This window comes from Astyanax mexicanus, chromosome 8 (genome assembly GCF_023375975.1).
Source record: "Astyanax mexicanus isolate ESR-SI-001 chromosome 8, AstMex3_surface, whole genome shotgun sequence".
In the NCBI taxonomy this organism is placed as follows: Eukaryota; Metazoa; Chordata; class Actinopteri; order Characiformes; family Acestrorhamphidae; genus Astyanax; species Astyanax mexicanus.
This window is the reverse complement of record NC_064415.1, coordinates 41,066,233-41,299,543: the sequence shown is the minus strand read 5'-3', so window position 1 is coordinate 41,299,543 and position 233,311 is coordinate 41,066,233. Positions and strand designations below refer to the sequence as shown.

Genomic DNA, 233,311 nt, shown 5'->3' with positions numbered 1-233,311 from the left:
AAGAAGGACCAACCACATCCAACAGGATTAACTGTGGACACAAGAGGAAGCTGTCTGAAAGTTGTAGCTGGTTCAATATGTGAAGAGTATTTGAACCATTATGACATTTATAGGGTGAAAAAAAAATCATTTTATAAGAAAAAAAATCCACAAAAATCTGTTGCTATGCAGAAACACTGCATCCAGTCAAAAAGCTATAGGTCTACACAACCCTGAAGGTGCATAATCAGATCAACGTTAATCAGAGGTGGATCAGTGTTGATATGTCAAATATAATGGAGAATGAGAAGTGTTGCAAAAATCTGACAGAAACAAAAATCATGTAACACTATGATTTTGCTTAAATTGCGCTGAATTCTTTAAAATAGCACATGCTAACTGAAATGATAAAACAAATCACACTATTCTCTCCTGTTCGTACCTAGCTTCATATCACCACACTGTAAATGCTTTAGTCCAGATCTAGAGAATTATATAAGTTCATTGGCCCAGACTAAATGTGAAATATATGCCTCTATCGCCACCTAGTGGTAGACAACCACAACGCCAGACATAGATAAAAAGAATAAAAAAGGAGAAACATTTTAGTACATTTTGCTTTACACATACAGCTTCGGGAAAAAAATTAAGAGCCTTAAAAATGATCATTTTCTCTGATTTTATCTTTTATAGGTATAGGTTTGAGTAAAATCAACATTGTTTTATTCTACAAACTACTGAAAACATTTCTTCCAAATTCCCCAAAACAATATTGTTTAATTTAAATATTTATTTGCAGAAAATGACCTTGGCATGCTCTCCACCAGTCTTTCTGTGTACTTCACCCCAGCTGCTATTTGCCTTTTTTTTTTGTATTTTGTAGGTCACTTGATGTTATCCTGTGGTTGCTAGCTGATTTTAAAATAAGTTGAATATCAATCTCCAGACCTGAACCCCATTGAAAACTTCTGAAATGTAATCAAGAGAAAGATGGATGGTCACAAGCCATCAATTAAATCTGAACTGCTTGAAACTTTGCACCAGGAGTGGCATAAGGTCACTCAAAAGCAGTGTGAAAGACTGGTGGAGAGCATGCTAAGATGCATGAAAGCTGTGATTAAAAATCAGGGTTATTCCTGAACTCTTCCATAGTTAAAACTAGTATTTTAGTTTCTATATGAACATGAACTTTTGAACATGAAATTTCTTTGCATTATTTGAGATGTTTTGTTATTTTGACTACTTGACTACTACTTTTCTGCAAATAAATGCTCCAAATTACTGTTATCAATAGTATACAGAATAAAACAATGTTCATTTTACTCAAACATTTGTCTATAAAATAGTAAAATCAGAGAAACTGATCATTTTAAAATGGTCTCTTATCTAGGTAATACAGCAGCTTAACTTCACCTGCAGAGCTTTTTAGCTCAAACATCCAGATTACAGCTGATAATTAGGTGTGTTTGAGATGGATCGTATTCTCACTACAAATTAACTGGAACTGACACCACTTGGTACGGTCATTTTGATCCATATCTGAATGTGATTACTGGATCACACCAAATTAAGTCTAATTTAACTCTACATGTTTTCAGCACAAACAAACTGCCTTAGAGTTTATTTGGTACTAAGATCGTCTCCCCTTAAGGGTCTAGATGCTTCGGTCTAAATCCAATTTAGATTACTGTTTTCACACCTGCCCACACAAATTACACCAAGGATGGAAATCAACTAGTCTGTTTTAACTAGACTAAAATGGAAGGTATGAATACAAACATTTATAAACCAGTCTCTGGATGCACACAATTTATGTCATGTAGGGGGCTTAGAGCTTAGATCAGGCCCAAAAAATCCGACCCAACCCGAGCCATAAACTGGCTGTTTTCAGGCTGTTTGAATGAGCGAAATCTGTTCAAAATTAAGTTAATTAACACTAACATAGAAGCATAGAACTAATATTTAATAAAAATGTTTTTTTAAGAACAGCTACACACAGCGCTGCTAGTCAAACGCGGACAAGTGTAGGTGCTCACGTTCGCCCAGATCTGCGTGATTATAACATTCTAACTGGTGCAACTTTTTTTTAAACAGTTAAATGGTAACTTATAAGGTTATATTAGTTGTGAATTTTTATTATAGTTAAATTTTTATTTTGTTTTTACTTTTTCTCGTCCAATTCAGTTAGTTTTCATTAGTTTTTAGAGTGGGTTTGCAAGTTTGTATTAGCTTTTACACATCACATCAGATAGCTCAATCTGAGAAACACAAACAAACTCAAAATAAAATAAAATAATAAAAATTATATATATATATATATATATATATATATATATATATATATATATATATATATATAAATTAACAAACAAAAACGAAGGGTATTCCATCAGTAATTTTTTTTTGTTTTAGTTAGTTTATAACCCTCAATACAGTTCCAGTTAGTTACCTTTTTTCCTTTTAATTACCGTTTTTATTAGTTTCAGTTAACAAAAATGTTTTTTTCACTTATAAATTTCAGTTATTTCGTTCGTTTTCGTTAAGTTTAATAATTGGTTACTTAGCTACATTTTGATTATCAATCACGCTAGAGCTTATACAAATAAAAATATAATTAAAAAACAGATGCCTACATTTTAGACTATTTTCTGGAGCCCGGCCCGAAGAATGCGGTGGGGTTTGGGTCGTGCTTCGGGTCAGGTCGGGTTCGGGCAGAGCTCTAATGGCACTGGAATATTTATTCGGAACTGGTGGAAAAAAGTATATTAGATTTGAATTCAATTCTTTTTCTGCTTTTCTATCAAAAAAAAAACACACACCACAATATGGTCTGTACATTTGGCCTGGTTTTATTGTGAATACTAATAATCCAGCTGATTAAAATAGTACATAAACAACTGGGTACATATAACGGAACTGATACACCGAGAACTTTTCAGAACATAAAAACAGTCATTTATTTTTTCCCTGTGAAAGAAGTTTACATCAGGATCGTGCCCCTGTGTGCGGAAAACAAGAGGGTCTCAGAACTGGCACATGGTCCCAAGGGTCATCGGCTTCTCGGCTCCTCCAACGACTTCAAACTGACTGACGTGCTCCACCTGAACAAGATGAGACGATGCTACGGAGAGAAGGCCAGCTTTGTTCACGGGACCTGGGCTTCAGACTCGGCCTTCACCCGAGACAACCTTCAAAACTTCAATCAAATTACGAGTGTACGATCCATCTTTCCTTTGCAAATCCATAGTTACACATCCAGCTTATGAAATGCATTGTTAAATTAGCATGTAATAGCTCTTAATGCTTCCTTTTAGTTCTTCTACGGTCAACACGGATTAAAAGTAGAGGTGAGGTGAGCTCAAATTGGAGACGCTGAGCCAAAAAGGGGAAATTAAAAGTGCATCATTGAGTAAAATTTACTACCTGCCTTTCCCCATGTGCCCTTTCAACAGAAGAAAGCAGCAGCTGCTCTAACGACATAGGTGAGCTCTCATATATATACACACACATATGAATCTATGCTTAGGCAGGATATCTTCCTTTTATCCCCTCTTAAAAAAGTACAGTGCATTTAAAAACGACGATCAAATAAATAAAAACATACTACAAATAAGATGGTATGAATTTAACACTGTTATAAAGAAATTCTTCGAGACTGAGTAACCCAACTGCTGGGGTTCTGTTGGGATGAGTGTGGAACTTGGAGGGGTTGCTGTGCTACACGATCCAAGATGAGAGGCAGAATAGCTACCATGCTTTTTGATGCCCAAAAAAAAAAAAAATCTGATGGCAGTTCATACACATCCTCATACAAGCGAGCACACGCACAACATGGTTAAGCTCCGCAATCATGAAAACAGACAAACTATAACAAATTTTAAACGTTTCCCAGTTCCACTTACCCCCGTTGCAACAACAAATGCCCCAGCAACTATGCGGACTTGGACCAGTAAGTAGGGAAAAATATGTACAACATGTGCATGCTCTCTTCATGAGTGCTTTCCAGTCAGTCTACTTGAAGTGTCCAGTCTTTAGTCTTTAGAGTTAGAGTTAAGATGCCACTAGGCCACGGTCCATTTTAATTAGCTGTAGTTTAAGTTCCCTAAGAGGAACCTTCCATTTGAAGTGGGAATAAGACCACACAGAACAACAGATCTCCAAACGAAGGATTTGTAACCACTGCAACCATTCTTAAAGGAATACTCCTCCAGCTTTCTTCAACCTAATCTGTATCTGATTGACTGAAGCTAAGAGATATCCTTGCTCTTAACTATGTGTTTTTGCGTATGCATGGTTGTTGCCTTGTGTATCCTGCATTCGTAATCATGAACGTATGTATGTGACAAAAAAAAAAAAAAAAGATTGTATGGGCACTGCTGCCACTCAGCAGCATCAAAATGGCTTGAAGGAGCTTAAAGGAGAACTCCAGTATAAAACTGACTTTTTGTGTAGTAATATATGATAAAGAGTACTAACCTTTGTTGAACAGCCCACCCCCGTTCTCCCGCAGATTTCCAAGATCCAGTAATTTTGTGCAGTTTGTCCAAACATGCTTTAAAACGGGTGATATGGCGCATATTTTGCACCTGCGGATGAATCACTTTTTACACTGTTATCCAGGCTCAAAGCAGCTCCACACCTCATTGGTAGAATCCGGAGATCCCTGACATTTAAAACGAGGCATTAAGAACTTTAAAAGTGCAGAAGAAGCTTATTATATAATCTACATCTCCGGGCCCGGAGATTAGGTCATGCCATGGGATGTAAACAGTGTTTTTTAAAATTAGTTTCTTGTGCACTTTTAAAATGCCTCGTTTTAAATGCCAGGGCTCTCCGGATTTTACCAGTGAGGTGTGGAGCTACTTTGAGCTACTGTGTTGCTCTACATAGTTATATTTCTGGAAAGGTGCACGTCTAGCTATGGCGTCAGGTCCGCATCTACACGCAGGCTATGCACTGCCTACGGCGTAGGTTCGAACCAGAAGTATAAACAGGCCTTCACAGATTTATTGACCATGTAACACAACACTGCTCATCTATGAAGATTTTTATGGATGCAGAATCACTGGCTTCACGCTCATATTCCAAGCTCTGGGACGATCTGAGAAGAGTTCAACTGAACAGTAGATTCTACCATGTTTGAGACTGCTTGAAAAGGTGGGTTTATATTGCAGCGTTTGGAAATGGTATAGGCAGCCTGTGGGTTTGAGGTGCTTGGGTGGGGATGAGGATATAGTACAGTCAGTCTAGAGTGAGTATACCCTTAGAAAACAGCTGGGAACATAGCTGTTTGTTTGCTGGGCACATTTTTTTTCTCTGATCTTAGTTAGTTCCTTTGACAAATTGATTTTCTGTTCTTTCTTAAGTACATGGATGCCTGTCAAAATTACTGTCTGCAGTAATAAATTACCTGTATTTAACAGATGGAGATGGAGATTAGGTTTTTCTCTTTTTAAATGGGGAAGTATTCCTTTAAGACTTTTCTACATCTGATGCAATGTTTTTTTTTTCCTTAAAAGAAGAAAATGTGGAGGGAAAAAAGCAATAAACAGGTGCTGATCAATCAGCGTTACTTACAGAATTGCACAACGTATGTCAGTCAGTAGTCAATATCTGGCATCTTTTTACACATGGTAAGTTTCAGTGTTTCTGCGGATACTTCTTTTTAGTGTCTGGATGCATTACTGAGAAAATAAAAAAGCAACCAAAGAGATAGTTCTGAATGTTTAGGTTCTAAGTACCTGTGACCTTTAGTCATATTGGTTTTAGTGTCAAACTTGCATGAACGGCCTCTTTGTTCGTAGTGTGTGTGTGAGACAATGAGAGAGAAAGAGAGAGAGAGGGGAGATAGGAGAGCAGTCTCTATAGGGTCCTATAACAGGGCTTTCTCCGGATAAGGGCTCTGTTGGGTGTCTGTAGGGTTGGTTAAGTTATGGGTGGCAGGAACAGTGTAGCTGGGAGTTTGGGCCATGCCTGCTGGCCCGCTTGCTGCGTTCTGGTAAGCCTGCACATCTGCTGCAGGAGGCATGCTGCCCGGAGCAGCCGCGCTGTACACTGGAGGCTGGCCCATGTACATGTGAACATCACTGGAAGAGACAGAACAGACATAAAAATGAGTTTAAGTGATGAAGACCACAAATTAATCGTTTGTATATTGACCTAAACCTGGGTTTGATCTTAACAAAGGTGTCAAAAGTATTGACATTCATTACTCAAGTAGACGTGTTGATGCAAGAGTGTGTATAAAAAAATAAAAAAAAAAGTCTGTAGAAGTTGAAGTGTCAACTCAAGCTTTTCACTCAAGTGAAAGTGTAAAAGTACTGCTTTCAAAACTACTTAAAATGTAAAAGTAAAAGTATTGTAAGGGGGGAAATGCCGAAAAGCAATTAAATAAAACTAAAAAGGAGAAAAAGAGACTTTTTTTTTTAAATGTAAAGAATAGAAAGTACAGATAATTGTGTGAAATGAAGTAAAAAGTAGAAGTAGAAGTAAAAAGTTGTATGAAAAATAATTACTTATAATTATAATAATTATAATAATTATTTGTACTTAAATAGTTATTTGACACCTCTGGATCAAAAAAGTTATTTGTTTGTTTTTTAAGTTTATCTATTTTTTCAGTTATATCCTCAATCTGCTCAAAACAATGCAAGCCTTGACTTTAAAATGTGCTACTTCTGTACAATAGGAAGTTGTCTGTACCCCTGCTAGATCTAAAGGTAGAAAGGGGTCAGGTACTCAAGTATCACAGCACATAACCGCCACATATTTAACAGTTGGCTAGCATTTTTCAGTGAGGAAAACAACAGAGGACAAAAGGCATGAGTGAGTATGACTGAAACCCTTTCTAACAAACAAAACAAAAACATGAAGGGCTGTCTTGACTTTAAATTTACATTTATTTGAACTAGGGCTGGGCAACATTGGGAAAAAAAAATCTCAATTTTCTTAAATTCTTGATTTCGATTCTAACCTCTTGTTTCCATTACGTAACGCGGTGCAAGCATAACCTCCTTGTATTTCAGTTTAGGAAAAGTGTAAAATATGAAAATCACTGCCACGTAAAATATTTTTTCACAGGTTTCGGACAGAAGCAAATGTCTATCTACTGAGATTCTATATGTAAAGATGTACAATCTCCATTATCCCATTTAAAAAATCGTATTAAAACAATAATTCAATAAATCATTAATTCGATTAACCTCCCAGCCCTAATTTAAACAAATAAAAACTCTTTAAAAATTTCCCTAACATTTAGGCACAGCACATTTTGAGTCACTATATCTTATTAAAAAAATACAACCTGATTGAGTCACTTTTATCAAACAGAAAAGCTTGTTGGTTGCAACATTTTCTTATGCCTGAATGCAAACCTACATTTCTTCACGGCAGACCAAAAAAATGAATTGCCAAAAAATCCATTGGTGCTTTTGCACTACAATACAGACCTGTAAATCTATGCAAAAAGTCACAAAAGTTGACAAAATTAGTATGTCAGAACTTTTTTTGTACGTGATTTGTAGTCTGATTTTACCAGAAGATGCAATCAACTGAAAAACAACAAATTAATAATAAAATGTGTATAAAATTGCTACCACTACTTTTTATTTGAGTACACTCGTACACTTTAGCTGTGGGTTTCACACACAAAATGCAGTTTGCAGTTTAAAAAAAAAGAAAAGAAAATAATTCTCTTCCAATGCCTGCCTATTTATTAAGGACGCTAAATTACCAGCAGATTTTCACTATATGATGCAGTAACTGTTATGCACCACCAGAGAGAGATATTCAGTCAGGTACTATGTGGACGGTCGATACAGAGTACTTGAAATGAATTGGATAAAAGCTAATAAAAAATATTGTGGTTTCAATTCAAATACAAGTTTGCAATACTTGAATTTCTCAGCCTATTATCTTTTAATCCTGATTTAGCACACTAACCAATTAACAAGATGGTAAACTTGTATAACACACTAAATCTTTATCTACAATATATCATAAAATACACAATTCCTGGACTGGATAGTAGCTGAGTATTTAGTCATACCTTGGGGCTGGCTGGCCGGACATGGCAGTCGGCACCTGGTTCATGGAAGGAAGCTGCTCCACGGGTACGCTGTAACCCGGCACACCTGTGCCAGGCATCGCATACTGCCCTGATGCCACCTGGCCGGGATACACCTGTTTACACACACATACACGTCAGAAAAAAAGGATCAAAATGCAACACTGCAGTGATAATCTTTACAATAAATTCATATTTCAGAAACTGAAACATATCTGACCATAATGACTCAACACTGTGTGGAGCATTTCTCACCTGCTGGGAGGCGTTGGGCTGCTGCATATAGTACTGCTGGCTCTGCATCTTGGCGTACATGGCATACACAGGATCTTCGTTCATCAGCTTGGCGTACAACGAGAGAGCCTCCATAACCTTCACGTTGAGCTCTGACAGTTCCGAGTGCTTTCTGAATGTAATGTAAAACAGGCAATTACTCATTAAACATTAGAAAAAATAAAGTAGTGCTGTACATTAGTTATAATTTGTTATTTAATGCAATTAGTGCTGGGCAGTATGAACAAAAATGTCACAGCGTTTTTCAAGATTCTGACGGTTACATGGTATATCACTGTATTTTATTATTTTTATAAAGAGATATTTCTCAAATGTTCCATTGCACACATTAGACACAAGTTTAATTTAAATTGACAATATGTTATTATTGAACTCATTGGAGTCATTACAGTATTAAAATCAGACACAGTTCACTTCTTTCTCCAGTTAACAAATTTATTCAGTTCAGTGTGCTTTAATATTATCCTTCAAGCTACAGTATTAATATATTTAAAATGACTATAGTTAAAGCTCTTGAAGTTGTTTTGCACCTCATATCCAGTGTTTTAGGGAGTTTAAACTAGTGCTAAATAAGGATTCTGTACACAGGACCGATTGTGGGCTCGTCTGGGGGACAAGAGGAACATTTGTCCGAGCTGTGGATCTATTGTGTAATTCCATTCCTCTCTTTCTGAGCAAATAATTGCTGTTTGTTTTTATCAGTAAAATAGAAAAATAACAGCACTCATATTGCAAGGAACAGCAACAGGAGCTTCTCAGATAAAGTGCTGTTCTTATTTTTCTCCAGGCAGGACAGCGTTTGACTCCACAGGGTTGACACTCCAGTGCGTTAGCCTGTTATGCTAGCTGGACAACGTAAGATAGCAAGCTGTATCTGCTTTTTTGGCGGTGCTGTTTTTTTTTGCTTAAGACTAAAATAGCAAATGAGCGCTTGTTTGGGAAACCGCCCCTTTAGAACACACCAGCTCACATACATACCCAAGTCACACTATGGCAAACTAACACGCTAGCTAAAGTACGTTTTGTTACACCCCCAGATGAATCCAGACTTCATATAAACGAGGGTCTGGCGGATAAATAATGCAGGCCAATCTATAGCCATACCACTCTGTGTGTTCATATGCTTAATTTTGTCAGTAACTCGATCAATGCTTTAAGTTAGACAGTCAAGATTTTTATTTTTCAACAAGCCAATAGTAAACATGTTAAAATCGAATTATTGAATTAAAATCCATCTCTTTATATCAGATGTCTATACCCTAATACAATCTAAGAAGCTGGAGCTTTTCTGACCACTTGAATAATCGGATGCACTCAACTTCAGAAATCCAATTAAGAGTATTGACTGCATGTGAGTGCACCAAAAATATTGCTACACTGTAAAATGTACTGAAATCAAAGATATTTAGGGGAACTGCTATACTAACATTTTAGACCAATAAAAAATACTTAAACAACCTATAAGAAAAAGATTGTTTTTGCATCACATTACCTGTCAATGTCTTCCAGCTTTTGATCAATGAGTGGGCCCATTTGGTTACAGGCACCTGAAAACAAAAGAAGGAGAAGAGAATTTTAATCTAATGAGCAAAACCTGAAATTTTACAAAGATATTATCTCCACAGCTAAAAAACAGATCTGTAGCCTTGTTGTGTTTTACCTTCCAGCTGGAGCAGCTCACAGCTATCTGACTGGTTGTCTGTTGGGTCTGCACTCTGGATCATCTGTAGCAGCTGGTCCATTTTTTCCTGTACACATTAAGCACAGCAAAATCACGCTAAGGCAGCCCATTAGTGCTACTATTAATGGCTGCAGGTCCATTTCACAATACATCTAATGACCTACAGCATCCTATCTGCAGTTCGAACATAATGTACAGCCTAATAAGGTTCTGATAAAATCACTGACTGAGAAAATGCATATTATGCCTCGAAGGATGGACAAGACTTCTCAACTGCAAGCAAACACACAAAGACTTTGAACAGCCCCCACCTCATCTATGTAGACTGGCTCAGGCTCTGGTTCGATAGTTTCCACCTTGATTTCCTCACTGAACTGCACCGTCTTCTTCTCCGTTTTCACTAAGGAGAGATTAATGCAAATAAATTTGATGTTAGGAGAGTTTATTAAGTAAGGGTGAGATCAGCAATAACAAGAAATGGAAAAACTATGTGGATGATAGAGGGTGTAAGAAAATAATTATATATTTAAGTATTACAATATTTTGCTTTGCAAAACTGCACTGCTTTTCAAAAAACACTGCATCAGTTTTAAATGATTAGTTCACATGCAAACATTGGTGACAAGTTTAAAATGTTGTGTTTAAACCCCAACTGTTAGATAGGAGTGATATCAGATCATACTGCAAGGTTTTCTGGAGCAGTATAGAAGGCAACAAATGCCCCCCATCTTAACAATGAATCTTGTACTGTTATGATTACATAAAAAATGTACTTTTCATTATTTAAATTACATAAATATGACGGTGAATTTTAAACTAAGTTTTTTTTTTTTCGCCTAAAATTTTACTCAAACTGCTGTATAGTGATATGTATTGTTTCACCAACTTGCTAATACATAGTCCTATTGGACGATGTTGAGGGCCATCATACCTTTAAACAAATGTATACAACAGAAAGCCTAAAAAAGTACTTTTTGGATTGTGCAAGACTATACTCTCATTGTTAAAGAAAAGACAGCAAAAACAGTAGCACCCAAAAGATGTGTTTGACTGCAATGCTATTCAAAAGAAAGATAAAGATCCCCAGAAACAATAAATGATTGAACATTAAGGTCCAATCCCATTTAATTCCATGGCCCTACCACTTAGCCACAGTCCTCTGTTTTGTGCGTACACGCCTAGGGATAGTGTGTCCTGTTTTTTGTAAGGCTGGAAAGGAAGGGGAAGTGTTGGGACTAAATGGCCCTTTAAACTGAGAATCTTCAAAGGCACACTAAAAACAGGGATGTAAGAATCACTGTCTATGTGGTGGCACAAGCGAACAAAGAAACACACTAGTAGTTAATCAATAGTGGTAAATTTCAGTAGCTAGCTAGCTAGTTAACTTTCCTGTTCCACCTTAAATGGTGCATTAGAGGCTGCAGCATTTAAAGTGGAACAGAAAAATAAAAAATAAAAGCTAATATTAAGGAATGGACAATAATAATTAATGGCTGAACAACCTGCAATCTTTCTGAAGACATACAATGCTCTAAATTTACCCACTGGCTAGGTTGCTGAACTTTAGCACCCCTCTGCTAGCTGTTACATGTCTGTATTGGGTGCTTGAAAGATTGTCCCAATTCTCAAAGTGAGGACTTCACCTGAGTGCCCGAGACTCAGACGAGCAACTGCTTATCATAATTATTGAGCTAAAGATATAAAAAATAGTGTGTAATTCACATGTAATCGAATTGTAGAGGTTCCTAATGGTGTCTTGCGATAATCCATCCTATGCTATTAGATTATTCAAGCGCAGTTCCAGCTGATGTTGCGGTAAGTGTGGAGTGTCCACACTGAAGACAACCATCTGCCATACAACAGTCTGATACAACTACAAACCCCAAGTTTCATTCCTCATGTTGATTATGTTCTGGGTGCAACTATTATCTTGACAATGAGTGTATAAGCCATTCAGGTAAAGGAGAAAGACAAATCACACTACTTACTCATCTCTGGCTCTGCTGTTAAGTCTGCGGTCACAAAGTTGGATGGAAAGAGGCCCACGCCCTGATAGGTCTCACCCTTCCACCAGTTTGGGTCACTGTGGCAAAGAAGCTTCAGTCATTATATTACATCATAATATCACTTCTTTTTGAGAACTTGTTTATGATCATGTTTACATAACAAGCCTTATAAAATCAATTTAGACCGCACTCAACCATTACAAAAATAAGTGATCTGTATCGGTCTGTAATGTAAACAAATATGTCCCTGATACAGCATGTACATTTTGACATATTTGTACACATACTCTTTTGTTTTTTTGCCCCATGATGACAGCATTAAGCAAATGCGTACGGACAAAAAGCCTGAGGAAATCTGACCTTTTACCCATTCACGTCAAACACCCACAAATCAATCATGTACCTAATTTAGGACCACATATAAAAGTGACACAAATAAATCTTTGACTTGTCCATGGTCCTAGAATTTGAGATCTGTGCCACACTAAGGCAAAAAAAAATCTGATTTGAGTCACTTTAGCCTGGCAATGTCTGAAGTTCGTTTATGCAGACGGCAGCATCCAGAGAACTACTTTAGGGTGCTATGTGTAAAAACAGTGTTTTTTTGTTTTTATAATTAAAATCAATTATACTAGGTCTAAAAATCAGATAAGATGTTAATACACAATCTTAAGTAAGAAACTGTGTGTCAGATCCTAAAAGCTCTATTATGTAGGGCATTTTTTTTTCTTTTTCAGGATTTTCATTACCATACGCACCCTGTGTTTATTGTAAAAAAAAATCCTTGACTGTAAATTGGCAACCACTGCCTACTGTTCATCCACTTCACTTTAGTTCTGGAGGAACTGCTTAGTCTAAATGGTTTATTCAGCATTAGTATTAATATTACTAGAATTATATCATATTGCTTTTCCCCACTTTGTATAGTGCCCAACACCCCTAATTATGGTAAAGATCGCTGTAACATCTGTCTTCCTGTTGCTTTATTGCATCAATAAAAAAACAGATGCAAGATGCGGATCCTAAAGCCAGGTAAAGTTTCAGCCATGGTAATATACAATGTGAAGGACAACCTGTCATCCAGGATGGTGATGATTTCTCCAGATTTAAAAGTGAGCTCGTTGTCCTCTGCTGCCTCAAAGTCGTAGATGGCCCGGACTTTCCTGCCCTCAGGCTTGTGTGAAGTCAAGAGACTGTTAGCGCTGGGGTACAGTCCCGAGAGGGAGGTCTGGGGCTGCACCCGCTGCTCCTTCAAAGACAGTTCGATCGCTGTACACAAGAGTAGGAGGGGGGGAATAAATAAGTAAGCTCAAGTTTCTATATTTATTTCACGCACACTACATAGTAGCCATTAGAACGGAGAGGACTTAGAGACACACCTTTGGCCAGATCTTCTTCCTCTTTCTTGTTTGTGGATGTTGCTGGGTCTTTAGCCACTAATGCCGGGCTAGCTTTAGCCTGTTCTGCTGCCTGAACAAGAACAGATCAGAAAAGGTCAGAAACCTGCTATTAAACAAACAGTCTGCATTTGTTTACACACTAACTAAAAATTCAAAGGAATTTCTGTTGTTGTTCAGGGCTTCTACAGTACATGCACTGTATGACCAAATGTTGGACACTTCTTTTAATTAATACATTCATCCACTTTAAGTTACAACCATTGCAAACAGAATAGGACTTAATAAACAAAATAAATATGAACCTACTGGCACTACGCCTAACGCCAGGTGTATGCTAGAGGGGCACAAATCTCCTCAGTATTGAGCTTTGGAATGATTGTGCTTGGGATGAGGTGGGGTTGACTTTACTGAAGTACTTGTCACTAAATGCAATCAAATCCTCACGGCAATGAGACCTGGCAACCTCAAAATAATTTCCTGAGTGCAAATCGTTTTTATTTATTTAGCATATTTAAACATGTTTATATTCCAGTGACTAAATGTTTAGCTTTTTATTGAGCTTTAGCAGGGTTTAATTATTTATTATGTTATTATCTGATCATTACACACTACCATCAAAAGCCCCTATATCATTATACACTACAATCAAAAGTTTCATAACACCCCTATTTTTCAGTTGTCCAGTAGCAGTTCTGTATGGTCCAGACAAGCTTCTTTTTATTTTCTCATCATAGCAATGACTTCATTACTGCACTTCACCAGTCAGACCTCTAACTCTTCTCTGCTGAAACTGAGACTTGTTAAACTGAGCTAAAGGTGCTGTTGCCACTGGGTCAGGCAGACCTCTTCCTGTACCTGTACTTTTCTCCAGTTTCCAAGAGTCTGTGTTTGTGTCTTTTTCTAGTTATTATGATGAAAGTGTGAATGTGCTGTGTGTTCTGTAAATGCTGCAGTAACACAATCTGTTCCAATGCTGCTTTACTACAGACAAAGGCTTTTTAAATTATTTTTTTATCCATTTTCCAAGTTAAAAAAAAGCTGTTAACCAATTAATTGTTTGCTAAAAATCACCTCCTTTTTTAAACATACTTTTTTTTTTTTTTTTTACAATATACATTTTTTAAATACATTTTACATTTAAGTTCACTTGTGTTCCTTAAAGGTCCTGGCAGTTTATGCAATTTTTGTACCATTTCCAGTTGGCTGAACCTGAAAGCTCTAAATGACAAAAATAAAGGGAAAAAAATAATACATTTCGAGACAGGCCTATTTATCATGACGATCATGAGTTTTCAAGTTTTTGTAAATAAACACAGCCCAGTTCAGTAAATGGAGTTAATGCACTGACCTGCGATCCAACAGCTGGGAAGGTGACGCCCTGTTCTCTCAGGTTCTTGATCATAGCAGAGATGAGGCTGAGCTGCGGGTCGTTCCGGAAGTCCTCGGCCCACTCCACCATAAGAGCCTTCAGCTTCTCGCACACCTTCGGGTGACCCTGAACAAATGACGTCAATACATAAATTCTCCGGCCAGGCTAAGAGGCAGTATAAGTAGATTACAATGCTTTCATAAAAGGAGGGCAAATACCTTATTTAAGACATTGCTGACTTCACTTGCAAACTCTCTGGAGCACACTTCCAAATGGAAGATTTTTCCACAGTTTGACACACAAGCACCTAATAACTGATAAGAGTAATGTTTAGTACATAGCCAACATTCAGATTTACATGTTTATTACTGCCTGAAACTTGTCCTAACTGCAAGAAAGTGAGCAAAGTCTGGAACCCTTGGAACAATCACAAAATGCTGAGTTTCCTTTCTTAAGATGCTTTGCCAGTCCTTCGCTGCAGCAGAGTTTCAGTCACTGCTCATTTGTGTTTTTCTGCCTTCAGTAAGTAAAACTGGTAAATTGGGTTGATGTAAGGTGACTAAAGTAGCCATTAAAATCCCCGTTTTTGTGCATTAAAATACTCTTGGATTGCTTTTGCTGTATTTTTTGCTGTATAATTTAGATCATTATCTGTTAGTACAATGAATGGCCATCCTTTCAGCTTGTGCAGCATTTGCAAAAAAATGAGCAGAAAGAAAACAACAAGTGTACTGTAAGGGGGCTGCAGGCATATTTATTTATAAATTTTTTTGCAAAGTAGAAATTCTTCCAATATATAGATAGTTCAGCACTCTAACTTAAAGGGTGTTTTCACACCAGCACAATTTGTTTCGATTAAATACAGTCACATGACAAGCAGAGCCAGCTAATAGATTAACTAGCTAGTTCTGTTATTAGTGAGAGTCAGAGTGAAGTGGTTTTCTTGTGGTATGCGTTTTACGCATATAAATAGATAAATGGTTAAAAACATCGTCTTTAACAACAAAAGCCACTGAAGCTGAACCATCTACAAGTGAATAAGTCACTGTATCTCTCACCAAGAGAATCGAGAAAAGCAGGCATAAATTGAAACTACAGCAGTGAGTACCTAGCACCTAGACATCATGTGCACAGGAACTAAAAACAAAAAAGTTCATGGTTGGGCTGGTTTTAAACAACAAATAACATATTCTGGTGACCATGGAAGGTTTTTGTGCTGGGTTAAGCGTGAGTTGGAATGCTCTATACACTTCAGAATTCATTCTGCTATTTCCATCAGCCACCTCATCAACAAAAATAAACCAGTGACCATGCCAGAACAGTGCTACTTTTAACAGATGATACAGTATGCTTCAGATGATGAGACATTCTATTCCTTCTTCCATATTCAAGTTTTCCAAAGAAACTTCATCCAGAATTAGGTATTATTGTCTATTCTGTTTTTAAATACAAACATATGCCCACCTCTTACGAAAGGGTAGTTTTAACTAAAGCTGATGAAATCAGAAATCTAGTTGTCTTCCAGGGTATTTGTTGTTTTTGCTAAGCTCATTCATTGGATTCCTTCATTTTAAGACTGTACCAATAGTCTTGGATGCCAAAATCGCCACTCAAAAACTCAACAGTCAAACCACAATCTCCATTTGTATTGTTAAACCAAAGCCGTACAGTGAATAACAGAAGCTCTTTGAATCCATCACTGTCATTTTCTTGCTGTTAGGCCAATATTTTTTGACTAAATCTTTCATCATTCTGCTTGGAATCAAAGGACATTAGCAAGACCAAACCCACTAGACAAGCTTGAGAGACTTAAAGATCAATAGACTTACTGTCAGTGCTTGCATGGCTACATGGGGATCTTTGTGGTTGACTCTCCTCATTATGGAACGAAGGCATTCTTTTGGCCTATTAAACAGAAGCAGAGAAAAACAATCCATCATCCAGTCTGACACAACTACCAGTCTTCATGTCCCGGCATGTCTCACAAACTGATAAACAAAAACGCAAACAGATAACCCACCCAGTCCGTGACTGTCCTATCTTATCGCATATGTCCAGTATAAGGCCCCAGTCCTCAGCTGTGTTCATCTCACTGGTCGCTTTCTCTGCAAACGTTAAGAAACGTTAAGACAAGACAAAGTTCCAGTATGAGAAATACATGCTATTCTGATCAAATATTACACAGTACATCAGTCTCCAAAAGGATGGCTTGTTGCATTTGAATTTGAGTGTAAAATTGGAAAGCATGATGATATTGGAATTATAACGGTACTGGGCAATAATTTCTTTCTTTTTTTTAACGAATCAGCAGATATGGCCAATATTTCAAACAAAAAAAAAAAAATGACCAAGCAACACTGGCTGCGCTACTACAATGGTTTATCTGCAGTGCTGTGTGTTTATTATTCAGTTTACAACAATCAGTTTTAAACCGTATCCAGATGGAGTTAATTTCTCAGGGGTCTTTTTTTAAGGGGGGTCCTCTGTGATTTTATTCCTGTCCAGAACGACCGTGTACGTGTTTTTCTCAGACATCCTCTGAATTACCTACTGGCTAAATTACCAACTGTTTTTTTGCTGAACTCCATGGTCATAAGGTAATTTTAGTTCCATCCAGACACATGAGTCTGAGTTTTGTCACCTCGCATTTAATAATTAGCTAATTTTCCACTGCCATGCACCGTAATTACACTTTTGCCACATGTAAACACAGCAGCGAGTGGAAATGAAGAAGCTACTGAACATGATGTCATGTGACTGAGAAAGCAAAAAAAAAAAAAAAAAAAAAAAAAAAAAAAAAACTCATTGGTGCTCCTGTTTTTTCAATTGCAGTCTGGATGCAAGTGTTTTATCACTGAATATAAGGGTGAAATATTTTTCAAAAATATTTCACCCTTATATTCAGTGATAAAACACTTGCATCCAGACTGCAATTGAAAAAACAGGAGCACCAATGAGTTTTTTTTTTTTTTTTTTTTTTGCTTTCTCAGTCACCCCCTGAGAAAATTACAGGCTGAATTACCTACTGATTTTTGCTGAACTCCATCAGTCCTTCAGTAATTTTATTCCAGTCCGGATAGGGTTTAATGGTTATCCGGACAGGAATAAAATTACTGGAGGACCACAAGTTCAGCGAAAATCAATAGGTAATTTAGCCTGTAATTTTTTAGAGGACTTCTGAGAAAAAACACATACATGGTTCACAAAGATTTTAGTGTCATTCACATCACATATGGTACATGAGGTGGAAAGAAATTTTGATTTTACAATCCAGTTACACCCAAGAGGTGTTGTTAAAATAGATATATAGGTAAATATAGGTTGTTCCAGATGGGAATAACAGAAGACACAAGAAAGTTACCCCAGAACCCCATGAGAAACTTGTTCTGTCTACTATAACATTAACCTAAATGGATTGTATTAAGGGTTGTGTTCATGCTCAATATAATATAACCAGACTAACATTTATTATTAACACTTTTAAAAGATTGGTAAACCAAGCAAGTGTACAGGCAGGATAGTAGGGTATTGAAACCCTATGAAAACACTATGTTGACAAACAGTTCTTTCATAGTCACCCAGCTCTAACTAATGGTTGTTTGCCTTTAATGGTTTTGGGCTTTTAATTCAAGTAGCAATACACAGTTTGTGTACTTCGTCCTCCCCAGGCATAAGGCAATATATAACCTAGAGTTATTGATTGAACTAAGTTATACGCCTAAACTGCCAGGGGTAACTTAGCTGGCTAGCTAGCGTTACTACGTGGCTAAAGGCTGTAGGTAATTCATTATAAATACTGCTTAGCTAGCTAGCTAGTTTAGCTAAACTCTATCTCACAAAAAACAGCTTGTAACACCTTACTTTAGCTAGCTAACCAGTTGACTGACATTTAAAAAGATGATAGACGTCTAGCCAGCTAACCTAGTTTTTTTGTCCGCAAGCTTTTTGACAGAGAGCCAGCTAGCTAAATATTGTATGATGCTCGTAGATAGCTAGCTAGCTAGCATTTGGAACTGTGTTGAAAACAGACGCTTTTGTTAGCAGCCTAGCTAACCTAGCTAGCCTAGCTAACCTAGCTAACTGTGGATTCTCTGGAGTCCAGCCCTGTGCAACATTTGCAGTGTCACCGTGGCTCCTCAGCCGAGTCCTGGACTCAAATTATGCCGTGACAAGAACCTACGTTTGGACTACGGTGACAGCAGACGGTTAAAACATGTTTATAAAGAGTTTATAATAGTGTTTCGTCCATTTGAACGACGAACGGAAAAACACGGTCGCTAGACAACACTGCAAACGATTAGCTAATAACTGTGCTAAAAACAACGGCTAGCTGGCTAAATAGCTAGCAGTTAACTCAGCCTAGCTTAGCTTAGGTTCTTTTTTAAACGACTATAACAGCTAATGGGCGCTAAAAACATACGCAGCAACGATACAAGTCGTAGTTTTTTTGTTCAGTTAACCTGTGACTTTCTGAATAAATGGTGTCGTTGTACGACGAACGGCAAAACACAGTAAACGATTAGGAAGGTTAGCATTAGCTAAGATGACGCTAACCGTGCCAATAACAACTGCTAGCTACTTAGCTAGACAGCTAACAAAGCTTAGACTAGCCTAGCTTATATTATACTATACTATCTTTCAACGACTGGAACGGCTAAACAGTGGCTCTACAGAAACAGTAACGTTAAACGATACAAGTCGTGATTTTCCTTTACTTTTTAGTATACTGTTTTGCATAACTGAAAAAACACAATAGCTATAAACTAGCTATTGAGACAAAACGACTCAACTGAGAGGAAGCTAACTTAGCTAGCTAGGATTCTACCGCTAACAACAAAGCTAGCTAGCTAGCCGTCCAGCCAGAGTACTAACCCTGCGCTCCAGGGCTCCGTTAGCTTATTCATCCACCAACTTACCCACATCTTGATCAAAAGGATTGGACGTGAATAGAGGCATTGCCGGGAGGATGTAAATGAAGGAGATCAGCAGGTAGAGAGAGAGATAAGTCTGAACCCAGTCCTCTTCTGTTTCCCCTCTTACTGTCAGCACTTACTTAATAGCTTAATTAATAAACATAATAAAGTAGCCACAGAAGGACAGACTGATCTAAGTTAGCTTAGCTAGGTTAGCTAACTAACTGAGCTAAACAGCGGAGAGCCCCCTCAGCAGCAGCTGCAACAACAGACACAGCATCAGGCTGGAGGGAGCAGGAGCAGCGCTGTCACCACACACACACAGATACACACTAACTAACGCCAGATACTATAACGTAGCGTATGTAGTACACGCTGTTCGCCACATGGATATCTTAGCTAGTTAACGGGTTAATTAGTTAAGTTAGTTAACCTAGATACACGACCCGATCGCAAACAACAGCTAACTTAACTGCAGGCCCTCTGTTTTGTTTTCCTAATAGAAACAGAGAGAAAAGGCTGTAATGAAGACAAGGCAAAGCGTTCCGCTATCATATGATTGAATCACATGACTGCTCGCCCGGTTGTTCGCAGGTTCAGAGCCGGTGTTGTGCCAAGTTATGATATCCTGTCAAACCGTGCTACCCTAGTGTATGTTTAACTGCAAAAATACAAATTATTAGAACATGCTGTATGCAGTAGAAGTGTCGGTATGATCAAACCTTTTTACTTTCTGGACTTGAGTTACCCAGCTAAAAAAAACAGTAAAAATGAGTTTTGCGCATGCGCAGAGCCGCTAACTAGCACATATCGATGGGTAGCGCAACTCGATAGAAAACCTGTTTATGGAGACTCCCCCGTTATATCAGAACATAACCGCAGGACTGAACACTAGAGGGAGCCAGCGAGCGAGTCCTGAGTGAATGGAGTGAATCATTAACTGCTCTTCCATATTATTCCTGGAAACTACAACAAAGCATTTTGCTAAAAATATAGAAAACCTGTCTGTATATTTTCACTTTTCTACAACACATGGGTTTTAGGCAGTAAAGACGCTAGCATTGCTGCTACTGTGAGCTGACTGACTGGTGAGCTCAATGACAGTCTATTCATCCATCCAATCTGCACTCTCTGTAGCAAATCTACTTGGGAAAAAGAGTGAAAATCACCCTCAAACTGGGAGCAACATGTTTCTTTTTTGTATGCAAACAATCTGATTTTGAAATTTACTTAAGTATTAAAAGTATTGAGTATTAACATAAAACACCAACATTTACTTGGACGTTTTCATTGCAGATTGTGTACATAATAATTGATTGTGTAAAAAAATATATATAACAAAGATCTACCACAAATTGCAAACAATTATACAAAAATACCATTAAAGCTTCAGAAAATAGCACTACTAATACGAAACAGAATGCTTTAAAGTAAAATTATTACCGCTGTTATCACAATATGGATTTGTTTTAGTGATTAAAACTATGCTAACTACTTTGGTAAATAGCCTACCAATGTACTTAGCATGAAACTACATTAACTACATAAAACAAACAAAACATAAATAGTTAACTAACTAGAGTGGATTTAGAATAGAATATAATAGAATAGAATATGTCAACAGCTAGCTAAAAATAATAATAATTACTTGTTATGTTAAAATTCTAATGTTATATTAAAGATGCTTCGTTCAAACTCTCTCTGGCTATGGTGTGTCTGCATTTGAGTGCACCTGTCTCCACTCTATTACAGTACTAAGTAACTTGGATTATTCATTTATTTTTGATCCATGTGTGGAAATTTTGTCCATAAAATAAAGATGTTATGAGATAAAGATGAGGATAAAGATGTAGTGGTAATCAAGATTAACATGTCTAAAGAATACTTGGAATATTCGATCAGAAAATAATTCGATTTCAAAAGATAGAACAAAGAGAAACTTAGCCAGCCGGGTCATTTTTGACGCCTGTTGTGCATTAGAGGGGGAGTGCGTATGTTGTAGATTAAGGAGTTAAGTGAGTATTTTCCTATGTATTAGAGATTCTCTGCTAGCTTCATGGCAGCACTGACCATCACCCCTTCTGTCAGTTTTGTCTGTGCACCATTCTCCTACAGGTCACTCAGTAAAAAACTGAACCAATCAGATTACACTGCCTGTTTTCAGCACTTGTGAACTTGCACTTGTCCGCCATCTCTACTGTCTGTTTTACTACTACATATTTATATAGGGAAAATACTCTAATAGACACATCAGTAACCTTGATAAGAAACAAACAAATTGCAAATATGTATGCTGTCCAGTTGCTAGACAATTAGCACAGATTAAACAATGTAGCAACAGGTGATCGATGGTTCAGTAACATATTTAACCTACAAATTCTGCTATTCAGCCTCATCGCAAGGTGGGAACATTTCTTGTAAAGACATCTGCCCTAACTTTAAAGTGATGTAGGAAACCCTGGTAAATTCACACAGTAAAGCATGATAGAACAGAGGACATGAACATTTCTCTTCATTTTTAAAAAGATGTAAATATATCTGAATATAGAAGTTTTACAGATTGTATTATTCATTAATCATCTGATGGGTAACAGGTGGAGTATATACTCTGTAAAGCCATTTTACTGACAGTAAAACTTACTTTCATATGGTGTAGACTAATCACTGGAAATTTTTGAGGTGTTATCATGCTGGATTGTAGTCAGCCATGCTTAAATGTACAACAGAACAACAGACACTGATGAATTAAAACATTAAGACAAATATAGTTGATTATCCCCTGACATTACCACACAGTCTGGGATGAACATTAGACAGGGACTGAACTCTTGGTTTTCACACTCAGTTCTCATGTTAAAGGCAGGAGACATGGTCAGGAGTGGCCAGAGCAACTTTGACAAAAGCTATATTTTTATGAACTTTTCTGAGTGTGGAAAGTGGATAAAAAATCACAATGGGAAGAAATTTGATCAAAAACTGTTCCGCCTACCTGTTACAGAAAAACAAATTCTTATTCAAAAGTATTAGTATTATCTTACTTGTATTATCAAGCCTCCTTTAAAGGAAAGTTGTCACAACATTGTGTTCTTTCTTACAACATTGCTTTAACATTGTCCAAAATTTGCATTGTTTATGTTTTATCAACAGCGTGGCTTTAAAAACGTTGTTTTCATTATAGGCAACCTCTTAAAATACAATATTTTACAACCTGGTACATTTCAACATTATTACATTACATTACATTACATTTCATTTGGCAGACGCTTTTGTCCAAAGCGACTTACAATAATGAAGTACAAAAGTAATAGGAATTTAGATAACCCATTTTTAGATAGGGCTAAAAGGAGGTCAAAGGGAAATAAAGAGATAGAGAAGTGAAGGAGGGGAAGAAGGAAATGGGGTTAGAAGTAGTTAGTGTGTTAGAGGTGTTAGGAGAGTAAGTGCTCTTTGAAGAGCTCTGTCTTCAGGAGTCTCTTAAAGATAGCGAGAGATTCTCCTGATCTGGTAGTGGAAGGTAGTTTGTTCCACCATTGGGGAAATCTGTATGAGAACAGTCTGGATTGCTTTGTGTGAGTGTTTGGCAAAGCGAGGCGACGTTCATTGGAGGAGCGCAGCGGCCGGGAGGTAGCGTAAGCCTTCAGGAGTGAGTGCAGGTAGGAAGGAGCTGTACTGTCATCACCTTGTAGGCGATTGTAAGAGTTTTGAATTTGATGTGAGCATCAACTGGTAGCCAGTGGAGCTCAATGAGCAGCGGGGTGACATGTGCCCGTTTTGGTTGGTTGAAGACCAGACATGCTGCTGCATTCTGGATCATTTGGAGTGGTTTTACTACGCAGGCCGGGAGGCCAGTTAGCAGGGCTTTGCAGTAGTCGAGGCGTGAGATGACGACTGCTTGTACCAGGAGTTGGGTGGCCTGTTGCGTCAGAAACTGTCTAATTTTCCTGATGTTATAAAGCGCGAAGCAGCAGGATCGAGCAACCGAGGCCACATGGTGCGTGAAGGAGAGCTGGCCATCAACCATAACACCCAGGTTCCTAGCAACCTTTGTCGGTGAGAGAGAGAGAGAGTCGATGCTTATAGAGAGGTTGTGTTGAAAAGATGGTTTTGCTGGTATGACCAGAAGTTCAGTCTTTGAGAGATTTAATTGAAGGTGATGCTCCTTCATCCAAGAGAATATGTCAGAGAGACACGACGATATCCGTGCAGAGATTGAGTTATCTTCAGGTGAGAATGACAGGTATAGCTGGGTGTCATCAGCAAAGCAATGGTAGGAAAAGCCATGTGAGTGGATAACCTGACCAAGAGAGGCAGTGTATATTGAGAAGAGAAGGGGACCCAGTACCGAACCCTGGGGAACCCCAGTGGATAGGGAGTGGGCTGAGGACAGCTGTCCTTGCCACGACACCTTGAACGAGCGCCCAGTGAGGTATGATCTAAACCATGACAGCACATTGTCTGAGATCCCCATGTTTGAAAGTATAGTTAGGAGGAAGTCGTGGTTGACCGTGTCGAAGGCGGCCGAAAGGTCCAGCAGAATGAGTACTGAGGACTGGCCTGCAGCTCTAGCAGTTTTCAACGCTTCAGTCACAGACAACAGAGCCGTCTCGGTAGAGTGTCCTTTTTTGAATCCAGATTGGTTCTGGTCCAGGAGGTCATTCTGGGAGAGGAAGCCAGAGACCTGATTTAAAACTGCTCTCTCGAGTGTTTTAGAGAGAAAGGGTAGTAGTGAGACCGGTCTGTAGTTATCAACCTGGGCGGGGTTGAGAGAAGGCTTTTTAAGCAGTGGTGTCACATGTGCTTGTTTGAAAGCAGTTCAACACCAGAAGTTAAAGAGGCATTGATGGTGTGAGTGATAGCCGGAATGATTGCAGGTGCGATGGTTTGTAGTAAGTTTGAGGGAATTGGGTCAAGCAGACACGTAGTAGGACAACAAGGTTGTGGACACAACAGTGTCACAACATAACCGTGATTGATGAGCTAAAGTTATTAGTCACTATTTGATCATTCATACAATGCAAAAAACTGTGTTTAATTATCTTCTCATCAGAATATATTATCATAGTACTGATACCTAACTTTACTATACTTAAAAAAATATATTACGCACAGTACCAGTGAAAAGTTTGGCCAGCTGTAATTAGAAGCAACAGGGGAACCCATAGTTTTACCTTGAATTTGTAAATAGAATTAGTTTTGGGACATCAAAAAAAAAAAAAATATATATATATATATATATATAACCATTTTTAACAAATGGTATTAAAACATCTGTTGAAAGTTGCAACCCACTGCATTGTTGTAAAAAACTTTAAACCTCCCAGACCCACTTTATGGGGAATGCTAGTATATAGACTCAACACGTCCATGAAACATAGCAGATATTTTTTTTTATAATCAAGTTTAGATCATTTTTAATAATGACAGTGGCCACAGTAGGGACAAACCAAAAACCTGTAACAGCCTTGAGCAAAGACACTTATTGATGTATTATGTCAAACGAAGGCTATCCCATTTGGGTGTATATGCAGATTTGATAATATGACACATACATTTGAGATGAGGGAATATATTATACAGTACATCACTCCCTGCTGTGTAGCTGCAGAGCCTGTTAGAGTAAGCAATGTTGGTGAAAAAGTGCCCCAACTTAAAATAATATTGCAGCCTAAGATGGTTTTACTAAATTCCACTCTGAATACTTATTCAGCATTTTTCACTTTTATTTTGTTTTTAAAGATCTGCAAAAAATGTACAATTTGAAATATACTTTAAATTAATGTGAATTAACATGTAATGAAGTTGATCAGACAAAACATGAAATATCTTTTGATCATACTGTTCATAGGAATAAAAGGCACTGTATATAATGAATCACATTTCATACTTACTGTACATCATGAATAGTTAACCCAAGAGTAGAGTTCATGTAATCCTTCTAATGCACCTCTGTACACTTCCATTCGGACTCTATAAACAAATGCCACAGAGCTTTAGTTGTCAGTGTTTGTCCCAAATGCTGTTAGGCAATTTCCACTGGCTCCACTGTTTAAGGGTCACAGGGTTGCTACACAAATGTTATACAAAAAAAATGGCATTGAACTGAATTGAACGGGCTATTCTGTTAGAAAAGCACATTGTAATTTAGCTTGGTTTTCAACCACTTTATTGCATTTTGTGGAAAAAAAACACATGCCTCAAGAACCCAGACAAACTTTCTTCCCCTGAAGGCTCTGCACTGCATTGTTAACAAACAATGAGAATATAAACAGAACCACGTGGCTTAAATTCGGTGTACATTCAGTCACAATCAGTTAGGATACTGTAGAATGTGAGTCTGATTAGCTGACCTACATGTTCTGTGAAGATTAACACAATCACTGCAATTCTGGAAAAAATGAAATGCAAAGTTATAGGGCAGAATCTTCTGAAATGACAACTGATGACAAAGAACCAAAATGAAAAAAAAAAAAGACTAGAAGATCCTCTGAGCAAAAATGATAAGGCACTGTGATTTCACTGGGTCTATAGAGGCCATTACTTAATAGCTAATTTTGACTTTTAACAATATAATTCATTTTAACACTAAAAAAATACTGAAAAATACAGACTATGTTTTTATTTCAGGCTAGCTTTAAGAATGACTACATGTATACTGTATGTTCAAATGTGCTATTTTATACATAGATACTGCATATATTTGAAAAACCTTATAAATTCCTTCATTATAAATCATACCACTGATATTCCAGAATAGAAAATAAAATCACCAAAAATAGAAAAGAAAAGAAAGGAACCTAAAGACTTTGGTGTGTGAACCACAATCATCAATAAAATAACAGCTTTGTACTGTGTGTTTGTAGCTTATGGAAATAGGTGATCATAGTTCATTACAATTAAAGTAGTTGCAAAGCTCTCTTTGTATTGCACTGGATTATTGCGTCATAGATTCTGCTTATGACATAAGTAAAAAGGTTTTATAAAGGTTATTTACACTGTGTGCTTATAATACATTACAGCCTTCCATTTCCCATTTAAAAGCGTGCTGAAACATGATCTCGGAGTGGACAAACGTGTGTATAGGTGTAAAACAGTTTGTGGCCTCAACCGATTGCTTTCCTGTCCATCAGGTGTCCTTAAAATTGTCTTTTAGCGAGGCCACACACTGTTTGCTTTAATAATGAAGTCATGTGACCATGGCCACTTGAGTAGTCTCTCTGATTGTCAGGTCCATTCTTCTCTTCTCTCAGTAATGGATGCTATAAAACCGGAGCTTGTCCTGCAGGGAACAAATAAACGCAATTAGATCGAAAATGAACAAAAATACATATTTTATACAGCACCACGTGTCGTTGCCGAAATGAATACTTACTCTCGTTTGTACGTTCACAGATGAAGCCGATGCGATCTGTGCAGAAGAAGTCGTTCCAGTTGGCCTCATGGATCAGCCCTGCGCAGTCCTCGCCCTCTTCATGACCATGGCTCCAGTTATCAGGCTGGCCTGGTTTCCACTTCCTAGTGTGGCATGAAAATGAGAAAAAGATCTTTCATATGTATAAATAAATTAGGTAAATAAATAATTTTCTCAAGTTTCATTTTCAGGCAATACTTTCTTTTATTTTTAATGTTCTATTTTAAAGTAATAAACACACAACACATGTCAGTGATACAGCAGTAAAAGATCATTTGATGAATATTATAATTTTATCTGTATAAATCCCAGTCAAACATGTAAAAGTGTAAACAGACCCAAAACACACTGAAAACAAAAATCCAATCACTCAAACCACTTAATGCAATCAAACCCATGTAGCTTGTTTAAACAGGGCAGGCTACAGTCCAATATGCACACCTCTGATCAGCGAAAGAACTAGCACTTAGAGTGGTTAGTGGCTAATGCTAATGCTGTTCCAGCACTGCTAGCCAGGGATAGCAGCAAGCTACAGGCCGATAATATTCACCTCTGAACGCCAAAAGAGCTAGCACTGTGGTTAGCGGCTAATGCTAATGCTACTCCAGCCCTGGTGCTGGAGAACTAAACTGCACTCCACTATAATACTTCACTTCAGCAGAGTGGCTTTACTGCTCCTTACAACCTGACTGATAAAATTCATACAGAAGGTGCACCGGATTATGAGGCGCACTGATGATTTTTGGGCAAATTAAAGGATTTTAACTGCGCCTTATAGTGCAAAAAAGGGTGTGTAGTTATTTACGTAGTTATGTAACTTTGAAACAAAAAAAAACAAAAAAGCTCTGCTCGTAACTCACGTAAAAGTGGTAAGGGTCCCGTCGACCCATCTCCAGATATTCTCCTCTGCGATATCTGTAAGTCCCAGCCAGAAGTAACCCTTTCCTGCAATTTGTTTCCGTACCCATTGCTGAAAAAATGCACACAAACACAATGAATGACAATTGTGCATATTCTGTTAATTAAACATACCAAAGAAACTATGGAAATTTATGTTTGGTAGATTATTTATTTGTCATAATAATGTTTATTGGCAATAAATCTTATAGTATTGGAAACCTGTTAATTTCCTTTTTAAATGGAGCCACGTTTGTAAGAACATGTATATGTGGGATGAGATGCAGAGCTGGGTTGCGCGCATTGCTAAATGCATAGTAAAATTGCTAAATCCTCTCTACCAGTGCCAAACAGCTGATTCTGCCCTTGACTGTTTGATGATCTTCTTGGGGTGTCCTCTTCTTGGGACCCCTTCTGTCTCTTACATCCCCTGTTATATGGAACTTGGTCTTCACTTTGGAGATGGTACTTGGGCTTAGTCCAATTAATGCTGAAACTTGGTTTTGCTGGACACTTGAAGTTGCCCTGTCGCACGGCCCTTATCCAGATCAGTTAAACATGGCATACTGATTCTTGGAGCAGACACTGACTTACCACGGTAGGTGGGGTACCCCCTAATGAAGGTACCAGAAGTTTCAAATAAGAGTCAATAGCAACAGCAAAATAAGCTGTTTAGCAGTGGCAGAGAATATTTGGCAATTATCTTATGGGTGCAACCCACCCGTCATCCCACATCCAACAAATACATGTTCCTTACAAATGTAACATCAATTACAAGGAAAATCAATAGGATTTTCAACAGTATAAGATTTATTGCCAAGAAGCATTGTTACAACAAAGAAATAATCTACCAAACACAAATTTCCTTACTTTTGTCGTTATGTTTATATTGTAACAGCACGGTCTTACATTAATCTGCACCAACGGAAAGCAGACTTACCTGTTCATCCTCATCATTGATAATGAGCATAGAAGAGGTCTTATTTTTGCAAGTTTCTTTTGTTTCTTCGAAATTTAGTCTCTCTGAGGGAGCAGAAAGGTAGTAGCATTTGTCTCTGTAGCTCTTCCATTGAGAGGGACATCCTGAAGAGTAAAAGTATTGGTAAATTACAGTATAATCAATAATAATTAAAAAAAAGAGCAATATGTTGCAAAAACTTTCATATAAAATAAGAGGCATATGCCAACTCTAACTTAAAAAGTACTCATTCACAAATGAGGCACTGAGATCTCCTTCAGTGGGTACACTAAAGGTAGTTTTACCTGGTGTGGTACTAGGGGTTTCAGGCTCTTGTACTTGGCGGGACACTGAGCCTTGTGGTACTACAGGAGGCACAGGTTTAATAACTTCGGGTGGAGGTCCGGGCGGAGGTCCAGTCAGTGGTCCAGATGGTCCAGGTGGCCCAGGCGGACCAATGGGGCCCGCAGGGCCTGGAGGTCCCTGTGGACCTGGAGGTCCTGCCAGCCCTCTGAGTCCTTGTGGCCCCTGTGGCCCCTGAGGGCCTGGCTGACCATCTCTGCCAGCCAGCCCAGGTAAACCAGGGTCACCCCTCTCCCCTGGAGGCCCAGCCCTTCCTCCTGATCCTCTGGAGCCCTTTGACCCAGGATTTCCTCTTGGTCCAGGTGGACCTTTGGAGCCGGGGACTCCTGGAATTCCATGCAGTCCTTTGTCTCCTTTTGGTCCTGGCACTCCTGGTGGACCTCTTTCTCCAGATTCTCCTTTCTCACCTGCTTTTCCTGCAGGACCCGTGGCTCCCCTGTCTCCCCTTGGACCTCTGGGACCTGGTGGGCCTGTAAAGGGAACAGTATTATTTTAAATACACTGTTTTAATAGAATATTTTTAGAAAGTTTTGTTTACTATAGAATTAATGTAGAGAAACTGACAGCTTTATATACATTTTAATGTGAAGTCTGTATAATGTACTCTGGGTTTTGAAATAAATAATTAACTGTAACATTTTACTTTAAGGCTGCCTTCATTAAACTATTTGATGCCTTCATAAACATAGACATATAAAGTGGTGATCCAGAGGAGGCATGGAAGGTCATGTGGTCAGACGAGACCAAATAGAACTTTTTTGTATCAACTGCACTCGCCATGTTTGGAGAAAGAAGAAGGATGAGTACAAACCCAAGAACACTGTCCTAACCATGTGGCATGAGGTGGAAGCATCATATTTTGGGTGCTTTTCTGCAAACGTTAAAGGAAGACTGCACCGTATTGAAAGGAGGATGGATGGGGTTATGTATTGCAAAACTTAGGGGAACAACCTCCTTTCCTCAGTAAGAGCATTGAAGATGAGTCGCGGTTGGGTCTTCCAGCATGACAATGACCAGAAACACACAGCAGTGGCAACTGAAGAGTGGCTCTGAAAGAAGCATTTCAAGGTCCTGGAGTGGACTACCAGTCCCCAGACCTGGATCCAAAAGATATTTGAAGGAAGCTAAGACTCAAGGTTGCCCATCTACAGCCCTGAAACCTGGAAGATCTGGAGAAGATCTGTATAGAGGAGTGGACGACAATCCTTGCTGTAGTGTGTGCAAAGGGGTGATCTCTGTAATTGCAAACAAAGGTTTCTGTACTAAATATTAAGTACTGCTTTTACAATGTATCAAAAATCTTTTTCATGCAAGAAAATGCAAATTATTCATGTAAAATTACCCAATGCATTTTTTTAGATTTAAGTGTACCTATGATAGAAATTACATACCTCTCTATTCTTTGAAGGTGGGACAACTTGTAATATCAGCAGTGTATCAAATACCTTTTTTCCCCACTGTATGTGCTTGTTCTCACCCTCCTGACTTTTACCTACATATTATAGTATGAAATCAAACATTAATTTATCTAAAAGCAAGATACATGTGTATATTTATCCCCATGTGCGTTTCTAGGTCTATGAAATATCAAGTAAGTCGAATCCCTGCCTCTCCTTATGGCTGCTTTCACACATTCCACAGAGCCAATAAGAGACGCTAGTCGCTTTTATCAGGACTGGTATTGACTACAGTGTTTACTTGAATTCATTTTAAATTTTTAATGATGTTTTATAGATTGCGCTCATATATGAACTGGAATTGCTAATATTTCTTTTTTAAATACAAGCCTTACCTAATATTACAATTATTCAAATATAAAGCTCTGGAAAAAATATGAGATCACTTTAAAATGAACAGTTTCTTTAATTTTACCAAATTGAAAACTTCTGGAATATAATCAAGAGGAAGATGAATGATCACAAGCCATCAAACCAAGCTGAACTGCTTGAATGTTTGCACCAGGAGTGGCATAAAGTTATCTAAAAGCAGCGTAAAAGACTGGTGGAGGGGAACATGCCAAGATGCATAAACACTGGGGTTAAAAATCAGGGTTATTCCACCAAATACTGATTTCTAAACTCTGAAAACTTGTTTTCTTGGCTTTATTTGAGGACTAAAAGCTCTGCATCGTATTTGTTATTTCAGCCATTTTCTTCAAATAAATGCTCTAAATGAAAATTATTTTATTAAGTATTTAGGAGAAATGTTGTCTGTAGTTTATAGAATAAAACAACATGTTCATTTTACTCAAACATAAAAAATATAAAAAGTAAAATCAGAGAAACTGATTCTCTGAATCTTCTTCTCTTTTTGCTGTATTTTTAAAATTATTTCATGTAACTAATTTCAGTTTAATTATGTTAATGTTATTGTCGCTGCTGGTAGTGATGAGAATACGAATTGCCTAAATAATACAATAATATTAAGATTTTGGTCACAACTATACAGTATATATTTTTGGTATGTATATTTTTGTATAATATTGTGAAGTTTGTGAGTTTTTGCTTGTTTCTGATGGGACTGGGCCATTGAGATATTGGTCACACTCTAGAGTCATGACATGCTAAACTAAAAATATATTTCATAGCTCTGCAATAAACAAGGTAAGATGCATAACAAGCAATGTAATTGGACAAAAAATATTCTTAAATGATTAATGGCATAAGTGTTAAGTGTTAACAAATTAGAGTAAAGAAACACACTGAGAGATAATACAGGGAACTGTTACCTTGAAGGATTGTGAAGTTAGTGATGAGCTGCGAGTGTTTGCTATCCACCAGTTTCATCTCCTCCATCACAATGGACAGGCTGGTCACTTCCTTATCAAGCCTGGCAGCAAGCTCATCCTGCTGGGCTTTAAGCTCGCTGTTATCAGCCTTGGCCTCCAGAACGCTGGTGTTGAGGGACAGCAGAAGGTCCGTGTGCCTGGTGACCGTCTCAGCACAGCCGCGGAGGCCGTTCAGGTCGCTACTGATTGCTCCCAGGAGCTGCGTGGCGAAGCTGACATTGCCTGTGATGCGGTCCATGTGTTCCTCGTTTTGGTCCAGACGGGCCTCCATCGTGTCAAACTTGCTGGTGGTGGAGTTGTCGTGGTCTCTCTGCTGGTCCATGAGCTCACGCAGGCTCTGGTCGTGACTGTCAGTGATAGTTGAGGCGTTCTGGACCTGTTCGGACAGTGAACTGAGCTGAGAGGTCACGTCTTCGATAGCATCGCTGTTGGAACGGGTCAAGGCGGAGTTGTTGGCTGCCACAGCCTGGAGATTCTGCACCTTCTCCCTGAGCCAGTCGGCATCCGCCTTGGTCTGCCTGGCCATTTGCTGCAGGCTCTGGTAGTCGTTCTTCAGCTTTTGAACTGCCTGGCTGGCATCCTCTACTGACCTCTGGAGGGAGCCAATGACGTTCCTCTGCTGGCTCTGAGTGAAATTGAGGGAATTGAGGCTGTGGGCAGAGCGGCTCTGCTCCCTCGTCTGCGTTTGAAGTTCTGATTGAAGACGCTCCGTGTCCGTCTTCAGCCCGCCAATCAGGTTGCTGTATGCGTTGAGGGTGCGGTTGACATTGCGGATGGTGTTGGCGTTGCTCTCCAGAAGGTCCCTCAGGGAAACATGGCCGCTCTGCATGTCCTCTCCTACAAGCCGTAGGTCGTCCAGAGCTGCCCTGTTGCTGGACGCTGTCAGAGCGATGTTGTTTAGCTGGTTCTGTAATGTCTGAATTTCTGTCTTGAAGGACAGGATTTCACTTGTTGCATTCTCTGACTTCTCTCCTGTCTGGTCATCTGCATGTAAAAGCATATGATATTAAATAACATTAAAAATAAATGGCAGCCCTTTGCTAATATTTACATTTTTGGACAGTAGAATGCTTTCTGAATATTACAGTTAATGTTTTTAGAACGTTCAATCTGTCAGGTTTTCTGGATGTTCTTACAATTCTTTTATTTAACGTTTTTAAATGTTCTGGTAATGTTGCTACAGTGTCACTTGTATCAATGTTTTAGGTTTTAGTTGTGAGAATGTTATTTTTAATGTTTCCATAACATTAGTATTTCTCTAGTTATGTGAGAAAAGTTCTAGTAACAATGTAATTCAAACATTATTATTGTCACCCTTTTCAGAGCGTTCCTGGAACATTACTTTTGTAAAATAGAACATTCGCTAGGATTGGTTGAAGTGGATTGGTTGTAGTGTCTCAGTAGGTGAAACTTACCAAGCTTTTTTAAGTCTGTTTCTACAGCCATGATTTTACCCCCGTAGTTCTCCATCCCCTCTGTCACATTATCCATCTTCTGGACCACTAAAAAACACAAATAAAAAAAAAAAAATCTTGTTAGTCTGTTGTTAATCTTGCCACTGTTCAATGTGACATTACTGGTAGAATAGGTAGGTTAAAACACATATTACAGTCATTACTGTGCACCTGAACACATTATTTAAAGGCTATGTTTTTTTTTTTTTATAATTTATTTCTAATTTTTCCCATTTTTCTCCCCAATTTACACGGCCAATTACCCAACCCACTCATTAGGACTCCCCCCATCACTAGTGATGCCACAACACACCAGGAGGGTGAAGACTAGCACATGCTTCCTCCGATACATGTGAAGCCAGCCACCACTTCTTTTCGAGCTGCTGCTGATGCAGCATTGCCGAGTAGCCAGCGCGCTTGGAGGAAAGCACAGCGGCGCGGCTCCGGTACATCAGCTCACAGACGCCCTGTGCTGCAAACATTACCCTAGGAGTGATGTGGGGAGAGAGCGCCATCTACCCACCCAGAGGGAGCAGGGCCAATTTTGCTCCCTCTGACGCCGGCAGCTTGATGGCAAAGCTGCATGAGCGGGGGTTCAAACCTGCGACCTCCTGCTCATAGTGGCAGCGCCTTAGACCGCTGGACCACTCGGCGCCTTAAAGGCTATGTTTGCATAATAAGCCCAACATAGTCCAGCATGCTAGATTTAAGCAGATGCAGGTACTTAAGCATACGTTTGGATGTTGGTTAAACATAAGTTTACTGAGCAAATGCACTCTGTCCAAATAAGAACCTGTCTAAAACCTTTGTGCAAAACTATACTGCTTGACAAAATCTCTACACAGGGTCTAAATTCTAAGAAAGACAGTTCTCACTTTCTCTGAAATCAGCCTTAATTTATATCCCTTCTCACGTTCTCTAAGCTTGTGTTAGTAAGGATTTAGCCTAATAGCTGGGTTTACGTTTTTAAACAGCTCAGATGTGTATCAATTTGCGACCTTCCAATTTTTTCAGCAGTAATGTTAAGCTTCTTTGATAATATTGCATAAAGAAATATTAAGTATATTTCACAACATTAATTAAAGAAAGAAGCTGTTTTTAATATCTAGCAATATGCTTTTCTAACATATATATATACACAGAATATTTTGCTCAATATTTATTCGGGTAAACCTCAAATTTAGGGGTGGGTAATATTAAAAAATATAACGTTAAAATACTTTTATAATTGTTTCACAATATTACAATATTTTATCAGATAAATGACAAACTGTAACAGTCACAAGAAGCTGCAGTTCCTTGTTAAACCTATAGATGGAACTATGGGGCTCACACACCGCTGCCCAATTGCCAGCTCTGTTTGCTGTAATCATCAGTGTCTTTTTTACCGTATATGGTTAAAACTCATATATTTGTAGAATATACTAACTATATACAATATACAACTATCAAGGCATGAAGAAAGAATATATACTTTTAAGAGCACTAACAAGACACCCTCTCAAGAGTACATCATTTAGCCCTTACAGTCATCAGGTATCAGATTACAACAAAGCTAACACGCGCCACTATCCATACAAATGAACAATGAGTGCAGACCACATTTAACCCAAACCAAAAGTACTGCAGGAACAGTTTGACTCTGACAGCTGGTGCTAACAAATGATATAAAATATTACAGAAGCCTGGCCTGATGATGCATTAATACGTTTTTCTGGAATGGTACATTTTGGCATCTAGTCCATCCTTTTCTATTATACACAGCTAATAACGACTTGCATATGGTTAGTTAATGAACAGTACAATTAGAAATGTTTTTAGGAAAGATTGTGATTAAATGTAGCATGACATTGATAAATAAAAAAATCTCTAATTCAAGCTTTTGCAACCCAAAAAATTAAACACACTAATTTGCTTAAGGACTAAGTGGAAATATAGTTTAGTTAGTTAGTGCTTATTGATGGGCACTAAATAAACAGATACGTTGGAGAAAGTTACCAAGTTACCAAACTGGTACATACTTACAAAAACATGGGATAGAGAACAAAGCAAAGACACCATGGTGGATACATTTGTCGCCAGCACTGCACAGACCCACTGACAATGAGAATGCATTCCACTCGCACAGTCACACAGGAAATGCATGACACTTAATTTCCTCTGGAATGTGGAGTGGTTGCTCAGGGGTCGTGCTCTGACCGTCTGGGTGTCTCCTGAGCTGCGCTGGTGATTCCCACCAGTCTTTCTGGCACCACTCCTGCTGTTTATGTACAATGCTTTTTTTTCCTATTACATAAATATACCCTGTCAGTATTTACAGTATTCAGAGCAGCGAGGTGATAAAACAATCATTGGTCCTGTCAGCAGCATCACAGGTCGCTGCCCTGTACAGCAATCAAATAAACAGTCTAACGAGCATAAAGTCCAGTCATCTCAGGACTACACTGGAAAAAGCACAACATTTTCTCATTCAACTCCACATATTTAAAGGTGACTCCTAAATATGGTCAATTCCCACACACTAGATGTAACTCCCAGGTCATTTAAATTACATAATGCTACCAACTCTGCCAGAGTGAAGGCTTGTATGCACTTCCTCCAAGACATCCTAGCCAGTGGCATCTTTTCAAACTGCTGCTAACGTAACGTAACTGAAAGCTTAATATGCTTGGAGGAGAACCCTGCTACCAAAACGATTATGTCAGCTACCAGACACCTGTGCTAATGTGTTGCTAGTATGATGCTGAGTTATGAAGGGAGATGAATGGCTATCCCCTGCACCCAGAGTGAATTTGGCCAACTGTGCAGTCTTGAACTCATTTAACATCAACACTGTTTCTGGTTTGTCATCGTTGCATTTATTGATATGTGGGCCCAAGCCCCATGACTGGAAAAGCAGTACAAGTCTGATGCCACACCCTTATATCCTCACAGTTAGGGGAAAGTGTTTCTGAGCAATGAGGGGAGGTGGAAATCTGCTCCCACCCTCCATGAGTTCCAAACAGCAGAAAAGGGCTGACAGGCTACCTGTACATTAGAGTGGACTAAACAACAGCATTTGAAAAGTGAGGCCAAAACATTTCTCACACTCTTTGGATAGCTGGGAACTTTTAACCCTGTCCAATCCCATGTAAGTAAACAGAGCAAAAAGGAATGTTTCATTAAAAATTACACATCCAGTATTTTTTGCCAGTTGTGATCTATCAAATCTTCAAACGTGATCTCTAGACCTCACCTTCACCTTAGATTTAGTCTGCTGCTTTCAGCACAGGTGCATAAGCCCTAAAGTAGTTCTGCTGCCTTAAGGAAAGGTACATGACCACTAAAGTAGTTCTGCTGCCCTGAGGGTACAGTTGCAAGAAAAAGTATGTGAACCCTTTGGGATTACTTGGATTTCTGCTTAAATTGGTCAATAAATGTTGTTCTGATCTTCACTTCTAAGTCACAAAAATAGACAAACACAGTCTGCTTAAACTAATATCACACAGAAATGTATATGCTTGCATGGTTGTATTGAACACAACATGTTAACATTCACAGTGAGGGGGGAAAAGTATATGAACCTTTGGATTTAATAACTGGTTGACCCTCCTTTGGCAGCAAAAACCTCAACCAAACATTTCCTGTAGTTGCAGATCAGACCTGCACAACAGTCAGCATGTTAGAGTCTTTAGCTGGCCCTCTAGGATTCTTCCTCACCTCATTGATCATTCTGTGCTGTGCTCTTGTAGTCATCTTTACAGGACGACCACACTGAGGGAGACTAGCAACAGTGCTGACCGTCTGTCTTACCGTGGACACATGAACATCAAGGCTTTTAGAGATAACGCTTTCCAGCTTCATGTAAGTCAACAATTCTTGATTGTAGGTCTTCTGAGAGCTCTTTTGTGCAAGGCATGATTTATTGCTTTATGAAGCAATGCTTTCTTGCAACTGTAGGTACATAAACACTAAAGCAGTTCTGGTGCCCTCAGGACAGGTACATGACCACTAAAACATTTTAGAGTTTAAAAAGTATGTATGATATGTTTTCTTGTACACTATATTCTATGTGTGGAGAGTCTATTTTTTACCTTTGCCACCATCAGAGATATTTTGAATAACTAGCTGATACATGCATAATACAAGATAGAAAGGTCAAACATAATAACAGAGCTCAGTACTGCTAGCAAAGTTACATTGTGCAGTGTCAGCTGGACAAGCATTTCCCAAGATCACTTGCTGAGGCTGTCAGTAAGGGATAAATTAGACACTAAAAGAGTCTATACTCCACACATTGGACCAGTTATAGCTGAAGAAATTAGTGACATTTTGCAAGAATTTAAAATAATTGGGAAAGTAGTTGATAATGATGTAGAAATAAAAAAAGCTAGAATTCATGAATCACACAGCTGCAAGATAAAACAAAATAGATTATTTTAACATAAAAATGATTTTTAAGCAAAATTGGAATCTGAATCTGAATCAATAAAATTCAAACTGTACAACCCAACAGCATGTAATTAGCCAGATCAACATAAAGATTAGGAGCAGCTTATAGACATAAATATATAAAGTTGTGTTTTATATCTTTGGCCTTAGTCTTTGGTCGTAATTCTCAGGCCTGGCCTGAACACACATTTTTATTCATGTCTTTGATTTTCTTTCATACTGTCCATATACACCTTCCAACACTAGAGGGTGCAAAATTTGTGCATTTTGCTTGGTCCATCTACAAAGGCTTCTAAGCGTGTTTGTAAAACTGGTTTCTCATAACTAGTACAGTAGGCCTATCAGTAACATTCTCAATGGAGGTAAAATATGAATGAAAACGAGATTTGAGACGCTTTATTGACTCGATGATTTGGTCTTCCTGTTGGTTTTGTTTTTTCTTTCTTCTGCTGATGTGTTATTCAGTAGGGCTTTGGGACTGTCTCAGCATCACCAAACAATCAGAAATCCATCCAAAGCCTTGTGTGTTATCATTCCACACAGCACTTGTGTAACCAAACACAAAACAATAACATACTTTGCGGAAAAACATAACATGGAGGTCCATTTCAAAGGCTTGTTGGTTGGCCTCGCGCCGGGGGTCTGTCAGTGGGAGGCCCAAGCTGTCTCAGAGCGTTTTTTCCTTACCTCCCCCAAGTAGCATGGGCATTAGCACATAAATAAGAAGGCTATTTTTGAGTCAGGCTTAGTGGCAAGGCTCTATAAATGTGACCTTGACTTAAATTTGAGATCACTTCAGATTCAGTCTGCTGCCTTCAGGACAAGCACATGACCTCTAAACTAGTTCTCCTGTTTTCAGGACAGGACGTTTTGCTGCCCTCAGGACAGTCATGTAACTACTAATGCAGTTCTGCTGCCCTCAGGACAGGCATATACCCACTAATGAAGTTCTGCTGCCCTCAGGACAGTCATGTAACTACTAATGTAGTTCTGCTGCCCTCAGGACAGGCACATAACCACTAAGGCAGCTTTCCAGCCCTTAGAAAGGGCACATGACCACTAAATCAGTCCTGCTGCCCTCAGGACAGGTATGTAACCACTAATACAGCTCTGCTGCCCTCAGAATAGGCACTTGATCACTAAAAGCAGTTATGTAGCCTTGAGAACATGTAATCGAAAAAGTAATCATCAGACAGGCCTATGGTCACTAAAGTAGTCTTGCTGCCTTGAGGACAGGTATGTGACCACTAATGCAGTTCTGCTGCCCTCAGGACAGGCATATACCCACTAATGCAGTTCTGCTGCCCTCAGGACAGGCATATACCCACTAATGGAGTTCTGCTGCCCTCAGGACAGGCATGTAACCACTAATGCAGTTCTGCTGCCCTCAGGACAGGCATATACCCACTAATGCAGTTCTGCTGCCCTCAGGACAGGCATATACCCACTAATGGAGTTCTGCTGCCCTCAGGACAGGCATATACCCACTAATTGAGTTCTGCTGCCCTCAGGACAGTCATGTAACTACTAATGTAGTTCTGCTGACCTCAGGACAGGCATGTAACCACTAATGCAGTTCTGCTGCCTAGAGGACAGGTGCATGTTCCCTATAGCTCTTCTGCTGCCCTTAGGACAGACACTTAACCCATAAACCAGCTCTCCTTTCCATAGAACAGGCCTGTAATCACTAAAGCATTTTTTGTTGCATTGAGAATAGGTATGTGACCACTAAAGCAGTTCTGCTACCCATGAAACTGACCAGTAAATGAGATATATAATACTTAAAAAAAGTACTAAGTGGAGGTTAATTTGACAAAATTGAAACATTATCCTAAGTATCCTCAGTCCGTTCCATGGCCAACTGCAAGCTTAATTAAACAAATTTCTGGTAACAATGAAACGGAAAATAGCAGTTTAAACAAAATTGGCATCTTCCTTATTTAATAATAATAATATCTAGCTTACATCAGCTACAGTAATTTAACATCTAGCTAACATCAGTTATAGTAATTTAACTTCTAGCTAACATTAGCTACACTAATTTAACATATAGCTAACATCACATCAGTTATAGTAATTTAATTAAAACCTTAATTCATGGTTTTAAATGGTAATTTAAATAATTTTTTATTTCTGTTAGCATTGTGTAAGCATAGCTTAGAAACATCACAACACTTACTGAGCACATATTTACAAAACTGCATAACAAAACTACATTTTTGCTATATTGCCCATCCCTAAGTTCAAGCCATTCCTCTTAATTTTAAGACCATCTATAGTAGTAAGAGAGGGCTTTCAGGGTGGCACTTACTCGTCCAATAAGGAGTATATATGAGGCTAGTTGCTTTTGTGAAACCCAACCATGGATAGTTAAAATCTTGCTTTAAGGAAAAGGGTTTGTATTTAATGTGTTTCTATTCAAGAGCACTGACAGGAATCTTTGAAAAGGGACCATTTTAGCAGCAATAGACTTGTTACGCATAAGTACTGAATCTGCAAATCTCAGTGAAGGCAAAGTGATCTCGACAGCCTCTGCAATTGTCAGTCAGCTTGCGGTTGCTGGGACAACAAATTGCTGCCAAGGCATAAAATCTCCTGTAGAGTGGGTTTGGAATGGAGCTCGCTGTCCCACGTCGTTCTCTCATCTGGTAAAAATTAGCCTTGTTAGGGCCCGACCGACCATATGGACTCAATGTATATCAGCGGACATGATCTGTGCAGTTAAACTCAATTCAGATCCTTCAGCTAATGGCAAGGATGTTCATATAGGGAAACACAACCCCTGGGGATATACTATAGTATACATACCATAGATCATTTGATAAGGTTCTTGGTTTGAGTGGTGAGTTGAGATGTTCTGGACAAGCCAAAAAAAGACATCAAGGCCCAATCCTGTTTCACTCTTTGCCCCTATCACTTAGCCCTACTATAGGGTGCAGTTTTAGGGCTACACGGATTCCCATAATGAGACAAAATGAGGGAAATAAGAAATCACAGACAAGATGTTCTTTGTTAGTAACCACTTTGTTAAATGTCTCCTTCTGCTACATTCCATTTTTCTTGTTGTGTGTGAAATAAAATATGTCTCTCCGAGTTGTAAATGCATGCTGCATTTGAAACTTTTCTTAAACCCCCATTGTCTGCAGTTGCTAACAAAAGCTATATATATTTTTAAAACGATTGGATCAGAAAAAGGACACGACCCTACAACAACTAATATGTGAATTAGTATTTATGGCCTCGCCCACCTTGGCTTGCGACCACCCACAGTCTGTGCAGAAGCCAGGCTGCAGAAGAGCCGAAACTGTCTCATCAGCTAAAGAGTTTACAGCTCTGTTTTTACATCAGTTAGTTAACGTTAGCTATCTTGTGTAAGTAATTATAGGTTTAAATCGGATCTCCGGTTGATTCCGTTCAGGTCGAGTTCAGGTCGGATTATATGATATAGAGCGGACTCTGGGGCTTTTAATGTGGTGAAACTGCCCAAGCACCAAATCACCATGTCTGAGGTAAGAGTTAAGTAGCGTTAGTTTAGCTGAAATAAATGTTATCATGTTGCAGAGAGAGTGGCATCACTGCTGGAAGTGCAGTGCCGCTGCTGCTCACCTCGCGGCCGAGTGACGCTAAGAGTCTGATGGTAAGCAAAGATTAAGGGTTAACTTTACCTAGCACTCAGTGCTATATCTACAACTAAGGCTGTATCTCTGAAAACATTTTTGCCCTTGGAGTTTTGGAGCTGTAAAATTGACTGTGGGGGGAGGCAGGTAGCGTTTTCTGCTGCAGTGCTGTTAGCCAATTAGAGGCGATATGTTTGCATGTATGAATATTCATGAGCAAGAGACGAAATCCTGTCTTTCTTCAGAGACCACTAATCCAGGGTTATACAGCTTTTTTTTCCCAAAAGCAGCTGACATGGCATTCATACTAGGGACCACAACTAGATATATTAAAATGAATAAAAAAAACTACGGAATGAAACTTTTAACAACTGCTTTATATTAGTTTAATGCAGTTCCAATGTATTACAGCCCCTTTTCTTCATAGCAATCATCGATAAAAGCTTGTAGCATGTCTCAGTAGGTAGCTTGCAGGCTAAATGTCCTGTTCCATCTTCAATGATGCACTTACATTCTGTCAGTCAATAGAAAAATCTGAACAAGAAGTCAGCAAATAGCTCAGTTCCAAGGAGAAGAATGACACCCAAAAACAAGGGGTACAAATAAGAAATAGGATTGGGCCCAAGTTTTTAGGGGACATGGGGTTATGTTCTACTAACTGTGACCTTGGTTCTGCTCAAAGTTTGGAAGAAACTAAGAGAATAAAAGGTTGAATCTTGCAAGCAATCCATTAGGACAGATTAAATCTTTTTGTGTTTTATAGTGTTATGAATGAATCATCTTCAAAACTTCAAGATGTTTAGATTTGCAAGTATTTTAGCCCCAAGAGGCCAAAAAGACTTTCAGATTCCTGCATGATATCTGCTTCCTCCACCTCTCGGTCAATGTCTGAAGGCTAGCTTTTATGATAGCAAAATATGCTTGAATTAGACATAATTTACAAGCCTGTATTTCACAATGTTTCAAGCCCTTCAAGAGAGTTCAGAAAGGACGTACCATTATAACACTCATGAAGATAATATTTGGAGAAACATCCTGTTTCTAAGGAACAATATGGCTTCCTTATGTCAAGTCAGAGGGAAAGGAAAAACTGCAGACGAGACATCCGGCATTAAAACACTAATATTCTGACAATCAGTGGAAAATTTCTGACACAAATCAGCTGCTTGTAAAATAAAGTGTTTGGATGGAAATACTTCTTTCTACAATGCTAATCAGTGCAATGCATCATAAAGCCATGTCTGTTTACTGTCTCAGTTTACTAAATGAGGAGGGTACATTTCTCATCATTTCAACTCCATGTTCTGGAATGCATACATTTCTTCCAGTATGTGGCTTACAGAGCCACAATGAATAAACAAGGAACGCAAGAAAAGGAGGAACTCATACCTTTGTATCCTAAGACAGCCACGGCTATAGTAAGCAAAGCACACAGGACGTACAGGAGAGCGATGGCCGCCCTCAATGCCCAGTCGTTCTTACACTTAGTGCATTCATTCCCCTCTTGGATACCTGGAACAGAAAGACAGCAAAAATAATTCTCATTCAGATGATACTGGACAACATGAGCGATAAAAAAACACAGATTCTACTACAAAATCACTGGATGCTTGGAACTTGTATGGCTTACACACGAATGGCAAATTACTTAGCTGCATGATTCAAATGCCAAGTTTCAGAGGCCAAAAGTAGCGTGGAGGACACCAAGAACCTGATATGAACTTTCCTTGGCTACATCAGCATCTGGACTGTACTAAGCTGCAGAATCTTCCGAAGGAAGAATGCTAAAGAAATAACTTGGAGTCACATTGTTAAATCCTTTGTTCATACAGTTTCAGTGCTTCATTGACGTGCTTATTGAGAAGAGAAGTCTTTCCTTATTTTCAGTAGACATATACTATATCATACAACATTTATTTTCAGCCCTGCAATGTGACTGACTGAGAGAGGCATTCCAGGAATGCCAATATTGCATGATAATGGCACTGTGACCAAAGCTCTTTGTAAGTTTTCATGCATACCATATTTTTCACACTATAAGGTGCACCAGATTATAAGGTGCAATATCAATAAATGTCTATTTTCTGGTCTATTTTCTTACATAAGGTGCACCAGATTATAAGGCACATTTTATGCAACACTAGTAACTAGTAACTAGTAGTAGGAACAGGGGTGTCACCATGTTTTCCTTCTAAATTCAGCAGGTATGCTGTACTTCAGCAGAGTAGCTTTACTGCTCCTTACAACCTGACTGGTAAAATTCATACATGCGCACAGGATTAAAAGGCGCACTTACAATTTTGGGGAAAATGAAAGGATTTTAAGTGCACCTTATAGTGTGAAAAATACAGTAATCTAGTTACAATACAAAAACAACAGGCATGACAAAGCAGCAGTGTTATAATTACAGCTGATTAATATGTTTAAAACATATTATTAACACAAGCAGATGAACTACCATAGCATTAAATATGAAATACCATAATAAAACATATGCCACATTGCATTGAAATCACCATATTATACAGGTAAAAGACTACCAAAATAAATAATATTCACAAATACAAAACAAAATCAAATAAATATGAATTGCATTCCACATTAATTTAATGGTGCTGAAAGTTCTAAAATGTATTTTTATCAAGGCCAATGCATCACAACAAGCTGAACAAGTGGAAGCTGCTAGAACACTAAAGCAGGAAGATTTTAATGGTCAGATGATTTAAAAATGTTTTGGAGGTGTAAAGTTGAGGCATTCGACAGACTGTATGAACTGTGGGTCATAATACCGATTGTAAAATTACTAAAGTAGACTATTTTTAAGGTTCTGTAAAGTCTTCCAACAGTCCTGAAAATAATCTTGTGTTATATGTGGAATGTCCTTAGATTTTTGGTGCGATTGGGTTTATGCCTGTGTGAAACCAAACCAAACAACGCTCCAAGTAAACTAACTCATCAACTGATTCGGACCAAAGAAACAACCTACACGAATGAAAACGCCCTTTAAAATGAACAGGAATCCAGCAAGCTAAAAATATAGTGGTAAAAGTGGTAAAATATCCACCATATATTGGATTACAGTAATGACATTCCAATAGGGGATAGGTTTTCATAACATTAACGTATTATAAGGAAAAAAAGTTTCTGCTCTTTTCATTCAGTATCCAATCCGTGAACATTTTTAGATTTACTAGTCTAACATTAAAAAAAACTATAGAAGTGTACATTTTCGATATTGTTTTGATAAGTTTTTTTCCCTTTTAATGTTTTTATATAATCCCTGTCTTGACTCAACTCAAAGTATCCTGGTCTGGATTTGTGGCCTTGATACAACACCAGCATTGTCTTCTACTAATGAGAATTTACTATGTTTCAAATTCCAAGAAAAATGCTAATTAACTCTGAGCTTCAAGATGTTTAGCTGTTGAAGTCTCTGTAAAACACAGAGCAGTGTTTCTGCTAAAAATAATCAAACATACTCCTCAGACCTCATACGAACAGTATAATACTAGCTAAAGTTAGCTAATAATAAGTAAGTATTTATAAGGGGATTCATCTAAGCATTCAGAACTTTGTTATATCTTATTAGAAACAAATGCATTTAAAATTGAGGAATGTGCCTACTTAGGTTTTTTTCTCTTCTCAACATTCCTTCACCTGGATTTCCCCAAGTAATGTTGATCTGGGGCCGAAAGGGAAGCGCATACGTAGCATTCTGTTTCTGCCGAGCTGCTAATGCAGACGCAGAGTAGGCTGAGTGAGCGGGAGGGGAGGAGTCCTGTGGAGCTGAAGCTGACTGCATCAGCCTTCAGCAAATAAACATCCCCAGGAGCCGCGGGCTCCTCCACAACACATTTAGACATTCCACAGCTGGCTTTACATCCTCCCCTCCCCCCGCAAATGTGATCAGAATGTGGACCTTCATCAGCAGATGGTCACAGTGGCAGCCCTGGCATCCAGGTTGAGCTCTAATGAAAGCCCCAGGAGGGAGATGAAGGGGATGAAGGGAGCAGGTCATGGGGGGTGGAGACTCGTCCGAGGACCCACACATCTGTGTAAACATTGTGTAAACACTGAGTGTCTCGGAGGGCCTAGCTGTGGCCCCGGATGTGGGAACTGCGGCCTCCAGCGGCCCTGTGAGCTCTGCGAGGTGGTCTGCTTTAGGGCTGAAAGATTTGATATAAGAACTATAGAGCTAATAGTGCAACGAATTACAGTTATTAGATCATTTTGCCTGGATGACACTACAGAGGATTTGGGGGTTGGCCTGTATAATTTAATCCTAAATATTTATGTTCTTCAGATAGAAAATGACAGGTCATTTGAATGCCTCATGTTATCAAAACTCCCACAGAAAACTCAAAGGGAACTGCACAACCATGGTTGGTTCAGCTAAGTGGTTAACAACACCACATTCCCTATGACAGACTAGGGTTCGATTTCTCAGCTAAGCATCTTAAAAACATCTTTAAAGCGAGGAAAGCGAGCAGTAAATGCTGCACATACCATGCTCTTAGTGCATGAAGCAGCAGATACAGCATTTGTTCATAGCAGTATATTATCTAATATATCAGATTAAACTGCACTTCATCAGCAGTTTAGCTCAATTAAAAAGAACTATATTTGATAGCTGGGTCGGATCGAGACCAGATCACATTCTCACCACAAGCAAACCAGAAAAAAACATCTGTGCATTGCATGGGGGTGGCATTTATTGCCATACACTAACAGTACGATTGACAGAGCAATTTCTTTAAGGAAAATGATGCACTAGAGTGCATCAATTGTTCTTATTTAGGAAGACCTGTTTGCTTCCTTAAAAAGAAAGCTATTTTCCCACAGATGGCTTCTGTTCTGGCGGAACACTTTGATCTAGTGTGCAAAACAGTCTTCACTGCATTCAGTTCACTACTATAGTTTAAGACAAACAACAGATGAACGGAGCAAATACAACATCTGCTCCCATATTTACAAAACATCACAGAACAGTAATAATTTAGCAGTGTGTAATACAGCAGTGTAATAAAGTAGTGTAATATATCAGTGTGATATAGCAGTGTGATACAGCAGTGTGATATAGCAGTCTGTGATAAAGCAGTGTGATTAAGCAGTGTGATATAGCAGTGTGTTATAGTAGTGTGATATAGCAGTGTAATATAGCAGTGTGATATAGCAGTGTGATATAGCAGTGTAATATAGTAGTGTGATATAGCAGTGTGATATAGCAGTGTGATGTAGCAGTGTGATGTAGCAGTATGATATAGCAGTGTGATATATCAGTGTGAATTAGTAGTGTGATATAGCAGTGTAATATAGCAGTGTGATATAGCAGTGTGATATAGCAGTGTAATATAGTAGTGTGATATAGCAGTGTAATATAGCAGTGTAATATAGCAGTGTAATATAGCAGTGTGATGTAGCAGTATGATATAGCAGTGTGATATATCAGTGTGAATTAGTAGTGTGATATAGCAGTGTGATATATAAGTGTAATATAGCAGTGTGAGATACCAGTGGCAGTGTGATATAGCAGTGTGATATAGCAGTGTGATATATCAGTGTGATATATCAGTGTGAGATGGCAGTGTGAGATACCAGTGGCAGTATGATATAGCAGTGTGAGGTAGCAGTGCGATATAGCAGTGTGATACAGCAGTATGATATAGCAGTGTGATATAGCAGTGTAATATAGCAGTGTGATATAGCAGTGTAATATAGCAGTGTGATATAGCAGTGTAATATAGTAGTGTGATATAGCAGTGTGATATAGCAGTGTGATATAGCAGTGTAATATAGCAGTGTGATATAGCAGTGTAATATAGTAGTGTGATATAGCAGTGTGATATAGCAGTGTAATATAGCAGTGTGATATAGCAGTGTAATATAGCAGTGTGATATAGCAGTGTAATATAGCAGTGTAATATAGCAGTGTGATATAGCAGTGTAATATAGCAGTGTAATATAGTAGTGTGATATAGCAGTGTGATATAGCAGTGTAATATAGCAGTGTGATATAGCAGTGTGATATAGCAGTGTGATATAGCAGTGTAATATAGCAGTGTGATATAGCAGTGTAATATAGCAGTGTGATATAGCAGTGTAATATAGCAGTGTGATATAGCAGTGTAATATAGCAGTGTGATATAGCAGTGTGATCTCATCTCATCTCATTGTCAACCGCTTAATCCGTGAAGGGTCGCGGGGGGGGGGGCTGGAGCCTATCCCAGCAGGCATCGGGCGGAAGGCAGGATACACCCTGGACAGGCCGCCAATCCATCGCAGATAGCAGTGTGATATAGCAGTGTGATATAGTAGTGTGATATAGCAGTGTGATATAGCAGTGTAATATAGCAGTGTGATATAGCAGTGTAATATAGCAGTGTAATATAGCAGTGTGATATAGCAGTGTGATATAGCAGTGTAATATAGCAGTGTGATATAGCAGTGTAATATAGTAGTGTGATATAGCAGTGTGATATAGCAGTGTGATATAGCAGTGTAATATAGTAGTGTGATATAGCAGTGTGATATAGCAGTGTGATATAGCAGTGTAATATAGTAGTGTGATATAGCAGTGTGATATAGCAGTGTAATATAGCAGTGTGATATAGCAGTGTAATATAGTAGTGTGATATAGCAGTGTGATATAGCAGTGTGATATAGCAGTGTAATATATTAGTGTGATATAGCAGTGTGATATAGCAGTGTAATATAGCAGTGTGATGTAGCAGTATGATATAGCAGTGTGATATATCAGTGTGAATTAGTAGTGTGATATAGCAGTGTGATATATAAGTGTGATATAGCAGTGTGAGATACCAGTGGCAGTGTGATATAGCAGTGTGATATAGCAGTGTGATATATCAGTGTGATATATCAGTGTGAGATGGCAGTGTGAGATACCAGTGGCAGTATGATATAGCAGTGTGAGGTAGCAGTGCGATATAGCAGTGTGATACAGCAGTGTTAGGTAGCAGTGTGATATAGCAGTGTGATATATCAGTGTGACTTAGTAGTGTGATATAGCAGTGTGATATATAAGTGTGATATAGCAGTGTGAGATACCAGTGGCAGTGTGATATATAAGTGTGATATAGCAGTGTGAGATACCAGTGGCAGTGTGATATAGCAGTGTGATATATCAGTGTGAGATGGCAGTGTGAGATACCAGTGGCAGTACGATATAGCAGTGTGAGGTAGCAGTGCGATATAGCAGTGTGATACAGCAGTGTTAGGTAGCAGTGTGATATAGCAGTGTGATATAGCAGAGTGAGTTAGTAGAGTGCTATAGGAGGCAGAACATAGACCGTATGAAATGATGTAATATAATAGAGTGCTGTCCAGATATAGAATATAAACACAATGGCTGCACTAGATACAGTCACACACACACACACACACACACACACATACACACCCAGAAACATGTGCACATTCATACATCTCACTTCAAATAAAGATCCTGAACATCCTGCAGAGGACAGCCACCCTCCACATGTGAACTTTTACTACAAGGCGCTTGAGCTCTGCCTACAGAGGCTACTAAGAGGCCAGATGTGCCGGTCAGAAGACCTGAGCCAGGAAATTCCCTGAGAGAAAATAAATAGTGGAGCTGCCTGTAAGCAGTTAGAGTATGGTAGAGCTAGAAACAGGCATTTTAATCACGAGTAGTATTCATACGCTCTAGTGAGGAAACACTGATGGTTTAGCATGTGTTCACTGCACACAGCTAGCGTCAGCGGTGATTCATACTGGACTGTTCAATTGTAGTGGGCTATTCTGTGTTTCAGACGTGTAATTTTACAAAATGATTTGTCAGCTTAAACTGTACAAATCACACGTCACTTAGTGACAAGTACTCTTAGTGGCTTAAAGAGCAATTTTTGTTATTTCTTTTGCAGAAATAACAGCCTCTAAACGCTTTCTATAGCTTCCAATGAGAGTTCGGCTTCTGGTTGAAGGTATTTTGGATCATTCTTCTTTAAAAAACATCTCCAGTTCAGGTTTGATGGTTTCTGATCATGAACAGCCCACTTTAAATCACACCACAGATTTTCAATAATATTGAGGTCTGGGGACTGAGATGATCATTCCAGAACATTGTACTTGTTCCTCTGCATGAATGTCTTAGTAGATTTAGAACAGTGTTTAGGGTCATTGTCTTGTTGAAGTATCCAGCCCCAAATTTTACTATGGGCAGCAAGTGTTTGTCTTGGAATGCTGTGTTATTTTTTCTCCATGCATAGCGCCCTCCAAATAACTCAATTTGAGTTATAATTCAAGAAAAGGCTTCTTCTGCATTACTCTCCCATACAGCCTCTCCTTGTGTAAAGTGTGCTGAATAGTTAAACGATGCACAGTGACTCCATCTGCAGCAAGATGATGATGTAGGTGTTTGGAGCTGGTCTGTGGTCTGTGGGTTGACTATAACTGTTCTCACCATTCTTCTCTGATTATCTGAGATTTTTCTTGTTCTGCCACTTTGGGCCTTAACTAGAACTGTGTCTATGATCTTCCATTTCCTCACTATGTTCCTCACAGTGGAAACTGACAGATGAAATCTCTGAGATAGCTTTTTATATCCTTCCCCTAAACCATGATGTTGAACAATCTTTGTTTTCAGATCATTTGAGAGATTTGTTTTGAGGCTCCCATGTTGCCATTCTTTATAGAAGATGCAAAAAGAGAAAAACTTGCAATTGGCCTTTTTAACCCTTGGATTCACCTGTGTATGTAGGTCAAGGGCCAATGAGCTTGCCAAACAAACTCCTAGCTGTGGCCATTTAATGTGGCTAATGTTAATGTGGTCATTAACAACCCTTACTATGTTGATACCAGTGTTTTAAAGCTCGAAACACATTGTGCATAAGAAAGCAACCATCGCATAACCCACTGATCATGCTTAACAGTTGGGAAGATGTTTCACACTCTTCTAAAAACACTCCAATCATACCTTGGAGTGGATGCTATACTAGGCCAAACTGTAGCATTAGAAGTACTGAACTTTAAGTACTTTATGTAAAGGTAGAGTTAGCTAAAACATGAGAGAGAAAGCGTAAGGAAGGGTAAGGAGGGGTAAGTAAAGATAAAAAAGAAGAGATGGAGAAAGAGAGAGGTGCATAGTGAGAGAGAGGAAGAGAGAGAAAAGAGGAGGGAGCGAAAGAAAAAGAGAGTAAAACAGCTGTGTTTCATTTTGACTCAGGAAGTCGGTCAGTGAGAATTCCTGTCCTGCTTTTTTTCAGTACCTGGAGTAAAAAGCCCAGTCACACAAAACACTGGTGGTGGAAAGTTCCATGGCAACATGGAAGAGACAGCTCTACCACATTACAGACGCTTTTAGGTGCTGAACGAAATGTACGAGAAACGAGCGTTCCACAGAGAAGCAGGACAGGATTCAATACAAACCGCCTAAGACAAAAAGCATTTTCCCTCTTTTGTCATTTTTATGACAATCTGTTCAACATTTCAGCACGTTGTCTTATTGTCCTGTAATTTGTAGGTCTAATTACCAGGTCTGATGTAATGCTAAATGATGTGGGTTCAGATTATTATAAGCTACATGATTATACAGAAAAAACTGTGCAGCCAGTACATTTCTGTATGTCTCTCTAAGTAGTCCAAATAGTGTCTCAAATGCCCCTAAAACTGCATCTACGCACTTTTTAAAAAGCTTTTCTCTTTAACAATGTGATAACCCTAAATAACCCCTCTCTCTGGCTACGTCCTGCACTAAGCTCGTTCTCTATGTTGCTAATCTAACCTGTCAAAGTTACAGAGGTCAGCGTGAGGAGCACTGCTTTGCAGTGAGGTGAACCGTTTAAATCGTGTAGACAAAACAAAGACCATGAGCTTTACATGACTTCCAGTCTGCCACCAGGTCACGTTTCCCCGATAACCGACTGAATTAACTGCTGTATAGAGGTTAGCAGACACTAGGACCAAAACTGACTACTACATTCTGAAAATGTATATTTCAGCACAGGGTCACAACAAAACATGCAGGGTTAAAACTGAGAGAAACTGCAAAGAGCAAGGGAAGGCAAGGAAATATGTATATAAAAGATGTATATAAAAATATCCATGCAAGTTGACACTGGCATATATTAATCAAACTCAATTACTCATTAGGTAAACCTGTCTACTAGACCAGTTGTGTCTCAGACTGCCTTCATTGAGTTTACAGCACAGTCTAAAAGTGCAAAAGCAAAGTGGGTTTTTACTCTAAAGACCAACTTTGTCCAGTAAGTTTAATCTTTACATAATAAAAGTGCAGTACATATAGTTCATTACAAAATTCTTAACATTTCCAACAACTTACAGTTTGATGTTCAGCTCTATTCATCGCTTTGTCAAAATGAAGTTGCTATAGGCCATTTTAACAAAAAAAAGCATCAAAACAGAAATCAAATACTACCGAATGCTTAACTACACTAATATTAGCTGATTAGTTCAAGTTGTCCTTTCGCTAAAAGGACATATACAACTCTCTCTGAGTTGTATATGCCTGTTGCACATAAAACTGTTCCTTAACCATCACTGTCTGCATTAGCTTGTAAAAGAAAATGTTCAGTAAAACGAGTAGATCAGGAAAAGCAATATTTTATTTTACATTAATCTGTGAATTAGTATTCTTGGCCTTGACCACCTTGTGTCGCGAGAGCTGAAGACAAGGCAGAGCTGAAGACAAGGAGGCAGCCGGGTAGTGACATGTCTCATCAGACAGGAGATAACAGCTTGAGGAACAACATGGCAGAGATTTGTTCCTGTGTTATTTGTGCAAATAGCAAATCAGTATTATATGCTTTTCCTAATAATTTAGAGCTAAGGAACAAATGGTTAGAATTTATCTATGAAACACCACCAGCCAAGTACAATTAAGATAGGTAGGTCTACATTTAAAACAGTTATGTTTACACTAGTTAAAAGTAAAAAAAAGGAAAAACTTGGACCTGTACTACCCACCTCTGTGTAAGTAACTAGGTTTGCATAGGATCTCCGGTGGATTTAGCATTTTACAGAGACTCTAAGACTAGGTCAGTGGCTGGACTGCACCTGGCAGGGCATTACACATGTTGTAAAGTAACATTTGATATTGCAAAAACTGTCATTAACATTGAAAAAGTCGGTACCACTTTAAAATAAGACTACCTTTATAAAGGGTTTATAAATGGTTTACAATTAGTTCTTTAATGGTTACTAATTAGGTTGTAAATGCCTTAAAAATAATTAGCTGTGTAATATAGTTCACTATTCGGCAAACAACAGACCATTGTTGCCCTTTCTACATATGTGTATGTGTTATAACTGATTATTAATGCTTTTAAGGTATTTACAACCTAATTAATAACCATTCATAAACGAATTGTAAACCATTTATAAACCCTTTATAAAGGTAGTCTTATTTTAAAGTGGTACCAAAAAGTCTTTATTTTAAAACGCTTCTAACTCTTGTCCGCCTCTCTACCTTGCCGTGCTGTTAGCCAATCAGAGGAGATATGTTTGCATGTATGAATATTCATGAGCAAGAGACGATCATTTCCCCCCCCCAATGGTCCACGTCCAAATGAAACTGTACTTTTTGTTTCCTTGCTATGTTTTAGAAACGATATAATGAAATATATCTTGTAAAATAAACGATAATGAATATGTAATATGTTACAAACAAAACATCTTGACATCTTGACTACTAAGTCTTTATCTTGACTTAGACTTATCTTAAGCAGTCTTGACTACAACAGTATTCAGAATATTACTTAAACAGCAATTAAAACGATGTTGACACAGTATAAATCTAGCAGCTGTCAGTCCCTCAATTCTTTCATAAAAGTTTGTAAAAAATTAGATTTGCTGATATGTTTCATTAACCAACAGAATCTCTCTGTACACCCTGTGACTGTGGTGGTGCAGACCCGTGTGGACCAGTTCGTTTTCTGGCTCGTTCATTGGCTAGAGTGGAACAGGACCAGTAACACTCTCAGCAAGACATGGAGCTGGAAGAGAACCATAAACATAATGCTGGGCACCAAAAGTGTGAGGAGGCTGATCTGGCAGCTCCTCAGTTCGTCATTACAGAACTAATGAAAGGCGGCAGATTTATACACAGGGTCTCTTAGTAACGGTGGACCCGCTGGCTTTCTTATGCTGATCTGCAGCATTCACCCTTCCCGGTAATCTCCTTAAAATTTGATTAAATTTAGCACAGCGGTGAGTGCCAATTCCAGTGGTAAAACTTTCATGAGCTTTTGTATAAAGTGCAAGAAAAGCAACCTGCAATATTAGTCCGGGTGACTGGAAACGATACATGCTTTTTTATTGGCTCTGCCTTTCATTTATGTTATTCTTCGCTCTTTCATCTTCGCACAGTCAGATCCAAAGAGAGCAGCTTTGCTACAGCAATGAAAGCCTGTTTTGTAAAGAAACAATAAAATAATTGTTTTTTTTTCCTTCCTTCTAGGCGTTGCACAACTCCCAAAGTGATGCTGCATCAGATCACTCTCAGTTCCACAACTCATCCCACTGCTGTGCAACTTATGGGACCAATAACACCACCCACCCCCCAACACCAAAAATAACTCTGTGGAATGTTAACAAGCAAACACGCACAAAAGACAGAAACAACCACAGAGACAAATTACCACACCATTATGTCAGTAAAGCAATGCACTGTACTGATCGGCACCACCAGCTTGAAGCACTGACTCCATGTTTTTTTACGATCTTGCTTTTTTTGACTCCAAACAGGTTTATGACTCTTTAAATAGGTGCAGCCTCTTACAGCATCTGGAGCACATTAAAGACAGCCGAAATCAAAGGATGCATGAGAACATTTGATACATCACTCCATCCCGCCAAGGACTGAAGAATAAAACGTCAATTTACAATTACAATTTGGATGCAAGAGGGAGAGTTTTGATAAATATGCATCTGTAAGCAGAAAACGTGTAACAGATCACAAAACACACAGTTTGGATTGGATTATATTTTTTGAGACATAGATGGGATACTTTTTTTTAGATCAGCAAAAAAGAAAAAGGCAAATGTGAAACAGTAATTGCATGGTATAGCCCTAATGTCAAATAAATGTGACATAATATCACATTTATTTGTGTTGTTTACTAACTAATACAGTGTTTCTTTTTCCATTTTTATGCAGCTAGCCCATTTTCTTTGTAGGGTGGGGTGAGGGAGATAAGCAGTGGTAGTTATTGTTTATTGTTTTCATTTCACAGAGGGTTAACTTTTTCTGTTACTGCTACGTTTGTTTTACTGACTGTTATTACAATTTTATTACATATAATCTTCTTGTATGTTTTTGCTAGTGGCTTTTATTTTGATATGGTCTGTTTAGTAATTTTAGTTTAAGCATTTTGTGTAACTGAACAGTTTGTATTAATGACACAGCCAGTTAGTTTAGTGTTTAAGTGTTATTTTTTGTTTTTTGGCACGGTGTCAGTCCTGACGTTGTCTGTTGACCTGCCATGAACTCTACCACACACACTAAAGACTCCAAATCCCAGCATGCACCTACGCTAGACTTCCCGGACATGGTTGATCATGTGACGCTTCAGCACTCTGGCTCACAGAGCTTCTAAATTACTCACACCTGGCCCTACTAGTATATATACCCCTTGTTTTCAGTAGGTCCTTACCCGGTATTGAATCTAGTTACTAGCTCACGTTTCCTTCCCTTGCTCTTTTTTTACCAACCTGTTTTTGTATTTTTTTTTACTTCGCTCTTTCCTAGCCCCTGTACTGTTTGTTTTTCATTGCCAACACTTTATTTTGTTTATTAGATTTCTCCATTTTGCCTAGGCCTTCTACCTGTCTTGGGTATAACCCTTTTTGCCTGCTCACACTCTAGTATGTGGTTATCTATTGCTGCCATTCTGAATCTGACCCTGCCTATTTCTGATCACCTCTGTAAGTCTAAGCCCTTTATTAATAAACTGTGTGTTTGGTATCCGCATGTATCTGGCCAGCGTGACACATGGTCTGTTCATTTATCTTAACAACTTTTATTCATAATCTGTCTGTATTATATCTAAACATAGTTTATATTCATTTCATTTGTATAAGTGACTTTTACTGTTGAATGAATACACAGACCTGAAACCTATTTCACACAAAGACAAAAAACACAAACGTCAACACCCGCTTACATTTCAGAGGGCAATAGAGGACAAATGCCGTGATAGTTGTTGTGAAAAAAGAACACTGGTGTTACAAGACAACTTGGCCGTCTCTGTTGTTGCTTGCACTCGCACTGAATTATGGTGTGCATAATGACACATTGTTGATCGCAACTACGAACAAAGTTCACTCTGCGTAACTCAAAGCATTTGTGTCCTTGTGAATCCTTGTATAAAGCCCATCTGATTCTTCCTTTTACACTCATCCCATGTCCATATGCAACTCCTACTCCTCAAAATAATATAACTCTGCTCTCCACTCACACTCCAGACTGATATCACTGCAGATGTGTTGTTACCTTATGTGTACTGTTACACCACTAGCATATACTTAAGCAGGGTTATGTATATGCTTAAATTTAAGTTAAAATGTTGTGAAATCACAACTTAAAAGAATTCAATTCAATCTGATTCTGACTCATCGACAGCAGATGTTTGAGAGCATAGATTAATTGGATTTAGAACCACATCCCAACAGCATGAGAGTGTATACAGTTGTGGTCAAAAGTTTACATACACTTGTAAAAAAACATAATGTTATGGCTGTCTTGAGTTTTCAATAAGTTCTACAACTCTTATTTTTCTGTGATAGAGTGATCGGAACACATACATGTTTGTCACAAAAAACAGTCATAAAATTTGGTTCTTTCATAAATTTATTATGGGTCTGCTGAAAATGTCACCAAATCTGCTGGGTCAAAAATATACATACAGCAACAAAATTTGTCAATTTTGGTGATGTAGCGAGTTGTGTCAATCAAATTAGCTTCATGTCATGGCCTCTTCACTTCTTGTAAGTGATTCTGATTGACTACAGCTGTTGACTTCTCATGAGCCCATTTAAATAGGGCTCATTTGACCCAGTGATTAGACTCAGCTACAAAAGCTACAATGGGAAAGTCAAAGGAACTCAGTGTGGATCTGAAAAAGCGAATTATTGACTTGAACAAGTCAGGGAAGTCACTTGGAGCCATTTCAAAGCAGCTACAGGTCCCAAGAGCAACTGTGCAGACAATTATACGCAAGTATAAAGTGCATGGAACAGTTGTGTCACTGCCACGATCAGGAAGAAAACGCAAGCTATCACATGCTGCCGAGAGGAGATTGGTCAGGATGGTCAAGAGTCAACCAAGAATCACCAAGAAGCAGGTCTGCAAGGATTTGGAAGCTGATGGAACACAGGTGTCAGTCTCCACAGTCAAGCGTGTTTTACATCGCCATGGACTGAGAGGCTGCCGTGCAAGAAAGAAGCCCTTGCTCCAGAAAAGTCACCTTAAGACTCGGCTGAAGTTTGCTGCTGATCACATGGACAAAGATAAAACCTTCTGGAGGAAAGTTCTCTGGTCAGACGAAACAAAAATTGAGCTGTTTGGCCACAACACCCAGCAATATGTTTGGAGGAGAAAAGGTGAGGCCTTTAATCCCAGGAACACCATGCCTACTGTCAAGCATGGTGGTGGTAGTATTATGCTCTGGGGATGTTTTGTTGCCAGTGGAACTGGTTCCTTGCAGAAAGTAAATGGGATAATGAAGAAGGAGGATTACCTCCAAATTCTGCAGGAAAACATAAAACCATCAGCCCGAAGGTTGGGTCTTGGGCGCAGTTGAGTGTTCCAACAAGACAATGACCCAAAACACACATCAAAAGTGGTAAAGGAATGGCTAAACCAGGCTAGAATTAAGGTTTTAGAATGGCCTTCCCAAAGTCCTGACTTAAACCCCATTGAGAACATGTGGACAGTGCTAAAGAAACGGGTTCATGCAAGAAAACCATCACATTTAGCTGAACTGCACCAATTCTGTCAAGAAGAGTGGTCAAACATTCGACCTGAAGCTTGCCAGGAGCTTGTGGATGGCTACCAAAAGCGCCTAGTTGCCGTGAAAATGGCCAAGGGACATGTAACCAAATACTAATGTTGCTGTATGTATATTTTTGACCCAGCAGATTTGGTGACATTTTCAGCAGACCCATAATAAATTTATGAAAGAACCAAATTTTATGACTGTTTTTTGTGACAAACATGTATGTGTTCCGATCACTCTATCACAGAAAAATAAGAGTTGTAGAACTTATTGAATACTCAAGACAGCCATAACATTATGTTTTTTTAGAAGTGTATGTAAACTTTTGACCACAACTGTAAATGTAGTATTGCAAGCCCCTATGGTAAACTATAAATCTATCAGGTAATAGATCACGACTTTATCCTCAAGTCTAAACACAGGTCCGGATAAAAACTGAGGCAATAATCTATGTTTTGCATTTTTTTATTATTTGTGCCCATTATTTAAAAAACTACTAGATATAGACAACAGACAATGTAGTTCAAGTAAAACACTATTAAGAAGAAACTCTGGCTGATAAAAAACTGTTTCAGATTGTTCAGTTATTTACACTGCTGTACATCATCATAACCATTTCCATAATTCCATAATCACCATGTTTGTTATCATCAGAAACTTTATGTAAAGGGAGTATAAGTGCCTTTACTGTGGAATATCTTTTTTTAAGATTTATTTCTATTTTGTTCCCAATTTAGCTAGACCAATTGTCCCACCCTTTCAGCTGCTACATCTCCCATCACCAGTAATGCACTAACACAAGGAGGGTGAAGACTGGCACATGCCTTCTCCAACACATGTGAAGTCAGCCACCGCCTCTTTTCCAACATTGCAGAGTAGCATCACAGTGCTTTTGGAGGAAAGCGCAGCGAATCAGTTCTAATACATCAGCTCACAGATCCCCTGTGCTCATCAACATCACCCTAGCAGTGATGAGGGGACAAAACACCATCTACCCACCCAGAGAAAGCAATACTAATTGTGTTCTCTCAGGGCTCTGGCAGCTAATGGCAAGCTTCATAACCAGGATTGGAACCAGTGATCTCCCGATTATAGTGGCAGCAGCTCTTTAGACCGTTGGACCACTCAGCGCCCAATATTGAATACCTGAAAGAAGTGGTGTGCCAAAAAAAAAACCATCAAAATCCCATTATTTTCAGATTTTAAAATAACATTAACAAAAATGTCTGAAGGCAAAAATCTGAGAATGGATGTACTGTCAGGATGTACACCTACAACAGCAAGTATCACAAAATTTTTGTAGCCATCTATGAGTTTAAATTGTTGTTTGGGAGAATTTTATCTCTAGATTCAGCTGTGAAATTTGGATCTCTAGCTACAGATATTAGCACAATTAATCCACCCTTATACTTAACAGTTGGAAATGTGTTCTTTTAATAAGATACCATTTTTTCTCCTGCTTTTTTCATTCTTTGCTTATAGCAGTCACAAATATTCCCAGTTCAAAAACTGAATTAGACTTGTTGCTTTAAAAACCTTTGACACTGAATTGTTTTTCTCTGAATGGTTTGCCTCTGATGACTCTTCCGTGATGGTCATATTGTGAAGGAGTCGATGCACAGTAGAACAGTGCACCGTCACTGTATAGTCTAATAAATCTTCCAGAATGTCTCTTGCAATCTAAAGGCAATTCTAAGAGAAGTTCTCTCTGAAAGCTTCCTTGGGTTTGCAGACCTCAACTTGACCTCCACCATTCACGTAAACTGCCATTTCATTACGTTACACAAACAGAGAAAATTGCCTTATTTTGCTTTGTGGTCATCAATTATTTGCTGCTAAGGGGTGCCTGTTCTTGCTGATTGTTAGATCAAGGTTCAAGGATTCTGAGTATTTATTTAGCATTTAAAATCTGTTCACCACCTGGCCTGGCTGCAGTACGCTGGCACTTGATGTAGTAATACCATGTCTCTGAACAAGTTGTCCAGGCCTTCGGAAGAAAAACAACTCCACATCAAATATTTACCACCATATTTCATGGTGAGTACAAGGTAATTTATTGCATGTTTAAACCAAACCCACCTTTGAAGTTAGTTGTCAAAATTTTTTTTTTGTTGTCATCTGATCAGAGAACCCAGTCCTACTGAATTTTCCAGGAAAGCTTTGCAAACTCTAGGCACTTGAGAATGTTGGTAGTTCAAAGTCGAGGGTTTCTTCTGGCAGTCCTCCCAAACAACTTGTGGTCATGTAGGTGGTGTCTAATTGTAGTTTTGGAGACTGTCAGACCATAAGTCCTAACAAATATCTGCAGATCCCCAGCTGTGGTCCGTACAGATTCTTTGGCCACCCCATCCAACCACATGCCTCGCTATGTCTGGGGCCTTTTACTCTTTAACACAAATACTGTACATGTCCAGTTACTTCATAATTCTTGATTTTTTCTTGATTGTTGAAAAGTGGGGCCATTCTCAGTTTAGCTATTTTTATGTAGCATCTGTTGAATTCTCTTTAATGCATAACAACGGGGATATAGCTTGTGTCTCACATCTTATTTATATTATAGTGGAAAAGTAAGAATGTCAGGTAACTTCAAATCATAAATAAATTTAAAATATAAACATAAAATAAATAATGTATTTTTCGCACTTTAAGGCACACTTAAATTCCTTTAATTTTCCCAAAAGTCACTGCACCTTCTAATCAGATGACCCTTATGTATTAATTTTACCAGACAGGTTGTAAGGAGCAGTAACGCTACTCCAATGAATTGCAGCATTATATAGGAGCTTCAGTGAAGTTTTTCCAGCACCGAGACTGAAGCAGTATTAGCATTTAAAACAAGCAGTTTACCGTGTTAAAACAAGCTACGTGGTAAAAAACGCTAGCTGATATTATCCTGGCTTACAGGAACACTCAGGGTTCCTGAGTGTAGTGCTGTCAGGTTGGGTTTTTTGTCCTGCTAATGCTGTGGTTAGCTGGTAATGCTAATGTTCCTTAGTGGATTCTGGAAATTCAAGCCTACTGTAAAAAAATTGAAGGCAGATAAACAGTTTTCAAGAGAAAAATCTGTGTAGCTTAACATCCAGTGTTGGTTTGAGAAATTGTTTTTTTTAAGAATTACAGTTTTGTTTCCTTAGTAGTGTTGCATAGTGTACCTTATAATCCGGTGTGCCTTATAGTGTGAAAAATATGGTACTTTAAATTTTAGTTAATGCAGAAACTGAACTGAGTATGATTGCAGTTCAGCAGTGCTGCTGCGAGAAATTCTGTTATAAACAGATACTATGGTTGCTATGGTGTTGCTCTATGGTTGCTAGGTGTTGCTGTGGTACAGCTGTTGGTTGCTAAAGTGATGCTAGGTGGTTTATAAGGTGTTGCTGCAGTATAGGCGATATTTCCAAATCACTGCCTCCATAAGAATAACAGGCTGTTTGATGACGCCATCCCACCTAACACCCCAACTACTCAACTCATCCCCAAAAATATTGGATGGCCACCATCGTTCCACAAAACAGTTTTACTGCTCCAAACCTAATTTATTATTATTTTTTTTTGTTATTAATCTGCTTACTAATGCTTATTGCTATCTTACATCTATTTCTATCATTCTATCTCATCTTTTTCTCGCCTTGCACCTCTGCTGTTAAAATATCAAAGGTGCTTGCGAATAAACCTACACTGATGGTGTGGTGGTCTGAAAGTGTGGTGTGTTCAGGTGGAGTTCTGGCATGATACTATTTTGGCAGCGGAAAACACAAGTGCGCCTCTGACTGATCTAAACCCTGACAACAATAGTCAATCACAGGTGTTTATTGCTATCTTGGCAATGCAGTGGTGTATGCATAAGTCGTTACACACACACAAGGACATGCAGAGCACAACATTTTTACATCAACAATGAACAGAATACAAAATAAAATAACATTGCTGTTCTTGTAAACGACCTGCTTGAGCACCTGCACAGTATGAATACGCAGGTCAGTTCCCCCTGCTGAGACGTGCAGAAGCACTGCTCTGTTAAAATACCAATTCATCAAGTGCACCTGGCTCCTAAAGGGAATGGCAAGTGACTTGTGGCATGTTGCATCCAAAACACATCCTTGATAGATTTAAGAGAAATAGTAAATGGCTTTTGCGTGTTTCAAACTGTACAAGGCACAGTTTTTGTGTAATCACGATACCAAAGACACAGTGACACTCCTTAAATCAAGCTGCATAGTGCGCAGTTGCCTATGGATTGCTAAAATAGGGCCAAAAACCTCATATCTGAGAACACAAAGTCATGTGAATGTTCTTTCTACATCTTCCAGACTATTTGTTCACCCTTTCTATCAAGTTTAGCACATCACTGAACTAGGGTTGCAGCGGTAACCGGTTTCACGGTATACCGTGGTATTAAAATGCACGGTTATCATACCGTGTGTGTTTGCTTATTACCGGTAAAACGCAAGCCAGCTGAGAAATAAATAACGAAAACTGAAAGTGAAACTTAACTAACCTATTTATAAGCGCTGTTTTCACTTCCGCAGTTATACAGCGGAGGGTGTTGTGCCGATTCTGTCCGCGAAGCGGGAGTCGGATTGAGCAGGGAGTCGGATTCGGCATAACAGCGGCAGCGCGGCAGCACCGCGCGGCCCGCGGTGTTAGTTGTAAGCGCTCGCGCTGGCCGCAAAATACGACAGAAAACACTGAGAAACTGCAGAATTATGTATTGGACTAAAATGAGCACGAGGAGATAAAAGAGAACCTTTACCTGTGAGTAGCTCACACCAGAACAAGCAAATCTCTCTCTCTGTCTCTCTCTCTCTCTCTCTCTCTCTCTCTGTCTCTCTCTCGCACGTGAACTTCTCCGCACTGTGTTTAGCTGTTCTTAAAAATCATTTTAATTAAATAATAGTTATATGCTTCTATGTTACTGTTAATTAACATAATTCTGATCATATTTCGCTCATTCAAACAGCCTGCAAACAGACTTGTAATCGTGTAATCAACAAGCTTGTAATTAATGTGGCCGTTAAGTCACAGTTAAAGGAGGAAATACATCAAACCTGTTCTCCATCTCCGAGAACACCACCCTGCTGTGCAGCGCAAAGTATGTGTCTAGTTTATAATTTTAATCTGAACCTAAATAAAACCTCTATGTAGTCGTGCATAACCCATGCGGTAAGCGCCCGCAAAAGCGCTGAGTTATCCGAAATTTGGGCACGCAGGTACAGGCGTGAAGTGCGTGCTACGATGGATTCACGTGTCCGTGTAAAGGTCCTAGGCGGACTGGATGTGAAAGACGCCATTCATTTACATGCGTTCATTTTCAAATTCTGACCTGCCTGTTTTTCATATGTTGAAGGTTTTAAGGTGTGAAAGCCTTAAAATAGAAATCTCTATTGTGAGGATCATGTCAGATATAAATCCCCTCTTTCTGCAGTATCTGGTTATATACCAACTTTTTTTATATATATATACACTCTTAATGCCCTTAAGAGTAGTGGAAAAACATGGTTCCCTTCACCTGATGGTGTAGTTTCTACAATAAATAGTTAATTGAACAAAAAACCTTTGTTGTAATTTCTTTAAGGGTCAGTTTAATAATATATATAACAAACTGTGATACCGTGATAACCGTGATACCGCGGTATTTTCCGAGACGGTTATCATACCGTGAAAATCTCATACCGTTGCAACCCTACACTGAACTTAAAGTGACATCAACAATCAATGAGCTTCATAGCACCCCCACCCTGTGGCCATCTTAAATGCCCATGAATGAATAATTTTGGCTATGTACTAGATAATCACAGAACAGAAATTTGACACATTAGACTCAAAATAATTTAGTCCTCAAAAATGTTTTTACTATGTTACCGCAGTATACAGTATTACAGTAATGGGACATTCCAGGATTTTAGTACATTTCCTGTCCACAACTTAAATTTCAAATGTATGTATCCAAAATATCTAAATGACTATTTTTTTGTGAAAAATGTACTTGTTATAAGACAATATGGTGGAAAATAAGACAATATGGTGGAAAATATGGTGGAAAAATAAGCTCCTTAGATATTATTCAAAAGAGTGAATACCTTTGGACCACCTCAAAAAATGTCCGTTTTCTCTTGTCCCACACATTGGGTGACCAACTCCTTTGGCAAATTTAACAATTAAAATAAGCAATAAAAAAATGACTTGCTCTTGTATATTGTTGATATGCATCTCCTTTACTTATGAAAACAACTTCTTTGGTCTACATTGTATTGCATGTTACAGTTTTTATGCTATTATGCGTGCATGTATGCAACCCTGTTACCATAAGGAATTTTACCTGGCAGAGAAAGAGTTAAAAATATTTGTCTACTGGCACAAAGGAAGTGACATCACAAGGACATTTTCTGCCCACATGACAAGACCAAGAGTAAGTGCTCTAACAATTTTCAAGTTTTTTTCCAAATATGTTTGTCCAAGTTGTGTGTGTCACTCAGTGAACGCAACCCTGTAATATTGTAAGACTAATAATATTGTAAGACTAATAATGAGTAGAGTCAATTTTTTTATATACTTATATAACCATGTTTGTCCTTGATCTTGTATAAATAGCTAAATTTTACAGTTAGCATCTGTTCCTGTGTTAAACCACAACTTAGCCTAGATTTGCAACCCTGTTACTCGCAACCCTGTTACTGTAATTTACCAAATATATTGCATAATCTAATTTAAAAAACTGCTTTGATACCTGAGCTTGACGAATCAAACTTTTTGATAGTTTATTACCTGTATTTAATAAATATAGGACTAAAAATGATCAAATTGAAGATCAAATTTTCAGAAGTGACCACCCCTGAAATGTACCAAAACCTGGAATGTCCCTTATACTGCCCAATCATAACAGCCACATCCTTTTGATTAAAGAGTCTATTGCCAATGTATTGAGGAGGTGACCTCATATAGCATTAGCAAAGGACATTTGTCTTAGATATAATCTCACACAAGCAACAAAACAAGGGAAAACATGAGCAAGTGATTGGCTCTATTTTGCGTAATCTGATTAGGTTTGTATTAAAAGGCACGCTGGCTGATTTTGCCAAACATCACAGATTTTAATACGCTGCGTGACTACTCTAGCAGAAAGATGGGAACTCTACTGCAGGACTTCTTCTCGAGTTGCTGCATGCATTTCCAATTGTTGACAGCGACTCAGTGGCTGGGTCCAGACTAAACAAGCTCTTATTTGTTTGGTCTTATTTGTTTTTTGCGTTACTGTTTCTGATAATGAAACACATCTTTTTGAGGAGAACCAGATCAATTCAGAACAGCTTGAAGACAAAAAAGGGTCCATACTGACTTCAGCAGTCCTTCATGACATCAGAGAACAAAAGAAGGACAGAAATAAAAAGGGAAAGAGAGGAAAAAAAGACTGAACAGGCGCAAGAATGAGCCCTCTCGTGAGTTCAGGCAAAGGCAATAAGCTCTTGCCTAACACACTGGCACGCTTACTGGCCCATATGCGGACTGTTTTCAGCTCCAATCGCTTCCATATGCGATCAAGGCCACGTGCTCGGGAAAAAAAGAAAAAGCTCTTGGAAATCTTGGCGAGGGTCAGATTGAATGAGATGACAAATACAGCAAATTTGACGAAAAAAAGAAATTCTGCCGCTGTCATGCAAAGCTCTGAGCTCTTACTCATTCAGTGTTGCCATCATCACCTCTCTATGCCTGGTGACATATCCACAGTGCAACAGATATATGCAACATATCCACAATGCTACAGATATATGAAACATATCCACAATGCTACAGACGATACAAGAGATTAGATCAGAGTATTACAATTGAATCCATGTTAAAGGTGTTCTTCCGTTAAAATACAATTTTTCTGTTCTTTGTAAAATACAATAGCTCTTTTTTTGAGAAAAACGAGTCAAACAGGAAAAGCACCCATGCCTACGTCAACCCGTGAATTAGTATTCATGACCAGCAATGTACAATTGAGATAGGTGTAGGTGTATGTTTAGAACAGTTAAGTTTACACTAGTTAAAAGTAAAAATCCACCCCAGGGTTTTGTTCCAACTGCCTCAACTGCAACTGTTTAGCCAACGAAACCATGTCTGTATGTAACTATAGGTTTACATAGGATCTCCGGTGGATTTTTACGTTTTAAAGAGACTCTAAGACTAGGTCAGTGGCTGAACTGTACTTAGTAGGGCATTACATATGTTGTGAACTAACATGACATTGTAAAGACTGTTATTAGAGTAAAAAAAAATAAAAAATTTAAGCGTTTCTAACTGTTGTCCACCTCCTGGTGTCACAGTGCTGTTAGCCAGTCAGAGGCAATATTTTTACATGTATGAATATTCATGAGCAAGAGCCAAAATCCTATCGTTTCTCCCCCCACGCAACTCCTTCACTCGACTAAAGCACCATTATACCAGATCCCTTTTTTTTTTAACAAAAACAGCTCACATGGCATTTATTCATACTAGATACCACAAACAAGACATTTTAAAATGAATGAAAAAATGGTGGAATGAGACCTTTAATCAATGAGCTGAGTTTTTTTTTTCTTTTTAAAGCTTTTATCCAAACGTAAAATGCTGCATAATGTTGCTTCAAGAGTAGATGGTTAAAATACGATTAACTCTGGCAGCACCAAATCCATCTGCCTTACATTACACAACGCACACCATCAAATGTGTGATTTAAACTAGCCCAAAGAGACAGTCAGAGCATGGGATGTACGGAAAATATGACACTTAAACCAAAATGACTCAAGATGAGCCAGACAGACAGAGAGATTCCAATTAGGGTCTGAGGCAGGAAGTCAAACTGCAAAGTGGAATGCCTCGGGCCAAACTAGCTCGAAAGCAGACACTAATCTTTACAATTAGTCTAGAATACCACCAGAAAGGGAAAAAGGACCTTTGATTCTTCTACAAACCAATTTTGCTGTGTAGTCCTTTAATCACTGCGCTGTTTTAAGGCCACTTTTTCTTCATTATTTAACCATTCTAGTCCTTTCAATTTTTTTTTATTATAGCACTTATGATGAATGGCAAAACAGTATCAGTATAACAGTGAGGAGATATGTTAAAAGAAGCTATGTGGGACGAAGCACTAGCTAATATTGCCCCGGATTACCGGAGCGCTAACTAGAGCTAGCAGTTAGCTGCTATTTCTAATGTTGCTGCACCCAGCCTTAGTGGAAATCTGGAAATCTAAGCTTACTGTAAATAAACAGAAGAGCTTTACTCACCCAAATAAAAGGTTTTCAGGAGAAAAATCTGTGTAGATTACCATCCAGTGCTCGTTTGACTTAAAAAGAAAATGTTTTTTTTTAGAACTACAGTTTTTTTTTTACTTAACTTAGCTTTAGTTAACTTAAGTTACATACCCACCACCACCCAGCGGCGAGGCAGTTTCGCATAATGTGAGTTAAGATTTGGTGCACCTTATGTATTAAAATAGACCAGAAAATAGACATTTATTGATAGTGCACCTTATAATCTGGTGCACTTTATAGTTCTAAAAAAATAATTACTGTACTATGAGATTCTTCAAAAGAACAAAAATCTTTTGTGTGGTCTCTGTGCTATATTTGGGCACATTAATTGTTGCAACAGCTCAGGTTCATTCTGACAGCAAATCAGGTGGTTGGATTAGCTTCACTTAGAGTGGGGAGGTGGTATATTTGCAATTTGAGCAATCCCTAAAGGACACGCTAGTCACCTGTCTGTCTGGACAAGCTGAAATATACAGAGTTACAGAAATAAAAAAGCATATGGACTTAAATAATAAGCATGTGGTAGGGTAATAGTACAAGATTTTACAAGAGTTTTACCCTACTGCTTCAACAACGTTACAAAGTGCAGAAAGAATGTCATGTGTCGGTCCTGACGCTGTTAGCCTGCCTGCTCCAGACTCTGAATTTGTCACTAAGGACTCCATTTCCCAGCATACACCCACACCAGACTTCTCTTACTCCACAAATCACGTGATGCTACTGCATTCCCACTCCCCAAGCTATTGATTGTTTTCACCTGTTCTCCTCTGTATCAATACTCCTCAGTTTATCTTACTCGTTGCTGAGTACTGAATCTAGTTGTCCTAGCTCTTTTACGACGCATTTTTTGTATTTGCCTTTTGTTACTGACCCATTTTGGTATTACCATTTTTTGTCTTTTGCCTTGCCCATTCTATTGTTGTTGCAGACCTTTTTGTGTTTTTGACACCTCTTTGCCTTCCCTCTTGTATTGCCAGCTCTCTTGTACTAGATTTATCGTGTATGACACTGGTTTGCCTGAGTCTGGCCTGTGTAACATCATGAGAATTGACACTCCAGTTTCAAGACAATACCAAAATTCGAAAAACAAGATGGTATTAGTTTTGTATGGTAACGAAAGGAACTGAAACTTCCTTAAACATCATATATAAGCACTTCAAAGACAACCATTAAGATCTGTACACAGAATTCAAGGTGAGGGAGTTTTGTCATTTTGAAAATGCACAAAAAAATGGAAAAATGCCAAAATAAAAAGATGGCAATGGTCCATTGCGTCCAATATTACAACAAACTGTTTAAATAGTGTCTAAATGTCCAGATTGTATTAAGCGCTGGTGTTTCTCTTATCACAGGAGGCAGGGGACGAGAAACGACTTGCCCTATAGATGGTCCTATCATGATACACAGCTTTAAAAAGGTTGTTTTAGACATTCTGAAAAGCTAAATCCAAAACTTATCTTAGAAATGGCTCTGCTCTGCTCTTCCAGAACTGCATTGTGCATTTGTTCTCCAATATGTGTGGTGGACTTTCTTGTGATGGCAAACCCTGATTTTTTGTGCCACTGCTTGTCCTGTCCAGAGTTTCTGAAGCACAAACAGCCATAAAAAAGCACATTTGCATAACTGTCTTAAAGATGATTGAGCTAAAAGCAAAGCAAAGTGGCCTACATTTTCTAAAGTTTATTCGCATAACTGTAGTAAATGGAAACATGACTTATTTAGCATGTTTTTGTGCCAAAATTTCGTAACGTGCAAAATGCTTGCAAAACATTTGGATGAAAATCTGGATAACGACCCCTTGTGCACTGTGGATGGGGTCTTTCTACTGTGGGGTTTATTCATAGCAGCCCTGCTATAATATCCCCAAAGCACAGCTGCTGTGCTGGTTTTCCTTACATAAGACACTATTAGACGAGCAGCACAATAATAGAACGGGATCTTTTGACCACAATTTCCAACCGAACTGAATAATGGTTTTCCCACAGATCTAAAAGCAGATACCACTTTAATCACTGTTGTTATTGAAGCGCTGGTCAGCTGAGAAGTCAGTGTGATTGAAACTCCGGCAACATGTGCCACTTTAACGAGCCTTCTTTCAAAGTCATTTAGATATTTTCCTTGAAAAAAAATACTAAAACCTTCAAACTAACCTGCTTGGCATTTTATACTTTTTTCATATATGTCACTATGTCTCTACAATAAATCACACTTTTATCATTATCCTGACATAAGCTTTCACGATAGGTACATGGACAAGGGCTGCAAACACGCAACGCACTGGATTACACACAGCACTGGAATGCAGAGTTTGAAGTCCAAACAAGTGCAGAAGCAGGCTTAAACCGTGATGGAGTGCAGGCCATATAACCATTCAAATACCATTTGGGATTTGGTTTCCTTGCCCGCTTTCTTTCGCTAATACGTCTTGTTTATATTCAGCCTGCAATCAGCCATTAGCCCTAATCTAGCCTGAGCTCAGGTTAGCCCCAGCTGTGTCCTTTTTGTTAATACAAGTCAGAGCTGTTAGCTACAGCTGCTATTTTACTTACATTGGACTTGCTTTAATTTAGTCCTTTATTTTATTTTTTTTGTTTACTTTTCCTGTTATTATGTTGAACTGTTGTCAGTAAGTCCTTTGCTAGTAGGTTCTGGAGCCTATCCCAGCCAGCATCAGGCGATCCATCCATCACAATCCATCCCAGCAGTTGACTGTTGTCTAGGTTCTAATCAATCAGTGGCAGCTGTGATTTTCGAAGATAGCAATATGCCAGAAATTTATCTGAACAAACCATACTTCTACACCACTGTGCCCATCGTCGTAGACATACTCATAAGCTGTATTGCTATTTAAATGGCGCAGCATGAAAATAGACTGTTCACTGGGTGTAAGGTAGCAATAAAGATTCCGATGTGCCTTGTTTAGGGTGTAAGATAGGGCCCATGCTTTTACAAGCATCTGAGCTAAAATGTGGCTCAAATGCGTCTCAGGACAACTCCTTAAGTGATTTGAGAGATTGAATTTAAATTGGATTTAAAATGTGTCTTCATACAGATAGGTACACTTGAATTTTTATGTGGCTTGACCTAATCCAGATACAAACCTAACAGACTATACAATTAAAGTGACCAAGTGTAAACAGGGTTTATGATTTGATTTGGTAAAATTCCATATTTATAACTTACCAATCAGTCTGGGTTCAGACACCTACACATGAAATAATCAGATGTAAACATCTGGTAGTATAGCTGTCCTTCTTTGGACCACTTTAGGAACATACCAATACTAACTGAGGACACCTGACAAGACCTGTTCTGGAGAAGCTTTGCCCCAATACTCTAAAAATAGTCTTATATCAATATGGCCCTGTTTTATATAGTCACTTCTGTGGTACACATCTCATCATTCAGAGCATTTTATCTTTAGTGGCATGCATACAGTACATGCTAAAAGTTTGGACACACCTTCTCATTCAATGCGAATTTCTTTATTCTCATGACTATTTACATTGTAGATTCTCACTGAAGGCATCAAAACTATGAATGACCACATGTGGAGTTTTATGTACTTAACAAAAAATGACCTGGCCTCCACAGTCACCAGACCTGAACCCAATCCAGATGGTTTGGGGTGAGCTGGACCACAGAGTAAAGGCAAAGGGGCAACAAGTGCTAAAACTCTGGAAACTCCTTCAAGACTGTTGGAAAACCATTTTAGGTGACCACCTCTTGAAGAACATTGAGAGAATGCCAAGAGTGTGCAAAGCAGTAATCAGAGCAAAGGGTGGCTATTTTGAAAAAGAAAAATAGAATATATATATTTATTTTTGTTATTTCACCTAAATAACTCCACATGTGTTAATTCATAGTTTTGATGCCTTCAGTGAGAATCTACAATGTAAACAGTCATGAAAATAAAGAAAAGGCATTGAAAAAGAGAAGGTGTCTCCAAACTTTTGGCCTGTACTGTATGTCTACAAATACGCCCTAATCGTGATTATGGACCTACAACTAAGGCACTATCCTACGCAAAGGTTCTGCTGCATCATGAACACCTTGAAGTTTCATAATAACAGTTGCACAGTGCGCTCCTCCCCCATCTCCTTCCCTCTCCTCCTCCACGCCTCTGACCTAGCATGTTAGCATGAGGTCATTTCCAGTAAAGCGGGACCACATGCCTTGCTACAAGAAGCCACATTACAGAGCAGGCCAGAGGGGCACATGCCATCATAATCACAGCGTCCGGCGGGACAGCTAAACACCTACTCCAGCGGTCCACTCATTAGTCTCCGAGTCCAAAGCATCCATCAGGTTCAGCCTGGTCTGTCTCCAACAGGCTCAGCTGCTTTATAGCCTAGGAGGTTGGCCTGTGCCTACAGTTAAAGAAGGCATGACTGATACTGGTGTCAGGTTTGTGGGAGTAACGTTTACTTTAAAGCGAGTCCGGTGGGACTCATACTAATGACCTCAGTGATAGAGAGCATATTAAGAAATAAAAAAGTTCCTGGTTTCAATCATTCATGGTCATGGTTTTAGAAGCGCCTGAGGAGTAAGCGCACCACATGGTCCCGTGAAAAGAACACTCGGCACAAACGCCTAGATGGATTTTCACTCCAGCACATCGCCACGCTCCTGACAGCCATGTGATGTCATACTCTAGCTCTGTGCACTTCTGGCCCATTCGGAAGAGCTTACTTTCTCACTCATTTGTAATCTTTTGGCTCCTAGCCTTCAACACAAATGGCAGAAAGGAGAAAAATGGATGGCTGTCAGTGAGCAATTACGGTTATTTTAGGAGCCAATATTAAAATCACTAGGGACAGTGTGTTGACTCCCCCATTTGTTAACTTCAGCATTGCGTAATGGCCAGTCCAATCTTTGTCAGGAAAGGCCAGAATGTCCTCCCTTTGGGTTACATAAAGCCAGGCAACTGTATCTTTTAACACAGCTGAACATGCTTGGAGGAGAACCTTAACTGCCAATTCTGTTATGCCAGCTAACAAAAGCCTGCTGCTAAGAGGGAAAGATAGGAACAGGAACATCCAACCTACTTACTTACTTACGTGACTTACTTACCTACTTACCCAAAGAGAGAAAGCTAACTATGCTCTCATAAGTTCATAACCATAGATGGCACTTGGAAGCCAACCTACCAACTCATAGATCATTTGACCCTTTGATCATATGTTGCACAAGAAAGCTTTGTTTTAAATATATACACTGCCAGGCCAAAAAAAAGGTCAGAAACTCTATTAATTTGTTGCACCACCGTTTGCTTTGATTGCGGCACACATTCACTGTGGCATTGTTTCGATAAGCTTCTGCAATGTCACAAGATTTATTTCAATCCAGTGTTGCATTCATTTTTCACCAAGATCAGCAAGCAGCATTGATGATGGTAGAGTCTGACCGCTGCACAAAGTCTTCTCCAGCACATCCCAAAGATTCTCAATGAGGTTAAGATCTGGACTCTGTGGTGAACAATCCATGTGTGAAAATGATAATCTCATGCTCCCTGAATCACTCTTTCACAATTCCAGCCCCATAAATACTGCCATTGTCATCTTGGAATATACCGGTGCTATCAGTGAAGAAGAAATCCATTGATGGAATAACCTGGACTATATTTAGTATATTCGTGTAGTCAGCTGATCTTATTCTTTAAGCACGTACTGTTGCTGAACCTAGACCTGACCAACTGCAGCAACTCCAGATCATTTGGTCAGTTACATCCAGGTGGTGAGGCAGTGTAGACAATGGTCCAATGGGGCACCAGGTAGAGTGTATCCACCCACAGGGGTGTGGGTTTAATACTCACTCCATTTGCTATGGTGTTTCCTTCTGGTACTGTGGTGTTCTCTCAGAATTGAAATGACCTGACACCCAATCCAGTAGGCATTTTTGCCATGCAATGGTAAGGTTCTTTGATTTTACCAAATTGAACCAAACCAAACCTCTGGCCAACAAGCCAACAAACCAAGCTGAACTGCTTGAATTTTTGCACCAGGAGATGCATAAAGTTATCCAAAAGCAGTATGTAAGACTTGTGGAGAAGAACATGTCAAGATGCATGAAAACTGTCAATAAAAAAACAGGGTTAATGAACCAAATATTGATTTCTGAACTCTGCATCTTTTTTTGTTATTTCAGCCAAATTTTAATTTTCTGCAAATAAATTCTCTTAATAACAATATTTTTATTTGGAATTTGGGAGAAATGTTGTAGTTTATAGAATAAAACAATAATGTTTATTTTACTCAAACATATACCTATAAATAGCAACATCACAGAAAATGATTCAGAAACTAAAGTGGTCTCTTTTTTCTTTTTTTTTCAGATCTGTATATGGCACCCAATCTCGGGTATTGTTCGAACTTCCATAATTCACACTGGCCAATGTTCTCAGTCACAAGATAAAACCTCACAACATATACATGTATATGCATTCCCAAGCCAACCCCTAAGGTAACACGACCTAGGAACGAGTGATTATCTAGATAGCCCTCTCAAGGACTTCTTTTAAGTTCTGAGTAAGGTCGTTGCAGTCCCAGATCACCTACATTGTTACTAGTTTACTGCAACTGTTTGCTGTATCATGATGCATGTGTTATAAAATGGTGAGTGAAATGATAAAACTAGTTTTTTAATTTGCTACACATATCAAAACACCAGCAGTGATATTCCAGTAAACTGCAGCTTAATTTTTTTAGGGAGCATGATCTCAGCTGGTTTCCCAAAAGCAAGATTGGCAATGGATCTGGCCTAAATGAACGATGGCATGAAGTGACTTTGAAGAAAATAACATAAATCAGATATACGTAACAATTCTCTCAGGAACTCATGTGTAGAGTGATTCAAAGCATTTCAACACTTGTTCCATCAAAAATTGAGAACAGACCAAGAGCTATTAGAAAATTAAGAATTTGCCAAATATTTTCTTTCTCAGAAAGACAAGCAAAACTCTAATCGAGGGTGTTCTCCAGAATGTTCTTTCGCCTGCGCTGGATCTTCTAACCGCAGCCAAGGCCTGTGCAATGGGACTGGCCTGTAATGTGGAGCGTTGGAGGTTTGGAGTAATAGAGGCTCGTGCTGGTGGGTGGCCCAGAGCAGGGCCTTGTGTCCTGACTCAGCGCTGCCTCCATCGCGGTGGATGGCTGTCTGTTCCTGCCACAGCTAAGCCCAGGCTGATACAAGCCAGGGGTATCCAAGTAAGCTCAAAAAGTTTCAACTGCTTCCCTTAAGCAAACGAAACCACAGAACTTTCAAATTAACATACATGCCAGGCATTTATGCCTTAAACTACAGCACTGAGCAGTAGTGTATAGTGAGACAACAGGAGCTCCACCTACTTTTTTTGGGCTGAGCAAGTCATTAAACTGGGAAACCCATGGAAAAAGGCCTATTCCAGACACATATTCCTATTGTTCATAAAACCGCTATCCACAGACATAAATATAGTTCACAAATGCAGTTCAGTTGAAATGCAGTTCAAGTGCAAATGCAGGCTAACTTCAGTTCTTGTATCAGCACAGTTTATACCCAGATAACATAAAGATCAGTCGTGGTTTATACTCGACAACTGAAGAGCTGGAACAATGCTGTCGGCCGATTCCCATTATATTATTCTTGGAAATTGAGGCGTTGCCACAAGTGGCTTTTCCAATTCCCATATTATACTCAGCAATGGGGTGTTGGCACAGGCGGCTCGGGCCAATTGTTGCATTACACTCAGCAACCGAGGTGCTGCCACAAGTGCCTTGAACCGATTCCCATATTATACTCAGCAACTGGAGCGATGGCACATCAGCTCAGGCCAATTGTCGCATTACACTATACAAACAAGGTGTTAATTGACCCAGCTTGGGTGAATTGTCACATTATACTTTGTAACTGAGTGTTGGTTCATGCAGCTTGGGCCGATAGTCGAATCGAATTATACTTGGATATAAAGGTGTTGGCACATGCAGCACACTGAGCATCGGAGCCAAGCTGATGCAACTCGGGCTTGGCCTGTGGTATTCGGCACAGAAAAGCCCTGAGAGAATTTTGCTAGCTGGGTATCTTTAGCAGAACTATAGGTGCTTTGCATTGAAACAGATGACCAAAGTAAAGCTACAGTATAGATTGCTGCTTTAATCAGTAGAATTTATACACTCTTTTCCGAGCAAAAACATTTTTAAAAAATTAAATGAATGAAACACGAGCAAGAGTAATGCTATAAGGCAGCTTCCCCTGACAGCCAAAGTAATCATAGTTTAAGAAACAAAGGCCCGGTGCCTCTGTCTTGGCCAGGCCTGAAAATGGGATCTCCAGTAAGTAGTGCTTTTGACTCTGAACAGAGCAAAGGAAAATACACATCTTTCTTTCACTCGTGCTCTTTTTCTTTTTTCGAGGCCAGGAAGCATGGAGTTGATTTTGGCCAACGTGGGAGCCAAAAGACTTTCATTAATATATCAGACGCAGTGCAGCACTTTGGGCCCGCAAAGAAAGGAAAAGTGCCGAGCTCCATCGCTAACATATGTGTTGTTTTTGAATGGGTGCCAGATCCCACTGAGGAGCAAAGGCACCGGCTCCATCCATCATAGACGTGTGACACCCTATCATATGACAGCTTGTTACAGGGGTGCTGTTTGTGGGCGCTAGCTTCCCTGGAGTTCTGCTGTTGTGATGGGTTGGCTTGGTGGAGAAGAGCTGTCTGAACCTATTCTGCGCTGAGTCTGAGCATGATGTTCCTTGCACAGGAGAGACCCTGAAAGGGGGAGGGCACAACAGATGGGATGTTTTACGACAGATCACAGATTTATGTCCATTTGTCCATTTGTAGAGCATGGGAGATCCACTGGTGTGGTGACTCTGGTTTATTCAAGGAGACCACCAAGTCCTGTGAGCGCTCCACTTCCTGACCTCTGTGATGCTTAGGTCCAGATGTGCTGAGAACAAGCTGGTTGGGGGGAAAAAAGCACGGGATATTCATCCCTCCGTCATTGCAGCCGTTGTTTTGTTCTTCTTCAAACCACCGCTCACTGCACTTCTTACACAACTCAAGCTCTGTGAGATACCAAACCCATTTTTTTTGTGTGGTTGTGTATTTGTCCTTTCTCATGAGCCTGCACTGAAAGGGTTCAGCAGGAGTGCCGCAGATGAGCCAGATTCCAATGGCCTGACCCACCAGTGACCCAGGACGTTCTACACTAATGCCCTCCCCAGGACTGTTACGGCCCATGCCATGAACCTTTTGCTGGGTTCAACGCAAACCACAGGCATTAAAATCCTGTCTTCTCCAGAGAGAGTTGTACCATTCACTATTCCTGATCCAGAGGGAAAGCAGTCTGAGATAAGAGTAAGTCCTGCAGAACCTTTGAAAGCTTAACCTGAAGACCTTTACCTAAAAAGTAAAAGTAACATCTAAACTCAAAGCACAAATATGCCATATATCATGCTAACATTACTGACTGAGATTGGGGAAGAATCCTAAAATGCAATAAGTAGGTTAATTGCAAACATTGCCTCCTAAAATATCCAGTTAATAATGCCACTAGTACATAGAACCTATTCTTGTAAAAAGAAATAGTTCTATTTAGTACTAAAAATATTAGTTTAGACTAGTTCAAAGACATCAATAAAAACATGTACAAAAGGATTTTATTTTTGTACATGAAAAACTTCTTAATTAGGCTAAGACCCATTAATACATTAAAATGGTCCCATATAAACCACTGCTCTGGGGTCTTTTAAAAAAAACAGCTTTTAAGGATTTAATACATATCTTAACACAATAAACACTATTATTTCAACTTTTGTCTCTATTCAAGGAAACTAAACGACAAAAATATGGCCAATGAGGTTTAAACCATATTTCAGAGGCAATGTCAAGGGACCCTAAATTAGGGAAAGAATTGCAAAATTGACAAACAGCAGGTTTAGGTTCATTTTTACGTACTACTTGCACTTAAATAATACACTTGGGTAACCACATTGATTTAATTATTCTGATTAGTGCTGGGCAGTATAAGCAAAAATGTATATTACGGTATATATTTTAGTTTTTTGCATGACTGGGCTTTAATATAGGTTTGTAACTTACATATAATATTAAACAGTAGGGCTTTAAATTAAGGCTTTGATTACTATTGGGTCTGCTTTGTCCTCCAAAATGACAAAATATATGAAGAAATCCGACTTCCTGTTCAAAACATATTTTAAAAAGTTCCATAAACACTATGAATGGAACTAAAATACACAATTTAAGCATTCAAGGATATATTTCTTAAATGTTCTATTGCAGTTAGACACAAATTTAATATCAAATTACAGTATTTTAATATTGAAACCATTAGATGATTTAAGGATAAAAGTAGTTGTTTATTAGTCACAATTCTCTTGGTTCTCCAGTCAAAAAAATCATTCAGTTCAGTGTTGATTAATATTATGCTTTAAGCTACAGTATTAACATATTCAAAAGAGCTATAGTTATAGTTGCTCTTGAAGTTTTTTTTCACCTCGTACCCAGTGTTCTAGAGAGTTAACCGCCCAGCACTAATTCTGAGTAATGAATTAAAGCAATTGAATTTGTACATCTGTACACATTACTCGAAAGACTTAGCCTAGAGTTAAGCATGTCATTATTATCAATTTGTCACACAATATTTGCACATGACCTCAATCATTTTTGCTGACCTCAATATTCTGTTATGTTTTTCTTATCAAAGGATAAGTTCATTAAAGGAAAGAAGCTGGTATGTTAATTATTTAAACACAGTGTTTATTATTTCATTTTATTTAGTTGTGCTAATTGATTTGTTGTTTTGATTATTTATTAATTAAGAATTTATTTGATTCCTAAAAATTGTATTCAATATCTAAAAAAAATTCTTAAATATGAAACGTATACTGCTCTTTAAAAGGGTGTACATGCATTACTATGCTACTATATTATCATGACATCAAATAGATATTTTCAGTCTACAATGAAGGGAGCATTTTAAACTACAAACGTGTCAAACTAAATTTAAAATAGTGTAAATTAGATTTTTCAGTGAACCATTATTTTGAGCTCAACATGACCAGGTCTTTGTTTGGTTTGTTGCCCCAGACATTTCATTTGAAACCACATAGGAACCACATTTGCATAAGCTGTGTAGAAAAACAAAGAACAAGTGTGGTAAGAAAATGATGTCTGGATTTCTCTCTGACTGAGTCATAAACTGCAGCTTTTCCCATAAACCTGGCAGAGCTGAATGTCCTGACTGAAGGGGGTGGATGGAGGTTTTGACAGGACGTGGGTGCTTTGAGTCTTAAATGAAAAGTGAAAATGGAAAACATTCAAAGCCAACCGGTCTGTCAGATTCAAGCAGACATAACTGTTAGTTTTTCTACGGCAGAGAGGGAGAAGGACTGGGTAGTTTCTTCGCCTGTTTCTCCTCCGGCTTCACAAGAAGGCCTAGCAGTATCCGTTAGCAGGGCACACACCCCTGGGCGGACCCCTCACCCACACGGCTCTTCGCTCCAGCGCTGACACAGCAGGATCCAGAATCCAGACCACCAGACCCCCACACTCCCCAGCCCCAACCACCCCCTCCCCAGCAGCTCAGCCAGCTGTATGAGCTCCAGTTAAATAAACCCCTGAAAATGGGTGCAGGAAACAGGTCAGCAACTCTTCAGGTTGGGAGATAATCTCTCTGAGGGACGCCGGCATTTCAAACAGTGCGGATCTAGAGATAAGTACTGGATCGGGTTACGGGTTCCTTGCCATACTGAGGTTGTTCTGTTTACACAAGGCACTAGTACCATTAAGTGAAAGGCAGGGCTAATGAAGTGATGGCTGAAGTCCATCCTATGACACTCCCAGTAAGCAAAGTGTGTGTGTGTGTGTGTGTGTGTGTGTTAAAAATATATGACTATTAAGTGTTGAAGAGTGTATTTGCCTTTGCACAGAGTAACAGGCTTTGTTTTTTCCCAGAATTCTGATTTAAAAGCTAAAATTCTCATACAGGAAATAGAAATTTGGTCTTCACTCTTTCGGGTTGAAAGAATAAAACATTGGAGTATATTAAGTATGGCCCTAGATTTTCACATTATAATGAACACAAATTGTGGAATTGTGATACTCAATCATAAAAACAGATAAAAAGATAGAAATGCACAAAAAATAGAATAAAAAAATACTATATTATCAAAGAGATAAATTATTATTTTAGCATCAGAGCTTACTGCACATTCCAACACAATTGTAGTAATTCAGATTAAAATATAAAACTCACATATTATGTAGATATAATAAACACAGAGTGATCTATTTTAAGCATTTATTTAGTTTATTATTGATGATTATGGCTTACAGCCAATGAAAACCCAAATCTCAGAAAATTAGAATATTAAATAAGACTAATTGGTACTTTTAGCAGTGTGGGCAGTGTGCCAAGTCCTGCTGGAAAATGAAATCCGCATCTCCATAAAAGTTGTCAGCATATGGAAGCATGAAGTGCTGTAAGATTTTCCTGGAAAACACTGCACTGACTTTAGACTTAATATAACACAGTGGACACCTCTATATAATATAATTTCACATTTTGAATAACGTAACTTTTCAATGATATTCTAATTTTCTGAGATGCATCTGTATATAACAATCACAATACATGGGAATAACATGGGACTAATGGTGAACAGCATAAAATAATGCAGTCTTAACTGCAAATTCAGAAAATAACAGTAGAAAAAATATTATACACAATAAGGTTGTGCCAAATCGTTTCCTATGCAAAAATATCACAATATATTCTTTTATTATTATCGCAAAATACTCTGAAATACTGTGATATCATTAATTTAGGGTCATATGGGCCATCAGGTTACAACTTTTTTGCTATTCATAGCAAAAAGAAAATCCACACTGTTCTCTTTTGCCATTATATGTCTACTAAGGACAGATTATATCTGCCCAGTATCATTTATTTCACTTCAATCCTGGATATATGGAGTGCATTATTAGTCTTATGACATGTTGAATCATTGACTCAGTTAGGGGTGTGTTGTATCATATTATATTATATAATATCTACAAATAAAATTTTATATTACAGTAGTGTGTTCTTGAAATATTTTAACTCTGTTTTGTCACATTGCCAAAAATGTAATTATCACAAAAAATACTATATTATTTTAGGGCCACTTCAACCCCCCCAATACAGAATACTTTAGGCAAGACTTGAAAAGACACACAAATAGTTCTGTGTATTGGCAAGAGCTTGGTGATATTTGAATATGATTGTGGTTGGATGACGCTCTATTGGTTTATACATGATCACGTCATAGCTCAGTAAGTACATAGCAGACATATGTAGCCTTGTATGAAGATGATCCTTGGCAGAGACTCAAAAGAAACTTTTACACTTTTATGAGTGAAAAGCTTAAGTTGATACTAATATCTATACTTCTAGTCTCTATACAAATTCATAAGTATTGAATGTGAACACTCACACTTTTGGTTAGCAGCAGCACTAGTCATGGTTAGCAGCAGCGCATAGCGCTAGTAAATGCCACCCGACAGCGCTACACTGAGGAACCCTGAGTGTTCCGGTAACCCAGGGCGATATTAGCTAGTGGTTCGTCCCACATTGCTTGTTTTAGCACGGTAAACATGCAGGCTAAAGTCCAATATATTCACCTCTGAATGGCAAAAGAGCTAGCACTGCGTTTAGCAGCTAATGCTAGTACTGCTCCAGCCTTGGTTCTAAAGAGAATTGTTGTTGAAAGTTCTTCATAAGTGGCATTACTGCTCCTCATAACCTGACTGGTAAAAATCATACATAAGGCACAACGGATTGTAAGGCGCACTGTCGATTTTCGGGAAAATTAAATGAATTTAGGTGCAACTTAAGGTGCAAAAAATACGGAAACGAATACAGCACTACTAAAACACAGCCCACTGGTTGCAGCCAATCTTAATTCTATGTTAATAATTAAAAATCGATACTATGTTTTGAAAATCAATACAGTATTATAAAACAAAATATCACAATACTTCAGAATATCAATACTTACCCATACACCTTACAACAACCACATCAAATCCAAAACACATCTAAAGTGCAAGACAAACAAACCTGAGCTCAGTGAGTCTACCCTTCCAAACAAGAAACTTCGTTGAATGCAATGTGTGAGTTTGTGGAAGATTTAATTGCTTTTTGTGCAGAGTCAGACATAGCACTTGAACAAATGAAGATACGTCACTTTAAAATGCTTTAAAGATGCAGCTGCACTGCCAGAAAATGAGAGCAGTCCTCGTCAGACTCTCTTACTCCGTGTGTTTATATGTGCCATATGTTGTGAAACGCACACAACATATGGACACAGTTAGTTCTTAGAAAGATCCATGACATATGCTAACTACAGACTGGTTGTTTGTGCTATTCCCATTAAATACACATTACTAAAGTTTTAGAACACCCCTATTGTTTTCCCTTTGTTTTTGCCATTTAAGCTCTACAGGTCAGTCAATAACTAGAAATGATACAAAATACTGTGTACAAAATGTTGCAGTAAACTACCAGGGCCTTTAAGGAACACAATGAAAACTGAAAAAAGTAATTTCAGTATTGTAAAAAATAGTATATTATATTTTGTAAAAAGAAAAAAAGTCTATATTATTTAAAAAATAGGGTTTTTTTTAGCAAACAACACCACACACCACATTCATGCTTTAATCATAATAACCGGAGAAATTCACAGAAACACAGATAACGCTGTATCTATTAAAAGTAGAGTATTTTCTTTAGAGAAATTACAGATGAAGTCTGGTTAGTGCTGTCTTCTTCATAAGACTCTTGTAAAATGGAGAAAACTGGTGCAGGAAGAGGTCTGGCTGACCCACATGGCAACAGTGCCTTTAGCTCAGCTTAACACTAGAATATGTCTCAGTTTCTGCAGTGAAGAGAAGAACTAGAGGTCTGGCAAGTGTAGTAATAAAGTTATTGCTAAGACGAGGAAATATAAAAAGAAGCTTATCTTAGTCATATAACACTGCTACTTGACTACTAAAAATATATATATACAGTGTGTATATATATATATATATATATATATATATATATATATATATATATATATATATATATATATATGATCAGAATTGTTATTGTACACCAATACACAGGGTGTTACCCGGGGGAATTTGTTTCTAAATTGCAGTTTTCCAAAATATAATGGTTTAAAATGTAAAATTGTAGGAAAGAAATTAAAAGAAAATGTTAAAAATATTGTTCTGAACTCTTGCTGATTTGTGCCATACCTTTTTGACAACTATAAGACATGAAATTAAAGCTAATATGCTTTGGGACTGTGTTATCACCAGTGACAGACACTAAAAAAATATGGCATAATTAGATAAAACAACAACCAACAACATCTGAGAGACATTTAGCCTCCTCAATTTTTTTTTTTATTTCTACCAAGGGGGTTTTACTAACTGCTGCCTCTGTAAGTTGCCCAACCTTTTTTTGTAGATGTATTTATTTTATATTTATTATGACAGTAAATGTGTATATATGTATGCCAAACATATTATTTTTTTAAATAGCTACAGAGGCTGTTTTTCTTATTTAAACCATATATAAATATCTAATTTGTCCAAACCTTACATATCTATGAAACATATGTGCTTGAATTTTTTTCCAGACCTTCTTCAGACCTTACAGCATCAGTGTGCATTCCTGCTTCAAAAAAAATTACATCAGCCCATATATCATCTCTTTAGAGAGGCTCACTTAGTGTCTAAAATGAAAGCAGTTGAAGGCTAGGTGAGTTCCAGCACTCTGTATGTGTTCTGGAAATCTGTCAGATGCCTTTAGCTCGATCATCTCAGATGGCTCACAGTTCAGATGGCTCAAAATGGATGGAGAGACTACAGATCAAAGCCAGTGGATGAATCCTAGATGTAGATGAATTTTCCTCAAATCCTGTCATTTATTTAAAAATCTTGCTAATGTTGAGGGTCGCATGGATTTCAGTCAATATCAGCAGATATTCAGTCAATATCAGCAGTACAATGTTGAAGAATCTGAACTGGAGAGTATAAAGAAGAATGGTCCAAAATACCTTTAACAGAAGCCAGACTCTCATTGGAAGCTACAGGAAGCATTTAGAGGCTGTTATTTCTGAAAAAGGAGGATCTACTAAATATTGATATAATTTTTCTGTTCAGGTGCCCAAATTTATGCACCTGCCTAATTTAGTTTAAAGAATTATTGCACCCTTTCTGTAAATCCTATAAACTTAATTTTACTTCTCAAATATCACTGTGTTCATCTGCTATATGATATATTTAACTGAAATTGCTGATCCAAACAATAAATGATTTATAAAGAAAAATCATGAAAATGACCAGCGGTGACCAAACTTCTACATACCACTGTATATCACCCGGTTCTTGGTATTACACAGCCCTAATGAAGTATAACAGCTGACCAGCAGATTTATTATAGTCCTCGAGTACGCTCAGTCCTAAACTTGGCTTATAGCGATTCATTTTTCAGTTTCTTCAGACTGTTAAAATTTCAAATTTACATTGGCTGTCAGTTTGACAAGTGATTCAAACATAACCCGCTGACTACAAGAGTATACACTGACTCCAAATAGCAGACACAAATAGGAATATATCAAAGTACTGCTGTTAATGCTGAGATGGAGCACAATTTGTATGTGTTTAGATGGAAATTCCATTTTCATGCGTGATTTCCATAACATCATCTGTTATTCCGTAAGAATGGAATCTATAGGGCCTTGGGCTGGACGGTTTGTTTAGTAAAGCATCAACAGAGTGTCTTCAGCCCATGACTGAGGCTTTCTTATAACATAAACAAGTATACACTGAAGTTTGGATGCTCACATTGCTCCAGGAATAAAGCAGTATACACAACTTTATCCCTGGGTTAAGGTGGCATGTGCTTGCATTAATGGCTATCTAGCTAGACAGTAGAAAAGTCAGGAAATGCAGCATTTTCTCTAAGGAAAGTACATATGTCTCTTATTAATTTGCAATTAAGGACAATTGGACCTATTTCAGCAATTTATGTGCAAAAGACATGTAGTAATTCTCCTAACTAATTAGTTCAGAGAATTACTACGCGCAAGGCCGCTGCGCTATAGATATGTGTGTGTATTTGGGCGTAAAATGAAATAATCCAACCAGTGTGCCAGTTATCATTCGCTTTAAGAGGCAGGTGTGCTCTGACTTTGTGTGTCTCGGCAAAGGATACTGACCTAAGAGAACTGCAATGTTATTTTATTAAATAACATTTAAAATTGGGTTTGTGTGTGTGTGTTTAATGAGAGGGGGTGTATGCATGCTGGATACTGTTCTCTAGGTTCATTTCAGTCAGTGGTGCACCTGTGTTTTTCTGCCGCCAAGACAGCAACACACCCAAAATTTACCTGAACACACCTCACTTCCAGACCACCATCAGTGTACATTTATTCCTAAACTATTTTAAGAGCGTCAGCACAAGGCGTAAAAAAATAGACTGTTGATGGGGTTTAAGTAGGCCTGGACAATAATGCGATATCAATATTTATCACGCTAAGAAATTTTTGTGCTTTTTTGATATGTATTATTCACATAATATGTCATGGACAGGCGTTTTTCTACTGCCGTCAGTTCGCTGCAGAGCTGAACACAATCAGCCTCCGTAGCCGGGCTACTTCAGTGCGTGATGACACAGGCACGCAACCAGCTAGGCTAGTAGGCTAGGCTATTCACTTAGTTCCAGCGCAGGACATTTGAGATGCAGAATTAGTGTCCCTGAAGCTTTATTTATCAATTTTGACCTTATTATGTAGCATAATGTATTATGTAGTTTTTGTGAGAGGAGGTTTCAAAGACTTAAATTTAATTTTTAGACAGTAGTAGGTAGGGGTGGGCGATATGGCCTGAAAATAGTATCACGATATTTCATGTTATTTTCGCGATAACGATACTTTTGGCGATATGACAAAACACTGAATAATAAAAAAACATATATTTCAAGAATACACCACTGATAGAAAATTAAAATGAAATTTTATTATTGCATATAATATGATATAATATTTGTATATATTTTTTATTTATCAGATTTGTAATAGAAGTAAATGATCCAGAATGTTATGATACTAATAATATTAATAATGCACTTTAAATATCCAGGATTAAAGTAAAATAAATGATATAATGATATTTAAATTTTCTTTTGCTAAAAACAGTAAAAAAAAAGTAGTAGGTGGGTTATATGGCACGATATTTCAGGGTATAATATCGTTCATGATATTCAAAAATGTTGGCGATATTATTGCATACAATACAATATGGCACACCCCTAGTAGTAGGTACAGATTTCCATTGCAGGAATTCTTAGCAGGTTTTCTGAGGCCTTCAAAGTATTTACATCAATATCGAAATTAGGTTTAAGGTAGCAAAGAGCATCGCAAGGTACCTTGGACAGGGTGTACGACAGGAGCCATTGTGTTTTTATGAAAGTAATTTTTAACTTAGTTTTAACTTTCACAACCGACACTCCCCTTTAGGCTCATATAGTTCAGAGTAAGCTTATTCCTCCCTCCACGTGCTTGCCATAGGCACACCTAAACAACATGATGGTGATTGGGGAAAAGCCAAAAGTTGCCCATTAAAGGATAAACTTCCTCTGTGATCTGGAATTGGTTGGGTTTTGTGACGATGGACGCAGATCAAACAAATCCGTGTTGTATGGCGCGTTAAAAAAAAAATGGTTGCTTTCAAAATAAGCAGCATGACAAATTTTTCCAGCACCTTAAGCAGAAGCATTCAGAGAAATGGGAAAGTATCCAAGGTAAAGGAGGCATCCACCACCGACACATTTTCAAACTGTGTGCCATATGATAAGAATGGGGAACAGTCAAAGCCAATCACAGATGCTGTCGCAATGTTTATTGAAAAAGACAACTTCAAATAACTGCGTAGCCTTAGTGCTAACATACTGTTTACTGGCAGTCTGACTACATCTGTGGTAAGAGGAGAAGTGTTGGACAAGTGGTGACGATATCCTCTGTGTACTCAGTGAAGCACACTGTGATCTAATTTATCATGAAAAACAATCTTCAAAAAAATGTTTATAAAGCCCTTAAGACTAGAACACTACGAACCATAAATTTGCCTTCGGACATGATAGGAAATAAGTTTATTAAGTCCCCAGTACCTTGTGTTGTTTCTTTTTAATAATGAGGAACTATCACATGACATATTTAACATGATTTGCTTCCGCAATGATTTTCTCAACTTGGCAAAGAAGAGAACAGGCAGACATGCTTTTTTTATACTAAAATACAAAATATGTCCAACGATACCTCTTTGCAACACTAAATGAAGGAGCCTTGACTCAGTCCAGCAATGTTCTAATAAGTAGCCACTTTGTCATCAGCAACTTGAAACACTAGCAATGCTTCACAGAATGTTCAGGCAATAAAATCTCTCTTGCACCTCATTACAGGAGCCATTGAGGCTTGCAGATGGAGCCTTAAGCTGTTGTTAGAACCATAAAGTTGGAAAACGTGACTAAATCCAAAGATAAATTTTAAAGAGAGAGTCTAAAAAGCCTTCTACATTTAGATTTGCGGGAAAAGGACGACTCTACTTCACCCCCTGTCCCCCTCAACGTGGCGAAAAAGCACTTCATGAAAAAGGTGAAACCGGAGAGGTCTGTTCACACCAATCCCCCACAAATGGGCTAATGATGTTAGCATATGGTTACAGAAAAAGCACTTCTAGAAGCTGACAGCATGAGGACACGACCCCATGTTCATTACAATCATCTGCCTTGGCCATATAGCCTACCTCACCTTTCAAATACTTCAGTGACGCCAAAGAGAAAACAAAACACGAGCGGTACTTATACAGCGCCTGCCCATCCCAGAGCGAATCCAAAAGAAAGAGCCGCTTCGCTGAGCCAGATTCTCACAGCCAAACAGTGTATGTTTCTTCTGGGTGGTCGGCAATTAAGCTACTCACCAAACCTCTTGTAGCCAAAGGACTGCACTTCCTCCTCATCGTTGAAGTCGTCTGCAGAAAGACAGAATGACAATAATATTAGGTAATGAAAGCCATAACACTAGAACTGATACTGTGCCAACAATGATACCTAAATACAATATTGTACCAGAAATAAAATTGAACCAGGAATGTCCCACCCAAAAAATAATTGTTTTTAACCCCATATGTATACACTTTGATCCCGTGTTTACTTCAGAACCTAAAGCCTGTGCAGCAAATTCTAAACTCTAAACTATTTTGCCCCTGCAGATAAATTGCTTTTTACACCGCTCAAAGTACCTTTACCCTTAAAACTGGTATATATATATGTATATATATTTTTTTTTATTTATTTTTTTTTTTTTTATCATTTCTAATAAGCTACTTGTGCACTTTTAAAGTTACTAATGCCTCGTTTTAAACATCAGGGCTCTCTGGATTCTACAAATGAGCTACTTTAAGCCTGGATAACAGTGTAAAAAGCAATTTTTCACTCTTTATCATGTTTTACTACACCAAAAATCAATTTTACACCAGAGCTCTCCTTTAATGGCGTATGTTGTCATTCATTCTGCTCTGAAAAATAACATGGTATAAATATCAGGATATTTAGGCACCTATCAGACTAGGTGTTTGCACTGCTGTTGCTGGTTCTTACATAGAAGCTATAATGTCCAAGGTAGTTGCTATGCTGTTGAACAAAGGTTGCCAGTTGCTGTGATGTTGCTATGTGTTTACTATGTAGTTGTTATGGTGTTGTTAAGTGGCTGCTATAGTATCGCAGGTGGCTGTTATGAAGTTTGTATGTGGTTGCTATGGTATCCAAGTTAGTTGCTTTTAGGTCTGTGCAAAAAATACCTCAATATTCTTCAAATAAAAAAAAAATGATTATCTTATTTTGAAAACATTCAAAATTCATTAAAACGAATAATCTCCCAGCACTAGTTGCTATGGTATTTCACATGTTTGCATGCTTACATCGAAGTGAGCAAGAGATGCCATATTTGACTTTTAATGGGGAAGCTAGGGGAAACGAAAGCTGTAATTTTTTCAACGTCAAACAAGCGATGTTAATCAATGTTTTTTTTGAGTACATTTATTTATAGTAAGTTTAGATTTTCAAAATATTTTGTCTAATGGTGAGTTTTTAGCTAAGTTTCTCCAGCACTAAGGCTGGATGCAGCAGCATTAGCATTAACCGTAAATGCCACCCGATAGCGATAGACTGAGGAATCTGTAACCCATGGAGGTTTTAGCTAGCGGTTCCTCCCACGTAGCTTGTTTTAACACGGCAAACACACAGACTACAGTCCAATATACTCACCTGTAAACGGCGAAAGAGCTAGTGCTATGGTTAGCTGTTAACGCTAATATTTATAGCGCTGTATTTCAGTGGAGTGGCTTTACTGCTCCTTAATACTTGACTGGTAGAATTGAATACATATAGACTCCCAGGCACACTGTCAATTTTTGTGAAAATTAAAGGATTTTAAGGGTGCCTTACAGTCCGAAAAATGCTTTACTGGTAATTAGAACTCACAAACTGTCTCTTTTAGAGTGTCAAAATTACTTGATAAAATTCTCCAAAATAGCCTAAAATAAACTCTCTTTACACTTACTTTTATTGAAGGTTAAGGGTTAAAGGTTTTATCTCTCACTTGTGAAATTGCTGTTTTATTTTTTTTCACTGGACGGCGAAAATATGTTACTAGTACAGTTAAATAGAGTTGGCTGTTGGCATCAGCACTCTGTTTTGACAGAAATGGAAAAAGTGCTACATCTGTATTCCAGTGCAAAACACTCAAACTGTACTAAAACGATCACAATCCATTTACTAGAAGCATGGAACAGAAATCTTGTCAACACTGAAATGCACCTGAAATAATGGGACCTCTGGCCTAACTTCCAATGCAAACAAACTGGCTTTGGACAGGTCCAGACCCTCGATCGTCAAACTGAAGTCTCATTGTAACCAGTCATAAAATAAACACGGCTCGTCTGGATCGGTCTTAAGATAGCGCTGCCAGTGTTGGCTGTCTAATAAAGGTGTTATTATTATTCACGGATCACAAATACTTTGCTTAAGCCTGCGATCTCCTGTTGTGAATGTGACTGAACACTGCAATAACACCAGCGAGAAAATCAATTATCAGGTTCACAAAACCTGAGGACAACGTCTTCATTTCCTGTTTTCGCTTTAAAGTTGAGTCTAGTGGTCTTGAAGGCGGCCAATCCCCAGCTCTTTTAAGGGAGTGCCACGCCCACAGAAAAACAGGGTTGACTCCAGGTGGTTTTATGTGTCACTGTTGGAGGCCAGAGAAAATAAAGAAAACACACGTTTTTCTGGAGTCTAAACCTCCGTCTCAATCTAAACACGTACAAACACACACACTATTAACAGATCTGCAGGTGGGTGGTGGAAGAGTCTGCTGAAGAGACCCGCTGAGAGTGACCTCAGGCCTAATTTACCCTCTTTTCACATACAAACAGACATAACAGGCATTCTGAGTGGAAACATGGAGAACAAACAAACTGGCTAAGTGGGCATGAAGAGGGGGAGGGCAAATCCTTAAATCCTGACAACACTTGGCCTGCCTTAAAAATGGAGGACTGCTCCTGCCCACGTGCAGAACGTTCTCACATGAGCTGTGAGACCATGGCCCTCAGCACATGATGTTTTGAGGACCGGAACATCTGCAGGTGTTTTCCTAACACCCAAAGTGCAAATGGAGACCTATTGAGCTTGATAGAGCTTAAAACAGAATTCCGCACAAAATCTATTACTTATTTACGGTGAAGTCACTTTGAAGGAATTCAGTCAACACGGCCAACACACTCCACAGCTGGACGAAAAAGGGGAAAAAGGCAGCTGTGAATTAAGCTAGGTGAACTGAAGAAGAAAAGGTGAACTCCAAAGACTCCAAACAAAAGAAAGACAAGATGAAGAAAGAACAGATGAGGTTTTCAAGATGCTTTTAACTTTAACCTTCAGGTCTTGCCAAAACTCTTTGAGCATTTGCCATTGGCTTTCCTTATCCCAGCATCCCCAATCCAACAGAGCAGTAATTCACTGTTGGCTCAATGGGTCAAGCTACACAAAGCACCTGAGAAAGGGATGTAAAGTTTTACAAACTCTCTACAGGCAGAGAAATCACACAATAAATCACGTGTTGCACAGATTGGAGCGGCTCTTTTTACAGCGATTTACCTCCACTGTGAGAATGGACAGACGCCACATGCTTTTCTCACTGTTTCAAAGAAAACCCACATGAGCTTTATTACGTGCTCATCCAAATAAAACCTGCTCTCACACAGAAGTGTATACTCACCAGAAACAAACATTTACACAACAACCACAGACTGAATCATCTGCTCACGTATAGGCCCTTCTGCTTCAATGTTACATCAGATTGTGCCTCAGATAATATTAATGAAAAATTAAAGGGGACATTAAATGAGACATCTCTTTTTTATGCTTTTCCTCATGCATTTTTTTGCAGACCAATGGAACCACAAACTATAATTTAAGACACCTCAGTCCATTTAATGTTGGTTTGCTCAAGAGAAAGCCATTTAAAATGACACTTAGATGGGGCTGGGCGATATATGATACATATCTTAATATTTTTTTTTTCATCTCATAAAGTTATGACAAAAATACACTTTTGAGACAAAGCTACATGTTCCAGATTTTAAACAGACACTTTTATCATTCAGTGCCATATCCTGTATATTAAAGTAGCCTAGTAGTAATAGCAGTATTACTAATTTTATATCATCAACAACTGAAAGGTAATTAAAATTAAACTTTAACTATATAAACAACAGATAATTAAAATATAATGTTTTTTTCCACTATAAGTAGACTAAAAACAGGGTATTCATTAAGAAATACAGTGTGCTTTTGGAAAAAGTACAGCTAAAGTGCTTAAGAAAATAGTAAATAGTGCATTTCGAGTTTTACTGTTACATTTTCTATAAATCTGGGCTGAACCGTGTCAGGTCTTTTTTCATACCGTATGAAGGAGCTGATTGGTCAGTTCAGGTTAGAGTGGGCACATCTGCTCTATAGATTAGTGTTCAATAGATCAATACTGGCGCTTCATGCTGCTGCTGTTTATCAGCGCTCTGATGCCAGAACATTGGAGAGGTGCTAGTTTAAAACTGTCTGTGTTTATAGAGTCACTGTCACTGTCTGCTTTATAGAGCTGTTTATGAATGAGCTCTGTACTTCATCTGTGTACCACACATTATTTAGAATGCAGACAATTGGTCTGTAATTTTCTTGCACTGCAAAGCCCCCACTGTAACTGCCAGTAAGGTTCCGCCGGTGGGGGAGGGGTGTGTGTTCAGTGCGGGAAAGAGGCGGGGCAAGGTGAGGCTGTGCGGAGCTCACTGGAATGCAGTATAGTCTAAATAAACAGAAACAATATTGTCTTGTCTTATAGCTCGTATGAAAATGTATTGATACTTTAAAATCTCAATGTTTTGCCCAGACCCACATTTAGATCAGACCTTTCTATGTTACAGCAGAGACGTTATTAACAAGGAAACCAACCACTAACTGAAATTCGACTGTGTGTTTGGGTAATGGAATAATATAAACCCAGCATCCAATCAAGGTTGAAGTCCCCTCCTTCAACAAAAAGAGCCAATCTGCTTGCTGCTTATGCTGCAAATGAAGGGGGGGGGGGGGCAGTGTGGTAGTGGGAAAGCCCTTAATGTGGATATCTGTGCAAGCGTGGTGGCTATACCAAGCAAAAAAAATCAGGTTTCTTGTGCTTTATGGAGCCAAACACTACAAACTATTCATGGTTTTGTCAGATTCTACCAATGATTTTGGTCTCTCTCCATTCAAACAGATGAAAGGCTGTGCTTGTATGAGTGAATATAAAAGCCTGCTGGTGTTGCAAAGATGGCCCAGAGCAAACTGACTTGCCTAAAAAGACTTTTAAAGGTCACCTTCCGTCGTTTTTTCTTTCATTTTAAAATGTCTAGTTGTGGTCTCTAGTATGAATGAATGACATGTGAGCCGTTTTTGTAAAAAAAAAGTGCTCAGGTGTCTCTGTATAGCTCTTTTTTAAAGGACTGTTTTAGGGGTGTGTCCAAAATGACCGGATTCCAGCTTTGCTCATGAATATTCATACATGCAAACAGCATGCAAATATCTCTCCTCTGATTGGCTAGGAGCACTGCGACGCCCCTCCACCGCTCTGCCGCTCACTGCCTCCCACCTCCTAACTGATGAGCGGTGATGTTGCGTCGCTTCAGCTCCGCCTCTGGGAGTTTCTCGAGCCAAGGTGGGCTGGTCTGTGAGTTTCTGCCTACGTAGGCAGAAAGATAATTCAAAATTCACCCGTTTTTCGGAGGGGGGGAGGGGGGATTTCTTTGCTTAGCTCCTGCAGACAATGGGGGCTGCAAAACAGTTTAATGAGCAGGTGTACACATTCAACTCGGAGAGACCTACTGTATTCCACAAAAAACAAGAAAAATCGGATTTTCGCGGAAGGTGACCTTTAAGCAATCTTATCAGAACTATACCACTTTCCATTAGTTTAGCTCCACCCACAATAAGGGCTGTGCGATTAACTGTAATTTTACCCTTATGCCGATATGAGTTTTTTTTTTATGATAAAAACATTGCAGAAAGACTTGCAAAAACACCTTTAATAATAGCCAAATCAAACTGTATTACTTGTGTGCTGCAACAGAGTGAGCTCTTCACGCTGCAGATGCCAGCCCTGCTTTGAGCGTTAGCAGTTGCTAACGATGCTAACAGACACAGCTGCCAGCCTCATGGGTGTGTGCAGGTTAAAGCCGTGATGCTTTGAGCAGAGGTGTTATTAAACCGACTGTTAGCCTCGCAGTTAAACAGCTTACACCAAGCCCACTTGGTGAGGTAATAGTACAAGTCACCTCTCCCACCCTTGTGGGAGAGAAAAGGAACACTGAGATAGATCAATCACAATTTTTTAATTAATGAAGAAAATGTCTTATGCATTAATTAATAAATCAATAAAAATCCTTCGGCAGAGTTTTGTAATTGTGATATTTCATGAAATTATTTCATGAAACAGTGACAGAAGATAATGTTATGTTAAATATTGGATTTGGGCCACTTTTATCTGCTGTGTGACCATAGACATGGACAGAGATAAAGAGAGATGGAGAGCTAATGCACATATAATATAAACAGAGACAAATGACAAACGTGATACTTGATACAAAAAATACTTTAAAAAGTCGCTACTTCTCAATTTATAGAAGGAACTGCAAAGTAAGTATTTCACTGTAAAGTGTGACTGCTGTAACTGCTTGTTTCTGCTATGTATAAGACAATAAATCTCTTGAATCTTGAATTTTTAAAGGAACAGGCACTTTAACCCCCCCCCCCCCACGCTAAGCGCTCATAACCGCACCTGGCACTCCTGCTAATCAATGCTAGGGCTGCCCCTAACCGCGCTAAAATATTGGAAATCTAAGTTTTTTTAATCACCTAAATAAGCAGTTCTCAGGAGAGAAATCTGTGTAGATTAACATCCAGCACTTGTTTAACTTTAAAAGAAAGAAAAGAATAGCTTCCCCATTAGAAGGAAAACATGGCGACAGCCTTGTTTATTACTATTTTCACTTAAAATGCGCCTTATAATTTATGAAATGTATGAAATATATGAAAATAAACCAGAAATAAGATGTTTATTGATAGTGTACCTTATAGTCAAAAAAATATATAGCACACAATTTTACTTCCACATGCATATGTCCAAAACAAGCTTTACAGGACATTTTCAGGAGAAAATTTAACCTTCAACAGAAGTTAATGTGAATATGCCACATTCCACACCAAGTTATTTTGAAGCATTTTTATCGACCCATTCAGCATAAAATTTTGACACAATGTAATCAGCAATTTGGCAAAATGGCCAGATTCAAATTCAATCAAAAAGACACAATTGGCAAAAACTGTTAAAAGTTGTTTGTGTGGCAGTAATAATGGAACACAGCCCATCAAAGTCTCATTTAAACAGCAAGACAAAATTGCAGCCCTTAGCTCTGTCCTTCTTGGTAAATTACCTCAGGTTTGTTGAACACACTGAAGCTTTTCTTTTAATTATATAATCCTGACTCACTATTTTCCACTCTTCTCTCTCTCACACGACCATACACACACACACACATACACACAAAAGCTTTACCGAGCCTCAGAATTCAAGACTCAGTGTGGCTCAGACTCAGTCCAAAACCTTACACTGACCTTCTACAAAAAGCCTACTACACTAATTAATGCTATAATTACTTTACTACTTAACTAGCATACTGTTTAGTGTGGGAGTATGTGATTTAGTGTAGTACTTAATGTGAAAGTGTGTGGTTTGTTATACAGAATGTTATACTAGGCATATACAGTACTTTACTAATAAATGCATTAGTGTACTACATATGTGCACTATTTAGTGTGGTTTGGAAACTTTAGTGTACTACTTAGTGTGCAAGTGTTTGAGACAGTTTGAGACACAGTCTATTATGCTACACATACTACACTAATGAATGGCTTATTGTACTACTTAGGTCACTATTTAGTGTGGCAGTGTGTGGTTTGGGACACAATTGCTTAAATAACATACACACACACCACTTAAAAACACTACAATTACTCTACAACCTCAGTGTACTTGTTAGTGTGAAATCGTGTGGTTTGGAAGCAGCCCCTTATACTACACATACTACATTAAAATGTACTATACTATTTTGTGTGTAAGTGTGTGGTTTGGGACACAGACCATTATGCTACATATATTATATAATGATAAATACACTATTGTTCTGTTTAGGTGCACTATTTTGCATGGCAGTGTGCGGTTTGGACACAGCCCATTATACTATACATAGTTAATACATATTAATAATATTAATAATCACACATTGTTGTAGCTACAACATTAGCATACTTTTTAGTGTGGTAGTGTGCAGTTTGAGACACAACCCAAAAACATAACAGACAGATTTGTGTAGCTACTGGTACATACATAATAAAATGGACATTTTTGCAATTTATCAAAAATCATTTTACAAAAATAAATATAATTACTTTTTCTCTGTGTTTATCATATAAAAATAGCTACACAATAAATGTTGACCCGGTCAGTCTGACCAAATTTATGTTTTGTTTTTTTCGTAAATTGAACTGTCTCAAATCTGGCACACAAACACACACACTCACACACATACTGGCACACACATGGCCAAGAAACCCTGACACGAACGGTTTTAATGGTATCCAGATGCTTCACACACAGGAGTGACAGACATTCCACACACACTGAAAAAAAGAAAGCCCTGAGCTATACTACACAAATGAGTGCACTACTGTCCACCATATTTAGTGTTATATTTAGTTCCAGTACCATCCGACTTATTTAGTTTACTATTAAATGTGGTAGTGTGCGGTTTGTGAAGCTCCTTATACTACACATAGCTACAGTACTTCACTCATGGTCTTACTGCTGTAATCTACCTCTTTTGCCTATGTGCAATTCGGGATGCAGCATGATAAAGTACAGAACTTAGATACAGTTGTGTAATGCACTATTGTAATACTTTAGTATAATATTTAGTACACTAGTAGCAGTGTGCAAATGGGACATAGCTGGTTATAGTACACATACAAAATAAGGCAACTTACTTTTCTACTACACTAATAAACACACTACTTTTCTACTTTAGGGTACTATTTAGCTTGTGTAATGTGGAAGTGTGCAGTGTGGAAAGCAGCTCATTATACTCCACACACAAAAAGTATACTTCTGTGGAGAGTTATCCCATTATACCACAAATAATACATAAATAAACACATTTGGTACTGCTTTAGTGTACTATTTAGTGTAGCAGTCTGAGGTCTGAGATACAGCTGGTTATGGTACATATACAAAAAAAAAAATAAACACACTTTTGTGCTACTTTAGTGTACTATTAATGTGGCAGTTGAGACATACATCAGATGCGACAGAAAATCCATGAACTCACTTGTGTACTATGCTAAATCATACACTACTGTACAACTTTAGAGTACTCTTAAGTTAGTGTAGCAGTGTGTGGTTTGGAAAGCAGCCCATTACACAACACATACTAAATAAATAAATCTCTGTAGTACGTTGGTGTGCTATTTAGTCTGGCAGTGTGTATTTTGGGATACAGCTGATTATAGTACATATACAAAATAAATAAACATACTTGTGTGCTACTTTAGTGTACTATTTAGTGTAGAAATGTCTAATTTGGGATAAAGCTGCTGATATTACATACAAAAATAAATGAACTCACTTTGTACTACACTAATAAACACACTGCTTCCCTACTTTGGTGTACTCTTTAGTGTGGCACTATGCGATTTGGAACACAGCTGGATATAGTACACTTACAAAATAAAGAAACTTACTTTATAAACACTAATAAACACACTACTTCCCCACTATATTGTACTATTAAGTGTGGCAGTGTGCAGTTTAAAACACAATTGATTATATTACATATACAAAATATATGAACTTACTTTGGTACAACAATAATAAACACACTTCTTTCCTACTTAGTGTACTATTTAGTGCATCAGTGAGCGGTTTGGAACACAGCTGGTTATAATACATATAGACAATAAATAAACACACTTTTGTGCTACTTTACTGAACTATTTAGTGTGGCAGTGTGTGGCTTGGAATACAGCTGATTAAAAAAAATACTCACTTTATATACACTAATAAACAAACTACTTTCCTACTTTGAAACACAGCTGGTTATAGTACACATGCAAAATTAAGGAACTCACTTTTGTACTACAGGATTAAACACACTTCTTTCCTACTTTAGTGTACTGTGTGTTAGTTTGCGGTTTGGAACACAGATGGTTTCTACTTTAGTGTACTGTTTAGAGTAGTAGTGTGTGATTTGGAACACAACTGGTTATAGTTCACATGCAGAATAAAGGAACTCACTTTTGTGCTACACTAATAAACACACTACTTTCCTATTTGAGTGTGTCAGGGTGTGATTTGGAACACAGATGGTTATAATACACATACACAATAAATAAACAAATTTTTGCTCTACTTTAGTGTACTATTTAGTGTAGCATTGTGTAATTTGGGATACAGCTAGTTACAGTAAACATACAAAATACAAAATAAATGAACTCTTTAGGTTACTATTTAAATATTGTAGAAATGTGAGGTTAGGGACGCAGACTGTTGTACTGCACATAAACTAGTTTTTTTAAAGAATAAACACTACAACACTCCTTTTTGTGAGTGTACTAACTAAAGTTACATTAATAAACTCACTACACTCCTACCCCGGTTTAAACGTGTTTAGAGTGTGTTAAAAGTGTGTTAAAGTGTGTTAGGGTATGTAAAAGTGTGTTGAAGTGTGTAAAAGTGTGTTAAAGTGTGAGTATTCTCAGATAAAAACTCACCCTTCATCCTGGTAGCTGGTGAAACTGCAGCGCTGCTAGTCGAGTTTGGCGCCACTTGCTTACATCAACTGCATGGCAACAGCAGCGCGGCGGCTCGCGGACTGCGCTCGAGCGCAGAAAACAACAAACAGCAAACTAACCAACAAAAAAATACAGTTTAAAAAAGTTGTGGCAACTTCTCTCCTTCTTTCACTTCTTTTTCTCGTGTGTTAAAGAGTCTCAGTTCTAGAAGGTTCTCGGAGGTCCACCTGAGACAGGAGTGTGTGTGTGGGAGGGGGATGTTTCTTGGTGCCCAACCGGTAAAAACAACAACAAAACAAAAACAGAAAGAATGTGTGAGGAATGTAGAAACTTTAGGATTAAACCCGCAGAGTTTAAGAGGTTTAGCTGCTGGAGTGTGGAGGTCCTTCTCTGCTCCTCTGGCTGAGGTGAAGGAGCTGAGCTGAGGTGAGTAAGAGGGCTGGGGAGGATGGACAGGCTCCTCCGCTGGCTCCAGACCAGAGCTCCACAGGAAAACAGGCAGGAGGAAGTGCAGAGTCCGCAGGGTGTCTCTCTCTTTCTCTCTCTGCTTCACCACTTGTTTTTTACATTTGAGGAAACTCTCCGCTCCTTGGTTCTTAAAGGAGAACCAGGTGAAAGCGCCGAGTGACTGAGAGAGAGAGAGAGAGAGAGAGAGAGAGAGAGAGAGAGAGGGAGAGAGAGAGAGAGAGGGAGAGAGAGAGAGCAGGAGGAGGAGGAGGTGGAGGCTGAGCATCTGGAGTTCAACTATGGGAGGGAACTAAACTTAGCCAGAGCTGAACTGGGGAGCTGGAGAACTCAAACACATCGACTACTGTGTAAAACAACAATAACAACATAAAAAAACAACAACCCAAATATAATTTCAGTAAACTGCAAACAAAAAAAATAATGGAAATGAAATTTTCTCATTTCAAGGCATTACATCCTATTACCATTATCCATTACATCCCTCTGATAAGAATTTGTATTTTGCTGAGCACTGTGTAGCACAAGTGTAAGATTAGATTGCTTATTTTTAGGAATGATGATCTTAATCAGTTTTATTTTAAGTAATTTAAACTCATAAGCCAAGTTATTCAGATCCTTGTGTCCAAATTTAAGCTAAAAAAAGCCATGATTTGTACTTGATTTAAGTCTTACTTTACTCATTTTGAGATTCTTTGATTGCTTATTTTAAGACATTTTTACTAAGAAAAAAATTGATTACACCATTGGCAGATTTTATTTTGCTTAATAGAAGCATATATGTCTCAGAAATCTCAACATTTATTTTCACCTGATTAACTCACCTGAACCTGCTTTTTACTTTAGAAAAACACCCCAACATTCGTGTGTGTGTATGTGTGTGTGTGTGTGTGTGTGTGTGTGTGTGTGTGTGCGTGCGTGCTCATCGCTGAGAATGTTTACTATCATTTATGGGGCATAGGGACTTTAGTATTTTAGTATTTTCTTAAAATTCTGTTTAATGATCTACTCTCTAAGATTTGAGTATTTATAAGCTTATCAGATACAAACTTCTGTTTAAAAAAATAACAAAAACACAATTTTTTTTGGTTTTGTTTTAGGGGTGCCTGAGTCCCCCCCTATGTTGCCATTTCCAAGATGGCTAAACAGCATTACCAGCAGGACCAAGCTGGTCAACCACTTCACCAGGCTGTATATATGCTAATCAAAAGCTTGTGTATAGTTTATGTTTTCACCTGGATGACCACCTTGTCCATTAGAGGCCAGCTTAAACCATCTGAAACCAGTCACCAGCTAAAGCTTGTAACTGGTTCTTGAGCTGGATTTTTCAGAAACATGTTAAATTCTTTAAGTAAATAGTTAAATGAAGTAACACTGTGAAATTTTAGTTAAAAAAAGTCCAGACTGATGTTATTTTCAGGATTTATTAGCTTATTTTTTCCCTCAAATTTTAGCGTATTTTTCCCGTCTCAAATTTCTATACCATATACTTCTTTACCATCACAGAAGTATAACGACACAACCCCATACTATGACACATCCTGGCTTCTGTGATGGCTTTTGGACTTGTTGCTGATAACAGTCTGAATGGTCCTTTTTGTCTTTCGTCTGGTGCTCACAACATCCATTTCTTCTAAAAAAAAAAAAAAAAAAAGATCTGGAATACTAATTTGTCTGACCACAATACACATTTCCACTGTTTAATGGCCCTGACGCTTCTGGACATGGGTAACATAAGGCTTCTGTTTTGAACAGTAAAGTTTTACATTTACAAAAGCTATTTGTGAATGTATTTCCATGTTATAGTGCTTGAGAATATAATCAATTGTTATCAGCTATTGTTGAATGATGGTTCTTGATACAGTGCTGTCTGAGGGATTGGAGATCTTACTGATTCTTCAATTGTTTATGTATATTGTTCAGAGGAAGAAATATGGAAATCCATTCTAATTCAGCTATGAATATCTTGAGTTCATAATGTCTGCAGTTAAACAAAATTTGGGGTAAATGTAAGAAATGTAAGAAAAGAATACATTTTCATTACTGTTATAGCTTCTTCTGATTTAGGGTTGAAGTAACTTATCATAAATGTAGCAAAATATGTATTTAAATTCACTTCTGGTTTCCATAATTTACCCTAAACCCAATCCAGCTCCAGTTTCCCATGCTGCTGTTCCTTCCTCTTAGGCAGAAGTACTTGAATAGTGTCCTAAAACAGCTCTGGGCTCTATTCAGTAACACACCCTCTGCGTGTAAGCCACCACGTCCTGATGGGTTATGGGAAACAGGTGGGTAAGGACTGGGCACTTCCAGTGGTCTTTGCTGTTTCTGATTATGGGTGAGAGAGGTCTATTTTCAGGGTCAGAGCCATGTGAAGAGGGCACGTTTAAAGGACATGCTTCACTAATGAGAACCGTAAGAGGAATGTACGCTCACACATAAATCTGTCTGGCTCTGATATTAGATCAATTAAAACAAAAGGATCTAAAAACATCACTTTATTTACATTAACGTGTAAATAAAGGGAGAATCAGCACTTTTTTGTTAAATTTTAAGTGCTGCATGTGTTTATGTTATGTAGCCCATAACGTCCACACACTTAAAATAATATTAGTATATTGTGGTAACCATTGCTATGGACGTCCAGAAACTATAAGTAAATGTAGCTTATGTGTGTGAGTGCGGAGGGTGCATGTCGAACGGACATTGGGGTACAGTGCTTTCTTTCCCATTGTTCACCGCCAGCACACTCTACAACCAAGATTTCCGGGTTATAACTATAAATGATGTTTTAAATGTAATAGAACTATGTAATTGTTGATTACTATGCAATTGTTGTTGTTGGGTATAGCATTGTTGTTCTTGTAGTGGGTTTAATTTAATGCTTATCAGTGCTGTAAGCATGCCGTACGCCTTAATAAAGAGCTCTTCCTTTAAGAACTGCTTTGTGTGGATTCTTCCTCTCATGTGCCACAATATAATGATAAAGATTTATGATAATCAATGACTATCATAGACAGCCCAATTACTTACTAGTTAATAATTCTATAATAATGACCAGTTTGATTATGGCCAAATTTTCCACACACCCAACATGGCAGTTAATTTCATGAAAATATTGAGATTTTAATATTTTTTTTAGAGTTAGAGCTTTTTATTATTTAATTAAAAACAATTTGAAGTCAGTATATGGACAAAATGATACACTGTAAAAAACAAAACCTTTTGTTTGATTTTGTGATTTTTAAGTCAGCTGAACAAGAAATATTGAATTGCAAGCTATAGCAAATTAGTTGCCTCAACTAACATTAATAAGTTTCTTGTTAAATGTTGGTCTAACTAAACTTTAGTTTAAAGGGGTCTACTGAGCAATTCTGCAGGGGATTGTACCTGATGTTGGTCACACTATTTGCATATTGGGTGTGTCCTCCCATCTCTCACTCACCATCAGTGTGTATCATTCCCCACAGGCTGCTGCTTTCTCTTGGGATTTATGTGTTATAAAATAGTTAACTGTCTGGCCTCAGTGTTAAAGTTGTAAGAGAAGGTTACTGTGTTTTGTGTTGCTTAGTGTGACTGAATGCTGGCAGTGTCCAGCTGGTCTTATTTGCATTACTGCAAGCTTATATGTATGGTGGCCGAGAAAGCCCAACGCAGTGCAAATTGAAAAGCGCTGCAAAAGCATAAAACACATCCATCAAAATTACAACACAGGCGCAGCAAATAGAAAAACACGCTGCAAATAGAACCACAACACAACGGAAGTGAGTCACAACACAACGGAATTTTCCCGGGGGACCTTAAAAGATACTGTACCAGCTAAGCTGCGTCTTCAGTAACGTCTCGGACTTCACTATGTGTACAAAGGACAATAAGTCCAAACAGGCGTTTGGTGAAGCAGAACTTTTAATAATATGCACACAACCGTGGTAATCACAGGTAATAAACATAACTTACATTTCAGAAGCTTGTTTGCCACTTATTGTCCTTTGTATACAGCTGGTACAGCATCTTTTAAGGTCCCCGGGAAAATTCCGTTGTGTTGTGACTCGGCCACCGTATATATGACTGACAATAAGACATATACACAATAGTCCAAAATTCTCAGTTGATAAAACTATAGTGTTGTGCTCATTATGTGAGTTTAATTTATGTAAAACATGTTAAGTTGGTGAGACTTAACAATAACATTTTTATGCATATGAAAAATGAATGATGTGACCTAAAGATTTCTAGTTGGCATCACACACTCAAAAATGTAGTGCAGTAAGATGCCTCAAAATTTTGAGCTTTCTCAACTTTTTCATTTTTATAGTGTACATAACTATAAATTATTATTCAGTGGTGGTCAAGCTTCTGGTCAAAAATGTCTTTTAACTTGCCAAGGCCACTTAACTTCCTGTTAGTGATCATAACTGACAACATCTGGTAACTTCTGTCTGCCAACATAAAAATTCTTTGTTTTACAGCACTTTTTGATTTCCTAACATAGTGCACAGTGGAAAAGTCCAAAGAGTTCAATAAAGATCTGAGAAGAATAATCATAGATTTAAAGCCATATATATATAAACATTCTGGAGTTTTTATGATCAGACGAGACAAAGATTCAGTTGTTTGGGCACACTGACCACAGGTATGTTTTTAAAAAGTAAAAGTGTAGCATTAACATGTGATCAGCTGTTAAGCATGGTGGTGGAAGCATCAGTGCTCTGGGATATTTTGCTGCCAGTGGATCTGTTGAATTGTTCTTCTTGGAACTGCTTAATGCACGTTATTATCAAATGTTTCAGCCCCAATCACAAATGCCACAGAACCTTTGAAGAGTATTGTACTTTGTATTTCCACTACACCTCCTGTCTGGGTTGGATCACATCACTTAGCTGCCTTGTTTGTGAAATACCTGTCTTTTTTATTGTTAAACAGAGAAGAAGAGGAGGAAAAGCATGAGTCACTGTGTTGACTGCGGGATTAGAGATCACCAGCAGGCCCTAAATGCCTTAATGGGATTGCCGTTTGCTCAGCATAGTATAAATAGAAGAGTCCAGGTAAAGATAAACATCACCCTCACCCTACATACTGCAAAGACCTTTACAACAACAGACTCCATACAGACAGGAAGCAATCAGAAGGTTCTGGTGAGTATTGGTCTTCATGCTGTGTTGTGGTACAGTGATTAATAATGCTGCTGAGCAGAGGAATGCTTTAATGTTTTCATCTTAGTTTGCATACAGCTCGACCAGGGTCTTGGTCCAGACCAGAGTAGAAAATGAGATTTGTTAACATGGCTGAAGTTGGCTTCTTCTACGCCAGTTTCTTATTTATTTCTATTTCAAATCACCTAAATGGTCAGTTAGTGTTCTCACTGACATTTGACACATATTGAGAGGATGTAAAGAAAAGTCACATTTTAAGACATTTTGGCTCCGTGTTGCTTTTATAATTCAAGCAAACCACACCAGATATTTTTGGCAGCCAGACTGAGACCCAGACCACTTGTTATGGTTCTCTTGCCAGCCGTTTTACTTGTTCTAACAGAGCGCACTAACAGAACTTAGCACCAGGGTTTCATTTTAACCAAAACAAAGCTGAACACAGACTAAATACACCCTTATATTAAATCTACAGAAGGTCACCTAGACATTACGTGTTTATTATGTAAAGTTTTCCATGATCATATTAATCTTAATTAAAAAAATATGTCTTGCACCAGAGTTAGGTAATTAAGATCCTGTATCCAACCACATAAAAAACATCAAACCACATAAAAATGCAAGGCTAGAAAACACCCAATACGCATTTAAAACTTATATATTGTTAGAAAGTGTTAGAAGGTTCTGGCCATGTCATAACAGTGCAAATGAATTAATCTCTGTAAGAGAATTATATGTTCAGTGGCGTGAAAATGTATTTGCCCCCTACAGTTTTTTTTTGTTTTTGCTTTTTTGTCATACTGATATTTTTCAGATTATAAAATAAATGAAAAATATAAGACAAAGAAAACCTGAGTAAATATAAAAAAAGCATGTTTAAATTATACATTTATTTATTATTTATATAAGGAACAAAAAACTATCCAAACCAATCAAGCTCTCTGTGAAAAAGTCTTTGCCACTTAAATCTAATAACTTGGTTGCCTTGGAACTCTCTCATGGATACCTTTTTCAACCAGTCTCTATGTTATTATTGAATCATTAACACTGACCTTAACTGAGGTGAGTGAGACCTGTAGTTCTTTAAATGTTGTTCTGGGTTCTTTTGTGACCTCCTGGATGAGTTGTCCATGCCCTTTTGGAATAATATTGGTCAGCCAGGCCACTCCTGGGAATGTTCATCAGTGTTCCAAAGGCTTAGATATGACTTTGTAACCTTTTCAATACCGATTGGGGCATAATATGTTGGTTTTTTTAAATCTTTTAGCTGCTTCATGTTGTCAGACAGGCTCTGTTTAAGTGATTTATTGATTCTACAGGTCTGGCGGTAATCAGGCAATTATTAAAAGTTAATTTATTTGGGGGGGGGGACTTTGTCAAGAAGGGCTAGATTGCTTCGAATAGTTTATTTCCCTTAATAAATGAAATCAACATTTTAAAATGTGATTTTTATATTTACTCAGGTTATCTTTGTCTGATATTAAAGTTTGTTTGATAATCTGAAAAATGTAAGTATGATAAAAATGCAAAAACAAGGAAATCTGTAAGGGTCCAATACTTTTTCACTCCACTATAGTTTTAACTTAAAGCAATTCAGCTTTTACAATAGACAAGGCACAGAGTTGTTTCCCCAAGTATTCTTTTTCTGTAATAAATTTTGCAAAACAGTGTGTCAACAATGTATTTTAAATAATAATAATAATAATAATAATAATAATAATAACATCATTTGCCTTATATAAAAAGATCCATCCTTTGTGAAAAGGAAAGAAACTTGCTCAAATTAGGTAAAGAATAATAAAAGTGCATTTCAATTTAATATATTTTATGAAAATAGAGATTAAATATACTTTCTCTGTCTTTCCATAATATGTATTTTTAAACAATATGCTTTAAATTATATGTTGTGTTGATAGAAAAAAATATATAGTGGCATATATGTGCATCAATACGCAAAGTAGTACATTTACAATATACTTCGCAGGAGTTGTACGAAAAAAGCACTCAAGCACAATTTAATGCTTTTATGTTGTGTATAACTATAGCTTAATTACAACTGAAATTTACTTAAATTGCCATAATTTGTTCCAAAATAGAACATTTAGTATGTATTTAAGTACATATTTTAATTTTAAAAAGTATGTACTTTTCCATGTTGAGTTTACTTAAAAAATATACTTAAATACACTTTTTTTTTTTTTACAAAGGATTCTTTAAAGCTTAAACAATTTCTAATTCACAAGTTACACAACTGTAATTAATTCATTTCTGGACAGTACTACCGTTATATTAAATATGGTAGACATATTATAAATTGTTGTAGAATAATCTTCAGCACATGTTTTTATTGCACGTTTGGTGAATTCCTGACAAACTAATGGAGTAACACTAATAGAAACCGTGTGATCACTGTTGTACTGAAGTAATTCTATACTTCTGCCACAATCTAAAACCTATAAAACCTTCACTTTCCAGCCCAGGCCAGGCGACGCCCCTGCATTTTGCTCCACACAACAGTCAGATTTCAGTCTGACTAACTGGAGACTCGTTTAACTATTAAGTGTAAAAGCATGTAGTTACAATCCAGATACTAGTCACATAATCACATAATGAAACTAACTTTCCTAAATCAATACATTTAATCACTAATCAGAACAGAGCTAATTTATTTTAGTCCTAAATATGCAGTAAGAGAAATATCCTTTTTAAATAAGATCTTGGAAAATCATTATATTAAACTGAACCAGAGAAAAAAACAAGCATCCTAAATAGACTCCAAACGTAAGAATGTACGTTTATAAACTAGCATTAGAGCACTGTTAGCTTTACTTGTTTACAGAAGGTTAGCTACATTTAGCATAGTGCTATCTTAAGCTCTGCTGCTATAGATAGAATCGAATGTCCTGCTTTTACCTAATCTATCATGATCTATTGTGTAAGAGGAACAGAACACAAGCACCACAGTTGTTGACAATGGAGTGCTGATAAGTTGTCTACAGGTAAATATTTTGCCAGCGAATGTACTTAGGATGTCTGGTTTCACAATATTAGCCGTACCAGGTCTTCTGATGGGCCAGTTCAGACAACAGATGGCTATGTAGCAAATCCAGTCATGTTCTCAGCTCTGGTGAAGGGAGGCCATTTAAAGCTATACTCATTTGGTGTTATTTCTAACAGGCTTTCGCTCTAGCGTACGACTGCTCTGTTGAGCTGCAACAATATTCACGGGGTCCCAGGTCATTTCAGCAAGGGATAAGAAAAATTGATTTTCTTCAATCGGAATCATAAGATCTGCTATGTTTTAAAATATGGTGTGCAAAATACTTTATGGACACACATTCTCAGCTACTTCCTAAATTCAGCTACTCTAAAGTGTACAGATTTTGTCAGAGTCTGCATATAAGCCTGAGGTCATATCACACCAGTTAGTTAGCAAACTGTTTGCTGAAGGATTTATTGTGCATCAGCTTTAGAAGAGGCTACCTTCTTGGACAGTGCCATGCAGACAGAGTTGTGTGGTGTATTGTCTGAGTATTGCATGAAGACCTCCCACTTATTCAGTCTCTACCGCAATGATGGCATTTTTCAGAAGACAGTAAATCTATATCCAAGCTTTAAACATCTCACAAAGCACTGTTCAATCCATTATCCGGAGATGGAAAGAGTATGGCACAACTGTAAACTTACCAAGACAAGGCTGTTCACCTAAACTTACAGGCCGAACAAGGAGAGCGCTGATCAGAGATGCAGCCAAGAGGCCCATGGTGACTCTGGATGAAATGCAGAGATCCACAGCTCAGGTGGGGGAATCTGTCCACAAGACAACTATAAGTCATGCACTGCACAAATGTGGTCTTTATGGAAGAGTGGAAAGAAGAAAGCCATTGTTAAAAGAAAACCTTAAAAAGTCCCATTTGCTGGTTGCCAGAAGCCATGTTGAGGACACAGCTAACATGTGGAACAAGGGGCTTTGATCAGATGAGACCAAATTTTACTTTTTGTCCAAAATGAAAAATGCTATGTGTGGCTAAAAAGTAACACTGCACATCACTCTGAACACACCATCCCCACTGTAAAACATGGTGGTGCCAGCATCATACTCTAAGGCTGTTTCTCTTTAGCAGGGACAGAGAAGTTGGGAAGATGGATGGAGCTAAATATGGATGGAGAAAACATGTTGGAGTCTGCAAAAGACTTGAGACTGGGGCAGAGGTTCACCTTCCAGCAGGACAATGACCCTAAACATAAAGCTAGGGCTACAATGGAATGGTTTAAAACAAAACATATTCATGTGTTAGAATGGCCCAGTCAAAGTCCAGACCTAAACCCGATCGAGAATTTGTGGCAAGATCTGAAAACTGCTGTTGAGAAACAATCTCCATCTAATCTGACTGAGCTTGAGCTGTTTTGCAAAGAAGAATGGGCAGAAAGTTCGGTCACTGGATGTGAAAAGCTGGTGGAGACATACCCTAAAAGACTTGCAGCTGTAATTACAGCAAAAGGTGGTTCCAGAAAGCATTAACTCAGGGGGGCTGAATACTTTTACAGTTTTTTATTTGTATAAAATGTTTTGAATCATGCATCATTTTCTTTCCACTTCACAATTGTATACCACTTTGTGTTGGTATTAAATTTCAATAAAATATATTTATGTTTGTGGGGTATGAAAACTTTTGCAGGCCACTGTAGAACCCTGACAACCAAGAAACCCATTCGGATTTTTAAAGAAGATATTTAAGTCCTCAGCTGTGATGTGCGTCATGGTCACCCTCAGGTGACTTGGTGTTGTTGATGGCCCGCCAAAACAGCAGATTCAGGTTAAAGTGGAATTCACGGCCACAAGATCCCCTGAGCTTTTCCAGCTCCTCAGCTGAGAATGTTTGCTTCCATTGTTCAGAAAATAGGCCTACGTAACTCACGTATTAGAGTGGGCATTTCTAGTTTGCTGGACAGATAAATATAATAGAAGACTAAATGCATAAATCTTAAGGGGATGCATAATGTGTAGATAAGTATAAAGCTAAGTATAACGCTGCAAATTTTAGTGCAACCAGCACAGAACTGCAGGAAATGCTGTGGTCTTTTCCAGACCTCTTAAACTAAAGAGCAGCGCCCCTTTGTGGACAATAATATAAGTATTTTTTTTAAATAGCTCGAGCTCTCTGAGGATGGAAAATTTTAGACAGAGTAGTGAAGAGAATTAACAAACAAGCCTTTTTGTCAACATTCTGCCTAATTTTACACACCTATATCTTGAGGATTTCTATTCAAGCATTACATAAAAAGGTTTCATGTCTGACAGTACACGTTACCGAAAATCCTAATTGTTAAAATTGGTAAAAAAAATTTAAGTCAGTCTGCAACTGTCAAAATATAACAAATAAAAGTCTAAAATTGGTGCTTTTCTGAACTTTAAAAAAAAAATTCTGAACATGGCTCATTTCATTTCATTAAGTTTGTCTTGTTTTTATGTCTATTTTCAAAGCTGGTAAATTTGGGGTTGATTTCTCTTAGTGATCTGAAACTATTAAATGGAGCAGAGTGAAAACAGGCAGCTTCTCCAAATTTTCTGTTTGAGTCTCCAAAGCTCATAAGTTTTCAGAATGTAAATGACTTATTTTACTGCAGTGAAAAAAGGAGCCCACTTGGTGCCCACCATAAACAAAAAAAAGTAAAGTGTATATATATATATATATATATATATATATATATATATATATATATATATATATATATATATATATATATATATATATATAAAGTTTTTTTTTTAAAGTTATTTTTCTGTGCACTTTTAAAGATCTTAGTGCCTCATTTTAAATGTTGGGGCCATCTGACAATTTTACAAATGAGGTGTGGAGCTACTTTAAGTTTGTTAAGTGTGTAAAAATAGTGATTTCTTTGCATGGGCAACTCTATGCCCCTATCACTAGTATTGTAAGCCTGTTGGGAGCATTGGCTCAAAGTGCTGTATTTCAGAATGCTGGGGGTGAACAGAGCCCCAAGTCCATTTCACACCAGAGTTCTCCTTTAAGTCTTTGCGTTTGCTTATTTTAAAATAATTCCAATGATGTTTAGATTCTGCATTAAAGGAGGACTTCTGTATTAGCCAGATAACATAAGATAGAAGTTAAATTAAAAAAAAAAAAGATTGATAAACTACTGGTATAATACAGTGGCTCCACTGTGGCAGAGTGAGAAAGACACAACACTCATCAGGACACTGCAGGATTTAAAAATAACTAATCAGGCTACAAAATAAACTGTTCTAATCAAATGTTCTTTCTTCAGAAACAGACAGTTCCAGTGTGGAGAGGCTGTGAAGGAGGACAGGATGAGGGCACTGCTGTTCTCCCTGGCTTTGCTGGCCTCTCTGCAGGCTTTCCAGGCCGCCTCTGGTCCCAATCCAAAAGCTGTATCAGCGGACACTCTCAAACGTGAGTCTGGCTTATTGACACCATCTCACCATTATTTTACATTTTTTATTTTCTTATTCATGTATTAATTTTTTTTCCCAAGCTGTCCATGACCCACTTTCGGGGGGGGGGGGGGGGGGGGGGGGGGGGTCATTTTGTCCAACCACAATAGCTATGATATGTCAAGGTATGGACTTTGAAGGACAAGACACAGGGCAAAACCTCTGAAGGCGTCCTGGGGCATCTGCTGCTAAAATGTCGATGAGACTTGGGTGCCCATGCCTTCACTTCATACCAAGAACAACCGAAAAGAGTTGCCTGGTGTTTAGGAGATCCTCTGACCTAATCTTTTAGACCTCCAGTTTGATCTTTGTCAAAGTTGCTCAGATTCTTAAGCTTATCCATTTTTTCCTGCTTTCATCACATCAACTTTAGTTGCATTATATATTTGCTTGCTATGGTCCAACTGGAACACTATTTTATGGCTGATCAGTGTATAGACCAGGTGCTCTCTTTGCTCCCAAAACAACCCTGCCTCATAACTAAGGCAACCTCCAGGGAACAAAAAGCATTGGCGACTCCCCCCCCCCCCCCATCACAACATAAGAAAGTATGCTACAGTAATAATATTAAATCAAATAAAGCTACTGTTTAAAAAAAAAAAGCTGATATTTTGGCCAAATTCAGCAAACATTTCTCCATATATTGTACGATTTATCATTTATGTAATTATTATTATGACAGGCAGGCCTAAATCTCATATAAATAAAATCAAATAGAATAAATATAACATTTTGAAACAAAGTGAACATACAGATTCACATTATTAGACTCGATATGTTAAATTATTGAGGATGTTTCCATTTATTTTATGATAGGTTGATAATGTAATTATTGTGACAGGCCTTTTCAAAACAATAAATATTGTTGAAATATACTAGTATGTGTAATTTGTTTTGTCTCTTGATAAAACACTGACAGAACTTCTAAAGGCTTCTTCGGTAAACAGAATAAAACACTGAATTATAACACAAGTTAACATTGGCGACGGTCCGAACCTTAGCCTGATGAAATTTTCTCGAACTGGACCAAACTGAATTCTAATGAAATACCCCTGATATAGACTTTCATAGGTTACCATGAATAAAATACGAATAGCAAGATATTTGGGAAAAAAAATAATGACATGCTTTTATGACTGAAGCGTATTAACAGTATGCTGCTGAATGCTGTATATGTGTTTTAGGACTGTCTTTAGAAGGAGAGAAGCTTGTGGATGAGGAGGTAAGGAGAGCCCTCTATGGTGTTAAGCAGATGAAAGAGGTGATGGCCAGAAACGAGGAGAAGCACGAGCACCTGATGAAGTCCCTCCGGAACAGTGGAGAGAAGAAGAAGGTTAGTGGTCAGTAGTGAATGGATAAGGAAAAAAATGATCAGTTCCTGATTAACTAAAAACATATTTTTTATGGCATTTAGCTGATTTGCTTATCCAGAGCAACAAGGTTGTTTCTGCTATAAAGGTGGGAAAATGTGGTGTTAGGGGTCTTGTCCAAGGACTCTTATTGATGTAGCACAGCTTTCAGTCACCCAGGATGGAAATTGAACCACAATCTCGCACACGATGTGGTGGTTAGCTCACTGGCAGATGTGGTGGTTCGCCACACCAACCACATTTAGTTTAGTTTAATAGTAGTGTCGATTACATATTTCATATTTTATTGGTGTAGAATCAAAGTACAATGTTTAAACCACTTGACTTTAACATACTTAATTCAAAAAGTGAGAGAAATAAATAAGATAAGAGCTCTAGGGCAGGGGTGTCCAAACTTTTGTTGTTGGGGGCCAGAAGGAGAAATATATTTGAAGTCACGGGCCAAAGACTCTGTAATAAAACAAATACTGAAATATAGCATTTTAAATAATACTTTTTCCTGATTATTTTCATTTACACACCATTTTACTTGACTTACTATCTTTATCTTTGACAGTGTTGTGTAAACTAAGATTTTTGAAAATTGATGTTTAATTTCATGATGTCTCTTAATATTAAACTCCTTAATTACGGCAACTTTTAGACTCTTTGGCCCGTTTTTCTGCGCTACAAGTGCGCACCCTCTCCGCTTTTAGACTCTTTGGCCCGTTTGTGACACCTAGCGTTCAAACTTTGAATCTCACATTATAAAAACCTGCTTAACAGCGGGCCAACTTTCATTCTATTTTTAAAATACCTCCGTAGTTTGGACACCCCTGCTCTAGGGGTTTTAAGATGGACTGTACACTACTGACACCCCATTTTTTCCGTTTTGACATTTAAGCTCTACAAAATCCAATGTACAAAATGTTGCTGCCAGTGCCTTTAAGGAAAACAAATGAACTAAAAACTGAAAAAAAGTCATTTTAGTACTTTAAATAAAATATAGTGTAAAAGTATATTGTAAAAAAACAACAACAATATATATATATATATATATATATATATATATATATATATATATATATATATATATATATATATATATATATATATTGTTAAGAAAAGAGGGGGTGATTTTTAGCTAACAGTTAAGGTAAGTAGAAAAAAAACTGATCTGGTCTTTGGAAATGCATTTAACAAAAAAAAAAGGCAATTTGTAGTGAAGCAGTGCTGGAACAGATGGTGTTACTGAACTTTCATCATAATAACTATAAACAAACACAGAAACACAGATAACTCTGAAACTTTTACAATATAAGTCTTTTCTTTAGAGAAATTACAGATGAAGCCAAAGAGCGGCGAGTACTGTACTTAAAAAAAAAGACTCTTGGAAACTGGAGAAAACTGCTACAGGAAAAAAACACATGACAATGCCAGCCTTTACCTAAGCTTAACATTGGGCTAAATCTCAGATTCAGCAGTAAAGACAAGAGTTAGAGGTCTGACAGGTGAAGTTAAAAAATAAAGGATAAAGTCATTGCTAAGATGAGAAAATAAAAAAGTTCTAAAGTTTTGACCGGTACTGTATATTGAAGACATAAACTAGAATTATATTTCTACTGATATTTGGTACAGCATCTATTTTACATGCTGTAGAGTTACTTTTCCAGTCCATGGGGTACCTCAACATCACGTGAAAATTTTATTTTATCTAATTGAAAATCTCTGGAGTAAATTCAAGATGAAGATGGTTGATCACAGCCATCAAACCAAGCTGAACTGCTGGAATTTTTGCGTCAGGAGCGGCATAAAGTTATCCAAAAGCAGTGTGTATGACTGTTGGAGGAGAACATGCCAAGATGCATGAAAACTGTGATTAAAAACCAGGGTTATTTCACAAAATATTGATTTATGATTTCTTAAAACTTTAATTTTTTTTGCATGTTTTGAGGTCTGAAAGCTCAATTTCTCGTTTCTCATTTTCTGCAAATAAATGCTTTAAATGACAGTATTTTTATTTGGAATTTGGGAGACATGTTGTCTAGTTTATTGAATAAAACAATAATGTTCATTTTACTCAAACATATACCTATAAATAGCAAAATCAGAGAAACTGATTCAGAAACTGAAGTGGGTTCAATTTCTTATTTTTTCAGCCCTAATAACCATACAAGAGCTGTGAATCCATTATTACTCCTTTCAGATAGATATAAGGTGTAGAAAATATCACTGCAGATTTCCAAAGCACTTGAATACTCAATTACTCAAATACTCAAAAGCATTAGCAGACTTTTGTACCATTATGAATTCATGAAGTCCTTGATAAGTAGCTGCTTTGAGATAAATTAAAGCGGTTGAATATTAAAAGTCTACAATGCTAAGACAGAACGTCTTGCCAGAAAGTCTTTAAACTCCTCGTAAGCACCACTGGGTTCTGTTTTTTCCCTTACAGTTAAACATTAGGAACAGTCCAGCCAGTTGATATGGTTTGCATGTATTTACTGATTAATATTAATACTTGTGGTTTAATAAAAGTCACAGAGTATGAGTCTTCATGGTGTTTGGTATGGAGCACAGTGAATGTTATGTTGAGATGTTAGGAGCTTGTAACTTTCACCAGGGGGCAGCAGAGATGGCTGAGGATGTGGTAAAGAAGTTGGATGAGGCAGAGCAGCACTGTAAGGACAGTCTGAAGTCTGCCTGGGAGGAGTGCAGGCCCTGTCTGGAGGACACCTGCAAGAACTTCTACACCAACAGCTGCCGGCGCGGCTTCGCCACATTCTCCAATAAGGTATGATGTGGACTAAGCTTTCCTCACAGCCATGCTTTACTGTACAAAATGTGCAAGATTAGAGTGTAGATATTGCCAGAAACAAATGCACAATATGAAAAGCGCACAGCCCTCTGTTTTTGTTAACAGATTTTAATATATATATATATTCAGCATATTTAGCCAAATTGGTGCCATTTGTGTGCCCAGGAAATTACATCAAAAAAGACACAAGGGACATTCCAGGATTTTGGTACATTTCAGGGGTGGTCACTTCTGAAAATTTGATCTTCAATTTGATCATTTTTAGTCCTATATTTATTAAATACAGGTAATAAACTATCAAAAAGTTTGATTCGTCAAGCTCAGGTATCAAAGCATTTTTTTTAATTAGATTATGCAATATATTTACAGGGTTGCGAGTAACAGGGTTGCAAATCTAGGCTAAGTTGTGGTTTAACCCAGGAACAGATGCTAACTGTAAAATTTAGCTATTTATTCAAGATCAAGGACAAACATGGTTATAAAAGTATATAAAGTAAATTTAGACTCTGCTCATTATTAGTCTTACAATATGAGTAACAGGGTTGCGTTCACTGTGTGACACACACAACTTGGACAAACATATTTTGTTAGAGCACTTACTCTTGGTCTTGTCATGTGGGCAGAAAATGTCCTTGTGATGTCACTTCCTTTGTGCCAGTAGACAAATATTTTTAACTCTTTCTCTGCCAGGTAAAATTCCTTATGGTAACAGGGTTGCATACATGCACGCATAATAGCATAAAAACTGTAACATGCAATACAATGTAGACCAAAGAAGTTGTTTTCATAAGTAAAGGAGATGCATATCAACAATATACAAGAGGAAGTCATTTATTTAGAGCTTATTTTAATTGTTAAATTTGCCAAAGGAGTTGGTCACCCAATGTCTGGGACAAGAGAAAACGATCCAAAGGTATTCTGTCTTTTGAATAATATCTAAGGAGCTTATTTTTCCACCATATTTTACAGTTTGCCTTATAACAAGTACATTTTTCACAAAAAATAGTCATTTAGATATTTTGGATACATACATTTAAAATTTAAGTGGTGGGACAGGGACAGGTACCAAAATCCTGGAATGTCCCACAAAAATAACTGTAAAATACATTTTATTATTAAGCATAGTGTCTTGTACATTCATCTAATTGCAAAAGTAATATATGTAATTACAACATTTATAAAAACTATACATAAACATTACCATAAAATATAATAATTAAAAGCCTTCAAATATGTTTTTTTTGCATTGTTGTGTGACTCCAAATTGCTTAAAAAAAAAAAAAATATATATATATATATATATATATATATATATATTATAATTAATTGATAATATTTAAGAGAATACATTAAAAAACACTTTTAGTTGTGTCCATGGGTTTCACTCAGTCCTGTTACCGTAACACATTACCCGGATCATCTGAAACATCTGGAACATTCTACAAGTCACATCTACAACAGGAAGTGACATCAGCTGGTTCCTCATGGGGAGTTCATGGAACAACATTAAGTTCCCTCATTAGTTTTTCTGTATTTTTATTTTATTGTAACTCTGAGGAGGTCAATCTCAAAACTCATTCCTGTTACCTAATCTAATTACCTAATTAATTACTAGATGTTATTAGTTTATTTTTAAATAGTTTGGGAAAATCACTAAAATGTGCTTACTGTCCTCATGCTATTAGCATAGCCACCATTTATATATTTCTCATGTTTTTGCAAATTCTATGCTAAAAACTCATTCCTGTTAATCAAAACATAAAAAGAAACAGAAGTGAGTGCCAGTAACTGGTCACATACATGATGCAGATATTGCAACTAAATATTAAGTCTTTTTCACTTTAATCGATTTTAAGTTGATCTGTTCCAGTACTTTTGTTTGCTAGAAAAAAGTGTGTTTTGACCAAAAGTGATATCTTTAAAACTGTGTATCAGATCCAGATGTAAATACCTGGAAAGAAAAACTGAAATGTTAATCTTTTTGTCATATTCATCTTTTAATATCAAACCCAAATGTTTTCAGTCTACAGCAGAAAAAGTGGAATTGGCCTCACTGTTCCCATACGTTTGGAGGGCACTGTAAATTCAATATCATTTTGTATCTCTAATCAAGAGCAAACCAAACTATTTTTTTTATTTAAAAAGATAGAGAGTGCCTGAATATCAGATATATGAAAGTAAGGCACTTAAGTGCAATCAGAAGCTTTCAATCAGTACAAGATTAGTGCTGAATTTAGTGCTTCTAAAACAGATGGACCCTTAGTCTGCAGTTGAGAACTCAGACTGACTCAGCTGTTTTGAGACCCAGGGGAACTTTGTTGCACCATTTTGGTGCCAGAATAAAAGAGAAGTCTAGATCAGGGATCTGCAATGGTGGCTGGAGTCCAGTAAAGTGTGCTGACTTCCCTGCTCTAAGGCTAAATTCAGACTGCCAGCAAATCTGATGTGTGATAGACCAACACAAAGTATCAATTATTTGTTAAAAGAAAATCATATACTTTTAAGAAATCTGAAAAGTGTGCATTTGTATTCAGCCCCCTGTGAATTAATACTCCTAAATAACATCATGTATTAATAAAGACCCACCTAATATAGAATAATATCTATATCAGAGCTAGCTCAAAGCAGTGTACATTTGCTGTCTGGGGTGAATCAAGGTAAGGCAGCTCAAAGTGGTAACTGGCATGGCTACACTTAGGAATCAAGGAGAACACTGTTCAGAGAAGCAGCCAAAAGGCCCATAGTCACTCTGGAGGAGATGCAGAAATCCACAGCTCTGGTGGGAGAATCTGTTCACAAGTAAACTATATGTCGTGTACTCCAGAAATCTGCCCTTTATGGAAGAGTGGCTAGAAGAAAACATTTGTTGAAAGAAAGACGTAAGAAATGTAATTTGCAGTTTGCCACAAGCCATATAGGAGACACAGCAAACATGTTTAAGATGGTGCTGTGGTCAGACTAACTTTTTGGCCTAACTGCGAATTGCTATGTGTGGTGAAACAAAAAAAAGTAATGCTGCTCATCACCCTGAACACACCATCCCCACTGTGAAACATGGTGGTGGCAGCATCATGGGAATGATTTTCTTTAGCAGGGACAGGGAAGCTTAGAGTAAATGAGAAGATGGATGGAGATAAATACAGAACAATACTGGAAGAAAACCTGTTGGAGGCTGCCAAAGACTTGACTGGAAAGACACCTTCCAGCAAGACAATGACCCTAAATATACAGCCAGAGCTACAGTGGAATGATTTAGATCAAATAATATTCAGGTGTTAAAGTTAAAGTCCTGACCTAAATCCCATTGAGCTTTTGTGGCAAGACATGAAAATTGCTGTTCACAGATGCTCTCCATCCAACCTCGCTGAGCTTGAGCAATTTTACAAAGAAGAATGGGGCAAAAATCTCAGTCTCTAGCTGCGCAAAGCTGGTAGATCGGCTGCGTCGAAAGATGACTCTACTAAGGATTGATATAGAGGGGACGAATACTTTTGCACATCACACTTTTCATATATTTATTTGATAGAAATTTTTAAAACCATGCTACTTTGTGTTGGTCTGTCACTTAAAATCTCAATAGAATACATTTAAGTTTGTGATTTTAAGATTTAAAAAATGCGAAAACGTTTAAGCGATATGAATACTTTAGCAATTATTCACAATCTTTTTGATCCAGACATTTAAAATTCTCTCCCTCTCTCAGCTAACAGGCTTCTTCCGCAGGGTGAGTGCCCGCTTTGGCTCGCGAGATTCTCGGGATGAGCTTGAAATGAACCAGAGTGATGGGAGCCCTGAACTGGATGCTGTGAAGATCGAGGAGTCGTTCAGCTCCCTGCTGACTAAGGTGGGCAACCTGGTGAACCGTAGCATGGTGCTGGTGTCCCGCTTCCATAGGCAGCTGGACCAGGCGCTGCGGAAGGCCTTCGTTCCAGAGCTTCAGGAGGCGGAGGACAGTGTGGCGCTCATCCCTATGCCTGGAGATGACCTGGACTCTGCCTACCTGCAAGGTGTGGGCTTGGATGACGTGCTGGAATCCTTCTTTGACTTTGGAAGGAGTTTGACGGAGGAGTTCAGTGCAGTGGTCACCCAGGCGTTTGGCAACGTGCACAGCGCATTGGAGGAGGCAGAGAAAGAAAGAGGTACGATATGGTTTAAAGGTTTAGAATCATTGATTTTTTGAGAAATCCATAAACCCAATCTGGTAATATGGGTATTTAAGCCCATACACAAGTTTCTCACCCTTCTAACTACAGTACTGTAATAATTAACAATAATTTCTTAGGCCCTACCATAGAACCCTGTGGAATTCCAAATTTCCTAATAGTTTCTGCATTAAGATTAATGCCATAATAATCAATGTTGTATGTTGTCTCACACTCTTTAGAGATGTCTCAGTAATCATACTGCATTAACCAGAAACTTTAATGAAAAATTGACGATTTCTAAAGCAGGCAAGGTCCAAATAGATGCCCCAGTAGGTGGAACTTGGAAGTTTCAGTTTGGTCTTGGGGGTACATGGTTTAAAAAGCTGGAGAACAACTGCTGTTGCAAAAGGCATGCATATACTAGTGCATCCCAAATAATTTAAATATCATTGGAAAGTTACTTTATTTCAGTAATTCAGTGTAAAATGTGAAACTCATATATTATATAGATGTATTACACACAGAGTGATATATTTTAAGTGTTTGTTTCTTTTATTGTTGATGATTATGTCTTACAGACAATGAAAACCCTAAAACCAGTCTCAAAAAATAGAATATTATACAAAACCAATTGGTCTTTTTGGCAGTGTGGGCTTTGTGCCATTTCCTGCTGGAAAATGAAATCCCAATCTCAATAAAGGTTGTCAGCAGAGGGAAAGCATGAAGTGCTGTAAGATTTTGACTTTGGACTTTTGAACACAGTGGATCAACACCAGCAGATGACATGTCTCTCTAAACCATCACTGATCATCAGTAAATTTTACATTTCATTTGAAAATCAAGGGAGCAGAGTCTGGAGGAGGTCTGCTTGAGTTCCAGAGTGAAGTTTCCACCAATCACCACAATCCTCAACCTTTTGAGGTCTTGTGGAGTCCAAACCTCAATGGATCAAGGCTGTTAAAGTGGGACAAAGGGAATCTACAAAGTATTATGTGGTATTAATGTTATGGTTGATGTATTACTCATTACATTAGTGGAGGCCTGTATAAAAGGTGTTCGTGATGTACCATATGATAATTTCCAAATGGGTCTTTGTGTTGTCATAGTTTTTTTTAAGAGCCATTGCTTTGACTAAAGAATCTATTTTATATAGTATATTTAGTGATCCATCTGTATGTTTCAGAGAAGCAGCTGTTTCCAGTGTTCTTCCACAAGAGGAAGCTCTGCAGAGATCTGCGCAGACAGTCTGCAGAGTGCTGGCAGCTCCAGAACAAGTGTGAAGCCTGCCAGGGAACCCTGCTCGCTGGTAATTTCAGGAACATAGCACACAAAGTATACAAATACACATTTGGTGAATATTTAGCCTCTTAATGAAAATGTCATTTAAACGTTTAGCTGGTTTACAAGCAAGCATTAAACTGACCAGGATAGATAAACATTATGACTAAGCTTGACCACAATCAAGTACAACATACACTGTGCTTGTCAAGTTACATTTTTGCCATAGTTTTATTACCAATATATAATAGATATATAATATATAATAGATATAGATATATTTTTGTCTGGATGAACAGTTTTTACAATTTACAATTGCAACAAATGTCTAGGTATTAATAATAAATTGTGCATTTGCTGCCAAAGAATATTGTCAGTAAATGCACCAAAATATAGTCAAAATATGGCAACATTTTGGCCATGACAGTACATTACTGACAATATTGGTGAAAATACATCAAAATCCTGCCCCTAGAGCTTATTGATGTACTCTGGTGTGTTTACACAAAAGAAATACTACTAATTTATGTAGAATAGTAAATATACAGTAATATGAAAAAGTTTGGGCATCCCTATTAATCTTAATCATTTTTAGTTCTAAATATTTGGGTTTTCGCAACAGCCATTTCAGTTTGATATATCTAATAACTGATGGACACAGTAATATTTCAGGATTGAAATGAGGTTTTTTGTACTAACAGAAAATGTGCAATATGCATTAAACCAAAATTTGGCCGGTGCAAAAGTATGGTTACCCTCCAAAGAGCTGCAGCATCATCTTGCTGCAGATGGTGTCACTGTGCATCGGTCAACAATACAGCGCACTTTGCACAAGGAGAAGCTGTATGGGAGAGTGATGCGAAAGAAGCCATTTCTGCAAGCACGCCACAAACAGAGTCACCTGAGGTGTGCAAAAGCAAAAGCACACCTCAGGCGACTCTGTTTGTGGCGATTCTGTGCTTCAGTAAGTCAGTAAAAAGTAGTTAGGAGTATTCAAATTTATAAAATGATAAGGGTGCCCATATTTTTGCACCGGTCAAATTTTGGTTTAATGCATATTGCACATTTTCTGTTAGTACAATAAACCTCATTTCAATTCTGAAATATTACTGTGTCCATCAGTTATTAGACATATCAAACTGAAATGGCTGTTGCAAACACCCAAATATTTAGAACTAAAAATTAATAAGATTAATAGGGGTGCCCAAACTTTATCATATGACTGTATGGCTGAATGCTATCACATTCTCACTATAAGGTCGCAATATGTAGACCAAAGTTTTTCCATAAGAGGAGGCTTTTACTGTGGCAAAAGTAAAACAATGTTTTGACTTAAGAACAAACTTTGGCTAAATTCACATTGCCAGACTAAATTGACTCAAGCGTGATTTTTTTTACATAGTGTGAAACAGGTCAGATTTTCAGGGCTGTGTGAACATGCCAAATCTGAACTTTTTAAACTGGATTTAAGTCACTTTCATATGTGGTCCTAGACTGCAAAATGATTTAATCCAATTTGTGGGCACGCAGCATTGACTGTGAAACATCTTCTTTTGAATTCCCTTTGCATGCACGTATAGTATCTCGTGCAGCAGTATACAAAAAATATATATGCTCCTGCTTTAGACACTAATTAATGAATATTTTAAAATTATGTATTAATTCTGTCCACATTAACGTGTTAATGCATGCAATTCATCTAGTAATTGTACCGCCTTTTTCCCACAAACTAATCACATTACCACACGTTAATGGTTTTATTTAAAGATTAACATGGAAGTACCAGGATTCACAGAATATTGTTGTGAATCATGTGATTATTTTTTAAGTGATTAGCACTACAAAAATAAATATATTTAAATTTTGCCTATCTAACATCAAATCTTTTATTTATATTTATATTTAAAAATCCATTATCAAATGCTTAAATCTTAAGAAGAAGAAGTGCACTTAAAAGTCATTGATCACAGAATATTGTTGTAATTAATCAAAGTAGTTGTTATAAACCGTTATAGTCATATAGCTCTAGTGTGTAAAGCTACAGAATTGCTGATCTTTCAGTCTGTGTGTGTGTGTGTATGTGTGTGTGTTTATTAGAGTGTCCGAGTGTACGGGAGCTGCACGTTGAGCTAGACGAGGTGTCGGAGCTGCTGGAGGTCTCTAAGCAGCAGTATGAGGAGGTGCTGGGCATCGCGCAGCGTCACACCGAGGACACTGTGGGCTGGCTTAACAACATGGCTGCAGAGTTCGACTGGGTGGCTGAGCTGGTCCACGACAACACCACGCCAGAGAACATCTTCAGCATCACCAGGGTGAGCAGGAGGAGAGAAAACGGATCCACTGATGTTCAAAACCATCCAATTCACAACAAGTATCCAAGTTGTACAAGTACACTGAACTTGATGAATTACTTGCTTTCAAAAAATTGTGCGCCTGAAAAAAAGTCCTTAATAAGTTTTCTCCTGGTGCTGAGTGGTCTAAAGTGCTGCAAATATGATCGGGAGAACCACTGGTTCGAATCCCAGTCATGCAGCTTGCAATCAGCTTTTAGAAACTGGGTAGATGGCTCTCTTTCCCCTCATCACTCTTAGGGTGATGTCGATCAGCACAAGGCGTCTGTGAGCTGATGTATCAGAACCGAGTCGCTGCGCTTTCCTCCGAGAGCACTGTGATGCTACTCGCCAATGCTGCATCAGCAGCAGTTCAAAAAGAGGCGGTGACTGATTCACATGTAACGGAGGAGGCATGTGCTAGTTTTCGCCCTCCTGATTTTGTGGCATCACTAGTGATGAGGAATAAACAGCTGACTTGCAGCTAGGTGGGACAATTGGTCTAGCTAAAATGGGAGAAAATTTGAAATAAATATATATAATGTTTGAAAACTGCTTGTTGAAAGACTAAAAACTACACTATAATTTTTTCAGAGGTTGCAAATTCTTCTATGACCACTGTTTCTTGTCTTTTTCCTGTATGTCATACAATTTGCTAGAATCATGTGGAACACTGTTAAACTTGTACTGTAAGTTATATAAAAGTTATGTTAAAATAAAAACTCAGTCAAGTAAAATAGTCCTCAATAGTTTAATAGTTAGAGGTTCTGGAGGGTCTGGATTGCATAGCATCTGGGTCCAGACTAGAGTGTAGGTTCTCTGCTCGATGCCAAACCGGTCTGAGAAATCCCACCGCTTTCCTCAACAAAATGGTGGCGTATGCGTAGATGGTATTTTTTACGGCAGTCAACGTTAAAGCGTTTTTTTTTTTGCTCTAATTTATTATTTAAACAAGTTTGACCCAACTTTCGTCTAATCCGCGCTACCCACGCCCAACTAATGACTGAAACGCATTTTACCACACGCGGAGATGTAGCAGAACTGAGTGCTCTCCTCCAAACACATTTAACAGTCTAATGATGATGCACTAACAGCATTTTGATATAATGTGATGGATGGCTTTTGTAGATCCTAATGTCCCTTTGAGGGGGGCAAAAAAGTTTTTTACCCTGCCTGAACAGGTGGAATAGTAGATAAAGGGGTAGTAGTTGGTAGGAATTGGAAGTGGAATTGAAAGGAATTGGAAGTGACTACAATTAGGATGTTGGGTTAAAAAAGGAAGGACAGATTAAAGCCAGTGCAAAACTGAGACTATAGGGCGCCGAGTGGTCCAGTGGTCTAATGCGCTGCCACTATGAGCGGGAGGTCGCAGGTTCGAATCCCGTTCATGTAGCTCTGCCATCAGCTGTTGGCGCCCAGAGGGAGCAAGGCCAGTTGGGGGTAGATGGCGCTTTTCTTCCAATGCTCATGGTCAAAGGTGGTACCAGGCATCACGAGGCATCTGTGAGTGGATCTATCGGAGCCTAGCCGCTGTGCTTTCCTCCGAGCGAGCTAACTGCTCAGGTAATGATTCATCAGCAGCAGCTCGTAAAAAGGGGTGACTGACTTCACACGTGTCGGAGGAGGCGTGTGCTCGTCTGCATCCTCCTAGGGTTACAGGTGTCACTGGTGATGGGGACGCACAAAGGGGTGGGACAATTGGACAACCAAAATTGGGAGATAGTTGGGGAAAAAAATCAGAAAAAAAAATTGAGCCATGCTGTGCTTTCAGGTGGTGACTGAAGAGGATGCTAACATGCCAGCAGCAGAAACCAAGGTGGAGGTGAACATCCTGAACGCTCCACCTCTTTCCCTCAGTGTGCCTGCAGGACTGCAGCTACAGGACCCCGCCTTCATCCAGTATGTGGCTCATGAGGCTCTGGGGCTGTATAAGTCCAGGTAGGTCCATAACTCAACATGACTGCTGCAAAATACCAACTACAGATGCTTTAAAGCACCATAAAAATGACATCTGAGCAGTCAATTTAACCCTAGAACACTAAGGTTAAAATTAGTAACACCAACGTTGGGTATACATTGTAGGACAAGTTTTGGAACCCTTTTTTAATTTTACAACATACAACATCACATAAAATTAAAAAAGGTACCATGGATGATCCTATAAAAAAAACAGAAAAATAATTGGAAAAACGGGTCATCTTTAACAGGTAATGTCCTTACAAAAAAAAAAATAAGGTTTAGGAACAATCAACATAAACCAACAAGTTTGTTGACATCTAGTCAATAAAAGTAGAGTATTTCTACTTTTATATTTTATGTTTTATTGCTATCTTTACATCATTATGCTTCTATTATTACTTATATCTTCTGTGTACAATATGGGTCTACTACTTGATGCCTTGAATTTCCCTCTGGGATTAATAAGTACAGTCCCCTCCAAAAATATTTGAACAAAAAGGCTGATCCCTTATTTTCTGCTGTAGACTGGGAACATTTGGGTTTGACATGAAAAGATGAATATGAGACAAAAAATCAACATTTCAGCTTTTATTTCCTGGTATTTACATCATGATCTGATATATAGTTTAGAAGATAGCTCCTTCTGTCTGAACGCACTAATTTTTCTTTATGAGCAAAAGTATTGGAACATGTGACTCTCATGTGGGTTTTGTTGTCCATGTTTTCCTGATCTGTCCAACATGACCAACAAGCAGAAATGTGGATCTTTTGTCTCATATTCATCTTTTATTGTCAAATTCAAATGTTTTTAGTCTACAGCTCAAATAAAGTGACTGGCCTCACTGTTCCAACACTTTTGAAGGGCCCTGTATGATAGGAATCCAAAAACATACTTTTTATATTTTGAATTATAGCTAATAGATGTGGACGTAGCTGATGTTTTTAACATTGTCTTATTTCTGATTCTAGGCAGGAAGATGCTTGAGGCTGCCTGCAGGAGAAACGTCACTTTGCGCCTGGATAAAGTACAGTTCACCTGTAGCGTATATGTAAAAGTATTATGTAGTAAATTATTTAAACATGTGAAGACTTTTTATTGCTTTGTATTTATCTTAGATATACAGTATTTTGTCATTCAATATACACTGATCTATACAATTCCAAAAGTCATGGAACATTGTCTCTTGCTTATCTGTTGGCATTGGACAATTCTAGACAGACACAGCCGGTCTCAAAATTATTACCACCAACGGATCTGTCCGCTCTGGGTGGTAAATGTCTTCTGTAGCCCTATCCGGATGGGATTAGTATCTAAAAAACATGAGGACCAGTGAGTTTTTTGGCTTTCTCGATCACATGACATCATCGCGTTCAGTAGCTCCTCCATTTCCACTCGCTGTTGTGTTTACGTGGATCTCAGTGGATATCCGGTTTAATTACAGTGTGTGGCAGGGGACAAACAGCTATCTTATTAAACATGAGGCGACAAAACTCAGAGATGTGCGTCCGGATGGGAATAAAATTACCGGAGGACCATAGAGTTCAGCGAAAAACAGTCGGTAATTCAGTGAGAAAAACGCGTACATGGTCGTTCTGGAAGGGAATAAAATCACAGAGGACCACCCATAAAAGAGAAAATTACCCCAGGACCCCCTAAGAAACTAATCCCGTCCGGCTAGGGCTTATGATGTGTTACCGGTAAACATGTGACACTTTGGCAGGGCTCCAGACAAAATTTTTTCTCAGCTGTCCCAAAGATTTATAGACGCCATCCCGAACTGAAAATCATCCGTCCAAATTTATTTTGGTTTCTTTTTATTTTTGTTGTTTCTTCCTTGACTATATGCAACTCCTACTCTTGCAATCTTACTAGCAACCTGATTGGCTCCATGATAAAAGGCAGATTTCTTTTCTTTATCTGTAAACAGACTTTGGGCTAAGTAATAGGAAAACATACAGTCATATTTTAATCAGCAGATTATCTCCTCATAAACATCGTATAACCAGTTTCACTGCACACATATTTGTCATCCAGAAAAAGTTTTATTCTCGTGCTAAAAGCGCTATTATTACCGTCTCCAGGACAATGGGACCATGTTAGTCTGGAGCCCTGTTGTAGATCGAGGATCGAGATCAAGTTAAATCCTGCTACAGAAATTACAGAAAATGGAATGTCCATCCATTTGGCACACACCATTAGTCCTTTCTACGCCTTGCCATGAGCATGTTGGCCATTCTTTAACCTCTCTCACAAGATATCACCTTGTTAATTTATAAAGAAGTGGGTGCTCTGAGGTAACACTTGATCACATGATCACATTCATAATTATATACTGCCCTTCCATGAACTTTGGCGCGTCGGTGTATATCAGGGTACAAAGAGTTAAGAATTAATTTGCTCATTATATCACTTACATTTCAAAGCATATAACATGTATTTCTGAAGTCAAGACTCTTCTCTAATAAATAAAGTGTCAAACACAAGCTGATAATACAGCTACATGTCTTTTATCTTCTTCTTCTTCTTCTTTTATCTTGTCTCATCCCCTTTAAACTGACACCTGCTTCACATTATTTTTCTTTATCTCCCTATTAAACAGGAACATTCTCAGATTTAGCAAACATCTTTCAAGCTAGAGCTGCTCCGCTCTGGTAGCTGCAGGTCGGTTCTGAGCAATTCCAGAGTAGGCTTAATATCTGTGCTCAAGGTAACACAATCACACCATTCTGAAGCTGCAGAACATCCCAGCATGCCAACACAAAGTCTGAGGACTGGAAACTCTAAGAGCATTCTGCTCTTATCAGCAGGTTTCTATGCTGGCATATTCCTCTTGGGCCAGACGTGAAATTCATCCATCGATAAGCCAGTCAGATGTTTAGTTTGAAACTTATCCAGCTGTTCTCTGCTTTCCAAGCCAAACCCAACGATTCGCTGGTTCAGGATACCTGAGAAATATTGAACACAACAGCTCCATCCGTTATTCTTAAAAAAAAAAAAACTGCCAAGACTTTGGAACTGTTGGGTCTGACAGCCCTCAATGAATCAAACCTCCCCCACAGCTGTGATGTTCTGTTTATGGAAGTATATAACAACAGCAGCCACTCAGAAATGCAGTAAATGGCATGTGTCCCTATATCAAGACTGATGTTTCCATGTACAGGTGCTTCTCAAAAAATTAGAATATAATTGACAATGTACTTTATTTCAGTAAATTAGTTCAAAATGTGAAGCTTATAATATATAGATGTATTTCACACACAGAGTGATCTATTTTAAGCGTTTATTTCTTTTATTGTTGATGACTATAGCTTACAGCCAATGAAAACCCAAAAATTAGACTATTATATGAGACCAATTGGTACTTTTGGTACGCAGTGTGCCAATCCTGCTGGAAAATGAAATCCTCATCTCCATAAAAGTTGTCAGCAAAGAGAAGCATGAAGTGCTGTAAGATTTTGAATTTAGACTTGATAATAGCACAGTGGATCAACAGCAGCAGATGACATGATTCCAAACCATCACTGATCATCAGTAAATTTTACATTTCATTTGTAAATCAAGGGAGCAGAGTCTGGAGGAAGAGTGGAGAGACACACAGTTCAAACTGCTCGAGGTCTAGTGTGAAGTTTCTACAATCAGTGATGGTTTGGAGAGCCATGTCATCTGCTGGTGTTGATCCACTGTGTTTTATTATCAAGTCTAAAGTCAGTGTAGAGTTTTCCCACAAAATCTTACAGCTCTTCATGCTTCCCTCTGCTACTGACAACGTTTATGGAGATGAGGACTTTATTTTCAAGCAGGACTTGGCACACTGCCCACAGTGCCTATAATATTGTAATTTTCTGAGATACTGACTTTTGGGTTTTCATTGGCTGTAAGTCATAATCATCAACAATAAACTAAATAAATACTTAAAATAGATCACTCTGTGTGTAATACGTCTATATTATATATGAGTTTCACATTTTGAACTGAATTACTGAAATAAATAATAAATATTTTGAGATGCACTAGTATGTTACTAATAATAATAGTTAATAATAATAATAATAATATCACATATATACATCCTGTAGATGTATATAGATTTAAATATTATATGTTCAATTCATAGATGTTTATGCATATAGAAGCAAACAAATGTTTAGACACCTTAAATTTAGGGGATTTTCAGTATTGAATTGTTTTTCTGCATTGTAGAATACTACTAAACTTATTCAAACTATAAAGAAAAACATATGGAATTAATTAGTAACCATAAAAAGGGTTAAACATGTTTTATATTAAAACATGCTTGTCAAGAGTTAATTGTTTGAATTTCTTGTCCCCTTAAGTAGTGTTGTGAAGAGGTAGAGTTGGTATACAATAAATAGCCCTTTTCAATAATGTTCTAATCCATATTACGGCAAAAACTACTACTAAATATGTATTTACTAGGTACATTTTAAGTAATGCAGGTCAGTCAATCTGAAACATTTCAAGAACTTTGAAAGTACCGTCAAGTGCAGTCACAAAAACCATCAACATTATGAGGAAACTGGCTCTCATCAGGACCGCCCCAGTAAAGGCAGAGCGAGAACTCCCACTTTATTTATTTATTTATTTTTAAACATACTTAACCATACGTAATTTATGGTCCAGACAAATATGTTAAAATTTAAATGTATTCCAATTTTGAATAGATTTTATATCCAGTATAGTTTGAATACATTGTATGTACATATATTACATTTCTGGAAGGGCTTCTTGCTGGTATACAGACTATAGCCTTTTAGCCAATACAACAATTTGTGTTGCCAACTCTTTGTCAGCAGAAATCTAATAAAAGCTACTGCAAGTTATATCTGTTGCTGACACATACAGCTCTGAAAATAAGAGACCACTTAAAAATTATGAGCTTCTTTGATTTTACTAAATTGAAAACCCCTGGAATATAATCAAGAGGAAGATGGATGATCACAAACCATCAAACCAAACCAACCATAATTTTTGCACCAGGAGTAAAGGCATAAAGTTATCCAAAAGCAGTATGTAAGACTGGTGGAGGAGAAAATGCCTAGATGCATGAAAACATTTTTGTTATTTCAGCCATTTCTCATTTTCTGCAAATAAATACTCTAAATAACTATATTTGTGTATGGAATTTGGGAGAAATGTCTGTAGTTTATAAAGTAAATGAACAATGTTTATTTACTCAAACATATACCTATAAATAGCAAAATCAGAGAAAATGATTCAGAAACTGAAGTGGTCTCTTCATTTTTTCCAGAGCTGTATGTGCAAATGCCCAAACACAGCATGTCTAGTCATGTCTATAGAGACATATTGAATAGCCAATAGGACCCTCTGAGGCAGGTAATCATGCCTAATCGTAGGCGTAGGCTGGAGCTGTATAAATCCCTCCAGCACCTGTCTAGACGGTCCAGTCAAGAAAACTGAAGAGTATAGGCTTCTGAGGGAGACCACCATTGACAACACTATGACAACTCTAAACAGAGTTTAAAGTGATAAAAAGGAAAAAAAAAAACATGCCAGGAGTAAATATTTTTTTAGGCAGTGTATCAGCACTTAAGTAGATAGTCAATAATTTATTTCTACATTGATTTAGCCGCAGAGCTGCGGGGTGGCTGCAGAGGATGATAGATGATAGCTATGCTCTGTAGTTTTAAATATGTCTAGAGAAACTGTAAGGTAGCCCAAGCTCATAAACTGTACTGTGAGTAGAAATAGTGTGAGCAGTAAAGAAGAGGATGAGTGTGTGTCCTATCAAGTTTTTAATAAATTAATCACTAATGCATTACATAAGCAAATAATAAAAAAAAAGATTTGCAACAGACATGCTTGAAACTAAAGTGTGTACCACTGACTTCATGGTAATGAAAATAAAAAAATTGGCAGCACAGTGCATTCATTTGCCAGTGCTGCAGCACCCATGGGGTCAGGGGCGGATTTTACCACCACGCAAACCACGCAATTGCCCCCTGCTGGCCAAAAGGTTGCCAAAAAAATACAAAACGCATTATTTATTTTTTGTACATGCAAGTTAAGCTAGGCGAGGTAGAATAAGATAGCTTTGACACAACTATGAAACTGTCTTATCCAAAAAAGAAAGAAAATTAAGGAAAGGAAGTCCAGCACAGAAAGCGTGACAAAGCTCACCAATTTTTTTAGCAGCAGCAACAAATGAAACATCTGATGAGGATGAGGTACGTGAGACGGCTAGGTTTTCAATATTGCATTTTGCTACACAAAAGAATCCATTTAATCAGGGCACCCGGAAAAAAAAAATTGCTTAGGGGCCCCAGAACTTCCAAATCCGCCCCTGGCTGGGTGTTCAAGTCCCTGTCTGGGTGGAATTACCATGTTTTCCCCTTGTCTGTTTGGGTTTCTTTTAGTGTCACATGTTTCCCCTCACAGTCCAAAAACATGAAGATTAGAACAATTGATTTCTCTAAATTGCACTGCTCGATGCAGTCCAGGGCCGTGCAGAAACCTTTGGAGGGGCAGGTGCTCAAAGTCAAGTCAAAAGGACACATATCGAGCACAGATTTTAAACACCATACAGAAACTCAGCTTACAATATAACCAGTTGATTTGTGGTCTTAATGTGGTGTTACTGTAAACTACAAATGAACAGAAGTCACATTAGATCAGTGTTTCTCAACCCTTTTCCTGCATATTCCCACTGTTCTCCATATTCTAGAGCTTTCTCTGATTTAAAGGCACTTAATACACTGCTGGATATACATAATGATTGAGTTATGGTCCATAGGAGGCTAAGAGATTTTAACAGGTAAACTCAGTAAAGGATTGTTTATTAGCTGATGAGTTAGATCAGTTGAAAAACACAATTTTAGGGCAGGGATCAGTGTTAAGAAACTGCTTTTAACTACCAACATAAAGTATTGTACTAAATTCTTGCTATTCACAACATCCAGCCTCTAGCTAACTAGTTAGCTAAATTGATTTCCATTTATTATAGCTAAATGAAAGTCCTACAATCCTAATTTAATAAACACAATTTAAAAATTAAATAGTTATTGGCTGATCAGGCACATCAGGGCAAGTTAAACATATATACCTATATAAGATAGCTAATTCCAAAGTTAAGATAACCGACTAGTCATAAGATGCATTTTATTGAACACACAGTGTTCACAGTTTACATGGTAAGATACCTTTCTTTTGCAAAAATCACCGTATATCCAGTTTTAATGTCAGCGAACTGCAATCCGCTGTTAAAACTCACAGCGAGGGGGAGGCATGGTGCTTCTCCAATCACACTTACTTTCCTCCATGCTCCGCAAAACCAGCAAGCTGATAGGCTGTTTCTCCTGAAAGGCGGGACTTTATCAGTGGCCTGTCTCCTCATTCTTTTTTTTATAATACGGGAAATTTACGTAAAAAAATACTAAAACGTGAAGATGGCGGGAAAGAGGGGTAAAATACGGTAGTTTCCCGGCAAAACGGGTATGACTTTCATACATACACTATATATAAACATAAATCTTATATATATATATATTATATATATATATATATATATATATATATATATATATATATATATATATATATATGAAAAAGGGCACTTTGGGCAGTAAGAGCCAAATGGGCAGGTGCTATTGTTGTTTATAAATCAATACAATACCAAGATGTGTTCTTTGCATTATTCTTTCATTATTTTGACCATTTCTCATTTTCTGCAAATAAACGCTCTAAATGACAATGTTTTAATTTGAAACTTGGGAGAAATTTTGTTAGTAGTTTAGAGAATAAAACAATGTTCATTTCACTCAAACATATACATATAAATAGTAAAATCAGAGAATTTTAAAGTGGTCTCATTTTTTTTTTCAGAGCTTTACAGAATCATGACCCCTCTGTCATGATGCATACTGTATCACGAAGTTCTTGCCAATACACAGCCCTAATATAATACAGTACATGTAAAAATTTGTGAAATTATTGTGACAAAACTATGGTCAGATGAAAATTTGGAACCAAAGAAAAAAAAAATCAAGTATAGCACTTTTCCACCAACGTAACGTCGCTTTTCAGCGAACCTAGTTTTAGTGGATCCGTAAAAATGTCACATCATACGTCATCAACAGAAGGCATTGCACAGCCCCCTTTGCAACAAACGTTTCTGGTTCCAGAACCTACTTTTGTTAGTGGAAACGTGGCAAATCGGTTCAAAATGAGGGTCACGAACCAGAGCGTGCCGGTTCCACATCAAATGAATAACGCTAGTATTGGTGTTTTTGATCCGTTGCACAAACAAAGCTGCAGGCAAGTGAAAAGCATTACGTAAAACTTTTATTTTTCACTGTACAAATTTCTTCAGGTTAGTAATTTGTTGCCAACATGTCGCATCGCCCACCTCCTCCTCCTCCTCCTCCTCCACGCTCGCTCCGTTCCTGCTCAAGGCTCTGGCCTGCATCTCTTCTTTAAAAAAGTCCTCATGAAAGAACTAAAGATTTATCACAAACTTAGTCCATAGCCCTTTTAAAAAACACCCCACGGCTTTCTAGAAGGAAAAACAAAAGGAGGGGGGTTGGAGGTGCTGTGAAAAAGGGGGATTGCTTGGTGATTTTCATTTTCATAACAATGAGGAAACTCTTGACCCCTGGACAAAAGGAATCACAATGGTGGAGAACAAAAGCTGAGGCTTCTCTAAACACCTCTAAAGGAGCATCTGAAGAAGGAGTGAACATATACCAACTCATTTTATCATCTTAAGCTTTATCTCACATCCTTTCCTTTCATTTTCTTTTAAACCAAATTACGAAACCAAACCAAAGACAGCTTTGGTGACGTCTTACCAACGCACACACATACACACCACTTGTAGCGAACTGTTATTGAGGTAAGAACTGTTATGGATTGTTAATACACTACTATAATATTATTATCATCTGCTTTGTCCATTTGAAACATCTACTAAAAAACTAAAAATCACCGTTTATGAAATCACATCCAAGTAATGTTTCATTTCGTATTGTATCATTTCATACGGAAGGAGTGAAAGGACTTATTTATCACAGCATGAGGATGAAGATGAGGTGTCGCATAAACGTTAAGAACCTTAAAGCTCTTTCCTCAAGTCAGGCTGGAAGAAGGCGCGTTGTTACCGGAAGCGTTTCAGCTTAAGTTGAACCCGAAGTTCAGTGTCAAAAGCTTCCGTATGTAAACCCATCTTATCTGAAGTTGTTCAGAGCTGTAACATACACAGGGTCCTACAACTCCTCAGGTTTGGCCAACAGCAGACCACAGAGGGCGACAGAGTTCCAGAAATAAGACGACTGCACGAGATCAGGCGTCCTCAGCAGGATGGTGTGGATGTTAAGCATGTGAGTACTGTTACTGGTTAACTAAAGGTGTCTCAGTGGTTCTTCTAATAAGAAATGAAGTGACGGCTCATTTCGTAGCACAACAACAGATCAGATATCTTCAGAATCCAGGGCTGATATGTATGAGTAAATGAAAGCACTACAGCATTTGTCATGTTTAGAGTCGGACCCTGGTGTTTTCACAGATTAAGGGAGTTTTCATACCTATAGTTTGTTGGTTTGCTCTGGTTGAAATCAGTGCACAGGTTTGTAAACTTGGAACATTTTCTCCATGGTTTGAATCCGTTTGTTGTTTACACCTGAATATCTGGACCAAGGTTTATGCCTTTTTTAAACTGTGTACTGAATATTTTGTCTGATCAGTTTTGGTTTCACATCATACTAAACTTAGTTTTTGAGTTTAGTGAGCGGACTAAAGAACTTCACTATATCTTGGTGTCACCGGCTACGAGGGCCGTCTTTTTCTATACTATATTTTAATTTGTTTGTAAAATGTTGGTTGTGATTTGGCGAGTTGCTTTGATGAATTCTATCTATCTGTCAGATTCTATCTACCCTTCACTCCCAAATTTCTTTTTTTTTTTCTTTCAAATTTTTCCCATTTTCTCCCCAATGTACACACGGCCAATTACCCGACCCACTCATTAGGACTCCCCCTATCACTAGTGATGCCCCAACACACCAGGAGAGTGAAAACTAACACATACTTCCTCCAAAACATGTGAAGCCAGCCACCGCTTCTTTTTGAGCTGCTGCTGATGCAACATTGGCGAGCAGCATCACAGCGCGTTTGGAGGAAAGCGCAGCAACACGGTTCCGGTACATCAGCTCACAGACGCCCTGTGCTGCAGACATCAACCTAGGAGTGATGTGGGGAGAGAGCGCCATCTACCCACCCGGAGGGAGCAGGGCCAATTTTGCTCCCTCAATGTTCTTTTTTCTTTAGGTTGGTTTAATAACTGACAACTTTCTGTAATCGGTTTGTGTAATAAAGTCTGAACCTTCTAGATAAAGTGTTTCACACTGCAGTAGATTATCCCTGCTTTATAAACAGAAATAAAAAAAAGAATCAGAGAAAAATCTGTTGCACACAATTTGCACTTAAATTTGCAATTGTGACATTTTTTCTCGCCAACCAATGTGAAGTATAGAGGGATGTAGCCTATGTTATGTCAGGATTTAGGAAAGTTCTTTTTTTTTTTTTTTTTTTTTTTTTGGTGTGAAGCCAAAACTAACTGGATCAGACTCCAGTCCAGACATTTAAGTGTTAATCAATTTAAAAAAAAAAGTTCATTTAGAATGGTAGCATCATAATTGTTCACAGTAGTGGTGATAGGACATTTATCACCTTTTACAGCAATGTGACAGAAAGCTGTTTTCAAGAAATGGTTATGAAACTACTGGCTGGTTTAAAGAGATTAAGGCCCAATTGTTGCATATAAAACACAGAACACAGAAGGAGTACACTGTTCACTCATTTAGGATAATAAATAAATGATATATCTATATTTTAGTTGTAGATGCCTGCCTTGTTGACAGACCACCACTGTGTAATTATGGTGAGCAATGGCGTCCAATCACAAGGCAGATGAGCTACAACGGCAGGCGTTTGCTTCTGTTAGCCAGTAACAGAAAGCTGAGGCTGCAGCTTGTGACTAACATGCATACATTAACTGTACGTGTATATTTGAAGTGGAGTCAGATTCTGGTAGGGAGTCTGAATTTGGCACAACACTGGAGCTAGCTCATGAGCTGTCTCTTCGCATGCCCACAAATTGGATAAAGACCAAATCTATGACCACCTATAAAAGTATCTCAAATCTGTGATATATTAAAGTGAAAAAATAATGATAATGTGAATGCAGCCTTGAAATTGAACCTAGTCAGTCCTCAACCCACTCAATCGCTTTTTTTTGTAATCAGATTTGTCTCACATTTAAACAAAAATGTACACTGGCAACATGAACATAAATTTAACACAGTTTCACACCAAACCATTCTGAATGAAGTGTTTATGTTTAGATCTTCAGCACTGAATTATGTTATTTCATGAATTTCTTGAAGGAAAATGAAAATAAATCCCCCTTTAACACTGATTTCCACTAGATCATCTAATCCCCATAGGTTGTAGGTGTGGTATTAGCATTAAAAAGAAGGGTTTTGCATCTGAAACCTCCTTAAGCCTTAGAGATTCTGAAGAATATCTCTGTTGAATAACCATGTGCACAAATTATAAACAGTCCCCCCCGCCCACCACCATTTGATGTATTAGAAGTCAAAAATTTTGGTGAAAGAAAATAATAAATCAAAGAAATCATTACATCATGATTTTTTCTTTTTCATTACTGACATTAACATAAATCTCACCCACGTATCATCTCCCAGGTTTTTAACTTGCAGGATCAAACTCTTCTTTCCTCCTCCTCCTTCTCCTTCTCCTCCTCCAGCTCATCTCATTCACATACAACTCTTCACACTTCACTCATACATTCACAACAGCATCAATATCTCTCTCTCTTTCTCACTCTCTCTTTCTCTCCATCACTTTCACTCTGTCTCAGTCCTTCAGTCTCGATCGCTCAGTGACAGCACAACCGACAGCTGTAGGCAATGCTGTCAGTTTTCAACCACAGTTATTGGTCACTTTTTTTTTTTCACTTTTTTTTTTTCTTAAAACAAACTACTGAAACTACTGGAACCAGAAATGAAAAAGAAAATGAAATGTAAAATCAAAATCAAATCGACAGTAACATCACATAAAACAAACGAAAAAAAAAAAAAGTCATGTCCTTGATTTAAAAACGAATAGGAAGAAAATAAGGAGTGGGGAGGTTTTAAAAGGAAGAAGAAAGAAAAAAAATGAGGGAAAAAAGGTGGATGCTCGACTGTTCGTAAAGATCAAAAAGATCAAAAAGAAGAAAGAAAAAATGAAAAATAGACGTCTGTGCAACTGGTGAACCAGCCATCAGCACTCGTTGCTCACTGCTTTACTCCACAGCTCCCTCACTCTGCAGAACCATCTTCTCAGGATGTTAATACAGACAGAGAGAGTGCGCGAGTGCGTGAGAAAGCACAGCCTGGTCCCAGTCCAGACAGACACAAACTAACAGACAGACACACTCCTAAACACACACACAAACACACTTCCCTAATGTACACACCTCGCTAAACACTTCCTCTTCATCCTTAGTGATTCCCAAATCAAACTACTGTTTCAAAAATGGTGCTTTTTCATCACAATTCAAAAACTAAAACAAAAAAATGGGGTGATGGAAAGAGAGAGAAGGCTTGAGAGGCCCCTCTGAGAGGAAGTGTGCAGTGAGGGCGTATGGGAGGAGGTGGTGGTGGTCTTGGTGTTGGCTGAGGCTGCAGCTGCTGTGGCGCGCTGGTTTGGGATGTGGCCGTGGTGGTAGTAGTCTGGCTTGGCCTGTAGATGGAGAACGTCTCTACAGGTTGTCTCCAGGCTGGTACTGTGGCTCAGTGGCGGTGAAGTAATCCTCCAGGAAGGACTGGATGTACTCGAAGGTGGGCCGCTCGTCCGGCTCTTTCTTCCAGCACAGGCGCATCATCTCGTGCAGGGACTCCGGGCAGCCCTGCGGACACGGCATCCTGTAGCCCCTCTCTACCTGCTCCAGGACCTCTCTGTTCACCATACCTGCAGAAAACACACAAACACAGCTCAGAATACTGGTCAGAAATAGCAAAAATTTGGCAACTAAAATTATTTGTCCGACCAAGTATTTTTAATTCTTTTTTTTGTTGTTCCAATTTTTAGCAAATTAAATTTTAGTTAATAAATAATCAAATCAATCAATGAATCAGTCAACATTTTTTTTTGATTTGGTAGTACATTGAGGGCAACCCTCATTTTCAAAGTAGCCAAGCATTTACAAAAACATGGATTGACGTGACAGTTAATAAATACATTTAATCATTTTAAATGAGAAGAATTCAAAAGAATTTAAAATAACAGTGAATGAAAAAAAAAAAAAAAACCAGCTAAAAATAATAATAAAAAAAATAAAACTTGGGGTTTAACTGATCAAAACAAGATAAGAGATCAATAAAATAATAATATTAACAATAAAAACAGTTAAAAGCTTAAAGCAGTTTAAGCTAAACCCAACTTTTACACAATACAATTTAAATAAATAAATAAATAAGTTCTATTAAACTGAAAAGCAAAATAAACAATGTATACCAAATAATGTCTAATTTATTTGAAGTCATATTGTAATGTTTTCTATAACGTTTTCTATTGTTTTTTCCCTGCAGAGGCAGCAGGCATACCAGCCAGCATGTTTAAGTAACTAAAAAACTAAAAATTAAATAAATCATTCAGCATCACACTTAGTATCAGTTTATTACCTGTTAAGACACTTTACAAGCTGTCTTGATATCCAGTTAAAATATATACTATATTTTTAAGACTATAAGGTGTACTGGATGCTCAAAGATTTAATTTTATTCAGATTAGACCACCATTGTGATCAGTGAACCATAGCTTAAGTGCCACCGTCTATTTGAGTATTGTTGCTAATCGTGAGCATCCCATCATAGCCACAATAAATGTGGCTAAATATAATATAATATATAATATAAATATAATAAATAATGTCTACTTCTGCTGAACCATGCATGCAAATACACTGAGCTCTCTTTTAAACATAAGCCTGTAATCACAACAAGTAGACAACTGTACTAAAAAGGTTCATATCTAGTCCACTATCATCTTAGTCAATAACTTGTCAATCTGTTATAAAACATTTAACAGCTGCAGGCTTGAGAAGCTGCTGAGAAGAAAACACACTGCAGAAGGAACACACTGTTCCAGCATCCAAACACTCTGTTAAAGTGCTTTATCAACAGAGGCCTAAAGAATCGGAAGAAGATGGCAAAATAGTAAATGGCTTTTCCATTATTGTAGCCAGCATCTTCCCCGGACCTTTAACACCTCTGAACACTCTGTAGCGCTGAGAGATCAGAGACGGTCTAAGTCAAACGTTTAAACTCTTTATATGAGCAAGAGGAGTCATTACACGAATACCCACCCAACCACACAAATTAACATCAGCAGCTCATCTATTATTCACCAGCTCTAATGATGCACAACTGAGCAGAGCGGAAGTGAAAGAGATCCACTGAATTAGAGAAGGAGAGGGAGGAAGACTGAGCGGGAACAGAGGGCAAACGTGAAAGACTGAGTGGGTGAACTAGATGGTAAATGGTAAAAAAAAAAGGCTGAGTGGGTGGGAGAGGGCTAGAAAAAGGCAGACAGAGTGGGTAGGAGAAGATGAGAGATGGACAAAAGGAAGATAGTCCAAGCAGGAGAGAAAATATGAGACCAAGACAGACCCCCACAAGAGAGCGAGAAAGAGCATGAGACAGGAAAGTGGGTAGGGGAGGGCAAAAGTGCGAAAGTCAGAGAGCAAAACAGAGTGCAAAACAAACAGAGAGCAAGAGAGGGCGAGACACAGACAGAGCGAGACACAGACAGAGGGCGAGAGAGAGCGGGCGAGACACAGACAGAGCGAGAGAGAGGGGGCGAGACACAGACAGAGCGAGAGAGAGGGGGCGAGACAGAGAGCATGAGCGAGGGCGAGAGACATACAGAGCGAGAGAGAGCGGGCAAGACACAGAGAGCGAAAGAGGGGGCGAGACACAGGCAGAGCGAAAGAGAGGGCGAGACACAGGCAGAGCGAAAGAGAGGGCGAGACACAGGCAGAGCGAGACACAGACAGAGCGAAAGAGAGAGGGCAAGACACAGAGAGTGAGAGAGGGGGTGAGACACAGGCAGAGCAAGAGAGAGACACAGAAAGAGCGAGAAACAGACAGAGCGAGAGAGGGGGCGAGACAGACAGAGCGAGAGAGAGAGAGGGCGAGACACGGACAGAGCGAGAGAGAGAGGGCGAGACACGAATAGAGTGAGAGGGAGAGGGCGAGACAGACACAGAGAGAGAGAGAGAGAGAGAGAGAGAGAGAGAGAGTCAGAAAGACAGAGAAAGAGAGAAGGCGTGAAGCAGACAGAGAGATAGAGGGGCGAAAAGCAGACAGGGAGAGAGAGAGAGTGCAAGAGAGAAACCGAGTAAGAGAGAGGCAAAGTGAGAGACAGGCAGAGCGAAAAAGGGCCAGACACAGACATAGTAAGAGAGGGCAAGACACAGACAAAGCAGAAGAGGGTGCGAAACAGGCAGAGAGAGAGAAGGGGGAATGGGAGAGACCGAGCAAAGAGAGCCAGAGCAAGAGACAGGCGAGACAGACAGCGCGAGAGAGGGCAAGACACAGACAGCGCGAGATAAAGGGGGCAAGAAGCAGACACGGAGAGAGAAACCGAGCGAGAGAAAAAGCAAGAGAAAAAACGAGACAGGCGAGAGCGAGAGACAGGCCGGGCAAGAGAGAGCAAAAGACACCTGGTCTAGGTGTGAGACTGTGCACGAGAGAAGACCGAGCAAGAACAAGAAGGAGTGAGACAGACCGAGCAAGAGAGAAGGAAATGTACATAAGTGACTATATAACTATATGTAATTAGTTATTTTTCACTGTTTTATGTATACAGTATTATTTATTTTAATAAAAGGGATCAGGAGTGAGTGCAGGAGACAGAAACACTGAGACCAAAAGTGAGACTGAACGTGAGACAGGGAGAGATATATGAGACAGTATGAGTAACCCAGTTAGTGATTTGCCATGAAGGCCACTGTTCAGCAAACAGGCTGGTCAGCACAGATGGCAGTAAATAAAAACTGGTGGCTGGTCAGGGCACATGCCTGCTTGTGCCAGATGGCTGCCTCCGATCAGTCATAACATGCCCAGCAGTGCCCGGCGCTTTCCAGCAGGGGGCGCAGTTGACAGCACATACAGTGCATCTTACTGTACAGTATACAAAAACCCATGCCCTTCAAAAAGGGTCAGCAGATAGCTTTTGATAAGCAGGCTGGTAGTAAAGGTGTTAATTAAACTTAGTGAGCTACATTACTAGAGCAGCTGCTCTAAACAGCATGGAGCTCCAAAATGCTCCTAAACACCCAGCATGACATCACAATCACTACTGTTCAAAAGCTGGGAATCACATGAATATGGGACCTGGCTGAAATATCATTGAAATGTATGAATTTAATAATAATGTTTTCTTCAAAAATTATCTGCTGATCTTGAGTCACATTCCAATGACAAGTATATAGAAATAAACTAAATGTTACCAAGTTATGTTGGCTACACAATCCATTTACAGTTTAATACTTTATTTATTCAAAGTAAAATATTTTTAGTTCATATATTTATTTTTGCACCAGATTTGGCAGTAAGCTATACGCTTTGTCTTCAAGTTTAGCTTTTTAAGTTATGCACTGGAGCCACATTGCAAACATTAGAATCTGTCCACAGGACAATTTCAAGTCTTACACACCAAATATCTGGCATTTATGGAAGAGTGCCAAGACATAGGAAGTGATGTTTGCAATTTAAAATCTCAATAAAATACATTTAAGTTTGTGACAAAGGTAACAAAACTGTATGATATAAGAGTGTATGGTTTACTACAACTTAAACATTCTAATATATATATTAATTTTGTTAAAACATCCTTCCTTTTTAAACTGCTTTTACGTCACATTTGACTCCTTTGATTTCAAAAAACGCTTATCATCCCAGACACATCCCAGCAACACCTACATATTGTTGATTTACACTAGAAATTTCCTATATTAAAGAAACAGACCCAAAGTTTTAAGCTGCAATCAGTCTCTGAACTTGAAACTGAGAGTGAGATGAAAAGATGTGCTGTTTATAACAGGGCTTACCTGGGTATGGTACTCTGCCCTTGGTGACCAGCTCTGTCAGCAGGATGCCGAAGGACCAGACGTCAGATTTGATGGTGAAGCGGCCATACAGTGCAGCCTCAGGCGCTGTCCACTTGATGGGAAACTTGGCTCCTGAAGGAACAGTGGGATAGGTTCTCTTTAGCTGTTAGAAGTGATTGTGCTTGAGGCTGTGTTTGTTAGTATGGAGCATCAGCCATCATGCCTTTGGCTATAAACACATCTAACCTTGCCTAACCTATCAGATACTGTCTTTGAATGTTAAAGCAGCAGTCCTTATTTATTTATTTTTCAACTGAAAGAAGTAGCATTATTCCTGAATTGGAAGGAGCCAAAATACAGTACCAATCAAAGGTTTGGACACATGTTCTCAATATTAATATTAAAAACTGCATTTTTGCACTAAAAGGTACACCATATTATAAGGCACACCATCAATGAACGTCTATTTTCTGGTCTATTTTCATACATAAGGCGCACTGGATTATAAGGTGCATTTTAAGAGACACTATAAGGAACTTCTAATTCAGCAGGTCTCTGCTGGGTGGTGGTGGATGGGGGTAGCTAACTAAATTAAGCAAAACTAAGCTAAGTTTAAAAAAACAAAAAACAACAACAACAAAAAAACATTCTTTTAAAGTCAAACAAGCACTGGATGTTAATCTACACAGATTTCTCTCCTAAAAACTGTTTATTTGAGTGAGTGAAGTGCTTCCGTTTATTTACAGTAAGCTTAGATTCCCAAATTTCTTCAGCACTAGGCTAAAGCATTAGCATTAGCGGCTAACCGCTCCAGCAGTGCTAGTCAGGGTTAGGCTTGCAGACTACAGGCTGAAAATACTCCCCTTTGAACGGGGAAATAGCAAGCGTGGTTAGCGGATAGTGCTAATGCTACTCCAGCAGTGCTAGCCGGGGTTAGCAGCAGGCTTTAGGGCGATAATACTTCCCTCTGAATGGGGAAATAGCGAGCGTGGTTAGTGGCTAATGCTAATGCTATTTCAGCACAGGTGCTGGAGAACTAAATTGAAACTTCTGAATAACACTGCAATTTGGTGGAGTGGCTTTACTGTTGTTTACCACCTGACTGTAAAAATCATACAGAACACACTGGCGCACTGATGATTTTTGGAAAAAATTAAGAACTATAAGTGCGCCTTATATAGAGCGAAAAATACAGTACTTCATAATTGCATATGTGTTTCTTTATAGTTGGGATGTCTTTAATATTTATATTTATCTACAATGTAGTAAAGAAAAGAAAAAAAAGTAAAGACAAAAAAAAAACCATTAAACTTTTGACTGGTACTGTATTCTAATGAATGATATACGTGTCCTTGCAAAATCTAATATATTTATTTTATATATAAAGAGTGATCTGATAGGTTTGTTGGATGTAATTGCTCTTTATATTTTTTCAGTGTAATTACAAACCCTCACCAGAGAGGTCTCCAAATACATAGTCAATTTAATAAAAGATTAATCACCTTTTCTTTAAGTGTTTAAAGCTTAATTCAGTTTAGAGTTCGTGAAGTTCACCTCAACCAACATTCAAGAACCTCTCCAAAAAAAAAAAACTCAGCTTTAAAATTACTGTTTACTGTCAGTCTGGAATTCAGCAATCAGCTGCACTGTAATCAGACAGCACACCTGATCCTGCCAGCACCAGGTAGGTAATCATACAGTCAACATAATCATATTTGTTTAGGGTATGAAGGAAAAGGCCTGGTGTGAGGACAGCATTCGCATTGTCATATCTGTGACACACACACACATTAATGGGCCAAAGGCTATCCTTAAGATAGCACTGACCATGCTCGACCCAGGGTTAGAGGCCCAGAGGGCAAACAAACTGACGTCAACCAGTAAAAACTCTAATCGCTATGCTTGTTCTTTCGGCGGGATGAAGGAGGGAGAGGGGGGTGGGGTGGGAAGCTTGATCATGAGAAGATACAACGTGGTGACACATTATTAGTGACACCAAGGGAGCTGCCAAAGTGAATAAACACTGACCCCAACATCCTGAATGACAATAGTTATTTCAATGCTTCCCACATATACTGCAGTGCTTGTGAAGTGTGTGAAGCCTTTATATGTTCTCTAATGATTTGGCAGGCCTATTACCCCATTTACCCCTTAGTCCTCCCCATCACTAACAGTGCTCTCAACACGGGGGGGGGGGGGGTTGGGGGGGGGGACTACCACATGCCTCCTCCAATACATGTAAAGTCAGCCCCTGCCTCTAAGCAGACACTCTTCCAAAGCAATTACTGAATTTTTCGCACTATAAGGTGCACTATCAATGAATGTCTACTTGCTGGTTTATTTTTATACATTAGGCACACCGGATCATAAGGCGAATTTTAAGAGACACTATAAGAAACTTCTAATTCAGCACGTCTCGCTGCTGGGTGGTGGTGGTGGGGTAGCTAACTAATAAAGTGAAGTTAAGCTAAGTAAACAAAACTGTAATAATAAAAAAAGACTTTATTATAAAGTCAAATTAGATTTTTCTCCTGTAACCTGTTTATTTGGGTGAGTAAAGTGCTTCCGATTGTTTACAGCAAGCTTAGATTCCCTAATTTCACCAGCACTAAAGCTGGAGCATCAGCATTAGCAGCTAACCGCTAGCTGTTAGCGGCTGATGCCACCCGACGGAGCTATGCTGAGGAACCCCGAGTGCTTCGGTAAACCAGGGCGATATTAGCTAGCAGTTCGTCCCACATAGCTTGTTTTAACATGGTAAACACACAGGCTACAGTCTGATATACTCGCCTCTGAATGACAAAAGAGCTAGTGCTTAGCGCAGTTAGCAGCTAATGCTGCTACAGCAGCCCTAGCCGGGGTTAGCAACAGGCTACAGGCCAATAATACTCACCTCTAAACAGGGAAATAGCATTTAGCGGCTAATGCTAATGCTACTCTAGCCTCTAGTGCTGAAGAAATAAGCTGAAACTCCTGTATAATGCTGCACCTCAGTGGAGTGGCTTTACTGCTTCTTACAACCTGATATGATAAAACCATGATAGTGATGTTGGATGAGCCCTAAAGCTACTGTGCTAACACACTGGTAGTGATCGCTAATGAGGTCTATAGTCAGCGTGCTAACAACACTGTAGAAATGTGGAATAAGCCCTGTAGCTGGCATGCTAACACTGTGGCAGTGATATCAGATGAGCCCTAAAGCCACCGTGCTAACACACAGGCAGTGATGGCTAATGAGACCTATAGTCAGCGTGCTAACAACAATGTAGAAATGTGGAACAAGCCCTGTAGCTGCCATAATGCTGAGATGTGAGACACAGATGTTAGTTAGTATGCTAACAACACAATTGTAATGTTGGACAAGTCTGTTGGTGTGAAATGTCACAGTTCTCTATCTTGCTTTTAATTAGGACTTGATAGGGAAGCTGAAAAGCCCTGCAGTTAAAAAAAGAGTATTAAATGTACGTGCATGCAGTATGAAAACCAAAATTGTATGTAACTACTGTGTGACTCGAACTAAGCCAAGTACGTGCAGATTTTACAACAGCAATATTTTTTTTTATAAAGCATGCAGACACAGACACACACCTTGTCTTGCTGTGTACTCGTTATCTTCGATCAGCCTGGCCAGGCCGAAGTCGGCGATCTTGCAGACCAGATTATCCCCCACCAGGATGTTAGCCGCCCGCAGGTCTCTGTGGATGTAGTTCATTCTCTCGATGAAGGCCATGCCGTCAGCAATCTGCAGGAGAAAACAAGGCAGGATTAAAACAATGCTCCAGCATGATTAACTACAGCTAGTGAGTGCAGGCCTGTGGTCTGGTTACAATTGATTCTGCATCAGTAATAAATGCGAGTGAGAGTGTGAAACGGCTACAGCAGTCCAATTCCCAAACACAGAAGAGTTTTCTGTCCCACATGCTCCGCCCTTGACATACATTGGCAAGTGACAATGAGCCTTCCTTGTAGCTAATCAGTAAATTTCTATAGGTTTCAGTGTCTAAAATGCCCATCTGTACTACGCTAGTGGTGGTGGTAAATTACCCAGCTCTGGTTAGCAACATTGCTAAAGCTCAGTGATTACCTGTTAAGATGAAAAATAGCCAGCTCACCCATTTCCATGGCTGCAGCACACTTCTAGCATGCTACTGTCTATACCTGGCAACCCTGAGTGTGGAAATGGAACCGGAAGAATGGTAGTAGGCCGATTTAGAGAAATAAGAAAAAACTGCTCTGTTGACAAGAGCTGTCAGTGCTTTAACTTCATCATGTTTCTTTAATATCTGATGATGCATCCTTATCATGTTATAAGATTCTACAGAAAATATAATCCTTATTGTTTTTTTTTCCAAATCTGATTGATCACGCCAAGTTTGGCCGCAAACTCAATTTGCTTAAATTTACAGAGAATGGGGATGTATCAACAGTTTTTAACTGTATTCAGACAAAGAAAAATTACTTTTTATGTATGCTGATAAATTGAGTTAAAACAAGTCAACAAGCATTTTTGGCTCCCTAAATTTCCCTAAATTGCTGACCCACCAAATTCAGCACTGCAGAGATGTTTATATTGCTTAAGAAGACTTGATAAGTTGAAACAAGTGAGAAATGTTTCCAAGAGAAGACATTTTATCATGATTTAAACGTGATTCAGTTGCTGTGTACAAGACCAAAACAACTCAGGAGACCTGTAATGATTACAAACACAGGAACACTGTGATCGTGGGTTCAGTTAAGGAAAGCCCACTATATGAGCTTTCTCTGAAGGCATTAGCGACTGACGCATTGCCAGTTTAATTAAGGAGAGTGCACAGCTCAGAATAGTCTCAGTTAGGACTATTAACAGACCTAAAACCGGCCGAGCTGTTTGAGGGGGTTTTCCTAACAGCTCTAGAACTGATCATGCTGGGGTGATGGAGTGCAGTCTTACATCAGAGTTTATTTATATGAGTTTTAACTCAATTATAGCATAGAATCATAGTCATCCTGAGTTAGGAGTTTTCTTGAGTGCTGGAACTCCTTAGTCAGCAGATTCTGGGTCAGCTGAAGTCCACAATAGTCACAGAAATATCAACTAAAACGTTCCCCTGTTGCTTTTTTGTTGTGTTAAATAGAAAACTTGTTCTGAGCAGGTTTGGTGTGTTTATTTTAGAGAAACATCAGACTATATGTGACTGAGATTAACAATCAGGTCATTGCCTCACAATGAAGTGGCAGCTTTACCTTAAAAATCATAAAACATTAGGCAGAGGGGAAAAAAGTTATTTTTATTGAGCATTGGGTTAAAAATCATAAAATTCTGTGCTTTGTGGGCATTGTAGTTTGCCAAGTTTTAGGGATAGGCGATATGGCCCTAAAATCATGACACAATATTTCAGAGCATTTTACCATGACAAAATTTTTGCCAATAAGACAAAATTGAATTTTGAAAAATAGATTTTTTTTTTTTTTTTTTTAGAAGATATTATTGCATATATGATATATGGCAGACCCCTATTTGAGATTTTCATCAGATTGTAATAGAAGCCAAAATTGTAATAGATCATGTCATGACACTAATAATGCACGCCATATATTTAGAATGGAAGAAAAATAAATTATAGTGGGCAGATACAATCTGTCTCTAGTAGATATTTAATAGAAAATGAGAACATTGTGGGTTTTCCTTTTACTACAAACACCCTGAAGCCCATATGACCCTAAAATTATATTACAATATTTCAGGATATTGTGCAGTAATGACATTTAAACATATTGCCAACATTTTTGCATACAATACTATGTAGCCCTAGTGAGTTTACTGAGGAGGGTCTATGACTTAATATTTGTTAAAAAAAATACAACTTTTCCAACTCAATCCACTTCTGTTTCAGATGCATTTATTTCAATTTAAAATGAATGCATTTTAGTTCAATGCAAATATATTAAAGTAACTTAGTTGGTACATTTTCTGACAGGGATCATCTGCATACTAGGCTACATATGTCTGCTATGTTATTGGTGAAGTGTGATGTGACAATGTGCAGGTCTGATGGATTGTGTATAAACCAATATGGAGTCAGATGGTATATATTTAAGACTCTCCAATATTTAAGACTATCCAACCACAATCAGATTCACTCTATCTGGACAGAGCAATGTATCTAGATACAGTTTTTATTAGACGTTGAGAAGCCGAAATAAAAACAAGCTGAAATGAAATATGAGTAACAAGGCTATTTTTGAAATATAAGGAGTAGAAAGATCAGATAGTAGTGTAGAAATGTAAGGTAGAGATGTAAAGAGCGGCTGAAAAAGAATTAATTTAGTAAAGTATAGCTAACAAAACTTTCTACCATGGCATGGCAAAAGGAGTCACTACCGGTAACATAGCCTATATTGCACTTCCGCTTCTGTGTTATTAAAAACATATCAAGATCAAATATAAAGTAAAGCATGATATGTAGGTCAAAGTTATGATACAATGTGGAATTGTGTTCACTGACTAAGTTCCAACTGTACACTGCAATTTGGGACTGTTATATGGTCATATATGGTTTATATATGGTCAGCTAGCTGTTTAGCTTGGCTAACTGACCAGGATTACACACCATCTATACAACTGAACTTAATCAGCAATAGGGTATATGTTTGTTTAAGAGCAAAGCTGACCTATTTCAACTTGGTTTTCAGCAGAATATTCCTATAAAAACTGTCTAGTCAATGTTTTATGGAAGCTCAGGGACTAACAACTGACATCTCAGCGTACACATTTCCAATAAAGTTTTCAGTGGGACTGGCAGTAACTGGAGAAAAGAAGTAGAGCTGAAGGGCCAAGTAAAGTCACTGTGGTGCTGACAGCAAGCACAAGCTCGAGTAAGAGAGGAAGCGATGGGATGGGATGAGAAGGAGGGAGCTGGCTGAAGAGCAGAGAGAAAAAGTGAGCAGACAGATTAGAGTGAAGTGGTCCCTGAAGAGGAGAGGTTAGGTTAAGTGCTCTAAGCATCAGGTGGAAAATGAGGATGAGGGTTCCTGGGAGAAACTGGTGAATGGCAAAATGTCAGATCAGATATTAAAAAGATATGACAGCCAGATGGGGAGGAAAGCGAGAGCCAGCCGCTTAGAGACACGCCACTCTCCAGGCTTCTGCCACACATTCCCTCGCTCTAAATTGGTGTGCAGACGGGTGACAGAAGGAGCAGAAAACAGCTGGCTTCATGTATACTCTAACAGGCTGACTAACTGAGAACAGAGGGGAGGGAACACACAGAGGAAATGGTGTACAGACGGTGCTACTCTCTTACCTGTGCTGCCATGTCCACCAGCTGAGGAAGCTTCAGATATTTGCCTTCACCTTCCTTCAGGAAATCCAGCAAACTCCCTAGGAGAGACAGAAATAAGAGGTAGGATGATTATGACATAATGGCTATACACAATCTCCCCTAATTTACACGGCCAATTACCCAACCCACTCCTTAGGACTCCCCCTTTCTCTAGTAATGCCCCAACACACCAGGAGGGTGAAGACAAACACATGCTTCCTCCGATACATGTGAAGTCAGCCACCGCTTCTTTTCGAGCTGCATCACTCGGAAGAAAAGCGCAGCGTCTCGGTACCGCTACATCAGCTCACAGATGCCCTGTGCTGTGGACATCACCCTAGGAGTGATGTCGGGAGAAAGCACCATCTACCGAGCCGGAAGGAGTAGGGACAATTTTACTCCCTCTGAGCGCCGGCAGCTTGATGGCAAAGCTGCATAAGTGCAGGTTCGAACCTGTGACCTCCCGCTCATAGTAGCAGCGCTTTAGACCGCTGGACCACTTGGCGCCCTACATTTGTTGGATTTTATCATTATATCATTAGACTCATTGACAAATAAATAAAAATCAACTGACAGGAAGGAAAACTTAGTGTGTAGTTGTGTCAGATGGCCATGGATACATAAATAGAGTGAGTGGCAACACATAATCTTTACTGAGGAAGTTCTGCTTTTGTCTTGGTGGAGATGAGCACTGAAGCCATGTGTGGAGAAACCCCATCTTACATTAATAAGGTACTACAACCAGTGGCCTTACTCTTTCTGAATGCACACTATGTCCAATGTACTATTCCAACAGAACAATGTTTGTTCACATGCTGCTGCTATCTTGCTTTAAAGACACAGATATTATGCCACAGCCAGCTACACTGTCAGACCTATGCCTGATTGAAATGCGAGGGATGATATTGGACCTTCTATTAACCTGCCACCCCTTCTGTAAAATCTGCAGGAGTGTGGGAATAATAGGGCTGCATTGGACAGATTATAACAGGATCCAATTAGGAACTGGGGCTGCAAAGAATAGTCGATGCAATAGATAAGGCACCGTTAATGTGTGATGGAGCGTGCGAGAGAGAGATAGCGAAAAAAGGGGCGAGCGGGGACAACACACACACAAAGTGAGAAATACAGCATCCTGATTGGCCTGTCCCATTAACACTTTACTAACGTTAGTTAAAGTAGCCGGTTAAGTGTTCGTGAAATACTGTATTCGGTGCACCAAAATAAGAGACCACTTAAAAATGATAAGTTTATTTGATTTTACCCATTTAAAAACCTCTGGAATATAATCAAGAGGAAGATGGAAGATCACAATCCATCAAACCAAACTGAACTGCTTGAATTTTTGCACCAGGAGTAAAGGCATAAAGTTATCCAAAAGCAGTGTGTAAAACATACTCTCAATCTAAGATACATAAGTATCCTAGAATCTCCCCAAAATAACATCCAGCCTGTGTGAATGTTGCCTATAACATACTTAGTTTACTAACCTAAAATTACAATTACAATGTACTGCACAATTGGGCTAGATCCCTAAAAGTTTCAGACAATGTGCAGTAAAACATGCATTGGATCGGGAGCCTCAACAGTAGGAAGTACAAATAGAGGGCATGACCAAAAATAATCGCCACGAATCAACTAATCGAAAAAATAATCGTCAGATTAGTCGACTACTAAAACAGTCATTAGTTGCAGCCCTATTAGGAACATTTACAACTCCATGCTGAGACTACTTCTGTATGTGTAGCTCAATTAATAATGGCATGCAGGTACAAATTTATATCATTTATTGTTTTTTTTTTTTTCCTTATTTTTTAATGAATTAAAAGTCTATTTGATTTTATACTACATAAATATGCAAAGCTTGGAACATAATAAAGATTAACTCTGTTGTGTTATCTCCCTATTGCAGTGGATGTGTTTCATTCAACAGTGTATTGGCTATGTCAAGTGGTACTGTTCCATACCATTTGAATCCACATTTTTTTTTTTTAAGAAAACAGAAGTTTCCATTTGTGCATTTAAGTTTGAGCCCAAACAAACCAAATAAGCCAAATATTAAACATTGTTTTACCTTTGCCCATGTATTCAGTGACGATGTAGATAGGTTCCTCAGACACCACAGCGTAAAGGGGTACCAGCTTATCGTGTCTGAGCTTCTTCATGATCTGAGCCTCCTGCAGGAAAGCTTCAGGAGACATGGTGCCAGGCTTCAGCGTCTTAATCGCCACTTTCGTAGTACCATTCCAAGTGCCTAGCAGAGAGATGGAGACCAAGAAAACAAAAAAAGTTATTACACCAATCTCATTTCTCTTTTGTACCACTACCTCTTGAAGCAGAGTTTTTTTTTTTTATAAAGGAAAGGGGTAAAATCCTCCCCCTAAGAATTGGAAAAAACTTAAAAACTTAACTGCTAGAGTTAAGCCACTTAGATGACATTGCATGTCTTCAGAAAACAGGACAGGTGGTGCAGCAATTTATTATTATTTTTCCTTCCTAAATCCCAAAATTATCTAATTGTGCTGCAGCCTCTGATGTCGGTTTCACAATTTAAGGAGAAACGGGAAATTTATCTAGCTAGCTAGCTACAAGTGATTGTTTTTTTTGTGCTTGTTATAAAGAAAATGTCCATAAAACACTAAAACTACTCATTAAATTATAGTAATATAGTGGTTATTGCAATTTTAACACTTCATTTGTGTGTTTCTTTTCTTGCCCATGATTCTCAGCCTTCTGTTTGGAGTGTGCTCTGTTTAAAAAAGGCCATGCAACCCTAACACTAACACTTTCCCCTACCCCTCCAGCCTAACAAGAATCAGGACACCCCACCTCTAGGCATGAATGCACATAACAGAGGGGTAGGACTAAGTGGTAGGGCCAAGGAGTGAAATGGAATTGGGCACTCTTAACTGAACAGTTTATGTAAAAGCAAAATTAAGTATCACTAAATCCAAAAGCAGTCAAAACGCTACAAAAGTTAAGAATTTGACATGCATCGAATGATAAATTCTTCAACAGCTGTAATTAAGCCAGCCCCTCCACACTTGTGTTCTGTTTTTAGCACTCAACTGTTCATTCGTTCTTAAGAGGTTTTTACAATCAAGACTAGGCTTTTTCTAAACATTTTTGCGCATCTAGGACTACATATGAAAGTGATTGATTTAAAAAGACTGATTTGAAAAGACAAATTTATATGCGAATCACATTACAGCAAAATATTCCAATTTGAGTTACGAATGCATTAGTATTTTTTGTGATTTTACTGCTTTCCCATCACTTTTCCTTGGGTTGGGTCGAGTCGGGTTCAAGAAAATGGTCTGTGATGTAGGCGTCTGTTTTTTTTATTTGTTATTTTTTTTTTACCTCCTAAGGCTTGGCGTCCACACGTGTGGACATAACATTTCGGGTTGTCTAGACCAAAACACTTAATTTTCCTCTTTTCTTACTGTCAACTAGTGCTGGCAGAAGAGTTAAGTAGCCTGCTAATGTGATTGTGATTAGCAAAATTAGCAAAAACCCAGCTTCACAGAAATCCAACAACAGCTGTTCCACACGGTTTGGGTGTACCTGGGAGTGTAACACAGTGCGCTCTGACCAGAGTAAAAAGTTATCAGATATACCGTATACCGATATATTGATTTACTTTCTTCCTGTTGTAGATCAGAAGCAAGTTAACAAGCTAACATTAGAATGCAAACAGCTCCGAAATGGAGGTCACACTTCTTGGTTATCGGCTTTCCAGCCAAGCTTTTTTCACAGGAACTCTTATTTCAAGGAAACTTCACACAGATAATCAGAGTGTGTTTACCTGGTATAGATAATCAATTTGGCACAGAGATTGTTTTACTTTACTTGCATTCCTCTTTCCTCATGTCTGATAAGTTGAAGAATCTACCTTCTATTCTCTCTTTCAGTGACTTACATCACGTGCTTAAATTTTAAATTCTAGACATGTCCAACCTTACCCGAGCAGTGCATGTGCTGTCCAAGCCCAACCAGACCCATAAACTCTCATCCCAGATTATAAGGCGCTTTATCAATGAATGTCTTTTTTCTGGTCTATTTTCATACATAAGTTGTAAATGTGACTCTAGTAAGGAACAGGGGTGTCGCCATGTTTTCCTGTTAATTCAGCAGATCTCACCAGTGGTGGGTGGTAGGGGGTAACTAAGGGTGTAGTCACACTAGGCACGGTTCATTGAATGGTGCTGGATCACGGTAAATGATAAGTTAAGTGAAGCTTAGCTAAGTAAACAAATTGTTTAACTCCGGAAAATGTTTATTTGGGTGAGTAAAGTGCTTCTGTTTATTTACAGTAAGCTTACATTTCCAGATTTTCACTAAGGCTGGGTGCAGCAGCATTAAATGCCGACCGACAAAGCTACAATGTGAAACCCTGAGTGTTTTAGTAAGCCCGGATGATATTTGCTTGCGTTTCGTCCATGTAACTTGTTTTAACATGATAACAGCACAGGCTACGGTCCAATATACTTGCCTCTGAATGGCAAAACAGCTAGCGCTTAGCATGGTGAACGGGTTAGCAGCAGGCTACAGGTCAATAAAACTTACCTCTGAACTTTAAAAAAGCTAGCGCTTAGCACGGTTAGTGGCTCATGCTAACACTGCTCCAGCCTTGGTGCTAAACTGAAACTCCTGTATGTGGCCTTACAGTTCCTTACAACCCTAACTGAAAAAGCTTGTACATAAGGCATACTAGATTATAATGCACACTGACTATTTTTGGGAAAATAAAGATTTTTGTTTGTGTACCTTATAGTGCAAAAAATACGGTAAGTAGAGCATTAAAACAAAAACGGACCCTTTTAACTACAATTTTGTGTTAGGAATGGTTTTAATGAACAGTGCAGCATGGAAGAAGCACATAGGGCCCTGTGAATTCACCATGCTCACTGCCCCGAAGTTTTCATTGTCTAGTTTTGGGACCACATCTGAATCCCTCAACACCTTACAATTGTGAGGTGTGTGGCAAGGCGTCCAATAGAAACCAATGCAGAAGGTGCGAAGGAGCTTGTGTGTAAGCAATTCGTGATAACATTTTAACTTTTTGTAAGCAACTTTTTTTTTTTTTTTTTTTTTTTACAATTAGTATGATTTTTTTTTTTTTACTTTGCTATATTGTGATCCACACATCATAGCTTAATATGAAATAAAAAAAATATAATAAAAAAAATAGCAGACCTAGGCGGCTTAGGCAGACAATCTAAACTCTTCTTGAGACATACTCTTCTCATTAAGTTCTGTTTAGTGTATCTGTTATACTGATACTACTGTTATACGGGTTCTATTTATACTGTCATTCCATCTCAATCACCAACAATATTGCACTATTGTCTTTCGTCTTACTTATGTTTATTGTGTTCTTGTTGTTTTGTACAAATAGTGTCTCCCACTCTTTTATATTATATATCTTATTTCTTTTTACTTATATTTATATATATCTTATTATACTACTACTGCACTTTGTTTTCTGCCTCATGTATGTCTATTTGTGTCCCTGCTGTATGGTACACATAGTGTCTCCCATTCTCTTTTATTATATCTATTATCTGTACTTGCTGTAAATTTTGGGAATGAGAGTAACGTAATTTCAATTCTCTGTATGTCCTGTACATATGCAGTATTGACAATAAAACTACTTGACTTGACTTGACTGTTTTGGTATAGAGTTTCAAAAGCCATCGTTTACTCTTTTTGCTCTCTGAATCACTAATAAATGTGTTTTTTTTGTTGTGCCAGATCAGTTCAATACCCGCTGGAAAGCTAATATTTGATACAAGCCACATTAAACAAAAGGTTAAATGGAGAACTGTATTTAGCCAGTGAGTCAGATTTGAGCCATATTAAGTAGTAGTCTTCTTTTTTTTAATGAAGGCAATGTTTGAGACCACTTTGCTTTTAAGAGGTCGCACTGCTAGTGAAAGCAACCTTCAGCGTGGGTGACGAACCTGCGTGCTAGAGCCGAGGAGAGGAATTCCTCAGATTGCATAATGTTCCGTGGCATGCTGAGGCTTGCTGAAGGCCAGGCTTTGAATGTGGTGATGAAAGAGGGAAATGGTGTTTACCGAGCCCCACTCAATCAAATGTTCAAAAGCTTAGAGTGAGAAGGTGTCTGCCAGCGTGTGCTCTTTGAGCTAGACTCATGTCAAATCTGTTGCGGAGCCAGAGGCACAGTGTGTTTAGCAGTGTAGCAGTGTATGTAACTGATACAGTCCTATGCAGACAATCTGAACTCCTTCTCAGCACTAAATAAGATGATTCAGTCTTTGTGTTGCAACAAAGAAAATTCTACTGAGAAAGAGTTAAATCATTTTATATCGTTTTGCCTTATTTTATCACAAGTCTCATCTAAATGAGAAAAACAGTTCTTCGAAAAGGGTGATTGAATAGAACAATGCAGAGTATGAATATTCATGAGATCATCCCCACGCTCAGCTGTGACCTAAATGGATCCCTGTTTGCATTTTAGTGTGCTATTATAAAAGTCCTTACACTTCATTTTTCTCCCAATGACTTGCTTATCTCCATTAGTTGTGGATTGCTAGGAGTACATTCCTAAGTGTATATAAGGGTTTGTTCACACACCAGATAAAAGTGGTCCAAATTTAATGTGTAATCTGTGTAGCAGTGTGAACAGCAAAAAAAAAAACAAACAAAAAAAAAAACTGAATTTGAAACAGAATCTTTTTAATTCTGTTTTTGTGGCCACTTCAATATGTGGTACTAAAATCTGATACATTTCCATTATATATATACAGCTCTGGAAAAAATTAAGAGACCTTTATTGCTATATGTTTGAGTAAAATGAACATGTTTTATTCTATAAACTACGGACAATATTCTCCCAATTTCCAAATAAAAACATTGTCATTTAGAGCATTTATTTGCAGAAAATGAGAAATGGCTGAAATAACACACTGCTTTTGGATAACTTTGTCACTCCTGGTGCAAAAAATGTAAACAGTTCAGCTTGGTTTGATGGCTTGTGATTATCCATATTCTTCTTGATTATATTTTCCAGAGGTTTTCAATTTGGTAAAATCAAAGAAACTCAACATTTTTAAGTGGTCTCTTATTTTTATCCAGAGCTGTATACTGGCAGCTGTGAGACTCATCAAGGAAAAGGGGAAAATGGATGCGAGGAGAAGGAAAAATAAACAACAGAAGTAAGAGGTTAAGAGACCTCAAATATATGGGGTAAAGTCTTTCTTTAAATTAATGTTAAAGGTTTGTGTCACAACTGCCACAACTGTGTTTGTAATGAAACAGGTAAGTGCAACGACCAGATGTGGCTACAGTGTGAAAAGAAACTATCAAGTTCAAACACACAGCCAGCTGTCAGCCACTGTGACTCCTGAATAGCTCCTGTGATGCTGCGGAAGATAAAACTGAAACTTCCTGTGAAGCACTGCTCTTTTGCATATGTGTATCACTATAGAACAAATTGCAAACTGTTCAGACCTTAAAAATATACTGTAAACAGCCAAATTTTGGCCAAATGCTGTGTAACCCTAGCCTAATTGCGACCAACTCTCAGCACAGCTTCACGAAATATGTTTGACTGTTTTGGAAGTTGGAATCTGTCAAAACCTTAAAAACACTGGTGTGCAGAAACTTTAAAGAGATGATCGTGTATATCTTACCCATCCAGACCTCTCCAAAGCATCCCTGTCCCAGTTTAAGCTCCAGACGCAGTGATTCACGTGGGATCTCCCAGGCATCTTTAGCCAGGCCCTGAGTCTGAGGCTTCACCGTCGGGCACACTGTAGTTAGTCTGTAACAAAGCCCATCTGCATGTTCTACACACAGAAACACAATTTGAAAAAGATGAGTTAGGTTAGAGTGAGAGTGTATACATACATTTCATTTCTAAAAAATAGCAACAACATTGAAAAGAAAAAAAATAAAATCTTTCAAAGAAGTCAGTCAATGTAAAAAAAAAAAAAAAAAAAGACACCTATTTTATGTTGTTATAATTTAAATAATAATATACAGCTCTGGAAGAAAATAAGAGACTACTTCAGTTTCTGAATCAGTTTCTCAGATTTTGCAACTTATAGGTATATGTACAGGTAAAACAGGTAAAATGAACATTGTTGTTTTATTCTATAAACTACGGACATTTCTCCCAAATTCCAAATAAAAATATTTAGAGCATTTATTTGCAGAAAATCAGAAATGGCTGAAATAACAAAAAAGACGCAGAACTTTCAGACCTCAAATAATGAAGAAAACAAGTTCATATTAGGGCTGTGCAATATAAAAAAAAATGTTTTCTGCGATTTTTATTGCAATATTAAACAATACAGGACCTGTGACAGCACCAGCCCCACCTGCGCGCTGTCTCACGACAGAGATCTGGACCAACCGAGAGCTAAACTAGTGCTTTAGAGTCAGCCAAGCACTCAAAAACCGACAATAATCAAGCATTTAAATGGCCTTTTAAAAGGTAAATGTAAATGTTTTTCTGGGACTAAAAGCCCGATTCCGGTTGTAACTGGAACTATCTGTGCAAATCTGTGCGGAACCGAGGTGCACAGCTTTGGACAAGCTGTCTGCGCTGCGTTTACATTACATGTTTAGCCACGTGGAGGCCATGCGGTTACCTCGTGTTTACATCCGCTCCCCCTACTGCGCATGCGCACATCGTGATGACTATGCTCAAATGATATATCGTGCAGCCCTAGTTCATATTCAAGAAGGTTTAAGAAGTTCAGAAATCAATATTTGGTGGAATAACCCTGGTTTTAATCATAGTTTCCATGCATCTTGGCATGTTCTCCTCCACCAGTCTTACACACTGCTTTTGGATAACTTCATGCCTTCACTCCTGGTGCAAAAGCTCAAGCAGTTCAGCTTGGTTTGATGGCTGGTGATCATCCATCTTCCTCTTGATTATATTCTAGAGGTTTTTAATTTGGTGAAATAAAAAAATATACATATAATGCAAAGAATTGAACTCAAACAGTTCAGCAGCTAAAGCAAACTAGGATGGGCAGGACTTAACAGTTTTAAGAGATCTTTTCCTAGAATAACAACCTGGTCACGTAACCTGCTCATGAGATCAAAGCAGCAGTGGTGTCAAAAAGCCTGCTCAACACTCTCCTTTAGCCATTAAATCAAGATTACAGGCAATCCCAGTGAATGAAAAGCATTTCACACAAACGTCAGACACCTGCTGCACTCAGTCACACTGCAGACGCTGCTCTCCATCAATCAGCCACTGTTCACAGCTTTCCTGACTGACTTCTTACTCCACACACAGTTGGGTATTACTGCCCTTACTGCACTTAACGCCCCTATTTCCACTGCAGTTCCTTGATGCACTGGAACGGACTGAGCTTCATGCTCTTATTGACTGTTAAAGTGGTTGAACCTGATTTATAATCAGAACCACTTTATCTTGAACAAGAAGTATAATTTCGGATCGTTATCACTAATAAATGATTGTCCTAAATGAAGGTGTGTCTAACAATGTTTAAAACACATACCTGTGTAATGTTTGACCAGCTTCTGCAGGGTCTCAAACTGAGCCCTCGTGGTGATGTAGTAGCCTCCGTTGTCAAGCTTGCGGATTTTGTAGTGTTTCACATTGTCTCCCTTCATATCATCCCAGTCTCGTATGGACAGTGAGTACGCTCCTGTGGAAATAAAGGAATTTACACTTAAACACTAATACACAAACTATTTACGCACAGTTCAAAGGATAACAATGTAAGCATTCTGTATAATAGTTCAGTTATGATAAATTAATTAATAAGTAACAGGATTTCGATGTATAGTTAAACATACTGAAAAATTTGTGTGTGTGTGTGGTGTGAAAACTTATTTGACCCCCTACAAATTTCTTTTGTTTTTGCTTTTTTGATATTTCTGATATTTTTCTGATTATCAAACTAATTTTAATATCAGACAACGATAACCTGAGTAATTACGAAAAGGGCAGAAACTGATGGACAAATATTCTCCTTCAGGATTGTCTGCTAAACAACAGATTTCCTGGTTCCATCTATGACAGCAAGTTTTCCAGATTCTGAAGCAGCAAAGCAGCCCCAGACCATCACACTACCACCACCATGTTTTACGTTTAGTATGATGTTCCTTTACTGAAATTATGTGTTAGTTTTACACCAAATGTAATGAAACACACCTTCCAAAAAGTTCCACTTTCCTCACGCCAGTCCCCAGAATATTTACCCAAAGTCCTGAGAACAGGGTTCATACACATTTTAACCAATAAATTTCCATGATTTTTTCATGACTTTTCCGTGTCCTCAAGGCAAATTTTCATGACCATACAATTTTCAAAACATCAGCGCAGACATGGACAAAAAAAACAAAAATCAACTAAAACTATAATTAAAACTGATTAGTAGGTCTAAAATGGATCAGATAATATGTTGACAAAATCTTCAACAATAAAATGTGTCAGATCCGGAGAGCTCCATTGTGTAGGGCTAAATTACTGAATTAACTCTGAGCTGACGTATTTGTTAGCTTAAAAAAGATTTCCTCCATCGATAAACCGAAACAGAGATTTGTAGACCAAATTTTTTACAGTTTTTTTTTTACAAGTGAACAGTAGCAACATCTGAATCTCCTCCTCTATGGTCATTATGGTTGATTATGGATCCCCACCTGTTGCAACATATTGAAGCATTTAAGTTTCTCGAATTAGATATGTTAATATTCTTCTTTTGGTTCTCTCACCTTTCGTTGTCTCACTCTCTCTGACCAAGAAAGTGCCCCGCTGGTTTCCAGGCACCAGCAGCAGTCGCTCTGCGTCCTTGCGTCCCATTTTTCCAAAGTACCATCTGTAGTAAGAAGACGAGGAAAAAAAGAACCTTCTATTAGGAACTGACTGAATCAATGAAGTACCCTGCTTCACTGCAGCCTCTCTTTACTTCAGTAGGGACAGTGGATGTGATAGTATTGGGATTTGGCCGAGAACAGACGTGGTCTGCTGCTTTGGCCATGCTTTGCCACATTTCCCTAGTGCCTACAGGCCATGAGAGAGAGGCACTTTAATGCATCTGTGAACGGAGCCAGCAGGCGTTCCCCCTGCCTCTGCAGTGGGAGGACAACACAGTGACAGAGTGCATAAACGCATCCAGTGGAAGAGCCCACTGTGGGAGTGGAGGGATAGACAGTGTGAGAGAGAAAGTCAGACCACAGAGAATTCAACAGAGCATGAGAGAAAGAGTGAGAGAGAGAAAGAGAGAGAGAACATGGAGAAAAGTGTGAGAGGGAAGCTCTTTTGTGGTCCAGTCATGTGTGCTGTGCTGTGGTGTGTTTGGAAGCGCTTGGCCGCTGAGGTCTGTCTGACTGGCTGTCATGCACTCTTAATTAGAGCTGGGCAGAGCAGCTGATTGGATCAGAGCAGAAGAGGAGGAAGCTCTTACTCTTCAGCCTGGATGGAGTCAGCAGGGGCCACATAATTGCTGGGAATGTAGCCTTTCTTCCCCGTGTTGATGGAGCGGGCCTCCCACCAGTCGCCTTCTCTGTAGAGCAAAACAAGCACAGGGCCACCATTAACACAACACAACACAACACACACACCTTATCCATATATTAAAAAAATGTAATTAGCATTTTGTTAATACCAGCAAAAAATAATTATAAGGGATACACAGTATGACACTATAGGACAACCCATAATACACAGCCAAATATGTGAAAAGACTGAATAATTTATACAGAATAATCACAAATTTATTTTAAATCCAATTGCAGTGTTTTTGTTAATGATCAACTTGTTTCAACAGAAGTGGCAGGCCCACACTTTCCTGGCCTCCAGTGGCACTATGTAAAAAATCATTTTTAGCATGCAGGATGTGAAGGACAAAGATGGTAGGCAGGTGGAAAGCAGCCGACAAACAGCAGGTTTAAGTTCATTTTTACTGATTTTGTTTGTTGTCCATGCACATAAACTAAAAAAAAAAAAAAAAAAAAAAAACAAGCAGCTCTCTCCAGACAGGATTAGTTTCTGAGGGGGACGTCCGTAAAAATATTTCACACTTCTACTCAGTGATAAAACTCCTTAATCTGGACTGCAATATTTTTTTTTGTTTTTGCTTTCTCGGTCACAACAGCATGTTCAGTAGCTCCTCCATTTCCACTCGCTGTTGTGTTTACATTGATCTTTATAGAAACGTGCACTCCAAAGTGTAATTGCGATGCGAGGAGACATAACGAAACCGAGATTTCAGTCTGGACCAGTCTAAAATTACTGGAGGACCACGGAGTTCAGTGAAAAACAGTAGGCAATTCAGCCTGTAATTTTCTCAGAGGACATCAGAGAAAAACTCACATGGTCAATCCGGACAGAAATAAATCACAGAGAAATCCACATAAAAGAGAAAATTACCCCAGGACTCCCTGAGAAACTAATCCCATCCGGGAATGGCTTAAGCCTTTAGCATGACTTATCACACTTAATATAGTTTACTATAGTTTACTTCATAAATCCTATCCTAGCTCTAAAGCGCTAGTATGGTAAAGCTGTGGAAGTTATACATAGTTTACCAAAATGACTGGTTGTCTTTCTCTTTGTGAATTTTATATAAATATAATTTACTCACATATATTCTACTACATATACTACACTGAACAAAAATATAAACAGAACACTTCTGGTTTTGCTTCCATTTTTCATGATCTAAACTCAATGATCTAAGGCTTTTACTTTGTACACAAAAGGCCTTTTCTCCCAAATTTTGTTCACAATTGGGTCTAAATCGGTGCTAGTGAGCCCTTCTTCTTTCCTGAGATAAATCATCCACCAGTCATAGATGTGGCAAATGATGATGCTGAGTCACTGTGGGATTATTACACTGTACCTTGGGCTGCCACAATAAAAGGCCACTCTAAAATCTGCAGGTTTATGGTATTGTGAGAATCTTGGGGGTTTTAGGAAACCAGTCAGTATCTGGTGTACGGCCATTTGCCTCTTTTAGTGCAACATATCTCCTGCAACCGCTCACTCACATGAAGCCATACACATAGTCTGGCATCTGCCCTGTACAGTGAAAAACGAGGTTTATCCTCTACTGTGCCACACGCCATCGAAAGTCAGCATTTGCCTACTCAAGTCGGTTACTACGACAAACTCCAGTCAGGTGGAGCCTCCAATGAGGGCGACGAGTATTCAGATGAGCTTCCCTGAGACGGTTCCTCGGAAATTCTTGGGTTATGCAAAGCGATTGTTACAGCAGCAGCTGTATGGGTGGCTGGTGGCTTGAAGGTGTAGATGTTGGATGTGTAAGTCATGGGCTGGTGTGGTTACACGTGGTCTGTGGTTGTAAGGCCAGTTGGTCGTACTTTGTGGAAACACACACCCAAAGTGTTAATACGATGTGTGGCAGTGGAAATATAGCAGTTTTATTGAACACAAGGTGCTAAACTCAGACATGCGGATGCGGACTGGACTTAAAATACCAGAACACCACGGAGCTCAGAGAAAAACAGTAGGTAATTCTGTCTGTAATTTTCTCAGAAGACAACTGGAAAAAAAAAAAAAAAAAAATTTGGTCAATCCGGATAGTGATAAAATCACAGAGGACCCCCCCCCCAATAAAAGAGAAAATTACCCCAGGATCCCCTGAAAAACGAATCCCACCCCGAGGATAGGACTTTAGATCTTTGAGTTTAGCTCAAGACAAATAAGAGCAAATGTTGAGCAAAGTGTTGTGTTCATATTTTTCTTCAATGTAGAATAGCACTACTGACGTAGATTCATGACTAAAAATCACTTCTTAGCACTGCTTAGGTAGTTAGCTAGCTGTGCAACTAAAATGACCATGCTAAAATAAAGTTATGATTAGAATAGCTCAGCTGAGTTTAAATGTATTGTGGTTTGTTGGTGTGTCTGCTAAGATATTACAAATGTCATGTGTTCAATTAATTTTTTTAAATTGCAGTTTTGTAGACAAAAATGCATTTTGGTCATGTAATGTATTTAATGGTGTAAAAAGTGGCAAAATGAATGAGAACCTGTGTAAAACATATTTATTCTGTTTAGTTATGTCGAAAATTACTCATTTTGGTGTGTCCCTTATAGTCTTAAACACTTACAATGGAACCTCTGACTAAGTAAAGGACTTTGGTGACTAATGGGTTTGGTTCCTTAAAAGAGTTCCTCAAAGTGATCAGAACAGACATTGTTCAGTGTATTAATTTCATCAATACCAGTAAAATTCTAGACATCATCTTTCTGTTGAAAACAAAAAATCCGGTTAAGTTAGTGTGAATAAAGTAAGTTTTAAAATTGTGTAACATCCTTATTAGTTGTGTAATACAGTTTTAGGTTTGAAGTAAAGAGTTTTTAAGTGAGTGTATCTTGCTGAGTGTAGCGCTTAGCAGTCATAAGGCTCCTTCAGCATCGCTGAATGCTGAACAAATGGTTTAACAGTGCTGCGTGTGACCAGTCTCTTGTGTTAGGTAATATTTCATGGTTTACTGTTGATTTTACAGCCACAGACTCTCTCACAAGCATATGTGCCCTCATACTGACCCCTGCCTGCCTGAGCCACTGCTCTCTGTTCTGAAAAGCTTTTTCCTGAGTGAACTATACCAGTAACAGCTCTCAGAAGTTTCTCCAGCATTGTTTACACAATATATATGTATATACACATTGTTGTTACAGAAAAATCTTGTATCTACATTTTCCATTTTTTACCTGTTGACCAAATGTGTGTCAAATGTACATTATGATGAGCACACCAATAGAATTTACAGATTCACAAAATATATAGCAAATGAAAACGGCAACAAGAGCCATTTCGGTGTTCAGAAGAATAAGTAAAAACGACTCATTTATTTGAAGTCACATTGCTAAGTTTTCTTCAATGTTAGGACGTCTTTAAACAGCAGTGAAAGCAGACACACACTGCTGTGCTGTGGTACACTTACTCCTAAAAAAGCACTGCTGTGGTAGCTAGATTAACACCAGACTACAACAGCAAGTAAATTGGCATGTAGAATGGCATGACTAAGGTAAATTTACTGCACTTCTAATGTACAGTGCCTAAGTAAAACAAAACTGTATTTCTTTAATAAATAAAAAATGATACACACATTCCTCTCCTGATAACTTTATTTGGGTGAGTAAAGTGCTTCCATTTATTTACAGAAAGCCTAGATTTCCAATATTTTAATATGGTTAGCAGCAGAACTGACAGGCATTAGCAGCACTTAGCGCTAGTAAATGCTGCCCCAACAGAGCTACACTAAGTGTAGAGGAACCCTAAGTGTTTTGGTAAGCCAGGGCGCCATCAGCTAGTGGTTCTTCCTACGTAATGCAGACTACAGTCTGATATACACATCCCTGAATGGCAAAATAACTAGCGCAGCAGTTAGCGGCTAATGCTAATATTGCTCCAGCAGTTAAATTAACTCACCTGTTACTGACCCGTTTTAAAGTTTGAAGATCTAGGAAAAATAGTTAAAAGTATTTTTTTCAGTATGAAACTTCTTCTGATTGCCTTAATTAGTGTAATCAACATATAATACGAAAATGGTTCATCTCACATACTTGCAACCACCCCCTGCAAAAACAAAACTGCAATGTTATGTTTTATTGTTATGTAAAACTACAGTGTTTTATATGTTGGTCTTTCAAAAGTAATAAAGTGAACATGTATTTTTTTTATGAAAAACAAGTGAATTACTCTAATTGAAGCATTACCTATTAGAGATAAGGAACACTATTGCACTAAATATTGATAGAATAATTAGTAATGGAGTTGTTAATGAGATATTCACACTGCTTTTTAGGATTTTTTTGGTTTAGACATCTTTTGGATAATTAAACTTGCACCGGGTTAAATTGACCCAACAAGACCATTGCTGTTACTGACGAATTAACATAAAAGGAGGGTTAAAGGATTTTCTGTTCGCTTTATGGTGTGAAAAATACGGTAATAAAAATCTGCAAAAAGTTATTTTATTAGCTAGTTATTAGCTTAAAAACAGAAAAGCTTCAAAGTTACTTTTATTTTTTTTATTAAATTATATTTTCAAATGCTGCCTCATTTAGCACAAAAGCCTTAAATTATATATTTTTTTACATTTTAAACTAATTCTGAGGTACAATTAAAACAAAATGCTTCTCTTATACATATTCAATCATATTCTGATGCATGTATTTGCTGCAAATTTGCTCATGCTGCTTCCAATATCCAGTACTATTGCTCACAGCCACAACTATTGCTGCCTTTCTCAACACATCCGTTCTCTCTGCACCCCAGCAGTGCTAACAAGCCCCGACCAGCAACTCAGAAAGAATGAAGAGGACTGCAGGAATTCCTGGAATGTAGGTGAAACATTACTATGGCTGCAGTGGGAGTGTCCACCTTGCTGGAGTGAGGAGCGTCTGATTAGAGCTGAGCTGTGGCATGTTTATCAAGAGCCAAACTGGGCCGCTGACTGAACAGATGGCCCATTAAGAAAAAGCATTAACCCAGATTCTGCCCTGTCGCAGCCTTCAATACAATGACAGATTAAAGACAGCATTAAATCCCACTCGATTCAGCTGAGACTGCTGGACTCCTTGCTGGCTATAGTACGGATGTCTGAATCAGAACTCGATCAGTCTCAGTGAGGGCTAATATGAGCAGTCGGGAGCACTCACGTGTTGTTGATGATCTGAAACCGGTCGCCTTTCTTGAACGAGAGGTCGTCTGATGTTCTGGCTTCATAGTCGTATAAGGCCACAAAAAATGTCACACCTCCTATAGAAGAAAAGAGCAAGAGTGAGAAACCTAAGATAGACTCAAATCGAGAGACCAATAAGAATTGTCTGGACATACACTCTTTCAAAAAAAAAAAAAAAAAAAATGCTAATAATGCTTGTCTACTGTATGGTACAAATGTAACAACATATCACTTTTTGATATGTATTACCTTGTACCTCCCCCAGCCACAGTGTTTTTACCCAAAATCAAGCTGGTGACTAGGAGCCTCTCTCTTTAAATATATCCCATCAGATTACACACTTACTCACAATATAGAGTACATTTCACACACACGACTTCTGGACATCTGACAATTCCTTAATGCTGTGCGGGAGGGGTTATACTCCTCTAGCCCACACCTTAGCACTTATCACTAAAGATATACTCAAATTACAATTTTATTTTTTGGTCAATCACATTTGACCAAATAGTGATTTTTTTCAGGGTATTTTTTAAAGTGCGTTTTTGGACATAATGTGTAATTACACCAAACATGCCAAAAAACTGCTTTTAAAGGCTGCATTGTGGTGCAGTATCTTTTCAGTGTGGACGAATCTGGTGATTTTAGCAAGGACTCTTATCTCACCAGCTTTCAGTTCTAATTTCGTGTTTTTTTTTTTGGTTCAACATTGTGTAAATGCGGAAAGATTGAGTTTGCTGTTCTGATAACTCCATGTTGGCAGTAGATCTTGTATCAGCACCAGTAGCAGAATCCTGATATCTGATTCCCTGTTATTTAACATTTTTAAACATTTAAACATTTTAAAGGACTCATGCTTTAAACTTGCCACATTTTTTTTTACCAATGAACAGGTTAAAAAGCCATAGACAATGTGCAATGTATTTATCTTATACATTTATTTTGCAGTGCATCTAGTCACACATTTACCTACCTGAGCATTACAAGTTATAAGCAGTGCTAACTCTAATCTTGCTGCTTGAAAAAAAAAAAATTGGAAGAAATATGATTTCAAATAAATTAGTTGATGTTTGTTTGTTATAAACTACCTTGTTTTTTTTAAATGAATTTTATTTAGCCATTTTCAGACAAATAGAGGTAGTCTTTTTTTCGGTGATCAATTACAAATACATGTATACATCTTATGTACCACTTGTAATATTTTTTATTTAACTTAAAATGTCTATAACCTCTAAAATATCTCCCCTAGGGGTCCCCAAATATTTTGTTTGTATCTACTCTCAGATAGCCAACAAAAAAATGGTTCGTCTATCGAATCACTCATAGAACCTTTACTAGCACCTTTTTTTTTCATGAGTGTTCTGTGGAAATTAGATTAAGTTACCGTACTCTACTGCTGTGTACATTTAGGGCATCAGGTTCCAGTTCTTTTCCCATAACATGATTCAGAGCAGTATTTATAGAACGCTGTAAGGAATACTTATCGATTTGTCGGTAATTTACTCAGAAAAGTCAGTTAGTAATTGACTTTCCCTTGTCTCTAATTACATAAACAACGGCCGTCTCCAGCGGTGCTGTTTACACGCAGTGTGCACGGGTCTGGACGGACGGCTGAGCTGAGAAGGATTTGTCAGCAGGGGAAAGCCAGTGGGCTTGAATTAGATTAAAACAGAGCCACCCCACCCAACACAGCAGATTAACCCTCACTGACTGAGTCACTTAAGAACATGTCGTCAGCAGCTCAGTGATTGCTACCCTTTTAACCACCACACCATATCAACCCTACACTCTTATTAAGTATTATCCAGCATGCGCTGGTGATATATGGTATATGGTGTCACTGTGTAATTGGAATGTCCATTTTCTCAGCATGTCAACATTTTATTTAAGCCTTGGATACACTAAACAACTTTTAAAGTTTTTTAAATGTTACTCGATTAAAAAACTTGATTGATTAATTTTCTGTGCCTCTGGGAATAGTTTAATTGATTTTTAAAACGTAAAGCACAGAATTTAGCACAAACTTTTAATGTGGAGGTTTTTAGAGCGGTGGAGTGGTGAGCAGGTAAATTTAACACATAACAAATCAACAAGATTAACATGAATGTACCTTAACATAACAACAGCGCTGTGGAGTGCTAATTATTAGGAACACTGTCTAATGTGTGTGTTTAGTTTATTACAACAGAGACAAGTTTTAGACTTAACACAGGCTTTATGTAAACAGTAAACACAGCTCTGTGGAGTTTATAAGTTACTCTGGCTGGAATGCATGGCCATGAACTTATTGTATTTTAGTTAAGTTAAGACTTAGGGTGCTTTCACACCGAACTGAAGTTCATGTGTTTGCTACATTGTATATATTTGGTCCGCTTATTTTTGTTTTCACACTGCAGTTTAGGGAGCACACCTTTGTTTGATACTCCTACATCCTTTCATCATCACTTACGTATCGATGCGTTTTCATTAACTTGATGCTGATTGGTTTTAGAAGGACATGCGTCTGACGTTGGCGTGTTGACAATTCAGCTGGTGGTTCATTCCGCGGGAAGCCTTTCCAGGATTAGGATAAAATGAATGAACAGATTAATTTCGTCTCAATAGTAGTAGCTGCTATAGTGGTTTTATACCAGCAGCAGCAGCAACGTCAGGCACAGTACTCTAGGTGAGTTCAAATTCTCCAAACGAACGCACTTGTCCTGCAGCAGCTGTATCCACGGCTCATTTTTCCTGCTTTTCCGGTTATTTTGAGAGGGTACTGACTGCAGCCTGCAGGAAGGTGGAGTTGGACGTCCAGTGTGTTCAGCTCCGCCCACTTTGTCAGCACCATGTCTTAACTCCGCCTCTGAACGGAAGTAAACAAGGTACAGGGCAGTTAGCGGACTTTAAATATAATGCGCCGCGTCGTCCGGCTTAAATACTGTGTATACACTACAAGCTTGTGAGACTGAGAAGGTGTGGCGTGGACAAAGTGGGTGGGACTGGACGCGCTGGACACCCAACTCTGCCTTCCTGTAAGCTGCAGTCAGTAGTAGATGGTTATTTTTCTTCTTCTGCTGCCGTTGTCGAGGAACGCCTGCTCAGCTTCCTGTAATTGGTCCGAAAGTTCGAAACATCCAGAAAAGCGCTTTCACACTGCAGGCGAACCGGACCATGGTTCAGAAGATCCGGACCGAGACCACCTCTTATGGTCGGAACAAAATCAGGTCCTTTGTTCCGGACCGTGGTTCGGACCCCTTTCACACCTGCTACTTTGGTTTGAACCAAACTGAAAAGTCTGAACCAAACAAGGCAGGTGTGAAAGCACCCTTAGTTAAGATGCACAACATAAAACCAATGTTTATGCCTTTATTATTGATTAATGCCCTATATTTTATACTTACAAGAAATCCTAAATTGAAATAACTTAATTTATTAAATTATTACATGTGGTATTTATGTCTATTTTGTGTTTAATTTATTTCTGTGTGTTTGCAATGTGGAATCGTATGTTGTAAATGTAAAAAATAAACCAATTGGTTGTTCATCATTAATTGAAATTTCTTATTTCCGATTACTCAATCAATCGAATTGATTTTTCAGTAGAGTACTCGATTACTAAAATAATCGATAGCTGCAGCCCTACACTACACTACACAACTGTTTTTTTGGCAATTTATCTAAATAGATTCCGGCAGACATGAGCCACCATGCAGGTAAACTTTCTTCAGATACCAAAATGGAGGTGCACAAACTTGCTAGGTTGGATTAAGTGTTGGGTAAAATAACTAGCAAGCTTTATTTAGAGCACAAAAAAACATTGCTCCTCATAATATGCTTTCTGTAGACCCTTATCCAACTCCCACCCAACATCAATATGGTGAGTAACACTTCACAAGTGGAACCACCACAACTAAATTTACCACCAAACCCATTTACCTACAAAACACATGAACCGGACATAAGTCCTAAAACAACATAAACCCCATAATAACCCCAAACAATGAATAACAATGGCTGCAGACCATGCTAGTAGAGACAGAAAACACATGAGTTGGATTTGGGAAACTGAGAAATAGGGGTGGGCAATATTTTATCGTGTGCAATATATCGTGACACAGAAATATCATGATATTAAAAATCCATATCGTGATAATAGGGCTATTCTGTCTTGAAAAAAAGAATATTATTTACTGTGAAACTTTAAGTGTATTTTTTGTATAATTGTTTTAGTTTGCAATTTATATGCAGGCATTAAATATTCTGCAATATTTATTGCTATATTATTTATTTAGCCACATTACGGTTATACTGTTATATTTTATTATACTTTATTATACTATCATACTATATTCCTGAAATTAATCAATTATTTTTCTGTTTTCCTATATCGCCAAGTATATCGTTATCGAAAAAATACCCTTAAATATCGTGATATTATTTTAGAGACATATCGCCCACCCCTACTGAGAAATAACACTAACTCTGTGGATGTGTGAACATTGATGGTTATTACAATAACTATAAGAGACACATCGGCCTATTACATATTTATGTTGAAAAGTGTCTGCTACTGATACATAGCAAATCGATCTCAATCTTGCCATATATAATAAAACAAATTCCGCAAGACGTCAAAAACATTCCTTTGAGATTCTGATCCATGCTGATATGATTGTATCACACAATCCAGCTGATTTTTCAGTTGTGAAATTCCTTTTCTAACTTGTCCTCATGGTGTGTGTAGTGGATTCAGAGCCAGGTGACCCCAACATTACTGCCTTCATGGTTTAAACTTCAAAGTGACTTGGAATCGTGAACACATGTAGAAGTAATGCGTTTAGATTCGGTCATAGGTTGCCAGGTCTGTATAAAACTCTCAGGGGGGTTGTCAGTTAAATACAGAATCCTCACTGGGGGAATCTGATAATAGTTCTAAGTTCTGAAGATACTCTTTTGAGACCTTTTTGGGTTCATGGTTTAAAAAAAAAAAAAAAAAAACAGCTGCGGTACTTGCATGCAGCTCTGTATTACACGGCATATGATACATAATTCATAATTGGAGTAAAAATCGATTGACATCTATTACAAGATGATTACAATGGGTTGAGTTTGCAACTTAGGAGAAAAGAGATATGATACACATCATGATACAGGGCTTATGATTCAATACATATAGCGATATATTGTGATAGATGTTAGAAAGGCGATATATAGCACAAAAAAGGGCTACGACAACGAACCAAATCCCTTCTGACACCAATTTTTACGTGAACGTCAACAAAATTGAATACTGTGTATTTGAAAAATCAATACGGTTTTGAAAATACAAAATAGTGACACAATGCGTTTGTTTTGCCATCGCTTTGGCATACCAAGATTTTTTTTATTATTTAAAAATATAATGTATTGGTCTAATTTTCGGTTTTAGAAATAAGATATTTTAGAGTCAGTGCTAAAACCTTTCCCTCGAGACTCTCAAGAAGAATTCAGCTGCTGGTATTTAGAAAATCAGATGTAATGCAGTGCTAATCTCTGAACTGCCCCTCTAGTGCGTCACAAAGCGGTCCAACTCCACTACTGGATGAATGCCTTCAGCAAAATCTATGAATAGTTTAAAGAATGCAGACAAAGATTTAGTTATCAGCAGTCTCTTTTTGGGTGCAGACCCAAGTGAAAAGTCACTGAAAACAGAGGAGCAGCATCAATGGAGCCATTCACTGTCCTGCCTGAAGAAACGCAGAGATTATCAGCGAGAAAACAGAAGAGAAACGAATCGCATTAGCTTCACCCCCCCCCCCCTCGTTCCACCAACCACACAACTGTAATTTGGTAGTCTCTTTGAGCGTGAAATATTAGCGTAGCATTTCGTGTTTGCGGAGTCATTTGCATAACATCTGGCCTTCATACAGTGCATCTATAAAAAAAAAACTAGTGCAAGAGAGACATGAGCAACTTGCTCCTTTCAAAAGAACACAAAATCACATTACACTACATTACAGCACTGCCTCTCTGGTGTCCTTCCACTAAAATCCACTTTTCTTGTTTTGTGAAATACAAGTTCCTCAACCTCCATTGCCTGCAGTAGCTAGTAAAATAAAAGTCGATCAGGAAAAGCACCCATGTCTACGTCGTCGCGTGAATTACTATTATTGGCCACGCCCACCTTGGCTCACGACCGCCCACAGGCAGTGTTGAAGCCACGCAGTGCTATAAAGAACATGGCAGTTTATTGCTGTGTTATTTGTGCAAATAAGACATTAGTGTTCTATGCTTTGCCCAGTAATTCAAAGCTAAGGAAACAAATGGTTAAAATTTGTCTATGGAACACCACCAGTGAAGTACAATTAAGATAGGTAGGTTTATTTTTAAAACAGTTCTGTTTACACTAGTTAACAGTACAAATCCTGGCTGAGCTGCAGCAGAGCTGCTCGGGCAATTGGAACAAAACCCCTGGGTGAATTTTTACTTTTAACTAGCGTAAACAGAACTGTTTTAAAAATATACTTACCTTGTCCTTCGCTGGTGGATTTTTACTTTCTTTTTTACTTTTACTTTACCTCCGTGTAAGTAACAAGGTTTACATAGGATCTCCGGTGGATTTGGGGTTTTACAGACACTCTTAAGACTGGGTCAGTGGCTGAACTAAACTTAGCAGGGCATTACACATGTTGTATCGTTTTCCCTGCCCACTTCTCCCATTCCAAAATGAATGGGAAAAAAAATAGAATGAGACCTTTAACGATGTTAGTGCAGAGTTACAAAACAAGGCTTCCTAAAATGAACACTCACCTGAGACAGCACCAGGAAACGTGTTGCTCACAGCAACCGTGGAGAAGGACGAGGAAGCGCCGCCAAACGGAGTGATGGTGGATGAAGAGCCCCCAAAAGGGGTGAGAGCTGAGGGGTGACTGTTGTAGCTGTTGTTGGGGCCCTTGAGGGCGGGCGACTGGCCCATTTGGGTGGGATCCGGCCCATAGTGGCCCATGTGAGAGGGGACTGGGGTGGGGTTGGAGGCTTCAGGCCGATACTTCAGTGTCGGCCCCTTGTCCTCTTTACTCTTGACACAACCCATAGTCAAGCCTGTGGAGAGAAGCAGAGAGGTGAAATTAGTTTCAAATTACACCTGATAGTTAGGCCAAAAAAAATTAATTAATCATTAAAACATTAATCCAGTTGAGAAGAGGGTCACACACGCACAGTACAGTACAGTTTTACTGCTGCTGTAGTCTTTCACACTATTAAATCAAGCAATACACAGACATCTGCAACTTATTTCAACCTGTGAGCAGTGTGCAGGAAAAGTTGGCATGGCAAAGTTTGGGACCTTCATGCACGCAGGGTCTGACTCTGCACCCTCCATAAACTTTGCTGCATGTTTCAAAAATAAAAATATAAAAATATGTCAATCAACGTTTTCCCTTATCTGCCTTAAAATATTGAGAGTTCGTCACTCAAAAGTATTGGTAAAAAGTATAAAAAGTATATATTTATTTTATTATTTTAAATTAAATTTATTGTATATTTCTTGCAATATATAACAACCACCTGGAATACCACAGCAACCACCCGTCACAGCTACGGTAACCACCTAGCAACACAATAAACACTAAAAGCCTTCCAATGACCTGGAATTTGGAACCACTTTGCGTGCCACTATTAAACGTTTCCTTCAGGAAATGCCCTTTTCAAGCAACATTACTATCTGGAGTTTGATGGGGTAGAAAATACGAAGTTTCTCTATTTAAAAACTTCCCTGCAACCACTATCTTTACTGTGGAAGTTTGTGAGAACAGAGAACATGGTCTGTGCTACTTGTCTGGCTGGGGGCAATCTGATAGGATAGCTTGAGGGATGAGTGTGTAATCTTGCCCTGTTCCTGCCCACACTTCTGGCAGGCCTTTGGGTGTGTGTGTGTGTGTTGGCTTGGTCTGGCCAGGCACAGTCTGCTACACATGTGCTGGGGTTTGAGGAATGTGAGCAGGGCCATGAAGAAACAGGTGGCCCTGAGAGTTCCATATCACATCACATCATTTATTTTTTTATACAACAAAAATAATCCAATTGTATTTGTTTTGCTATTAATTATAAAGTGCATGAATGCTTTTTGTATTCTAGGGTTTCCTATTAAATGAATAAATCAACATTCATTAAAAAGATGAGTGAGACGTTCTGTATGCTAAATAAAGGAGTCAGCAACAAGCTAGAAGCTAATAAGCTAATAACATTTAATAAAAACAGACAAATAGATATGAAATAGGAAAATAACCAACTAAACTAAGCTCAAAATGCTAAAAGAAAAATAATCTAAAATTCTAAAATAGCAAAACGAAACACACACGTACAAAAAAAATGCAAATATCCCAAAGTAAATAAACTGAGTCAAACAAATAAACCCCCCAAAAAAACAACAACAAAAAAAACAACAAAAACAATTTAAGAGCCACTAAAGTTGTACTAATCTCAAAGCAGCAGCTTAACAGACAGAATATAAAGCTTTACCTGCGCTATGAGACGCAACACCTATAGAATAAAAGGAGCAGCGGCAGCGTGACGGATCTAGTGAAAAAATTTATTATTAACATGTCCATTTATTGTGATAAGATGATAATGTAATTACTGTAACAGGCCTACTCTTTACCTTGCTAAAATTTGTTCTATACTGTTAGCGTACCATACTCTCATACAGTGAGGAACAGCAGCAGAAGCTAGTAAGATAAAGTGCTTTTATCATTTGTCTTCACAGAGCTGAGCTACCAGTGTATAAGCTTGTTGTTCTAGCTGGTTAGCGTTAGCTAACGAGCTGAATCTGCTTCTTTGGCGGTGCTGTTCTATACAGCGCTCTGCAGCACCTCTAGTGGTATGGCGATATGTAAAAAAAATAAAAAAATAAATAAATAAAATACATACCGGTTTTCATTTCCCCTCCCAGCACTAAAATATACTTAAAAACACAATTTCAGTCACACACCAATTAATTTACATTAACCTGCATTAAAAGCACTCCTCCACATGCACTGTGTATTTTCACTTTCTTACCAGAGAGTCTCTAAATGCTCTCTAAATGTAGTAGTATATTTTAAATTAATAATACATCTTCCAGTGTTTTGTCATGTTAACAAGAATATTGTCAGTGCAAAACTATCCTGACATATTGACATATTATTTTAATGCCATATTGCCCACCCCAGACCTCCACAGAAAAAGCACGAGAATAACTCGGCATGCTGCAGTGAAGCCAAGATACAGTAACTGATAGCCTCCAATTCAGCAGAAAGAGCATGAACATGCCCAACCATGTCCCTCCCCATTCACCACCATCACGCTCGAACCTGATTTCATAGTTAGTTAAAGCCATCAACACCACAAAGAACCTGAGGAGGAGGAGGGAAGAAAGAAGGAAAAAAAAAGAACGAAATGAAATATGAACGTTAGAAGCACAGCTCACAACCTCTTCAGCACAAGACGCAGCATGTTTCTTCTATAAACACCACAATACAATATCATAAAAGTCTCAGACAGAAGCTTCAGACATGACTGATATCTGCTCCACAGGGTACACAGCGAGTTCATATCAGAGACAGGAGAGAAGCTTGTGACAGACCACTACAGCTGTAAGACTGAGACCATTAAAAATCCAACAGAATTTAATTCAGGAACAATATGAGGGTGTGTGTGTGTTCAGCCTAAAAACAGCTACAAGCATGTGACATCTTAACACAATCTGAGCTTTGAGAAAAGCGCTTTTCAGCACATGGGTAACCACCAGCCCATGGAGCTGATGAAAGAGAACATTAATGCTTTACAGGGAAACTGAGCATAAAAACACTTGCAGAATTTGCCACAACTGGAAACAGTTAAATAACCAGACGTCACCACAATTACAAACATTAAGACCCACTGCAGCACCTGCTGTCTACTGTGGGTGGTAATGCCTTTTGACTAGGGGTGAAATGATTACTCGAGTAATTAGAGTTACTTGATTAAAAAAATTGATAGATTCATTTTCTGTGCCTCGAGTAATCAGTTATTTAATATTAAAATGCAGAGCACGGAATTTAGTGCGGACTTTTAAAGCTCCACTAGGTAGGATAGAGATTTTGTGCTCGTGGGCTCCCCCTACAGTTGTAGAGTGTAATAAATGTTTCAGGCGGATTAGTTTCTCTTTCTCGTTTTCTGGCTTTCACAGACATATTCGGACTCTTTCCAGCTTCTGCCAGAGTGTCTGTATGTTAGTTTGTAAAGAATGAACCAGTAGTCCTTGTAGAACTGTTAGAACTAAAGGTCGCAAAGCAGGTCGCAGTTCTCGCGAACGTTGGTCGCGGCCGCCTCGGAAAACTTAGAGTCTGGTTTGAGCTCAGAGGAGCTCCGGCACAGACACGAGAGCACCGCTATTCCTCCTATTACACCTCAATGCAGCGCTGCAGTGAGTTTCAAGCTGTAATTTTACTTCTTTAAAAAGATCAAAAACCAAGAAAATCCTACCTAGTGCTGCTTTAATGTGAAACAGCACGCTTAGCGTTACGTCACCCACGCACAGGAAGCAGGTGGAGGAGGTGGAGGTTTTTGAAGTGGTGAACAAGTAAATTTAACTTATAACAAATCAATGAGATTACCATTAATGTACCTTAATAACATAACAGCGCTGTGTAGTGCTGATTATTATTAATACTGTCTGATGTGTGTGGTTAGTTCATAGAATTTATTCCTGAAACCGGTTATTTGGGTGAGTAAAGCTCTTTGTTTATTTACTTACAGATTTACAGTTTCCTACTAAGGATGGATGCCACAGCGTTAGCATTAGCGGCTAGACAGCACTATACTGCACTGAGTATACCTGAGTGTTCTGGTAAAGCCAGGGTGATATTAGCTAGCGGTTCATCCCACTTAGCTTGTTTTCACACTGTAAACGTTTAGGCTACAGTCTGATACACTCACCTCTGAAAGAATAGCACTTAGTGCAGTTATCGGCTAATGCTAATGCTTGTACATTAGTGTCAATTTTTCATCTATGAATGATGAAAAATCTAGCACTTTGCGTGGTAAACAGCTAATGCTAATGCTGCTCCAGCAGTGCTGGTCTAGTAGTTAGCAGCAGGCTACAGGCTAATAATATGCACCTCAGAACTACAAAAGAGCTAACGCTTAACACAGATAGCAGTTGACGATTTTTGGGAAAATTTAAGGAATTTAAGTGCGTCTTCTAGTTCGAAAAATATGGTACTACTTGCAAGATTTTAAGATAAATTTATAATAATTATACAATTTGATAATTATATTTTATTTATTTCTAATCCAGAGTCTGATTCGAACATTATAACTGCATCCTTTGCTGGTACTGGTGTATGTAATGCTGCTACAGGGTATCAGATAAGCTGACGTCTCCAACTTATGACCATGGTGAAAGTAGAGAAGAGAAGAAGTGTATGAATGGAGATTATGAGGACAGCAAGTATGTCAGAGAGACAATAACGGTATGTGAGGGAGGGGTGAAAGAGCTAGCATAGCACAGAGTCATCTGCAGATGTGAGGACTGTGGAAACACAATAGCAGCTCTGTCCTTATAGAGGGGAGACGAAGAGCTGTGTTCACACCAGCCACACATACACACGAGTATAGGCCCACTTTTACACTGCTCCAATCAACTCAGTGTGGACTCGCCAGTTTACAGTGCGCACACATGCAATTCTAGGCACCAATAAGCCAGGGTATAATGTTGAATTTGAATATGATCTTATCCTAAAGATGGTAAAGCACACAGGCTTTGAGATGAAGAAACATAATTCTGTGAATATCTGGATGCATTGCTAGTTCTAGTTAGCTTACCAAGAGGGATGCCAAGACTTGAAGACAGGGTGGGGCTATGCTAGCCTTGCAGTTGCTTAGGATCCTACTTTAAGACCCAACCATTCTACATCCATAGGAGAGAGAAACTGGTGAAATCTTATTTTCATTAGAAATGCTTTGTGCATTTTGCTCAGTGGGGACAGATGAGGCAAATTAATCCAATTAGAAAGAAAACAGATTTAGGTTCCCATGGGCTTTAAAATCTGAACCAAGGATCATTTCCTTGGGCTGTTTTCTACCTATACTTTACATTAGCTTGTTATAAGGGGTGTCAGATTTTGGCACAACACTGGTTCTTTATCATCATCATCTGTGAATGGTGGTGGTCTGCCCCAACCTCCTGAAATTGGTCTGTTTTCTCTAAAGTCTGAAGTAGGGGTGGGTGATATGGCTCTAAAATAATATCACAATATTTCAGGGTATTTTTGTGATAACGATATACTTGGCGATATAGGAAAACTAAAATAATTCATTAATTTTAGGAATATAGTATAATGGTATAACAGAATAATCATAATGTGGCAAAATAAATAATACAGCATAAAATAATAAAATGCAGCAAAAAATATTGCAGAATATTTAGTGCATGCATATTGTCGCTGTCCAATGAAAAACACGGATCTCCAAAACAGAAAAAACCTTGTAAACTTTCAGTGGAAGTCAATGTAAAAAGAGTTTATTTCAGGTCATTTTGAAGAGTTTCTTTTGGTCTATGCATTAAGAATTTTTGGCACAGTGTAAGGGACAGTTTGTCTGTTCAAATTATGTAGCAAACTAAAAATGAACAAAAATGGAGATAAGTGTTTTTCATAGGACAGCGATGATATAAACTGTTAACTAAAACAATTATACAATAAATACACTTAAAATTTCACAGTATATAATAGACTACTTTTAAGACAGAACATCACTATTATCACAATATGGATTTTTAATATCATGATATTTCTGTGTCACGATATATTGTATACGATATAATATTGCCCACCCCTAGTGTGAAGGTCTGGACCAAACAAGGTAGGTGTGAAAGCATTTTGATGCTAGATGGCGAACGGATGGTCGCTGGTGGTCGCCCAAACACAGAGTTGCTCCTTTGACACTAAAGTGGTTTGTCCATGTTCTCAAGGTGTGTATTCACTGGTGGTGTGCCTGGTGTGAATATGCTGATTTAGGCTTATTGTTGGTAGTAAAATTGCCATTGAGAAGCACACTGGGCACTAGCAGATTTCATGAACAAGACCTAGGAAGGTCACAGCTCAGATGCCACCTTGCCTCATCATTCATGTCCACAAAAACATGGCCTATCAAATCCAGAGCTTTTACAGGCTTTAAAAACCATTTGGTGCTTCAATAAAAACTGACCATGGAGTGCCCTCAGCCCTGAATGACTGGATATGGAGTCCCCACGAGTCTGTGCCGAGGTCCTTGGGCCAAATCTCCCAATCTGCGTCCGGTACACATGTAATCCTCCTAGTTTGGCTGGCTAATCCCTTTGCATGACACTCAGGGCACTGAGACCAGCAGCCAAAGTGTTTCTCCTTAGACCACAATTTACAGTTCCTTGTAATGCTAATCAAGGTGGTTCCAGATTCTACATTTTGACTCTGCTGACTGTTTCAGACACTTAGGCCCAATCCCATTTCACCCCTTGGCACCTACTACTTACCACTACCTCTTCTTTTTGAGTGTAACCCTTCCCTTGGAACAGAGTTATTAGAAGAAGGGGTGAAAGTCTCCCCCTGAGGGATTGGAACAAGCCTTCAAGCACCCGATACGTCATCAGGGGAGCTAAAGTAAAGAGGAGTTCAGTAACTTAGCTGCTGGTTAACTAGTTAATTTTGGTTTACGGTATGTCTTCAGAAAGGGGGGAGATGGTGCAGAAATTAATCATTATTATTCTTTGTGATGGGGAGCTGAAATCAGCTTTTATTTAATTGTATTTTTGTCCCGCCTTAAACTCACACTGGGAAAACTTTGCTTGTATCATGCTCCTCACTCCTTTGTTGGCCTGTGGTCCCACTGCTGTACAATCCGAGCCCACTTACATAATCACAATGATTTTTTTTTTTATTTAGAAAAAAAGGGATCTTGCTCAATACAAATGTGCACATTTAAACACACATTCATGAATTTAATCCACAAACGAGATTTTTATCAGTGCAGGCCAGCGCAAGACTGGTGTTATGCTGTCAAGCACCTGTACTCACTCCACAAAGCTGAGATGGTTACAGTACCCTCGCTCCAGTCCTCTCATAACGTGCTTTAATTGGTATTATTATGGCATTAGTTATTATTTTAGTGTTGGAAAGGGAAGTAACATGATAGGTGGATATGTCATGTTACACAATGAACTAAGGGGTTAGAATCTCTAAGCACCTTACGATTTGATTCAACGGTTTGTGATGCGATTATATAATCATTATCGATGCATCTTGAAGCATCTTTTTTTCCAGACCAGGATTTCTATTTCCTTATTGCATGCATCCTCTTTATTTTTAAAATAAAGTATCTGTAATGATCCATAATGAACGGATTTGGACACTATTCTATTTACTTGAAAAAATGCATGATTATTTTGATTAAAAATAATTTCAAATAATCAAATGATCAATACAAGAATCTAGGATTAATGTTGTCAGGGCAATATTAAAACCAGCTACAAAGAAAGCAGAGTCTTCAGCACAGTTGTTCAACTGTTTGGAGGAAAATGAAGTGGATGAAAGTAGCTTATGGCTTCATAGGTAGCTTCCCGGATTAGCGTTTGTGCTAACCAGGCATAAGTCAGCGTAGATAGTTCATATGCATATACTAGGCTGTGTGCTCTATGTGTAGAATATGATCATATTATACATAGCTTTCATTAAATATGCCTGTTATATTATACACCACAATACAGTTTTACAGACAAGTTATTGTCAATTACATATTTGCACAGCTAATCGCATATCTGTGTACTTGCACTATTTTCATTGTTGATATAAGACCTTTCGCTTATTTGCACTACAAAACTGGTTTACACGGTTTAACTGCATTACCTTTATTACTTATAGATATGGAGAAAGTTCTTTATTCTTATATATAACATTTTATTTTGTATCTCTATTTTTAATACTTTTATATCACCTTATTTTACACTATTCTCTCTTTTATTGTATTTTTTTCTCTTTTGTTTTCTACCAAACTCAAAATTCATTTAAAGAAATGCTTGGATTGTCCTTGACCTCAACCCACTAGAACCTTGATACTATGTTTACAGCTTTACAGCTTACAGTCAAGTAAAAAAAAAAAAAAATCAATTTGAGCCACTTTTAATTTGTGGTATTAAAATTTACTGAAATTTATGACAGACTTTCAATTATCTCCATCAATTCTCAACGTTCACTGAGAAGAAGTTTTCAGGGGCAGAATAATGAGGTAACGGATCTCAAATATTTAAGCTGACATCTCTGTTCAAACTAAATTAAAAGGCACATGTTGCAGCGGATTCCTGTTTAAACCAACGTTGCCTATAGATACTGATAAAGTGCTGCTCAGAACTGAGAGCACAGCAGTCATTTAGGCAGAGAGAGGTCAGTATGGGGACACATATACATGTGCATGTGAGGGAGTCTACGGCTGTAAAACCAACAGTAAACAACTAAACATTCCCTAACATGAGGCAGAAATATCACGCAACCCTGTAAAACCTTCCAATCAGCATTTAACAGCATTACAGAAACTCACAATTATGCACTAAACCCCTGTGAAAGTAAAACTAATTGGATTACACAAATAACTCAAGGATGATACCCAATGATAAATGACAGTTAATAAAAAAGCACTAATTCTTGATAACAGCAGATGTTAAACTAATGAACAGACAGATCTACAGAGTGCTACAGGGACAGGACTCAAACATATTCTTCAGTTATGTTTAGAATCTACAAGTATCTACAAGTAAATATTTATATGGGGACTAGTAGTATGAATATCTAGACACCCTATGATTTGATTACTATACATAGTTCTGCAATGCGATTTTAAAACTACTTTCGATTCATCTTTATGCATCTTATTCTTCTATAGAGGACTTATATTCCTTGCATTACTACTTGGTACTTTTAACCCTTTGTGGCATAAATTTTATTTTATATGGAGGAAAAAATGCAATGCTTAAAGAGAGACTGCATAATGTCCTAATGGAACAAACTAAACACTGTTTAAATCAGTAAAAAAAAAAACGTAATATGTTCAATTACATATTGATGCACATATAGATATTTGATCATTTTATCTTAAAAGATATTTGCATTTAAAACATTCTATCTTGTCAATTAATGGTACTGTGTCAATTACTGATATAGCTTTCGTTGCTATAAAGATTACTTCATCTCCAGAAAAATGTTAAACCACCATCTTCCTGCTCATTTTATTTAATGGAGACTTGTATTGTGACACTATGTTTAAAAAATAACAAAAAATAGTCAGTCAAATGATTAATACAAAAATCTAGGACTAATTGTTGTTAGGGTATTATTAAACCCAGCTGGTTTTAATGTTGTGGCTGATCTGTGTTTATTCTGCATTTAATATATTATTAAGTATTATGCAAAGTATATAATATAACTTTTTTTTACTGTATTATAACATCTCAGGGGAGGTTTGATGCTTTTTTTTAAATGAGAAATGAGAATATTGTAATGTGCTGAGCTACTGAGAGCTTTAACTGGGAGCTTTAATAGAGGAACTAAACTAAGTGTAGATTGTTCCATCAGCTGTGTGCGCATGTGAGAGAGAGAGAGAGAGAGAGAGAGAGAGAGAGAGAGAGAGAGAAAGAAAGAAAGAGAGAGAGAGAGAGAGAGAGAGAGAGAGAGAGAGAGAGAGATTGTGTGTGTTAGGGGTGTCACAATTTTCTAACCCCCGATTCGATTTTATTTCCGATTTTAGGGTCATGATTCGATTAAATTCTTGATTTTTTTTTTTTTTTTTTACAAAAATGCCAGTTTTAGATTAGTCAGTCATTGGTTTGATTCATCAAATTTACAATATCTTATTTCAAAAGGTGGGCTTGATATAAGTGATGCAAAGTGATACAAGTGATCTGTAATACACCACATTAGGCACTTATGGTCAAATTTAAATAATTTAATTAAGATATATATTTGTAATGCCATGGTAGCAGCAGTGTGCACTATTAAAACAGCAATGTGCAACATAAAATAAATAATAAAAAAATATAGGAACAGTCATGTACAAACTAATAGAACAATTAGAGCCGTAACAAACTGAACTCTATCCTACTATAACAGTTAAACAGTTTTCTTTAATAAAGATATATTATTAGCTTTATCTGAGAGAAAGATGCTCCTTAAGGTACCAAAACTATTAACATATTTAAGGCTAGACAAAACAACAGTTATTTTTATATTTTCAAGTTTTTCTTTAAGAAGCTGAGAATGTTCACATTCTCTGGAGAAAGGGCAGCTCTTTGAGCCATTTGCGTACCGTGCTGCGCCATTTGCTTACGTAGCTTAGAGGGAGGGATCGCCGATCATCTTTTTGACTTCAAAGCTCGAGACCATGACATAATTTCGATTGATTTCGATAAAATATCGAAATCGTGACACCGCTAGTGTGTATGTGTGAGTGAGTAAGAATCTTCAGCACAGTGACGGTTGTTTCCACAGTTTGGAGGAAAATGAAGCGTGGATGAAAGTAGCGGATTTTGCTGGTTTAGCGTTTGTGCTAAAGACAAACAGTGCAAGCTGCCGTGAACACACACAAACACACAAATTTGGGTGACATGAGGGAAATGTGAGATCAAACGTTATGCATATCATCGTCCACATTTGACTCGAGATGCATCTAAGAATCGAACATTCTCTCCACCTCTAGCAGCAACCAAGTGATTAACAACATACTGCCATACTGATATTTGGTACACAGCCCTAGACATCAGTACTACTGCTGCAAGCCAAAGGTCAGGGCATTTAAACAGACAAACACTGGCATAATGCCTTATAGATGCACCACACATACACATTCACAACACACAGTATATACACACACTTCTTAAACCTGAGGGAATATCAACAGCAGCATACTTTAAATCCAGGATACAGGGACACGCCTGGCCTAATCAGCTCGCAGAAAAGGCACATACAAGCGTGACACATAAGGTCATGATGTGGAACGTTCAACACATTTATTACACTGCCAGTCAACATTAACTCAACACAACCACTGCAGTCTTCAGTTAAGCACCACTAACGTGATGGGGTCACGCCAAGGACAAGCGTCTGGAGAGCGCGCTCTGTTGTTTACACTCGGCTTCATACTCCATTTGTAAGCAACGTGAAGTGTGTCTGCATCTTCTAAGGCACCTGGGGGCTATTCAACAGCACATGATCAAGCATGACTGGTGGAGCATGCTTTACTCGGGCCTACAGGCTCCAAATCTGATCTTTCATGCTCTACCCAGCGCAGTAGTCTAGCAGGGACATCCGAGATTTATTATGCTGCTCAATGCATAAAGTATAACAAATGCCTAATGTAACAAGGACGGTATTGACGGGACACACAAGCCCCTCCATATGCCCTCCAACAACAGTGGCTGAGCGCAAGTGACTGCCAAACAATAATCCCTTTGGAAGATAGCAGTGCAGGAAACTCAGTACGAGGCCGTACTTCTGGGCATTTGCTGTAGGGATTAAGTACTGAGACAGCAGGGCGGCCACTGGGGCCGGACCAGTGTGTTCATGTTTTTGGAGATTCTTTTGTTGGTTCAATAAAAGAGGTCTGCGAAACACAATGCCAGTGAATGTGTATATTAATTTATCTTTTTTTTTTTTTAATGTGGAAATACAGCTCTGAAAAAAATTAAGAGACTTACTTTAGTTTCTAAATCAGTTTCTCTGATTTTGCTATTTATAGGTGAAAAAATTGAAACATTTTATTTAAAAAACTATAGACATTTCTCCCAAATTCCAAATAAAAATATTGTCATTTAGAGCATTTACTTGCAGAGAATGAAAAATGTCTGAAATAACAAAAAAAAAAAAAAAAAAAAAGATGCAGAGCTTTCAGACTTCTCAAATAATGCAAAGAAAACAAGTTCATATTCATAAAGTTTTAAGATTTCAGAAATCAATATTTGGTGGAATAACCATGGATTTTAATCACAGTTTTCATGCATCTTGGCATGTTCTCCTCAACCAGTCTTACACACTGCTTTTGGATAACGTTATTCCACTCCTGGTGGAAAAAAAAAAATCAAGCAGTTCAGCTTTGTTTGATGGCTTGTGATCATCCATCTTCCTCTTGATTATATTCCAGAGGTTTTCAATTTGGTAAAATCAAAGAAGATCATTTTTAAGTGGTCTTTTTTTTAGAGAGCTGTTGCAACTGCACTACTTTTTTTTCTTTTTTAAGTTTGTTCTATTGTATATGAGACCATTCATTATTCATAATGTTTCGCAATTTTTTCTATTAGCAGTCCTATTCGTCCAAAACAGACATATGTTCGCCGTGTAACTCGACATACATTTTCTAGATATCAATATCATTCCAGTTCCAGTTTAATCGACCTGATTGTATGATATACAATCTGATTTCCCTCCACTTTAAGAATGATTTGTGAGGGGAAAGTGAGCTGGCATCCACTGTACAACCCAACCAATACACTTCCTTCAATGTTTTTATCCAACCTTATACCATTTTGGGTATATGTCGAACCTCAGGAAAGACCTCAGAGAAAAAAATTCAATGTCATTTTGACCACCTCTCATTAGTCATTTTCCTTTTTTATACCTCATTATTCCCATTCATTTTTGCTCCTATTTAATCTCCAACTGCCACTAAATGTGCATGTTCTCATTCAGTGCAGGTCAACAAGTACTAACTACTGCCACACTGACTTGCACTCATCTATTTGTCATTTTTTCATCTGTCGTGCCTCCAATCAATTTTCGCCTATAGCCAAGAGATTCATTTGCCAGACAGCCACCAAAACCAGCCAAGATGCTTGGAGGAAAGGGCCAGATCCCTAGTTCTGATACATCATTTTTGAGCATTTCCAACTGTGCCATTGCTGATGATACCAAACAAGCCAGAGCCCGGATTCAGACGCTCAGAGTGGAGGTCTCTTGCATTTTTTCTGACATTAACAGTAGTTAATCAAGAAAGCCCTCATATATAATATTTCCACTAATAGCAAAATATCACATTAATATAATTGTACAATTCTCACAGCACAAAAATGGCAGGAAAAAATCAATACTAGTTTTCTCTGCACACTGCTCTACAAGCAGTCTAGACTACGTCTTTGATTTGTTGTAAATGTCTGGTCATGATTTACCCAAGAGCTGATTTCCATCTTTAATTTTTCTTTCTACGTTCCCAACCTATTTCTTGTGATTGATCTGGATCCAAAGGGACGTTTGAGCAGCTCCACCATGTAGAAATTATAGGCCTTAAAAATATATGAATGTCTTTGTGGCATGCTGCTTCCCTGCATGTGGTTAGATGTCGTTATAGATCTTTAATGCACACTGCTGTCTGCCTTAATGAAATACGTATGAGTGATGCTGCAGCTACTCCAGTTAAAGCTCTGCTCCACTGCATTTTCCTGACTGTAACAACTGTTAAGAGGCATGATGTATGACTAATGTTTACAGCACTATCAGTACTGAAGAGGTTTTCAAAGGTCAAGACCAATCCAATCCATTTGGGCATTCAAGCTTCAACCCCTGATGATTTTTTCACTTGAGACCACTATGCAATACACATCTTCAGAGCTGTATTTTACATTTTATTATCTACACTGCATGGGAATAAAGCCATCTGCGTGGGAAAAAAAAGTTTTTAACTGGTTATAAGCCCCTAAAGGAAATAACTGTGGTTGGTAGATTGCCATGTCAGTCAAAGGTGGAGCCTCAAAAGTGGCAAAGGTAAGCATAAAATATGCACCACTCATTGGCTAATGGTGGAGCTTTTTAAGATAAGGTCAAGACCCACTCTAAAGGGCATGCAAGCTTCAACCCCTGATGATTTTTCCACTTGAGACCACTATGCAAGCTGTACTTTAAATTTGATTATCAACACTGTATGCCAAAAGTTACAAGATAGGAGCAGGTCCCATAACTTCTGGCATGTCCTTTGGAACACAAAGAATGCTACACTGACCTGTAGGATATACATATGGGGTCTCCTGCATTAAATGTGTCCATTTTAACCAGTCGCCGCTCAGACATCAAGATCATTTTTCCCCCATTGCACTGCCCACTCTGGATGGCAATGCCTTCTATGATGTAATTCAAAGTAGTATACACATGGAATTGTAGATTAAGGAATGTTAAAGGCCTGCACAACGTAGAACTTTGAAATTGAATTTTCCATACATTTTGTACCCACCATCAGGCCTCGCTTCAACTCTTAAAATGTATGTCACTTTGCTATAAGCATGCTTTCCAGTGTTTAGCCTTATTCACAAGATAACACCTCACAATTTATACTTCGGTGTTCCTGAGTTGTCCCCTGAGGCAACAAAATTGATACAAATTCGTACTGCTTTACAACGACTTTTGGTAAGTCAAAGTAAATATAAAATGTTCAAGCAGTCTAAAAAATATTGCTGCATACAGTACAGAATATCAACAGCCACATTTTGTAACCATACATGATGTAGCCAAAACATTACATCCACTAATGAAAGATGAAAAGAAAAACATTGATAATCTAGTTATAGTGGCACATAAGGCTGGGTGACGTTTTAAATTTTTATACCTTAATGAAGCCGGTACCAATACCAAAATGTTTTTTCAATACCTATTTCTTAACTGTAACAAAAAAACAAAAAAAACAAACCAAAAAAAAAACCAAAAAAAAAAAAAACCAAAAAAAAAAACAAATGGGATAATTATTCTTACACAACGTATTTATTTAACATCAGTCATGAGTAATCTCATTTTAATACTTTTTTTTTCCTTTTCTGGAACAAAACCTATAAGTATGTTTGTGGCACTTTATTTAGAACAAAATCAGCAGCATTACATGTGCTTAAACTATACATCTTTTTTCCCTCCACATATACAGCTGGATACAGTTCTGTTTTTAAGGAGTTCCTTTTAAGAAATATGAGAATAAACTGTTCACTCTTTCCTGATTGATTGTATCACATGCTGGAAAAATTCCGCTCCAGCATTGTATGTGTACAAATACAGAGTACTGAGACATTTCACTTTGTGCCTTTTTGGTGTCAAATTTGGAGTCACAACAGGGATCACCACAATTTTACGCAGATGGATTTAAAATGTACTGGCGCATGTGTTTCTCACCCAGATTGCTTTGACCAGGATCCGTAAGGTCAGTGCCTTCACTGAAAGGCCAAAGCTTGCCTGAGCATAAGAAAATCAATACAATTTAAAATCATTAAGCTTGAAAATAATGCATCCATTCTGATCAATACTCCAGTTCTAAAGGCTCTGATCTGACTATATATATTCATATTATAAAACTAATCCTTTGCCCACACCATAAGGGTGGGCCATATGCCCCTAAAATAATATCACGATACCTCATGGTATATGTGCAATAGCGATACTCTTGGCAATATGACAAAACACTGAATAATTTTTTTTATTTTTTTTAAGAATACAATACTGCAACAAAATGAAAATTAAAATGTATTATTGCATACGATATATAGTAGAGATATAATGGGAAAATGGAAAACAGGGAAATAGCAAAAAAAGTAGTACCCTGATGTGATAATTAGGAATGGGTGATATGGCACAATATTTCAAGATTAACTATTGTTTACAATATAAAAAAATATTAGCGATATTATTGTCTATGATGTGTACGATATGGCACACCCCTACTTATCAATGTGAAAACTTGAGACCCAACACATGACATTTTTCACAGATTCTTCTGTCTTCCAATCATCGTTAATCAACCACACAGATCACTACAAGATCCAAAATCTTCCCTCAATAAAACTTCACACACTAAGATTATACACGGCCAGCCAACACTTCATCCACAAAACTACATACTAGTTTATAGTCAACTGGATGTAAACTCTGGTCCCTTTTACTGATGGTCAGTGACGGTTTGGAGAGACACGTCATCTGCTGGTGTTGATCCACTGTGTTATATATATATATATATATTTTTTTTTTTTTTTGGCACTATAAGGCGCACCGGATTATAAGGCACACTATCAATAAACGTCTATTTTCTTTAAGGAACAGAGGTGTCACCATGGTGCCCTTCTAATTCAGCAGGTCCTGCCACTGGGTGGTGGTGGGGGGGGGTAGCTAACTAAGTTAAGTAAAGCTAAGTAAACAAAACTGTCTTTCAAAGTCAAAGCATCGCTGGATGTTAATCCACACAGATTTCTCTCCTGAAAACTGTTTATTTGGGTGTTTAAAGCGCTTCTGTTTATTTCCAGATTTCTACTAAGGTTGGACACAGTAGAATTAGCAGTTAACCGCTAGCGCTAGCTGCAGTTAGCAGCTAAGGCCACCAGACAGCACAACACTGAGGAACCCTGAGTGTTCTGGTAAGCCAGGGTGATATTAGGTAGTGATTCATCCCACATAGCTTGTCGTAACACATTAAAAGCGCAGGCTTTAGTCCGATAAACCAATCATACATAAGGCGCACTGGATAAGACACTACCGATTTTTTGGAAAATTAAAGGATTTTAGTGTGCCTTATAGTGTGAACAATTTGGTAATAATAAAAAAAAATGATCAGATTAGTTGACTAGAAAAATAATCATTAGCTGCAGCCACACTTCTAACAGGATAAGAGTGAAACAATGACCAAAGCCCTTTCCTCATTACTTTCTAAGCAGGTAAAGGAGAGAACAAAAAAATAAAAAATGAAGATTTATCTATCTATCTAAATGCTATTAAGTGGAATGGAGAAGTAAAGTTCTGAACTTCCTGAACTCAAGAGTCTATAAGGAGAACCTGCTTGCTGATTTCATATCCTTTGCAGTTACTCATTACCAAGACCTTTGTATTGACTCAGAGTGGGTGGTGCCAGAGCAATAACTCCGGAACTGACAGGGCAAATACCCAGCAGTTACACATCAAACATCTGCCAGACTGATTCCAAAGAACACCATGAACATTCAAACCAGGCAGAATAATATAAAGACGTGAATGAAAGGGATAAATTAAATGATTCTGAAAATTAAAGGGCAGAATCCTTTTTTCACAATAATGAAAAGTAAGCAATAGAGCTGAAAGCTCCTGCGTCACTGCCGGCTTTATCATTTTAAGGAACTACTGCTTTATGACTCGAGGCATGCTTACCTAGAATTCCAAGAACATGCAATATATACGAGGTGTGTGTTCAATCTGGTTACTGAACACATGCAACGTTTGTTCTGCCTATATGTGCGTCATGCCTCTGGGCTTTATTTCGCTGCTTTGGAAATTTTTGATATACTGATTCTACATAACTCTATATTTTATCATTTAATGTTTGCTTTATTTCATTTCCTTATTTAATTTATTTTCTACATTGTAGATTAATAATAAAAACATGAAAACAATTAAGCAGCACATATGGAATTACGTAGTAAATAAAAAAAAAAGTGTTTGGCCTCCACAATCCCCTGACTTAAACCAAACTGAGATTGTGATTTGGGATGAACTGGAACTTTACAGCGTAAAGGAAAAGCAGCAACTATTGTTCAGCATCTCTAGGAACTCCTTCAAGACACAGAGAAAACGAAGACTTCCGGTTGGGATCTGGCAAAGATGGCGGCGTAGATTTTTTCTCTCCCCCTCAGCTCTTTTAAACCGAATAATTTTTACCCTAAAACACCCCGGTGCAGGTTCGTGTACGGCCTCTGATAAAGTATGGAGTCCACAGAGAAAACGCCATGGAAATTGCATCTCCTTCTTCTAAAAGTGCGGCTAAGAAGGCTAGGCGGCAGCTAAAGCTATCCGAGGAGCAGGACACTCAGGTTCAGTATTTACAGTCGCTCAGCTCCTCGGTGGACAGCCTGAAACCGACCTTGTCGGAGCTTAGCATGGATGTTAAGGCTATTCGCAACGATATGGATAACTTCCGTACAAATCTTGTGAAAATTGAGTCTGAGATTTCCATGCTAACTGCTTCGCTAGCAAAGCTGGGCAAATGCACAGACATACTGCAAGCAGCTCAAAGACAAGACCGCTCCGCTACACCGACAGGCAAGAAATCTTAAAGGCTTACCGGCAGCCCGGTGCGCAGGTAACCCACGGCCGAACGCGCCTGCTTCTCTTCCCGGACTATTCCACCGACACAGCGGTCCGCCGCAAAGCCTTCCAGCCTGTGATCTCCTCGTTAAAAAGCAAGGGATTGCAACCCTTTCTACTCTACCCAGCGAAGATGAAGGTCCTGCATAACTCACAAACGCATGTCTTCTCCTCTCCTGAGGAAGCCCAGCGTTTTGCTGATTCGGTCCACTCTGTCTCTGCTAACTCCAGTAACAGTGTAGTCTGATCTGGTAAAGTGGCCTTGTTTTCTGGTGTGAATTTGATGGAAATAAGTGAGGGGTTTAATTGATATAACTCTCTTTTGTACCTGTTTGCTCCCGTTTGTCGGGCATTTTATATTGTTTAATCTTGGGGGTGATAAGCTATTATGTGAGTGGCTCATATGTTGTTGAATTTATCACTGAGTACTTTTTATTACCTTTTTTGCATGTGTAAAAATTCTAATTTCGAGTTATTATGAATAGAGATGGGGGGGGGGGGGGGGGGTGTTTCTATTCCAGCTTTTGCAGGGCAGATGTTTATGCCCTGGCGTGCTGATGTTCTGCCTGTTGGGCATTTTGTTTTTGTTTTTTGTATATTTGGATTTTACAACACACACTACGAGCTATTTAACACTGGGGGGTATGATTTATTACAGTTTACTTTATTCCCATAGACCCATCATTATTAGTATTGATGACTTTTTACTTTTTACTATTTTTATGTTCTCTTGTATAATTATTATGGCTTTATTATAAATGGTCATTCAGTATAATATTATATCCTGTAATGTGAATGGTTGTAATACTCCTGTCAAACGTATTAAGTGTCTTGATTTTTTGTACCGTAAAGGGGCAGACATAGCTTTAATACAAGAAACTCATTTGAAGGCCAAAGATGTGTACAGATTGCAAAACAAATATTATAAAATTATTTCTAGCTCCTCATCCTCAAACAAAACAAAGGGAGTTTTAAGTTTGGTAAAAAGGAAATTAACCATCTTAACCATCCAAAGGATAATAATTTTACCTTTTTTTCACCCCGTTATAAAACTTTCTCTAGACTTGATTATATCTTTATATTATCTGGTGCAATCAAATTTGTTACTTTTACGGATATTCTTCCAATAACTATTTCAGACCAGAGTCCTGTACTTCTAACGTTAGCTGTACATGCAACAACTCCCCGCTTTAAGAGATGGCGTTTCAATGTATTTCTTCTTCAGGATGCAGATTTCATAAAATATACCAAAAGTAGTTTAAAGTCATTTATTGAAATCAATAATACCCCTGAAATTTCACCCCACATATTGTGGGAAACAACAAAATGTTTTATAAGAGGCTGTTGCATCTCATTTGCTTCTAATTCGTCCAAACGTAATCAGTGGGATATCACATATTTGGAGGGCCGAATTAGACAGTTGGAGATAATTGCAGAAAAACTGTTTTGATGAACACAGGGGCAGTCTTCTGACATCAATTAGGGCTGAACTTTTATTGCTTAAAACGAGGCAAACCTATTACGAGCAATCTGAGAGACCTGGTAGACTTTTAGCTTTACAGCTAAAACAGTCAGAAAGACTTTCTTCTATCAATGCAATTAGGGATTCGACAGGTATATTATTCTCTGACCCTACAGATATTATTAATATTTTTAAAGATTTTTATTGTAATTTATATAAATCTGAATTATCTGTAGATACTATAGAATTTGATAACTTCCTAAAACCTTTGAATCTATCTTCTCTTGCACCCCATCAGGTTATGCAGCTAGATGCCCCTATCACACTAGAGGAGCTTAAGGAAGCAATTATATCTATGCAAACACACAAATCGCCAGGTTTGGATGGAATCCCACCAGAACTTTTGGTAGCAGTATGGGATCTAGTCGGACCTATATGTTTTGAAATCAGTCGAATATTCTCTAGAGATTGGGTCATTCCATAGAGACCAAAACTCTGCACTTATATCACTTCTTCTAAAACCTGGAAAGGATTCAACAGAGTGTTCAAGTTATAGACCATTGTCACTTTTGAATACTGACATTAAGGTGTTTGCTAAAGTCCTTGCTAAAAGGCTGGATTCTGTTATTCCTGATTTAATACACAGCGATCAAACTGGCTTTATACGTTCTCGATTAGCCTCTGATAATTTGCGTCGCTTATTCCATATTCTAGAGTTTGCTCCCTCACAGATGCTAGGTCCTGCAGTGCTTTCATTAGATGCTGAAAAGGCGTTTGATCGCCTAGAGTGGCCTTTTCTCTGGGCTGTTTTAAAACGATTTGGTTTTGGATCAGCTTTTATTCATATGATTTTTACTCTTTACACCAATCCGTCGGCGTGTGTTAGCACTGGGCATATGATATCAGCTAAGTTTCTTCTAGAACGAGGCACCAGACAGGGATGTCCTTTATCCCCTTTTTTATTTGCTTTAGCTGTAGAACCTTTAGCACAGGCTGTAAGACAAAATGCCTTAATTAAACCTATATCTATAAAAGACTCTCTTCATCATATATCACTCTATGCTGATGATATTTTACTTTATCTGTCAGACATATCCAGCTCTTTTCCTAATGTAATTTCTCTATTTAACCAATTCGGCAGGCTCTCGGGATACAAAATTAACTGGTCAAAGTCTGTATTGATGCCATTGGATGCTCTTGCTAAAACATACTCTCTTCCTTCTGAAATTCCAGCTCAGATACGGGTCTCTGAATTTACATATCTAGGTATAAAGATTCACCCCAATATCTCCTTCGCTAGCAAAAATAATTATGCCTCTCTTATTAATAAAATCAGACATGATTTGATTAGATGGTGCCCTCTATATCTTACTCTACTTGGAAGAATATCAGTAATAAAAATGAATATTCTTCCACGGGTAAATTTTCTATTCTCTATGATACCGCTCTCCCCACCAGACACATTTTTTAAAGAATTAGATTCAGCTTGCCGTACTTTTATTTGGAACAATAAGCGTGCTAGAATTCGATTGTCTACCTTGCAACGCCCCAAATCTTTGGGGGGAATTGGTTTCCCTAATTTTAAACTGTACTATTGGTCATTTCAGTTGAGATTTTTGAGGACAAGGTTGGATGCTTCTGCGCTAACTCCTTGGCGAGCTATGGAACAAGCTATGGTTGAACCATACAGACTTCAGGATGTACCCTTTTTAGGTCTTAAACAAAGATCAGTTTTACTCACTTTGGGACCTATAATAAATAATACACTGAACATTTGGAAACAAGTGCATAGATATTTAGATCTTTCTGATCATTTTTATAAGTTATCTCCTCTTTGGCATTAGGCTTGGGCGATAATGTAAATTCAGACAAACGATTATCGTCACCAGAATTATCGCGATAAACGATAATATCGTTAAAAATGAAAGAAAAAAGTACCCCACGCGACCGGATTTGCCCCTCCAGTACAACGACGTTTTCTCGCCATATAATCTAGCAGCCAGTAAATATGTTATTTTTTTTTATTTAATTACCGACACATCCTGACAGGTAAGCATGCAAGTTATGCTTAAAAATAGTGCTTACAGGATGATGAAGTACATTTGCACGTGTTTCAGAGATGGTGTCAACCAGAACTTAAATATGACAGAAATATTTGAGTCACTGTGTATAATGAACGACCTTAATGACAGCTTTTTTTAAGTACAGACATAATATCACTGGGATTTGTAAAATTATAAGCCAGGCAGAATGTTTAAAATGAACATTCAAATCGACATGTAAATTAATAAATAATGGAGACAGTTCTTCAGTAGAAAAATCTAAATAAAGAAAACTTAACAGATTAAATTCGTCAATATTCAACATGTATTTTAGATTAATAAAATGGTAGGTTTAAAAAAGGAACTCTTTTTTTGGATTAAGGTAGGCGTATTATTTTTAAATATACAGAAATCTTTAAATTAATAAATAAAAACACCGATGGTTTAACTTTAGGCAGTGTTGGGCACGTTACTTTGAAAAAGTAATTAGTTATAGTTACTAGTTACTTCTCCAAAAAAGTAACTGAGTTACTAACGGAGTTACTCCACTATAAAAGTAACTAGTTACCAGTAAAAGTAACTATTGCGTAAAAATAAATAAATAAAGAATAAATAAAGAAAATAAATTATGTAATTACTATTATTATTAGAAAAATAACAAACAAAAATAAACCCAAAATGTTGACAAAAATATAGTCTAACGAATAAAAAAAATAAGAAACGAAAAACTCCACAGGACCAAAGAAAATTACTAAGACATGTAATACTGAAAAAAAAAAAACGGAAAAAACAAATACACGTCTGGGGATACAAATTAAACAAACCAAACCACACTCAAAGAAATAAATGTATATATAAACAAAACAAAAGAATGGACAAAAACAACAATCCGTTAAAAAAACTCATTTAAATCCATTAAAAAACTCATTTAAAACAATCACAGGCTTTTTGCGCAGAATAATAAAAGTTTCGGTTAGTTTCAGTTTCAAATCATGAAAACAGCTCACCAAAACCTCAACCTATCCTTTATATTTGACAATATTTGATTAACTTACAGGTCCTTACTTATTTTTATTTAACTGAACTGAGTTGTAAATTATTTATAGCCTGGCGCTGAATTCAGCTCTGCGCTGCGAAAGAGAGAGAGAGAGAGAGAGGCGCAGCGCATTTTGCCTGTTTTCTCTTTATTAATTAACAGTACATTTGTTGGCTTTAGTAAGTTTAATAACATTAATTTTAGTATACTTGTCAGATCTTATTTATAAAAACTTTTTTTAGAAGACAGAGGTTATTCTGCGGGCAATGCCGCGCCGCTGCGCCAAGCACCACTTTGCGTGCCTGACATTTCAGAGCGCTGGACGAGATTTTAATTCATGAATTAATATATTTAATATTTTAATAAATTTGCCCTGGTGATAAGAAACGAATGCTAACATATAGCGTTATATTTCTGTGTATTTCAAATGTTTTAAGTTTTATATAATTGACGGGCAGCACCACGCGCCAGATTGACAATGTGCTTTGTTTTTCAGATATAAAAGTGAAATTCAGTTAAATAATAGCAAAGTTAACTAAAATAAATTTATGTTCAGTCAAAGTTATTTTCTCTTTTAATTTTCCATTTCAAAACTCCAGCATTTGAGTGAGAATAAGCATCTGTTGAAATTTTTAAACAGCAGAATGCCTAGTTACAGTTATTTAGTCTGTGTACTAAACATAAATATAAATCCTTATAACTGACAGAAATAAATATAACTAATAATAATTTATAGTTACAGTACAGATTTTTAAGTATATATATTTTTTCATAGTTGATTGCTGAAGGCTCTGGGTGTGGTTTATTTTTATGTGGTAAAGATGTGATGGTATGGAGTATTTTGGAGCGCAGGGTGAGCAATCGCGCTAAGCTTTTTTCCGCCGCCAAGATAAAAACACGCCAGAAATTTACCTCAACACACATCATTTCCAGACCACCACGCCCATCGGTGTTAATATATTCCAAAGTCCAACGCTATTTTAAGGACGCGTGCAAGGCCTAAAAATAGACTGTTGACGGGTGGCAAAGCGCCGCTACACGCCTTGTGCGGGGTGTATGATAGGGCTCTTTGTCTGTATGCGCAAAGTTAAAAAAAAGTTCATTCAGCTGCTAAAGTAACGTGCAGTAACGGAGTGTCGAAAATGGTAACGGCGTTATAGTTACAGTCAGAGTAATTAGTTAGATTACTCGTTACTGTAAAAAGTAACGGCGTTAGTAACGCCGTTTATTTTAACGCCGTTACTCCCAACACTGACTTTAGGCTATAAAAAACTGTAATTATAACTTTAACACAAAAGTGACAGACTGCGCTTAGTGCGCTATCCTTTGTAATCAACTCACCCATTTAAAGCAGTTTGCCGTATTGGATGCTGGATGAAAAGAGAATCAGAATCTACTGTGTTGTTAGGATTCTTTTTTTCTGACATATGTAACTTCTAATCTAAACGTAAAGTCCGCTCTGCACCGCTTCTATACCCGCCTCAGATCCAACACTCCCTCAATTTCCAGCAGCGAAAACACCAGCTCATGTTTTACGTGAATGCAGCGCTTAGCTCTATACATTTGTAAAAAAAATATATAAGGAGTTCGTTAAAAAATACAACAAAAACAGATAAAGGCATGTTTAAAATATAACTAGTAAACACTTCTTATGTATTATTTATAATTAAAACCTTATCCTTGTGCATTTTTTATTAAGTTTTTATAAAACAAGCCCTGGACTGCTCGAATTTCAGTCTACTTAGATGCATCACGTCGACTTTCACGGGCAGCCCTAACTGTTATTATTATTATTATTATTATTATTATTATTATTATTATTATTATTATTATTATTATTAAGTTGTAGTACTATTTTATTTTTTGTTAGTTATTTTTTTTATTTCTTAATTGTTTTTATATTCGCTTTTTAACAGAAATGTCCCGTATTTGTTCACTTTTTTACCAACAAGCATTCGTGAATCACAGCAATTTAAATTAAATTCGACAATTCGAGTTTTAACACAAATATTTTATTCTGCTTTATAGCAGAAAATTGTGAACTTCAAATACAATCCAGGAAAATTGGAAATCTTGTCTTATAGTTAACAAACTAAATAAAGTTTTAAACATAGAAGTATTCGTTTCTTATTATTACATTTTAAAATATAGAAAATAAACCTCTTACACCACTAGGACAAAAAAACGTTTTTGCAGCTGGCAAAAATTATACAATACACACATTCGGTAGCTACATGTACCCTTTAACTGCTCTGTGCCAGCACGCTTAAGCATTCTTTGCGAGGAAGACAAGCATGTTGCCCTTGTCGGGTTTAAGATGAGAGCTTGAGGGACTAACAACATTTCCAGCTGTGCTGAAAACACGCTCGGATGGGGTGCTTGTTGCGCACACACACAGGTATTTGCGTGCAAGTCTTGACATTATAGGCAAGCGTTTACTGTTTGTACTGACTGGATGAACTGCTTTCTCCTTTGGTCAGACCAAGTTTAGCACACTCATTCGGATGATGTATCCTGAGATGCGCACGCAAATTGCTGGTATTGCCGTCCTTTGTCATGATCGACTTTCTGCACAGACGACATTTAACTGCATTGATGTCTAATGGTTCTCCATGTTCGTCTGCTTGGAAGCCAAAATACTGCCAAATCGGCGAGGTGACACCTTTCTTTTGTACAAGATCCTCCATTTTTCACCGTCCACCCAGGAGAAGGTCACACGGAGCAGTAATTAATTTGCATGTACCCAGCATTCAATTCCAGAGTTAAACTCTTTGTTCTGATATAATCAACTTACGTTTTAATTTGAAGCATATTATGTATGTGTGGTCTAAAATGCTACCTTTTTTCTTATGGCTATGAACATGTCATAGATTAGATTAATGAAATAATGTGGTTGATTAAAAAACGGACCCAAAAAAAAAAAACACGTGGTTAACGATAACGCACCTCATATCGTCACTGGCTTAAATTATTGCGATATTCGATAATATCGTTTATCGGCCCAAGGCTATTTGGCATAATAATTATTTATTGACAGGTTCTAAACCATTCACATTTCCTCCTTGGAGTAATAGGAATATACATGTTTTTGATGATCTATATGATAAAAACGGAATACGTTCCTTTCAAAATTTAAAAGAGATTTTCTCTCTCCCTGGAACATCTTACTTCATGTATTTGAGAATTCGATCTGCTCTACGAGCTTACGGTGTCAGTGTGAATTGGGACGTGGTCTGGAATAACGTATTCATGTCATCAAAAAATTTAGGTCATCAATTAATTCATTATAAGATTATTCATAAGTTTTACATGACTCCTCTTCGTGCTTTTCAGATGAAACTCAGTGTTGATAAAAACTGTAATAGATGTGGTCTTTCACTCCTTGGTACTTTTTTTCATGTATGTCCAGTTGTTGTAAGATTTTGGACTTTTGTGAAGGAGTTTATTTCTGAACTGTTAGATATCAAACTACGATTATGTCCAGCTCTTTTGTTATTATGTGATGATTCTGGATTTGATTTGAAGCTAATACAAATGAAGATTCTGATGGCAGGCTCAACAGCTGCGATAAAGGCTATTTTAAAGCAATATTATGAGCCTAATATTCAGCTGAGGAATATTTGGTTACAGTATTTCCTGGACATTTTAATTCTGGAGCGGTCTACAGCCAAACTTCGTAAGGCTACTTCAAGGACTGTTAGTAACTGGACAGATGCTATTTGGTTTGTGAAGGATCACATTTGAAAAGAGGGATAAGGGATGGGTCTTTTTGTTTTCCTCCAGTTTTGTGTTTTTGTATATGGACATGTTTGTGAGTAGTGAATGTGTATGTATTGGTGTGTGATTGTTGTAATTATTGTGAATCCAATAAATTGTTATTCGCAAAAAAAAAAAAAAAGAAAGAAAACTATTCCAGGTGACGCTACGAAAATATTGAAATATTGTGTTGTCACCCACCCCTAGTTATCATATCAGGGTACTATTTTTGTTTTTGCTGTTTTTAAGCAAAGAAAAAGAACAATTCACACTGTTCTCATTTCCCATTATATATCAACTATATATATTTTATTTGACTTTAATCCTAGATATATGGAGATATTTGGAGTGCACTTTTAGTATTATGAGATTCTGGATCATTGCTTTCTGTTACAAATCTGATATAATGATTGTTAGAAGTGTGCCATAATAATAATAATAATAATAATACATTTTTATTTTTATTTTGTTGCAGTAATATATTCGTGAAATACTTTTTTTTTTATTCAGTTGTTGTGTCATATAACCAAGAGTCTTGCTATCGCGAAAACACCATGAAATATCCTGATATTATTTTAGGGCCATATCGCTCACCCCTATTAAATACAATGGATCATTCAGTATTGCAGTTGAACCAATCAAACAGGCATTTTAATTGAGTGAAATATTTACGATTTTATGCCTAATCCAGATTCAATTCTTTTATTTTTTGAGCCCAATTTACATTCAAACCTTTCACTTCTACACCTGCACTGCACCATCAGATTTCTTAAGAGTGACAGACATTATTCACATTGTGCAGCAGTATAAAAAAAAAACACAATACAATAGACTGAATACCCAGCAATCAGGCACTTATAACTGAGGCCCCTACAAAAGCTTACAAGTGGCTGAGTATATCAGACAAAAAATGTGGATTTTTGCAGCAACATTTATCAGATTTTCTGCAAATATTTTAAAGCACAATATTTTAACACCAGAAAAGTGAAATAAAAAGGGTGTGATTATTGGCGTGTGATCTATCTCTTCAAACCAAAGGAAACAGCTGAACAAGGTTTGATTTAAAATGCCCTTTATATGGCCAGAAGACATTTAAACATAGATTGTGCTGATATCTGATGAGAAAATATAAAATCTGCTGTGTCTGTGCGTTTATAAGACAAAGACCAAGTTGAGTGTAAACCAAATGCGCAGCCCTTACAAACTCAAATTTAGATTGAACATATTTTTATAATCAATACTTTTAGCATAAGCAATTGTAGAGATAGGAGAATCAGTGTTTTTAGGGCCGATACTATTAGCTGATTGTCTTTCAGTGCGATTGTCTGATAATCTGGAATAATCCGTACAGATCACTTAACGTGGATGAATTCTTGAAATCGCAAGATTACAAATACCAAGACAGATTAATTTCAAGAAATCTACAACAAAACAAATTAAAATGTTAGTTTCACAACTAACAACTAAATTTTACCAGTACAGCCACTGAAGTACAGTGTTATACAGGAGTTTCAGTTTAGCAGCAGCTGCTAACTGTGCTAAGCGCTAGCTTTTCACCATTCAGAGGCGAGTATTATTGTCCTGTTGCCTGCTGCTAACCCCAGCTAGCACTGCTGGAGCAACATTAGAATTAGCTGCTAACCACGCTAAGTGCTAGCTCTTTCGCCATTCAGAGGTGAGTATTATCGGACTGTAGCCTGGTGCTAACCCTGGCTAACACTGCTAAAGCAGCATTAGGATTAGCCACTAACCATGCTAAGCGCTAGCTCTTTCGCCGTTCAGAGGCGAGTATATCGGACTATAGTCTGCGTGTTTACCACATTGAAACAAGCTACGTGGGACAAATCACTACCTAATATTGCCCTGTCTTACCGGGCCATACTAGCTAATATTGCCCTGGGTGTTACACTGAGGAATAGACCAGAAAATAGACAGACGTTCATCGACAGTGAGCCTTATAATCTGGTGTGCCTTATAGTGCGAACAATACGGTATGTATTCAACATTCAGTTCAAAACTTTTTCAAATATTCAGTAGAAACAAACAAAAACTATGTATCTATAACTATGTAACTTGTTTACACAATAGATGCAGATTTTAAGTAAAAATGTAAACCAATGTAAATAAAAATAATACCGCACTAAAACCACAATACTATAAGAGTAGAATATTTTAAAACATACTATACAATATGGCACATCCCTAATCCTTAAATATACTGTGGTTAATGCAACACTTGCATGAATCTATGCATTAAAGCAGACAAACCAGGTCTCCCTGAAGCTGCGTGAGTCTCCCGCATTTCAGTAGTGGCTCCCGGATGCCCGCGAGTCACATATAATCTCCCGGAATTCAGAACGAGTGCCCCAAACGCGCGCACAGGCGACTGACTTTTTTTCTCTAATCGCGTGTGGGAAGGAGAGAGAGAAAACAGAGAGGGTTCTGATTGGCCTGTTCTCTGCAAAGAGTCTGTGAGACAGCCAATCAGTTTTTAGTGTGGGCGTGCAGTGTTTTTTCCCCCCTCCCGGACGTGATTTCTTCAGTGAGTGAGAGAAAGCAGATCATGGCGGAGGCAATATTAATTATTGTAATATGATATGAAATGTTTTTGATGTTGTGCAATTTTTTGTGATATTCAATTTTTGTTTGTTCCCCCCCCCCCCAAAAAAAAAGGAAAGCAGAGGCAGGGCCTTCCAAAAAGGAAAAAGATAAAACTAATTTCACCTCTGGTGTGTGTTCCATTTTTTTTTTTTTTGGCGGGGGAGTGGGGGGGTGTGGTGGGGGGGGGGGGGGGTCGTATGGGGGTGGTAGGGTAACCTCCCTGAAATCAACTTTTTCAACTTGGGATGTCTGTTAAAGTAATTATGCTATCAATACACTACTTAAAACACCCATGACTATAATAAAAAAAAAATGAATGGCTTTTTTTTATTCGAAGGTTAAATTCTAACATCTTAAAACTGCAGCTTTAAAACACGAAAATTAACCCTTCGTTTTGCTGTTTGAACAAAGCATTAACATGCAGCAATTTCTGAAAGCAATGGGAGGTGATTTCCCAGGGAGCCCTAGACTAAAACTTCTGTAAAAGGAAGCAAAGGAATCTCCATTAACAGTGTAATGGTCCAATTCTTGTCTCTAATTTGCATCTAGAAGGCCGTCTGAAGATGAATGAACTCTGTTTAATCCTGCCGGTGGGTCAGCTAACCCCAGAACACATGGTGAGGAGGGAGGGACGCTTCAGCAGCAGCTACAAAAGAAAGGCCAGCAGGGTGTGTGTGTGTGTGTGTGAGTACTGAAGCCATTCAGGCCTTCCCTGCTTATCAGTGATGTCAACGCCACACAACTAATGACACTCCCACCGCCTTGGGTAAATCACTTTACACAGGGTTGACTTGACTCCCATTCTAATGAAGTACGCTTCTCCAAGACGGCTCAGTAGGAAAGTTAAAAATTAACTCTGACAGTGGCGGGATTATCTGCTCGCTGTTGATGAGATAATATGACATGCTTTATTAGGGACGGCGGAGCCATTTGCTTTAATGAGTGCAGAGTGACTAATGCCGCACGGTTCTGCAAGACCGTACAGAGCCTCAGTGCTCGGAAGCTTCATTACAGAACAGGCCCGAGACAATGGAGCTAATGCACATGTGCTCCCACACCCCTGCTCTCAGTTCCATCGTGAGCGATCCTTCAGGAAATGATCCAGTGAATCACTAAAGTGAGGTGTGTTAAGGGTTGATAACCAGGTCAAGGATTATCGTTTCATAGAATCGTGGCATTATGTCACAGTCACAAGAGGTGGGCAATATATCAAACTATGTTTAGATGGCAACACATTTTCTTATAGCAACGACAATATATCTTAACTTATTAACATGTCTTGACCCGTATATGGGCGGGTCATGTGTATGTGATACAAAAAAAAACCTTATTCGCTGCAATAAAATAAGTTATTTACATTCTGAAAATATGAGGGGTTTGAAAACTCCTACAGGACAATTGAGAAGTTGCCTGTTCACTCTCCAGTCTACTCCACTTAATAATTCCAGATTAGTAACAGGAATCAACCCAACTTCTGCATGTTTAAAAATAGACGTAAAAACTAGACAAATTTAACGTAACTAAAAGGTTTGGAGGCCATGAACTGTTTGATTTGTATTCAGGATTTGTACTGATTTCAAAATGAAGTTCAGGAAAGAGACAATTTTATGATTTTATTCATTATCCTTTGACAGTTGCTGATTTACTTGATTATTTTTCGATAGGTTCTATTACAATTACAATTATTTGTTTCACTAATGTTACCTATCAAGCGCTAGTTAAGCTTTTTATGTAATGCTTAAATAGAAATCCTCAAGATTTAGGGGTGTAAGGTCAGGCAGAAAATTGACAAAAATCCTGGCCTGTTAAGAGGTTAATAAGCTCTCCTTTAAAGAACAGACCATTACAAAACTACAATTAAAACGTATTTTTGAACACTTTTCAACAGGATCTTTTTAAAACTGAGCCTTATATGTAACAATTTCTCTTGAATCTTGTTGTAATAATTATATTATCGATTCATCCTTAAAAAATATTTGCTGACCTCAGCATTTCCCATTGTTCCCATTTACTTAAGTAAGGACAGCCTATTAACGTGAATAAGTCAGTATGTCGACCTTGTACAAAAGCAGCAGTTTTGTGGTGTCTGGATTCTAGGGATCCTAGTGATAGTACAATAATGTCTTAACGATAATCATCAGTGCCTGAGATGTGCATCAAAGAACGGAAGAAGGAAGAAGAAAAAAAAAAAAAAAAACACTTAAAAATCATGAAAAAGTATTTAAGCAGCAGTTTTTAAGAACCTGTCACTGAATTCATACAAATGCACCAATAAGTAAATTCTGGGCCAATGTCAATATGGATAGAACACGTACACATCTGCCAATGCCGATTTACACATTTACGACGTACAGAAACTAAAAAAATGGCATGAAAGTATCTATTTCAATTACTTGGCTTATATTCCAAAAAAAAATAAATAAATAAATAAATACGAATGACACCGATAAAATGTCGATCGATTGTGCATTCCTAGAATTGCAAAACCACTGCTTTTGTACAAGGTCAACATGCTGATTCATTTACATTAATGTTTTTTTCTTGCTAAGTAAATGGGACAATGGGAAACACTGAGATCAGCTAATATTTCGAATGTGGTCATATACAAATGTTGTAAGGATGAATTAACAATGTAATGTATTGTGACAGGACTCAAGAAAAAAATATGCAACATATAGGGCTAAATACTGAAAAAATCCTTGTGAAAACATTAGTGATCAAAAATGTGTTTTGTAACTGCATTTTCTTTTAACTTGCACATGTAATATTTCTTTGGTGCATGCATTCCCAGGACTAAATAGACTTGACTTTTAACCTCTGCTCCACTGTAAGCATTGACATTGTAAAGTCACTAATTCTTACAAAATTATTGTATTGATAAACAAAATATATGTCACAACATACACTTTATTATTATTCTATATTTCTAAGACTTTGCAAAGTTTCATCTCTGTAGTAGAAAAATGTAACTGCTAGATGAATTTGCTGAACAATTTTCAAAGCTTTTTTAATAGGAGAATTATCAGGATACTAAATCACAAAGTGACCATGTGTAAAATGACAAAATTTGCAGCAAAATGAACATTTTATATTACAATATATCAAGAGTGAGTTTTTCATAAACTCTACCAAGCTAAACAATAATTACTACTCCTCTAACTTTATGAGCTGGTTTCCTAAACAGTGTGCAAGCCTAGATGCCTAGACCACATTTTCCTATTGGAAAATCTCCATTCAAACTTCTGTGAGGTTCAGCACTAGGCTTAATCCCTATATGGGATTATTGAAGTTCTTGACAGTGCGCTGCTCTCTCATGCACTCACACAGACCTGAGACCTGAATGAACATCCAGGGCACTGAATGCCACATGACATGAGAGACAGTTCCCTGTGCCAGGACTATAACTCAAGCCAGGAAAGATTAAAGTCCTGAACGTGCAGACCTTGTACAGTCCAGCCAGGAAGGACCAACTTGGGAGTATTTGTATGTATCAGTGGGTTCACAAACTCAGTTTAATTTTAAAGGTAAAAACCCACAAGACGAGCAGAATTGCCTGAATGCCTTTAAACTCATAATCCCACCAGACAAGTATGAGCCCAGGAACAAGGGGAGGAGGTCTGGGAGCTTTCTTCCTGGATGAGCAGCCAGGTGAGGCTTCATCAAAATGACAGCTTGATTAGATCCCACGTTTAATTCCGCAGGTCTCCCAGACCAGACAGAGCTGGGCGACACCGTTCTGTTACATAACAACCAGAGACAAGGGCTTAATCCCCCTACAGCCCTGCTGCCAGCCACACGTGCACCATGTGCTCTTTTCACCTGGGAAGCTTTTCATAGTTAAAGCGATTAGTTTGGGCAAAAATACATAAATAAATAAAAAATACAGGAAATGTAGTCAATCGTGCTGGGTGTCTAGAGTTGCACTAGAGCCATGAGACTATCTTTACTAATGAGTAACTTCCTGCCACAATTCAGCACTAATCAAGTCGCATACCTAAATCCTGACACACTTCTGTCAAACCTTTTTAACCTCAAGCAGGATCATATATGGTCTTTGTACACGGTGTGAAAAGGACATGTCATGTCAAAACATGTCATACAGAGTCAAAACCAGTACTGGAGACTGATTAACCACGCAAGTGAATGTTAATTTAAGCATTTGGCACAATCCTTAACAAGTAGCTACAAGCTCTCATAAACACTAAATGACATAGCTCCCATGGAAATCTAACATAACCCACTTTGGACACTTAAATAGTAAGGAAAAGCAGTGGCTCACTTAATGACTAGATTTTTGAACTGTTTTCCAGTTGCCGACTGTCTCTTGTAGGCTGCCATTAAAGAACTTTGACTCGGCACGCATCCAATAATGAAGTCCAATCATCGACGAGACAACAAAAAACCTAGCAAACATCTAGCAGGTTAAATCTCTAGACTAGTCTGCAACTGAGTCAAGCTACAGCCAATTGGATTGTGTAGATAGAACCATGTTCCCTACCAATCTAATGGGTTGCATCACTAGCTCTTGCGTTTAGCTCTCAAGTCTTTTCATTTTTAAAATTGTTTTGGGGGAAAGGGAGATGCCAGAGTCTGCAACCCATTTCTGTCACTAATCTGTCACGTAGTGTGAAAGAGACAACTGAAAGACTCACTATTACAGAACAACAAGCCCTGTAGTGTGAATGGCACAATGACCTAAAAGTATTGTGCTTTACTGTAGTAGACTTGTTTACCGAGCTTACTTTAAAATGTTAACAGCGCCAAAAATTTAAAACTTAGGTGACCAGGTTCCTGTTCCAGCCTCAGTCACAGCTATTTTACAAAGCAACAGAAACTGCTGTATAGTGTTCATTTGAGATCTACTAAATATGACTGAACTAAAGCATTCAACAAAAAAAAAAAAGGCTTAGACAGCTATTTTTTTTCATATGGTAGCTTGTTAAAAAAAACAATGGTTGAAATCTCTATGCCACCCTGATTACGGCCACTAAAGACCTGGGGATGCAAACACACCAGACAGTTTTGGAAAAGCAGTGAAGAGCCATTGACAGGCAAACCTTGGATGTGGCTTTTTAAAATGTCAAAAGTAACTGTTGAAAATGGGATGTCATGATGGGACCACTCTTAGGGACAGTTGTTTCCAGCTACAAGCTACCTGTGCCAACTGATAAGAAAATCGCCAATGTTGTATACAAGTTTGACACTTGTGCAGAAAAAAGTAAACAGGCAAAAACTTGCAAACAGTGGGCAAGAACCTTTTCTGTTCTCTTGCTTTTTGGTGAGCAAAATAACAGATCTACATGCACAGGCCTTGTTAGCTTCATTATGCTGTCAGTATCTTAAAATATACAACTGTAGAAATATTATCGGTTTTATCATGAAGCAAGACAATAAAATAATTACACAGTATACTGCCCTGCCACTCTAGAAAGACGGAAGCACTTTGCTTCTGGGAACTGAGCGCAAAGCTGAATCACCCAGCAACATAAACTGAATCACTGCTAGCTCAGTATATTTCACGTTTGACACACAGCCGAGTCAGGTTCATCTGAGGTGGAGGAGATGCGCTGAGAACGCTGTGTTTGTAAATAGAGAGCTGGGCTGTGACTGGCTGCAGTGCTTTAAGTGTAACTCTGCAATAGCATTGGCATGCTTACAGCACTGCAGAGTGGTCTAATCGCCATGGCATCCTGCCGCTGCTGCCAATCAGAGCCAAGCCGTGGGGGGCTGGGGCGCCAACTTCCTTCCGAGTCCATTCATACCACAAAAGCCACCTGCTGTGCCTGTCAAAGACTGGATCGAGGGAGTGAGGGAGAAGACAGAACGTGGAAAAGAGAAAACAAAGCGAAAAAATGAAGGAAAGAGAAGTGGTTTGGGAGTACCTTCTTCTTAGAGTATTACTAAGTGCCTGGTGTTATTCCCACAGACATATTTACTGGCAACATGATCAATTCATCATGTCTTTGAGAGCGTGATTCATAGGCAAAAGAATAGATTACAATGACAAGTGCTCAATCTGGCAAAAGTAGCCAACATGATGGCTTGTCCAAGGGTGTCCAGTATCCATGTCTGGCCCTAAAGGTATAGCACGGTTGGGCTTGAGCAGGATTTCTTTGTTCAAGAACATTCAGTTTAAGTCAACAGGTTTTATACCAAGGGCTCGTTTCAAGCAGGATATCTTGCTTAGGCAGCTAACAACTTTAGTCTGAACCCTGGATTATCAGAACCTGGAACCAGGCAGTGGATCTGGCTCAAACAACTCTATTTATTTCTAGAAACCTACAACAAGCTCGACGGAACCTTACATTCTCCTCAAAATCTTATAAAGGACAACTGAGTGGGTTCTTTTATCTAAATTAAGGTGATAATTCTATTTTTATCGTCAGCACTGCCCCTGGCAGCAAAGCAATGTGCTAAAATTTCAGTCATCATAGTTGCAGAGCTAAACGAAATGCTAAGATGCTGTCACTTGTAATCACATTAGCCATCATTGCAGACACACTGCAGTTCACATATTCCTACAACATCTGTCTTGATACAGTTAATTCAGCCTCCAACCAAAGAAGGGTAAAAAAAGTTGTTATTAAATGGAAGATTCTTGTGAATGTACGAGCATTTAGCCCTGGTAATTTGTTTAACAGGCTTCAAAAGTTCAAGCTCACTGACAACTTGGGCCACATAATCTGCATTTTTGGGTCAGTCTACATTCACAATGCTGTGAAGTCCCAGACTAGGCTTAAGAAACTAGGCTTAAGAAACTTAAGAAACTAGGCTGTCTGAGAAACTGGCCCTAAAAATTAGAGTGTAAACCATAACAGTCAAAGACACCAGTCAATAGGCACTGTCCACCCAAGTCTTAAGCCTCTAAAACAAGGGTTCATAGAGAAAGCTTTTATCTGCTAAGCTCTCAGAAGATATCAAATAAAGGACAAACTCTTGAAGTCCAAATCTTGTCCAGGCTGTCTCTGCTTGGACCTAAAAATTACCGTCCATCTCAAAGACCAGCGAAGACAGAGTCTGTTCTGACCTCTTTTGAAGGGATTCTGCATTTCCAAAGCAGAAGGCCACACCAGAGGGGGGAAAAAAAAAACAGAAAACTACATCAAAATTGACCTCCAAGGCTGAGTGAAGTACTGCTCATGACCCTCACTAGCCTCACTAGACCCTCTACAGCAGCCTTTCAAATTTGCTGTACTTTTTTTTTTTTTTTTGCAATGGAGGGCATTTGGGTTCCTTCACTAATGAGGTTGATTAATTATCCCATTACTCAGTAGCTGCTCCAGTTCTTATTAACTGAAGCTCACAGATGGGTACAGCTCATGAGCTTGTCAGGCAGGTTCAAAGACAAGGAGAAAGTGCCTGAGGAGAGAACACAAAACCAAAAGCAGGGAGGCTCCAACCTTTGGAAGGCCTTTGTTTTTATTCTTTGCCTGTCGTCGTTTGTACCATTCTCCTGTTCACGGCTCATTAGATTTAAAGTTGGGTTGTCAGATCTGTTTACCAAAGAGCTCGCCTAACACAAGCTCCACAGGTCCATTTCATGTCCCTGTCTAGCCTACTCTGAGACATTGTCATACTCAACCTTTCTAGCTTTAGCTGTTTGCACCTGCTACTGTGCAGTCACAGGTCATCTTTGTTGGCAAACTGAAGAAACATCTCAACTGTGGAACACATTTCAGTGACCAGGAACTGTGTGAAAGACAAAAAAAAATCAATGGGGAAGAGAGGAAACTGATCTCTGCACTGGAATTGAAATGACACTGAGCCCAATGGGGGTGAGGTTGTTCTCATAGGATTATCGCAGGGGGATTACGCTGGCTCTTGTGCACCCTAGAATACACAAACAGCTTTGTTTTGAAAAGAGAGAAAAATTTGAATACTTGATGTACAGTCAAGTACAAGAAGTGTTGTCTGGGAGACTGTTGTGAGCCACAAGTGTTTGGCTGCTCAGATGACAGGGAAAACAGTGGGGTATGGGGAAGAATGTAAGTCAGACAGAGTGTGAGTGTGTATAGAATGAAGAAAATGGATACAATGTGTGAAATCTCTGACTTAACCAAACTCAATTGGTTGGAACATGACTGGAATCAAGAGAGATTGAATAGTAGTTTGGGTGGCTCTCGATCAGGACAACACAAGAAAATACTGAATTTGATATTGGACAGAAAATAAGAACAGTAAATCTTATCCAAAAAACTTGTTGGAGTTCACACTTGTTCTAATGAACTAAACTAGGATTTGTTTTAATGAAACCAACCAAACTGAAGGAAAAACACAGGCAACAGGACAACATAGTTCATGTTAATGACTTTGAGATCTATTAAAAGATCGTATTTGCTAATTTCTCCCCTCCCCGTTCAAATCCAAACGTTTTTGCTGATATCAGCCCAACATCAGTACCTATTATCAGATCCATAACATGTCTAAAAATAGAACAAACTTGTGTGTGATGTGATGTTAGATGTATTTCTTCCTGTAGGATGATAGTGTGTTGCAGGACTGGACAATACATTCTAAACATTGATATATTACATATCCAACTGTTTTTTCAAGATTTATAAACAAAACAAAAACTATGACGATTCTGTAACGTAACGATTCTGTAAAGTAACATCGTCGTCGTTTATGTGAAACTTGTTTGCTTACCGGAACCATGACACCTAGCAGAGTATGATCTAGTGAAATTACACCTTAAAACCATTACAATTAAATGCAAAGGTCTAACAACTTTATTTCAGCATTTCAAACAATATAATCTAGTGCAGTGTGCTGAGTCAGTCTTGTTACAACAGCTTGTTAGATTATACCATCAGTTTTTTTCTTTTTTTTTTTTTACAAAATGTTTCTTTTTTTTATATATATATAATTTTGCAATAATGTTACATTGACCCTCAATTGTCTTCCCCAGGCCTTTTTGAATGTTCTATCCCAATATATATTTAAACTAAATTATTGTCCAGTTACATCACCGCTACTCATATTTTAACAGTATTAGTATCAGAGGAGAACAACCTGTATTATGGCTAAATGCCATGACTAGCAATCACCTCATACTCACAGTACTCTTTACTGGTAAATATTTTAGCTAACACCTACAAACTGTGTTTACATTGAATGAATGTGTGGATGTGTGGACGTTTTGTAGTTGTACACCTGGTTTGGTGACAGTTGTTGAGTAGTCTTTTTAGCTTACCCAACATAGGCAAGCTAGCTAGCTAGCTAGCCAGTAGCTAACAGCATGTATGGCCAGCATAGCATGGCCAGCTAGCCAAGTAAAGCGTGAAGTCTAGAAAATCTGATAAAGGCCAATTGTTAACATGTTTAGCACTGAAAAATTTATAACTGAAGAAAAAGTTATATGAAAATAAAAGGTCTTTTTGCAACTCAAAGGTCAGTGTAACGATTATCAGTTCAAGTTTCTGACTCTGAAGTGAATTTTAGGATAAAATGAAACAATACATTTCTTTTTTTTATTTTTTTATTTAAGTCTTGTAACGAATGTAACTGAAGCAGGTTGGACTATACAATCAGATTTTTGTTACAAAATATGTTTTGTGAGGGGCAGAAATAAAAAAAAAAGGAATCCATATCAACCCATTTCTTTTATCTTGAATTTACATTTTGAAAAAGTCGTGTTTTGTGAAACATGACTAACTTAAACGTTTAAATGGACAGTATTCTACTTAAAAACACTTATTAAAAATAATATTAGCGTTCGCCTCATTTTCTCAATGTAACTTACAATGACAGAAGGGCTGAAAAGTATTTCTTAAAAACATTTCTCGATATACAAAGAAAACAATAACGATATATTACAAGTTACAGTGTTGACCTAGCTTATCACCATTTGTATTAATATCGAGGACACGTGCTGGATATTTTAAATTGTAGGTAAATATCTAACTCTGTATCTAAACAATGTATGAACATTTTTTGATAAATCTAAACAAAAGCAATCAGAATATTTCACTGATAAACACAGACACACTGACCCTCGAGTGTCTTTTCTCCAGGCCATGGCCATTCAGAGGAGCTGAGAACTTGAAACTTGGAGGAGCCACGTTTCATCTGCTGAACTCTCAAGAACGACGCCAAAACAAAGGCGCTGTTCGGTTTATTTTTCTAGTTTAAGCTTTAAACACGACAAAACTGATGGACACGATTACCTAGGTTAGTGTCAAAGAAAACACGACAAGCCATAGTTTATAAAATCCCCCCAAAACAAACAGCCACGCCGAGGCCAGGCCATTCTACCTCCACCAGCAGGCAGGCAGGATTGGACAACATGGAGATCTCAGATTTTCTTTTTTTTTTCGTACCTTCACTCGAAAATGTGGTCCTCCTTTCTTTCCCTCGGTTACATACGACCAGCACAACTCCTGGGAACAGAGCAGAAGTAGCCAGAGAGGATGAATACAGCGGGGAAGTCGAGTGGAGGCTACACAAAAGTGGAAATCCCAGCCTGTCCCATTCCCACTCCTGTTCCTATTCCTTGGCGTTATTTCCCTTATTTTGCTTTTCCACGCTCCTCCAGAAGAGCCGGAGAGAATGAGAGAGAGAGAAACTGATTGCTATTTGTTGTGTTCAGTTTATGAAAAGGGAAAATCCACGGAAAACAAAGAAGAATAAGAAGGAGAAGAAAAGAAAGAGGGGTTTATAAAATCCAGTCACGTCACTCGATATTTGCTCCCGGACCCCAGCCGGAGGGGGAGAGTAATGGAGACCGAGCTCTGCCTAACAAAACCCTTTTAAACCGGAACCGGTATGGCTGGGCTACATGACAAAAGGCAGCAGCAGCAGCAGCCTGGGAAGAGGAGAGGAGTCCCTGCAGTTGGAGCTCCCTCCCTCTCTCTCTCTCTTTTCCCTCCCTCTTTCTTTCACTCCCTCTCTCTCTCTCTCTGTCTCTCTCTTCTCTACTTGGTGTAGCTAAGCTAACTTGCATCCCACAACATGGCCGCCTGCACCGACTCTCCAGCTCAGCGATGGGAATATCAACATTATGTACCTTAGCTCCCTGAAACCGGTGTAGAGATGTATGAATGTAAAGGCAGTTAATTTGGTGAGAACAGGGAAATATTATTCTCTAAACTAATAAATAAATAAATAAATAAATAAATAAACGAAAAATAACGGACATTAGTAACGGTCTGTATTTTAAAAGACGCTGAGATTTAAATTAGTCTTTTGGCGACCCCTGCCGGCCAACTACGAGCACGTGCAGCGCAGTTTTCACATTCATTACTCTGTAGGTAGAAGTATAGATACTAGGGTTTAAAATACTCCTGTAGATTATATATTGTACATATATATATATATATATATATATATATATATATATATATATATATATATATATATATATAGCATCAACTCAAGCTTTTCACTCGAGTAAAAGTGTAAAAGTCTTTATACTTAAAAATACTTTAAGTATAAATATAAAAGTAATGTATTAAGGACTAAAGCTCAGTATGTGTAAAAATAATTAATTTTAGTTTATTGCAAATATATTAAAGAATCTTAGTTGGAACAGTTTTAAAACTCAAGCTAGTCTCTCAAGGCTAGGCTACATACGTCTTGTTCTTCTTTTTTTATTTTTTAAAACTCTGAATCTAATAACACAATAACACATGTATTTAGCACTACTGTTTTTTTTATTGTTTTGATCATGTTTAAAATAACAGCCCTAACAGATAAACCCTAAATGCATTTTCTTTGCCATGCAAAATTTTTACTTAAAGTCTTGGAAGAAATGCTGCAAATAAATCAGCAAGAAATATGATCCTATATTTAGCTTTTTAGCTAACTTCTGAATATATGTGCTACTTTAACCCTCCTGTTAGGTTCTGGGTCAAATTGACCCGTTTTAAAGTTTAAAAATCTAGGAAAAATTGTTTCAAGTATTTTTTCAGTATGAAACTTCTTTTGCTTTCCTCAATTAGTTTAATAAACATATAGTATGAAAATGGTTCATCTCACATATTTGCAACCACCCCTGCAAAAACAAAAACAAAAATGCAAAAATAACAAATGTTTTGTAAAACTATTCTGTTTTACATGTTGATCTTTCAAAGGTAATAAAGTAGTAAAACATTAACAAAACAAAAAACTTTTTTTAATGAAAAACAAGGGAATTATCCTAATTGAACCACTAACTGTTAGAGGTAAGGAACAGCATGACACTAAATATTGATAAAATAATTAGTAATGGAGTTAGTAATGAAATATTCACACTGCTTGTTAGGATTTTTTTTTTTGTTTTTGTTTTGTAAGGCTATTCCATGGGGTACCCTAATTGTCTTTGCACACCTCCGCTCCTCACCTCGGGCATTGTGTTGTTAATCAAATGAAATCATGAAGCCTGGCCAAAAGGGCAGTTGACACCTCTTGCTTGAAGATGGGGCCAAAGGGCAACTGACCATCTTGCTTGAGGATGTCTACTGAGCTGAAGAATCTTTTTAAATGCTGGATCTGAAATGTATCTTGTTAATATGAAATGTGAATGTCTTTGTGTTTGGTATCATTTTAATGGTCTCAGTGTGAGAAGTACAATGGTCTCAATGAAGAAATGTTAAAGATAACCTTAATAAAACATCTCTGAACTTTGGGAGAAATGTCTCCATTCTGGAGAGACACTCCCCTTCCTGCTCCTGATGGGTTTAGGATTGCCCCGTGATGATCAAAGGCCATGATGAACAAATGGTGGTGATAGTCGGTAAATAGTGCCAAATTCCAATCTCAATGTAAATTTGAGGTGTAATGTTCTGGTTGGATATTTAAGGAAAGCACAAAGACATACTCTCTGAGTTTGTCTGGTAGTATGAGACCTCCCATGCTCTGCATGTAACCATCACTTCAAATATACCATACAACATTGTATTTCAAATGTACTGTGCACTATTCTTAACTGTTATCTTTAGATCTGTCTTTAGATTACTTTAGGAATATTGTTACATTGTTACATATGTCAATTAAGGTCACAATAAACCACTAACTGTTAATCTGTAGCAATTACTTTGTTGAGTCTTTTTCCTAGTAAGCCTAGGAGCCAAAGAGGTCTGTAGTCTGAGATTCTTTAAGTTTCTAGACTTTCATAGTTATATAGTGAGTTTCACTGGGTGCTATACTAAGCTCTTAACCGCTGAGGGGAATATGAAGTTTGAGTGTTATGTCCTGTAACTATTAATTTAGATTAAGTTCTGGACCGCTGAACATCTCAACCTAGGTGCCGGGCTGTTTTCACATGTTATGTAGTTTTGTTGGCTATGCCACACTCTAACCTCTGAGGGAAATAGATAAGAATGAGTGTTATGTTCTGTAACCGCTAGTGTAGACTAAGTTCTGGACCGCTGAACATCTCAACCCAGGTATCAGGCTGTTCTCACATGTTATGTAGTATTGGTGTCTAGATTTTATGCTCATATCTCCTATCACTGAACTATTTAACAAGACCTAGTTTTATTAGATAGACTCTAATCTTAGTAGATGTGCTACTATTAATAGTTAACAGTTAATCTTTACCTAGTTGATAATTATAAATGGAGTCAGATTAGTTTAAATTAGTGTCTCACCTAAGTCTCATCTAAAAGTACCGGTTAGACGGAATACGCATTAGGAGGACAAGGCATAGGCCTGTTGTCGCCTCCCTTACAAAGTGGTGACCCCGACGTGATATCACAAGAATTGCAAGGACTGCAAGTGATCAACGTTATTCCGGCACAACCCGCGATGAGGTTTGAACTGGTTCTTTTCTTCAAGCTGTTCTGGTGAGTACAACCTTTTTCTTTTCTCAGCTTCAGGGAGAGTTTAATTGCACCCCATATAGACACATACAGTAGAACGGATCGGTATATCCATTGGTAGATCGGAGACCGTAGAAATCCGATGGGGGGAAAACTTTCAGTCAAGAAACACTTAAGACAGGGATATGAGAGTGTAGATGAGGAATTAATGGAAACATGTGGCGATCAACTACACCAGACCCTAGTTCGTTTGCGCGACCATGGTGTAAATTTAAGGTTGGATAACAGCGAAATCCTTGACTGGTATTGCACAGAAGGCGTCAAACTAAAACATAAAAGTAAATTTCGTGATCTCCCTGCCGCAATTGTATGGTTGCTTAGACGCAATGATTTAAAAACAATAGCCGAAGGTGAGCGTGTTTTAAACAACATCCAAAGCTTAGAGACAATGCGCTCAACAGAAATCGAAAAGCTGAGGGCACAAATTGACGCATTTGATTATGAAAAACATAGCTGGGCAAGACAAAGTGAGGTAATGGAATCTGAAATCAAACAACTCAGACAAAAACTGAACTTAGACAAGCACTACACTTCCACACTGGAAGATTATTGCAACAATGCAGGCTTCCCCGTAGCAGCCATTAGAGAAGCTGCAGTTAGCTCAACTGGCATGAGTAGGACCACAGATGATAGTGAGGATGAGGATATTGCAGTTGTTACAAAGCTCTCTAAAACCTGTCAGATCTCTAACAACAAAATGTGTGAAGCAAGTCTGCGATATCCATTAGATGAAGAGGACGATGAAGATAGACCCCAATGCAATTCTCAATTGAGAAAGCGTAATAAAACTCACGTGTACCAAAGCCCAATTATCACCCATTCAAAAACAGGCACATCTAGAAATTCTACCGTTAAAGTGTCCGTTGTCAAAACTGTGAGGGATGCAAATAATGACGTTACCACCATCACTCGAGCCCTTTCGTGTGATGAATGTTCCAAACACAAAGAAGTAGTTGGCATGATGCCTCGTCGAGGCCCATTTCAGAGTTACTGGGACAGGATAATGCTACAGGCGTCCGTTTACAACCTAGAACCCCGCGACGTATGGCAAATAATCTTGCTCACCATTCCCCAAGAGCTACAACCAAAAATGTCACATGATCTTAGAACAGGAAACATTCTAATTCGTCTCCCAGGAGAAACTACCAGTGACATCTATAACAGAATAAAAGAAAACTTGCTTGAATTGCGAGGGCCAACAAAAGCCGAATGGCACAGAATTATTGACAACAAACAGACCAACATGGAAACATTTGAGACGTTTGCAGAGCGCATGTGGGTAACATTTAGAGAATATAGTGGAGTCCCTGAGTGTGACCGTGACCATGAAATTTTACTGCAGATGCTGCGAAGCAATGCTGGGCCACAAATTCAGAATGCATTAGCTCTAGGTGGAGACTCACCACACAACACATACAATGCACTGATTGAATGGGCCACAAAAATAGAACAAAGATCAAAAGTTTACAAAACACAACCCATAGCTGCAGCCCATTGGAAAGCTGAAGGGAATAGTGATGCTGTCGTGTGTAGCTACTGTAAGAGACATGGGCATGACAGAAAACACTGTTTTAAACTGCGCGATGAAACTCAGCCAATCAGTCAATCGGGAATATCTAAGTTTAGGGGAGCATTTTGCCCAAACTCAAAATACTGTCCAAAGTCAAGCAAGGCAAAAAACGCAAGGAGGGACAGTCCTTACACAGAGGTGCAGGACAGTCCTTACAAAGAGGTGCTAACTGCTATAGATCGGATGGGTAAACCATAGGGGTGCGTGGCCTCCATTGAAGCTGGGAGTGTCAGTCCTAGTGACAATCGCGTTAAGATAAAATCTAATCTTGGAGGCCGATTAGTGAACATTTTGATTGATACCGGTGCAGTTTGCTCCTGCACAAACATACCACTTCCATTAACTAATGAAACCATCCAAATCAAAGGGATAGGCAAGGAGCTAATGACAGCCACCCGTACAAAACCAACTCGACTCGACTTAGGCTCAATAGTGTTGACTGAACAATTTTGGTATTTACCAGAAAACAGGGAGGGCACAGTGTTGGGCATGGACATAATGCAAAAGCATGGCTTTATTATTCATTGCTTGGAAAAAGAGATTGAGATTTGCACAGATAAGACTTCAAAGAACAAGTCCTGTGCTAGCATTATGTCCATTTCCACAACTGACCCAGTGCAACAGCTGATCCAAAAACAAAGTGACACAAGGGCCAATCATGAGCATGATTGTGACCTAACTGACTTTGAGGTCAGCATTGAAGGAAATTCACCTCCCCCACAGAAACAGTACAAAATCAAACCAGAAGCAGAAGCTTCTGAACACGGCACTGTCAAAGAGCTAGAAACTAGGAGTATAGTCAGAAAATGCGGCCCAGTCACAAATTCACCACGTTTACCAGTGCCAAAAGGGCTATCTCAAGCAACGCCAAATGTAGCCAACCCAGCCACAATTTTAATTCAATTACCTGATGCCTTGTCTTCAGGTTTGGATATCAAAAATGGTTTCTTGTCCCTTTACCCAAAAGACCAAGGGAAACTTGCGTTTCCCATAAACCAAACTCAATTTACATGGCAAAGAAAGTGTCAAGAACAACACATTAGTCCAGAAGCATTCCACAAGGATGCTTCAGAAATTCTCAGTCCGTGTGATAGCACAGAAGAGGTAACTAGCTATGTAGGTGAAATCCTACCTGAGACAAAAGGTCCGTTGTATGACCATTTAAACCTTGTGGATAATGTCATTCAGACTTGGGGAGCTGTGAGTTTTCAACTAAATGAGGAGAAAGCACAGATTGGACAAAATGAGGCTCAATACTTAGGAGACACGTTACCCCAAAACCACTGTGCACTGACAGAGGATAGACACAAATGCATTGCTAAACTGCCAAGACCAGACACACTTAACTCGCTCCAAAAGGTGTTAGGAACTGCTAATTTTCTTCGCGAGTTCATCTCAAATTTTTCAGGTGTCGTAACACCTTTATATGCATTGTCAAAAGGCAAATTGAAACCCTCTGAAGTCCAAGACTGGACTATTGAACATGAAAATGCCTTCACTGAACTACAAGAGCCTTTATGTGTTGTGCCAGCTTTAGGCCTGCCCAGTCCATCCAAAACATTCCACATTCAAATTGACACACACAAGAATACCCATGGCAGTGTATTAGCTCAAGAACATGGGGGAAAGCTTAGACCAGTAGTGTACTACAGTCAAAGAAAGTCTGTGATAGAAACTGAATTTGATCTATGCACACAGCAAGTCCTGGCAGTTCATTGGATGTTGACCACAACAGAGCCTGTTGTTGGTTTCCAGTCTGTTGCAGTGCACAGGGTGCATATGCCAGTTCAAATGTTGCTACAAAGAAAAATCAAAGGGGTTTCAGCACAGAAGCTTGTGCAGTGGCTTACTGACATTAACATTTGTGACATTACAACAGTTAATGACAGAATCTTACCACACCAGCCAAAAGAAGTACACGGCCAGCCCCATTTTTGTGAACCAAAGTCAGAGACTGAAAGTTCTGTGCTTGGCAATGTGCCAGGCCAAACCAGACTGTACATTGATCTCAAATCTCTCTGTTGTCTTTGTTGTATGTACCCAGGTTTTCACACTGCCGTTCCATGGATCCAGATGCCAGGAGAGTGTCCGGACCAGAAAACAGTTACCTGGGCCGGCGAGCCTTTCTCAATTGTAATGTCAAGTGTGGGAGATGGGTATGGAAATATTACAAGGAGCCATCCACACCTCACATCACACTTCCAATAATGCAGTCAGTGATATGGCTCCCCGGAGTAGCTCCGGAACCAATTTGTAACAACAGAAATTGTTATAGAGAGGGATCCACCCATCTCCCCACTCAGAATATAACCACCAAATTTCCAAAATCTTACAACATGTCCAAAAAACACACCACATTCCAAAATTGGCATTTTGAATTTGGTGTATCAGTTTGCATAATGGACTGGATCCTAAAAAGTCTTACTACACAGGATCTAGAAATAGCCACATATAGATGCACACATACAATCTCACACATATAGTGTACACAGACATGCTCTTTAATCCTTACTTCTTTCACAGAAGACCAACCCAGCCAAGAAATCCGGAACCTTCGTCTGCAAAAGAACCCTAAGCATGTCCTAAATAATTAGATTGAAACTTTGGACCTACACAGGCGGTTTATATATATGAAGGATATTAATTATGCTGAATTGTTATCCTCTTTTACAATGTATATTAGCACTAAGTGCACTGTTTGTATTGGATTCTTTGTAAACTTTCTCATTTATCCACCCAGAACAGATTTTTTGAAATTCCACTACAATTAACTCCATAGAGGTTGTGGTGAAGAATCAAGTAATAAAATGGGACCACATTGTGGGGCATATGACTTTAGAAAACACTGAGACCTTGTTCACTTCTTGCATTTGCTGTCATGAGACTACTAGTTACATTCTTTGTACTTGTAACATTCTTAAAACTTTTTCACAGAACAACTCAAGGCTGATCAGCATCCAATCTCTGCATGGAAATGAACTTTTTCACCTACAGTGGTCTGACCTGTCAGGCAAATCACAGCTTCTGCCTAGAGATCACTTGGATGTTTCTCCCTGGTGGAACGACACCTTTTATGAGGAAAACACTTGTGCCCTGACAGAAACAATGGACTTAGTTGAACAGACCATTCTAAATGTGGATTATCACATCACCCAAGCATAGGTACAGACGAACCTGGCCAAGAAGACTGCTGAGATCCTGCCCAGTTCATCTACACACTCGGCTCAGTACACTTACACTGGGTGGGATTGGGTGTTCAGAGGATGTGTATTTGCAAGTATGGTCACATTCACTGTCACCCTGATCCAGTGTTGCTATGTCCGATGTGCTCTTCGTTCACTCTGCAAAGCCACACACTTCGTGCCCAGCCCCTGCAGCTGTCAACTTCACAAAGACTGCAGGAGTAGACCTGGGATGGGGTATGGACTGAATTGGAATTGACCCCCGTGATCTTTGATTGGCTCTCAGGGGCCAAAAGGGGGGAATCTGTAAGGCTATTCCATGGGGTACCCTAATTGTCTTTGCACACCTCCGCTCCTCACCTCGGGCATTGTGTTGTTAATCAAATGAAATCATGAAGCCTGGCCAAAAGGGCAGTTGACACCTCTTGCTTGAAGATGGGGCCAAAGGGCAACTGACCATCTTGCTTGAGGATGTCTACTGAGCTGAAGAATCTTTTTAAATGCTGGATCTGAAATGTATCTTGTTAATATGAAATGTGAATGTCTTTGTGTTTGGTATCATTTTAATGGTCTCAGTGTGAGAAGTACAATGGTCTCAATGAAGAAATGTTAAAGATAACCTTAATAAAACATCTCTGAACTTTGGGAGAAATGTCTCCATTCTGGAGAGACACTCCCCTTCCTGCTCCTGATGGGTTTAGGATTGCCCCGTGATGATCAAAGGCCATGATGAACAAATGGTGGTGATAGTCGGTAAATAGTGCCAAATTCCAATCTCAATGTAAATTTGAGGTGTAATGTTCTGGTTGGATATTTAAGGAAAGCACAAAGACATACTCTCTGAGTTTGTCTGGTAGTATGAGACCTCCCATGCTCTGCATGTAACCATCACTTCAAATATACCATACAACATTGTATTTCAAATGTACTGTGCACTATTCTTAACTGTTATCTTTAGATCTGTCTTTAGATTACTTTAGGAATATTGTTACATTGTTACATATGTCAATTAAGGTCACAATAAACCACTAACTGTTAATCTGTAGCAATTACTTTGTTGAGTCTTTTTCCTAGTAAGCCTAGGAGCCAAAGAGGTCTGTAGTCTGAGATTCTTTAAGTTTCTAGACTTTCATAGTTATATAGTGAGTTTCACTGGGTGCTATACTAAGCTCTTAACCGCTGAGGGGAATATGAAGTTTGAGTGTTATGTCCTGTAACTATTAATTTAGATTAAGTTCTGGACCGCTGAACATCTCAACCTAGGTGCCGGGCTGTTTTCACATGTTATGTAGTTTTGTTGGCTATGCCACACTCTAACCTCTGAGGGAAATAGATAAGAATGAGTGTTATGTTCTGTAACCGCTAGTGTAGACTAAGTTCTGGACCGCTGAACATCTCAACCCAGGTATCAGGCTGTTCTCACATGTTATGTAGTATTGGTGTCTAGATTTTATGCTCATATCTCCTATCACTGAACTATTTAACAAGACCTAGTTTTATTAGATAGACTCTAATCTTAGTAGATGTGCTACTATTAATAGTTAACAGTTAATCTTTACCTAGTTGATAATTATAAATGGAGTCAGATTAGTTTAAATTAGTGTCTCACCTAAGTCTCATCTAAAAGTACCGGTTAGACGGAATACGCATTAGGAGGACAAGGCATAGGCCTGTTGTCGCCTCCCTTACAGTTTGTTTCACACATCTTTTTGATAATTAAACATATACTGGGTCAAACTGACCCAAAATCACAATTGCTGTTCCTGACAAATGAGCATAAGAGGAGGGTTAAAATGAATAGGTCACTTAACAATCACTTAAACTCCCAACTATGTAAATCCAGTGACTACAATGTAAATTAGTTCTTACAACACAAATACAGTATATCAAGCTTTGATTTGCTATCCAGAACATTTACAGTAAACATTTGGGATTTATATGCAATGTTGATTATGGTACTCTACCATCATACGTTACTAGTGGTAAATTAAAAAAAAAAAAAGTATTATACATTGTCTTATGTTGTATACATTGTTTGTACAGTACCCGCCAAAACTTTGGACACTAATTCTCTTTCAAATTTTTAATTTATGTTTTCTTTTTTTTAATTGTTGATTAATAAAAACAATAAAATAAGATTAATTAAAACAATTAAATACCACATATGGATTTACATAGTAAAAAAAAGGGTTTGTTCTAAACAATCCCCTGATCTAAACCTGATGAACTGAGATGGTGATTTGAGGTGATTTGGGATGAGCTAGAGCTTCACAGCGTGAAGGAAAAGCAGCAACTATTGTTCAGCACCTCCAGAAACCCCTTCAAGACTCTGAGAAAACTATTTCAGGTGATTCTCCCTTATGAAGACACAGAGATTAAAATACCAAGAGTGTGCAGATCTGTCCTCAAAGATAAATGTGGCTAAATCTAAAGTATTAAACATATCCTGGTTTCTTTAACACGTTTTTTTTCCAGGTATAGCTTTAATATAGTCTTCAATATTAAATTTACAATGTAAAAATAATTAAAAAAGAAGAAAACACATTGAATGAGAAGAGGTGTGTCCAAACTTTTAACTGATACTGTATATTGTTTTATGATATACAGCTCCACTATCATTGAATAATCATTTTAAATAATAACTTCATGTGCAGTAGCTATTAGAGGAATTCAATTCCTCATAGAACCGATTCTATTAACCACTGCTGTGAACCGTTTTCACTCTGTTTTGTTCTATACAACCCCAAATCTGAAATATGTGGGACAATACAACGAATACAAAGAGGAAAATACAGTGTTTCTTACATTTATTTTACCTTTTATTTCATTGTAAACAGTATGAACACAAAATAACATTTTATCTGTTCAAGTTATTTTATTAATATACATCCATTACTGAATTTCAGGCCTGCAACACATTTAACACAGTTGGTGATGTCTGCAGAGATTATTGTTATCATGATTTGCTAAGCAATGTCCACAAATAAGCTAAATCTTGTGCAAAGATAGACAGAGGACCTCCAGTTTGTAACAGATGCAAATGTTCAAAAAACAATGTTCCTCAAAGAAGTATTGGAAATGATTAACATATTTTTTAAATCTCATAATTAAATGTCATTAAACAAAAGCAAATATAACAATATATGCAAGGAATTATATAAATAAGGAGTCATCTGAAAAGAGAGAAATAGCAGATATACCATACCATGAAAAAGCATTTGCCCCCTTTACAGAACACTGGTAACCCTTCCAAGGAGTGGCCGGCCTACCAAAATTACCCCAAAAGGGCATTGACTACTCATCCAGGAGGTCACAATATAACCCAGAACACCATCTAAAGAACTGCAGGTCTTACTTGCCTCAGTTAAAGGAGAACTCCGGAGTAAAATTGACTTTTGGTGTATCAAAACATAAAAAAGAGTACTAACCTTTGTTGAATAGCACCCCTCCGCTCTCCTGCAGCTTTCCGAGATCCAGTAATTTTGTGCTTTGTGCCCAGCACTCTTTACAACGGCCGCTTCGGGCATATTTTGTCCCATTAAATCGCTTTTTATACAGTTATCTAGGCTCAAAGTAGCTCCACACATCATTGGTTGAATCTGGAGACCTCTGACTTTTAAAACGAGGCATTATTAACTTTAAAAGTGTGCAAGAAGCTTATTAAAAAACACTGTAAGCTTATTAAAAAAAAAACATTGTGCAGATAAATTTCCGGGTGCCACCATCATTGTTCTGACAATGCCATAGACATATATTCATTTATCTCAGCAATATGAGTTTTTTAACCTGAAAAAAGCACCCCATATATTTTGAACGGATGCAGGATTATGATTTCTCATTTTTAACTAAGTATGTTCTATTCTGTGAGCCAAGCTATAGAAGTGTGGTTTCAGATTTCTCCTGGATGCCCTCACCCAGCATGTGTATATGTTCAGTTCTGTCAGAGGAGGCTATGTATATATGTATGTATATATGATGGTGGCACACAGAGATTTAACTGTACTATGGAATCTAAACAGTGTTTTTTAATAAGCTTCTTCTGCACTTTTAAAGTAATTAATGCCTCGCTTTAAATGTCAAAGCACTCCGGATTCTACCAATGAGACGTGGAGCTACTTGGAGCCATACTGAACGCCATACTGAAAGTGTGATGGTCTGGGGCTGCTTTTCTGCTCCAGGGTCTGCAAATCCTCAAGAACAATTTTGGCTCATTAGCTCAGTTGTACTTGGGTTCTGCAGCAGGACAATGACCTGAAGCACAATAGCAAGTCCACCCCTGAATGGCTTAAAAAAATTAAGGTTTTGGAGTGGCCTAGTCAAAGTCTGATTGAGATGCTCTGGGATGATCTTAAACAGGCTGTTCCTGCTCTAAAACTCTCCAATGTAAAAATGATCGCACAACCAAGTTATTGGGTTTAGAAGCAAACACTTTTTCACGCAGGGCCTATTCTTTGGAACGGCTCATTCGATAAATGCTCCAAATATCCAATATTGTAAGACAAATATTTCTATAGTCGCAATCTGAGCAGCAGAGTTTGCCAAGGCTTGTGTAAAGCATTTCCAGATATTTTGTAAATTAAACATCTTCCAAGCCAAGAATCAGTTGAATCTTTTGTAATTTCATGCGTACTCAGCTCTAACACAATAATAATGTTATTCTTAGCCTTTCTGTTTGGTCAATGTTGCTCATTTCAGGCTTTCACTGGTCAGTGTCAGAAATCCGGCAGCTTGCAGCTGTCTCTAGCAGAAACACTTCCTCTCCTCAAAGTACTGGCAAAGCAGCACTGTCAGGCGTGTCAGCTCCTCTTGCTAGACTCCGACTTACGAGACGTAACAGTGTAAACACTCGCTTATCCGCAGTGTCACTCAGACTCTGTGAATAGGCTAGGGACTGTGCCATCCTGCCTTTCTAACGAGAACAAAGCCAGTGGACTCTTTTCATGTTTATAAATAAAACCTTCACACTCATGCAGTCATGCCACCTCTAACACCCCCAGACAGGCGTTCAGCAGGTTGGCAGGTACGAAGAAAGGACATGGCCTCTTGGGATTATTTGAAAAGCTTATGAAAGATTGAGGAGATATAATTAAATATGAACATCTTTGAAGATTTTATCCTTTGAAATAATTAGTACAGAAAGTAATTCATCAGAAACTCGATATATTACATGACAATTTCCCAAACTCTCAAAAAAAACTGCTCAAATAATCAGGCTGATTTAATTACTGCACTATTTATCAGGTTTGAAAACTGTAATCACACTCAGGTGTGGACTAAAACAATCCTACTCAGACCCACAAGAGGAGGTGGTCTCAGTTCGGTTTTAAACTAACTCTAAAGTGGTTTGTTTTTGGTAAGAATGTGATCTAACTATCAAATAATGTTACTAGAACAGCTTTTCTACACCTCCGTAATATTGCCAAGCTAAGAAATGCCCTATCACTGCATGACGCAGAAAAATTAGTACATGCCTTTATTACCTCAAGGCTAGATTATTGTAATGCGCTACTGTCTGGATGTTCCGGCAGTAACTTAAATAAACTTCAGCTAGTTCAAAATGCTGCAGCCAGGGTCCTTACTAAAACTAGAAAATTTGACCATATTAGTCCAGTACTATCAGCACTGCACTGGCTTCCAGTCAAATTCCGCAAAATTCTCCTGTTAACGTATAAAGCCCTACACGGGCTCGCTCCTGAGTATTTACAAGACCTCATCTCCTGTTATGAACCACCGCGATTACTTAGATCTCAGGGTGCTGGTTTATTAGTAGTTCCTAAAATTCAGAGGAGCTCTGCAGGAGGAAGAGCTTTCTCTTATAAAGCGCCTCAACACCATGATCTGATTGTTATCAATTGTCAATTGTCAATTGTAATCACATCCAGAAATCATTTAATGTAGCTAAAAATCAGGGGTGCGTTTCCCAAAACGTTCTTAACGCTAAGTACTTCGTAACTTCGTACTTACGAACAATCTTAAAATTACGAGCGTTTCCCGAAAGCCTTCGTAACTAACGTAGTACTTAAACTCGTTCGTAACTTTACGAGTGGTCTGACCCACTCGTAAATAACTAAGTTCTTCTTAACGTGGAATCCACGTGCAGTTCTGACTCAAAAACGAAAGAGGCCGCTTTTGATCCTTAAAAAAATGCATTTAAAGATGCATTCAGCATACGTATTTATAAAAAAATAAACAATAAAAAAAAGACTAAATTCCAGACTATTTAAATTAATTTATTAACCTGCGCATATTTATTCATAGTATTTGGGTTTATTATATGGTTGAAATAATCGTATTCACGTGAAGAAAAAGTTACAATTACCTACAAATATAATTTTTATTCACACATATCACACACATATGGATTAAATTAACGGTTTTCCCCAGTCTGACAGTCGTAGTAGTAAACAAATAAGTAAATATATTTTATTTGGCTTTTTATATCATACAAAATTATACCTTTGTGGCTTAATAATGAAGAACTGTATATAAATCGGTGGTCTAGTTTTCATCTGGCTTTGCCTTAAACCTCACAGACACGGGTGCGGAGCCACCAAAGTGCTACTTAAAGGTCCTTCGTAAGTATGGAGACTTAAGAGTGGCTTCTGGAAACAGTCGGAAAAATGGCGTTCTTAAAGTTAAGTCGTTCTTAAAGTTGTTCTTAAATCCCTAAGAACAATCGCTATCGGGAAACGCACCCCAGATTTGTACAATGTTGAGAATGATTTTTGGATCCTTTCTTTTTGTCAATGTGGTTCGGTACATCAGTATTTATGGGATGCCTTGGGTAAACAGCCCTTTTCTAAATCTCTCTTTGTGTTTTTGGGTCATTGTCTTGTTGCATCACCCAACGTCTTTTCGTACTGCTGCCTTGAGATTTTCCTGTAAAATGTTTTGATACACCTTTAAATTAATTGTTTCTTCAATGATTGCAGGGCATCCACAACCTCCACAACATCCACACGCAGGTAAAATGAAGCTCTCTGCACCATGATCCACAGCTGGGATGAGGTTTTAGTATTGGTACACAGTGTTCTTTTTCTTCCAAACATTGCATCTGTCCATCCAGGTACTCATCAACAAACCAAAGACAGTCTACAATTTGTTTTTGAACAGAAGCAGTTTCCTTTGAGGTTTACCTTCACCATTCTTGCAGGTTTTTGCAGTTTCTCAGGTTTTTAGGATTTTCCATTGTGGGTTTGGAGTGGTCTTAATAGAATGCTCAATCCCCAAGCCTGAATTTTCTCCATTTGTTCACAATTTGTCTTAATGTGGGCTGCTGATGTACACCAAGGTCTTTAGCAATTAAATGGTGCTGATTTCCAATTTTGTGTAAGGTTATATCTCTATAACATGTAAAACATATATACACTTACCTGCCACTTTATTAGGTACACCTGTCCAACTGCTCATTAAATCAGCCAATCACATGGCAGAAACTCAATGCACTTACGCATGTAGACATGGCCAAGACGATCTGCTGCAGTTCAAACCGAGCACCAGAATGGAGAAGAAAGGTGATTTAGGTAATTTTGAACGTGATTTAAGTCATTTTAATCTGCATGGCCCTGAAAAAGTGTTTGCCCTCTAAACCTGATAACTGGTTGGGCCACCCTCAGCAGCAACAACTGCAATTGCAAGCATTTGCAAGTACCCTGGGACAGTACTCTGAGACAGTACCCTGGGAAGATGCCATATAAGCAGAATAATGTTTGGTACTTCAAGTTAACAGCGGTGGTGAAAGACAGGGGATGAAATGTGAAGGTGCGGGTGCAGTGTAGGTGGGGTGCATGTAGGTTTTTTTATCCCTATTTTAATATGCATATGCAGTTTCCACAATGCAAAATTTTGGGATGCAAGCTTCTAGATGATTGAACATTGCGTCAGTTTCCCCAACAGAATTTACGCCTAGTGGTAGACTGTATTCTCCATTCAAAATGTTGTTCAGTGTGGGAACAGCCCCTATACTGACAATAGACTGTTAAAGTGTGCTAAGTGCACAATAAACTGGCCAAATATCACAGTATTTGGTAGTACTGCAGCCTTTATTAGCACATTTATTAGTGTTTAGCACCCCCTGTTGGATAAAAATCCACTTTCAGCTTATATGTCTTAATGGGGCAAGTATAAAGCCTAGTCGTTCAACTTTTAATGACAAACAACCATTCAAAATGCTGTCTAGTCCAAGACTAGGCCTAATCCCATTCTGAAAACCTGTCCCAACTCTTACCAACACAAAAGATCTAGTGACCAAATGCACCTTTTTTTTAAGTTGGTCTAATTAAAGTTCTGTGAGATGCATATTTTAAGTTTTGCTGACAATCCTAGAATTTTGGTCCAATTAAAAAAAAAGTTGAGTTAATAAAAATATTTTCTGTGAACCAAATACCAAACGGCCCCTTAACTTAAATCTGTTTAACTACATATAATATATTTATATGTATTTTTTCCCCTGTTGGCCCATTAGTTTGTGCTATCCTACTATATACAATAGATGGGTACAACATTGTGTTCCAGTTTTCTGATGGCCAAAATCTACATTATGTGTTACATAATTTTGCCTTTATATGACTAACATTGCTTTTCTAGGTCATCCTACGACAGTGGCTTTCACAAAAATCTCATCAGAACTAACTATTCTGGCAAAGCATGAAGGTAAACAATTTTTAACTCTCACCAACTTCAACATTTCTAGTGACACATTGCACCTATTTTTTTAGATGTTGAAATGAGTTGAGTTAATAAAATATACTCTGCGAACCAAATACACTTAACCCTCCTATTATCTTTGGGGTCAATTTGACCCCATTTAATGTTTAAAGTCTCTGAAAAAAGGGTTGACATTAGTTTTGTGATTCATAATTACCGTCTTCTTCTAATTTGATCAAGACAATAAGTAAAACATTAGATGTTTAAAATATATCAACTTCAATGTCTGTTTTATTAGGCTGTTTTATTGGCGTAAAACATAAGAAATCTCTATATTTTACACATATTTGTGTGGTAATAATGTCGAGTTCACTGTTACATTCAGTTTCATTATCTTTCTCTAAACTTACCTTCAGTTCAGGCCCTGACTTAACAACACAATACTTATAATACTTATATAATATTAATAAAAACACTTATAATAATACCAAAACTACTAATAATTTGTCAAATAAACATTAAAAAAAACTGGTAAGCAAACTTTGCTAACATGTTAATTATTTGGAATTATAATCATTTTTTGGAGGTTTAAATTGCTGGGATCATACTGACTCAGAGAATAAAAGGTGTTACTAAATTGGAGGATAGCAGGAGGGTTAAGTTGGTCCAAATACATATTTTGCATTGGGTCAGCTAGATTTGTATCGTTCAGTTAATTATCAAGCAGTATCAAAGTTGGCCAAACTGCCAATTTTAAGCTGCATCAAGTAAATGTAAAATATACTGAATGTAATTAAAGGAAACACTGAAAATTTAACATAATTGTTAACAAATGCATTTTTATTTGTGTTGTTAGTTGGCCTCATTAGTTCTGCTGACTATCCTTTAACTAAAACTTGCATCAATCACATGTTTTGTATAAGTGACTACACACTGATGGTGAGTGAGAGATGGTAGGACACGCCCAATATGCAAATAGCATTACTAATAATTGCTCAGTAGACCCCGTTTAACTAAAGAGTTAAACTGAGCATGTGCAGTAGTGCAGAGTAGTTGGCTTGGCCTCAATTAGAGTTCAGCTTCAGTTTGTACATTTTACATTAAATTATTCAATTATTTAATTATTTAATTAGACCAACTTTTAACCAAAAAATAATGGTGCAATTCAGTATTATTTGTTTAGCTGATGTAAAAAATTAAGGAAAAGAATGTTATTATTATTATTATTTATTTATTTGTTTCATTTTTATTTTTTTACAGTGTAGAAACCTCACTTTAGAAAGTTACTGCAATTATGATGTCGGGTTTTCTAGTTTTATTTTTTCTGCTTAAACTATAGTCAAAGATTTTTGGAACAAAAGTACCAATTTCTTTTTATAAAAGACTGAAAGGGTCGATACAAACCTTGTTTTTGTGTTGCTGCAATGTTGTGTTGATTTTTTTCTTTCTGTGCTTTGGGACATTCTCTTGTTGGAAGAATCCAGCATGGTTCAGTTTCAGTCTTCTGGCAAAGGTACCCCTTTTTTTGTAGCTGAATAAATATAATATTTTGTACTTGAATATAATTTTTCACACCACTGACAACTAAACAGCCCCAAAGCATAAAAAAATCACCACCATATTTTTCCATGAGTATGAGGTATGCCATTCTTTTGTACTCTGACTCTTTTTTCCATACTACATGACTATATGTATGGCCAGCTTACGGGGTACATATCATCGCTGTCCAATGAAAAACACTTATCTCCAAAACAGCAACTTTACAGTAGAGAGAAAAAACCTTGTAAACTTTCAATGGAAGTAAAAAGAGTTTATTTCAGGTCATTTTGAAGAGTTTCTATTGGTCCGTTCATCAAGAAATTTTGGCGCAGTGTAAGGGAGAGTTTGTCTGTTCAAATAATGTAGTAATCTAAAAATCGACAAAAATGGAGATAAGTGTTTTTCATTAGACATCGACGATATACTCTACAAAGAATCTGGTAGGATTTTGTCAAAAACAAACAAACAAACAAAACTGCAAAGTAGCCTACAAATAATAAAAAAAAAGATAAAAAAAAGTTTAAATACATGAACTCCCCTCAATTTTTTTTTTTTACATATAGATTAATTGTACATTTACCTTATTTTACTATTCTTTTAAAATCTATAAACAGGAAACCTACACTTTTAAAAAAGTTCAAATTTGTTTACACACTACTGTGATATAAAATATTAAATAAAAATATATATTTTAAGAATCGCAAAAAGAACTGTCTGTTTTTATATTTTTATATACCAATAACTCTCTACATACCTTTTTTTTGCTGTTTGACAGTGAGATTTATGTAATATTGAAGAATATTTCATTCAAAATAATTTTTATTAAATTATATTTTTGTTTTTCAAACATGATAAGTCACATATTCCATGTATGCAGATTATTTTTCATAAAATCATGTTAAATTTATTTGATTATCAATAACCATACTTTGACTATATTATTGTTTTCTTTTTTTTTTCTTTTTTTTTTTTTTTGCAGGTTTCATCATTACCTGGATTATCTTGGACCATCTGGGACATCAAATCTCATGATGACACTCATTACAAATAGTGACATCAGTAATGGTATGACATTCTCATTGTTATATTTACATACATATGCAAATACTGTATGATCTAAGGTAATCTAAGTAGTCAAACATATTTATTGTTGGGTGAATATGAAGAAACATTGAATTGCTGTAAATATTCACAGTTGATGTTTGTTTTGACAGTATGATAAGGTGACCAAATTAATTTAAATCTGTTTAAATACATATAAAATCCCTATACATTAAAATTCTCCTTTTGGTCTATTAGTTTATGATCTTCTACTAGAAATATTAGATAGGTTAAACATTCTATTCCACTTTTCTGATGACCAACATCTACATGTCTCATCTGTTACATAATTTTGCTTTTATATGACTAAGTTTACTTTTCTAGGTCATCCTACAACAGTTGCTTTCACAAACATCTCACCACAACTAACTATTCTGGCAAAGCATGAAGGTACTTGTTCTTTCTGACCGCCTGCTGAAGTGGCAAGTTATATCACACTCCACTCGCGAGCAATACAGCGCCCAAGGATGGTAGGTGGTGCTATAACACAAGGGTTGATGCTGGCAGCAATTCCCTCTATGGAGGAAACAGTTGGATGGCGTGTATTCATTGTGCATGTTACTGGAGGGAACAACAAAAAAACACCATATCTCATTAAAAAAATCCCAAACCCCCTTTTTAAATTGTCCTCCACACCAGGCTGCCCAAACTCGGCAGTGTATCCAGCATAATTTACAACTTTTACTGCTCTAACAAACATTAACATGCTCCATGTTTTTTTTTATTTTATTTAATTAAATTCACCAAAGTCAAGTGTGGTTTTATGTTCCACAAACTTTTTTATTTTTTAAGCTTTTATATACAACAACCTTTTTTATTTGTATATTAACTTAATACAAGATGTTTTTATAGTGAAAAAAAAATAGAATAAAGTATACTAAGCATTATTATAAATATATATATATTATATTATTATACTTGTAGACACATTATTAATCAGTATATTTAAAAAGGGCTAAAATGGAACAACTTTTTTGTACTTATATTTTATGTTTATTTTATATTTTATTTGTATAAAAATAGTACAAAAGTCCTACTTAAATTGTGCTTTAATTGTACTTAAATGTAGTAAAATAAACTACTTTAAATATATACTTAAGTAACATTTAAATATACTACTTCATGTATGTAACCCCATATTTTAAACATGCTTACAGTAAAATTATAATATTTTTAATGAGTATTACAACTGTATCACTATTTATTATACACCAGGTATATTAGAAATGTACTAAGAATTGATGTTAAATATATTAGAGTACAAATATGCTTCTTGTTCCTATTTTTTGTAAATAGCTCACTTCTAGTATAGTTTGTTGGTTATAAAAATATATTTTATACTGTTCTACAATTTTTAGCATGTTACAAATGTACTTAATTTTTTAAAATTAGTATTAGTAATTTAATTTGCTTTCTAAAACATTTCATGATACATTGTACTTTAAGTGAACTACTGTAACAGTTGTTTTTAACAAAGTTTGCTAAAAAAATGTACAAAGTATATTTGTAAATAAGGATTGTAGAAGTATATTGAATTACACTTAACTAAAGTGTACTTTATAGTAGTCTATTCTTTTAAATACATACTTTTTAAAAAGTATGACCAAAGTTTACTTTCAAATATTTGAAAAAAACATAATATTAATGTACTTTTAATATATGTTAAGTAAGTACATAAAACTTATATGATATGATATGTCTCAATATGTTTTAAGTACAATTAAGTATTTTTTTTGTCACATCTGGTGCTGTTAGCTCCTCTGTTTCTCACGCACCCAGCTCTGACAGAGGTTCTCAGTCTAACAACTACATTACCCAGAACGCACCACCCGCTGACACGCACACACCCAGTCACACGTCACCTCACCTGCTCCAACCAGGAAGCCCCGAATATTAGTCTGGCACTATTTAAGGACACCTCTCACACACTTCTGTGCCGGGTATTGTTGGATTTTCCTCATTACTAAGCGTTACTCTCTATTGTCTCTGTTATCTTCGTGTATGACCTTGTTTTGTTTTTCCTCGACGCCGATTTTTGGATTATCTCTGATTGTGGATATTTTTGTGTATGACCTGGACTGTTTCACGTTTTTTGATTTTGGATTACCTCTGATGTTGGCCTGCTTGTGTTTGAACTCTGGACTGTATCTCACTCATGGTATGGTTATCCCTACGTTGCTTCTGTTTACCGGTGCTCTAACTTTGTTTGTACGACTACCCTTTTTTCTACCTGCTATTTTAATAAACAACCCGTTTTACTGCATCTGCGAGTGTCTGTATTCTGTGCACACCATGACAGAATACCCGGCCTCTCTCGATCAGACAGCAGATGCGGATATGCTAAGATCAGGGTTGTTTAATCAAGGCAGATTGCTCGGTCAGCACCAGCAAACACTCGCCGGTGTGACCCACGCTGTTACTGAGTTAGCTAGCCAGCAAGCTAACCAGCAGCAGCAGCTCTCTAGCATTCTCGAGCACCTCAAGGGCTTAGCTGTAGCTAACGCTAGCCCTGTAGCTAACACTAGCACCATTAGCTCTCCTGTCTCCGGCTTTCAGGTGTGCAAGCCGGAGTATTTTGATGGTTCCCCGGAGAAATGCAGCGGATTTCTCTTACAATGCTCCGTATTTTTTAGTAACGCTTCTCCCGCCTCAGACAAAGCTAAGATCGGCTTTATTATTTCGAGGCTGTCTGGTAAAGCACTCGACTGGGCTACGGCGGTTTGGGACACCATTTCTGAAACCAGCTATTCGGAGTTTTTGACTTTGTTTCGAGCAGTTTTTGATCACTCACGCTACGGACAATCCTCTGGAGAGCTTCTACTGGCGTTAAAACAAGGTCAAAAAACTGTTGCTTCATATGCCATGGAGTTTCGCACTCTGGCAGCTGGCAGTGGCTGGAACAACGCTGCACTCATTTCTGTGTTCAAGAATGGACTTAACCCTGAAGTTTTGAAGGAGTTAGCATGCAAGGATGAATCCCTTACCTTGGATCAGCTGATTTCCCT

At 38.0% G+C, this 233,311-nt stretch overlaps 3 protein-coding genes and 1 pseudogene across 3 annotated transcripts; 2 read left to right on the top strand and 2 right to left on the bottom strand.

Moving 5' to 3' along the window:
• Positions 1-5,415: 5,415 nt before the first annotated feature.
• colec12 (collectin sub-family member 12) lies at positions 5,416-98,050 on the bottom strand. Its single transcript, XM_049482831.1, has 23 exons — positions 97,388-98,050; positions 86,902-86,952; positions 43,013-43,135; positions 33,537-33,623; positions 32,062-33,105; positions 29,276-29,803; positions 28,953-29,095; positions 27,976-28,085; positions 27,141-27,219; positions 19,711-19,801; positions 16,815-16,899; positions 16,624-16,699; positions 15,013-15,108; positions 14,774-14,920; positions 13,405-13,495; positions 13,099-13,294; positions 12,008-12,102; positions 10,331-10,419; positions 9,999-10,086; positions 9,831-9,885; positions 8,300-8,450; positions 8,027-8,160; positions 5,416-6,065 (listed from the first exon to the last, which is right to left on the bottom strand). The coding sequence occupies exons 1-23, from the start codon at positions 97,392-97,394 to the stop codon at positions 5,852-5,854; spliced, it is 3,780 nt and encodes a 1,259-aa protein (XP_049338788.1). The 5' UTR covers positions 97,395-98,050; the 3' UTR covers positions 5,416-5,851.
• Positions 98,051-102,935: 4,885 nt separating this feature from the next.
• clul1 (clusterin-like 1 (retinal)) lies at positions 102,936-124,365 on the top strand. Its single transcript, XM_022678038.2, has 9 exons — positions 102,936-103,008; positions 109,315-109,460; positions 110,686-110,834; positions 113,474-113,644; positions 117,372-117,807; positions 118,997-119,119; positions 121,189-121,403; positions 123,193-123,359; positions 124,350-124,365. The coding sequence occupies exons 2-9, from the start codon at positions 109,358-109,360 to the stop codon at positions 124,363-124,365; spliced, it is 1,380 nt and encodes a 459-aa protein (XP_022533759.2). The 5' UTR covers positions 102,936-103,008; positions 109,315-109,357.
• Positions 124,366-131,678: 7,313 nt separating this feature from the next.
• Positions 131,679-211,520, bottom strand: yes1 (YES proto-oncogene 1, Src family tyrosine kinase). Its single transcript, XM_007235292.4, has 12 exons — positions 210,789-211,520; positions 171,277-171,567; positions 164,483-164,582; positions 159,255-159,353; positions 158,563-158,666; positions 157,344-157,493; positions 155,496-155,651; positions 149,909-150,088; positions 147,817-147,893; positions 144,122-144,275; positions 140,534-140,665; positions 131,679-136,389 (listed from the first exon to the last, which is right to left on the bottom strand). Exons 2-12 carry the CDS (start codon positions 171,557-171,559, stop codon positions 136,181-136,183), a joined length of 1,644 nt encoding a protein of 547 aa, XP_007235354.3. The 5' UTR covers positions 171,560-171,567; positions 210,789-211,520; the 3' UTR covers positions 131,679-136,180.
• A 2,674-nt stretch (positions 211,521-214,194) lies between these two features.
• LOC111196437 (uncharacterized) lies at positions 214,195-220,065 on the top strand (annotated as a pseudogene).
• Positions 220,066-233,311: the final 13,246 nt, after the last annotated feature.

Bases quoted from the DNA above. Each gene is read 5' to 3' on its own strand.
- colec12 (XM_049482831.1), bottom strand. The intron at 29,804-32,061 runs GTAACAGTTCCC...TTCCCTTTACAG, and splicing joins TAACTTCACAATCCTTCAAG to GCCCACCAGGTCCCAGAGGT. The intron at 8,161-8,299 runs GTGAGAAATGCT...GTGTGTAAACAG, and splicing joins AGCCCAACGCCTCCCAGCAG to GTGTATCCCGGCCAGGTGGC.
- clul1 (XM_022678038.2), top strand. From the start codon at position 109,358: ATGAGGGCACTGCTGTTCTCCCTGGCTTTGCTGGCCTCTCTGCAGGCT. The intron at 117,808-118,996 runs GTACGATATGGT...TGTATGTTTCAG, and splicing joins GGAGGCAGAGAAAGAAAGAG to AGAAGCAGCTGTTTCCAGTG. The intron at 119,120-121,188 runs GTAATTTCAGGA...TGTGTTTATTAG, and splicing joins CCAGGGAACCCTGCTCGCTG to AGTGTCCGAGTGTACGGGAG.
- yes1 (XM_007235292.4), bottom strand. From the start codon at position 171,559: ATGGGTTGTGTCAAGAGTAAAGAGGACAAGGGGCCGACACTGAAGTAT. The intron at 155,652-157,343 runs GTATGTGTTTTA...TTCTGTGTGTAG, and splicing joins GCTGGTCAAACATTACACAG to AACATGCAGATGGGCTTTGT. The intron at 150,089-155,495 runs GTAAGATATACA...TCTCTCTGCTAG, and splicing joins CTTTGGAGAGGTCTGGATGG to GCACTTGGAATGGTACTACG.